The 269,431-nt window shown below is 44.3% G+C and overlaps 1 protein-coding gene across 8 annotated transcripts; it reads right to left on the bottom strand.

Annotated features, from left to right (window-relative positions):
* Positions 1–35,854: 35,854 nt before the first annotated feature.
* Positions 35,855–204,626, bottom strand: LOC137378036 (engulfment and cell motility protein 2). Of its 8 annotated transcripts, XR_010976543.1 has the most exons (24): positions 204,540–204,626; positions 202,916–203,099; positions 157,781–157,935; positions 152,359–152,399; positions 134,581–134,653; positions 134,176–134,226; positions 131,681–131,850; positions 130,252–130,272; positions 128,585–128,684; positions 120,964–121,115; positions 116,832–116,910; positions 102,070–102,120; positions 101,253–101,375; positions 100,281–100,409; positions 94,326–94,430; positions 93,014–93,122; positions 87,275–87,411; positions 72,645–72,808; positions 68,204–68,316; positions 66,985–67,092; positions 64,903–64,985; positions 55,387–55,464; positions 39,769–39,898; positions 39,156–39,245 (listed from the first exon to the last, which is right to left on the bottom strand). XR_010976543.1 is itself a non-coding variant. In XM_068048077.1 (23 exons), exons 3-23 carry the CDS (start codon positions 157,856–157,858, stop codon positions 39,045–39,047), a joined length of 2,166 nt encoding a protein of 721 aa, XP_067904178.1. In that variant the 5' UTR covers positions 157,859–157,935; positions 202,916–203,099; positions 204,540–204,626; the 3' UTR covers positions 35,855–39,044. The 8 variants fall into 8 exon arrangements, 7 of the variants coding, with proteins under 7 accessions (XP_067904178.1, XP_067904179.1, XP_067904180.1 ...); XM_068048077.1 differs by lacking the exon at positions 39,769–39,898 and having other exon boundaries at positions 35,855–39,245; XM_068048078.1 differs by lacking the exons at positions 39,769–39,898; positions 204,540–204,626 and adding an exon at positions 203,700–203,735 and having other exon boundaries at positions 35,855–39,245.
* Between the last annotated feature and the right edge of the window lie 64,805 nt (positions 204,627–269,431).

Here is a 269,431-nt window from a genome sequence, read left to right as displayed (position 1 = left end):
CAGCCATTGACATCCATTGACTTTGAAGGAGTAAACCACCACCAAGTGTAACTCGACAGCCTGAGAGAGAACCTTGAATCTCAGAGAACATCCAGAAGGCCTCATTAAAAACAGAATTTTGGGAATGTCATGTGACTGCTGTGCAACTCTGGGGAGGTTGTGAGTTTTTATGAGTCAGAAAGCAGAAGCTCAAGGGAGCAGCACTCTCTCTCTCTCTCTCTCTCCCCACCCCCCCCTCTCTCCAGTACAGATCCAGAGAAGGCCCAGCTGCAGCTGGTGAAGCCAATTCGACAGAGCACCACAACCAACAACTAGGATACGAGGGTCAAAAGCCCTTCTTCTGCCTTCTGGAGCCTGAGAAGCAAGCCTGACCCATGCACGTGACCCAGCGAGGACTTCAGGGCTACAATTTCAACTAAGAATTCTGGGACTGATGAACTATATTTAAATTTTATTTATTCCAGACTCTACTTCAACCAACCAACTCTGTTTTTCCCTTTGTAATCTATTTGTGTGTGTGTGTGTGTATATCTCTCGTGTAAATGAGTGCATGAATGCATAGAGTATTTTTCATAATTTTAACTTGTTTAGAGCATTAAGGATAATAAACTTACATCTTTCTTGTTTAAACTCAAGAAAAGCTTTAAGATTGGTTCTTTGGCAATTATATTTTAGAGGAACAGGAGCAAATGCTCACTGAGGGTGGTAAATTCAATCACAGAAAAAAGGATATACCCTGTTGCAGTCAAACCAGAGAAGGGGCGAAAGGACAGCCTGAGACCCCTTCCTCACCTGGTCGTAACGCTACCCTGTATTTTTGGCTCCTAGTTTTGGAATCTCCTACAAATGGAAACATTGGACAGAATTTTCCCAGCCCCATGGCGGCGGCTTTGGAGGCAATGGGGTCTGGGAAATTTAGAGGAAAACGCATCGAGACGGCTCTCCGATGTGTTTCTGCCTCCTTGCAATTTTTCCAGAGGCAGCTTTAGGGAGATGGCAGCTACTCTCCTAGCAGCAGCAGGAAGCCAATGAAAGTAATAATTGAACCAATTAGCAGCCATTTTTAGAAGGAATTTGAATTTTGCCGGTGGCACACAGAAACCCGGCCTAGTCTGCAGCTCACCTGCTCACAGGAGGCTACAGTACAGTGTCATGCACACAAGAAATGTGATGATCCAACAATCATGAACAAAGTCTTGAGTTATAAAATCTGAATTTGTCTCTTAAAAAAATGAACCTTTCTTTTAAAAAGTGAACACTACCCCAAAATGGCCACCAAAGAAAAAAGATTGGCCTTTGTGAATTCACAGGGGAGAGGGTGACGTAATGGTAATGCCACTGAACTAGTCATCCAGAGGCACAGGCTAATGCCCTAACAAAACACACTTGCTGCGGTCAGGTTGTGTTGAACAGTGGGAATCACCCACCCGCATCTCACCATGTGGCCGTAACAGCGTGTGGTCACAGCCCCAGGAGATGCATACGCAGTGTTCACTTTGAAGGACCAAATCAGCAATCCTCAGGTCATCCTTTTTTTATTCTTTCATGAGTTGTGGGTGTTGCTGGCAAGGCCAGCATTTGTTGCCCATCCCTAATTGCCCTCAAGAAGGTGGTGGTGAGCCACCTTCTTGAACTGCTGCAGTCCTTCTGGTGTAGGAATACCCACAGTGCTGTTAGGAAGGGAATTACAGGTTTTTGAACTAACGACAGTGAAGGAATGACAATATAGGATGGTGTATGGTTTGGAGGGGATCTTGTAGGTGGTAATGTTCCCATGTGTCTACTGCCCTTGTCCTTCTTGATGGTAGAGGTTGTGGGTCACTCCTACCATGGACAAATGCATCTGCAACACGTAGATTGGTGAGAGCAAGGTCAAGCAAGTTTTTCCCTCATGTTGTTTCCCTCCCCATGTGCTGCATGCTCAGTCTGACAGCTACATACTTCAGGACTCAGCCAGCTCGTTCAGTAGTGGTACTACCGAGCCACTCTTGTTGATGGACAGAGGTCCCACACCTAAAGTACATTCTGTGCCCTTGCTACCTTCAGTGCTTCTTCCAAGTGGTGTTCAACAGGGAGGAGTATGGATTCATCAGCTGACGGATAGCGATAGGTGGTAATAAGCAGGAAGAGTCTGGGACGTTGGCTATAGCTTGACTAGCGAGTGGGGCAGCTAACCCAATTTTGGCACTAGAGGTTAATAAGGAGGACTTTGCAGGGTCAACTGGCAGGGTGTGCTATTGTCGTTTCCAGTGCCTAGGTCGATGCCAAGTGGTCCGTTCAGTTTGATTTTTAAATTTCTTTAGTGGTTTGGTGCAACTGAGTGGCTTGTTAGGCCTTTTCAGAGGCAGTTAAGAGTCAACCACATTACTGTTTGTCTGGAGTTACATGTAGGCCAGACAGGTTAAGGACGGCAGATTTCCGTTCATTTTTCATTTATCTAAGTTAAGACTAAGTTAAGCTTAAGATTAAAAATGGCAGGAGATCTCAGACCCGTGTTATGCTCCTCTTGCTCAATGTGGGAGCTCAGGGACACGGCTGATGTCCCTAACTCCTTCACGTGCAGGAAGTGTGTCCAGCTGCAGCTCTTGTTAGACCGCATGACAGCTCTGGAGCTGCGGATGGACTCACTTTGGAGCATCCGCGATGCTGAGGAGGTCGTGGATAGCACGTTTAGCGAATTGGTCACACTGCAGATTAGGATTGCTGAGGGAGAAAGGGAATGGGTGACCAAAAGGCAGAGAAAGAGCAAGAAGGCAGCGCAGGTGTCCCCTGCGGTCATCTCCCTCCAAAACAGGTATACCGTTTTGGATACTGTTGAGGGAGATGGCTCACCAGGGGAAGGCAGCAGTAGCCATGTTCATGGCACCGTGGCTGGCTCTGCTGTTCGGAAGGGCGGGAAAAAGAGTGGAAGGGCTATAGTCATAGGTGATTCAATTGTAATGGGAGTAGATAGGCAGTTCTGTGGTCGAAAACGAGACTCCCGAATGGTATGTTGCCTCCCAGGTGCACGGGTCAGGGATGTCTCAGATCGGCTTGCAGAACATTCTGAAGGGGGAGGGTGAACAGCCAGTTGTCGTTGTGCACATAGGCACCAATGATATAGGTAAAAAACGGGATGAGGTCCTACAAGCAGAATTTAGGGAGTTAGGAGCCAAGTTAAAAAGTAGGACCTCAGAGGTAGTAATCTCAGGATTGCTACCAGTGCCATGTGATAGAGTAGAAATGAAAGAATAGTCAGGATGAATGCGTGGCTTGAGAGATGGTGCAGGAGGGAGGGGTTCAGATTTTTGGGAGATTGGGACCGCTTCTGGGGGAGGTGGGACTATTACAAATTGGACGGTCTACACCTGAGCCGGACTGGAACCAATGTCCTTGGGGGTGCTTTTGCTAACGCTGTTGGGGAGGGTTTAAACTAATGTGGCAGGGGGATGGGAACCAAATGAGGAGGTCAGTGGACAGTAAGGAGGTAGTAACTAAAGCCTGTAAGGAACTAGATAATGAAGTCAGCGTGACTAAGGGGAAGAGTAGGCAGGGAGCAGATGATGTACGCAAAGGGACTGGTGGTCTGAGGTGCATTTGTTTTAATGCAAGAAGTGTAGTAGGTAAGGCAGATGAACTTAGGGCTTGGATTAGTACCTGGGAGTATGATGTTATTGCTATTACTGAGACTTGGGTGAGGGAAGGGCATGATTGGCAACTAAATATCCCAGGATATCGATGCTTCAGGCGGGATAGAGAGGGAGGTAAAAGGGGTGGAGGAGTTGCATTACTGGTCAAAGAGGATATCACAGCTGTGCTGAAGGAGGGCACAATGGAGGACTCGAGAAGTGAGGCAATATGGGCAGAACTCAGAAATAGGAAGGGTGCGGTAACAATGTTGGGGCTGTACTCCAGGCCTCCCAACAGCGAGCGTGAGATAGAGGTACAAATATGTAAACAGATTATGGAAAGATGTAGGAGCAACAGGGTGGTGGTGATAGGAGATTTTAATTTTCCTAATATTGACTGGGGTTCACTTAGTGTTAGAGGTCTAGATGGAGCAGAATTTGTAAGGAGCATCCAGGAGGGTTTTCTAGAGCAGTATGTAAATAGTCCAACTCGGGAAGGGGCCATACTGGACCTGGTGTTGGGGAATGAGCCCGGCCAGGTGGTTGAAGTTTCAGTAGGGGACTACTTTGGGAATAGTGATCACAATTCCGTAAGTTTTAGAATACTCATGGACAAAGACGAGAGTGGTCCTAAAGGAAGAGTGCTAAATTGGGGGAAGGCCAACTATACCAAAATTCGGCAGGAGCTGGGGAATGTAGATTGGGAGCAGCTGTTTGAAGGTAAATCCACATTTGATATGTGGGAGGCTTTTAAAGAGAGGTTGATTAGCGTGCAGGAGAGACATGTTACTGTGAAAATGAGAGATAGAAATGGCAAGATTAGGGAACCATGGATGACAGGTGAAATTGTGAGACTAGCTAAGAGGAAAAAGGAAGCATACATAAGGTCTAGGCGGCTGAAGAAAGACGAAGCTTTGAAAGAATATCGGGAATGTAGGACCAATCTGAAACGAGGAATTAAGAGGGCTAAAAGGGGTCATGAAATATCTTAAGTAAACAGGGTTAAGGAAAATCCCAAAGCCTTTTATTCATATATAAGGAGCAAGAGGGTAACTAGAAAAAGGATTGGCCCATTCAAGGACAAAGGAGGAAAGTTATGCATGGACTCAGAGAAAATGGGTGAGATTCTAAACGAGTACTTTGCATCGGTATTCACCGAGGAGAGGGACATGACGGATGTTGAGGTTAGGGACAGATGTTTGATTACTCTAGGTCAAGTTGGCATAAGGAGGGAGGAAGTGTTGGGTATTCTAAAAGGCATTAAGGTGGACAAGTCCCCAGGTCCGGATGGGATCTATCCCAGGTTACTGAGGGAAGCGAGAGAGGAAATAGCTGGGGCCTTAACAGATATCTTTGCAGCATCCTTAAACACGGGTGAGGTCCCGGAGGACTGGAGAATTGCTAATGTTGTCCCCTTGTTTAAGAAGGGTAGCAGGGAAAATCCAGGTAATTATAGACCGGTGGGTCTGACGTCAGTGGTAGGGAAGCTGCTGGAGAAGATACTGAGGGATAGGATCTATTCCCATTTGGAAGAAAATGGGCTTATCAGTGATAGGCAACATGGTTTTGTGCAGGGAAGGTCATGTCTTACCAACTTAATAGAATTCTTTGAGGAAGTGACAAAGTTGATTGATGAGGGAAGGGCTGTAGATGTCATATACATGGACTTCAGTAAGGCGTTTGATAAGGTTCCCCATGGTAGGCTGATGGAGAAAGTGAAGTCGCATGGTGTCCAGGGTGTACTAGCTAGATGGATAAAGAACTGGCTGGGCAACAGGAGACAGAGAGTAGTAGTGGAAGGGAGTTTCTCAAAATGGAGACGTGTGACCAGTGGTGTTCCACAGGGATCCGTGCTGGGACCACTGTTGTTTGTGATATACATAAATGATTTGGAGGAAAGTATAGGTGGTCTGATTAGCAAGTTTGCAGACGACACTAAGATTGGTGGAGTAGCAGATAGTGAAGGGGACTGTCAGAGAATACAGCAGAATATAGGTAGATTGGAGAGTTGGGCAGAGAAATGGCAGATGGAGTTCAATCAGGGCAAATGCGAGGTGATGCATTTTGGAAGATCCAATTCAAGAGTGAACTCTACAGTAAATGGAGAAGTCCTGGGAAAATTGATGTCCAGAGAGATTTGGGTGCTCAGGTCCATTGTTCCCTGAAGGTGGCAACGCAGGTCAATAGAGTGGTCAAGAAGGCATACGGCATGCTTTCCTTCATCGGACGGGGTATTGAGTACAAGAGTTGGCAGGTCATGTTACAGTTGTATAGGACTTTGGTTCGGCCACATTTGGAATACTGCGTGCAGTTCTGGTCGCCACATTACCAAAAGGATGTAGATGCTTTGGAGAGGGTGCAGAGGAGGTTCACCAGGATGTTGCCTGGTATGGAGGGCGCTAGCTATGAAGAGAGGTTGAGTAGATTAGGATTATTTTCATTAGAAAGACGGAGGTTGAGGGGGGACCTGATTGAGGTGTACAAAATCATGAGAGGTATAGACAGGCTGGATAGCAAGAAGCTTTTTCCCAGAGTGGGGGATTCAATTACTAGGGGTCATGAGTTCAAAGTGAGAGGGGAAAAGTTTAGGGGGGATATGCGTGGAAAGTTCTTTACGCAGAGGGTGGTGGGTGCCTGGAATGCGTTGCCAGCGGAGGTGGTAGACGTGGGCATGATAGCGTCTTTTAAGATGTATCTAGACAGATACATGGATGGGCAGGACGCAAAGAGATACAGACCCTCAGAAAATAGGCGACATGTTTAGATAGAGGATCTGGATTGGCGCAGGCTTGGAGGGCCGAAGGGCCTGTTCCTGTGCTGTAATTTTCTTTGTTCTTCCCTAAAGGACATTAGTGAACTAGAGGGTTTTATACCACCATCCCAGGGTTGTCCAACACACGGCCCACAGGCCAGGATCTGGCCCACCAAAAGTTTCCATCCGGCCTGCGGGTGTAAACTGTACCTAGGGCCGTTCCTCATCCAGCCCAGAGGTCTGTGACTGGAGATAGGAAATTTCCTCTCGTCTTCTTTGTGCAGAGTGGCCTTTTTTAAATCATCGCGCTACCAGTGACACATCTCAGCTGCTGAAGCAGAAATGCATTTTCCACCTTTGATAGATTCGGGGTTCCCTGACTTTTTTTCAAGAGCCTGCTGGCGAGAGAGAGAGAGAGGAGGCAACAGAGAAAGAGAAAGAAGGGACAGAGCGCGAGAGAGAGAGAGGGGGGGACAGAGCGCGAGAGAGAGAGAGGGGGGACAGAGCGCGAGAGAGAGAGAGGGGGGACAGAGCGCGAGAGAGAGAGAGGGGGGACAGAGCGCGAGAGAGAGAGAGGGGGGGACAGAGCGCGAGAGAGAGAGGGGGGACAGAGCGCGAGAGAGAGAGGGGGGACAGAGCGCGAGAGAGAGAGGGGGGACAGAGCGCGAGAGAGAGAGGGGGGACAGAGCGCGAGAGAGAGAGGGGGGACAGAGCGCGAGAGAGAGAGGGGGGACAGAGCGCTGAGAGAGAGAGGGGGGACAGAGCGCGAGAGAGAGAGGGGGGACAGAGCGCGAGAGAGAGAGGGGGGACAGAGCGCGAGAGAGAGAGGGGGGACAGAGCGATGAGAGAGAGAGGGGGGACAGAGCGCGAGAGAGAGAGGGGGGACAGAGCGAGAGAGAGAGAGGGGGGACAGAGTGAGGGGACAGAGAGAGAGAAAAAAGGGACAGAGAGAGGGGACAGAGAGAGAGGGCGGACAGAGGGAGAGGGGGCGACAGAGCGAGAGAGAGAGAGGGGGGGGACAGAGCGCGAGAGAGAGAGGGGGGGGACAGAGCGCTGAGAGAGAGAGGGGGGGACAGAGCGCGAGAGAGAGAGGAGGGGACAGAGCGCGAGAGAGAGAGGGGGGACAGAGCGCGAGAGAGAGAGAGGCAGCGACAGAGCGCGAGAGAGAGAGAGGCGGCGACAGAGCGCGAGAGAGAGAGGGGGGACAGAGCGCGAGAGAGAGAGGGGGGACAGAGAGAGGGGGGACAGAGAGAGAGGGGACAGAGAGAGAGAAAAAAGGGACAGAGAGAGAGAGGGCGGACAGAGAGAGAGAGGGCGGACAGAGAGAGAGAGAGGGCGGACAGAGAGAGAGAGAGGGCGGACAGAGAGAGAGAGAGGGCGGACAGAGAGAGAGAGAGGGCGGACAGAGAGAGAGAGAGGGCGGACAGAGAGAGAGAGAGGGCGGACAGAGGGAGAGGGGCGGACAGAGGGAGAGGGCGGACAGAGGGAGAGGGCGGACAGAGGGAGAGGGCGGACAGAGGGAGAGGGGGCGACAGAGCGAGAGAGAGAGAAAGGGGGACAGAGAGAGAGAGAGAGAAAGGGGGACAGAGAGAGAGAGAGGCGGCGACAGTGCGAGAGAGAGAGAGGGCGGACAGAGCGAGAGAGAGAGAGGGGGGACAGAGCGAGAGAGAGAGAGGGGGGGACAGAGCGAGAGAGAGAGAGGGGGGACAGAGTGCGAGGGAGAGAGAGGTGGGACAGAGTGCGAGAGAGAGAGAGGCGGCGACAGAGCGAGAGAAAGGGGGGACAGAGAGAGAGAAAGGGGGGACAGAGAGAGAGAGGGGACAGAGAGAGAGAAAAAAGGGACAGAGAGAGAGAGGGGACAGAGAGAGAGAGGGGACAGAGAGAGAGAGGGGACAGAGAGAGAGGGCGGACAGAGGGAGAGGGGGAGAGGGGGCGACAGAGCGAGAGGGGGAGAGGGGGGACAGAGCGAGAGAGAGAAAGGGGGGACAGAGCGAGAGAGAGAAAGGGGGGACAGAGCGAGAGAGAGAAAGGGGGGACAGAGCGAGAGAGAGAAAGGGGGGACAGAGCGAGAGAGAGAAAGGGGGGACAGAGCGAGAGAGAGAAAGGGGGGACAGAGCGAGAAAAAAGGGACAGAGAAAAAAGGGACAGAGAGAGAAAAAAGGGACAGAGGGAGAAAAAAGGGAGAGAGGGAGAAAAAAGGGAGAGAGAGAGAAAAAAGGGACAGAGGGAGAGAGGGGGACAGAGGGAGGAGGGCGGACAGAGGGAGAGGGCGGACAGAGGGAGAGGGGGCGACAGAGGGAGAGGGGGCGACAGAGGGAGAGGGGGCGACAGAGGGAGAGGGGGGCGACAGAGGGAGAGGGGGCGACAGAGGGAGAGGGGGCGACAGAGGGAGAGGGGGCGACAGAGGGAGAGGGGGCGACAGAGGGAGAGGGGGCGACAGAGGGAGAGGGGGCGACAGAGCGAGACAGAGGGAGAGGGGGCGACAGAGCGAGAGAGAGAGAGAGGGGGAACAGAGCGCGAGAGAGAGAGAGAGAGGGGGCGACAGAGCGAGAGAGAGAGAGAGAGGGGGAACAGAGCGCGAGAGAGAGAGAGGGGGGACAGCGCGCGAGAGAGAGAGAGGGGGACAGAGCGAGAGAGAGAGAGAGAGGGGGGACAGAGCGAAAGAGAGAGAGAGAGGGGGGACAGAGCGAGAGAGAGAGAGAGAGGGGGGACAGAGCGAGAGAGAGAGAGAGAGGGGGGACAGAGCGAGAGAGAGAGAGAGAGAGAGAGAGGGGGGACAGAGCGAGAGAGAGAGAGAGGGGGGACAGAGCGCGAGAGAGAGAGGGGGGGACAGAGCGCGAGAGAGAGAGAGGGGGGGGACAGAGCGCTGAGAGAGAGAGAGGGGGGGGGACAGAGCGCGAGAGAGAGAGAGGGGGGGGACAGAGCGCGAGAGAGAGGGGGGGGGGACAGAGCGAGAGAGAGAGAGAGAGAGAGTGGGGGGACAGAGCGCGAGAGAGAGAGAGAGAGAGGGGGGACAGAGCGCGAGAGAGAGAGGGGGGACAGAGCGAGAGAGAGAGAGAGGGGGGACAGAGCGCGAGAGAGAGAGGGGGGACAGAGCGCGAGAGAGAGAGAGGGGGGGGACAGAGCGCGAGAGAGAGAGAGGGGGGGGACAGAGCGCGAGAGAGAGGGGGGGGGGACAGAGCGAGAGAGAGAGAGAGAGAGAGTGGGGGGACAGAGCGCGAGAGAGAGAGAGAGAGAGGGGGGACAGAGCGCGAGAGAGAGAGGGGGGGACAGAGCGCGAGAGAGAGAGAGGGGGGACAGAGCGCGAGAGAGAGAGAGAGAGGGGGGACAGAGCGCTGAGAGAGAGAGAGAGGGGGGACAGAGCGCGAGAGAGAGAGAGAGGGGACAGAGCGAGAGAGAGAGAGAGAGAGGGGGACAGAGCGAGAGAGAGAGAGAGAGAGGGGGGACAGAGCGAGAGAGAGAGAGAGAGGGGGGACAGAGCGCGAGAGAGAGAGAGAGGGGGGGACAGAGCGCGAGAGAGAGAGAGAGGGGGGACAGAGCGCGAGAGAGAGAGAGAGGGGGGACAGAGCGCGAGAGAGAGAGAGAGGGGGGACAGAGCGAGAGAGAGAGAGAGAGGGGGGACAGAGCGAGAGAGAGAGAGGGGGGACAGAGCGAGAGAGAGAGAGGGGGGACAGAGCGAGAGAGAGAGAGAGAGGGGGGACAGAGCGAGAGAGAGAGAGAGAGGGGGGACAGAGCGAGAGAGAGAAAGGGGGGACAGAGCGAGAGCGAGAAAGGGGGGACAGAGTGCGAGAGAGAGAGAGGGGGGACAGAGTGCGAGAGAGAGAGAGGCGGCGACAGAGCGAGAGAGAGAGAGGCGGCGACAGAGCGAGAGAGAGAAAGGGGGGACAGAGCGAGAGAGGGGACAGAGAGAGAGAAAAAAGGGACAGAGAGAGAGAGGGGACAGAGAGAGAGGGCGGACAGAGGGAGAGGGGGAGAGGGGGGCGACGGAGCGAAAGAGAGAAAGGGGGGACAGAGAGAGAAAAAAGGGACAGAGAGAGAGAGGGGACAGAGGGAGAGGGCGGACAGAGGGAGAGGGGGAACAGAGCGCGAGAGAGAGAGGGGGGACAGAGCGAGAGAGAGAGAGAGAGGGGGGACAGAGCGAAGAGAGAGAGAGAGAGAGGGGGGACAGAGCGAGAGAGAGAGAGGGGGGACAGAGCGCGAGAGAGAGAGAGAGAGAGGGGGGACAGAGCGCGAGAGAGAGAGAGAGAGAGAGAGGGGGGACAGAGCGCTGAGAGAGAGAGAGAGAGAGGGGGGACAGAGCGCGAGGGAGAGAGAGAGAGAGAGGGGGGGGACAGAGCGAGAGAGAGAGAGAGAGAGAGGGGGGACAGAGCGCGAGAGAGAGAGAGAGGGGGGACAGAGCGAGAGAGAGAGAGAGAGAGAGAGAGGGGGGACAGAGCGCGAGAGAGAGAGAGAGAGGGGGGACAGAGCGCGAGAGAGACAGAGAGAGGGGGGACAGAGCGCGAGAGAGAGAGAGAGAGGGGGGGACAGAGCGCGAGAGAGAGAGAGAGAGGGGGGACAGAGCGCGAGAGAGAGAGAGGGGGGACAGAGCGAGAGAGAGAGAGAGAGAGAGGGGGGACAGAGCGAGAGAGAGAGGGGGGACAGAGCGAGAGAGAGAGAGAGAGGGGGGGACAGAGCGAGAGAGAGAGAGAGAGAGGGGGGACAGAGCGAGAGAGAGAGAGAGAGAGGGGGGACAGAGCGAGAGAGAGAGAGAGAGAGAGGGGGGACAGAGCGAGAGAGAGAGAGAGAGAGGGGGGACAGAGCGAGAGAGAGAGAGAGAGAGGGGGGACAGAGCGAGAGAGAGAGAGGGGGGACAGAGCGAGAGAGAGAGAGAGAGAGGGGGGACAGAGCAGAGAGAGAGAGGGGGACAGAGCGAGAGAGGGGGGACAGAGCGAGAGAGAGAGAGGGGGGACAGAGCGAGAGAGAGAGAGAGAGAGAGGGGGGACAGAGCGAGAGAGAGAGAGAGAGAGAGGGGGACAGAGCGCGAGAGGAGAGAGAGAGAGAGGGGGGACAGAGCGCGAGAGAGAGAGAGAGAGAGAGAGGGGGGACAGAGCGCGAGAGAGAGAGAGAGAGAGAGAGGGGGGACAGAGCGCGAGAGAGAGAGAGAGAGAGAGAGGGGGGACAGAGCGCGAGAGAGAGAGAGAGAGAGGGGGGACAGAGCGCGAGAGGAGAGAGAGAGAGAGAGGGGGGACAGAGCGCGAGAGAGAGAGAGAGAGAGAGGGGGGACAGAGCGAGAGAGAGAGAGAGAGAGAGAGGGGGGACAGAGCGCGAGAGAGAGAGAGAGGGGGGACAGAGCGAGAGAGAGAGAGAGAGGGGGGACAGAGCGAGAGAGAGAGAGAGAGAGGGGGGACAGAGCGAGAGAGAGACAGAGAGAGGGGGGACAGAGCGCGAGAGAGAGAGAGAGAGGGGAGCGAGAGAGAGAGAGAGAGAGGGGGGACAGAGCGAGAGAGAGAGAGAGAGAGGGGGGGACAGAGCGAGAGAGAGAGAGGGGGGGACAGAGCGAGAGAGAGAGAGAGAGAGGGGGGACAGAGAGAGAGAGAGAGAGGGGGGGACAGAGAGAGAGAGAGAGAGGGGGGACAGAGCGAGAGAGAGAGAGGGGGGACAGAGCGAGAGAGAGAGAGGGGGGACAGAGCGAGAGAGAGAGAGAGAGAGGGGGGACAGAGCGAGAGAGAGAGAGAGAGGGGGGACAGAGCGAGAGAGAGAGAGAGAGGGGGGACAGAGCGAGAGAGGGGGGGACAGAGCGAGAGAGGGGGGGACAGAGCGAGAGAGAGAGAGAGAGAGGGGGGACAGAGCGAGAGAGAGAGAGAGAGGGGGGACAGAGCGAGAGAGAGAGAGGGGGGGACAGAGCGAGAGAGAGAGAGGGGGGACAGAGCGAGAGAGAGAGAGGGGGGACAGAGCGAGAGAGAGAGAGGGGGGACAGAGCGAGAGAGAGAGAGAGAGAGGGGGGACAGAGAGAGAGAGAGAGAGGGGGGACAGAGAGAGAGAGAGAGAGGGGGACAGAGAGAGAGAGAGAGAGGGGGGACAGAGAGAGAGAGAGAGAGGGGGGACAGAGAGAGAGAGAGAGAGAGGGGGGACAGAGAGAGAGAGAGAGAGGGGGGACAGAGCGAGAGAGAGAGAGAGAGAGGGGGGACAGAGCGAGAGAGAGAGAGAGAGAGGGGGGACAGAGCGAGAGAGAGAGAGAGAGAGGGGGGACAGAGCGAGAGAGAGAGAGAGAGAGGGGGGACAGAGCGAGAGAGGGGGGGACAGAGCGAGAGAGGGGGGGACAGAGCGAGAGAGAGGGGGGACAGAGCGAGAGAGAGAGAGAGAGGGGGGACAGAGCGAGAGAGAGAGAGGGGGGACAGAGCGAGAGAGAGAGAGGGGGGACAGAGCGAGAGAGAGAGAGGGGGGACAGAGCGAGAGAGAGAGAGAGAGAGGGGGGACAGAGCGAGAGAGAGAGAGAGAGAGAGAGAGGGGGGACAGAGCGAGAGAGAGAGAGAGAGAGAGGGGGGGACAGAGCGAGAGAGAGAGAGAGAGAGGGGGGACAGAGCGAGAGAGAGAGAGAGAGAGGGGGGACAGAGCGAGAGAGAGAGAGAGAGAGGGGGGACAGAGCGAGAGAGAGAGAGAGGGGGGACAGAGTGAGAGAGAGAGAGGGGGGGACAGAGCGAGAGAGGGGGGGACAGAGCGAGAGAGAGAGAGGGGGGACAGAGCGAGAGAGAGAGAGAGAGAGGGGGGACAGAGAGAGAGAGAGAGAGGGGGGACAGAGAGAGAGAGAGAGAGGGGGGACAGAGAGAGAGAGAGAGAGGGGGGACAGAGAGAGAGAGAGAGAGGGGGGACAGAGAGAGAGAGAGAGAGAGGGGGGACAGAGAGAGAGAGAGAGAGGGGGGACAGAGCGAGAGAGAGAGAGAGAGAGGGGGGACAGAGCGAGAGAGAGAGAGAGAGGGGGGACAGAGCGAGAGAGAGAGAGAGAGAGGGGGGACAGAGCGAGAGAGAGAGAGAGAGAGGGGGGACAGAGCGAGAGAGAGAGAGAGAGAGGGGGGACAGAGCGAGAGAGGGGGGGACAGAGCGAGAGAGGGGGGGACAGAGCGAGAGAGGGGGGGACAGAGCGAGAGAGAGAGGGGGGACAGAGCGAGAGAGAGAGAGAGAGGGGGGACAGAGCGAGAGAGAGAGAGGGGGGACAGAGCGAGAGAGAGAGAGGGGGGACAGAGCGAGAGAGAGAGAGGGGGACAGAGCGAGAGAGAGAGAGAGAGAGGGGGGACAGAGCGAGAGAGAGAGAGAGAGAGAGAGGGGGGACAGAGCGAGAGAGAGAGAGAGAGAGAGGGGGGACAGAGCGAGAGAGAGAGAGAGAGAGGGGGGACAGAGCGAGAGAGAGAGAGAGAGAGGGGGGACAGAGCGAGAGAGAGAGAGAGAGAGGGGGGACAGAGCGAGAGAGAGAGAGAGGGGGGGACAGAGTGAGAGAGAGAGAGAGGGGGGACAGAGCGAGAGAGGGGGGGACAGAGCGAGAGAGAGAGAGGGGGGACAGAGCGAGAGAGAGAGAGAGAGGGGGGGACCGAGAGAGAGAGAGAGGGGGGACAGAGAGTGAGAGAGAGGGGGGACAGAGCGAGAGAGGGGGGGGACAGAGCGAGAGAGAGAGAGGGGGGACAGAGCGAGAGAGAGAGAGGGGGGACAGAGCGAGAGAGAGAGAGGGGGGACAGAGCGAGAGAGAGAGAGGGGGGACAGAGCGAGAGAGAGAGAGGGGGGACAGAGCGAGAGAGAGAGAGGGGGGACAGAGCGAGAGAGAGAGAGAGAGAGGGGACAGAGGGAGAGGGCGGACAGAGGGAGAGGGGGCGACAGAGCGAGAGAGAGAGAGAGGGGGAACAGAGCGCGAGAGAGAGAGGGGGGACAGAGCGCGAAAGAGAGAGAGGGGGGACAGAGCGAGAGAGAGAGAGAGAGGGGGGACAGAGCGAGAGAGAGAGAGAGAGGGGGGACAGAGAGAGAGAGAGAGAGAGAGAGAGGGGGGACAGAGCGTGAGAGAGAGAGTGGGGACAGAGCGCGAGAGAGAGAGAGAGAGAGAGAGAGGGGGGACAGAGCGCGCGAGAGAGAGAGAGAGAGAGAGGGGGGACAGAGCGCGAGAGAGAGAGAGAGAGAGGGGGGACAGAGCGCGAGGGAGAGAGAGAGAGAGAGGGGGGACAGAGCGAGAGAGAGAGAGAGGGGGGACAGAGCGCGAGAGAGAGAGAGGGGGGACAGAGCGAGAGAGAGAGAGAGAGAGGGGGGACAGAGCGAGAGAGAGACAGAGAGAGGGGGGGACAGAGCGCGAGAGAGAGAGAGAGAGGGGGGACAGAGCGCGAGAGAGACAGAGGGGGGGACAGAGCGAGAGAGAGAGAGAGAGGGGGGACAGAGCGAGAGAGAGAGAGAGAGGGGGGACAGAGCGAGAGAGAGAGAGAGAGAGGGGGGACAGAGCGAGAGAGGGGGGGACAGAGCGAGAGAGAGAGAGGGGGGACAGAGCGAGAGAGAGAGAGAGAGGGGGGACAGAGCGAGAGAGAGAGAGAGAGAGAGGGGGACAGAGCGAGAGAGAGAGAGAGGGGGGACAGAGTGAGAGAGAGAGAGGGGGGACAGAGCGAGAGAGGGGGGGACAGAGCGAGAGAGAGAGAGGGGGGACAGAGCGAGAGAGAGAGAGAGAGAGGGGGGACAGAGCGAGAGAGAGAGAGAGGGGGGACAGAGCGAGAGAGAGAGGGGGGACAGAGCGCGCGAGAGAGAGAGAGAGAGAGGGGGGACAGAGCGCGAGAGAGAGAGAGAGAGAGAGGGGGGACAGAGCGCGAGGGAGAGAGAGAGAGAGAGAGAGGGGGGACAGAGCGAGAGAGAGAGAGAGAGAGAGAGGGAGGACAGAGCGCGAGAGAGAGAGAGAGGGGGGACAGAGCGAGAGAGAGAGAGAGAGAGGGGGGACAGAGCGAGAGAGAGACAGAGAGAGGGGGGACAGAGCGCGAGAGAGAGAGAGAGAGGGGGGACAGAGCGCGAGAGAGAGAGAGGGGGGACAGAGCGAGAGAGAGAGAGAGGGGGGACAGAGCGAGAGAGAGAGAGAGAGGGGGGACAGAGCGAGAGAGGGGGGGACAGAGCGAGAGAGAGAGAGGGGGGACAGAGCGAGAGAGAGAGAGAGAGGGGGGACAGAGCGAGAGAGAGAGGAGAGAGAGAGAGAGGGGGGACAGAGCGAGAGAGAGAGAGAGAGAGGGGGGACAGAGTGAGAGAGAGGGGGACAGAGCGAGAGAGAGAGAGGGGGGACAGAGCGAGAGAGAGAGAGAGAGGGGGGACAGAGCGAGAGAGAGAGAGAGAGGGGGGACAGAGCGAGAGAGAGAGAGGGGGGACAGAGCGAGAGAGAGAGAGAGGGGACAGAGCGAGAGAGAGAGAGAGAGAGGGGGGACAGAGCGAGAGAGAGAGAGAGAGAGGGGGGACAGAGCGAGAGAGAGAGGGGGGACAGAGCGAGAGAGAGAGGGGGGACAGAGCGAGAGAGAGAGAGAGAGAGAGGGGGGACAGAGCGAGAGAGAGAGAGAGAGAGAGGGGGGACAGAGCGAGAGAGAGAGAGAGAGAGAGGGGGGACAGAGCGAGAGAGAGAGAGAGAGAGAGGGGGGACAGAGCGAGAGAGAGAGAGAGGGGGGACAGAGCGAGAGAGAGAGAGGGGGGACAGAGCGAGAGAGAGAGAGGGGGACAGAGCGAGAGAGAGAGAGAGAGAGGGGGGACAGAGCGAGAGAGAGAGAGAGAGAGAGAGGGGGACAGAGCGAGAGAGAGAGAGAGAGAGAGGGGGGACAGAGCGAGAGAGAGAGAGAGAGAGAGAGGGGGGACAGAGCGAGAGAGAGAGGGGGGGGACAGAGCGAGAGAGAGAGAGAGAGGGGGGACAGAGCGAGAGAGAGAGGGGGGACAGAGCAAGAGAGAGAGGGGGGACAGAGCAAGAGAGAGAGGGGGGACAAAGAGGGAGTGAGGGGGGACAAAGAGGGAGTGAGGGGGGGACAGAGCGAGAGAGAGAGGGGGGACAGAGCGAGAGAGAGAGGGGGGTCAAAGAGGGAGAGAGGGGGGACAAAGAGGGAGAGAGGGGGGAGAGAGGGGACAGAGAGAGAGGGGATAGAGAGAGAGAGGGGGGGAGAGAGAGAGAGAGAGGAGGGACAGAGAGAGAGAGTGAGGGGGACAGAGAGAGAGAGTGAGGGGACAGAGAGAGAGAGTGAGGGGACAAAGAGAGAGAAAGAAGGGACAGAGAGAGAGGGAGGGGGGGAGAGAGCGAGAGAGAGAGAGGGGGGACAGAGCGAGAGAGAGAGGGGGGACAGAGCGAGAGAGAGAGGGGGGACAGAGCGAGAGAGAGAGGGGGGACAGAGCGAGAGAGAGAGGGGGGACAGAGCGAGAGAGAGAGGGGGGACAGAGCGAGAGAGAGAGGGGGACAGAGCGAGAGAGAGAGAGAGAGAGAGAGAGGGGGGACAGAGCGAGAGAGAGAGAGAGAGAGAGGGGGGGACAGAGCGAGAGAGAGAGAGAGAGAGAGGGGGGACAGAGCGAGAGAGAGAGAGAGAGGGGGGGGACAGAGCGAGAGAGAGAGAGAGGGGGGACAGAGCGAGAGAGAGAGAGAGGGGGGACAGAGCGAGAGAGAGAGGGGGGACAAAGAGGGAGTGAGGGGGGACAAAGAGGGAGTGAGGGGGGACAAAGAGGGAGTGAGGGGGGGACCAAAGAGGGAGTGAGGGGGGGACAGAGCGAGAGAGAGAGGGGGGTCAAAGAGGGAGAGAGAGGGGGGACAAAGAGGGAGAGAGGGGGAGAGAGGGGACAGAGAGAGAGGGGATAGAGAGAGAGAGGGGGGGAGAGAGAGAGAGAGAGGAGGGACAGAGAGAGAGAGTGAGGGGACAGAGAGAGAGAGTGAGGGGACAGAGAGAGAGAGAGTGAGGGGACAGAGAGAGAGAGAGTGAGGGGACAGAGAGAGAGAGAGTGAGGGGACAAAGAGAGAGAAAGAAGGGACAGAGAGAGAGGGAGGGGGGGAGAGAGCGAGAGAGAGAGAGGGGGGACAGAGCGAGAGAGAGAGGGGGGACAGAGCGAGAGAGAGAGAGAGGGGGGACAGAGCGAGAGAGAGATGGGGGACAGAGCGAGAGAGAGATGGGGGACAGAGCGAGAGAGAGAGGGGGACAGAGCGAGAGAGAGAGGGGGACAGAGCGAGAGAGAGAGGGGGACAGAGCGAGAGAGAGAGGGGGGACAGAGCGAGAGAGAGAGGGGGGACAGAGCGAGAGAGAGAGGGGGGACAGAGCGAGAGAGAGAGGGGGGACAGAGCGAGAGAGAGAGGGGGGACAAAGAGGGAGAGAGGGGGGACAAAGAGGGAGAGAGGGGGGACAAAGAGGGAGAGAGGGGGGACAAAGAGGGAGAGAGGGGGGAGAGAGGGGACAGAGAGAGGGGATAGAGAGAGAGAGGGGGGAGAGAGAGAGAGAGGAGGGACAGAGAAAGTGAGAGAGGGGACAGAGAGAGAGAGTGAGGGGACAAAGAGAGAGAAAGAAGGGACAGAGAGAGAGGGAGGGGGGGACAGAGCGAGAGAGAGGGGGGGGACAGAGCGAGAGAGAGAGGGGGGACAGAGCGAGAGAGAGAGAGAGAGGGGGGGGGACAGAGCGAGAGAGTGAGGGGGGACAGAGAGTGAGGGGGGACAGAGAGCGAGGGGGGTATACAGAAAGAGAGGGGAGACAGAGAAAGAGGGGGTGGTACAGAGGGGGGCAGGTCAGGGAGAGGGAGAGAGAGGGGGGGGGCGACAGAGAGACAGAGAGGCGGACAGAGAGAGAGGGGAGAGAGAGGGGTGATGGAGGGGATAACACAGAGAGTGAGGACGACACGGGGTGGGGGGTGGGACACAGGGAGAGAGGGAGAGACAGAGAGATCAAGATCACTCCTGACAGATGGAAATCTATCCACAATACTTTACATCAAGTGTGCAGGCAGAGGCTGATTACTTATGCAAGCAAAAACAATGTCAGGTATGTCACTAAATCAGTTTTCAATATAGTGACGAGAATGTAAGTCAAGGCATGAGTCTTATTTGAAGCTTCGTCACAAAAATGCACATTTGTTGTTGCTTTTATTAGTAAGATAAATTTTTAATGCCTTGATCTTTTGAAATTTGCTCACCAGCCCCCCTGGGCCGAGCAAAAATCGTAATGCGGCCCTCTGCCCGAAAAGGTTGGACAACCCTGATATTTTCAGGGTTTTTTAGACTAAATTTTAATTCAAGATTTATTAATTCATTGTATTTAAATTCCACCAAATGTCATGGTGGGATTTGAACTCATGTCCCCAGAACATTAGTCAGAGCATCTGAAATACTAGTTCAGGAACATTACCACTAGGTCACTGTCCACCCTACAAAGGCTTGTCTATACAGCATTTCACCTGCAAAAGGATCCATCGGGTAGTGTTGGAGGTGAGGGAATGGGTGCCGGTCCCATCATCGATATCGTGTCTCCAACTTGTGCTTCCCTCTCCTGCTCCACACAGCTCAACATTACACAACCGCCCTTTACTTTGGGCACTCTGATTGGCCTGCCGGCATCCCTGGGCCTCCCACTGTTGTGATAATAATGATGGAAGTGGCCTGTGAATTGCCCAACTCCACTAAAATTAAGCCAGGGGGCACATTGTGGCAGTGAGTGGGGTCAGGACTCGGAAATGGTCCCACCTCCTAAATATTTTCAAAGTTGGGAAAGTTCAGCCCATTCTCTCCACATTTACCTTGTTCAAGCCATTCATAATTTTCAAGACCTCGAATAGGACTCCTGTATATCTTCTCTTTTCTCAAGAAAAAAAGCTCCCAAAAAATGGTTCAATCTATCCCAACAATTGTCATGTTTCAGTTCTGGTACCATCCATGTAAATTAATGGAAATTGAGACAATGCGAGGTCCATGTCAGGGCTTGCTCTTATTTTTCTAAGGACTTGTCTTTGGGCCGGTGGTGTATAAGTTTTACTTATTTTCTTGCTTGTCTGGACCTTTAAAATAAAACATTGAACAAATGTAGTTAGTACAGAGATCCTTAAAGTCATGTGGCTGCCTTCTGATCACAGGCAAGCATACTGGTAATGGAATTGTACTTTCCTGAAGGAAAATCAGAGCAGCTGATTCCATAGGAACACACAAGGTCTAAGCATAACATGTTGAATTTGCTATGCATGTTGCACACAGCCACTTTGGGCATCACTATTCTCTGATATACATTCAGGCCTGCAGCTGCACACCTCTGCCACTAGATGAGAGCTTCCGAAGCTGCATATCCCCATACCTCTATTATTTGGTGGAAATTTAATCTCCATTTTTCACCCCTTTGCTCTCAAAGGCATTGACTTTTGGTGGGGTACTATTCCAATCTGGCAGCAGTCCTGTACCCTTCCTCAACTTCACCGGTGAACTTACACAGTGCCAGACTATTTGACAGTGAGAACCATCACAAGTAAGCTCAATACTGTATGCATTCAATATTCATACACAGGATATTGAAACTTGTTATAGTGTCTTGACATTTAACTTTTATCATAATTTGATTGCCTGAGGTAAGCTTTGAGATCTTATAGATGGCAATTATTATAGTATGTTAATGTCTTAAATGTAGTGGAGATTCTCCAAGTCTGTTACTTCCTATAAGACTTTCCCAGTCACATTTTACTCAACAAACTCTTCCAGCTGATCGTAACCAATGTCCTAGGGAATCAGCTAGTAGTTTACCTATCTCTTCTCTTTGGGCCTCCTTATCTCGAGAGACAATGGATATGTGCCTGGAGGTGGTCAGTGATTTGTGAAGCAGCGCCTGGAGTGGCTATAAAGGCCAATTCTGGAGTGACAGGCTCTTCCACAGGTGCTGCAGATAAAATTGGTTGTCGGGGTTGTTACACAGTTGGCTGTCCCCTTGCGCCTCTGTCTTTTTTTCCTGCCAACTGCTAAGTGTCTTCGACTCAACACTCTTTAGCCCTGCCTTTATGGCTGTCCGCCAGCTCTGGCGATCACTGGCAACTGACTCCTGCGACTTGTGATCAATGTCACAGGACTTCATGTGGCATTTGCAGACGTCTTTAAAGTGGAGACATGGACGGCCGGTGGATCTGATACCAGTGGCGAGCTCGCTGTACAATGTGTCCTTGGGGATCCTGCCATCTTCCATGCGGCTCACATGGCCAAGGCATTTCAAGCACCGCTGGCTCAGTAGGGTGTATAAGCTGGGGATGTTGGCCACCTCGAGGACTTCTGTGTTGGAGATACCGTCCTGCCACCTGATGCCAAGGATTCTCTGGAGGCAGCGAAGATGGAATGAATTGAGACGTCGCTCTTGGCTGACATACATTGTCCAGGCCTCGCTGCCATAGAGCAAGGTACTGAGGACACAGGGTTGATACACTCGGACTTTTGTGTTCCTTGTCAGTGCGCCATTTTCCCACACTCTCTTGGCCAGTCTGGACATAGCAGTGGAAGCCTTTCCCATGCGCTTGTTGATTTCTGCATCGAGAAAGAGGTTACTGGTGATAGTTGAGCCTAGGTAGGTGAACTCTTGAACCATTTCCAGAGCGTGGTCGCCGATATTGATGGATGGAGCATTTCTGACGTCCTGTCCCATGATGTTCGTTTTCTTGACGCTGATGGTTAGGCCAAATTCGTTGCAGGCAGCCGCAATCCTGTCGATGAGTCTCTGCAGACACTCTTCAGTGTGAGATGTTAATGCAACATAGTCAGCAAAGAGGAGTTCCCTGATGAGGACTTTCTGTACTTTGGTCTTCGCTCTTAGACGGGCAAGGTTGAACAACCTGCCACCTGATCTTGTGTGGAGGAAAATTCCTTCTTCTGAACACTTGAATGCATGTGAGAGCAGCAGGGAGAAGAAGATCCCAAACAGTGTAGGTGCGAGAACACAGCCCTGTTTCACGCCACTCAGGATAGGAAAGGGGTCTGACGAGGTGCTGCTATGCTGAATTGTGCCTTTCATAGTGTCATGGAATGAGGTGATGATACTTAGTAGCTTTGGTGGACACCCAATCTTTTCTAGTAGTCTGAAGAGACCACGTCTGCTGATGAGGTCAAAGTTCCTAGTACTTTACAAATAGTATCACAAATGTAACATCCCTCTTTCTTTAAAAACACAATGCCTCTATATCAATATAATTGTCCCAAGTCTTTTTCTAAAGATTATCAACCGACTTTTGGAACTATCTGAACCCCTTTTAGAGTCTTTTATACCGTGTATTCTTTTCTAAAAATATTATTCACTGTATCGCTCAGGTGGTAAGATGTTGTGCTTCCACCTTGTAGATTTGGCATTCGTTGCTCTCAATGATGAGTTGGTACATTGCACAGGTGACGTTGTGTCACTTGTTGGTGGCACTGTTGATGTTGTCTCACTGGCTGGTGATGTTTCCAGAGTTGGTGATGGTCTTTTCTGTTTTTCCAGCTCAGGCGTAGGTCAAATATGGATTCTGTTCCTTCTTCTTTGGTTACTGCTTTCGGTCTCAATGATGTATGACCTCAGAGTCTCAGTTTCACCAACAACTTTTTCTGGGATACAGGTTTTCATCATTGGATCCTGCACATGTACAGTTTGTCCTTTCAACAGCTCAGGTTGGGATTTAGCGTGCTTATTGAAGTGTTGCTCTCTTCTTACCTCTGCTTCAGTGAGCTGTTGTCTCACTTCCTCCTGGTCACTTGAAGGATGTATTTTGCTCGGCAGAGTAATCTTATATTTTCTTCCATTCAACAGCTCTGCAGGTGATTTCATGTCAGTCATGAGGTGTGGATCAGAGTGACAATAAGGCCAGGTTTGGGTCTTGCTTCATCTCTTGGCATTTCACAAGGGTTCTTTTGACCGTCTGGATATGTCTTTCTATAAATCCGTTTCCCCGTGGGTAGTGTGGTGATGAGGTGATGGTGTTGAACCAATATTGATCAGCAAATTCCTTAAATTCTCTGGATGTAAATTAGATGCCATTGTTACATATTAACCTTTCAGGAATCCCTTGCTCAGCGAACAGAACTCGTACTGCTGAGATGATTGTTGTGGCTCTCGTCTTTCATCTTCCAGATAAAAGGGAACTTTGAGTAGTAATCTGCGACTATGAGATATCATTCTTGATTGTGTGTGAATTAATCGGCTCCCACAGTCATGGTCTGGGTGGTACTTCAGTAGCTATCGTCTCCTCTTTTTGCTGTGTTTCTGTACTTCTGGCAGACATTGTATTTAGACACCATATTTTCAATGTACATGCCTATCCAGTGCACAGCAGATCCGCTCTGAGCTTACATTTCTCCATTCCCATGTGACCTTCATGTATCTTCTGGAGAAGTTCTTCCTACGTTATTTTGGAGATGATTATTCTGGATCCGACAAGCAGAAGTCCATTTTCTAGTGAGATATCATCACAAATAGACCAGTACTGCCATATTACTGGCTGTGTTTGTTGTATCTTGTCAGGCCATCCCTGGATCACTTGCTGAGAGAGCATCTGTAATTCCCTGACATTGCTGATCTCACTCAGTCTCGGTGTTGTCACATTCACTAGGCGATGAATCTTTATATTTAGATCTTCTATCTCATGTCTCTCCTGTGGTGACAGCAGAGATAGGGAATCTGCCAGCACCATTTCTCTTCCTGGCTTGTATTTCAGAGTGAAATTGTAACACTGAAGCCTCAAGGGTAACCTCTGCAGTCTTGCTGGTGCTTTACATAGATTTTTCTTGTAGATCTGCTCCAGTGGACGATGATCCCTCTCCATGATGAACTTTCTCCCTTAGAGATATGATTTGAACTTCTCACATCCATACATGACTGCCAAAAGCTCTCTTTCTATGTTGGTATATCTTGTCTCAGCTAAGGTTAGAGCTTTGGATGCAAATGCTATTGGCTTTCCTTCCTGTACCAGGGCTGCTCCCAGTCCTTTTGTGGAAACATCTACTTGCAGAGTGACAGGTTTCTTTCTGTTGTAATATGGCAGACTTGTCTCCTTGCATACTACCGTTTTGAATTTGTTGAAACTCCTGTCGTGTGATTCTGACCACTGGTACTCTACATCTTTCATCAGCTCCCGCAGGTTTGCTGTGCATTATGACATGTGCGGCATGAAGGAGCACGTGTATTGGATCAAAGCAAGGAAACTTCTCAACTCTCTCATCTCTTGGGGCTTCCAGCCCAGAGATGGCTGAGATTCTTTCAGGACTCAATTTGACTCTGTCAGGTGTGTACACCATTCTGAAGAACTGGCATTCTGTCACTTTCACAATGCATTTGTCTGCGTTTAGCTTAATCCCAGCTTTCCTGGTTCTCTCCATGGCTTCATTTAGATGGTTGTCATGATCTTTTCCATCTACACCATTTATCTGAATATCATCAGCTGTGCCGACTGCTCCTTTGCATCCCCTGTATGTCTCGTCTACATCCTGCTGGAATACATCTTGGCTCACTTTAAGGCCAAAAAGTAGATGCAGGTATTTGTACCGTCCAAAGGGTGTGTTGAATGTTGTCAGCAGTGAAGATTCTGCATTCCAGTAACTATTTCTGGCATCAAGCTTGCTGAAAACTTTGGCCCCTGCCAGTGTTGGCGTGATCTGCTCTCGTGTTGGAATAGGGTAGTGATCCCTCTTTATTGCTTGGTTAAGATCTATGGGATCCAGGCAAATTCTTAGCTTCTCTCACACCACGATAGAATTTACCCAACCTGCAGGCTGTGACTCTGGCGATCACTCTCTTTTCTTCCATTCTCTTTCAAGCTTTCCTTTTAGTTCTGTTGGTACTTTACATGGGGGATGAATCACTGGTTTTATCGCTGGGTCAATAGTGATGCGATACTCAAAATCTTCAAAAAGCATCCAACTGTCTCATTAAAACACTCCGGGTACATTTGTACCAATTCTTCTTTGCTTGTGATCGGAGGGTGCTTTTTTAATGGGTGTACTGTCTTCAACCCTCAGTGTCGCCTCCTTCACCCATGGTTTACTGAGATAATCTGCAGCTCTTCGCAACTGCTCAACCCCAGGATAGCAGGACTAAATGTTTCAGTGATGTAGAACATACAGTTCACATCTTTTTCCTTCTGTGTGTCCCTGATTTGGATTGTTCCGAGCTGTCGAACCTCAGTTCCCCCGTATGCTGTTAGCATGACATTGTTCAGTTTCAGAACACCTTCCCTTGGATAACCATTTTCTTCCAAATTTTCAGGAAAGATCTTCTGGTATAGTCTGAGCGGGATGATGTTTCTCTGTGCTTCAGCATCAATTGTCACCTTCAGATTTATCATTGTAGGCTTATTTCTTACTCTCTTCCTGATCTGAATGGTTGTTTGAATTTCTTTTCTCTGGGAACTGTCGCATCCAAACATTTCGTGCAATTTGTATGGTCCCTATGTCTATCGTGTTCTTAACCCCATCGTCATCTTTCAGGGTATGGATTTTTTGGTTTCTTTCACTATTCATTTGCCCTGTTACTCTGACTCTGGTGACTCATCTACCATCTTCTTCCCTTTTCTGCACATCTTTTCCCAGTGATTGGTCTTTCCGCAAGCTCCGCAGATTGATCTATATGCGGAACATTTCCTTCCATCTGTGAATTCATGTGGCTTGTCCACAGCTGCTGCACGTCTTCCTCACTGTTTGGTGTACATGTTTTTGTTTCACTGCATCAACCCTGCTGCCTTTTTCTTGGCTTAGCTGAAGGCTAGCTGTTTGGGTAGTGGTTAAACCAGGTGAGGACGGGGGCTAGGGCTCCCCTCTCCGCCTATTCCTGGTTTTGCCGTAACAGGGTTTAATTTTTTTTTAAAAACACTGCGTTTTTAGCTTCCCCTCAGTGAATCCTTGCTCACTGCTCAATAATTGTAATGGCAAAAAAAGTCAACCAGGCAGGTTTTCTTAGATTTAAACAAAAAAGGTGTAAGTTTATTAACCTTAAAACTCTAATTCAGTTAAAACTACTAAAAATATGTGATGTGACCACGCTAGCATGCATATGCGATAAACACACAGGCAAATAGAGACAGAGAAGGAGAAAGAATTAAAGAGGAGAGGTTTGAAGTAATATGGAGTTCAGTTACTCATTTTGGGATTTGATGTAAAGCTAAGTCTTGCACTTCACGTTGGGGCCCAGTGCACACTTTCACTTATTTAACTGGTGCCAGAAGGCTGCAGGAGTCTTCTCTTTTGAGGCTGGAGTTACTTCTGTGGGCCCCTGGAACTTTGCATGAGCAAGAGGGGGATAGAGAGAGAGAGAGAGATAGGTGCTCTCTTCCTCAAGTTCAGTTGCAGTCTGTTCTCAAACCGTGTGGTACAATGAAAAAAACTCCATGTCAGACAGCAGGTTAGTCATGTGACTAGCTCCTTATTTGGAACAACCTAACTGGCGAGGTTTGTGGATTTTTTCCTAAGCTTGGCAGACACTCTCAACCAACGGGTGGTTGGGGTCAGGGGGTGGGTGGAATGCTTTTAAACTTTCAATGTCTCTTGATCAAAATCCATCTGGTTAATTGAAGGGAGCAGTTTCATTGTCTCTCTTATTCAACTGTCTTTTAGAATACAAATGTGCAGCCATGTTTTCAGCCACTGCTGTGGTCTCTTTAAACAAGTTATTTCAAATCCAGTAACAGTTAAAAATGTTTCATATGACAAAATTAATATGTCCCATTTTTTGTAGGTGTAGTTTTCTTCACAGTAGTGTCTTCATCTGTCTGCTCGTGGCTTCATGTGCTCTGCCAGTGTCTACAGCCTAAAAAATTGTGATCTTGGCCTTTCCAACTAGAGCTTTCTGTACGTCAGGATGTGCAGAACCGCAAATTAGCGATTTATCAGCCTTTCATCTGTGTCCTTAAATTTACGTCTTCTGGCTGCATTTGTCAATCTTGTTACAAAATTGTCAATCGGCTCACCTAGTCCCTGTCTGAGGCCATGAAATTCATATTGGTATGTCTGATGATTTGATTTTGGCTGGAGATGGGTGCTGAATCTTTCAAAAATTGTGTTTGGGTTCCTGTTGTCCTCTTCACTTAGGTCACAGCTGTTAAATAAATATAATCCTTTATCTCATGCCCACAGAACGAGAAAGCTAACCCTCTCCTCTTCGCTAGTGCCTTTTAGGAAACTATTGAATATCAATCTACACTTTTGTTTAAGCTTTGCAAATGCCTCTACGACATCATCAGTTTCCCAATGCATTATGGGCTGCAGCCGTGCATTTATTACTATACCAACCGTCATTTTGTTTTTCGTTTTCACACTATTCATGCAGTTTTTCTTTCTCTCTCTTTGGCACTAATTTGGGTCAATTTTCCCAATAATTCTGCATTAAATTTGTTTAAAATGTTTTAGGTTTACTCACAAACACTCGTTGCCGCCATTTTCTTTATTCATTCATGGGATTTGGGCTTTGCTGGCTAGGCCAGCATTTATTGCCCATCCCTAATTGCTCGAGGTGGTGATGGTGAGCTGCCTTCTTGAACCACTGCAGTCCATGTGGGGTAGGTACACCCACAGTGCCGTTAGGGAGTTCCAGGATTTTGACTCAGGGACAGTGAAGGAATGGCAGTATAGTTCCAAGTCAGGATGGTATGTGGCTTGGAGGGGAATTTGCAGGTGGTGGTGTTCCCATGCATCTGCTGCTTTGTCTTTCTAGGTGGTAGTGGTCGCGGGTTTGGAAAGTTCTGTCTAAGGAGCCTTGGTGCATTGCTACAGTGCATCTTGTAGATGGTACACACTGCTGCCACTGTGCGTCGGTGGTGGAGGGAGTGAATGTTTGTGGATGGGGTGCCAATCAAACTGGCTGCTTTACCCTGGATGGTGTCGAGCTTCTTGAGTGTTGTTGGAACTGCACCCATCCAGGCAAGTGGAGAGTATTCCATCAAACTCCTGACTTGTGCGTTGTAGATGGTGGACAGGATTTGGGGAGTCAGGAGGTGAGTTACTCATCGCAGGATTCCTAGCCACTGACCTGCTTTTAGAGCCATAGTATTTATATGGCTACTCCAGTTCAGTTTCTGGTCAATGGTAACCCGCAGGATATTGATCGTAATGCCATTGAATATCAAGGGGAGATGGTTAGATTCTCTCTTGTTGGAGATTGTCATTGCCTGGCACATGTGTGGCACGAATGTTGCTTGCCACTTATCAGCCCATGTCTGGATATTGTCCAAGTCTTGCTGCATTTCTACATGGACTGCTTCAGTATCTGAGGAGTCACGAATGGTGCTGAACATTGTGCAAACATCAGTGAACATCCCACTTCTGACCCTATGGTTGAAGGAAGGTCATTGATGAAGCAGCTGAAGATGGTTGGGCCTAGGACACAACCCTGAGGAACTCCTGTAGTGAAGTCTTGGAGCTGAGATGATTGACCTCCAACAACCTCAACCATCTTCCTTTGCGCTAGGTATAACTCCAACCAGCGAAGAGTTTTCCCCCGATTCCCATTGACTCCAGTTTTGCTAGGGCTCCTTGATGCCATATGCGGTCAAATGCTGCCTTGATGTCAAAGGCAGTCACTCTCATCTCACCTTTTGAATTCAGCTCTTTTGTCCATGTTTGAACCAAGGCTGTAATGAGGTCAGATGCTGAGTGGCCCTGGCAGAACCTAAACGAAGCATCACTGAGCAGGTTAAAGCTAAGTAAGTGCCGCTTGATAGCACTGTCAACAACATCTTCCATCTGGTTGTGTTCTTGTTCCCATAAGTTATAAATAATCACACTCTAGATTTGGAAAGGCTGGAACACTTTGATTTAATCATTCATCTTCCATACTGCTTGGTATAGGACTGGTATACACATCACATGACTCTCTAGTGCAGCTGTGAATGTGGCCACCTACACATAACAATTAGTTCCTGCTTAATTATTTCCTAGCACTTTACAGCACTTTTGTCCGCAACCTGTCATACTTTGTTTTTACCCTTTACCAGTGCTTTCTCTGCAGCACTTCATCTGCAGGACCCAGTTGCCCAGCATCTGTGGAACTGGTGGCTTTGAAAAGCTGAATATGTTATTAGACCTGATGACTTTTTGTTTTGTTTACTATCAGCCTTCAACTTGTCTTTGCCTTCCTCTCCTCCACACTCCCATCCTTTAATCCTGTTCTACCTTCTTCCCACAAAATCTGTACCTGGGCAGATGAATTGGAATTGTACAGAATATAGTATTGCAAATAATGGAATAAAATATATACAACTTATGAATGGTGTAGGGATAGGTAAAGATAAAGCTTAAATAAAACTGAGGACGTTGATGAATTCAGTCCTTGCCATGTCAAGTCTTGGTGGAGCAGCAATTAACAAAGCCAACAGAGTCCTGAATTATGTTGCCAGATCAGTGGAATATACATCAGGAGAAGCTATTGGCACGCTCATGGAAGTGCACCGATGGAAATACAAAGATAAACTGGAGAGTTATAAAAAATAACACTATTTAAAACACTGGTACACTTGCCTTCAACAAGGAGGACAAAGTCATTTGACATCCACTCTCTCCTGCACTGAAATACACATTCACGTCTGCTAGAATTAAAACTCGTTAACCCGTCTGCATTGAAATTGTAAACAGCTCATCATACACGGATGTAAGCTATCCTCAAAATGAGCGAACACAAAGGCACTACCAAAAACCCTGTCTCCAGCTACAATTATAGAATCATAGAACATTTAAGGCACAGAAAGAGGCCACTTGGCCCATTGTGCCTGCACCAGCTGAAAAACGAGCTACCCAGCCTAATCCCACCTTCCAGCATCTGGCCCAGAGCCCTGCAAGTTACACACTACAAGTGCATATCCAGACACCTTTTAAATGAGTTGAGGGTTTCTGTCTCTACTACACGTTCAGGCAGTGAGTTCCAGAACCCTACCACCCTCTGGGTAAAAAAATCTTTCCTCATCTCCCCTCTAATCTTTCTACTTTAAATCTATGCCCCCTAGTCACTGACCTCTCTGCGAAGGTAAATAGGCCTTTCACCTCCAGTCTATCCAGGCCAATTTTGTACATTTCAATCAAATCGCCCCTCAGCCTCCTCTGTTTCAAGAACAACCCCAGCCTATCTAATCTTTCCTCATAGTTGCATTTTTCCAGTCCTGGTAACATTCTCATAAATCTCCTCTGTACCCTCTCTAGTGCAATTATATCCTTTCTGTAATGAGGTGACCAGAACTGCACACAGTGCTCAAATGGTAGCCTAACTAATGATTTATTCAGTTCCAGCATAATCTCCCTGCTCTTATATTCTGTACCTCAGCTAATAAAAGGAAAGGATTCCATATGCCTTCTTAACCATCTTATCTGTCCTGCTATCCTCATGTATCTGCAGACATTCACTCCAAGGTCCCTCACTTCCTCTACACCTCTCAGTGTTCTCCCATTAGTATCAGTACAATCACGACAATAAAGTGTGAAAATACTTCATCTTATCAAAATGGGCTGCAATCAGAAGCTATTGTATAGCCCCTCAGGAACTGAAACCTAAGCCACATGGGCGAAACTAACACTTCATGAGTTTACCTTTAAAGGCAACCTTTTTGGAAAACAAACAGGATGTCAGAACATCAAGACATCAGCCATAGAGAGATCAAAAGCTTTCTTTAATTCCAGCATAAGTCAGAGAGAGAGATCAATTCCAGCTAAGACTGTTGAACCCTGCTGAGATGAGTTTGCAACCAAATGCATGAGGGAAACATGAGAGTGACTTTTAAACTCCTGTGCCTGTGAAAATTGAACTAAGAAATACCAGCACCATCTTCAAACTGAAGTGTTGACTGCTGGAAGACTTCACCATCCCATCAAGTGCAAGATAACCAGCAAATAGGCCTGCAGCTTTAAAAAAAATTACCTTCCAAGAGGTTCCCACAGTTTTTACTGAAAGCATCAGACTTTTACACCTTGAATTTTTAATGCCTCTTACCCTTTTACCATCGATCTATTTTTTCTTGAGTGTGCATATGAGAGTGAATGTGTCCGTGGGTGGTGTTGCGATCATTTCAGGTGATTATTGTTCAATAAATATTGAATCTTCTGTTTCAAACTGACGAGAAAACCTGACACTGTCTGTTTATTTGGCAAACAAAGCACAGGGACTGAAACACTAGTTGAACAAAAACTCTATCTGTGGTCAGTTGGAGGTGAGCCACATCATTTTCCACCTGCCCTTAACACTATGCTGAAATTGTATGGTTCTCTGCCTGAACCCTACCTTGAGATTGAGATACAAGGGATGGGTAAATAAACTGGAGCTTTTCAACTTGAAAAGAAGGGGGATCATACTGAAGCATACAATAGTAAATAAGCTAAAATAAATCTGCAGCCATGATAAAAGGGACACAAGATCAAAGTGGTAAAGAATAAATCTGGGACTGATGAAGAGGTTCTTCCCAAGAGTGATGGTGTTACAGACAGAATTGAGAGAGAGATGAAACCCCAGTTTTTACCCTTTCTGTCCGTAATCAGTGGGTTTTGAAAAGGAAGATGTGTGTGTTCCTTAACCCGAGTCTATGGCCAATTTGAATAACCATCAGCATGCTTTTCGTGGGCTTAAATAAAGAGGTTTATTTTTATTCGCACATTCACCCCAAAAATCTAATGCTACGTAACTCACTCACCACTCACACTTAAGAAAGAAAGCCATTAAAGAAGATAGTGCATTTTAACAAATTATAAGCAAAGCAATAGTACATAAGTCACATGATTTGGCTTGTTTTGGGGAAAAGGCATGCATTGCAGGCCCATTGAAGGAGGTGTTTTCACTCCTCAAATATAGTTAGGTGGATTCGATAGCCAGATTTGTATATTGACGTCGTTGCAGGATTCTCTCAAAGAGGTGGATTTTCAGCAGGTCACAAAGTTAGTTCCTTGTAGATTTATCACTAGGAGAGGTTGGTTTTCTGTACTGGTGGACTTGAAAAGGAGCAGGCTTTTGCAGATGTTATAGCCTCCAGTTCTTTTAAGGCACGATGGTATGACCTTGTCTCCCTGCTGCTTTTTCTGCAGTCAGTATTTTAAAGATTTTTTAAAAAAAGACCAACATGCCTACCCCACCATGTGACTTTTCACCGTTCCTTTTCCAAATATGGTAGGGGTCAAGGTTAATTAGCCTCAGCCTGTTTAGCATTCTGAGACATTCATCCTGAGGAGGGTTAAGACAATCACCTTCATTGTTTCAGGAGAAAACCATTCAATTCAGGACTGTCTCCCTATGGTTTCAGGATGGGCGTTGATGACACCTCAGAGTCTGGAAGGTATTTTGTCCTTTCAAACAGTGAGTCAGTTTTTGAATACACAAGTTAAGGTCAGCAGACCTTCAGCAGCCATCTTTGCAGCCCATGCCCACTTTTAATGTCCATTGTAGTTCATTTAAAAAGGAAAACTCAGTTCCAGAAGATGCTAAGCTGAATATAGTCTCTGTTCAAAGTTATGAATAGGACATACTTGTATGGGGCATGACAGATGGACACAAATCCCACTATAGCAGTTGGTGGAATTTTAATTCAATTAATTTATAAAATTCAATTAATTAATAGAAATTTAGAATTGAAAGCTCAGTAACGGTGCCATGAAATTATCAATTGTCATAAAAACTAATCTGGTTCACTAATGTCCTTTAGGGAAGGAAATTTTCTGTCCTACATGTGACTCCAGACCCACAGCAATGTGGTTAACTCTTAACTGCCCTCTGAAATGGCCTAGCAAGCCACTCAGTCCAAGGGCAGTTAGCGACTGGCAACAAATGCTGGCCTTGCCAGTGACACCCACATCCCACGAAATAATTTTTAAAAATCAAGTGATTGTGAAAGAGAACCCTTCATTGTGTAAACCATGTACGAGAACATATATTTTACCACGCGTCTTCCCTTTTTGAAAAGTGGACTGAGTATACACTCTTAGCAAAGTAATATTCTGGGTCTGAACCAACAAATGGTTTCATTAAAATAGAACAAATGATTGAACTATGCAGCATAAAACTAAATTTATATACTTCACTATAATCCTCAATACATAAAATAAGAAATATACCACTCATTTTCACCTTAAAAACTTTGGTTGGGGTGGGGGCAGTGGGACAAACAATTTTAACTGCAACCCACCTGGTGAAACTGGGAAGGTGGGTAGTTAAAATTCCCTGGGTTACTTACCCGCTGGAAAGCCATTCATATCCTGCCAAATGGGTCCTTCTTTAAATATGCAGATCAGTGTCCAATGATGTCATGGGGGTCTGACGGTCATTTTAACTCTGCATGACTGAGGAAATTGTTGCAGCTTTTACACTAGGCTGAAGAGATTGTGGAAATTTGAGGAAGAGGAAGAAGCCCAAACACCAGTAAAGTTTTTACTTTCTATTGTGGGGGAAAGAGGAGCAGGAGCACTACTCCAGGTCCCACAAAGAAAGTTGTGACCTCCTCTGCCCCAGGCACCCTTTCTCCCTCCTGAGAGATCACTTCTGAACCCACTTCCCCACACCTACCTTCATATTGACACCTGGAACAGGCAGGATGTGGAACAGCAATATGTTAATGAGGGCTGGGATTTACACTAGCCGGGTCTCACATTTTCTCAAACAAGTGCATTTTGCCCCCTGAAACCAGAGTTGAAATAGACTCCACAGTCATTAAACAGACAATTACTCTGGAACTTCAATCTGACCTAGCTTCCTTGCTGGAGTAGCAGAAAACCTTGAAATACACAGCTCTTTGGCTGCTGATTGAAAAATCTATGCTCACTGTCAACTTCGTTGCTCCAGCAAGCTTACCCGCAGAAATATAATCTAAATCCCTTTGATGTCATATAGGAGGGAGACAGAAAGTAGGAAACTACAGACCAGTTAGCTTAACATCTGTCTTAGGGAAAATGTTAGAAGCTAATATTAAATACTTTTTTTCTAAGTGCCTTGCAAAATATCAAGGTAATCAGGCAGAGTCAACATAGATTTGTGAAAGGGAAATCATGTTTAACCAATTTATTGGAGTTCTTTGAGGGTTACATGTGCTGTGGATGAAGGGGAACCAGTGGATGTACTGTACTTAGATTTCCAGAAGGCATTTGATAAGGTGCCACATCAAAGGTTATTGAAAAAAATAAAAGCTTATTATATAGGGGGTAACATATTGGCATGTACAGATTGGCTAGCTAACAGGAAACAGAGTAGGCATAAATGGGTCATATCCTGGTTGGCAAGATGTAACAAGTGGTGTGCCACAGGGATCTGTGCTGGGACCTCAAATTTTTACAATTTATATAAATGATTTAGATGAAGGGACTGAAGGTATGGTTGCTAAATTTGCTGATGACACAAAGATAAGTAGGAAAGTAAGTTGTGAAGAGGACATAAGGAGTACAAAAAGATATAGATAGGTTAAGGTGAGTGGGCAAAGGCCTGGCAAATGAAGTATAATGTAGGAAAATGTGAAATTGTCTATTTTGGCAGAAAGAATAAAAAAGCACATTATCTAAATGGAGAGAGATTGCAGAGCTCTGCAATGCAGAGAGATCTGGGTGTCCTAGTGCATGAATCGCAAAAGGTTAGTATGCAGATACAGCAAGTAATTAGGAAAGCTAATAGAATGTTATCATTTATCGCAAGGTGAATTGAATACAAAAGTAGGGAGGTTATGCTTCAGCTATACAGGGCACTGGTGAGACCACATCTGGAGTACTGTGTACAGTATTGGTCTCCTTATTGAAGGAAGGATGCAAATACATTGGAAGCAGTTCCGAGAAGGTTTACTAGACAAATTCCTGGAATGGGCGGGCTGTCTTATGAGGAACCATTAGACAGGCTTGTATCCACTGGAATTTAGAAGAGTAAGAGACGACTTGATTGAAACATATAAGATCCTGAGGGATCTTGACAGGGTGGATGTGGAAAAGATGTTTCCCCTTGTGGGAGAATCTAGAATTAGGGATCACGGTTTAAAAATAAGGGGTCGCCCATTTAAGACAGAGATGAGAAGAAATTTTTTCTCCTAGAGGATCGTGTGTCTTTGGACCTCTCTTCCTCAAAAGGCGGTGAAAGCAGAGTCTTTGAATATTTTTAAGGCAGAGGTAGATAGATTCTCGATAAGCAAGGGGGTGGAAGGTTATTGGGGGGTAGGTGGAAATGTGGAGTAATCAGTTCAGCCATGAACTTACTGAATGGCGGAGCAGGCCTGAGGGGCCGAGTGGCCTATTCCTGCTCCTAATTCGTAAGTTCGTCTGTAAATAGAAAGCATTAAATGTCTGCATCTCTCATAATTACATTAGATCTGTGCATCCATCAAGATTAATTGGATAACCAGTCTTTGATGAATGAATGCTATCACTCCAACCACGTAAACAATTAAAGTCCTTGCAGCCAGCCTGTCTGGAATCTGAGCTGATAACTTTTTTTTGTTGACAAGCATGCTGTTTTAATACAAAACAAGTTATAAATATAACACAGGTGAAACAATCCACCTCCATTAGTCATGACATTGAAACCTTAAGAGTTATTCAAGAGGCAGTTGGATGCAATGAGCACACTGTAGGCTTTCTAAGTGGATGGGCTGAGATGACCTTCCTCCTCTTTATTTATCTTGTATGTCAAACCTACACACAGCAGACAATGAATGCACCTGCATAAATTGACAGACAACTTTACGCCCCTTATATTTGTACTTACACAAAGTATACCCCATCCAAACTGCACAGGACGGCCTGTATACCTTGTTCCAAACTTAGAGCACCGAAAATATAAACACACCTAACCAATAACAACCTACATTTATACAGCAATCCTCATGTCTGAGTGCTTCACAAGGAATTTGGAGGAGGGGCTTGGGGTAGGAGAGACCAAATGCACATTGAAGAAATGGGTTTTTAGTTGGCAAATTGGAAAGAGAAATATAGTTCTGGGAGAGAATTCTAAAATGCATCAGTATGATGACTGAATGAGCTGCCTAGAATAGCAGTGCAGGAAAGGATTGATCCAGAGTCAGAATTGGAAGGTGAGGTCAGAGATGTGGAAAAAAAAACATTTTATTAGAGCTGGACTAAGGCTATAGAGAGTTGAAGAATGGGAATCATGAAGCTAATTTATTGGGGTATTGCCAGATAGTGGAGCTGCGTGAGATAGACTTTGAACACAGTGTTCTGAATTGGCTTATGTTAATGAAGGGTTGAAGGGAGGTAAGCCAATAAATAAAATGTTTAACATAAAGATGTCCTGAAATAATGGCAAAGAAGATGGAGGGGGATGGGGCAGATAGGGGCTTAAGTGAACTATGATCCTGAAATGGATTAATATGGTTCTACAGAATGTGTCCAGAGCAGATTCTATACCCATACTTAAGATATGGCACACTGTTCACCCTTTCCAAGGTGACATTGGGCATCAAGCCAATCCTTTTAGCTGTAAAGGATGACCAAGCAAAGTACTCAGTCAGGACTGATGGAACTTTCACATTTGCTACTAAGCTCTTGCACTAGTATCCCAACGTCACTAGCTGATCTGTGCAGACTGCAGGGTTCCTGAGTTTTCCTAGTTTTCTTTACAAAAATGAAGACTTATTGCAGCAGCATTGTTCCATTTATTGTGTAAATGTTACCATTTCATTTTTTTTTTTTAATCGGCCATTATAATACCGACCAATTAACAGTACAACAAATATTCTCCCAAATGACATTAAAAATAGCTTCACACATAAATCACAGTAGAGATCACTCATCTGGGACTGTTACAATGGAAGGATCACAATTAATTGTTAAATGTTTTTTGATATCAATAAATTTAGAGCTTATAAACTCTAGGAGCCCTTTGATTTCAATCTCCTGGGGAGAGTTAAGTTTAATTTACAAAATGATGTTCACCGACACTCAGAGATCACTTCCATTTTCAGCGGGATCGTTACAGGTCTCTTCAGGCTTCCCACCTTATCAATAGGGATCTTCAGTGGTCTCCACAAGTATTCCTACTAGCTCAAAAGTGCACTCAGCCAGTCCACAATGGATTAACAGCTGTGATGCTGCACCTTCCAGAAAGCAGAACTTATGGGAGAGGAAAGTCGCAAAGTTGTAAGAGTGAACCTATTTTTTAAAATGGTGGACTGCTTCTGTAAAAACAAATACTAGGAACAACTTGTACTTAAGCTCACAATAATGGCTGAATAGTTGGGTAACAATAATTCACTCTTGTACTTACCTCACAGTCCTGCCGCGGTAAAGCATACATTTGTCGGTTGTGGTGAGGTGTAGAGAACATGGTTTTGGTTCATCCAATGCATATTTGATAGAGACAAGAACATTGCAGTGTTTTCAAACTGTGTGACCCTGGCACTGGATTTCCAGCATTTTTCTTATTTTCAGTATTTGCAGTTTCTCCTTTCATCGCTTCTCCCTTAACAATATTGATCATGTTTATTAGAAGATTACATCTTGCAGATTGTCATTCATCCATAGGAAGTTACAGCCCATATTTACTGTACTGGAATAGATTGTTTTAAAATCTAACATAGTTATGTTGGGAGCGAGAATGATCCAATCAGCATGCGTTAGGTACGTCCAATGCTCGTCTGTGTCAAGACTTCTTTCAATAGGAACAATGTAACAATGGTATCTCATTAACATTCAATCCATTTTATAGTTCAGTTACTTAAAAGGCACAATTTCCTGTATTTGTTTACTTGGAAGCCTCTTCCTAGTGTGTAATTGAAATGTTCTTGGATAGGGTTGCAGATCCTGACTTAGTTTGATGGCCTATATTACCTCCTATCCTGCTGACCTATAATCTGTTCCTCAACCGGGTAACATTAATTCATTAGTGCAGCATCTATAAGTGTTGAATAAGTATAAATGTTATATTCTGATGCTTCTGACTCAGTCCCAAACTATCCAATCATTCTAAATATAAAACATATTTCTCAATAAAATGCCTTGTGTCAAGTATAAACTGCCATTAAAACTTCTTATTTTAGAAGAGAGAAAGTGCAGTCTTAACCTCAACAAAGGCTGTAAATCTGAAGCACCATATTCTCATAGTTAGGAAATAATGGATGAGAAGTTGTAGTACGAGATGAAGTTGTATGCACTGCTGGCAGCTCATCGTGGTTTCCCTTTAAAGAGTCAATTGTCACCACACCAAGTAAAAAAAAAGCCAGCATGAGGCAACAGTACAAAGTTTTGAAGTGGATGTAAATTGTGCCATTTGCTCCAGCCAATTCAACTCCTGGCATCCCATAATTAAAGAGAGTTTGAATACAGTCATCCATTTAAATATGAGCATTAGGCCAGTGTTTCAGTTAAGACACCTTTTTTGGGTCACTCAATAAAACACAGGTTTGCTACTGAGAGGATGATAACCACCCTCCCCATCCACACCGATATGATTTTAAGATTCATAATACTTGTGGATACAAAGGAAGCTGTATAATTCCAACTATATATTATTAAATGGATAGCTTCGATACAGCAATATTGGACCCTTCTCATTCCATGGCTCAAAGAAAAGTGACTCATTGATTTCAGTATTTTATAATCCAGTCAATTTGAGGAAGTGTTTAAATCGGTGTCCTCGCCTATGCTTTCAAGTACCCTTTGAATTCAGTGCCTGTAATCTAGTCCATTCATGTACCTGTTCAGTGTCCTTACCAAGATCAATTAAGTACCTTTCAATTCAATGTCTATAAGCCAACTCATTCAAGTACCTGTTCAGTTCAATGCCCATGACAAGGTTCCAAATGAAAATCAAAGATTGGTGCAAAGGCAGGAAACAGCGAGGTTACTGAGCATCTTTGCCAAAGCACCACTAGTGCTATGGAACAATCATCATCAACACCACCCTGATATTTGCACCTGGGCTATCCAAATTATACAGTCATGGGATAATTAGCTAAACGTTGTAATCTAGCAATATCACAAATCACAGAAGGTGGAAAGTGAAGCTCGAGCAGTTTATGAATGGTATTGGATTGCAGCCGTGATATTTATAAAACAGGTTAATGGCCACTTATGGCTACCTCCTCCTCATCTGCAGAGCTGCATCTCTAGGTGTCTATGGGCCTCACTTCACAAATTGCAAGCTCTGGGATGGTGTTGGAGCAGAGATTTGGGGAAGAGAATAAACTGTGATTAAAGAAAAGAGAATAAAGTTAGTAGGTTTCTCTCAAGGTGTGTCACTGCTCAAAATGAGAGCTTTCAAAAGAAAAAAAAAGTGGAAAGTATTCCTGGGCGACAGCCATGAAGGCACTCGCAAGTTTCACAAACTGCAGGAGACTCTCCTGGTATATATGTTCGGTGACATTTACACATACTATATAAAACATAGATTATACAAACACAATCCATTGTCCCATAATGGAACGATTGGGTTGAACAATATTTGTAGAGGATTGTCTGCATACAGTGAAAAATCTACATAAAGCAGGTGGCCTACTAAAACACTAATTATTATTGACCATCATACAAACTTCACTGTACCAAATCACATTACCCACCAAATTCTTAAACCCGCCTAAAATATTAAATACAGAATTCTTTCTAAAGGGCCCAAAATTCTGTCTGAAACACCCAGAAAAGAGTAGAAGTACAGCATGTTTGGCCCATTGCTCCTTGTAATGCTGCCTTCCCACCGCTTACAGTGCTTTACTCAATGGAGGCAAGTCTCTCCAACACCTGGTTGAAGAGGGTGTTATCTTTACTCATTGGGTGATGCTTTGTTTTTATATTTAAATTGTTTTTTGTGCTTGCAAGGTGCTGGTCATCCTGCTGCTCAGCCATAATGATACACAAAGTCATAACTACTAGGTTCTTTAGGAATGGGAGGTGGTGTCTCGGGAATCTGTATGTTCTCCAGGTCCAAAAGGCGGAGTTTCATTTCCATACTCAGCAGAGTATCCAGGTCATTCTTGGTCAGGTCACTGGTCATCTCTTTCCCCAGCAAGGCATTTAGTCCATCAGTCCAGATACAGTACTGCAGAAAACACAAATGGAACGTTAAGGAATTTGGAAAGCTTGGGACGAGGGAAAAACTGATTTGAGACAGTGATCCCCTTCCTGTCAATGGATTGCATACAGCTTGTGCTATCACAGTCTCTTCCCAAAGATTCATGTGTGGGCAAAGACTCTGAAAAAGAAACTCTGAAATTTTTCTCCCAAATCTTTCTTCACCATCCTCCATCCCACCACCCCCCGACAAAAAATTAGACAGAACTTTCAGGGACTTACTACAAAACCCAGAATGCCACTCCAGTGTTGTACTGAAGGAGCGCGACATTGTCAGAGGTGCTGTCACTTAGATAAGATGCTAAACCGAGGCCCTGTTAGGTAGACATAAAGCTCCCAAGGTACTCTTTCAAACCAGAGTTAGGGGAGTACGAGCCAGTTTTTACTCCCTCAGCCAGAACAGATTATCCATCATTTCCTCAATATGTTGCGGGCATATTGGCTACCAAGTTTCCTATATTGAACAGAGACTTCACTTCAAAAGTACTTACTTGGTTATATAGTGCTTTAGGGAGTCCAGAGATTATGAAAAGCAACATATAAATGTAAGACTTTCTTTTATCTTTCGTTATGATGTACATTATTCAACTCCATAGGTTACATCCTCAGAAGACTTTAAAACTGAAGATTACAAGAAAAAAAATAGACAGAAAATCAAGCTTGCTCCAATTTGTCTCATTGCTCAGGTTAATTTGATCTTCCTTCAGCCTTGATGTAAAGTCTATATAGGCTTATTGAATCAGGATTCTAACCTTTTATTTTTCTAAATGAGTCTGAATTCACAGTACTGTCTGCAATCCCCCTCAGTATTTAGATTTTGAAAACTTCCATTTAGATTTGTGGTCACTTGGTTTATAAGGGTTGATTTTACGAATGAGCACTACTAGTGGAAGCCTCATCCACCAGGCATGTGGAAATAATGGGTGTCCTGCCCAAGATTTGTGGTTCATTAATTTTCGGGGATGGAAGGTCATGGGCAGCAAGTTCACAGTTCCCCAGTATGTGTGGCCAGTGGGCAAGGCTTGCTGTAGGGTGCTGTCATAGAACAAGCCCTAAAATGTTCTCTTCTGGTCAACAACAGAGCACCTCTCTACATCATCCTTATCTCCTCTTCAAAAACTTGAGCGTTCCTCCCCACTCCAAAGTCTTACAACATCAGAGAATTTATTTAGCTTCAATAGCCTCTCCACACAAGATTCAGTGCTCTTTCTAATGCATCCATCTCTTTTCATTGCTAAAATGAGCAATTCTGGTGATGATACTTCAAGGCGGTCCCCGACAATTTATACTCCAACTCACATATGTACTCTAATATTTTATTTGCCATTGCAATTGGTTTCAAACAAGACCACCCATATGTATCATGTACAAGCATATGTACTACTTTGTCACTCTTTACTAAAATGACTTTGCTATTCATCGGTGCATCTGGTAAGCGTCTCTACTCCCCATCCGAATTCCTTGAACACAAAATCTAGGCCGACACTCCAGTGTCGTACTGAGGGAGTGCTGCACTGTCAGAGGTGTCTTCTGGGTGAGGTGTTAAACCAATGTCTTTTCTTCCCTCTCAGGTGGGTACAAAAGATCCAATGGCACCAATTAGCAGAGAAACACAGGAGTTCCCCCAAGTGTCTGCCCAATATTTATCCCTCAACTAACATCACTATAACAGATTACCTGATCATTCACATTGCTGTTTGTGGGACCTTGCTGTGCACAATACAGGCTTCCACATTTCCTACATTACAGCAGTGACTACAGTTCAAAAGTACTTCAACCCCTCAAACCTGTTCCACCATTCAATTAGATCATGGTTGGTCTGTGCCGCAACTCCATTTATCCGCCTTGGTTCCGTATTTCTTAATACCTTATCCGAACAAAAACCCATCAATCTCAGTTTTGAAATTTTCAAACAACCTAACCCCTTTTTGGGGGGAAGAGTTCCACATTCCCACTCCTCTCTGTGTGAAGAAGTGCTTCCCGACATCACCCCTGAAAAGCACAGCTCTAATTTTAAGGTTATGCCCCACTATTCTGGACTCTTCTACTAATTTCTAAATAATTTCTCTCTAACTACACTACCAACTCCATTGATCATCTTAAACACTTAAATTATAGCTCCTATTAATTTTCTATACTCAAGGGAATAAAAGTCTGGTCTATGCAACCTGTCCTTGTAAGATAACACTCTTAGCCACGGTATCATTCTGGTGAATCTCTGTTGCATCCCATCCAAGACCAAAATAGGGTGCGGTAATCAGAAATGAACAGAGTACTCTAAATGGGGTCTAACCAGAGCTTTTTATGACTAACATAACATGTGCCCCTTCATATTTCAGTCCTTGAAATAAAAGCCAACACTCCATTGCTTTTTAAAGTTATTTTTGTACTTCTCCACAACCGTTTAGTGATTTCTGTACTTGGAGCCCCTAAATCTTTCTGTTCATCCACAGTTCCTAGCTTCTTGCCATTTAGAAAATACTCTGATCTATCTTTCTTAGGTCCAAAGTGGCCACTTCTCCATATTGAACTCAATAAATAAAATAAATATAAATAAATAAATCTGCCACAATTTTGCCCATTATTACGACCAAGTGAGAAAGGGGTCTAGGAGTTCCCTCTCAACCTTTTCCTGGCTTGGCAGGAACAGGCTTTAATTTTTAAAAACACCATATTTTTAGCTTCCCCTCAGTGAATCCTTGTTCACTGTTCCCCAATTATAATGGCAAAGAAATCAACCAGACACGTTTTCTTAGATTTAAGCAAGAAAGGTGCAAGTTTATTAACCTTAAAACACAAATTCTGTTAAAACTACTAGAAATACGCAACACGACCATGCTAGCATGCATAAGCAATAAACACACACGCAGATAGAGACCGAAAAGGACAAAGAATCAAAGGGAAAGGTTTGAAGCAATAGCTGAAGTTCATTTTCTGTCTTTTGAGTTTGATGTAAAGCCTTTGGTTGCAGTTAAATCTTGCCGTCTCGTTGGTGCCAAGTACACGCTTTCAAACTTGTTTCGATGGTTTTCAGTCTCGAGGCTTCATTTCTTCTGTGGGTCCCTGTCTTTGCAGGAGAGGGTGAGAGAAAGACACTGAGAGATGCTCTCTCTTCAAGTTCAGTTGCAGTCTGCTTTTTTCCTGTGTCACAATTCAAACCAAACGCGGGCCAGCAGGCCAGTCATGTGATTAGCTCCCTTTTTGGACCAACCTGCCTGGCGAGGTTTTGTGGACTCTTTCAATCTTGGTAGATATCCTCAGTAGGGGGCTGGAATGCTGACTTTCACACATCCAATGTCTTTTGATCCAAATCCATTTGGTTAATTAAATCAGGGAGCAGTTCCATTGTCTTCACCAGATAACTGTCTTTTAGAATGCAAATGTTTCCAGCCACTATCCTTTTAGAATGTAGGTGCAGCTATGTTTTCAGTCCAGTAAGAGTTTACAATTAGTGTTCCATATGACAAAATTAATATGCTTCATTCTTGGCAGGTGTGGTTTTCCTCACACCATTCACTTAATCTATCAATATTTCACTGCAAATTTTGCTCTGATTTACACTATTTGTGTCACTTAACCCAATATTATCATCAAACTTGTATATGGTTCTTTATTCTTTCCTCAAAGTCATTTAAAAATATAGTGAAAAGATCAGGCAATTGGACAGACCTCTGGGGGACGCTACTAGTCACACCCTGCCAATTGGGGTACATAACCCTTATCCATACTCTGTCTCTTACCTTCTAACCAATTGCCTGCCTATTGCCTCCAATTCCATGTGCTCTCATTTTTGTAAACTGTTTCTTCTTATCGAATGTCTTCCAGATGTCTATAAAAATAACATCTACAGACACTCTCTTATCTACCGTGTTAGCTACCGCCTTCAAACATTTAACTATGATGGTGTTACGGGAGAGCTTCTGTTTATCTTTGTAAAATATGTTTAAAGAAATTATAGTTGAATTTTGGACATTGTAACATCTGGAGATTGCTGAACTTTGTGGGTGTTTTTTTTAAAAAACAAAGGTCAACCAAAGGTTGACCAGTAAACAAGTTTTTACTAGAAGGCACATGTTTGCAAAGAACCCAACAGGGGGCTGTGTTCTGAGCTGAAGGGACAGATGTTTACAAGGAAATGACAGACCACAATTTATGGCTGTCACAGGATTGCTGAACAGTTAGTTTCATTTTGAATTGTTAAAAGAAAAAGCCAGCTGATTTGGCTAAATATAGGCAGTTGGAGTTGGCTTATTGACCCGTAAAGAGAACAGAAGAAAACCCAGATAACTGTTACCTCTCTTTGAAGAATCCCTGCTCTTGAAAAGCAAATCCTGTATGAAGCTGTACTGTTGCCTCCTGTATTTTGAAGAAATCCTGAACGTTTGCAGAAACCTTGCATCTTTAAAAGAACTTTGCATCGAATATGAGAGAACTGAAACCTTTGTTGCTGCATGCCTGATGTAAGACCTACGTGAAGCCTTCTGTGGCTGCATTTCTTGAAAGCCTACCCAGACTGTTCATCAACATCGCCTGGAAAGATTCCTACTGGCAGCCGCCTATTCGACCTGAAAACAAAGGACCTCCATATCTTCTATTCAGTATAAGTTGTGTTTCATTCCTTCTATTTCCTTGTAACAGCTGGAAACAAAAATCCCCTTTTTCCCGTTAATGGTTGTGTGTGTGTGTGTGTGTGTGTGTGTGTGAGAGAGAGGGGGCTAGGATAAAATAAGGGGCTTTAATATTTCAATTCGCGTATATGTTTACTTCATTATTGGTTAAGAACTGGTTTATAATAAAAAGATAATTTAGTTGTTTATTAAAGAAACCTGATTCGTGTGCCTTATTCTGGGATAAAAATAGAGTGTCGGATTGACGGTTTCGGTAAGTGGGAAAATTTAAATAGATGTTCTTACCTGTTGAGAAGTGGGATTGAATAAACAGTGCACTCCTCCCGCTTTGGTCATAACAATGGTTAGACCTTTTACAAATCTATGCTGGCTCTCTGACCAGTTCATGTTTGTCCAAGTGCTCAGTCACTCTGCTCCCAATAATAGATTCTAATAACTTCCCCACAACAAGCATTAGACTAATAGGCTTATACTTGGTCTCTCTTTTACCCTTAAATAGTGGAATGATATTGGCCATTTTCCAATCCAAGGGGACAATTCTTGAATTGGAAGAGTTTTTTTCTCATTCCCTTTGTGTAGCTCTTACAATTTTCATTGTCTTCCTTTGCTGCTCTTTATATCTCTCCCAATCTGTGGGACTTCTACTGTTCTTTGGTCTTAGTATAAAACTAAAAGAAAGGGCTTATACAATCTCACACTTCCCTTGCTCAGACCTTTTGTTGACCAATTTGTTTAATTATGCAAGTAGAGCTCTTGCCCTTTAGGGGATTTAGGTCATGTATTCTACCAAATACTTCTTTAAACACCTCCCGCTGCACATCTGTACTTGTATTCATTAATGCTTCCACCCAGTCAACCATTGTCAATTTTTGCTTCATCCCTCTAAAGTCTGTCTTACCTAAATTTCAAACCTTAGTTCATGACTCACCCTTCTCCTGCTCAAATCCAAAATCAAATTCAATCAAGTTATGGCCACTGTTAGCTAGCGGTTTCCTCACTGTTAATTCAGACTCATTAGTTACCACTAAATCTAATGAGGCCTGTTCTCTTGTTGGTTCAAGAACACATTATTCCAGAAAACAGTCTCAAATACACTCAAGAAATTCACTACATTTGGAACTTGAAATGTTTGAGTTTCTCCCAGTCTATGTGAAAATTAAAGTCTCCCATTATTACCTCTCTAATCTCCATGTTTATGAATTCCACTACTTTATCATTGCTATCAGGTCTGTAAACAACTTCCACCAAACACTTGCATCCTTTTTCCTTGCATTCATTCAGCCTATCATACTTGTGCCAGCTCTCTGAAAGAGCTACCAATTAGTCCCACTCCTTTCCCATAGACCTGCAATTTTTTTCTTTTTGAAGTAGCAATCCAACTTCCTTTTGAAAGCCGCCCTTTCAGGCAGTGCAATTCCAGATCATACCAACTTGCTGAATAAAAATTTCTCCTAATCTTCCTCCTGGCTTTTTTGCCAGTTATTTAAAATTGGTGTTCTCTGGTTACCAACCGTTCTACCAGTGGAAACTGTTTCTCCCTATTAACTCTATCAAAACCCAAAATAGTTTTGAACACCTCTATTAAATTTCCCCTTAACCTTTCCCACTCTAAGGAGAACAATCCCAGTTTCTCCAGATAACTGAAGTCCTTCATCCCTGGTACCATTCTAGTAGATCTCCCCTGCACCCTCTTCTAGGCCTTGATGTCCTTTCTCAGATGTGGTATCCAGAACTGGACACAATACTCTAGCTGAGGTCTAACCGGTGTTTTATAGAGGATTTAACATAACTTGTCGGTTTTTATATTCTATGCCTCTATTTATAAAGCCAAGGATCTGGTTTTTTTTTTATAACAAAAAACAGCTTTGTCAGCTTTTCCTGCCATCTTCAAGGGTGGTGTATGTGAACCCCAAGTCTCTCTGTTCCTGTATCCCCTTTAAAACTGTACCATTTAATTTATATTACCTCTCATTTCCTGCCAAAATGCATCACTTCACACTTATCTGCATTAAATTTCATCTGCCATGTGTCTATTTAAAAAGGGAGCGAGGGATAGACCGAATAATTACAGGCCAGTCAGTCTAACCTCAGTAATGGACAAATTATTCGAATCTATTCTGAGAGACAGGATAAACAAAGTCACTTAGAAAGGCACAGGTTAATCAAGAATAGTCAGCATGGATTTGTTAAGGGAAGATCTTGTCTGACCAACTTCATTGAATTTTTTGAAGTAACAAGGAAGACAGAGGAGAGAAGTGCAGTTGATGTGGTCTACATGGATTTTAGCAAGGCTTTTGACAAGGTCCCACATGGCAGACTGATTAAGAAAATAAAATCCCATGGGATTCAGGGAAATGTAGCAAGGTGGATACAAAATTGGCTCAGTGGCAGGAAACAAAGGGTAATTGTTGATGGGTGTTTTTGCGACTGGAGGGCTGTTTCCAGTGGTGTTCCGCGGGGCTCAGTACCGGGTCCCCTGCTTTTTTGTTACATATGTAAGGGGCATGATCAAGAAGTTTGCAGATGACACTAAAATTGGCCATGTGGTAGACAGCGAGGAGAATAGCTGTAGGCTGCAGAACGATATTGATGGTCTGGTCAGATGGGCAGAAAAGTGGCAAATGGAATTCAACCCGAATAAGTGTGAGGTGATGCATTTGGGGAGGTCAAACAAGGCAAAGGAATACATGATTAATGGAAAAAACTGAGAAGTGTAGAGGAAGTGAGGGACCTTGGAGTGAATGTCCACAGATCCCTGAAGGTAGCAGGACAGGTTTTTAAGGTGGTTAAGAAGGCATATGGAATCCTTTCCTTTATTAGCTGAGGTACAGAATATAGGAGCAGGGAGGTTACGCTGGAACTGTGTAACTCATTGGTTCGGCCACAACTTGAGTACCGTGTGCAGTTCTGGTCACCTCATTACAGAAAGGATGTAATTGCACGGGAGAGGGTACAGAGGAGATTTATCAGGATGTTGCCAGGACTGGAAAAATGCAGCTATGAGGAAAGATTGGATAGGCTGGGATTGTTCTCCTCGGAACAGAGAAGGCTGAGGGGAGACCTGATTGAAATGTACAAAACTTTAAGGGGCCTGGATAGAGTGGAGCCGAAGGGCCTATTTACCTTAGCAGAGAGGTCAGTGACTGGGGGCATAGATTTAAAGTGATTGGTAGAAAGATTAGAGGGGAGATGAGGAAAAATATTTTCATCCAGAGGGTGGTGGGGGTCTGGAACTCACTGCCTGAAAGGGTTGTTGAGGCAGAGACCCTCAACTCATTCAAAAAGTAGTCTGGATATGCACCTCAAGTGCCGTAACCTGCAGGGCTACGGACCAAATGCTGGAAGGTGGGATTAAAATGAGTGGATCTTTTTTGACCGGCACAGACATGATGGGCCAAGTGGCCTCTTTTTGTGCCGTCAACTTTCTCTGATTTTACGATTCTAACCATTTCACCCGTCAATATCCTCCTGAATTCTGCTGCTATCCTCCACTATTGTCTTCAATTCCAAGATTTTTGACAGCTGCAAACTTTGAAATTATGCCCTCTGTATAAATGCAAGATTTTCTTTTCTTTGTGAAAGTTCTGCCTTCTCAATACAACTTCATCATGTACAAACATAGCTCAATATGAACTGCAGGGATTCTATTTTATTCTTGTTGCACCATCTGTTTAAACAGTAATTGATGACAATTATCCTACTTAGCATTTAACTGTCCCATAATCACCTTGGCAGTTGCCCAACTTTCACTATTTTTGTAATTCTGTCTTTCAAATTCCTAATCACACCCTACCTTTCTTCACCTTTCTCGGTGTCTTGCACAGTCACTGCTTTCTGCCTCTTCAACCCTTCAACATTTCCCTAGGTCATAAACCTAATGATTAAGGTGGGGAGGATGTAGCAGAATAGGCAAAGCTCAAATGTAATACTTACTTGTACAAAGCAGCAGTTAATCGGTTTAATAGCTCGTGAAGAGTTGGAAAGTGTTGAATTTTATGCAAAAGGTGGGGGTGGAGTGTGAGGTCATCCATTTTATATTGAAGGAAGATAAATCAGTATCTTTTAAATAGTAAGAAGCTCATAACTGTGGATAAGTAGAGATATTTTGGGTACATGTACAATAATCACTAAAAACTAATGGCTAGGTATAAAAAAACATTTAAAAAGGCAAATAAGTGTTGGCCTTTTTCTCAAGGGGGTTGGAATACAAAAGGGTGGAAACTCTGGTTAGAACGCATCTCGAGTACTGTACTCAGTTCTGAGCACCACACCCCATAAGGATTCACCAGATTTATACCTGAGCTAAAAGGGTTGAATTATGAGGACAGGTTGCGTAGACTAGGCTTGTATTCCCTGGAGTATAGAAGATTAAACAGAAAATATATGGCACAGAAGGAGGAGGCCATTCGGCCCATCATGTCTGCCAGCTAAAAAAGAGCTATCCAGCCTAATGCCACTTTCCAGCTCTTTGTCCATAGCCCTGTAGATTATGACACTTCAAGTGCATATCCAAGTATTTTAAAATGCGATGAGCAGTTCTGCTCATACCACCCCTTCAGGCAGTGAGTTCCAGATCCCCACCACCCTATAGGTGACAAAAAAATTCTCAATTCCCTTTAAACCTTTGGCTAATTACTTCAAATCTATGCCTCCTGGTTATTAACCTCTCTACTAACAGAAATAGGTCCTTCCTATGCACTCTATCTAGGTCCCTCGATTTTATACACTTCAATTAAATCTCCCCTCAGCCTCCTCTGTTCCAAAGGAAACAACCCCAGCCTATTCAATCTTCCCTCATAGCTGAAATTCTCCATTTCTGGCAACAGTGCCATAAAATCTCTTCTGTAGTCTCTGTAATGTGGTGACCAGAACCGTATGCAGTACTCTAGCTGTAGAATAACTAATGTTTCATACAGTTTTAGCATAACCTCCCTGCTTTTATATTCTATGCCTCGGCTAATAAAGGAAAATGTCCCATATGCTGAACCACCTTCAGGAATCTGTGGACATACACCCCAAAGTACCTCTGATACTTTTCAGTATCCTATGATCTATTGTGTATTCCCTTGCCTTGTTTTCCCTCCCCAAATATATTACCTCACATTTCTCCAGAATGAATTCCATTTGCCACTTTTCTGCTCATCTGACCCTCCTATTAATACCTTTCTTCCTCACTGTTAATCACACAGCCTATTTTTGAATCATTTACAAACTTCTTAATCATGGCCCCTACATTGAAATCTAAATCATGAATATATCCATGGAAAGCAAGGGACCTAGTACTAAGACCTGCAGAACCTGACTGGAATCAGCCTTCCAGTCACAAAACACCCGTCAACCATTACCCTTTGCTTCCTGCCACTGAGCCAATTTTGGATCCAACTGGTCACTTGCCCTGGGATCCCATAGGCTCTTAATTTTCTGACCAGTCTGCCACGTAGGACCATGTCAAAAGCCTTGCTAAAATCCACATAGACTACATCAGACATCCTACCCTCGTTACCACCTCAAAAAATTTAATCTAGTTAGTCAGACACAACCTGCCCTTAACAAATTCATGCTGACTGTTCATGATTAATCCATGCCTTTCTAAATGTCGATTTATACTATCCCTCAGAAATTTTTCCAACAATCTGCACACCACCGAGATTAGGCTGAGCGGCCTGTAATTACTCAGCCTGTCCCTTCCTCCCTTTTAAACAATACAACATTAGCTATTCTCCAGTCCTCTGGGACTACGCCTGTAGCCAGAGAGGATTGGAAAATGATGGTCTGAGCCTCCACTATTTCCTCCCTTGCTCCACTTAACAGCCTGGAATACATTTCATTTGAGCCTTGTGATTTATCCACTTTCAAAGATGCTGAACCCCTTAATATATTTCCTCTCTCACTATATTTATCCCATCCAATAATTCACACACCTCCTCCTTAACTTTGCATCACTCCAGGTCCTGCATGGCAGACTGGTCAGAAAAGTGAAAGCCCATGGGATACAGGGGAATGTGGCTGGTTGGATCCAAAATTGGCTCAGTGACAGGAAGCAAAGGGTAGTAGTCGACGGATGTTTTTGCGAATGGAAAGGGGTTTCCAGTGACGTTCCACAGGGCTCAGTGTTGGGACCCTTGCTGTTTGTGGTATATATTAATGATTTGGACTTAAATGTGGGAGGCATGATTGGGAAATTTGATGACACAAAAATTGGCCATGTAGTTGATAGTGAAGAGGATAGCTGTAGACTCCAAAATAATAGCAATGGTTTGGTTGAGTGGCGGAAAAGTGGCAAATGGAATTCAATCCAGAGTAATGCATTTGGGGAGGGCAAACAAAGCGAAGGAATACACAATAAATGAGAAGATATTGAGAGGGGTAGAAGAAGTGAGAGACCTTGGCGTGCATGTCCACAGGTCCCTGAAGGTGGCAGGCCAGGCAGATAGAGTGGTGAAGAAGGCATATGGAATGCTTTTCTTTATTGGCTGAAGTATTAAATACAAAAGCAGGGATGTAATGTTGTATAAAACACTGGTTAGGCCACACCTGGAATATAGTGTTCAGTTCTGGTCACCACATTACAGGAAGGTCAAAATTGCTCTGGAAAAAGTACAGAGAAGGTTTACAAGAATGTTGCCAGGGCTTGAAAATTGCAGCTATGAGGAAAGATAGGATCGGCTCGAGTTGTTTTCCTTAGAACAGAGGAGGCTGAGGGGTGACTTAATTGAGGTGTACAAAACTATGAGGGGCCTAGATAGACAGGAAGGACCTGCTTTCCCTAGTGGAGAGGTCAATTACCAGGGGGCATAGATTTAAGATGATTGGTAGAAGGATTAGTGGGGACATGAGGGAAAACTTTTTCACCCAGAGGGTGGTGGGTGTCTGGCATTCACTACCAAGAACAGTGGTGGAGGCAGAAACCCTCAACTCATTTAAAAGGTACCTGGACATGCACATGAAGTGCTGTAACATGCAGGGCTACAGACCAGGTACTGGAAGGTGAGATTAGATTGGGCGGCTAGATTTTTTGGCCGGTGCAGACACAATGGGCTGAATGGCCTCCTTCTGTGCTGTAATTTTTCTATGGTTCCATCTTTTCTGAAGACAGATTCAAAGTATTCATCAAGAACCGTGCCCACGTCTTCCGCCTCCACACACAAGTTACCTTTTTGATCTCTAATCGGCCCTATTCCTTCCTTCGTTATCCCCCTGCTCTTTACGTATTTGTAAGACTTTTGTGTTTTCTTTGATTTTAATCGCCAATATTTTTTCATGCCCTCTTTGTTTTCCTAATTTACTTTTTAATTTCATCCCTGCATTTTCTAGATATACAACATAGCTTCCCTTTTTTGCCTTATCCTACGATGTGCGTTCTTTTGACATCAATGGGTCTAGATTTGGGAGTCCCACCCTTTTATTTTCTGGGAACATATTTGTTCTGAATCTCTATCTATCTCCTCCTTGAATACGTCCCACCGCTCCTGACACTGATTTAACATCAAGTAACTGTTTCCAGTCAACTTTTGTTAAATCACATCTCAGCAAAACCGGCTGAACAAGATGCTCCCACGTCGTGGTGAAGGCAAGCAGCAGGAAGTGCAGCTGAGTGAAGTGCAAGACAAGTGAAGTGCCTTCCAAGAATTTGGCAATCAGATCTCCAGTAGTGAAAGCACTCTCTCTGAGAAGGAGTGCTCTGAGCAGCAGCCTCTCACTTGGCCATGGCTGGAACCCTTCAGTTTCACTGATTGAAGCCCTCCCAGCCTGTCAGTTTCACTGAAGAAGTACTCCCCACTGTGGCCATGCCTCAGTGACCATGCTGACAGGTCAGGAAACAGGTGCCCTGGCTGTTGAATCCAAATTTGAGTGTTAATACGGTACTTAATGGTCTATTTGATTATTTTAATTACTTACCCGACAGCTGCACAGGGCTTCCCGCTCGCCTTCAATCCCGTTCCATTGAAAGAGGGCGGGATGTTGTCGAGATCCCAACCCGACGTCACTTTTAGGGGATCTAACTTCCCTCACACACCCAAACCTGCCTGCCTTGCCTGGGAAAATCCACCAATTATTTCTGCACTTCTCAGCAATTTGCCTACATATTTGCTCTTCTATCTCCCTCTAATTGTTTGGGGTTCTATAGTATATTCTCAGCAGTGTGATTGCCCCTTTTTGTTTCTCAGTTCAAACTATATGGCCTTATTTGATGATCCTTCTAGCATATCATCCTCCCTCATAGCTATGATTGTCATGATTGTATCAAGGGGTGATCTAATTGAGGTGTATAAGAGGATTAAAGGATTTGATAAGGAAACATTTTCCTCTGGTGGTGGAGTCCAGAACAAGGTGATTCAATTTTAAAATTAGAGTTAGGTCTTTCACGGGTGATGTCAGGAAGCACTTCTTCACAAAGGATAGTAGAAATATGGAACTGTCTCATCCAAAAGACCGTTGAGGATGGGTCAATTGAAAATTGCTAAGCGGAGTTTGATTGATTTTTATTAGGCAAGGATATAAGGTTTTTAGAACCAAAGCGGGAGGATGGAGTTAAGATATAGATCAGCCATGATCTAACTGAATGGTGGAGCAGGCTTGAAACACTGAATGGCCTTCCTCAGTCAGGCTCTCCTCCTGCATGTACTATTTCATATTTCTCTGCACTGTAATTGCATTTGCCACCTACCTTCCCACTCCTGTCCATGTCTTGTCGTAATTCCTACATTCTTGTGAACAATTCTGCATGCCTCTTAATTTGATATAATCAGCAAATTTCATCTTGTGCCTATGTCTGAATCATTTATGTAAATAACTTAAAACAAAAAAAAGTTTGATAGCATACCATTGTCCACAATCAGTAAAACTTGACATTAATTTTTATCATCTGTTTTCAGTCTCCTAACCTTCCCTCTATCCATCTCTTTAATAGCATGTTCCTTCATTTTCACATCTCTTATGTAGTAACTTATCTAATGCTTTCCGAAACTTAGCTTAAACCCAGCTCTGTGGTATATACAACCTTTCAGAGTGGACAGGAGAGATTGTGTAATAACTTATTTGAAGGGTATTTGTTAGATCAGTTGCATGCTACCCCATTCACAGCATACATAAGGGTGCAAGTTTCAGTTTACAGTTGACTCAGCCTATGGAGCTCAAGCTAAAAATACTCGGTGAAAGCTCAAACAATAGCAGTTAATCTGCCCTTTGTATTGACAGGCCTGTACTGGGGCTCACCTGCCTCTCTTCTTACAGTTTTCAAACGAATGCTCTGTACTCAATATGACCCTATCTTCTCAGATGCAGACGGACCCGCTGTGCATTTCCAGCTTTGCAGTTTTTAATTCTCTGCATTGAGTTTTTCAGGCAATTCCCCTACCAACAGAAGTAGAGTCGTGGTTTTCTGCAACATTTGTTTTGCCAATAACCTTTGACTTGCAGGCCCTTTGTTAATCAAGTTTACCTTAACAGCATTAAATGGGGAAACCTTAATACTAAGGTAATTATTTGTGTGCAAATAACTCTCATTTGTTTCTACAGGAATATACTTTGAGTTATCCTCTGATGAAAAGCTACTTCAATTTGTGCTATTTTGAGCCAGCAGTTTCAATGTGGACAAAACCACATCAAAGATACCAGCACTTTTAAAAAGGTTGGAGTCAGGGAAATCCACTAATAGTGAGTATATCCAGAGAGTGGCTGAGCTATACAGACCACCGAGATCCCAGGTTTGATCCACACTGAGCTGAGTTAGCTCATCTCAGCAGAATTGGCAAGAGGTGTGTTATAGTTGGCCTCAGTGCCCATCGGCGGGTAGCAGGGATTATGGGAGGGATGGAATTCCCACTTCTGGTCACTATCCAGTACCTCTGCTAAAAGTGCACAGGTGTGGGCACTGGGTGAAAACAGGATCAGGCTTCACTGTGATGACCCCACCATGGTGGGCCTGCTGACACCCACCGTCAAGACTCACAACCAGTGACCACCTAGGCAAGGTCCTAGATGGCAACTAGACTGTGAAACTGTATGACAGCATCTTCAGGAGAGGAGAGGTGTGGTGATGCAGGAGTATAAAAAGGACATAATACAGCATATGCAAAGAAGAAAATTCCACAGCAAATCAAGCACTAGACCCTTTAAGATGGAGTGCTGTGCAGCACATCAACAGAACTAGCCTTCCAGATAATACTAGCTATGCGACATGGAAGATAACGGGCAGAATTTTACCGGTCCCCCCAACGTCGGGGGTCATGGCGGGGGACCCGGGAAATGCCTCTGGAAGAGGCCCGCCATGTCGAGGCCTGTTCAGAACCGGAAAAAAGAACCTGACCCGAACGAACCACAGTGGACCCGGACCTGGCCCGAGTCCCTCTGATTTAGCCCTAGGCCCGACCTGACCCTGACCCGACTCGACCATCCCTTTACTTGCCTTCCTGACACCGAACCTGCAGCACATGCATGATGACGTCACAGTGACGTCACTCGCTCACTGCACAGACTCAGTTTTGTCTCAGACTCCCAGCTCAGCTAAGTTTTTTATTTTGAATACTTATCAGCAGAGCACTTACCGTGTGTGTGTCCGGCCTGACCCGACCCAACTTGTACTTAGCCCGGCTGAGCCCGAAAACTGGACCACAAAGCTGGGCCCGACCAGACACGTCGTCGGGTCCGGGTCAGGTAGCAGGCCTCTACCGGCATGGGCCTTGACGTCAGGAAGGCCCCGCCCCATATTACCAGTGGTGGCGAGGCCTTCGGACAGCCCACTCCCCCATCACTTGGTGATGGGACCAAATTTGAAATATGTTAATGGATGCTAACGAACGAATAATTACTTACCTTGTTGCACGGCTGCCCCGTTCCGATATTATGGTCAGCGGCTGGCTGGCACTCCCGTGCCATCCGAACTCCAACCAGTGAAGTGTAGAGCAACACTGGTGGGGAGGGGTGAGGAGGTAAGTTTTCAGAACTGGGGATGGGGAAGCGGGGTCAAATCTTTTTTTGATTGATCTAGAGGGTGTTGGGAAGGAGTAAAGTTCATAGTTCATTAACTTTGGGGTGTGGCGGGGGGAAGGTCAGGATCGCAAGGTAAGTTTTTTTTGTTGGGGGGTTATGGCAAGTAATAAATTTTAAGGTCATTGGGGGGTGGTGGTGGGAGAGGGTTGCGATAATTTTATTCAGTTTTTTATAATCAGGTTTCTTTAAAAATTTAAAACTTACATTGAAAGGCTGAAAGCCCTTTAAAAACGGCGCCGGACGCTGTTGCCGGGGATGGAACGCCCGCCCCCTGCACGTCATGGGGACAGTCCGGCCCAGCCACGTAAATAAGCTGTCGCATATAATATCGTGGCGGCTCTGTGGTGCAAGTCCCGCGCAGGCGCCCTGCCGTTTTGGAAAAATTGTAAAATTCAGCCCAACAGGTTCACTGTGATTATACAGTCAAGAGTGGGTTTTGCTCTTGACCACCTTCTCTATCAAGCCTTGCATCAAATAATGATCATTTACCTCATATTTGTTCGGGGCGATGAAGTTCAGGGCCTCATCGGGGTCATGAAGGATGGAGAAGGCCAGCTCTTGAACTTCCTGTAGAGAAAGAAAATGGTAAACAAAAAACCCCAAAATAAAGTGATTTCTATTTATAAACTCTATATTTCATGTAATATGATGTTCATGCAGGTTAAAGTGAACGGGCAAAGTAGGTTAAGGGATAGTCAATACAGATGCAGTGGCAGACATTTAAGGGGATATTTCTGAATACACAGAATAGATACATTCCAACAAGAAAGAAAATTTCCAAGGGGAGGACCCACTATCCATGGTTAACTAAAAAAGTTAAAGATAGTATCAAGCTTAAAGAAAAATCATATAATTGTGCAAAAATGGGTGGGTCAGAAAATTGGACAGAATATAAAAAGTAGCAAAGAATGACTAAAAGATTAAAAGGAGGGAAAAATTAAAGTATGAGAGAAAGCTAAATAGAAATATAAAAACAGACAGTAAGAGTTTCTATAGATATTTAAAAATTAAAAGAGTTAACAAAGTGAGCATTTATCCTATAGAAAGTGAGTCTGGGGAATTAATAATGGAAAATAAGGAGATGGCAGATGAATTGAACAGGTTTTTTGCATCGGTCTTCACCAGGATATAAACAACATCTCAGAAACAGCTATAAATCAGGAAATGGAAGGGAGAGAGAAACTCAAGAAAATTACAATCACCAGGGAAGTGGCACTGAACAAATTGAAGGAGCTGTGGGCTGGCAAGTCCCTGTGTCCTGATTTACTTCATCATAGGGTCTTTAGAAGAATGGCTTGTGAGATAGTTGACGCGCTGGTTTTAATTTTCCAAAATTCCCTAGATTCGGGGAAGGTTCCATTCGATTGGAAAATAGCCCATTATAACTCCTTTATTCAAAAAGGGACAGAGACAGAGAGCAGGAAACTACAGGCCAGTTAGTTTAACATCTGTCTTGGGGAAAATGTTGGAAGCTATTATTAAAGATGTTATAGCAGGGCACTTAGAAAAATTCAAGGTAATCAGGCAGAGTCAACATGGTTTTGTGAAAGGGAAATCATGTTTAACCAATTTATTGGAGTTCTTTGAAGAAGTAACATATACTGTGGATAAAGGGGAACCAGTGGATGTACTGTACTTAGATTTCCAGAAGTCATTTGATAAGGTGTCACGTCAAAAGTTATTGCAGAAAATAAAAGCTCGTGGTGTAGGGGGTAACATATTTACATGGATAGAAGATTGGCCAGCTAATAGGAAACAAAGAGTAGGCATAAATGGGTCATTTTCTAGTTGGCAAGATGTAACGAGTGGTGTGTCACAGGGATCAGTGCTGGGGCCTCAACCTTTTACAATTTATATAAATGACTTAGATGAAGGAATTAAAGGTATGGTTGCTAAATTTTCTGATGACACAAAGATAGGTAGGAAAGTAAATTGTGAAGATGACATAAGGAGGCTACAAGGAATATAGATAGATAATGTGAGTGGGCAAAGATATGGCAAATGGAGTATAAGGTGAGAAAATGTGAAATTGTCCATTTTGGCAGGAAGAATAAAAAAGCATATTATCTAAATGGGGAGAAATTTCAGAGCTTTGAGATCCAGAGGGATCTGGGTGTTCTCGTGCATGAATTACAAAAGGTTAGTATGCAGGTATAGCAAGTAATTAGGAAAGCCTATAGAATATAATCATTTATTGTGAGGAGAATTGAATACAAAAGTAGGGAGGTTATGCTTCAGCTATACAGGGCATTGGTGAGACCACATCTGGCGTCTTGTGTACAGTATTGTTCTCCTTATTTAAGGAAGGATGCAAATGCGTTGGAAGCAGTTCAGAGAAGATTTACTAGACAAATACCTGGAATGGGCGGGGCGAGTTGTCTTATGAGGAAAGATTGGACAGGCTAGGCTTGTATCAGCTGGAGTTTAGAAGAGTAAGAGGCGACTTGATTGAAACATACAAGATTCTGAGGGGTCTTGACAATCTCAGCCATGTCGTCTGTGTGTAATGCAGCCAGGACCATTCATCATTTAAGTCTGATAATTGGCATCCTTCATTATTCTGTGGAAAATGCATCTCAGAAAAACTGAGACCCACAGTTACATAAGAGCATACAAATTAGGAGCAGGAGTGTGGAAAGGATGTTTCCTCTTGTTGGAGAATCTAGCATTTGGGGGCCTATTTAAGACAGGGATAAGGAGAAAAGTTTTCTCTCAGAGGATCGTGAGTCTTTGGAACTCTACTTCCACCGCCTTTTGAGGAAGAGTCCTTGAATATTTTTAAGACAGAGGTAGATAGATTCTTGATAAGCAAGGGGATGAAAGTTTATTGGGGGTAGGCGGGAATGTGGAGTTGAGGTTACAATCAGATCAGCCATGATCTTGTTGAATGGCAGACCAGGCCTACTCCTGCTCCTAATGCTCGTATGTAACTGTGGGTCTCAGTTTTTCTGAGATACATTTTCCACAGAATAATGAAGGATACCAATTATCAGACTTAAATGATGAATGGTCCTGACTGCATTACACACAGACTACAAGGCTCAGATTGTTTGCCCAGGCAAGTTCATGAGTTATTTAAATATGGTGTCACACTGGGATCCATGCAATTGCCTATTAATATATTATGATAGAAGTAAAGCCCAGTCTTGCTACAAACTGTAAAATCTCTGGTATTTTTTAATGAAATTTTAGACGGGCCAATATATTGTAAGTTTAATATATTTATACAAATATGCATATATACATATACACATTATAGGTACACTATACATATCTTACACATACGAAAATAATGTATATGGAAAATGAAAGTGATCTAGGGGTCCTGATTGACAATAGTTTGAATCTCTGACAACAATGCTCAGTGGCAAATGTGTGAAGCAAGTCAGATGTTGGGATCAATTAAAAGGTCAATATTAAGCTAAAATAGTGTGGTACTCCTGCCACTCTATAAATCATTGGTGCAACTGCACTTGGAATACTGTGTACAGTTCTGGTCACCATTTTACAGAAAGGATATTGCAGTTATTGAAAGGATACAGAAGAGAGTAACCAGAATGATTGGGGGGTAATGAAGGCCCAGGTGGTTATATGAAACCAGACTTCTGGACTTTGCATATTGGAAAAGGACAATGAGCTATTGATGTTTGATTCTAGATAAATTTAACAGGTTTTTTTGAAGGCAGACAGGCCGTACAGAAGACCAGCGGTGGCAGCCTCAGAGCAGGCTGCAAGAAAGGAAAATAAGCAGCAATGGCAGCCTCGAGAGAGGGAACACCTGCTCTCAGAAGCCTGATACAGCGAAAGGCTGCGAAGACCTGAACCTGTTTTGAAAGTTAAGGCTTGCAGAGAAGGAAAAGACCAACAGGATCATCAGGAATTGTCTCACTCATGGATGTCCAGGTTGGAAATGCTTGGAGAAGTGAGAAAAGAGGACACTAATTTTGAAAAGGTCTGAGAGGTCCAACCTATTGCGACTGGGAGGAGTTTGGGACTTTTAACTGCAAAGATTTTGTCATCAAAGAGGACTGTGTAACACATAAGTAAGGTGTGAAGTTTTAAAGTATTTTAATAAGTAAGGAAAATATCTTTCTTTGCAATCTGGGATATCAGCTACTTACAAAGTATGACTTGTGAATTTCTTTTAATATAGTTGATATAACACAAGTCTTAAAATGTGAAATTTTGTCATGCAATTCTTTAAATTGGGCTGGGGGTTCATATCTCGTATTTTTAACGTCAACAGTCTCACTGAGGCTGTAACAAATGTGCTATTGACTGAAGAATATTGACCAGGACACCAGGGATAACTCCCTTGCTCTTCTTCAAAACAGTGTCATGGGATCTTTTAGTCCAATTTAGAAAGCAGATAGGGCCTCGGTTTAATGTCTTTTCTGAAAGACAACTCCTCCAACAATGTAGCAGTCCAGTAATACTTCACTTGAATGTTAGCATAGATTCTAAACTTGAGTCTCTGGAGTGGGACTCAAATGCACAACCTTGTGACACAGAAACGAGAGCGTTACCCATTGAGCCACGGCGACACTGAGATGTTCAGAAAATAACATTTCGGGATACATATGACTAGTTTGAAACATGGTGTATGGTAAGAAGTAACTTTCCTAAAGTTCTCCACCACTGGACTTTTCCTTGCCTCTTGCCTGGGTCTGTTGTGGAATAATTGATTGATTGCTATTAGTGATATGGAAGTGCTTCAGTTTTTTGTTAAGATTTGTTTTGAGGAATTTATAGTCAAACTGAAGAAATGTTGGACCAGTTTTTTTTCCAAGAGAGTCATCAAGAGGACACTGAAAGAACTGGTTTGGCAACAACGTTTACTGGTTGTCACATGACTCAAGTTATAAATAGAACAGAAACCCTGATAACTTGGGAAGATGTGGGCAGAGAAGTGACAGTCACGTGCTCTTAGACAGGGCAAGCCCAGGAGCAGCAGCATGCACCTGAGAGAGCAGCAAACCCGCAAGCTTTTGGCTGTAGTGTCAGTGTTTATCTGCTGGAATGACATAAAGGTAGCGCCTGCTGCTGACGAAGTGTCACGGAGGAAGCAACCAGATTCTTGCTGAATGTTTGAAGAGTCAAGCCTGCAGAATGAGAAGAGAATTCCTAAGGAATGAGAGAAGACCACATTCCAGCTCAGTTTTCCAGCACATCTCTAAAAGACCCTGAGAATTCCACTGTGTCAACTCATCTCATCTCCTGTCTTTGAAGAAAAGCCTACTAAACGAATTATCAACGTCATCTGAAAAGAACTGTTCTAAAAGATCCCATTAACCCGTCTACGTGTACTGGGAGGCTAGACTGTATGCCAGTTTTGGAACACAACCTATCTCATCAGCTGTTTTCTTCAGGAATGAACAAGTATTCAGCCCATGTGTTTTTTTTTTCTGTAACAGAGGGAACAAAATTCCCTTTTATTTTTGCAGTTAACCGGTGTGTGTGTGTGTGGCTAAGATAAAAGGGAACTTTAAAATTTCAATCCGTGTGTTTATGCTTTACGTCTTACTGGTTAAGACTGGTTTTATAATAAACTGATAATTTTGTTGTTCATTTAAGAAACATGGTAAATGTGTTTTATTCTGGGAAAAATAGAGTATATGATTGACCATATCAGTAAGTGGGAAATTTAAATATATGTTGTGACCTGTGGAGAAGTGGAACTAGAATAAACGAGAAAAAAAAAGGTTTCTTGTGCAATAGAATAAAGTTTACTCTACTGGAATGTCTTTTACAGTTGCTGCGACTTTTCTGGGGAAGGAGGATGTATCAGAGTGATTTGAGACACAGAACCAAGGTTAAATTAAAGGATTTGGCAAAACTGTTGGTGTTAGAGTTAAAATCAGGAGCTAAGAAAGCAGACATAATTGAAGTAATAGCACAGCATTTGAAACTGGAAGGAGGAAGCAAACCACAGGGTAGTGCAGATGAAACAGCTAAAATTCAGTTACAAATGAAAAAACCTGAACTGGAAAAAGAATTGACAATGAAAAAACTTGAACTTGAGGAAAAGGAAAGGGAAAGAGAGAGAAAGAGAAAAGGATTTCGAATTTTAAAAGATGGAACAAAGACAAAAGAGTGGTCTTGACTTCTGGGAAAATTCTAAGATCTGGCTCTAGCCAAGGACCCAGTGGAGAACTATTTAAATTTGTACAAGCCCTCCTGAAATTTGAAGAAGGGACGTCGAGGCATTTTTCATTTCTTTTGAAAAGATAGCCAAACAGTTGAAGTGGCCAAAGGAAAGCTGGACACTGCTTATGCAAAGCAGTTGTTGGGCAGAGCTCATGAAGTTTATGCCATGCTTTCTGAGGAGGCTTCTGCAGACTATAAGATGGCAAAAAAGGATATTCTCACTGCGTATGAGTTAGTCCCTGAAGTGTACAGGCAGAAGTTTCAGCATCTCCAGAGACCGTCTTGGCAGACTTGCACAGAATTTGAGAGGGTAAAGCAAATTAATTTTGATCATTAGATACAGGCACAAAAGATGGATGCCACATGAGAATCTTGGGAACTAATTCTCCTGGAAGAATTTAAAAATTCATTCCCTCCGTTAGTAAGAACCCATGCAGAGAACCAGAAGGTTTCAATGGCCAGAAAGGCAATGGAAATTGCTGATGATTATGAGCTTGTTAATAAGCCCAAACCTTGACTGTCACCCCCACAAACCCAAGAAAGATCGAAGGTGGGAGGGTGAAAGGAAGGCAAGTAGCGGAGACAAGAAGGGACAGCTGGGAACACCCAGGATCTCCTCTTCAGGCCAGAAAGGAAGGTGCTGAGGGTGGAAGTGAGGTCCGCAAGCCTAAGTGTTACCATCGTCACAAGGTGGGACATCTTCGTGCAGAATGTTGGAAGTTGCGGAGTAAACCCATGGGACTTATTGGGGTACACAAAGCCAATGCAGAGAAAGGGGCCCTGACCAAGAGTACGACAGATCAGGCTGTAGCTTTGACTGCAGTTGCAAGGCTAAAGACAAAAACCACTGAGTGCAGGGGTTGTGAATAAGATACCTGAGAGTTATAGGGAATTCCTGTTGAAAGGAAAAGTAACTCCTTATCCCTCAAGTGAGGTAGGCAAACCAATAATAATACTTAGGGATGCAGGAAGCACCCAAACTCTTTAGCTGGGGAAAGGCATAATATTTACACCAGAGAGCGCACTGAATGCCAATGTTTTAGTGAATGGTATTGGCGGGGAGTATATACCCGTACCTTTGTATCCGATGCACCGAAAGGGTGACCTAATGTCCGTTTAGGTAGAAGTTGTCCATAGTTTGCCTGTAGATGGAGTTGACCTACTCCTGGGGAATGATTTGGCTGGAACAAAAGCAGTAGCTTCTCCAGTAATCATGGAAAAACCAAGCTAAGTTACAGAGACAGACAGTTGTAGCAAAAGGTTCCAGGAAATTTTTCATGTGTAGTAACCCGAGCAATTGTTAACTGTGTATCAATGGTTTGATTATATGCAAGTGAAGAGAGTAGTAATCTCATATCCACTGCCTCCACAAGACCCTGATTTTCTACAGCTAACACGCTTTTAACAACCAGTTTTATTTTCTTAGCCTTCCAAGCTAAAGGACATTTCCCATTGTCACCCAACAGAAATATTATGAAGCCAGCTGCACTCGAATACCCATCAGCAAGATTAGCATGTGAAGCATCACTAAAAATTGTTAGCTTCATGTTCTTTGGGTCACCTAAGGATGGGAACTGCAGTACAGCAATGACTAAAAAAGTTCCGTTGTTGGAGATAAAATTAGCACCACTGTCAGATAGCCGAATGTCTGAAACTTTCTTTAGGGATTTGGATAATCCGGAGGAAATGTTCAGTAAGTCTTCTCTGATCTAGGCTCAGCAAGCTGATCCAGAGTTAAATAAAGTGGCATAATCAGCTCTAACTGAAGCTGAGGCAAAAGGGAGTTCCAGAAGGCTACTATATTAAAAATGAGATTCTGATGAGGAAGTGGAGACCTCCTCACAAACCTACGGATGAAGAATGGATGGAAATTCATCAGATAGTGGTACCACCAAAGTATCACTGGGAACTATTAAGGATAGCCCATGAAACTCCTATAGTGGGACATGTGCGGATCCGGAAGACCAAATCACATATAAGTCGACATTTTTTACTGGCCAGGTCTTTCCAAGGACGTGGGGCAGTTTTGTAAAACATGCCATATGTGCCAGATAGTGGGAAAACTGCAACCTGCCATAAAACCGGCACCTCTAATGCCCATTGCAGATATTGGGGAACCAATTAGTACGGTGTTGGTAGACTGTGTCGGACCTTTACCAAAAACAAACGCGGGACACCAATATATACTCACGTTCATGGATATGGCTACTTGGTTCCCAGAGGCCATTCCGTTAAGAACAATTTCTGCTAAGGTAGTGGTACTGAAGTTAACTCAGTTCTTCACTAGATATGGATTACCGATTGAGATTCAGTCGGATCAAGGTTCCAACTTTATGTCTAAAATTTTTCAGGAGGTTATGAGTAACTTGGGTATGCCACAGTTAAAGTCTTCAGCATACCACCCACAGACACAAGGAGCTTTAGAAAGGTACCGTCAGACTCTCAAAACAATGATTAGGGCATACGGTCATGAATATCTCCATGATTGTGATAAAAGGGTTAGAGTTTCTTTTGTTTGCCACTAGAGATTCACCTAATGAATCTACAGGTTTTATTCCTTTTGAATTAGTTTATTGACATGAGATCAGAGGTCCTCTAAAACTAATTAAAGAAAGGTTTTTAGAACAGAGGGATGAATTTTCTGTGCTAGAATATGTATCTGTGTTTCAGGAATGGCTCACAAGGGCCTGCAACATGGTTCAGGAATACCTTAAAGCTTCCCAAACAACTATGAAGAAATGAGCAGTTTAGCATGCTAAGACCCAAACATTTCAGCCAGGGGATGAAATGTTAGTATTACTGTCTTTACAGGGGGAACCTTTGAAAGCACGGTAAAGTGGTCAAGAGAATTGGTGAAGTAAATTATTTGATTGACACCCCAGATCACCAAAAAAGAATCAGCAGTGCCATATCAAGATGTAAAACAATATTATTGCAGGGAGGAGGATAAGCAAGCACAGGTATGTCAGGTAGTAGGGACAATGAAGGATGAAAGGGATAGTGAGGATGAGGCAGAAGGAGGCCTAGACAATTCTCAAATTGAACCTCCTACTATGCTGGAATGAGATAAAGTTAGTGCCTGCTGCTGAAGAAATGTCATGGAGGAAGAGACCAGATTCTTGCTGAATGTTTAAAGAGTCAAGCCTGCAGAAGAAAGGAAGAGCACATTCCAGCTCAATTTTCCAGCACTTCTCTAAAAGACCCTGAGAAGTCCACTGTGCCAACTCATCTCGTCTCCTGTCTTTGAAGAAAAGCCTGCTAAATTAATTTTCAATGCCGCCAGAAAAGAACGGTTCTAAAAGATCCCAGTAACCTGTCCATGTGTACTTGGAGGCTAGACTGTATGCCAGTTTTGGAACACAACATATCTCATCAGCTGTTTTCTTCAAGAATGAGCAAGTATTCAGCCCAAGTGTTTTTTTTTGTCTGTAACAGAGCTCTGAACAAAAATCCCTTTTATTTTTCTGGTTAACCGGTGTATCTGTGTGTGAGAGCGTGTGAGGGGCTAAGGTGAAAAGGGAACTTTAAAATTTAAATCTGTGTTCATGCTTTGCTTCATTACTGGTTAAGACTTGTTTTATAATAAACAGATCATTTTGTTATTCATTAAAGAAACCTGGTTAGTGTGTTTTATTCTTGGAAAAATAGAATATATGATTGACCGTTACGGTAAATAGGAAAATTTAAATATATGTTGTGACCTGTGGAGAAGTGGAACTAGAACAAACAGCGCACTCCTCCTGCCTTGGTCATAACTGGGTTGGTAAATGAACCTTGGTCTTTTTTCATCTAATAATTGCTAGGCCCTCTATATATAATACACAGATAGGCACACATGTACAAAGAGTTAAACTGTACCTTGTTTTGTTTTAGAGCGCTCTTTTCTCTCATGTGAGGGCAGTCTTTCCCAGTTACCACAGCTTTGATATCTGCAACAGGAACTATTGAAAGAGAAGCACACTAATGAATATGACTGCAACAAAGTCTGTAGACTAAAATGTATTGTGGTGTATTAGTAACCAATCTGTTTGGTAGTGAATTAGGGATCAGAATGTACAACAGCAGAATTTAATGTAATTGTCACGAATTTCAGGTTTGCGCAAAATATTTGAGTTCAAAATCACTGGTCTTTAGTTTAGTTTAGAGATACAGCACTGAAACAGGCCCTTCAGCCCACCGAGTCTGTGCCGACCATCAACCACCCATTTATACTAATCCTACACTAATTCCATATTCCTACCACATCCCCACCTGTTCCTATATTTCCCTACCACCTACCTATACTAGGGGCAATTGCTAATGGCCAATTTACCTATCAACCTGCAAGTCTTTGGCATGTGGGAGGAAACCGGAGCACCCGGAGGAAACCCACGCAGACACAGGGAGAACTTGCAAACTCCACACAGGCAGGACCCAGAATTGAACCCGGGTCGCTGGAGCTGTGAGGCTGCAGTGCTAACCACTGCGCCACTGTGCCGCCCCTCTTGTAGTCAGATCCCATATACCTCATCAGGAGTTTACATTTACTGACCATAGTCATATGATCGCATGATCTGGGATCTTAACAATGAAACTCCCTTGCTGAGAGGAACTGGATACTATGACCTTGCACTACTCCGACCTTCTGAAAGGTGGAGTGATTCACATTTTAAATGACAAAGTTGAATAAATGACAAAGTTGAATAAAAATCAACTTTATTTTACTATGGTTAAGTAAGTGGCTTGAGAAACATCTGTAGTAAATCTTACCACATTTCAACCTTATTCTGTATCACCCCTTTTCACAAACAAAACAACAGCACAGTCCCTGTTAATAGGCTAAGTTCACATTTCTGACAAAGGCTTGATCTGGACCTGCATGTCAGTATTATTAAGGAAGGAGTTGTCTCCTGTCTAGATCTCTCAGCAGACCTTCAAGAATTGACTCTTGAACATATCCTTTTGTTCCCCAGTTGGACAGCAAGTCAGCTACTTGACTTCTGACCCTCTCCTGTCCAGGGCTAAGCCAGTTAAGGCTGGCAATTCAAGTAACAGTGCCTCCACGTCCAGAAATAATCTCTTGCTGTTTCTTCAATGAACAGGACATTCCAATACAATGACTGTGTCATGAACATGCTTCCATTGTTAACATTTTTGAGGACTTATGTTCAAAAGACTGTGGAAATACTTGAGGAAATGCTGGACTTTTTTTTTTTTAAAAGGGTCACTGGAAGGACACTGGGGACTTGGTTTAAAAACACTTACTGGAAGTCACATGTCTTAAGCTAAGTGAGCAGCAGGAGCCTTGCTAGTTATTGGAGTTGTTTACAGAAAGGTCACATGTCTAGGTTTATGGTCAGAAGTTGGTTTTGTTTTTGAACTATCCCGAAGAATAAATTGATCTTGTAGGGAGTGCAGCACAGATTCATCAGAATGATTCACAGGGGTTAAATTATGAGGATAGGTTGCATAAAACCTGGCTTGTATCCCCTTGAGTTTAAAAGTTTGAAGAGGCTTAATTGAGGTCTTTAAAATGATAAAAGGATTCAATAGGGTGGGTAGAGAAAACTATTTCCTCTGGTAGAGGAATCCAGAACAAGGGGGCATAAGCTTAAAATGATTTAGACCATTTTGGAGTGAAATCAGGAAGCATTTCACAGAAAGGGTAGTGGAAATCTGGAACACACTTTCCCTGAAAGAGTGTGGTTGTTGAGTGAATTGAAATTTTCAAGACCGAGATCAACAGATGGTATTCAGGTCAGTGTGCAGAGATAGTGAGCACAGATATTGGAGAACTGAGGTACAGTCACAGAATCGTTACAGTACAGGAGAAGGCCTTTCGGCTCATCGTGTCTGTGCCAGCTCTCCGAAAGAGCAATTTACTTAGAGCCACTCCCCGTAGCCCTGTACATTCTTCCTTTTCAGATTACAGAGTTTTCCACCCTGCATATGTCAGCTTACTTTTTTCCTGCAGTGACTCAAAAGCCACTTCACCCTGTGGGTTCTCATCCAGATCTCCATAGTGCAACACCTTGTGATTGAGAGACAGTCGGCAGTACCAGAACTTATCTGTGGAAAGAACATAAAAAAAAAAATAGGTGACAGCACAATACTGCACTAACCAATAACTACACACAACCATCTCTAATTAGTTATCATACACATAAATCAAATATTAACCAGTAGCCAAATGCTACTCTGCACAGTAGCTATGCCACACAGAATTAACCAATATCACACACTGAATACTGTACCTGATAAATTCATAACCACATACTGAATACTACCAGTTAGTAACCATATACATAACGCAGTTACTAACTACACCACACAGAATGAACCACTATTTGTATGGTCAATACTATGATGACCAACAGCTGAGAACTGAGCATTATCCGAAAACTAAAACTCTGATGGCTCAACTGATAAATTCACTGCCCAGTAATTTGATTACTGGTCTGTGCTGAGTTTTCTGATCTCATCTTGGTCTGTTAAGAGGTTTTGCAGTTGATCTCAGAGCCCCTGGACTACAAATGGGTAGGGGGTAGTGTGACAGGAACCAGCCAAAGTTCGCACTCCTAATCACTATCCAGTGATCCCTGTTGGACAGTGTATGCATGCGAAGGTTGCATGAGGACAGAATTGAGCTCAGCTATGATGCATCCCTTGGTCAAATAGGGCCACTGCTACTCATCACCTCAGCTCACATGTGGAGAACCGTCGAGTGCTTAAAGTACCAAAGGGCAGTTGTGACCTGCTAAACAAAGGCAATGAAAACAGACACCAATAAGTAGTAGAATCAAGGTAGGTGATTGAAGACACACTGGAAGAGGCAGATTTTGAGGAGGAGAATTTTGAAGGAGACAGACTGGACAGTAAATGAAGGAGTTTAGAGAGAAAGAGGAAGAGACAGAGGGAGAAAATGACAGAGAGGGGTCAGACAGAGAGGAGGCTGAGACAGTCAGGAGGAGGCAGATACAGAGTGATAGAATGTTCCTCAGAGTGCAAGGCTAGGCGAACTGAATGTTCTGTCATTGAAGGTGGGGACGGAGAAATGCACGGATCAGAGTACTACCCTGCACAGTCAATCAGGTGCTAGTTGTTCATAAACAATAATCACACACAAGATTTTAACCACACAGCACAGTGCACTACCCATAGCAAACAAACAAACCAGTACCTTGCCGCCTGCGGTTGCTGATTTTACGGAAGCTCGTACCCTCGCACAGCCGGTTCAGACGCTGCTGTTTGATGAGCTCCATCACTTCAGGCTGAATCTTCTCCCGCAGCTCACTGGGAACAGAGAATTTCAAGTCAGCACATATGCAGCAACCAGCAGCACCTGGTCAGTACCACACAGAGGAAGGAAAGTCTCGCTCCATTACATATTGAGAAAAGCATGTACCAAGTAACAAAATACTGTGGGATTTTACAAATCATCACTTCTGAGGGATACCTGACCAATTGGAGGATGTTGACAGTGAAGGAACCCAATGACGTCAATGTTCAGGAGCACCCTCCATGAATTCCATTGAAAAAAAAGGATCATGACTCTCAATTAGTCTGAGAGCAAATCCCGAGCAAAGTGACCAATGTTCCCTCTAATTTCCCTTTGATGTGCACGACCTGTTTGTTGCACAGCACGGTCTCTGTAAGATTGCCGAACACATCTTAAAGGGACCGCTTCTTGTGTGGGGCCTGTTTGCCCCCTGTGCAGCAAGTTCTGGACTGCTGTGCAGCGGTGCATCTTAGAGGGAATGTTGAAAGTGAACCTGGAAAAATACATTGCTGGCTAGATGTTGGCACTGCTGACTGCTCCTCATGAGGTGATATCCAAAAACTTCTTGTTACATAGGATAAAAGCAAAATATAACGGATGCCGGAAATCTGAAATAAAAACAGGAAGTTCTGGAAATACTCAGCAGGCCTGGCAGCATCTAGGGAGAGAGAAAGAGTTAACGTTTCAGGTCATAGAGTTTTACAGCACAGAAACAGGCCCTTCGGCCCAATGCGCCTGCGCCGACCATCAAGCACCCATCCAATCCAATCCCATTTCCAGCACTTGGCCCGTAGCCTTATAGGCTATGGAGTTTCAAGTGTTCATCTAAATAATTCTTAAATGTTGTGAAGGTTCCTGCCTCTACCACCTCTTCAGGCATTGTGTTCCAGATTCCAACCATCCTCTGAGTGGAAAAATGTTTCCTCAACTCCCCTCTAAACCTCCTGCCCCTTACATTAAATCTATGCCCCCTGGTTATTGAGCCCTCCCCTAAGGGAAAAAGTTCCTTCCTATCTATCCTATCAATGCCCCTCATAATTTTGTATACCTCAATCAGGTGCCCCCACAGCCTTCTCCAAGGAAAACACCACCAGCCTATCTAGTCTCTCTCCATAAGTGAAATGCTCCAGCCCAGACAACATCCTGGTGAATCTCCCCTGCACCCTCTCCAGTGCAATTACATCTTTCCTATAGTGTGGTGACCAGAACTGTACACAGTACTCCAGCTGTGGCCTAACTAGCGTTTTATTCAGCTGTAACATAATCTCCCTGCTCTTATATTCTATGCCTCAGCTAATAAAGGCAAGTATCCCATATTATCTACTTGTGCTGCTTCAGTGATCTATGGACAAGCACCCCAAGGTCCCTCTGAACCTCCCTAGGGTCCTACCATCCATTGTATATTCCCTTACCTTGTTAGTTCTCCCAAAATGCATCACCTCACACTTCTCAGGATTAAACTCCATCTGCACTGCTCCGCCCATCTTACCAGCCCATCTATATCGTCCTGTAATCTAAAGCTTTCCTCCTCACTATTTACAACACCAACCATTTTCGTGCCGTCTGCGAACTTACTGATCATACCTCCTATATTCACATCTAAATCATTAATGTACACTACAAACAGTAAGGGTCCCAGCACCGATCCTTGCAGTACTCCACTGGTCACAGGCCTCCATTCGCAAAAACATCCCTTGACCATCACCCTCTGCCTCCTTTCACTAAGCCAATTTTGGATGCAATTTGCCAAATTACCCTGGATCCCATGGGCTCTTACCTTCTTAACCAATCTCCCATGCGGGACCTTATCAAAAGCCTTACTGAAGTCCATGTAGACTACATCAACTGCCTTACCCTCATATACAAATCTAGTCACCTCCTCGAAAAATTCAATCAAATTTGTTAGACACATAATCCCCCTGACAAAGCCATGCTGACTATCCCTGATTAATCCCTGCCTCTCCAAGTGGAGATTAATCCTGTCTCAGAATTTTTCCAATAATTTCCCTACCACTGATGTTAGACTCACAGGCCTGTAATTACCTGGTTTATCCCTGCTACCCTTCTTGAATAATGGTACCACATTCGCTGTCCTCCAATCCTCTGGTACCTCTCCTGTGGCCAGAGAGGATTTGAAAATTTGTGTCAGAGCCCCTGCTATCTCCTCCCTTGCCTCACATAGCAGCCTGGGATACATCTCATCTGGGTCTGGGGATTTATCCACCTTTAAGCCCGCTAATACAGCTAATACTTCCTCCTTTTCAATGCTAATTTGATCAAGTATATCACAATCCCCTTCCCTGATCACTACACCTACATCGTCCCTCTCCATAGTGAACACAGATGAAAAGTAATCATTTAAAACCTCACCTATGTCCTCCAGCTCTACACACAGATTGCCTCTTTGATCCCTAATGGGCCCCACTTTTTCCCTGGTTCTCCTCTTGCCCCTAACATACTTGTAAAACGCCTTGGGACTTTCCTTTATCTTGTCTGCCAGTGATTTTTCATGCCCCCTCTTCACTCTCCTAATTACTTTTTTTTTTTAAGTACTCCCCTACACTTTCTATATTCCTCTAGGGCCTCCGCTGGTTTCAGCGCTCTGAATCTGCCATAAGCCTCCTTTTTTTCCCCCTTATCCAATCCTCTAGATCCCTCGACATCCAGGGTTCCCTTGACTGGTTGGTCCTACTCTTCACCTTTACAGGAACATGCTGGACCTGAACCCTCACTATTTCCTTTTTGAATGACTCCCACTGGTCTGATGTAGACTTTCCGATAAGAAGCTGCTCCCAGTCCACTTTGGTCAGATCCTATTTTATCATATTGAAAGGTCTGTGACCTTTCATCAGAACTGGCAAAGGTTAGAAATGCGATAGGCATTGAGCAAGTGAAAAGGGAGAGTGAAAAGAAGAACAAAAGGGAAGGTGTGTGATAGGATGGAGGGCAGGAGAAATTAAGTGACAAAGATGTTACGGAACAAAGGCAAAGGGAGTGCTAATAGTTGTATTAAATACAAAGCATTTGTCCAGAGACAGTGTTTATTGCAGAATAACGAACTGCTCTGTCCAAAAACAAAAACCTGAAAAACAAGTTTAAGACAGGCCCGTTAAAAAAACAAACAAAATAAGACAGTCATGCTCTGAAATTGTTGAACTCAATGTTGAGTCCAGAGGTTGTAGAGTCGGAAGATGAGGTGCTGTTCTTCGAGCTTGCATTGAGGTTCATTGGAACACTGCAGCAGGCCAGGGTCAGAAATGTTGGCGTGGGAGAGCAGGGTGGTGAATTAAAATGGCAAGCAACCGGAAGCTTGGATCACGCTTGCAGACTGAGTGGAAGTTTTCCACAAAGCGGTCACCCAATGTGCGTTTGATCTCCCCAATGTAGAGGAGACCGCATTGTGAGTGGTGAATACAGTATACTAAATTGAAAGAAGTACAAGTAAATCGCTGCTTCACCTGGAAGGAGTGTTTGGGGCCTTGGATGGTGAGGAGAGAGGAGATAAAAGGGCAGGTATTACACCTCCTGCGATTGCATGGGAAGGTGGGGAATGTGTCGGGGGTGATGGAGGAGTGGACAAGGGTGTCATGGAGAGAACGATTCTTTTGAAATGCTGACAGGGGATGGGAAGGGAAGATGTTTTGTGGTGGCACCGCGCTGGAGGTGGCAGAAATGGCGGAGGATGATCCTTTGGATGTGGAGGTTGGTGGGGTGGAAAGGGAGGACAAGGGGAACCTCGTCATGGTTCTAGAAGGGAGGGGAAGGGGTGAGGGCCGAAGTGCAGGAAATGGGTCGGACACGGGTCATGTTGTTCCACAGGACCTTTCTCAAAAATATCTGAAAGCTCTTTACAATGCAGTGACTGTTAAGCAGGCAAACATAGCAGCCATTTTGCACACAGAAGTATACCACAAACATCAATGAGAAGAATGTCCAATTAATCTGTTTTTTGGTAGTACTGGGTGAAGGAGGAATGTTACAGGAATCCCTATTCTTCTTCAAATACTACTGTGGGATCCTTAACATCTACGTGAATGACAAATGCAGGCTGATGGTTCCACACTTCAGCTGAAGGACCACAGCTTTTGGTATTGCAGCACTCCCTCAAAGTGACACTGGAGTATCAGCCTAGTTTGTATGGTGAAGTTTGAGAGTGGGCTTGGATGCATGAATTTTCAACTCAAATGGCAAGCCCACTATCAAATGAACCAAGTTGACATCAGAACAGCTTAGTGCCCAAGAAGGAAACAAGGAATGCACTGAATAAAATGCAATCCCTCACTATCAATTACATAACCTGCACCAAGTGTGGGTGAAGGGGAAGAATAAAAGAATAACATACACAATTGGCGGTGACTGGAAGTCATCCTGGCTCATTCTCTCAGATTGCCGCAACCTCAGGATCTCTGAGTAACTCAGGCAACGGACTTTACTCTTGAACTGATCCAGAGAGTTTGGCTTTGTGCTCAGGGACCTTGTTATTTGTTCACGCACCACCTGCATGACCTGCAACGAGAGGGAGAGATGAAATCTGGTTACCTGCAGCCAAGGAAAACGTACAGCATGGTGACATTTATATCTAGCATCATGATACGGCTAAGTGACATGTGCTACCTGGAAAACCTACAAAAGCAAGCAGAACAGGGAATCCTTCTCCAGTTACTTGCTATTGTATCCAGCCAGCAATTATAAAGAATTTACAGTACAGAAACAGGCCATTCGGCCCAACTAGACTATGCTGATATAAAAGCAAGAAATGCTGGAAATACTCAACAGGTCTGGCAGCATCTGTGGAGCGAGAAGCAGTGTTAACGTTTCAGGTCAATGACCCTTCTTCAGGACTGGACCTGCTGAGTATTTCTAGCATTTCTTGTTTTTATTTCAGATTTCCAGCATCTGCAGTATTTTGCTTCTATTTTAGTCTATGCTGATGTTTATTACTCCACACTGGCCTCCTCCCAGCCTACTTAATCTAACCCTATCAACATATACTTCTTTTTCTTTACCTCTTATGTGTGTATCAGCTTCCCCTTAAATGCATCTATGGAATTTGCCTCAACTACTCCATGTGGTAAAAAGTTCTACATTCGGAACACTCTCTGGGTAAATAAGATTCTCCTGAATTCCCTATGGGATTTATTAGTGACTATTTATGTCCCCTAGTTTTGATCTCCCACAAGCGGAAATCTTCTCTACATCAATCCTATCAAACCCCCTTCCCTAAAGTTAAAGACCCCTATCAGGTCACCCCTCAGACTTCTCTTTTCTAGAGAAAAAAAGCCCAGTCTCTTCACTCTTCCCTGATAGGCATAACTTCTCAGTTCTGGTATCATCCTTGCAAATCTTTTTAGAGTCTTTACATCCGATTTGTAATATGGAGACCAGGAATCTGCACAGTACTCTCATGGTTTGGAATTTCTTTGTACATGTGCTGATTAAGCATTTCCCTCTGGAGACGAGTTCAAAGTGCACCCCACTACAAACTGTAGCTCCCCAGGGATACATGGAGCTCCTTCCCATCAGTGACATCAACATAATAGTCTGAAGACACAGAGAACCAAATACCCTCCAATTCACACATCATTCCATCCAAATAGATCATTGTCACCGAGTCAAGATCCTGGAACACCTTCCCTCAAAGTACTGTGGCATATGAACACCAGTGGTTCAAGAAAGCTGCCCATCAACACCTTCTCAAGAGCAACTAGGGGAATAAATGCCAACCTTGCCAGCAACACCCAAAACCAGAGAATGAACTTAAAAAAAAAAATGGCAGGTCTCAACGATATAAGAAATTTGATGTTAAAAAGGATCAGATGGTATTTACAATTTCCTCCCAGAGAATAGACATGCAATTTGTACAGAAGGGGCACCCTAAGATTTTCTTCACCTTTAACCAATTTTTAAAAAAACACTGAAATTAGGCAAGTTCCCTCAGAATTTTCCCATGGCTCCCTTCAATGTGCACATCCAATTTACGTTACTTCTCTCTGCTCTCCAAGTACCAAACATCTTATATAAAGTCCCATTATAATTTCTCTCAATCACCCAATTCCCATTCTCAATTGCATTTCCAGTATTCTGCCCCTTCACACTCACCAGTACCCTCATTCTGCCCCTTCACACTCACCAGCACCCTCATTCTGCTCCTTCACACTCACCAGCACCCTCATTCTGCCCCTTCACACTCACCAGTACCCTCATTCTGCCCCTTCACACTCACCAGCACCCTCATTCTGCCCAATCACACTCACCAGTACCCTCATTCTGCCCCTTCACACTCACCAGCACCCGCATTCTGCCCAATCACACTCACCAGTACCCTCATTCTGCCCCTTCACACTCACCAGCACCCGCATTCTGCCCAATCACACTCACCAGTACCCTCATTCTGCTCCTTCACACTCCAGTACCCTCATTCTGCTCCTTCACACTCACCAGCACCCGCATTCTGCCCAATCACACTCACCAGTACCCTCATTCTGCTCCTTCACACTCACCAGTACCCTCATTCTGCCCCTTCACACTCACCAGTACCCTCATTCTGCCCCTTCACACTCACCAGTACCCTCATTCTGCCCCTTCACACTCACCAGTACCCTCATTCTGCCCCTTCACACTCACCAGTACCCTCATTCTGCCCCTTCACACTCACCAGCACCCTCATTCTGCCCCTTCACACTCACCAGCACCCTCATTCTGCCCCTTCACACTCACCAGCACCCGCATTCTGCCCCTTCACACTCACCAGTGCCTCCTCTTCCCCATTAACCCTACAAATGCCATGTCTACCCAACTGACCAATTCGCTACCACAAATCGCTCTCCTTCCTGGTCTGCTCATTCTCACATTCCACCTGCCCCCCCTTCAATCTGCATTGTTTCTTTTCTGGCCCAATCTAGCAATCCCCATCACTTCAAGCTGATCATTGACAAGGTTAAAATGAGCAACAGTGTGGTACAAAACTAGAAAAATCGTCTCTTGCACACATACTCTTATCCTCATTCCCACCCCACACCCACAACATGCATCAAATTGAAGTCATTAAATGTCCAACCTCTTACTAGATGATATTCAGCATTAGAAACCTAACCATGTGGACAATTACAGCACTCTTCCCCAATTTAGTAGCACTCACCAGAACGAGTATCCAGCATTGTTTACAAGCCACATAGTCAGGTTCACTTGCTATCACACAGTGTCCATACAATGTATACTGTATGAACTCAATGTATGACTGTGTGTTACAACTACATAGCAACTGCAGCAAAAGAGAGTGCGCCTGAGATCCGGTCTCATAGTGACAGTCTGGAATCCTGCTAAGGGAAACTCAGTCTTTGAAGAGCTGTTGGCAGGGTTTGCTCTGCATGTGGGTGTGTCTCAGCTGTTTTACTCCGTTGATGAGAGTGTTTTCATGCCACAATCAGTAGAGGAGGCAGTCTGTGTCACAGCAGGGTTCCCACTGCTGAATCTCGGAAAACACTCAAACCAGGTTCAGGTGCGAGTGTTGCTGGTTGGATTTGGTGGGGGAGGTGGGGGAGGGGTGTGGGGTGTGGTTGGTTGGTGCTGCACAGTCATTGCTATACAGCATTAAAACCGGACATGACAAAAAAAATCAGAATGGCACAATTCAATAATTCCAGCAGGCTTGCAAGACATGACCCATTACATCGAAGACTTTGCTGACTGCTCCCTATGATACCCGAGCTATTTAAGTGCACATTGATAGAATCCTATCGAAGGCCTTTAAAACACTTGCCCCCTTTTATGGGCGTTAGGCAAACCACTTATGCTTTACTCCTTCTTTGATCACTAATTCCTCTTAGTTCCTGAAAGATTCCAGAATGTATCCCAACTAGCCCAGGAGTGGGTACTGAATCCTTCCAATTTTTTGCATAATGCATTCTTTGACACATACCATAAACAGAAAGTAGCATTCAGACACATTGGGACTGGAACCTTTTTTATATAGAGTCTCCCTTTGTGAAAACTGATGTGAGGAATCCATCCAATTTATTGGTCACATACTGATCCTCTGTTATAATCCACAGTATGAGTGCCTCAAGTACCCAGATCTAGGATGAGAAATCTGGGTGCAGGGCCTGAGACGATGATTGCAGTCCATTTGGTCAGTCCTAAAGGTAAAAATTATACCCCACCTCTTATTTCCCTCACTCATTCTTTTGCCGACACCAATCTAGTGGGCATTCGGTGCTGACAATTCTATATCTGGGCACAGTGCATTCAGCGAGGGTCCTGGTCTCACAGACCTGGTTAGAGGGTTTAGATCAGGAGTGCTGTGCTATTTTAAATTCATGCAAGGAGCAATGGGGAGGTTGATTAGAGTGGTATCGCCCCATTTACACCAACACAGCTGCATCTTTGTTTCCATGGTAACTGCAAAGACTGGGAGAATGTGGTCCCTGACAAGCCTGGCACCAAGTTACAGCAAACACTTCTGATAGTAATTACACCCAAGTAACATCCATGCTGCAATATTGCTGGCACCTGGTGGAATCAATGCAGAGAGATCCAAGCAGCAGGAGCACATTGATTAAAGGGATTGCAACAAAATGTGTTCTCAAACCCTGACTCACTTTATCAGCAGTAACTAGTCCTAAAACCCTCAATGTCAAAGGCCTGCCAGCAAGACCGTTAACAAAATTAATCAGGATTACAGGAATACTGTATGAACACAATGTACCATGGGAAAATATTACAGCACATCTGCAAGTAACAGAGAGAGAGACAGAGAGAGGACAGACAGAGAGAGAGACAGAGAGAATGTGTGTGTCTCAGAGACAGAGGAAAAGAGCATGACTAGAGAGGAAAAGAATAGTCCTCAAAATGCATATTTAAATAGCTAATTATACAGACAGACTCGATTACTTACTTAATCTATTCCCTTACGAGCCAATATAGTAAGTTGCTTTTCATAAAAAAGAGGGAGGGGTACAGAAAAAGAAAAAAATGTCAATAGTGGGAAATTGAAGCGAGAGAGTGAAAGCCAAAGAACATGAGAGAATGAATGTGGTTTAAAAGAATAGAAAAATGAAGACCACCTCAAAGAGCAAAGAAATCCAAGCCCTAAAACACCACAGGAAAGTCAAAATACTCACCCAGTAGGTCTGGTGTCCATCTCTGTAAGCAGAGAGCTGTCTGAGGAGTGAACAATCAGCCACTCAAACACTGTTGTTGAACTCAAGCAGAACAGGAATGATATACTCCGACAGTGGGGTGTGGCAAAGAGCTCAATGAGCTGTGAAATCTCACTCCATCTCTGCCCCCATCATCTCATTAACACTTCCTGCACCAAATCTACTGCTCAGCGATCTTCAGTACAAGGTTCTGTGACGTGTCAGCTCTTTGAAGACTGCAGCACATGGAGCTTTCACAAGTTACATAATCCAAGAGTGTGTGTGAATAAACTAATTTCCGAAATAAATGAACGGACCAACATCACTTACAGGGGCATTTTAATGAATCTTTATTGGGGACAGGTAGGGCAATAAATCTCCCAGGGCAATTTTTCTTTATACTTCCACTCACTTGCCCCAAATTTCGGTTCCCTCTCTTGACTGATTCCGTGGTGTGATTCCACAGCTGTCATGGAATGCTGGCCTTGATATATCAAGACGATAAGAGTATAACTGGGTAGTAGCTACAACTATAGAAAGCCCTGGGTGGATCACACCTGGAGTACTGTGAGCAGCCCTGGACACCACACCTTAGGAAGGATATAGTGGTCTTGGACAGAGTGCAGTGTAGATTTACTAGAATGATACTTGGTCTCCAAGAGTTAAGCTACGAGGAGAGATTAAACAAACTAGGGTTGTATGCCCTAGAATTTAGAAGGTTAAGGGGTGATTTGATTGAAGTTTTCAAAATATTAAGGGGAATGGATAGGCGAGATAGAAAGAAACTATTCCTGCTGGTGGGGGAGTCTGGGACTATGAGGCATAGTCAAAAAATTTGAGCCAGACCTTTCAGGAGTGAGAAAAGGATGGTATGCGTCTGAAAGTGTCTGAAAATGGCAATTGTACAAGATCAATTGTTAATTAAACCTGAGATTGATAGATTTTTGTTATCCAAGGGTATTAAGGGATATGGGGCAAAGGCAGGGATATGGAGTTAGGTTGCAGATCAGCCATGATCTCATTGAATGATGGAACAGACTCGAGGGGTTAAATGGCCTACACGTGTTGCGATGTTTCTTTACATTACTCAAGTGGTATGAGCCTAGACAAAGAGTGTTGGGTGGCTATTTCACTATAGGGGACAACTGTAGCCCTTTATAGCCACCCAGGAGATCAACAGGCCGGTAATCAAACCCAAGATGTTATGACTTTGTAACAACTAGTATAATTACTGAACAACTGGGGGACCTCAGTGCACACCACAGGCACAGTAGTTACGACACTGGATTAGCAAATAAAATTCCATGGTTATATTCTAAAATGGAATTAAATAAATCTGGTAATTGGTTGGCTGGCACCACAACAGTGACCATGAAAGCTGCTGAATTGTCCTAAAAACTCAACCAGGAAGGGAAGGGAACCTGCTCTCAGACTTGGCCACACGTGACCTCTATCCACATTATGCGGATGAATCTTAAATGCCATCTGAAGTCCCCAGTAAAGCAATTCAGCTCTACAACCAGTTCCTTGAAAGTGGCCTGTCAGTATCTTCTCAGGGAAATTAGCGAGGGGCAATAAATGCAGCCTTGATATTACTGCCCACATCCGAAGAACAAGAACAAAACTCAAACAGATCCATTCATCCAGACCTTGACATACTGGGTCGTGTAAAGCTACATAAGAACACAAGAATATGAGAAATAGGAGCAGAAGTAGGCCATTCGGCCCATCGAGCCTGCTCTGCCATTCAAGAAGATCGTGGCTGATTTGATTATGGCCTTAACTCCATTTCCATGCCTGTTCCCCATAACCCTTTACACCCCTGTAGATCAAATATCTGTCCAGCTCAGCCTTGAGTATATTCAATGACCTAGCCCCCACTGCTCTCTGGGGCAGAGAATTCCAAAGATTGATGACCCTCAGAAGAAATTCCTCCATCTCCATCTTAAATGGGAGGCCCTTGATTTTGAAACTGTGTCCCCAAGTTCTACATTTCCCTCCACCACCCCAGCCCGAGGGGAAATATCTTCACAGCATCTACCTTGTCAAGCCCCCTCAGGATCTTATATGTTTCAATAAGATCACCTCTCATTCTTCAAAACTTCACTGAGTATAGGCCCAACCTGCTCAACCTTTCTTCAAAAGACAACCCCTTCATCCCAGGAATCAACCGAGTGAACCTTCTCTCAACAGCCTCCAATGCAAGTATATCCCTCCTTAAATAAGGAGATCAAAACTTCTCTCACCAATGTCCTATACAGCTGTAGTAAGACTTTCCCATTTTTATACTCCATCCCCCTTGCAATAAAAGACAACATTCCATTTGCCTTCCTAATTACTGGCTGTACCTGCATGCTAACCTTTTGATTCAAGTATGAGAACACCCAGCTCCCTCTGCACCACAGCATTCTGCAGTCTCTCTCGATTTAGATAATATTCTTTTTTATTATTCCCAACAAAGTGGACAACTTCACATTTTCCCACATTATAATCCATCTGCCAAATTTTTGCCCACTCACATAACCTATCTATATCACTTTGCAGACACTTTGTCTCCTTCTCAACTTGCCTTCATATCTTTGTATCAGCAGCAAATTTGGCAACAATACACTTGGTCCTTTCATCCAAGTCATTAATCTAGATTGTAAATAGTTGAGGCCTCAGCACTGATCCTTGTGGCACAGCACTAGTTACAGTTTGCCAACCTGAAAATGACCCATGTATCCTTGCTTTGTTTCCTGTTAGTTAGCCAGTCCTCTGTCCATGCTAATATATTACCCCCAACACCATGAGCTCTTATCTTGTGTAGTAACCTTTTATGTGACACCTTATCAAATGCCAAATACACTACATCTACTGGTTTCCCTTTACCCACTCTGCTTATTACATCCTCAAAGAACTCTAATAAATTTGTTAAACACAATTTTCCTTTAACAAAACCATTTTGGCTCTGCTTGATTGTATTATGATTTTCTAAATGTCCTGCTACTACTCCTTGATGATGGATTCCAGCATTTTCCCAATCACAGGTGTTAGACTAAGTGGTCTATAGTTTCCTGGTTTCTGTCTCCTTCCTTTCTTGAATCTGCTGGGACCTTTCTAGAATCCAGAGAATTCTGGAAGATTACAACCAATGCATCCACTATCGCTGCAGTCACTTCTTTTAAGACCCTAGGATGCAGGCCATCAGGTCCAGGGGACTTGTCAGCCTTTAGTCCTGTTGGTTTGCCTAGTACTTTTTCTCTAGTGATAGCGATTGTTTAAAGTCTCTCCCTCCCTTTTGTCCTTTGATTTCCTATTCTTCTTGGGATTTTTTTTCTGTCTTCTTCCATGAAGATAGATACAAAATAGTTGTTCAAAGTCTCTGCCATTTCCTTGTTTCCTATAATGAATCCCCCAGTCTCATCCTCTAAGGGACCAATACTTACTTTGGCTACTCTCTTCCTTTTTATATACTAGTAGAAGCCCTTACTGTCAGTTTTTCTATTTCTCGATAGTTTACTTTCATTCTAATTTCTCCCTTTTTAAAAAAAAAAGTCATCCTCTGCTGGTTCTAAAATTTTCCCACTCTTCTGGCCTACCAATAATCTGCACAGCATTGTACACCTTTTCTTTCAATTTAATACCATCCTTAACTTACTTAGTTAGCCATGGGATGGTGGATCCTTCTTAGAGTCTTTCTTTGTCAATGGTATATATCTTTTTTGAGAGTTATGAAATATCTCCTTAAATATCTGCCACTGTTTCTCTACTGTCTTACCTTTTAACCTATTTCCCCAGTCCACTGTAGCCAACTGTCTTCATACCTTTGTAATTGCTGTTTAAGTTTAGGACACTAGTTTCAGACTTGGGGTTCTCACCCTCAAACTGAATGTGAAATTCCATCATGTTATGATTACTCTTGCCTAGAGGATCCTTTACTATTAAATCATTAACTAATTCGGTCTCATTACACACTACCAGCCAGTTCCCTGGTTGTTTCCATAGAACCATAGAAAAGTTACAGAATAGAAAGAGGCCATTCAACCCATCGTGTCTGCACCGGCTGAAAAAACGAGCTGCCCAATCTAATTCCACCTTCCAGCACCTGGTCTGTAGCCTTGCAGGTCACAGCTCTTCAGGTGCAGGTCCAGGTTCCTTTTAAATGAGTTAAGGGTTTCTGCCTCCACCACCAAGCCGGGCAGCAAATTCCAGACACCCACCACCTTTGGTGAAAAAGTTTTTCCTCATGTCCCTTCTGATCCTTCCATCAATCACCTTAAATCTGTGTTCCATGGTAATTAACCTCTCCGCTAGGGGAAACAGGTCCTTCCTGTTTACTCTATCTAGGTCCCTCATAATTTTGTACATCTCAATTAAGTCACGCCTCAGCCTCCTCTGTCCTAAGGAAAACAACCCTAGAATATCCAATCTTTCCTCATAGCTGCAATTTTCAAGCCCTGGCATTATTCTTGTAAATCTCCTCTGTACTCTCTCCAGAGCAATTATGTCCTTCCTGTAATGTGGTGACCAGAACTGTATGCAATACTCCAGCTGTGGCCTAACCAGTGTTTTATACAGTTCCAGCATTATATCCCTGCTTTTGTATTCTATACTTCAGCCAATAAAGGACAGCATTCCATACCGTATTGTTCTAAGAAACTGTCCCGAATATATTCTATGAACTCATTTCCCAAGGCTACCTTTGTCAATTTAATTTGTCCAATCGATATGAAGGTTACAAGTGCCCACTATTATTGCAGTACATTTCTTACAAGCTGCCCCTAATTACTGGATTCATACTGTCCTACAGTGTAGGTACTGTTAAAACTACTCCGACCAGTGACTTTTTATCCGTTGCTTTTTCTCATCTCCACCCAAACTGATTCTACATCTTGATCTTCCGCAGCAATATAATTTCTCACCACTGTACTGATCTCATCCTTTATTAGCAGAGCTACCCCACCTCCTTTTCTTTTCTTCTTATCCTTTCAAAATGTCAAATACCCCTGAATATTCAGTTCCCAGCCTTGGTCACCTTGCAACCAACTCTCTCTAATGGCCATCATATTCCCATTTATTTCTACTTGTGCTATCAATTTTTCTATCTTGTTACGAGTGCTTCATGCATTCGGATATAGAGACTTTAATTCTGTCTTTTTACCATTTTTCTCTAGTCTGACCCTATTTGCTTGCGCACTCATGTTTCTATCCCTTCCTGTCACCTAATTACCCCTATCGCTACCCTGCACTATTGCCTTGTCCTTTCTCGTTAACTTTCTAAATCTCCCCTCACGTGAACCCTTTCCCCCAACTATTTAATTTAAAACCTTCACTACAGCCCTAGTTATACAATTCGCCAGGAAACTGGTCCCAGTGCAGTTCAAGTGAAGCCCGTCCCAACGGTAGAGCTCCCTCTTTACCCAGTACTGGGGCTAGTGCCCCATGAATTGAAACCCATCTCTAATCAGGGTGCAGCACCGATTTGAAGCCACTGCTGCCATTTTACAATTCCACATCTGAGCCTACGCCCTGCCTTAACCTCACATAGCTAAACACAATATTAAACGACATGAAGGACACCAATCAGCGCTATTTATAGGAATCATGAACTACTTACAGGTTAGTTGCTAGATTATGCCTTCTGAGTGCTAGTGCAATTGTACACTTTTTTGGAGAAAAAGACTTGCTTTTATATAGAGCTTTTCACGACCATCAGACGTCTCAAAGCATTTTACAGTGAATGAAGTACTTTTGAAGTGTGGTCACTGTTGTAATGTAGGAAACTCAGAGGTTTCCTATATTGGCTCTCTCGAATAGACAGTCATTCTTCAATATATCACAGCACAGATTCAGTTCACAAAGGACTCCCATGATTTCTTGCAGCCACAATTAACCTACCCTTTAAAAAGGTGCAGGACGGCTTTAAGCAGCTAGCTACTCGTGATATCGGGCTCCCTAATGATGAGTGCAGCCAATGGACAACGCGGGCAGTGCTGGCTTCACACAGCAATAATGTAAAGCAGGAGATAGCATGAATTTACTGTGCTGTCTGCAACAGAGTGAATGGCCGTGGGTGAATTGCAAACCGCAAACCACACACTCGTTTCAGGTTATCCAATTTAACCCCTGACCTCTCTCACAAAGCTGTTCCTCAAAGGACCCATTAGGTGGAATGACTTTGTTAACAAATAGGGTAACAGGCTCTAACCTGGTTAGGTGAATGGCTTACTGATTCCCAAGTAGAAGGGGCAGAGTTAGGCTCCTGGGGGTAATTCCGACTGTGCAATAATGTAAAATGAATGACAGCAAGTCATTGAGATGAGTCAAGAGATGGGTTTTACATCTCTCCTGAATTTTATTTCTATTGGGATTATGAAGAAAACAACGAAATACTGCTTTCCATGACATCTGTGTCACACATCCGACAAATTTAATCAAACATATTGAATGGCATTTCAGTACACTAGTTCACTCGCTTGTAAAATTCCTGTCTACACTCTGATTTATTGAACTAAAATAAAAAACAAAACTGTTAATGACATGGTTCGAATACTGCTCATTAATCAGTGTGCTGAAAATAGCTCCCAGCAGAGTCTCAGGCCCTCATAATGTGACTGGTACAGCAGAGCAGCAATGCTCCTCGCTCAGATCAATATGCTCCAATTTCATTCAGTAGGAGTACTGTTGAAAGTTGACAGCTAAGCCCTGTTTTTAATTCAGGAAGGAGACAGAAGCGGGGGGTGATCCAACTGGGTCTGCCTCCTCCTTCTCCACTCCAACCAGGATGGAGAACAGGAGGTGTTGCATACCCCGACATGGACACTCACCTGCAGCTGGCAGAATGGACATCAACACCTGCAAAGGGGAAGGGAAATTTATGATGTTGTGGAGGGGTGGGGGGGGGGGGTGGGGAAGGGTCAGGTTGCTGTCGGCGACCTGTGGCAACAGTCCATGACAAGGTAAGTGAGGAAGGGGGAGAGTTGGTAAAGTTTGCGATTATTGTGGGGGAAGAAAACCCGGGGAGGGGGAAGCCTTGAGCAGCAGGAGGAGCCTGTAAAAAGTAAAAGGAGCTTATTAGGATCTGAGACAATGCAGTTCTTTAATTGCTTCAAGGTTCAAATGCACGATGTACTCGGGACACAATTTCGTCATTTAAATTGGGCCCCACTCCTTTGGGATGGGTAACCTTCCCATGCCAGAGTTAAGATGCTGGAAGAAGGTGGCGTGATGGGGGAAAGAGCACGTAGCACAAAACCCCCTTGAATGAGCCTTTCCCGCTGGACTTAAAAATCCCCTTTAGTTTCTCTCTCTGTTAGCTGCACCTTGTGAAGTAAAGCAGAGGTTTGGGAGGACAGAAAGTCCCACAAAAACACGAGGCTGAAAAAGTTTTATTGAATGTAGCGAGCCTGCGTCTGTAATCAAGGGAGTCGGTGCCTACGTTTGGACACTGAGTCTCTGTGTGATAATGGTGGAGCCCAGCAACTCCATACAGACCAGCTGTCAACTTATTATAAATAGGTGTCAGCTGAAATATTGTGTCCAATTCTGGGCACCACACTTTAGGAAGCCTTGGATAAGGTGCAGAGGAGATTTACCAAAATGATACCAGGAATGAGGGACTTCAGTTATGTGGTGATACTGGAGAAGCTGGGATTGTTCTCTATAGAGTAGAGAATATTAAAGGTGAGATTTAATAGAGATATTCAAAATATTGAGGGGTTTTGATAGAGTAAATACGGAGAAACTGTTTCCACTGGCAGAAGGGTGAATAACCAGTCGACACAGAGTTAAGATAATTGTCAAAGGAACCAGAGGGGGGGGGAATGAGGGGCTATTTTTATTACACAGCGAGTTGTTACGCGTGATGCTCGTTTGACGCAGTACTGTGGGCTTGGGGTGAGGAGAAAGCAGATATCAAGATTCCCTCTCCTGATCACCATCAATTGGCATTTACTGGAAAGAGACTCAGGCTCAGTTGTAATATACACTCTATGGTTGACCAACTATCAAGTCACTATCTAAATTTACGACAGAATAGACTCTTGGGAAAGTTACTAGAGTGGAACTGTACCCCAGTTAACCAGAGGAAAAAATTACTGGGATGGAGAAAGGGATTAGAAAGAAAGGCCTTACTGTTGGTACTGGAAGGGTTCAACCTCTGAGCAATTTTGCTGGTGGTGTAACTATAAACGGTGGAGAGGAACCTCACTGTCGCAGCTGGGGCTGGCAGCTATTTTGACAACAGAAGAGCTCCAGAGAATTGCTACCTCCGGTCCCCTGCAATTATGTTACCCTGTAATTTGGGTTGCCAAGGGAACCCAACAAAGATAAGAGGCCAGACAACATCAATTATCCTCCTGCTAAAACTATCAGCACCTCAAGTGCCACAGTCATTTCCACTAAATTCTAATACACAGCCCAGCTGTATTTGCAACGTAACCCATTCAAGAGACGATCATAATGCAAATCTAGACAGTAACTGCAATGAAGAGAGACTTGTATTTATACAGTGCTTTTCACAGCCTCAGGACGTCCCAAGGCACTTTACAGCCAATTAATTACTTCAATCACTGTTGTAATGTAGGAAACATGGCAGCCAATTTGACACAGAAAGCTCCCACAAACAGCAATATGATAATGACCAGATAATCTGTTTTAGTGGTGTTGGCTGATGGATAAATAATGCCCAGGACACCGGCAATAACTCTCCTGTTCTTCTTCAGATAGTGGCATGAGATCATTTACGTCCACCTGAGAGGGCAGATGGGGACTCGGTTTAATGTTACTTCTGAAGTTGGCACCTCCAACAGCGCAGCGCTCCCTCAGCACTGCACTGGAGTGTTAGCCTCGATTATGGGCTCAGGTCCCTGGAGTAGGACTTGAACCCACAATCTTCTGACTCAGAGGCGACAGTGCTACCCAGAGAGCCACAGCTGACACTGGTCAACTATTCAACCAAAGAGGGCATATCACAGTTGAGCCCATTATCACCCATTGTCCACAAAGACACCTTCTACAAGAGCTGAATGTTGGCGATCAGGAGTGGGAACCTTGGCTGATCTTTATACTCTGCCTCTACCCAACTCCTCAGTTGGCGATCCATGTGAACTGCACGGTAATGGGCATTTCTGTTTATACGATTTTCACCTGGAGGCTTGCACTTCCGCTGAAGTTCAACATCTCACCCAAGTGCCCAATCTTAGTCTACGATGCTAAATAAGCATCAGCACGGTATTTAAATCAAAGTGGGCATTACGGCCAAACCCAGTCCTGCCCTGTCTGATGTCATTTCCCAACCCACCCCCCCCACCCCCATAACTAGCCACACACTATCATTCTTTACATAAACACACACACATGGTGGTTACCAATACAGTTAATGTAAAATATTATCAAGACATGATTGTGACATTACAGCCCAAGAAATCTGCATTTCTCAAACCCTGGCCTGTTATGCGTCCCCACTCTCTTCGCTCCACTGCTGGCGACCATGTCTTCAGCTGCTCGGTCCTAAACTCTGAAATTGGTGGCGGATTTACATCCTGTGAAGTACCTTGAGACATTTTACTACATTAAAGGCACTATATAAATCCAAGTTGTTTTTGCTTACTGTGTGTTAATTTCACAATATGTCGTTGTCATTATATATGTACAAACACCCCAGACTCAAGGAACCAGTGTTACAAGCAGCTGTACTGTGGAGGGATATAACACATTCTTGTTTCAGAGCAGAATGGATTATGTTTTGGCATAAATGGATTACAGTTACTGCACAGATTACAATTCAAGTATTCTCGTTTCGCGAGGACTTAACTCACTCTCTACCAGGCTTAGCCAGGTAGCACCATATCACCTTGTTAAAGTCTTCTGATGTTGCTCTCATCTCCTTCCATGTCTTGTTGAGCAGCTGGATGCAGATACAGAAGAACTCCTCAAAAGCTCGATCATGGGTGAAGAACATGGGATGGTACTCATTGCAGCCCTCATTAGCTGCAGCATAAAATATCAACGATTAGATGCCAGAATAACATTTCAACATTTTTATGCAGACTATTCTTACTCAATTAGCCACTCCCAAATAACAAGAAATTTAGAGCGACACCACACCTACCTCATATTGGACACAACAAAATGGGTGATATGGAATTCACTCACCTATAACTTCCAACACCCCTCTCTTCCTCTCAACCTTCCTGCTTTTGTTGTTTCTGCTAGTCAGTGCTCCTGTGAACGCTCCCTTCTCGTTTCAACTGAATTCCAGATTATCTCCATAAATGCTCCTCCTCTTCTTGCACTTTCATGGTGTTGAAATCTAGACTCTTCACACGGTGTCCAATACCAATTCATTTCTCAACCCCACCCCACGAGACCTCAAACCTATTCTGACCTCCCCCAGTCGTCCTTTCCTTTTACAATCTACAGACTTTTAAAATTCAAACTTGGCATCACTTTAGCACTCCAATCCATCTGAATTACTACGTTCAGTTCTGGGCACCGCACCTCAGAAGGAAATATATTAGCTTGATGGTGGCTGCAGTGCAGATTCACCAGAATGATGCACTGGGACTTAAGAGGGTTAAATTCTGCATATACCTGGCTTGTATTCATTTTAGTTTAAGAGGTTGAGGACGATCTGATCGAGGTGTTTAAAATGATTCAGGGATTTGATAGAGTAAAATGATTTCCTCTAGTGAGGGAATTAAGAATGAGGAGACATAAACTTAAAATTAGAGCTAGGCCATTCAGGAGGGAAAGAGTAGTAGAAATCTGGAACTCTATCTCACCCCCCATAAGGATGTGGATGCTGGGGGTCAATTGGAACTTTCAAGAGATTTTTATTGGGTAAGGGATATAGAGCTTAATGCAGGTGAATGGAGTCAAGGGACAGATCAGTTGTAATCTAACTGAATGGCACAGCAGGCTCAAGGGGCTGTACAGCCTACTCCTATTCCTAAGCTCCTATTACCATAGAACTCTGTATTGCATCTTCTGTCCTAATCGTTTTCAGCAAGGCACTTTCCTGCACTATGGACCATGACCCTAAAAAAATGTCAGATGGAGATCCTAAATGGTCGAGGCCTGTACTGAAGCTCTCTTGATGGGCAAAATCACTAATGCTATGTAGAAGGGGCAGGTATTTTGACTACCAAGTAATTGGTGATGTGCAGGTGCCTTTAGAGAGAGTTACACTCCCATTCCTTGTTTTGTCCTTCCAAAATGTATTACTTCAAACTGATCCACATTACATTGTGCCTGGCCATTCCACTAAACTATATCTTCCCAAAGTTTTTGACAGTTGTCACACTTTGCCAAACCTCCCACATTTGCGTCGGCAAATTTCAAGATTGAAATCCAAATCAGTGAGAACAAAAGCCAGATCTCCCTGGATGACGAAAGAGATAGAGAATAAGATGAAGCAGAAAAAAGGTATGCCTGACAGATGTCAGGTTGATAATACATGTGAGAACCAGGCTGAATATAGAAAGTTCAGAGGGAAAGTGAAAAAAAGTAAGAGGAGAAGCAAAGAGAGAGTATAAGAGACCAGCAGCTAATATATAAGGGAATCCAAAACTCTTCTATAGGATTATAATAGTAAAGGGGTGGTAAAAGGATGAGTAGGCCAATTAGGGACCAAAAGGGAATTTACGTGTGGAGGCAGAGGGCATGGCCGAGGTACTAAATGAGTACTTTGCATCTATTTTAACAAGGAAGATGCCAAAGTTGTAGCGAAAGAGGAGGTAATTGAGACACTGGATGGGCTAAAAATTGATAAAGAGGAGGCATTAGAAAGGCTGGCTATACTTAAAGTTGATAAGTCACCAGGACTGGATCAGATGCATCCGAGGGAAGTAAGCGTGGAAAGTGCGGAGGTACTGGTTGTAATCGTTCAATCCTCCTTAGACTCAAGGGTGGTGCCAGAAGTCTGGAGAATTGCAAATGCTACACCCTTGTTCAAAAACGGGTGCAAGCATAAATCCAGCAAACACAGGCCAGTCAGTTAAACCTCGGTGGTGGGAAAGCTTTTAGACGTGATTGATAATTTGGGCCTGGACTGTCACTTGGACAAATACACATTAATTAAGCAAAGCCAGCACAGATTTGTTAAAGTGCTGAACAACTTGATTGATTTTTTAATGAGATACAGCGAATTGAGGAGGGTAAGGCAGTTGATGTGGTGTACATGGATTTACATGGATTTCCAAAAGGCATTTGATAAAGTGCCACATAACAGGCTTGTCAGCAAAGTTAAAGCCCATGGAATAAAAAAGAGACAATGACAGCATGGATACGAAGTTGGCCAAGTGACAGGAAACAATAGCGGTGAACGGTTGTTTTTCTGACTGGAAGAGGTATACAGTAGGGGTCCCCAGGGGTCAGTACTCGGACCACTACTTTTCTTAATATATATGAATGACCTAGATTTGGGTGTACAGGGCACAATTTCAAAATTTGTGTATGACACAAAATTTGGAAGGACTGTGAACTGTGAGTAAGATAGTTTTTTTTTATTCATTCATGGGATGTGGGCAACGCTGGCCAGGCCAGCATTTATTGCCCATCCCTAATTGCCCTCGAGAAGGTGGTGGTGAGCTACCTCTTGAACCGCTGCAGTCCATTTGGGGTAGGTATACCCACAATACTGTTAGGAAGGGAGTTCCAGGACTTTGACCCAGCGACAGTGAAGGAACGGCGATACAGCTCCAAGTCAGGATGGTGTGTGACTTGGATGGGAACTTGCAGGTGGTGGTGTTCCCATGTATTTGCTGCCCTTGTCCTTCTAGTTGGTAGAGGTCGCGGGTTTGGAAGGTGCTGTCTAAGGAGCCTTGGTGCATTGCTGCAGTGCATCTTGTAGATGGTAACACACTGCTGCCGCTGTGCGTCGGTGGTGGAGGGAGTGAATGTTTGTAGATGGGGTGCCAATCAAGCGGGCTGCTTTGTCCTGGATGGTGTCGAGCTTCTTGAGTGTTGTTGGAGCTGCACTCATCCAGGCAAGTGGAGAGTATTCCATCACACTCCTGACTTGTGCCTTGTAGATGGTGGACAGGTTTTGGGGAGTCAGGAGGGGAGTTACTCGCCTCAGGATTCCTAGCCTCTGTCCTGCTCTTGTAGCCACGGTATTTATACGGCTACTCCAGTTCAGTTTCTGGTCAATGGTAGCCCCTAGGATGTTGATAGTGGGGGATTCAGCGATGGTAATGCCGTTGAATCTCAAGGGGAGATAGTTAGATTCTCTCTTGTTGGAGATGGTCATTGCCTGGCACTTGTGTGGCGCGAATGTTACTTGCCACTTATCAGCCCAAGCCTGGATATTGTCCAAGTCTTGCTGCATTTCTACACGACTGCTTCAGTATCTGAGGAGTCGCGAATGGTGCTGAACATTGTGCAATCATCAGCGAACATCCCCACTTCTGACCTTATGATTGAAGGAAGGTCATTGATGAAGCAGCTGAAGATGGTTGGGCCTAGGACACTACCCTGAGGAACTCCTGCAGTGATGTCCTGGAGCTCAGATGATTGACCTCCAACAACCACAACCAGCTTCCTTTGCGCTAGGTATGACTCCAGCCAGTGGAGGGTTCTTCCCCTGATTCCCATTGACCTCAGTTTTGCTAGGACTCCTTGATGCCATACTCGGTCAAATACTGCCTTGATGTCAAGGGCAGTCACTCTCACCTCACCTCTTGAGTTCAGCTCTTTTGTCCATATTTGAACCAAGGCTGTAATGAGGTCAGGTGCTGAGTGACCCTGTCGGAATCCAAACTGGATATCACTGAGCAGGTTATTGCTAAGCAAGTGCTGCTTGATGGCACTGTTGATGACACCTTCCATCATAGTGATAGACTTCAAGAGGACATAGACAGGCTGTTGGTTTGAGTGTACATGTGGCAGATGAAATTTAATGCAGAGAAGTGTGAAGTGATACATTTTGGTAGGAAGAATGAGCAGAGGCAATATATAAAATAAAGGATACAATTCTAAAGGGAGTGCAGGAGGAGAGGAAACTGGGGGTATAGGTGCAGAAATTGTTGAATTTGGCAGGCCAGGTTGAGAAAGTGGTTAATAAGGCATACGAGATCCTGGGCTTTATAAATAAATAGAGGGAGATAGTGAACCTTTATAAAACACTGATCCAGCCTCAACTGGAGTATTGTGTCCAATTCTGGGCATTAGAGAGGGTGCAGAAAAGACTGACGAGAATGAAGTCCCTCAACCCTGGAACCAGTTATGTGGATAGATTGGATTTGATCTCCTTAGAGAAAATTAAGAGGAGATTTGATAAAGGCGCTCAAAATCATGGAGGGGTGTGGACAGAGCAGATAGGGAGAAACTGTTCCCATTGGTGGAAGGGTCAAGAACTAGAGGACACCGATTTAAGGCGAATGGCAAAAGAACCAAAGGTGATACTAGGAAAAACTTTTTTAATGTGGTGTGCAGTTAAGATCTGGAATGCACTACCTGAGTGTGTAGGGGAGGCAATTTCAACTGTAGATTTCAAATGGGAATTAGATAATTATCTGAAGAGAAAAAAAATTGCAGGGCTAAGGGGAAAAGGCGGGGGAGTGGGACCCGCTGAGTTGCTCTTGCAGAGAACTGGTACAGACACGACGGGCCGAATGGCCTCCTCCTGTGCTATTACCATTCTATGACTCCTAGGGCACACCATCACCAACTCTTCTCCAGTCAGAGATTCATCTTCACCAACCTACTTTCCATCCATGCTACTGGATTTCCTTACATTCTACATTTTTATTAAACAAGCCTCTTGAGTTATTTTATGAAAATCCATCTACACTACATCTATTGCAATGTGGTTGTTGTAGAAAGTGATAAAATATCATATTGGCACAGCAGGGGTGATCAGAGATTGCAATTACAGAGGATGTTACGATGATAAAGTAGTATCACTGATAGATATTAACTTGCAGATCTACCCCGGGTCTAGGTTTTCAATTTTTTGTGATAACGTTTCTTTATAAGTTCCAACTTGTCTAAAAGTTTGCAGCTTATAAATCGAGTCTCACTTTAAATTCCGCTCAGCCATCGCCCTCTTCTGGCTAATCTACACCAGTCCCTCATCTCCCAATATCTCAAATCTAAAATGGTCCTCCCATGGCCTCATGCCATTTCATCTCTACAGTCTCCCTGAAATACTCATTTCCTACTATGCATTCCCACCATTAGCAGCTGCAGCTAACTCCAATTCCTTCCATCACTCCCTCTGTCTCTCCTCCTTTAAATCTTCCTCAAAGCTTTCAGACAAAAAACCCCACTTTCCTGGCTCATTGGCCATTTTCCACATGCTTATTAAAAAAAAAAAATCAATCGCAGGCTGTGGGTGTCGCTGGCTAGGCCAGCATTTACTGCCCATCCCTAATTGCCCTTGTGAAGGTGGTGGTGGGCCTTCTTCTTGAGCCGCTGCAGTGTGAATGGTGAATGGTTAGGTAGGGAGTTTCAGATTGTGACCCAGCAAAGTGCCTTGGGATTTTCTTTTAATATTAAAGGCATTACATAAATGCAGGTCATTTGTTGAGACTGACTGCAGTATAGACCAGGACTTGAAAGTTTGTCGATCCCAAGTATCGAGACTTACGTAGCTCTCCGACTTGCAGGATCTCGCACAACATCTTGGTGAGCTCGATGCTGCTGCGTCCAAATGGACATTCATGTTTATCCTCTCGACTGCTGTTCTCCAGGACAATCTGCAAGCAGATATAACGCACCAATAGCAGAACTGCTAACAGTACAAGGATACTGCACAATCCAAGCCTTCTAGAACCAATGCTGCACTGTTAAGTTAAGCAGGTGACTTTGGAACTACCTCTCCAAAAGCTCTCCACCACTGACAGTTTTCTTCACCTCATCTCTGGATGTGTTGTAGACTAATTGATAGAGATTGATTGCTATGATCAGTCAACAACTCCATTATCATTGTTTCAGACTACCAGGATGGTAGAGGGCGAAGTAGATGGACCTTGTTCCTAAGCTTTACCCATGGCAGGCTATTAGTGCTAGGTAATATCCTTTAGACTAGTTTTCTTTAGCATGCCATTTAAAATAATTTAATTTTAACAGAACTTTTCAGAGCTTTTATTTTTTTTAAATAAAAGCAAATTTTGTACAGAAGAAACAGCATTTGTACAGCACCCTTCACAAACAAAACACAAGTCCAGTCACTGTTTTATAGGCAAACAAACCACCAACTTTTGCACAGCATGATCCCACAAACAGCAATAACAAAATGATCAGATGATCTGTTTGTGAGGTCATTGGTTGCCTGATGGGTAAATGTTGGCCAGGACATTGGGAGAACTCCCCGTTCTTCTTCCAATAGTGCCATGAAATCTTTTATGTCCACCTGAAAGGGCAGACAGGGCCTTGGTTTAATATCTCACCTCCAAAAGTGCAGAAATCCCTTAGCAATGCACTGAGGTTTCAGCCTTAATTCTGTGCTCAAGTACCTGGAGTGGGGCCATGACCCCCTGACTCAGATGCGATAGCACTACCAACTGAGCGAAGGATGACATCAGATGAAAGTGAAATGGATGAAATAACCCGACAAGAATGAGAGGTTGCCCCACAGAGCAGAAAGGTTCCCCCCCACCCACGTCTATGCTGATTTCAGCTGGGCTAGCAGATGGCCTTCTATAGTTCTCCTCTGAGCATCTGGGCTGAGGAATGCAAGAAAAAGAACACCAGCTAAGGCTCCTGCTATTCAGTGACGCTGCTGGAAAGCGCACGTGTGGATGTTGGACTTGGCCTCCCACAGTCAATTGGCACACGTGAGGACCAGATACTGGGCGAGGTTCCATTGGGCCACTAGTGGTGGAACCGCACCCAGCAAGTATCAGCAAACACCCAAGACGAGGCATGAAACCTGGAAAGTAGAGTATGCATTTTCTCACCCTGATGTAGGTGTCCTGGTGAACCTTGGCCAGGTACAGCATGTTGTCCAGTGCTAGCATTCCTGGAGGAGTCTGGGTAAAATCCATAGCAGGGTTGACGTGATTCTGTGGGGAGAAGGCATAAGGAATGAAGGAGTGTTATTTACCTTTTTTTATTCTTTCATGGGATGCGGGCGTCGCTGGCTAGGCCAGCATTTATTGCCCATCCCTAATTGCCCTTGACAACTGAGTGGCTTGCTATGCCATTTCAGAGGGCATTTAAGAGTCAACCACATTGCTGTGGGTCTGGAGTCACATGTCGGTCAGACCAGGTAAGGACGGCAGATTTCCTTCCCTAAAGGACATTAGTGAACCAGATGGGTATTTACAACAATCGACAATGGTTTCACGGTCACCATTAGACGAGCTTTTAATTCCAGATTTATTAATTGAATTCAAATTTCACCATTTGCCATGGTGGGCTGACCCGATGAAATGTGCAATCTCCAATTGCCGCAGAAAATTCAAAAACGGCACATCGAGATGGGAGGGCCAGGGGGCACAATTTCAAGTTATATAATAACAGAACTAAGTTAGATGTAAAGAGCAACATTCTCACTAATTTTGTTCAAGTGTGTGGGCGATTTTTAAGTGTACGGTCCTTTCCAGTCTTTCTTCGTGGCCATGGCCGCGTGGTAATTTAAAGTGCCCAACTTGTTTGTGACCTGCATGGGGACTTTCGGGTTGCTGTGCGGCTGCAGAGCTAAGAGGGAACACTGGTCAGGAGGTGGCTCTTTTCCAGGAGAATAGTGGACCCTTGGAACAGGCTGCCGATTCACTGAATTCCTTCAAGTGAGAGAGTTGGAGTGTTTGACTGGGGTGGAGATCATCTTGTACAAGAGGTGGGTATTGCATAACATAAATCAGGGACAGAGCGATCTCCTGGACTAGTCACCATTGTCTAAACGGCATCACAGGGGATTTTTCCTGATATTTTTTCCCTGATTGGCCTGGGTTTTTAAAATCAGTTATCCACCTCTCCCAGGACATCAGATGGATTTTGGATGGGATGGGGCATGTATATATTGTGATGCATACAGCATTGCAGCTCCATGGGACAAGTTGGATGGATAAGTGAGTCTGTCACAGTCTGTATGTACAGTTAAACACATATTGGTGTTAAAATTAAGTTAGAATATGTGCTCAAAAGTTATAGTACTAGGCTGCAAGCTCTAGAATTTCCTCCCTACACCTCTCCGCTTCTCCAACTCGCTTTTTTCCTTCAAAGCGCTCCTTAAAACCTACCTCTTTGACGAAGCTTTTGGTCACCTGATCCAATATCTCCTTTTGTGGCTTGGTGTCATATTTTGTTTTATAATGCTCCTGTGAAGTGCCTTAGGGCGCTTTATAATGTTAAAAGCGCTAAGTTGTTGTTACTTTTGGTATAAACAGGGAGCGACTAAAAGCAAGCAGTCTATCTGCTACGTGTAAACTGCAGCTCGTAAGAGTAGGTGTACCTAATCCAGGATTCTTATAGGTGTGAAGCGTTGGATTATACAATGATTTCCTCAATCCCTAGGAAGTTGTTACGACCAGGTGAGAAAGGTGTCCAGGGGTCTTTCTCAGCCTTCATCTGGTCTTATTATAATAGAGTTTAAACACACCATGTTTTGAGCTCCCCCTTTGGTGAATCCTTGTTCACTACTTTCCAATTATAAGGCAAAAAGAGATGAGCATAAACAGGCTTTCTTAGGTTTAACGAAGAAAAGTGAAATTTATTAAATTTAAACTTAAACTCTAATTCGGTTAACGCTTATGAATACACGCCGCGCCCCACACTAGCATGCATACACAATTCTTTTGGGCCTCCTCATCTCGAGAGACAATGGATACGCGCCTGGAGGTGGTCAGTGGTTTGTGGAGCAGCGCCTGGAGTGGTTATAAAGGCCAATTCTAGAGTGACAGGCTCTTTCACAGGTGCTGCAGAGAAATGTGTTTGTCGGGGCTGTTGCACAGTTGGCTCTCCCCTTGCGCCTCTGTCTTTTTTCCTGCCAACTACTAAGTCTCTTCGACTCGCCACATTTTAGCCCTGTCTTTATGGCTGCCCGCCAGCTCTGGCGAACGCTGGCAACTGACTCCCACGACTTGTGATCAATGTCACAGGATTTCATGTCGCGTTTGCAGACGTCTTTACATACATACGTCTTTGCATACACAATACGCACAAATAGAGACAGAAAAGAGAAGAAAAATAGTGGAGAGGTTTGAGGCGATCTCTGAAGAGGGCTTTTTTTTTTTTTAAAACTGTGCATCGAGCTCGCTGTAGAGTCCTTGATTGTAGGTAGTCTTGCTTTTCGTTGGGGCCCAGTATTCTTCTTAAACCTTGTTCACTGTAGATGACTTTTCTCTCTTGGGGTTCATATGTCTTCAATGGTTTCCGAAGCTGGTGAGAGCAGGATGAGAGCAGACAGGAGAGAGGTCTTTTCCAGTCCACGAGCAAACAGCGTTCGGAGTTTTAAAACACTCTGTGGCAAGCTTAAATTCAATAAAACTCTTAACAGCCAGTTAGTTATGTGACTAAACTGGTCTGACCACATCGGTTTGTGTATTCGGCCAATTTAGCAGTTAACCTGGAATGCTAGCCTCTCCACCTTCAACGTCTGGTAATTAAAAGTCCATTGTGGATTAAATTGGAGCAGGGAGTGGCCCTTTGTCCTTTCCAAGTACTGTCTGTTACTATGCAAATGTCCTTCCAGTCAAGGATCTGGGTTTTTATTAAAAAACAAGTTCTTTCTTTACTCCAGTAATAGTTAAAAATCAATCTTCATGTGGCGACATTAATGTGTCTCATTCTTGACAGGTGGGGGCCTACATGACAAAGTGAACCTGCAAGTCCTGGTGTAGCTTCGAGCCAGACAAGCCAGAAAGGATCCCAGGTACCAGCAGTGTTGCAGTGGGTCAGCTGGGATGTTACAATCATATCGCGGTCTCCAAGGATTATGGGTGGGGGAGATGGTTTCTGCTCCTGATTATCATCTAGTAACCATCACTCCTGTAACCCTTCCCCGAATGCTGGAAAGCACTTGTATATGGGCACGTTTAGCAAGGACTGGGTCAGCCTCGATTATGCTGCTCCCATGATAGAACTACCTGTCAGTACTCACTGTTTAGGGTTCCACAAGGGCAAAGAGCTGTCCAAACCAGTAAATCCTAGACCAACCATGGGACTGTGACTTCAGGAGAGAAGAACATTGGAGGACGATGAAAAAGGAAATGTACGAATCAGTTCCTGCCAGTACAGCCTGGTACCAGAAATGGTTTTATCCCTGTGTAAGTGACCTACACATTTCTCCCACAGAAACGGCTGCTTAAAATGTAAATTTTAGCAGAGGGAATGATAGAGAGCCAGCAAAACAGGAAGACTATTACATATGATACTAGGATAAGATACAGCAGGAAGGAGGACATTCAGCGGAGTCGCACGTTGGCATGTTTCTGATTTAGTGGAACATGAAGCCTACCACAAAGGGATGCGGATTACCCTGGCACCATGGATTTGCAATGCACAATCTGTCAATATTATTCCCACTAAGAGCTTCTGCAACCTTGATCCTTCCCATTTGTAACTGAGGGCTGCAAGGGCTCATTGCCGTGATGACTCAAGGACTGTGTGCACGTGATTGTATGTGTACGTGGTGTCTGTGTGGGTCTCTGTCCGTGTGCACGTGCAGGAGTGTAATGGAGGCCAATTCTTTATTTGTTGAAGTTGCTTGTGGAGGAATTTCCTTTTATTCATGGGTTATCTTTAAGGAGGAGATGTTTCAGGTACAGGCTGGATACATTCCAACAAGAGTGAAAAGTAAGGGAACCAAAGCCAGAGTTCCTTGGATGACAAGGGAGATAGAGAATATGATGAAACAAGGAGAGAGGACGTATGGTGAATTCTTTAAGCGAGAACCAGGCAAAATAAATAAGTTAGGAGGGGAAGAGAAGAGGAAAATACAACTGGCAAAGAGATAATATGAGAATAGAATGGAGTTCACATAAAAGGGAAACCCAAAATCTTCTACCAGTATGTAAATAGTAAGCGGTAGGGTGGGGCCTATTAGGAACAAAGAGGGTAATATATGCTTAGAGACACAGGGCAAGGCTAGAATACTTAATGAGTACTTTGTATTGATGTTTACTAAGGAAGAGGATGCCGACAAAGTATCAGAAGTGGAGATGGTAGAGATAATGGATGAGGTGAAAATTGATAAGCAGAAAAGGGCGGCTATGCTTGGAGTGGATATGTCGCCTGGTCCGGATGGTTTGCATCCCAGGTTACTAAAGGAAGTGGGGATGGAGATAGTGGAAGAGCTTGACATAATCTTCCAATCTTCCCTAGATACGGGGAAGATGCCAGAGGATTGGAGAGTGGCAAATGTAACACACTTATTCAAGAAAGAGTGTAAGGATATTCCTAGCGACTATAGGCTGATCAGTTTAACATCAGTGGGTAAGGTTTTAGAAACAATAATCAGGGGGGAGAAAAATCAACAGGCATTTGGAGAGGTTTGAGCTAATTAGGGAGAACCAGAACGGATTTGTCAAAAGCAAATCGTGCTTGACTAATCTAATTTTCTTTTGTGAAGTAACAGAGAATGTTGATGAAGGGAAAGCAATGGATATTGTCTATATGGATTTTAAGAAAGCCTTTTACAAAGTACTACATAAAAGACTGGTTAACAAAACGGAGGCTCATGGAATAGGAGGGTTAGTGTCAGCTTGGATAAAAAAATTGGCTTAAGGACGGAAAAGTGAGTCACAGTAAACGGCTGTTTTTCAGACTGGAGGATGGTAGACAGTGGTGTTCCCCAAGGGTTAGTTCTAGGACCACAGCTGATAAATACATACATTAAATGTCTTGGATATTGGAATAGAGAGGAAAATTTCAAAATTTGCCAATGATACCAAACTTAGAGGTCTGACAGACAGTGAGGATGATATTAATCGACTGCAACAGGACATAGGCTAGCAGAATGGGCAGAAAAGTGGCAGATGGAATCTGATAGAGATATGAAGTGATGCATTTTGGCAAAAGGGATAGTGAGAGGCGATATAGACTAAATGGTACAATTCTAAAGAGTATACAGGACAAAGAGACTTAGGGGTTCATGTACATAGATTCTTGAATGCAGCAGGACATAGTGAGAGAGTGGCTAGCAAAGCATATTGGATCTTGGGCTTCATAAATAGAGGTATTGAGTACAAAAGCAGAGAAATTATGCTGAACCTTTATAAAGTTCTGGTTAGGGCATTTTGCAACCAGTTCTGATCACCACATTTTAGGAAGGATGCGAGGATCCTTGGGTGCAGAGGAGATTTAAAAGAATGGTTCCAGGGATGAGGGATTTTAGCTACAAGATTAGGTTGGAGAAGCTGGAGTTGTTCTCTTTTGAGCAAAGGAGATTGAGGAGAGAGTTGACAGATGTGTATAAGATTCTGACAGGTTTGGACAGGGTAGACAAAGAAAAGCTGCTCCCATTGGCTGATGGTACAAGGAATTGGGGGCTCAGATGGAAGGTTTTGGGCAGGAGTTATGGGGGGAATGTGAGGTAAAACCTATTTTTACACAGTGAGTGGTAATGACCTGGAACTTGCCGCCTATGAGGGCGTTGGAAGCAGAGACGATGAATGATTTCTAAAGGAAATTGGATGGGCACTTGACGGAAATAAACTTACAGGACTATGGGGATATAGCCAGGGAATGGGACTGATTGTTTTGTTCTGGAGAGAGTTGGCATGGACTCGGTGGGCCGAATGGCCTCCTTCTGTACCATTATGACTCACTCATTCTCATGTTTCAGTGACAAGTGAATATAGGAGCTCATGAGATGACCTCCGTTCCTAGTTGCAAATCTGAAGTTCTCCGTATGGACTGTCCTTGTGAGGAACACACTGCTGTAGATCAGAAAGTAGAGATACTGGACCTACCATGAACCCCAGCATTTTATAATCTCTCGTGTACATGGCTTTTCGCTTCTCCAGACTGCTGCTACTGTTTGGGTCAGATTCAGCATCAAAGGCAACTCTTCGCAGTTCAAATATGATATCCCTTTGTGCCTGGGACAAACAGAAAGAAAGAATTAAGTGTGATACATATGATTCCCCAACCTGGGTAAGCCATTCACACACCTGCAGCACAGACATAATGAATAACTGCCTCTCTGGAAAGTGCCAAGGATGGTGCACTGCAGAATCATTTATCCCTCCTCCTCACCAAGGTCAACAGATCTTGAAGCAAGTCATAAGTATGTGCACATGAATGATTGCCTCCACTGGTTTCCAGGGTAACACAATGTCACACTCTATGTCCAATATATGTGCTATTAAGAAACCAAGGTGAAGATGAGGCTTTTTACAGCCAGGTACCAGTGAGGCTGGAAAGGGTAAACAAGAAGCTAAGATGGATTAGGAACTGGTGACTAAATTCGACTTTTAAAAGCCTGAAGACTGTAGGACGAAAAGACTGATTGAGTTATGAGTGCCACAGTTTTTAAAGTCCTTCCAAGGAGTGAGCTGAGGGTAGGAGACAGTGCAATGACATTGCATTCCGACACAACCTTCCCCCTCAACCAGATTGTGGGATGCCTTAGTGTAGCCATACCTTTCTGTTAGTCACATGACACAATCAGATAAACAAAGTGTGCAATAAGAAAAGACCATTTAGCTCATCTAACCCACTTGGTCAGCCTGGCTCATTAGTGTCACTTGTTTCTGAATCAGAAAGTTATGGGTTCAAGCCTCACTCCAGGATTTGAGCACATAATCTAGGCTTATACTCTAGTGCAGTAATGAGAGAGGGCTACACTGTCAAAGGTGCTGCCCATCAGAGACATTAAATTGAAAAAGGAAATGAGAGGGAGCGAGGCTAATAATAAAACAATACTGAAATCAATCACTGACCTGATCGTGAGGGTCCATTTTGGTCATCATTCGCTCCTCCAGAAGATTAAAGGTCAGAACCTGAAGGACGTATAGCTGATGGGCCATTTCTGTTTTGATTGGACGGTTTCCTCGAATAATGTGCTGCAGAAAGGAGACAATGAGGATCTTTAATGTACAAATCCATTCGGAATAGAATGTGTAAGTGCTCAGAAGCCTGGCACTGCGATAGTACTAGGCAGAGCTGCTGTACTCTGGTGAAGACAGTTCTACTCCCATAAGGAACCAGAGCAGAGCTGGTCATTTACTCCAGCAGCCAAGTTTTCTAACCCGTATTCATTCTTGGGATGGCGCTGGCAAGGTGGACATTTATTGCCTTTCCCTAGTTGCCCAAGGTTTGATACAACTGAGTGGCGTGCTGGGCCACTCAGAGGGCAGTTAAGAGTCAACCACATTGGTGTGGGACTGCAGTCACATATATGCCAACTGAGTAAAGACAGCAGATTTCCTTCTCTAAAGGACATTTGTGAATCACTTTAGTCAACCAGCTTCATGGCTACTTTTACGGAGACCAGCTTTTTATTTAAAAATTTGAATGGTGAGATTTGAACCCCCATTCTCTGGATTAGGAGTCAGTTATATAATCGCAGCACTACTGTACCCCTCCAAAAGGAGCAGCTGCACATTACATCATATGAATGAAAGTTGCTTGTTTTCCCTCAGACATGGTCATGCTTGAGGCGCCATTTTTCTCTTGCAAGTGAAACTGTTCTTTACTCAAAGCAAAGGTTGCTGAATATAAAATGTCTCGGAATTTCCGGCCTTTTTCTGTACTTACGTTTAATATTATGGACCGTAGCTGCTTCTGTGCCAGGACATTGGACATCTCCTGTGGGGACACAGCAGGATTCAGACACAGACTTGGCCAAGGTACCAAACCTCAACATTAACATCACTTACCTTCTCATTCCTCAGAATGGACCAGCACACCACCTACAGGAAACTGCTTGTATTGCATGCAAGAGTCTCCAATCCCACATTCCTTTGCTGTCTTGAAGGCAACTTTAATCTGGAACTAAGAATAAAAGAACAGAAGGAGGCCATTCAGTTGCTCGGGCCTGCTCTGCCATTCAATCAGATCATGGTTGATCTGTATCTTAACTTAATTTACCCGCCTTGGTTCTGTAAATGCTTTATACCCTTGTCGAACTAAAATCTATCAATCTTAGTCTTAAAATTTTCAATTGACTCAGAGACTCAACAGCTTTTCTGGGGGAAGAGAGTTCTAGATTTCCTGACATCATCCCTGAACAGCCCAGTTCTAATTTTAAGGTTATGCCGTACTTGTCCTGGACTCACCACCAGAGGAAATATTTCTCTTTATCTATACAAAGGTAGGTAGGAAAAGAAGTGCTGAGGAGAACACAAAGGGGCATATTTTATGCTCTCCCGAGTCAGGTTTGGAGGCTGGAAGAGCACATAATTGGGTAGCATGGTGATTGGGGGGGTGGGGGGGGGGGGGGGGGTTTCGGATGAACCCCGTCACCTTCCCCCCTCCACCTAAATTACGTCCAGGGCAATTAATGCCCGTAATTAGCCCTGTGGTGGGTGGGCCTGTCACTGCATGGGAAGCATGCCAAGCAAACACATGCAGGTTGCTTGCCAGCTCTGGCTGGTAGGGGAGGAGCGGGTGGGGGTGGTGGGGGGGGGGGGGGGGGGGGGGTGTCCCTCATTAAAAGGCACTTAGTGCCTGAACAAGGTACCCGGCATCGGGAAGTGGGGGGGGGGGGGCCCGCTGAAAGCCAACACCCTACACCCACCTCCCCTGCAACCCCCACCCTTGGAACCCCTCCAGCTGAGACTTACTGCCGACCTGGTTCCAGAGCCTTGGGCGAGTGCTCCACTGGCAGCAAATCCGCAGTGGCACTGCTCAGTGAAAGAGCGGCCGACCTCTGATTGGCCAGCAGCTGTCAGCAGGTGGGACTTCCACCCCCGGGATAAAATCCCGGCCAAAGTACCTGCAAAGGGATATAGATAGGTTAAGTGAGTGGGCAAATATTTGGCAGGAGGTGTATAATGTTGGAAAATGTGAGGTTGTCTACTTTGGTGGGAAGAATACAAAAGCAGAATATTGTTTAAATAGAGACTGCAGAATGCTGTTCTACAGAGGTATCTGGGTGTCCTCGTGCATGAATCACAAAAAGATAGCATGCAGATGCAGCAAATAAGCAGGAAGACAAATGGAATGTTGGCTGTTATTACAAGGGGTTAGGTGTAAAAGTAGGGAAATCTTGCTACAACTGTACAGGACCTAGAGTACTGAGTACAGTTTTGGTTACCTTATTTACGGAGGGATATACTTGCATTGGAGGCAGTTCAGAGAAGGTTCACTCAGATGATTCCTGGTGTGAAAGGGGTTGTCTTACGAGGAAAGGTTGAACAGGTTGGGCCTATACTTAAGATTCTGAGGGGGCTTGTTGGGGTCTATGCTGCGAGGACGTTTCCCCTCGTGGGGGAACCCAGGACTAGGGGGCACAGTTTTGAAATAAAGGGTCTTCCATTTAAGACAGAGATGAGGAAGAATTTCTTCTCTCAGAGGTTCATTAATCTTTGGAATTCTCTTCCCCAGAGAGCAGTAGAGGCTGGGTCATTGAATATATTCAAGGCTGAGCTGGACAGATTTTTGATCTACCAAGGAGTTGAGGTTATGGGGGGGCAGAAAGGGAAGTGGAGTTAAGGCCACAATCAGATTAGCTATGTTCTTATTGAATGGTAGAGCAGGCTCGAGGGGACGAATGGCCTTCTTCTGCTCCTATTTCTTATGTTTTATCTACTGCATCAAAATCCTTCAATAATCTTAAATAGTCGTTTGGTAGTACAAAACTTGAGTATTGCTGAAAATAGAGACATGTTGTCAAAGCTTTTCGTCTTGCACTCATCAAGACAATACGCAAGAATAACCAATGTAAGGGAAAACAACAACATATACCCGTATGAGAAGAGAGTGCCGATTGGTTGGCAAATGAACTCTGATTGGTAGAGGCATTACCAAGGAGAATGCAAGGAGTTTACAGTGACTGACAGTTAACTGCCAAGCTTTGTTTGAAATTTAAACCAGGCAGCATGACTCTGATTAGTCAAGGCATTGCCCTGAGGAATGAACCAACGAATGGCTGTCATTTATTTTGTTTAGCTGAAACAGGCGCAATGTTTGTCCATGTTCTTTCTGCCAGCAAAGAACAGGGCTCTGTGTATTAATATATGTAGCTTCCAGTACGTGCAAATGTGCCACACTGTGACAGCCATTCGTTGGTTCATTCCTCAGGGCAATGCCTTGACCAATCAGTCATGCTGCCTGGTTTAAATATCAAACAAAGCTTGGCAGTTAACAGTCAGTCACCGTAAACTGGTGCATTCTTCATGGCAATGCCTCTCAACCAATCAGCACTCTCTTCTCATACAGTATAAAGTTGTTGTTTCCCCGAACATTGGTATTCTTGCGGATAATCTTAAATAGTTCAATTAAGTCACTCCATAATCTTGTTTATTCAAGGGAATACAAACCTGGTTTTATGCAACCTGTCCTCATAATTTACTCCTGTTAACCCCGTTATCATTCTGGTGAATCTGCATTGCACGCCTTCAAAGGCAATATATCCTTCCTGAAGTGCAGTGCCCAGAATTAATAGGGTCTAACCAGAGCATTATGTAACTTCTTTCTTTTCTTCTTTCTTTTGGGCCTCCTTATCTCGAGAGACAATGGATACGCGCCTGGAGGTGGTCAGTGGTTTGTGAAGCAGCGCCTGGAGTGGCTATAAAGGCCAATTCTGGAGTGACAGGCTCTTCCACAGGTGCTGCAGAGAAATTTGTTTGTCGGGGCTGTTACACAGTTGGCTCTCCCCTTGCGCCTCTGTCTTTTTTCCTGCCAACTACCAAGTCTCTTCGACTCGCCACAATTTAGCCCTGTCTTTATGGCTGCCCGCCAGCTCTGGCGAATGCTGGCAACTGACTCCCACGACTCGTGATCAATGTCACACGATTTCATGTCGCGTTTGCAGACGTCTTTATAGCGGAGACATGGACGGCCGGTGGGTCTGATACCAGTGGCGAGCTCGCTGTACAATGTGTCTTTGGGGATCCTGCCATCTTCCATGCGGCTCACGCATGGAAGATGGCAGGATCCCCAAAGACACATTATGTAACAGTAACATAAATTCTACCCCTTTGTATTCCAGGCCGCGAGATAAACGCCATCAATTTTTAAACTTATTTTTGTACCTGTCCACCAGCTTTTAGTGATTTCTACACTTGGACCCCCTAAATCTCTCTGCTCCTCCACAGTTCCTAGCTTCTCTCCATCTAGAAAATACTCTGATTTATCTTTCTTAGGTCACATTTCCCCACATTGAATTCCATCTGCCACAGTTTTGCCCATTAACTTTATCAATGTCTCTTTGCAACTTCCTGCTCCCATTTACAGTGCAATCTAACCTGATGTCATCAGAAAGCTTGGATATTTGTCTCTATATTCCCTTATCCAAGACATTTAAAAATATAGTGAAAATATGAGAACCCAGTTCAGATCTCTGGGGGCCACTAGTCACAACCTGCCAACTGGAGTATCTATACATGACCCCAACTTACCTCCTAACCACTTCCATATGCTCCCATTTTTATTAACAGTCTGTTGTGTGGAACATTGTCAAATGCCTTCTGGAAGTTTATAGAAAGACCATCCATCAAAACCCCCTTAGTTACTTCCTCAGAAAATTCAACTAGGTTTGTTCGACATGACTTTACAAATCCATGCTGACTCTCTCTGATCAGCTCATATTTATCCAAATGTTCAGTCACTGTCTCATAAGATCATAAAAAAAATAAGAGTAGGCCAAACGGCCCTTCGAGCCTGCTCCGCCATTCAATACCATCATGGCTGATCTTCAACTTTAACTCCACTTTCCAGCCCGATCCCCATATCCCTCGGGAGTCCAAAAATGTATCTCAGCCTTGAATATACTCAACAACTGAGCATTCACAGCCCTCTCGGATAGGGAATTCCAAAGATTCACAACGGAGTGAAGAAATTATCCCTCATATCAATACTAAAAGGTCAACCCCTTATCCTGAGACTATGACCCCTCGTTCCTAGACTCTCCAGCCAGGGGAAATAGCCTCTCAGTATCTACCTGTCAAGGTCCTCTCAGAATCTTGTATGTTTCAATGAGATCACCTCTTATCCTGCTAAACTCCAGACAGCATCAGCCCATTCTACTCGATCTCTCCTCAGAGGACAACCCTCTCATCCCAGGAATCAATCTAGCGAGCTTTCGTTGCACTGCCTCTAAGGCAAGTATATCCTTCCACAGGTACAGAGACTAAAACTGTACATAGTATTCCAGGTGTGGTCTCACCTGTACAATTGGAGCAAGGTGTCCTTACTCTTGTACTCCAAACCCCTTGCAATAAAGGCCAACATACCATTTGTCTTCCTAATTGCTGTGCCTGCATGTTAACTTTCTATGTTTCTTTTACAAGGACACCAAGATCCCTCTTGAACACCAACCTTTAACAGCTTCACACAATTCAAAAAAAATTCTTCCTACCAAAAGTGAATAACCTCATGTTTCCCCACATTATACTCCCACCTGCCATCTTCTCACCACTCACTTATCATCTATATCCCTTTGCAGAGTCTGTGCTCCTCACAGCTTACTTTACCACCCAGCTTTGTAGTCAGCAAACTTGGATTTTTTACGCTTGGACCGTTTAAGTCATTAACATCGATTGTAAATTGCTGAGGCCCCAGCACTGATCTTTGCAGTATTCCACTTGTAATAGCCTGCCAACCTGAAAATGACCCGTTTATTCCTACTCTCTAGTTTCTATCCTTCAACCTCTATTCACGCTAATATATTAGTCCCAACCCCATTAATCCTTATCTTGTACAACAATCTTTTGTGTGGCACCTTAGCGAATACCTTTCGAAAATCCAAATATGCTACATCCACTGGTTCCCTTTCATCTATCCTGCTTGCTATATCTTTAAAAAAAAAAATTCTAATGGATTTGTCAAACATGATTTTCCTTTCATAAAACCCTGTTGACTCTACCTAATCATATGATGATTTTCTAAGTGCCCTTTTACCACTTCCTCAATAATGGATTCCAGCATTTCCCCAATATCTGACGTCAGGCTAACTGGCCTGTAGTTCCCCGTTTTCTCTCTCTCCTTTCAAAAATAGTGGTGTAACACTTGGTACCTTACAATCCACTGGGACCATTCCAGCAACTAGGGAATTTTTGAAGAACACAACCAGTGCATCCACCTGCAGCCACCTCTTTTAGAACCCTAGGATACAGGCCATCAGGTCCAGGGGATTTGTTGGCTTTTAGTTCCATTAATTTCTCCAGCAATTTTTTTTTAAACTATGACTTTAAATTCTTTGTTCTCATTAGACCATTGGTTCCCCACAATTTCTGCTTTTTAAAAAATGTCTGCCATTGTAAAGAGACACACAAATATGTGTTTTACGTCCCTGCCATTTCATTATTCCCCATTATAATTTCCTCTGTCGCAGCTTCTCTTTTTACTTACTTGTACAAGCACTTGCAAGCATTTTTCATATTTCTTGCCAGTTTAATCTCATTCTATTTTCTCCCTCTATCAATTTTTTTGCTCATTCTTTGCTGCTTTCTAAAACTTTCCCAATCCTCAGGCTTACTACTCTTCTTGGCAATATTATAAGCCTCTTCTTTTAATCTAATACTATCCTTAACCTCTTTCGTTAGCCATGGTTGGATCACTTACCCATGGAGTTTTTATTTGTCAATATAATGTACATTTGAGAGTTATGAAATATTTATTTAAATGTTTGCCATTGCTTATCTACCGCCACGTATTTTAATCTGGATTTCCCAATCTATCTTAGCCAACTTGTCCCTTATACATATGTATTTGGCTTTATTTACGTTCAACACTCTTGTTTCGGACTTGTATACATCACTCTCAAATTCAATGTGAAATTCTATCATATTATAATCACTAATCCCCAGATAATTCCTTACTATGAGATTGCTAATTAACTTTGTCTCATTACACAATGGAAGACCTAAAATAGCCTCTTCCCTGGTTGGTTCCACAACGTATTGTTCTAGGAAACTGTTTTGTATGCATTCCATGATTTCATCCTCCAAATTACTTTTGCTGATTTTATTTGTCCAGTCTCTAGAAGATTGAGGTCTCCCATCATTATTGTATTGCCTTTGTTACAAGCGCCTCTGATTTCTTGATTAATATTCTGTAAAACAGTATAGCTGTTAGGGGCCGATAAATTACACCCACCATTGTTTTCTGCCCCTTATTATTTCTTATCTGCACGCAGACTAATTCTATTGCTGCTCTTCCAAGCCAAGATCCTTCCTCAGTACTGCCCTTATGACCTCCTTTATCAGTTGTGGAGGAGGGGCATCAACCTGAAACATTAATTCTGTTTCTCTCTCCACAGATGCTGCCATCCTGCTGAGTATTTCCAGCATTTTCTGTTTTTATCTCAACTTTCATTCTATCTCTGATCACTCTAATAACAAAATTCTAGCATCTTCTCCACAACAGCTATTTAATGAATAGGCCTATAATTTCCTAGTTTATCCTCTTACCTTTCCTTAATAAAGTGACATCGGCAGTTTTCCAGTTCAAGGGGAAAATTCCTGAAAAGAGTGTGCTTTGGAAGATCATGACCAACGCATCAACAATTTTCACACCTACTTTTAATATCCTGGGGTGCAAACCACTGGGTCCTGGAGATTTTTCTGTCTTTAGTCTCATTTTCCCCATTACTTAAAAAAAAATTAAATCTAGTAAGTTGTCCCCCCTCGATTTATTTTTTACTTTTCCTTGTATACCTGGTATGTTATCCTCTTTGCCTCTTGTGAAGTCTGTTGCAAAGTAGCTATTTAGCAAGGCCGCCATTTCCTGCTTTTCAATTACAACATTGGTGTCTTTAAGGGGTCCATATTACTCTTCGCCACTCTCTTTCTCTTAAAATACCTGGAAATACCTTTAGTGTTGTCCTTGACATCCCTTGCAAGTTTTTTTTCTCAATCCCTTTTTGTAGCTGTTACTATTTACATTGTCTCCCTTTGCTGCTCTTTATCTTTCCCAGTCTGCAGGATCTCTACTGTTCTTTATCTCTGTAGAAGTCCTTTTTAAAAAAAAAGTTTGATATCATCTCCTACTTCCCTTGTTGACCAATTTGGTTAAATACACAAGTAGCACTCTTCTCCTTCAAGGATAGATAAGATTCTTGTCAGGCAAGGGAATCAAAGGTTATCGGGGTAGATGGAGTGTGGAATTCGATACACAAACAGATCAGCCATGATCTTATTTAATGGCGGAGCAGGCTTGAAGGGCTAAATGGCCTACTTCTACTCCTAATTCGTATGTTCATACATTCATATGATATGTACAGGACTTGTATTCGACCAAATACTACTTTAAATATCTCCCACTACACATCTATACTTGTATGTGTTAATAGTTCTGCCCAATCTAGTGGTCAATTTCTGGATGTGAATGTTGTGCTTATTAAACTAATATTAGTCACTGTTGGGAAGGGAATATTTTTCTAACTTTGCTGCCCAGTGCTAGCATCAGGTCAGCTAAAGCACAGTTAAGATGCAGAGTAACTCTCCTCTTATTTTGCTCCAACAGGACGGCGTAGCCCCACTATCAGAAAAGCACTATTGATCATAGTAGGAATTTTCAGAGGCCGGTGGAGACGGGCAGGCAAATTGCAGAAAGTGATGTCAGGATCCCGCCCCCTTCCAGCTTTCCCGGGACGGGTTGGGAGTGCAGTGGGGAACCCCTGTGGCTGAGGTGGAAGGCAATTAGGAGCGATTTTGCTTTATGGATTCCCTCTTTTCCAACAGTGCAGGAGTTCTACACTGTATCTGCAACCTGGCAAGTTACAGAAGGCAAATGCACAATGGGAAGAACTTTTTCAGTGAAACTGAAAAACTAGGATGGCTTTGATCAGTCAGTGAAGAGCTCGAGCCTTGGCCAAGTGAGAGGCTGCTGTTCAAAGCACTCCTTCTCAGAGTGCTATCACTACTTGACAGGTGATTGCCAACTGCATGGAAGGCACTTCAGTTGCCTAACACTTACCTTCAGCTCCACTTTCCGGCTGCCAGCCTTCAAAGCAGCATGAAAGAAGCTTATGCAGCTCCACTGTTCTCCTTCACTTCTCTATTGCAAACCATCTTAAAACCCTTTCCATGGTCTCCTCTATTCTCACATCCAACAGTAAGTGCGAGGAGCTCATGGATTTCTTGGTCACTAAGGTCGAAACCTTCTGATCAGCTGCCTCTGCTGCTTCGCCCCTTTCCCCTAGTCCACCAGACCAAACTCCCTCTGAGGTTCCCCCCTGATCTAGTGCTGAATTTGCATCTTTCTCTAGTTTCTCTCCTATCACACCTAATGATCTCTCCGAGGTCATCTTGTCCATGAAACCCAGCTCCTGCTCCCTTGACCCTATTCCCACAAAGCTGATGACCATCCAACTTCCACTCCTGGTCTCCATGTTAGCAGATATTGTTAACAATTCTCTCTCTCCAGCTGTTGTCCCTCTCACCTTTAAATCTGCCATTATCACCCCCTCCTCAAAACAACAACCCTTGACCCCACAGTCCTTGCAAACTACCGTCCCTCCAACCTCCCTTTCCTCTTCAAAGTTCTCAAACATGTTGTCACCTCTCAAATACGTGCCCATGTTTCTGGGAGCTCCATGTTTCAAACCCTCCATTCAGGTTTCCGATTCTGCCACAGTACCGTAACAGTCTGAGCAAAGTCACAAATGATATCTTATGTGACTGCGACAAAGGAGAACTTTCCTTCTTTGTCCTTCTTGACCTGTCTGCAGTTTTTGACACGGCTGACCACACCATCCCCGTCCAACGCCTCTCTACCGTCGTCAAGCTGGGGGTGACTGCTCTCACCTGGTTCCATTCCTATCTATTCAATTGTAACCAGAGTATCACTTGCAATGGCTTCTCTTCCCACTCCTGCACAGTTACTTCTGGTGTCCCCCAAGGATCTATCCTTGGCCCCTTCCTATTTCTCATCTAAATGCTGCCCCTCGGTGACATCATCTGAAAGTTTTCACATGTATGCTGACAACACAGTTTTACCTTACCACCACTTCGTTCGACTCCTCCACTGCTGCTAAATTATCAGGCAGTTTGTGTGACATCCAGTATTGGATGAGCAGAAATTTCCTTCTATTAAATAATGGGAAGACTGAAGCCATTGTTTTTGGTCCTCGCTCCAAACTCCATTCCCTAGCTACCAACTCCATCCTTCTCCCTGGTAGCTGCCTGAGGCTGAACTAGACTGCTCACAATCTTGATGTTACCCTGACCCTGAAAAGAGCTCCTGACTATCACTAAGACCACCTATTTCCACCTTCATAACATCGCCCTACTTTGCCCCTGTCTCAGCTCATCAACTGCTGAAACCCTTTGTTATTTCTAAATTTAACTATTCCAATACACACCCAGCTGGTCTCCTACATTCTACCCTCTGTAAACTTGGAGTCATCCAAAACTCTGCTGCCCGTATCTTAACTTGTACCAAGTACTATTCACCTGCCACTCCTGTGCTCGCTGACTTACATTGGCTCCGAGTTGCGGTCAAGCAACGTCTTGATTTTAAAATTTTCATCCTTGTTTTCAAATCCATCCATGGACTCACCCCTTCCTATCTCTGTAATCTCCTTCAGCACCACAGCCCTCCAAGATATCTGCGCTCATTTAATTCAGGCCTCTTGAGCATCCCTGATCTTAATTGTTCCACCGTTGGTGGCTGTGCCTTCAGTTGCCTAGGCCCAAAGCTCTGGAAGTCCCTCTTTAAACCTCTCCACTTCGCTTTCCTCCTTTAAGAGGCTCGTTAAAGCCGACCTTTTTGACCATGCTTTTGGCCATCTGACCTAATGTGTCCTTATGTGGCTCGGTTTCATACTTTGTTTTATAATGCTCCTGTGAAGCACCTTCAGACATTTTATTACAATAAAGGTGCTATATTAGTGTGTTTTTGCTGTTGCAATCTGTGGATGCAGGTAAGTGACTTCCAGCCAGAGGGGGCTTTCTCCTGCTTTTTCCATTTTATAATTGTGCCTTGTGACTTGGGATCTATAGCTTAGCTATTCCTCACTGGGGCGAAGGTCAAGAACTTGAGGCAAATGTGGGAGGTATTGCATCATGGTTCGGTGACTAGCTTTTATGCATGGATCATGCAGTAACAAATGGGCTGTTAAATACTGCGAAATTTGTAAGTTTTTTGGCCAGTGTTGGTGTTGATGTACAGTCCCAAGTGTTGAATCTGTTTTTAGGCAGGCAGTGGGGGCAGGTCCTGCAGCCAAGCCAAACGACCAACAGCAAAGCCCAGTGAGATGCTGCAATTCAAATTTAGGTGCCTAAGTCATAGAATCATAGGGCTGAATTTTTCAGGCCCATTGGGATCAAGCTGGGAGGTGGGAAGGCTGGCAATATGACACGGGACTGCGTTGTGGCGGGGGTGGGGGTGGAGCCTGGCGTCTCCCACTACCATGGCGTATTGCCAGCAGCAGGAACCTCAGCGGCTTGATCACCCACTGGGCGGCCAATTGAGTCATTTAAGGGCCAATTAGGGTTCACTTCCTGCTTCGGGAGGCATTTTGGCTGTGTCGGGAGGGCCCATCGCTGAGTGGGGAGACAGCCAGATAAACCCTGGTGGACTCCCAGAAGGTTCCCAGGGAGGGACCCTCCTTGATGGGCGCCCCGAGCGGTAACGGCAGCCCCCTAGGCAGCTGCACTGCCGGTGTACCATGACCCCAACCCCAATCGCTGGGGCCTGCCTGCCTAGCCCCTCCATTGAGGCGCCCTCTCCTTGGAGTTGCAGCTTCAGCAAATGGCTACCACTAGCGGTAGCTCTGCCAAGGCTGCTGGCCCTCTGTTTGGGACAGCAGCTCTAGGGGACAGACCATCATCCTCAATTGGACTGCAACCTTGGTGGCAGACTGCTTATTGGCTGCCAGCAAAATGCCGCCCCGGGGTCCTGCTGCCTACTGGAGCAGGGTCGCCTCCCACTTTCGGTCCCAGCAGCATGACATAACCCTGAACCCAAAAATTCAGCCCATAAACTGATACAGAAAGAGGCCATTCGGCCCACTGTGCCTGTGGTAGCTCTTTGAAAGAGCGATCCAATTAGTCCCACTCTCCTAGCCTTTCCCCATAGCCCTGCAAATTTTTCCCTTTCAAGTATTTATCCAATTTTCTTTTGAAAGTTACTATTGAATCTGCTTCCACCACCCTTTCAGGCAGTGCATTCTTGATCAAAACTCAGTGTTAAAAAAAATTCTCCTCTTCCTCATGACTCTTTTGCCAATTATTCTAAATGTGTCCCCTGGTTACTGACCACCCCCCCCCCCCCTCCACCCCGTCAGTGTAAACAGTTTCTCCACAGCTACTCTATCAAAACACCTCACAATTTATGAAATCTCCCTTTAGTCTTGTTCAAAGGAGAATAATTCCAACTTCTCATTTGTGCCCTTTTATGGCTCCTACATGGCACTTTGAGAGCATGTAATTCATCAATGGGTGTTGCCATGTGACTCGAACAGGACACAGCTTATAGGTTAGTCTGCAACCAGGTTGAAAGCATTCATTAAGTTTTACTCATCCAAATTCTGCTGCCCAAATCCTAACTCATACCAAGTCACATTCACTCATCACCCTTGTGCTTGCTGACCAGCAATACAATGAATTTAAACCTCTCATCTTCCTGTTTAAATTCCTCCATGGCCTTGTCCCTCCCCAACTCCTTTACCTCTTCCAGTTCTCCAATTCTGGCATTTTGTGCAACCTCAATTTTCATTGCTCCACAATTGGTGGCCATGCCTGCAGCTACCAAGGTCCGGAATTCCATCCCTAAACCTCCCCACCTCTCTCTCGTCCTTTAAAAACGCCTCATTAAAACCTATCTCTGACTGAGCTTTTGATCACTTGTTCTGATATCTCATTACGTGGCTCAGTGTCAAATTTTCTTTGATAATGCACCTGTGAAGTACCTTGGGACGTTTTACAACATTAAAAGGCTTTATATAAATGCAAGTTGTTGTTGTTTGCCTTTTTATCTATTACTACATAAAAACAGCACGGTTTTGTTAACATTGTATGGGAGGTGTGTTGGGCAGTAGCAATCTTGGCTGATACCCTGGGTTCGAGGGATGAAAGCCCTGAAATGGAAAGGAAATGCAGACTGGCAGCTTTGGAAATAAAACTAAATGAGCAAAATGTGGTGGTGGTGGGGGGAGGGGGTTAAAAGGTTAAAAAGCTATCCAATAGACTCCACACCCCAGAGAATCTGAACATCTGTCCCAATCCCAAAACAGAAGTGGATGACATGAGGAGCAGAGAGCACAGTTTTTAGCTGGATGAGAACAAACTGGCTCTAAGGCAGAAGAATGTGGGAGAAGACCCCATACAGCACCAACTATCCAATACATCACAAAGACATTTTCAATGTGCAGATGATGTTTGAGGAAGAAAGTTAGTGTCCTGTTACTGCCAGCTATGGCACTAAAGGTTTGAAATGACACGCGTCATTTATTACTTACTGTCAAAGGCAGATCGAGACCAGACTCCTCCCCTTCTGAGGAGGGAAGGATAGACTGGTGGTGACAGCAGAGACCCCAAAGCAACAGCGTCACACCATTGGGCCATATCCACACAGCAAGAGTTACAGCAACAACAAGAAGAGATAAGCGATTAGTATGACAGACAGGAAAGAGCACTACTGAGGTGGGGGGAGGGACCACAAGCATCTACCATAGCTTGAGCGGATGGGAATCTAATAAAAAGATATCTGGGGGGTCAAGTCATAAACTCTAACAGAGCCTTTTGGGACACAGCTCGTTAACAAACAAAGGGGAGTTGTCACTAATAAACAGTCGGGATAGTAAGGGGAAAGTACAAATCTACTTTATCTTTTCTCCCTTATCCTCATATTTTCCATAACTAACATTTAGGAAGAATGTCAAATCTGTGGAGTAGGTACAGAAGAGATTCACTAAGATGATACCAGGGATGTGAGGATTTAGCTACAAGACTAATTGGGGGTCTTTTCACTGGAGCAGAGGTAGTTAAGAGGAGATCTGATAGAGGTGTTCAAAATCATGAAGGGTTTTGATAAGGTAAATGGAGGAAAAACTAACTAACTATAGGGAACAAATTGAAGATAATCAAAAGAATGTAGAAGAGGAGAGGGTGAGACTATTTTCTTTATACACAGAGGGCTGTTAGATCCTATCAGAAACAGTAGTGAAAGCAGAGTCCAATGCAGATGTTAAAACAGAAGTGGATAACTACTTTAAAAATGTAAAATTTGAAGAGCAATAGGAAAAGGGGTTAACCTCTCTCAGAAGGTACTCCCTCAAAGCTATTAGGTAGGGAGTTCCAGGATTCTGACCCAGCAATGAAGGAATGGTGATACTTGTCCAAGTCAGGATGCTATATGACTTGGAGATGCACCTGCTGGCTTTGTCCTTTAGGTGGTGGAATAAAGAATGGTGTTATTGATTAGATAGAGAATCTATTATAATACGAAACTGGCCAAAAAGGTATTTACTGAGTCATAAAGACCAGGAAGTTTCCCAGTCTGTGCCGAGTCAGCTGATCTCAGCCAGGGCAGTGATAAGTGGGCTAACAATTGGCCTCAGCACCTCCAATCTAATGAGGGAGGGGAAAAGCAGCCAAACTTCTGCACACTATCCAGTGAACCTCGCTGGAGAGTGCATGGATGTGAATGTCAGGTGAAGGACATGATGGAGCTCAGCTGCAATTTCAACCCCCTCCCTGGGTGGAACAGTCCATTGATGTTCACCATTCAGGCTCACAAGCTAAGAGCAGCTGCCTGGATGAAGATTGGGAGGGCTGCATGCTGAGTTAGTGTTCCCACTGGCAAGAGCTGGCACCTTTCAGCCTGTAACCTCCTGCAGACCTACAAGCCTCTGAGATCTCTGCATTCCTCCATTTCTGCCTCTTGGGAATGCCTCACTTCATCTGCTCCACCTTTGGCAGAGTAAACTGCCTTCAGCTGCCTTGGTGCTAAACTCTGAAATTTGGACCCTAAACCTCCTGACTCTCTCTGTCCCCTCTCCTTTGCAAACACTCCTTAAAACCTACATTTTTGACCAAGCATTTGGTCACCTGTCCTGATGTCTCTTTGTGTGGCTCAAGGCTCTGAGCACCTTGGAACATTTTACTATGTTAAAAGGGCCAGATAAAGGCGAGTTTCTGCTGTTGTTGAGAGTAAAGTTGGCAAAAGGAAGCAGAGAGCAGCCATGAATGGAGAGTGGTTGTAGTCAGCAGTGAACAGCACTGGGGACTCTGTTAGTAAGAATACCTTAAACAAAATGACCTTAAACAAAGCAGCTATAATGCAAGATGTTTTAGGCTGATGACAGTACAGGAAAAGCAAGCTGCAAGAGGGATCTGAAGAGATTATTGTGCAGAAAATAAGACAGACAGACAGACGCAGAGACACATAGTGAGAGACAAGAGACTAACCTGCCTGCGGTCCTCTGGTGCTTTCAGGAATAAAGCATTGATGAGCGCAATGGCGTACGTCTGGATCTCCTGGTTTGATCTGTGGAAACAATGGCATGTCCAAAATTATTGGCCCTGTTATTCCGTACTGCTGTGGTTTCACGTTGTGTTGTTCGCTTTCTCTCCACCTCTATAGGAAACACCAAACACTCCCGAGGCATCTTTACCCCTTCTACAGGTCTGATCATGGCAGACAGACATCTTATCCAGGTAGCACAATCACAAACTTGTGAAAGTGTGGAGTTCAGCACCTTTCATGATCTCAGGAAGTCTCAAAGCCCTTCATAGCCAATGAAGTATTTTTTGAAGCGTAGTCACTGTTATAATGTAGGAAACACAGCAGCAGCAAGGGGATAAGCACAAGATCGTCTGTTGTAGGTGTTGCTTGAGGGGTAGATATGGGCCAGATACTGGGGAGAAAACCCCTGCTCTTCTTCAAAATATTGCCATGCGATGTTTGACATTTAACTGAAAGGGCAGGTGGGACCTCGATTTAACATCTCACCCGAAGGGCGGCACTTCTGACAGTGCAGCACTCCCCAGCACTGAAGTGTCAGCTTAGTCTGAGTGGAGGTTGAACACACGGCTTCCTGAGTCAGAGGCAGGTGTGAGCCTAAACTCCCTGACCAGGAATCAAACATGGGTCTCAGCAAGGAGGGGGCCGACTTCTAACCTCTGGACCACCAGGGACCTCCAGCAGGGCTGAGAATAAAATAACATGGATAGATGACAAAAACAGTGATACCATGGGACTGAATACATGGTTGTTCAGGTCATGCTTTCAAATTGTTGTTTTCAAGTACCCCATACCCTTGCTCCTCCCTATCTGTAACCTCCTCCAGACATACAACCCTCCGAGATCTCTCCGCTCCTCCAATTTGGGACTGCTGACCATCCCCAATTTCCTTTGCCCCACATTGGCAGTTGTGCTTTCAGCTGCCTTGGCTCCAAGCACCAACATTCATTCCCTTAACCTCTCCACTTCTCTCTCCTTTTTTCTGAAAACCTACTTGAACTCTGCCCTGGTATCTCCTTATGTGACTTGGTGTCAACTTTTGTGTGATTATGCTCCTGTGAAGCACCTTATAACATTTTATTAAAAGGTGCTATATAAATGCAAAATGAGAAGATTGATTTAGAACAGTTATTTGAACCCCCAAAGGGACAGATTTCAGCCTTGAATTCGTATACTGTGAATTGCTTGGAAATTCCTCTCTGCTGCACCGAGAACCACCAACAGTTACCATCAATGCCCTCTGAATCACTGACCTAGGATGTCCAGACTGAATGATGAACAACCAGGAGCTAATCATTGCAGATTGATCAAGTGAAAAGGTGCAGTCATTGTGAAATAATGCACTGTCTGATAAACAGGGAACAAAGCATACCTGGATGGACACAGATCTAATACATAGATCTAGCTTCTAAAGTTGGTGAAAGATTGCCAAGTTGGGTGGGGGTGCTGGTGGGGTGGGAGGGTGTAATGAGTGAGTAACGTAGTAGTTTTATCTTCTCTGTCTGTCAAATTCGTAAACTTTCAAATTCTTGCGGTATGTACAAAACACATTTATTGCATTGGGCCAGACCAAAGCTAAAGAGACTTGAAGCTATATCACTAAATATAATTGATTAACAGAGCCCAGGATTCACCAAGTATCTTGAATAATCAAAATAATCAGACAGCTTGTGTGTGCTTTGCATTCTAGAAGCTTTTGGCTGAGGAGAAAGAACTATTTGAAGGCAACCGAGATACTATTGGAATCCAATTAAATCAGAATCCTCAAAAATCTAGCAGTCTATTACAGATCACTCCCTGCAACCATTCAATTTAACGCACACCTTAAGCCCGATTAGTATAATGCTGATGCTCCTCCATAATGATATAGTGCCAATTCACAGCTCACTGTTAGAGAATCAAAGGGAATGGGTGTGTGAGGGAAGGGACATCCTTGTGTCACTGTGCCAGCCATTCAGAATCTACCACCAAAAACAACTTAAGGTGCCCAGGACGCAGGGTTAGACCTACCATGTGTGAGTAAATTGCTTTTCCAGAGGTGTGGCACAGATCAAGATTGGTAACTAGTAACTTCCTCTCCTCCCCTCTCCGGTGTGCATTCTGTAAGACCTAAAAATCCTTGTTCACTACATTTATAGCTTTGTATGACTAAAGAACTATATAGCACCATTCACGGCCTCATAACACTTTATAGCCAATTAAGTACTTTTTTGACGTGTAGTCACTTCTGTGACATCACTTGATTCGACACCCGCCTCAATCATCTGCAGCTGAAACCCTCATTCAAGGCTGTGTTACCTCAGATTTGACTATTCCAACACTCTCCTGGCTGGTCTCCTACATTCTACCCTCCCTAAACTTTAGGTCATTCAAAACTTTTCTGCCTGCCTGAGGAAGGATGGTGAGCGTGGGGAGGGAGGGAGGATGAGCGTGTTGGGGGGGGCGGGGGGGGGGGTGCGTAGGATGATGAGCGTGGTGGGGGGGGGGGGGGATGATGATGAGCATGGGTAAGGGGGGGGGGGGGGGGAGAGGGAGGGAGGATGATGAGCACAGGGAGGGGGGGGGAGCAGCAAGTGGGGGGGGGGGGTGGGGAGAGAGCGGAGTGGGGGAATGGGAAGCAAGCAGGGGGGGTGGGTGGGGAAGCGAGGTGGCCGAAGACCTTGTGGTGGTGGTGGTGGTGGCTGCGCTCTCCTCATCCACCCCCTCCCCCCCCCCCACCCCCTCCGGTCACTGACTGCAGGCCACTCGCTCCCTGCAACAACCCACCCACCACCACTCTCTCTGGTCGCTCTCTCCCCACTCCCAACCACCCCACACCCCCCCCTGCTCCCCACAATGCGGAGAAGTGTGAAGGGTTTCATTTTGGTCAGAAGAACAAGGAGAGGCAATATAAATTAAAAGATACAAATCTAAAAGGGGTGCAGGAATACTAGAATCTGGCAGTCTATGTGCACAAACTGTTGAATTTGGCAGGGCAGGTTGAGAAAGTGATTAATAAAGCATAGGATCCATCGAGGCAGAGAGTACAAAAGCAAGAAAGTTATGGTGAACCTTTATAAAAACACTGATTCGACCTCAGTTGGAGTATGGTGTCCAATTCTGGACACTGCGCTTTAGGAAGGACGTGAAGGTATTGGAGGGTGCAGAAAAGATTTACAAGAATGGTTGCAGGGATGAAGGACTGCAGTTACATGGAAAGATCGGTGAATCTGGAGCTGTTCTCCTACGAGATGGTTGAGAGGAAATTTGATTGAAGTTTTCAAAATGATGAGGAGCCTAGACAGAATAGATAGGGAGAAACTGTTCCTATTGGCAGAGGGGTCGAGAACCAGAGGACACTAATTTAAGTTGAATGGCAAAAGAACCAAAGGTGACATGAGGAAAAATGTTTTTTATGCAGTGAGTGGTTAGGATCTGGAATGCACTGTCTGAGTGTGATAGAGGCAGATTCAATTGTGGCTCTCAAAAGAGAATTGGATAATTATCTGAAGATAAGGGCTTTGGGGAAAGGGCAGGGGAGTGGGACGAGGTGAGTTGTTCTTGTGGACAGTTGGCATGGACACAAAGGGCTAAATAGCCTCCTTCTGTGCTGTAACTGTTCTAGGATTCTAATTTTTGTTTGATTTACCTTTTTATGCGATGGCAGGGAAATAGTTAATCCACAACAGTGTTGCTGAGCTGATAACACCACACTGCCACTAGATGTCAGTGTCCTCACGGTGGGCAGAGAGGATTCTCGTCATCTCCACAGCCAGCCTCATTGGTTCAAGAGTAATTCTGCACCCACTTCCCAGGCAAAGCTCACCCAGACAGTGAGAGAGTGGGTCAGTGCCAGCTTATGATGCGGGCAGTGGGTCAATGCCACTCTAATATAGTTTTCAAAATAAGGTAATCATTCGCAGTACCAAGAACAAGATAGAGACACACAGAGCAGCCAAGTTTCAGATTTCCTCAGTGATTGAAGATGCTCAGTTTCAACATTTTGCTCAGGATTCAAGGTCTAATGAAGCACGTGTCATCCACTGAGCTATCTAATACTCACGTCTGAGCTAGTGCAATGAGCTGGGTAATACTTACACCTGTAGATGGGCAATGAGCTGTCCTACAGTGATCTCCTCTGCCACTTTTTTGTAGAGGCTCTGGCTGTTCAACACCATGCTCTCTAGAATAGCCAGGGACCGCTGTAAGATGGAGGCATCCACTGTCGTTTGGTTGACGTAACTTGCAATCTGGGAAATGGGAAATGCATCATTAGGGATGAGAGCCAAGGACGGTTTAAAAACAGGGTATAGGTGTCTAAAAGGGACAAACCTGATCTACATTCTGCAGTTACTTGACTCCAAGAGTGAGGTAACAGAGGCGGATGCAAGGACATGGAAAGAGAATGTGGTTTCGGATTTTTTTTTTTTAATTCTTTCATGGGATGTGGGCGTCACTGGCTAGGCCAACATTTATTGCCCATCCCTAATTGACCTTGAGAAGGTGGTGGTGAGCTGCCTTCTTGAACTGCTGCAGTCCATGTGGTGTCAGTACACCCACAGTGCTGTTAGGGAGTTCCAGGATTTTGATCCAGTGACAGTGAAGGAAAAGGATATATTTCCACGTCAGGATGGCGTGTGACTTGGAGGGGAACTTGCAGTTGCTGGTGTTCCCATACGTCAGCTGTCCTTATCCTTTTAGGTGGTAGAGGTCACAGGTTTGGAAGCCTCTGTTGAAGGAGGTATGGTGAGTTGGATTACTCTTGCGAAGAGCCAGCACAGAGACAGAGGGTTGAATGGCCTCCTTCTGTGCTGTAAAAGATCTATGGCTCTAACTGTCCCTCTGATTTTCAACAGTTTAACATAACAGCAAATTGTTAAACAGACAACTCTTTCCAAATCTTAACACATTAAAATTGCTGGATGGAAAACGGAGGGCAGAATATTCCAGGAGGCGAGGCCAGCCAGTTAGTTAGTGAGCAGGCGTAAAACTGATAGTTAACGATCAGATAATGAATCCGGGGGAAATATACTGGGACATACCGTAGCTACTGCCTCGGACAAACACAACCCGTTTTCAAATGCTGCTGTTTTGTATCATCTACACGATAAACGAAGACAACATATGGCAATGTTGGACAACTGTAGAACACTAAAAAATAAATCTGTTCCAGAAAGATGGACTGACCCACCAGGGTCTCTTGAAAATATTTTTGTTTTACACTAGCAACTGAGCACAAAGAGATATCTGAATTATAGGGATCAGCACAGCAGTTAGAGATCATCCAACACAGAGACTAGAAAGAAGGTTTTTCATTTATATAACACCTTTCACAGCCTCACGAAGTCCCAAAGCGCTTTTCAGTTAATGAGCATCTTTAAAGTGTAGTCATTGTTGTAATGTAGGAACAGGGCAGCCAATTAGTGCACAGCAAAATCCCACAGGAGAACTTCCTTACTCTTTTTCAAACAACGTTTTAGGATTTTTTACATCCACCGAAGAGGGCAGACAGGACCTTGGCTTAGCGTCTCATCCAAAAGCCGACACCTTCAACAGTGTGACACTCCCTCAATACTAAACTGGGATTATTTGCCTGGATAAGTGCTCTCATCTCTGGAATGGGATTTGAACCCACGACCTTCTGACTCAGAGGCACTAATCAACACAAATATAGAACACTAAAAATGAATCTGTTATGGAAGGAAAGACAGGCTGACCGGGGCCTCTTGAAAATAATTTAGTGTTTCACAAGATAAACAGTCACACCACAGCAGGAGTTATTTGTATAATAGAGTTCTGCACCACAGACTGGGATCATCCTGTACCAATCAGACTAAGTGCTGGAGGGAGCCTCGACTCTGCGGTTTTCTGGACTCAGAGGTGACTCATAGTACTCGTGCTGGTGGTTGGTTCAAGTCTCAGCGCCGGAGCCAAATACCCAATCTGGGCCAACACTGTAGTACAGCAGAGAGAGTGCTACTCTATTGGAGGGAACATCTTTTAGCTGAGGCACCTGACTCCAGATTCCAGGGCACTGCTTGAACAGGAGGAGCACGCAGCTCTCTCAACGCCCGGGCCGGCTCTGGCCCCTCCTCCCAGGCCGGCTCTGGCCCCTCCTCCCAGGCCGGCTCTGGCCCCGACGCCCAGGCCAGCTCTGGCCCTTTTCCCAATGCCATCAGAAACAGATAAGCCATCATTCAGCTCATTACTGTTTATAGGATCAATCTGTGCACAAAATGGCTGCAGCATTTTCTTTTTTACAAATCACTACAGTTCAAAGTGACTTATTCTATGTGAAGAGCTTTGAGAAGTTTCTCAATGAGAAGATGCTGTATAAATATACATTGTTTTTCTGGAACAGACTGCTGGGAACCTGTAATCCTCTCATTTGACTCAGTTGCACCAAAAGATATTAATTTTTTTTTGTTAATATACCAGAAGCATCCTCAGGGTGTGTTTTATTCAGGGCTCCCCCACCGCCCAAAAACAATGAAGCGCCAAAATCTAGAAGTTGGTGGCAGCACCAGTCCTGTCAGACAGCAACAGTCACAGTTTGTAGGCGTTAATTAGAACAGGCAGGGTTGATGTTAATTAAAGCACGCAGCACGTTCCCAGAATGTGACATCAAACCTGCAAACCTCAGCACTCTGCTTCAGTGTGACCTGATTCTGATAACAAGAAGTCTCACACCTTCCAACTATCTCCATGGTCTTGTGTATGAGTGTGTCTCTGTATGACAGAGAGAGCACATGCACAATTGAGACAGAAAGCAAGAACGAGAGGAGAGCACAGAAGGAGACTGAAAGAGAAAGCATCAGAGACTAAAAGCAGGGAGAAAGTAAGAGTGAGGAGTGGGAAGGAGATAGAAAGAGAGCATGAGAGAAAGAAAGAATAGGTGTGAGGGGGTGAATAAAGGGAGAGAAAAAGAAAGAGTTAGAGAAAGAATGTGAGAGAGTAAGAGCGAGGAAAGGTCAACAGGGAAGAGAGTGAGGAGAGAAAGAGACAGAAGAGAGCGAACAAGATAGAGACAGAGAGAAAAAGGAACACACGCACACACTCGCTCTCTCGCACACAGCACACTGATCAACTCAACTAGATGAGAGCCCATTCGTTTTTTCCCCTTCAGGTTTGCCCACTCCTGCTTTCTTAAAAGTCCCAGCTCTTCGCTGGTAGGTTGAAAAGATAACAGCTTGAGAAAGAGTAATATTGAAGCATACAGGGAGCAAGCAGCAGAATGGGATTAACAGGAGTGGCTCATACAGAGAATAAACACCAGCAGACTAGATGGGCTGAACGGTCTGAGGCATTCTACAATTCTAGGGCCACAGGCACTGACAGCAAGATGCGAGTAAGATGTGTAAAGGTGTGGGAGGAGATCACAGCCAAGGTCAAATTTTTACCCCACACATACACACACCCCTCCCCCTACCCAAAGGTCAATGTACACTCATCAGGTGTGGGACTCCAGACTGATATTCATTTTTCGAATCCGGGGTGTGTGTGTACGTATGCATGAGTATAAAAGAGTGTGAGTGAGTGGGATTTAAATTTTAAAAACTTGTTCTCTATCTCCACTCACTCCAGGTAAACAATTCACAGTTAATTCTGCTAAAATGAACATGCTATTTGCCTCAGATCATACATTTTACTCAGTTTTAGCTTTGAAACCAGTTCTTATAAAGGGTCTACACCTGAAGCATTAACCTGCATTTTCAAATGAGTGGTGCTGCAATTCCAGCAGTTTCTGATTTTATTTCTCTGTTTTCCAACATTTCCTTTTTTCTCCCCCCCCCCCCCCCCAATAGCAGGATTGACCCAACAGGCCAGTGAAAGCGTCTACTCCCTTAATATTCCTGCTGGGCAATGATGTGTGACACAGTGAAAAAGGAGTTAACCTCCCTGGCTTTGTGCCACTCAAGAGTCCTTGCAAGAGGCCTCTGGGCTGTGGGAAAGGATTTCTTGGCTGAAGCCAGCGCTGGAGTTTCCCACGGGATAGAGAGTCTGGAATTACTTCCAGGCTCAATGATCTTTGTGTCACTGCAGACGAAGACTGAATTAGTCCAGAAGAAATATACAAACTTTGAGGTTAAGCACTTGGCAGAGGGGAGGCAATTGTTTCATTGGTACCACTTGCTCAGACACCAAACCATTCCTGGTTTTTAAAAAAGAAAAAGGTCTTGCATTTACATACAGCACCTTTCACAACCTCAGGACATCTCGAAGTGCTTTACAGCCAATGAAGTACTTTTGAAGTGTAGTCACTGTAGTGATGTAGGAAATGCAGCAGCCAATTTGCACACAGCAAGCTCCCTCAAACAGCAATGTGCTAATGATCAGATAATCTGTTTTTGTGATGTTGATAGAGGAGTAAATATTGGCCAGGACACCGGAAAAAAATCCCTGGCTTTTCTGCGCAATAGTGCCATGGAGGTTTTTACATCCAACTGATAAATCAAGGCCTTTCCTGCACCAATGTCTCATCTGAAAGATGGCACCTCCAACAGTGCAGTACTCCCTCAGTTTATCAGTTGGATGTAAAAGATCTCAAGGCACTATTTCGAAGAGCAAGGGAGTTCTCCCCAGTGCCCTGGCCAATATTTACTCCTCTATCAACATCAGAAACACAGATTATCTGTTCATCAGCACATTGTCATTTGGGAGCTTGCTGTGCATAAATTGGCTGCTGCATTTCCTACATTACAACACTGAGTACTTCATTGGCTGCACTGGAGTATCAGCCTAAACTGGAGCAGGACTTGAGCCCACAACCTTCTGACTCAGAGGCAAAAGAGTCATCAACTGAGTCTCAGCTGACAGACATCTTAATTAAGGGCACAATGAGTTTTATACTCTTGACGGCTTCATTTATACCCATAGCTCTCTCAACTGGCTATCGCTTTTTCATTCTGCTCAACTAATGTCTTCCCCTGATGATGTTTCTCAACCTCCAGTTATCATCTCCCTCAACCTAAAACCCTGTCCAGAACTCGGAGACATTACTGGCCTCAGAATGTAAAGCCTCCACTTTGACAACATGGGAACACAGTGACTGCCGTGGCTCAGCTGGTGGCAGTCTTGCCTCTGAGTCAGACGGTGTGGGTTCAAATCCCACTCCAGGACTTAAGCGCAACACCTAGACTGACACCCCAAAGAGGGAGTGCTGCACTGTTGGAGGTGCTGCTTTTCAGATAAGATATTAAACTGATGCTCTGTCTGCCCTCTCTGGTGGGCATAAAAGATCCCACTGCAGTATTCGAAGAAAGGGAGTTATCCCGCTTGTCCTGCTGCCACATTTACAGTGACTACACTTCAAAAAGTACTTTATTGGATGTAAAGCACTTTCAGACGTCCTGTGGTCATGAATGACACTATATAAATGCAAGCCTTGTTTTCTTTTCTCAGCGCTCATTCTGAGGTTCCACTGGAGGTCACTCACTGGCAGTCCTCACTTATCTTACAGAAAAAAGTAAAACTAATGGTGCTCATCATGGCGTGGGAAACTGGGGAATGAAATATCTTCCATTTGGGAGACCCAGGGTCAGCATTAAGAACTCCAAAGGGTATGCATGACATGGATAGGTGCACAGTAAATGTCCATCGATCTCAACATTGCACCTCAGCTCCAATTACAGAACAGCAACCCACTCCTACACCAGTGCGAAGATTTATCCATTTACTGCTCCACCAGGCCTCTAGACACTGAAGAATGCCCTTAATTTACCACAAATGGGCCTTACAATAGCAGTAATTTCTGGCACACCAGGAACCCCCTTGTTTTGTGTAAAATGGGACTTGGAACCAGATTCAAAGGTGAAGGGGTAGTGTGGAGCCCATTGCTGAATCCAGCCTAGAATTTACATTTCTATCTGTGGGGAGGAAAGGAGAATTGGAACAAGATTAGAAAATGCTGGTAGTTTTCCAATACTACTTGGAGAATGGATATAGGAGCAATGGCTGTGGAAAAGCCGTTAGAACCTCTGTTACTTCAACTCCAATGTTGAGACACCCCTCCCCTCCTGTCTTCATCAGCACTCACATTCCAGGCAGAAGATTCCATGGGTAAGAAGTTGGACAAGGAAGAATAGAACTGGCAAGATAAATAACTTAATTCAAAACACTGTCCTTCATCAGCTTAATTCAGCTATAGTTGTCTTAATTGGAAAACTGATCAGTTTTGTGCCTTTTCACAAAATGGTACAATTTTTATAGGCTTGTATATTGTCAGCTGGCATTTTGGTACCAGTTTTCAGTACCGTTGATGAGCTGTGGTTACAAGAGGTGACAGTCCTTTTAAACAAGAAACCTAAATGAAGGGCCACAGTCCTGAGTGCACAATAGCATCAAAGTTGAAATAAAAGTAGGAAAGGAGTGAGATAAAGCCGGGAGCAGACATGGGTTTCAAAATGCTGAAGGTTGTAGGATGAAGGGAAGGTGGAAGCAGTGGGCAAAGCAAAGAGCCTCACAGTTCCTGGTAAAGAATTGAGGGAGAGCGAGAAGCGCGCTGCAGGGAGTAACAACCAGGAACCCTGGAGATTTATGCCCTGCAGTCGTTTTTTTTAAAAACTTGTGCGACGGAAGCAAAATCAGGTTATTTAAATTATTACAGAAATTAGATGTCAACCTCATCTCAGTGGGTAGCACTCTCACTTGAGTCAGAAGGTCATGCCTTCAAGCTCCACTCAAGAGACTTGAGCACATATTCTACAGACACAGAACTGAGTACAAAACTTTAGTTATGCCACACTTAGAATACTGTGTGCAATTCTGGTCGCCACACTACCAGAAGGACGTGGAGGCTTTGGAGAGGGTACAGAAGAGGTTTACCAGGATGTTGCCTGGTCTGGAGGGCATTAGCTATGAGGAGAGGTTAGAAAAACTCGGATTGTTTTCACTGGAACGACGGAGGTGGAGGGGCGACATGATAGAGGTTTACAAAGTTATAAGCGGCATGGACAGAGTGGATAGTCAGAAGCTTTTTCCCAGGGTGGAAGAGTCAGTTACTAAGGGACGTAGGTTTAAGGTGAGAGGGGCAAAGTTTAGAGGGGATGTGCGAGGCAAGTTCTTTACACAGAGGGTGGTGAGTGCCTGGAACTTGTTGCCGGGAGAGGTGGTGGAAGCAGGTACGATAGCGACATTTAAGAGGCATCTTGACAAATACATGAATAGGATGGGAATAGAGGGATACGGTCCCCGGAAGTGTAGAAGGTTTTAGTTTAGGCAGGCATCAAGATCGGCGCAGGCTTGGAGGGCCGAATGGCCTGTTCCTGTGCTGTACTGTTCTTTGACACTCCCTGTGCAGCATTGGAGGAGTGCTAATTTGAATAAGAGCTGGAGAGTTCTCCCCAGTGTCCTGGCCACTGTTTATGCCTCACAAACATTACAAACACAGGTTATCTGGTCACCTGTTTTTGGGGCCTTGTTATACACAAATTGGCTACAGTGTTTCCTATATTACAACACTGGCTATACTTCAAAAGTACTTAATTGGTTGTAAAGTGCTTTGGGACATTCTGAGGTTGTGAAAGGCAGTATAGAAATGCAAGTCTTTCCTTCTAACAATAGGACAGAGTTAATAATAATGATCCACTCCATTTGGAAACAGATCCCAAGGTCAGCAGATGACCAGATAGCCAGTGAAGAATCTTGTGTCCGTTTAATTCAGAAGGAAGCAGAGGACAAAAAGACTCTTGAAGTGGTTAGTGTTGCTCTCTTTCCTGACCTGTTTGATGAAGGCAGTGGAGATCATATCCCAGGAGACAATCCCATGGTCCATCAGCTCCAGGAATGCTGTCAGTGTGAAGGCCAGCATCTCCCCGAAACTGCAGAGAAACATGCGAGTCAAAGGTCAGCACACAAAAAGCCAGCTGGCTGCAGTGTGTGCCCGAGTTTGCAATCAGTGAAAAACAGAAAATTTTATAATTGCACCCATCCTGTGTGTAATTTGGACAGCCTTTCCAAATCTAAAGGGCACCCCCAAATACCTGTGCCGTAAATGCATTACCCGGCAGGGTTACTGAGCCAGACAAACAAGGAAGGTCCTAGGATCAATCCCTGGCCTGGCCTGGCCTGTGCTGAGTTAGCTGACCTTAGTCAGGTTGGGGATATGGGCAGTAACACTTTACTCAGCATCAAGGGTTAACGTGGAGGCAGGGGAAAAAAATCAGAGAGGTTTCCCAGTCATGATTGCTATCCGGTGACCTCCTTCCACCACTGCTGCAGCTGGGGGCCAAGATCAGACTCCACTGCAATGCCCTCCATGGTTAAATAGCTTGCTCACACTTGCATGTCTATGGTCAATTGGAGCATCAGGAACAGGAGTAGGCCATTCAGATCCTCAAGCCTGCTCCGCCATTCAATTAGATCATGGCTGACCTCTACCTCTACTCCATTTACCTGCCGTTGCTCCAAGTCCCTGGATATCCATATCCAACAAAAATCTATTGGTCTCAGTCTTGAAAGTTCCAATTGGCCCCAGGATCCACAACATTCTGAGAGGGATATTTCCAGTTTTCTATTAACTTTTCAGTGGAAAAACTTGCATCCTGATTGCCCTCTTGAAATAGCCTAGCTCCAATTTTAAGATTATATCCCCTTGTTCCCCTACCAGTGGAAATATTTTCTTTATATCAACACTATCGAATCCTTTTAACATTTTAAACCCCTCGATCAAATCAACAATCCAAAGTAATAATTAAAGATCTCCACTCAGATTAAGTACCAAAGGACTGCCAGTACCTGTGGAACCATACAAAGTAAGGGGTTTAAATGTACCTGATCAATGAGAATTAAAAAGTATGCTCACAGGAATCTACATGTCTACAATCTGCTTCTGCAGTGGACATCTGCATTACAGCATACAACAGAGCAGCCATTCAGGCTGTACCCGGGACAGGGCTGCCCAATCACCAGCTAATTAGCAGAGTAAGGACGAAACCACTAAAAACAATGCTCAGCTTGTTTAACTGCCTGTTCAGGCAGATAATTTGAATGCTTGTGAAGGAGGCAAGGAGATCTTGAAAAGCCCACTTTACTGACAATGCCCCCCAGATGATTGCGGATGGAGTGAGAGGGGAGCAGCGAGATGCACTGTATAGATCAGACGAGCAAATTGACCAATAAACAAACAGTCCAGTTGGTACAGGAAGTCCCACAGGGCAATGAGCAGCTGTCCATTATCCATCACATTGCAAAGCAATGTGTGAAAGGGATCTGATTTGCTAAAACAAGCAAGGAAGATGACAGTTAATGATCTTGCACTGCTCTAAGACTATCAATTACCTACAAAGCAATGTGACACTATTTAATGTTGGTACAAATGGTTATCCAATGAGGATGAAGCTGTCAGCCATGCTTGTCTCAATAATCTCACACAAGAATATTGTTTACCTGAATTTATCCAGTAAGTTGCTGGAAGTGAAACACAAAAGGGAGGTAAATGAGGATATTTGTTAAGTATTGGAACAGGCCAGAAATGAGAACCATGCAATATTGTTGGTTTAACTATCCCCATTCACACTTAAAACTAGAAAAAAAAACTTGCTCTGCTTTCCAATAACTTCAGCTAGTCAAGTGCCTCACATTTTACTTTAATATGTCTAACAGTGCCCCTTCCCTACACTGTGCAAAATTTTCCACAAAACAATACATAACTTTTTTTGTAGAGGACAATGATCTTAAACAGACGGTATGGTGCAAGCACTGATGGTAGCATTCAGCTCTTCAGCCAATATAATGGGGCCATCAGAGAGATCATAGGTTGGGTAATTGCACAGGAGGCCATTTATGTCAATCACCAAGGACTCATTCTGTGCCACTGCCTTCTTTTCTTTTTAACAGAAGACGGAGGAGGAACAATCTAGCAGCTTGGAACATGTAAGGCTCACCTACATTAACCACTTCATCAGAAGCAAGAATCAGCTTAGATACACACTTTGGAGGGTCTTCAAGAGTCTGATCATGAACACAGGGTGAGTCGTAGGTGGCAGCTGAAGGAGGGTGCCTGCTTTTGGAGTTCAGCTGTTTGGCTTTATGATTACAACTTGACAAGACTGCCGTGAAATGGAGGCTATTTCCCCAACATGAAGCAATGAGCAAGTCACTGTGTAATTGCAAAAGGTGACAAAAACTGGTTTTGTTGGAGTTAAAGATTCCATCACCGGGTTGTCCACTAGGCAAACCGTGATTGGGCAACATTTGCGGAGGCAACTTTCACTTTCTAGACAATGAGCACAGACGATGTACTTCTGAAAAATGCTCCCAAGGACGATGTTGAGGCACGACCCCCATGATGCATGAAGCGGTAAAGGTGGTTTCCAAAGTGCTTGGAATGTTACTGTATCCATTTACATGGAATCATACAGCACAGGAGGTGGTCATTTGGCCCAATGTGCCTGTGCTGGCTGTTTGAAACAGCTATCCAGTTAGTCATACTCCCCTACTCTTTCCCCATAGCTCTGAACATTCTTTCTTTTCAAATATTTATCTATTTCCCTTTTGAAAAATTACTATTGAATCTATTTCGCATCCCAGATCACAACAATTTGCTACATAAAAAATTTTTCATCTCCCCAATGGTACTTTTGTCAATTATCATAAATCTGTGTCCTCTGGTTGTTGATCGTCCTCTCAGCGGAAACAGTTTCTCCTTATTTACTTTATCAAAACCTCTCTATTAAATCTCCCCTTAACCTTGTCTGCTCTAAGAAAACAATGTCACCTTCTCTAGTTTCTCCACATAACTGAAGTCCAAATACTGAAGTTCCTACTTAGCAATCGTTTTAAAGAAAAAAAATGCTTTTGAAATTGGGACACTAACTTGGTTCCACTTTCCACCAGTAGAGTCAGAATGAAAATCCCTTCCATGTTAATAAACTCGGTGGCGAACGTGGCATCAGCTGAGAGTTTGGCCAGTTCCTTCAGCGCATCGAGCCGCGAGTCCAGGCCTGAAGACTGGATCCTCTCCAACAGCTGCCGGGCTGCTCGAGTCTGCGGTTAAGGATACAGATCCCATGAGAAATGGCACTTCTATAACGTGATGAATTATCAATTTAAAAATCAATAAAATGTCTAACGCGTAATACCCCAGGGATGCATCCAATTGTTCTGCTCTCTCCTCTTCCCCTTTAAGCCTGATCGGCACTTTCTGTTCCAGGTCTCTGCCAATTTTGTCCCTGAGGAAGACTACACTGGTTCCTCTTCTCCTGCTGACTCCTGCAGAATTACAGCCCCATGGGCACTGGCCCTCTGGTACCTCTTTACACTCAAGTCCAGCCAGAGAGTGTTGACAGGCTGTCAAATTATGTGGAGCGATAATCACAGCTGCATCCAAGCCTATCACAATTTTGTGATAACATCCTATGTGACTGCGATGAAGGTAAACTATCCCTCCTCATCCTCTTGACCTGTCTGCAGTCTTTGGCATGGTTTATCACACCATCTTCCTCCAACACCTCTCCTCCATCAGCCAGCAGAGTGGAACTGCACTCACCTCGTTCCGTTCTTATTTATTTATCTAATTGTAGCCAGAATATTGCCTGCAATGGCTTCTCTTCCCACTCCCGCACGTATATCTCTGGTGCCCCCCTAAGTAATATCCTGGCCCCCTCCTGTTTCTCATCTACATGCTGCCTCTCGGCAACATCATCCAAAAGCACAGCATTAGTTTTCACATGTACGCTGATAACACCCAGCTCTACCACACCACCACCTCTCTCAACCCCTCTACTGTCTCTAAGTTGTCAGACTGCTTATCTGACATTGAGCACTAGATGAGCAGAAATTTCCTCCAACTGAGTATTGGGAAGATAAAAAAGGCTTGCATTTCTATAGTACTCTTCTTGACCACCAGACCTCCCTAAGTGCTTTACAGCCAATGAATTCCTTTTGAAGTGTAGTCACTTCCCTACACAGTGACATGATAACGACCAGATAATCTGTTTTTGTGATTTTAATTGAGGAATAAATATTGACCAGGACACCAGGGATAACTCCCCCGCTCTTCTTCAAAACAGTGTGATAGGATCTGGTAACTGTGCTGAACTGAACCATGGTGTCATACCTGACCCCAAGATGAGCTTCCAGCCACACATGTGCCGGGACTAAGACTGCCTACTTCCACCTCCACCACATCGCCCAACTCCACACCCCTGCCTCAATTCATCTGCTGAAACCCTCATTCATGACTTTGTTACCTCTAGACGTAACTATTCCAATGTGCTCCTGGCTGCTGTCCCACATACTACCCTTGGTAAATTTGAGGTCACCCAAAACTCTGCTGCCCATACCCTAACTTGCACCAAGTCCCGTCCTCCCTTCAACCCGGTGCTCGCTCACTTACATTGATTCCCACTTAAGCAATGCCTCAATTATAAAATTCTCATCCTTGTTTTCAAAATCCTCCATGGCTCGCCCCTCCCAATCTCTGTAACCTCCTCCAGCTCTACAACCCTCCAAGATATCTGCATTACTCTAATTCTGCCCCATTGCGCATCCCCAATTTTAATTGTTCCGCCATTGGCAGGCATACCTTCAGCTGGCTGGACCCCAAGCTCTCGAAGTGCCTCCCTAAACCTCTCCGCCTATCTTTCTTCCTTTAAGCCACACCTTAAAACCTACCTCTTTGGCCCAGCTTTTGACCATCTGCCCTAATATTGCCATACATAGCTCAGTGTCATATTCTGTTTAATAATGCTCATGTGAAGCCCTTTGGGATGTTTTATGTTAAAGGTGCTGTATAAATGCAATTTGTTGTCCTCGCAGACACTCTTTCTGGCAGTGTCGCTCAATAAATTTTCGATTCTTGCAGCCTTCCAGCTGCCCCAACTGCGACCCATCCTCTTAGCACAGGCACAATCTATGACACTGAACTTGCTTGTTGATCTTGGAGTGGCTTTTGTAGGTTGACTCCATCTTCTCTAAAAGCCCATCCAGTCACACACTTCATTTCCTATTTGTCAGGATAACTTTCACCTGCGCTTCATTTCCAAAACAAGCACAGTGTGCAGTTTACCTCCTCACAATACCACCTACAGTCATTAATAAATCAATAAGTCTGGGATCATATTTACTTTAAAAACACCGATCGGAGGATTGTGAATGGTGACACAATGGCCCGAAATTTAAATGTCCCTCGCAGACGAGCTACCTGGGACATACACCGGGCATCTGCAGCTTACAGCTCTCAGTTAAATGAGGCCTCCGGCCCAGTATCCAGTGTGCCTTGGGCCAGCCCTTTCCAGCAAGCCGGCACGATCCAAATTCATCCCTTTTCTGTTTGTGCTTCAAAAGATTCCCAAAATAACTAATACTCACGGGGGAGATGGCCAGCCGCAGTATGGTCCCATTTTTAATCTCGTTGCGAGTCTAGAGAGGATGAGAGGAAAACAAAACAGGAAAATCATGAATTCAAAAAGGAGAACAGCAATCAATTTACATTTGTCTGTTTGATGGCAGTTGAATGCAAGGTGTACAGACAGTGAGGTTTCGTGAGTTTGGGGGTTTAACAGAGATCGAGTACAAGGTGTAAAGAAGTGGAAGCAAAGCCCTGGAATAATTTCAGATGCCAGGACAGAGTAACAGTAGGATATTTCTGGATGGATAAAGTAAGATTGGCCTTCCTCATCTATTACACATGTAATGAGTGTTACGAAGTTACTGAAGGAGATTAAATGCATGGTGTTGTGGAGATTTTAAGGATTCAGGAGCCAGGGAGCTGACCTTCTCTGTGATGTATAGCTGAGTCCCGTCAGCGTAGCGCAGAGTGTAGTGTTCGGGATTCGGTAAGGACCACCTGTAAAGCAAAACAAAAAAACCACATCACGTAAAAGGGTGATTCCCTTCTCTGTGCAGCGTAGTTTCAGGAATGATAGCGAGTCACAATCACTGCTGATCAACTGCTGACCATAAACAAATAATTAGTTATCTTTAACAGCAACCAAAAGTAATATTAACTAGTCAGTAGTATGTCATCAATAAGTGACAGTAATGAATCAATAATCATAAATTGTAAATTTCTGGTCTATTGTCAACAACAATTAGGAACACAGGAACAGCAGTAGACCATTCAATCCCTCGAGCCTGTTAGATCATGGCTGAATGTACCTCAACTGCATTTACCTGCCTTAGCTCCATATCGCGCGATTCCCTCATGTAACTAAAATAGACGAGTGGAGTCCCTACCCCAGATTGGACTTATAAATATCAATTACTGTCATAACGTCCCATCCCAAACTCCACTCAAAGAACAACGGAAACTAATTTATTCAGGAAACTGGGGCACTTAAGAAATGTCCTGCAGTTCAAAAGGTCACCTACATCTCCTCCACAGTATTGGGTGGCACAGATCATCTCACTCATATTCCTGTGACTACTCAGTCACTTCCTCTCCCTAACACCATTCCAACCCTGTTCCCCCATCAACCTGCAGTATTCCCTCAGTAACACACTGCTTGATAGCTACAGAGCCCAGCGTCACACTGTTCAGTAACAAACTGCCCTAGTATAGCACAGTTTAAGCTCTACAATGTTTGATATCAGTGTACAGGACTCAACTCCTTTGATCCAATGTACTAATCAATCTGTACTCCAAGTGCTGCAAATACTGGAACGTATTTAGAAAGAACAGATAGCAACATTGAAGTCAGAATGTATTGAAATAAATCTAAGTGTAACTAATCTAAAATTTTATTTGCTCATACTAATGACTATTGGGCAGAGGAGATCAGTCTGTGTTTTTTTGTAAACTGCTTTGTTCACAAGCACAAATCTATTTATAGCTCTGTGTAGTCATTCTTTCTGTATGTGGATGTGATAAAATGTCCTGTATGTGGGCAGTCTCTACATGTATAATGCTGAACTAACACAAACCAACCAAAATACAACTAAAGATCCAGCATATAGTAATTTTAAATATTTCTCCCTCCTCCCTGAAGGCACTGACTCAGTTCAGGAAATCAGTTGAGATATAGATCCACAGTTGCCTATGCCCCTTGGATACAATCGATTTTCATGTGTAATCCTGAACACGGAGTATTGGCAAGCTATTTGACTACAGCATGGATCATAATGGAGCCTGACCCAATGCACAGCTAGCCACCCGAGTAGGTGGAGTTATTGAACAGTGATCAGGACTGGGAATAATGGCTGATTACTTTTCCTTCCTCTTTAGGAGTGGGGCCAAACTACCCAGTTAAGCAAAGGGAGCTTCATTCTGCTTGGCCCATCAGCTAATTGGAGTAGAGTGACACTTCCCTGCCCTACCCCCCAGCATATATATTAATCCCAGACTTCCCAATGTACCAGTGGGTCATTTTTATTATCCACACTAGCTGCCATTCCAATCTTGTGCTTACTTTTGGGCAGTTTATTTCTATGGGTCCCAAATGCACTGCCAATCTCTTCAACTCCATCCCCCTTCTTTCACAAAGGGAACAATCAATACTCAGTGAGCATAAAAAATGTAAGAGATAGGAAGAGTACACCATACAGCCCCTTGAACCTGCTCCACCATTTAATATGACCATGGCTGATCCTCGGCCTCAACTCTTACTTTCCCACTTGCTCCCCGTATTCTGCAATTCCCTGAGAGAACAAAAATCTGTTTATCTCAACCTTAAATATATTCAACGATGGAGCATCCACAACCCTCCGGGGTAGAGAATTCCAAAGATTCACAACCTTTGAATTAAGAAATTTCTGATCTCAATCCTGATACTGTGCTCCTGTGTTCTGGACTCCCCAGCCAGGGGAAACAACCTCTCAGTGTCTACCCTATCCAGCCCCTTCAGAATCTTGTATGTTTCAATGAGATCACCTCTCATTCTTCGAAACTCCAGAGAATATCGACCCAATTTACTCAGCCTCTCATCATTGGACAACCCTCTCATCTCAGGGACCAATCTAGTGAACTTTCTTGTATAGCCTCTAATGCGAGTAGTCTTCATTAAATATATAGAGACCAAACTACACACAGTACTCCAGGTGTGGTCTCATCAAAGCCCTGTACAATTGTAACAATTCTTGTACTCCAATTCCCTTGCAATTAAGGCCAAAATGCCATTTGCCTTCCTAATTGCTTGTTGTACCTGCATGCTAACTTTGTGTTCTTCGCACAAGTACAGCCAAGTCCTTCTGAACATCAACATTTACAAGTTTCATGCCTTTTAAACAATATTCTACTTTTCTATTCTTACTATCAAAGTGAATAACCTCACAATTTCCCACATAATACTCCATCTGCCACCTTGTTGCTCACCCACTTGCCTGCCTATATCTCTTTGCAGCATCAGAGAGAGAGAAACTGTTCCCACTCGTGAAAGGATTGAGAATGAGGGCACAGATTTAAAGTATTTGGTAAGAGAAGCAAAAGTCACATGAGTAAAAACTTTTTCATGCAGCGAGTGGTTAAGGTCTGGAATGCGCTGCCTGAGAACGTGGTGGAGGCAGGTTCAATTGAAGCATTCAAAAGGAAATTAGACAGTTATATGAAAAGGATGAATGCGCAGGGTTATGGGGAGAAGGCATGGGAATGGAACTGAGGGAGTTGCTCTTTCGGAGAGCCAGTGCAGACACGATGGGCCAAATGGCCTCCTTCTGCAGTATAACAATTCTGTGATCTTTACATCCTCCTCACATTCCTATCTACTTTTGTATCGTCAGAAAACTTATATATATCATTCACGAACTTTTCATTCAAGTCATTGATATAGAATGCAAGTAGCTCAGGCCCTAGCACTGATCCTTGCAGCAATCCACCAGTCACAGCCTTCCCCGTTTATCCCTACTCTCTGCTTCCTGTCTGTTAACCAATCCTCCATCCATGCTAATATATTACCCCCAACTCCATGAGCCCTTAGCTTGTGTATAGGCCTTTTGTGTGGCGCCTTATCAAATGTCTTTGGAAATCCAAGTATACTACATCTACTGGTTCCCCTTTATCTAACCTACTAATTATATCCTCAAAAAAAAAAACTCTAATAAGTTTGTCAAACACAATTTCTTTTTCATAAAACCACGTTGACTTCATCAGATCATGCTATGATTTTTTTAAGTGCATTGTTAAGACTTAATTATTAGTAGATTCCAGCATTTTCCTGATGTCAGGCTAACTGGCCTGTAGTTCCCAGTTTTCTCTCTTTCTTGAGAAACATTTACTAACGTCCAATCTGCTGGAACCATTCTAGAATCTAGAAAATTTTGGAAAATCATAAACAGCGCATCCACTATCTCTGCAGCTATTTCTTTTAGAACCTTAGGATGTAGGTCATCAGGTCCAGAGGATGTGTCAGACTTTAGTCCCTCAAGTTTCTCTAATACTCTGCTGATATTAATTACCTATGTACCTCAATTTTTTAGCAACATTCCCACCTCATCCAACTAACAGTATGGCCCCTTGCAGCTAATCACAGAACATGTTGGAGCTTCCCCTGTGGCTTCAACCGCCTATACAATTGGGGATGTCAGATATTAAGCCTCGTGAGGGGGCGGGAATGTACTGTACTGTATATAGGCTGGAAATTATTGTTGCAGATATTGGGTGGACAAACGCCTGAAGTACAAGAATCGTATTCCTTTTAATGCAGACTCTAACCAATTGTTTTGCATTGGATTTGTAAACAGATCCAAGCCAAAAATCTTTGCTATTGCTTTCAGTCCCCACAAACTTGCCATCCTTGCCTCCAATTCCATTTCCCCTCCCTGGTCACCCTCTGAAGTTCAACCAGACTGTTCACAACTTTTAAATACTTTTTGACCACAAACTGAGTTTCCGACCCTGTACCTTCTCCATCACAAACGCCAACTGCTGTACACACATTGGCTCCAAGTTCTTAACTCCATCAATTTAAAATTCTCAAATTCTGTTAGATCCTTTCACACCCTTGACCCTCACTATCTTTAATCTCAGTCAGCCCAATAAGCCCCCAGAACTCTAATACGCTGAACTGGACTCCTGTGCCTCCCAGTCCAGTTATCCTACCAATGGCAGCATGCTTTCTGCTCCAGGCCCTAAACTCAAATTCACTCCTCAAATCGCTCAGCCTTTGTAGCTTTCTCTCCTCTTCTAAAACCCACATCTTTGACGAAGCCTAATATTGACCTGTCCTAATATTTACTTCTTTGGCTTAGCATCCACTTTTGTCCAATTATGCTACATTAAGAGGAGCTATATAAATGCAAATTGTTGTTGATGTAAACACAAGGCAAATTTAACTGGTTGTCCAGTTACAGAGCAACTAGAGAGTTCAGGAGAATAGTAGGTGGATGGGTAAGAAAATCTGATCTAAGCTCTGCAGTCCTGCCACATCCAGCCATGAATGGTGGCGGACAATTAAATAACTAACTGGAAGAGGAGGGTCCACAAATATCCCCATCCTCAATCATCAATGCAAAAAGATAAGGCAGAAGCATTTACAACAATCTTCAGCCAGAAGTGCCGAGTTGATGATTCAACTCGGCCTCCTCCTGAGGTCCCCAGCATCACAGATGTAGACTTCAGGCAATCCAATTCTCTCCACGTGATATCAAGAAACGACTGAAGGCACTGGATACTGCAAAGGCTACGAGCCCTGACAACATTCCAGCAATAGTACTGAAGACCTGTGCTCCAGAACTTGCCGCACCCCTAGCCAAGCTGTTTTAGTACAGCTACAACACTGGCATCTACCCTGCAATGTGGAAAATTGCCCCGGTCTGTCCTGTACACAAAAAGCAGGACAAATTCAACCCGGCCAATTACCGCCCCACCAGTCTTCTCTCGATCATCAGTAAAGTGATGGAAGGTGTCGTCGACAGTGCCATCAAGCGGCACTTGCTGAGCAATAACCTGCTCAGTAATGCTCAATTTGGGTTCTGCCACAGCCAGTCAGCTCCTGATCTCATTACAGCCTTGGTTCAAATGTGAACAAAAGAGCTGAACTCCAGAGGTGAGGTGAGAATGACTGTGCTTGATATCAAGGCGGCATTTGACCCAGTATGGCATCAAGGAGCCCTAGCAAAACTGGAGTCAATGGGAATCAGGGTAAAACTCTCTGCTGGTTGGAGTTATACTTAGCACGAAGGAAGATGGTTGTGGTTGTTGGAGGTCAATCATCTGAGCTCAAGGACATCACTGCAGGAGTTCCTCAGGGTAGTGTCCTAGGCCCAACCATCTTCAGCTGCTTCATCAATGACCTTCCTTTAATCATAAAGTCAGAAGTGGGAATGTTCTCTGATGATTGCACAATGTTCAGCATCATTTGCGACTCCTCAGATACTGAAGCAGTCCGTGTAGAAATGCAGCAAGACCTGGACAATATCCAGGCTTGGGCTGATAAGTGGCAAGTAACATTCGCGCCACACAAGTGCCGGGCAATGACCATCTCCAACAAGAGAGAATCTACCCATCTCCCCTTGACATTCAATGGCATTATCATCGCTGAATCCCCCACTAACGTCATCCTGGGGGTTACCATTGACCAGAAACTGAACTGGAGTAGCCATATAAATACCGCGGCTAAAAGAGCAGGCCAGAAGCCAGGAATCCTGCAGCGAGTAACTCAGCTCCTGACTCCCCAAAGCCTGTCCACCATCTACAAGGCACAAGTCAGGAGTGTGATAGAATACCACTTGCCTGGATGGGTGCATCTCCAACAACACTCAAGAAGCTCGACATCATCCAGGACGAAACAGCCCGCTTGATTAGCACCCCATCCACAAACATTCACTCCCTGCACCACCGACGCACAGTGTCAGTAGTGTGTACCATCTACAAGATGCACTGCAGCACGCACCAAGGCTCCTTCAACAGCGCCTTCCAAACCCACAACCTCTACCTTCCAAACCCACATCCTGGAAGATGCATGGGAACACCACCACCTGCAAGTTCCCCTCCAAGCCATACACCATCCTGACTTGGAGCTACATCGCTGTTCCTTCACTGTCGCTGGGTCAAAATTCTGGAACTCCCTTCTAAACAGCACTGTTGTTGTACCTACACCCCAACGATTGCAGCAGATCAAGAAGGCGGTTCACCACCACTTTTTCAAGGGCAATTAAGGATGGGTAATAAATGCTGGCCTAGCCAACGACACCCACATCCCATGAACCAATAAAAAAAGAGGCAGGCAGTGCAGGAATCCCCTGCGGGAGTGCAACTTGAATTGGTTTTCAGCGCTGAGTAACAGTGAAGGTGATGACACCTAGGGGGTGTGCAGTCACAAGCACACCAGAGGCACTGTGGGGCAAATGACTGCGTGAGGGATGGGGGAAGGTGGGGGGAGGCACAGCAAAGTGAAGAAATGCAGTAGTCTTAGGGGATTTGATAATCGGGGGATAGACAGGTGTTTGTGCAACCGTCAGCACAAGACTTGCATTGTGCATTGCCTTCCTGGTGCCAGGATAAAGGATATCACTGAGAGGGTGCAGAACGCTTTGAGGATGAGGGGTTGTGGGAAAGGAAAGTCGTAGTCCATGTGGGAACCAATGACACAGGAAGGAAAAGGGTTGAGGACCTGCAGAATCAGAGTTTTAGGAACTAGGGTGGAAGTTAAACACAACACCTTAAAAGGCAGTAATTTCTGGATTACTACCAGTGTCACACGCTAATGAGTCCAGGAATGGTAGGTTAAAACAGATCAATGCATGGCTGGAGAATTGGTGCAGGAGGTACAGCTGCTGATTCCTGGGGCCATGGGACCTATTCTGAGGCAGGAGGGATCTGTTCAAGGTTGGTGGATTGCACCTCGCCAGAACTGGGACCAACGTCCTCGTGGAAAGGTTAGCCAGTGCTGTGGGCGACTATTTAAACTAATTTGGAGTAGCGGGGGGGCAGCACCAGGATGAAAGGATGAAATATTGAAGAGGAGAAAGCAGGTGGGTGGAGGATTAAGAAAGGTAAAGAACACTAGAGTAAAGAATAGTTCAGAAATAGAAAGAATCAGAGAGGGGGAAAATGCTAGGCAGTCCAAGGTAGGTTTGGAATGCATGTCCATAAATGCACAGAGCATAGTAAATAAGGTTGGTGAGCTGCAGATACGTTGCCACATGGCACTATGCTTACAGCGGCAAATACACAGACCTGGCTCAAAGAAAGGTAGGATTGGGAACTTAATATTCCTGGCTACAAGGTATTCAGGAAAGGAAAGTAAAATTCGAGTGTCATTATAGATCAAAGAAACTACTAAAGCACTGGAGAGGGATGTTGTTATTGAGCAAAGACAGAGTATATTTGGTTGAAATTTAGGAATAATAGAAGAGGTATTATGCTCCTGGATATAAGCATCAAAAAGTGGGATGGAGATAGAGGAGCAAATTTGCAGGCAAATTACAGAAAGATGCAAGAACTACAAAGAGTAATGATAATGACAGACTTCAATTATCCTAATACAGACTGGGAAAATAACAGTAGATAGGGCATAGATCAGGAGAAATTCCTGAAGTGTGTACACGGGAATTTTTTAAAAATCAGAGTGTTGTCAGTTCAATGTGGAAGGAGAGTGCTAGATCTAGCTCTGAGGAATAAGTAGGGCAAATGATATTTATGATCACTTCTGAAAATGTTTCATCAGGTTTAGAATAGTTATGGAAAAAGACAAGGTACAATCAAGCATAAAATACTTAGCGGGAGGCTGGCTAACTTCACAGAGTTGAAAAAGAGATCTGGACAAGGTGGACTGGAATCAAAAATTGGTAGGCAAAACAACAATTGAATAGGAGACCTTCAAGGAGACACAACGAGAGGGTATATAGAGTAGACACATTCCTATGAGGGAAAAGGGCATCCAAAGTTAGAGCTTGCTGGATGACTAAAGATATAGAGATTAAAATGAGACAGAAAAAGGAGGCTTCTGACAACTGTAAGGTGAATAATACTATATTCAGCTTCCTTCTCTACTGTAAGTACAGAGGGGATCAAAGAAAGGGAATAAAGGGGCAAAGAAAGCATGAGAATAGAATAGCAGCTAACATAAAAGGAAACCTAAAAATCTTATATAAACAAATAAATAGTAAAAGGGTAGTCAAAAGAAGGGTGGGGCTGATTAGAGACCAAAAAGATCATCTTGTGGAGATAAGAGGGCATGGCTTGGGTACTAAATGAATACCTTGCAATTATTTTCACTAGAGAAGAGGATACTCCTATTATAGTAGATAAGGAAGAAGCAGCAGCAATATTGAATAGGATAAAAATAGATATGGGAAGTACTTAAAAGGTTGGCAGTCCTCAAAGTAGAGGTAGGTTTGGATGAGTTGCATCCTAGGTTCCTGAGGGAAGCAAGAGTGGAACTTGCGGAAGCTCTGGCCACAATCTTCCAATCCTCCTTGGTTATGGGGGTGGAGGATTGTAAATATTACACTTCTGTTCAAAAAAGGCAAGAAGGATCAGCCCAGCAACTTTAGGCCAGTCAGCTTAACATTAGTGTTGGGGACACTTCTAGAGACAAAATTAATTGGCATTTGAAAGAGTGTGGGCCATTAAACAAAAGTCAGAATGGATTTGTTAAAGGTAACAAAACCAAGGAAGTTATGCAAAACCTTACAAAACACTAGTTAGGCCTCAGCTGGAGTACTGTGTTGAATTCTGGGCACCACACTTTAGGAAGGACGTCAAGGCTTTGGATAGGGTGCAGAGGAGATTTACTAAACTGAACTCCCTCAGCACTGGTATCAGTCATGTCAAGAGATTTGAGAAGTTGTGGTTGTTCTTAGAGCAGAAAAGGTTAAGAGGAGATGCGATAGAGATGTTCAAAATCATGAATGGTTGTGTTAGAGTAAATTAGGAGAAACTATTTCCAGAGTCAGTAATCAGAGTTAAAGTGACTGGCAAAAGAATCAGAGATGACATGAGGAAACTTTTTTTAAAAAAAATACAGCGAGTTGTTGTGATCTGGAATGCACTACCTGAACGGGTGGTGGAACAGATTCAATAGTAACTTAAAAAAGTGAATTGATGGGGAAACATTTACGGGACTATGGGGAAAGTACAGGGGAGTGGCAATATTTGGATAGTTCTACCAAAAAGCTGGCACAGGCACGATAGGCCGAATGGCCTCGTTGTATCATTCTATGATAAATTCCTAATAAGAGAATCTAAATATAGAAGGTATCTCATCCTCTCATTCCCCCTTTTGCTCCCTCAATCCATCACTTGCTCAACTCCAAATTTTCATTATTCCAATCTCATCTTTCACATGGAGTCTCACCTTCCCTCATTCCCTTCCTCCATATTTCCCTCGAGTTCCTCATTCCATCAGACCCCCTTTTCTGTCCCACTGTTCACCCCACTCTCAGCTTTCATCTCCCATGGGTTTCATCATCCCGTCCCTTGGCTCCTGAGCCATTTCCTTCCACAGTCCCCAAAGCACCTCTCACTTGTCTTCCAGAATCCTGCATAGGTTTTGTGCCCACTCTGGACAGCTTCCAGACCTGACCCACCTTTTGTTCCATACCTTGAGGGCCAATGAGCTTTACTGATCCTTAACTCAATGTTAAAAAGTACAACAAAGAACAGCACAGTCTACAGCGCGCAGAGAGGGATTTCCCCAGAGATGCAGAAACTAATGTTCACCAGCATGGATAAACAAACTTCCAACGCACACTGACTAGAGGTTAGGGTTATACTGAACAAGCATTAATCCCAGAGTTAATGACCATGGGATTATTGGAGTAACCAGCAGATAGCAATTCCCATCCATCACTCACTCATTCAAAAATTGCAGGCTGGAAAAAATTAGCTTTGTTTTTGCTCTAGATGGTTTGGTTTTGAGAGTAGTGGACCCAGAGGGAGCTTGGCTCCTTCCCGTTCGTGGTCTCTGGCTCAGCAGTTCCTGAACTGTACGCAAAGTGTGGTAGATTCATGGGAGTGAGAACAGCTCATATGCATAGTACTTTTAATAGTTCCAGCAATAACAACTTGCATTTATATAGCACCGTTAGGGTAGTAAAACATCCCAAAGCACTTCATAGGAGCATCAGACATAATTGAACACCGAGCTACAGAAGGAGATATTAGGACAGGTGACTAAAAATCTTGGTGAAGGAGGCAGGTTTTAGTGAGCAACTTAAAGCAGGAGGGAGAGACAGAGAGATTTCGGGAGGGAATACAAGAAAGGCAGATGCTGGGTGAATAAATGAGCCAGGTGTCACTGGAGTAACCAGGCGGTGGTTTAAACTGGTTACTGAAGTTGGAAAGATTACATGTGTTGGGGGAGGGGTGGTGTGGGTAGACAGGAAGGATCTGCTTCCAGGGGGCACAGATTTAAGGTGATTGGTAGAAGGATCAGAAGAGACATGAGGAAAAACTTTTTCACCTCGAGGGTGGTGGGTGTCTGGAATTCGCTGCCTGGATCAGTGGTGGAGTCAGAAACCCTCAACTTTTTTTTTATATTGTAAAGATTTTTAAGCTATCTGCCAAGGTACCATATCATTTTATTCACAACATAGAGGTCGTACTAATTGCTGTTAACTGCTAACAAAGTTGCAGAAAACAAAATGGGCCACAGTTTCCATGGATCATTTTTCAATACAACTGTACAGAAACAATTGAGCAAATCATCATGTTCTTCCTCTATGACAATGAGTTCCATTCGGACTCTCCCCACCATTAACAGGGTGAGGTGAGAGTGACTGCCCTTGACATTAAGGCAGCATTTGACCAAGTATGGCATCAAGGAGCCCTCGCAAAACTGAGGTCAATGGGAATCAGGGGGAAAACCCTCCGCTGGCTGGAGTCATACCTAGCACAAAAGAAGATGGTTGTGGTTGTCGGAGGTCAATCATCTGAGCTCCAGGACATCACTGCAGGAGTTCCTCAGGGTAGTGACCTAGGCCCAACCATCTTCAGCTGCTTCATCAATGACCTTCCTTCAATCATAAGGTCAGAAGTGGGGATGTTCGCTGATGATTCAGCACCATTTGTGACTCCTCAGATACTGAAGCAGTCCGTGTAGAAATGCAGCAAGACCTGGACAATATCCAGGCTTGGGCTGATAAGTGACAAGTAACATTCGCGCCACACAAGTGCCAGGCAATGACCATCTTCAACAAGAGAGAATCTAACCATCTTCCCTTGACATTCAAAGGCATTACCATCGCTGAATCCCCCACTATCAACATCCTAGGGGCTACCATTGACCAGAAACTGAACTGGAGTAGCCATATAAATACCGTGGCTACAAGAGCAGGTCAGAGGCTAGGAATCCTGAGGCGAGTAACTCACCTCCTGACTCCCCAAAACCTGTCCACCATCTACAAGGCACAAGTCAGGAGTGTGATGGAATACTCTCCACTTGCCTGGATGGGTGCAGCTCCAACAACACTCAAGAAGCTCGACACCATCCAGGACAAAGCAGCCCGCTTGATTGGCACCCCATCTACAAACATTCACTCCCTCCACCACCAACGCACAGTGGCAGCAGTGTGTACCATCTACAAGATGCACTGCAGCAATGCACCAAGGCTCCTTAGACAGCACCTTCCAAACCCACAATCTCTACCAACTAGAAGGACAAGGGCAGCAAATACATGGGAACACCACCACCTGCAAGTTCCCCTCCAAGTCACACACCATCCTGACTTGGAACGAGATCGCCGTTCCTTCACTGTCTGAGTCAAAATCCTGGAACTCCCTTCCTAACAGCACTGTGGGTGTACCTACCCCACATGGACTGCAGCGGTTCAAGAAGGCAGCTCACCACCACTTTCTCAAGGGCAATTAGGGATGGGCAATAAATGCTGGCCTGGCCAGCGACACCCACATCCCACGAATGAATAAAAAAAACTCATAGTACGGGGGCTGGGTGGGCAGCAGAAAAATGAAACCAAAGTCTCTGCTACACACAGTACAAGAGGAAGAAAACAATGGCATGGGAAGAGGTGGAAGAGAAAGATAAAGAGGAAGGCAAGGTGGAGGAAGAAGGGGAAGAGGAAAACAAGAGGGGAAGGAGGAGAAAGGAAGACAGAGAAAGAGAAGAAAAAGAAAAAAAAAGGAAAAGTTTATATCGCCCTTTATTTAGTCTGTGGAATAATTCCGAAATAAATGGACTGTCGTGAAGAGAAAAAAAAAAGACTTGCATTCATATAGTGTTTTTCACACCCACCAGATATCTCAAAGTGAAGTACTTTTGAAGTGTAGTCACTGTTGTAATGCAGGAAATGCAGCAGCCAAGTTAATAGATGTGGATTGACTGTTGTTTTTAGACAAATGAAGCAGCCAAGTTCTGCACAGCAAGCTCCCATAAATGAGATGAATGGCCACTTGACAAATGGAGATAGGGTCATATCCGAATATCCATCCTTGAAATACTGATTTTAGCCAGCATATCTGCAATGTCTCTACTTATTAGATGTCTCCAGTATACATTAAAATGTTACACATCATCGTAAAGTACAAAATATCATCTTACCAAACATTACTCACAACCTCGACAGAAGGTTAAGGAGGTTAAAAAGCAGGACCTCTAGGGTTGTAATCTCAGGATTACTCCCTGTGCCACGTGCTAGTAAAGGTAGGAATAGGAGGAGAAGGCAAACGAATGCGTGGCTGAAGAGTTGGTGTAGGCGGGAGGGCTTCAGCTACTTGGATCATTGGTATCTCTTCTGGTGCAGAGGTGACCTGGACATGAAGGACTGGTTGCGTCTAAACCAGAAGGGGACCAATATCCTTGCGGGGAGGTTTGCTAGCACTACTCGGGAGGGTTTAAACTAGTCTTGCAGGGGGGGTGGGACCCAAAGTAGTAGTCTCTCCGATGAGATAGTTGAGACAAATGTAAAGGATAAGCAAGCAAGTCCAGTAGACAGGCCGGGCAGGGGCAGGACAAGGGAGCGTGGAAGGTCTGATAGGCTAAACTGCATTTACTTTAATGCAAGAAGCCTTACAGGTAAAGCAGATGAACTCAGAGCATGGATCGGTACATGGAATTGTGATATTACAGCTATTATGGAAATGTGGTTGAGGGATGGGCAGGACTGGCAGCTCAATGTTCTGGGGTACCGATCCTTCCGGCGTGACAGAGGTGGATGTAAGAGAGGAGGGGGAGTTGCACTATTGATTAGGGAGGACATCATGGCAGTACTTAGAGAGGATATCCCAGGGAGAATGTCCAGCGAGGCCATATGGGTAGAACTTAGAAATAAGAAAGAGGTGATCACTTTGATGGGATTATATTATAGGCCCCCCAATTGTCAGAGGGAAGTGGAGGAGCATATATGTAGAGAAATCACAAATAGGTGTAGGAATTATAGAGTTGTAATAGTCGGTGATTTTAACTTCCTTAATATTGACTGGGACTGCCTTAGTGCTAAGGGATCAGATGGGGAAGAATTTGTTAAGTGTGTCCAGGATAGTTTTCTGAAGCAGTATGTGGATGGCCCTACTAGAGAAGGGGCTACACTCGACCTCCTCTTAGGAAATGAAGATGGGCAGGTGGTTGATGTGTCAGTGGGGGAGCACTTTGGGACCAGTGACCATAACTCTACTAGCTTCAAGATAGTTATGGAAAAGGATAGGACTGGTCCTCAGGTTGAAGTCCTAAATTGGGGGAAGGCTAATTTTGATGGCATCAGACAGGAACTCTCAAAAGTTGAATGGGAGAGGCTGTTTACAAGTAAAGGGACGTCTGGCAAGTGGGAGGCTTTTAAAAGTGAGATAGGAAGAGTTCAGGGCCAGCATGCTCCTGTTAGGTGGAAGAGCAAGGCTGGCAAGTTTAGGGAACCTTGGTTGACGAGGGATATTGAGGGTCTGGTCAGGACAAAGAAGGAGGCATATGTCAGGTATAGGCAGCTGGGATCAAACGAGTCCCTCGAGGAGTATAGGAGATGTAGGACTACACTTAAGGAGGAAGTTAGGAGGGCGAAAAGGGGTCATGAGATTTCCCTGCCAGATAAGATAAAGGAGAATCCTAAAAGATTCTATAAGTATATTAAGAGTAAAAGGCTGGCTAGGGAGAGAGTAGGTCCCCTTAAGGATCAGCGTAGCAATCTATGTGTGGTGCCACGGGAAATGGACGAGGTCTTAAATGAATATTTCTCGTCAGTATTTACCGTGGAGAAGGTCATGGAAGCTAGTGAGTTCAAGGGAGGGAACACCGATATCCTGGAGCATATCAACATTACAAAGGAGGAGGTGTTGGAGGTTTTGAAGCACATTAAGGCGGATAAATCCCCAGGGCCTGACCAGGTGTATCCTAGGATGCTATGGGAAGCAAGGGAGGAGATTGCTGGGGCCCTGGCAGAGATTTTTGTATCATTGTTAGCCACGGGTGAGGTACCAGAAGACTGGAGGATAGCTAATGTTGTGCCTTTATTTAAGGGCAGCAGGGATAAACCAGGGAACTACAGGCCGGTGAGCCTTACATCAGTGGTGGGAAAGTTATTGGAATGGATTCTGAGAGACAGGATTTATATGCATTTGGAAAGGCATGGTCTGATTAGGGATAGTCAGCATGGCTTTGTGCGTGGGAAATCATGTCTCGCGAATTTTATTGAGTTTTTCGAGGAGGTGACCAAGAGGATTGACGAGGGCAGGGCGATGGACGTTGTCTACATGGACTTCAGCAAGGCCTTTGAGAAGGTCCCGCATGGTGGGCTGGTCCAGAAGGTTCGAACACATGGGATCCAGAGTGAGCTAGCAAACTGGATACAAAATTGGCTTTGTGATAGGAGGCAGAAGATGGTAGTGGAGGGTTGTTTTTCAGATTGGAGGACGGTGACCAGTGGAGTGCCGCAGGGACTGGTGCTGGGCCCTCTGTTGTTTGTCATATATATTAAACGACTTGGATGTGAATGTAAGGGGCATGATTAGTAGGTTCGCAGATGACACCAAAATTGGTGGTATAGTGGACAGTGAAGAAGGCTGTCGAAGGTTGCAACAGGATATAGATCAACTGGGAAAGCGGGCAAAGGATTGGCAAATGGAATTTAATGCAGACAAGTGTGAAGTGATGCATTTTGGGAAGTTAAACCGGGGCATGACATATACAGTGAATGGCAGGGCCCTGGGGAGTGTTGTTGAGCAGAGAGACCTTGGGGTGCAAGTACATAGTTCCCTGTAAGTGGCAACACAGGTAGACAGGGTGGTGAAGAAGGCATATGGCATGCTTGCCTTCATTGGCCGAGACATTGAGTACAAGAGTTGGGACGTCATGTTACAGTTGTATATAACGTTGGTTAGGCTGCATTTGGAATACTGTGTGCAGTTCTGGTCGCCGCACTGCAGGAAAGATGTGATTAAGCTAGAGAGGGTGCAGAAAAGATTCACAAGGATGTTGCTTGGTTTGGAGGGCTTGAGTTATAAAGAGGGATTGGATAGGCTGGGTCTGTTTTCCCTGGAGCGAAGGAGGCTGAGAGGGGACATGATAGAGGTATATAAATTTATGAGAGACATAGATAGGGTAGATAGCCAGTGTCTGTTTCCCATGGTAGGGGTGACTAAAACTAGAGGGCATAGATTTAAGGTGAGAGGGAGGAGGTTTAAAGGGGATCAAAGGGGTAAATTTTTCACACAAAGAATAGTGGGTATCTGGAATGAGCTGCCTGAGGAAGTGGTGAAGGCAGGAACAGTAGCAACATTTCAGAGATATCTGGACAGGTACTTGAATGAGCAAGACATAGAGGGATATGGAATTAATGCAGGCAGGTGGGATGAGTATAGATAGACGTTATGGTCGGCATGGATGCGGTGGGCCGAAGGGCCTATTTCTATGCTGTACGACTCTATGACTCTCTACTTACCCACCATGTATCACATCACTCTGATTGTACTAAATGTCAAAAATCACCAAATGAGATGTATCCCAGGCTGTTAAGTGAGGCAAGGGAGAGGATAGCAGGGGCTCCAACACAAATTTTCAAATCCTCTCTGGCCACAGGAGAGATACCAGAGGACTGGAGGGTAGTGAATGTGGTACCATTATTCAAGAAGGGTAACAGGGATAAACCAGGTAATTACAGGCCAGTGAGTCTAACATCAGTGGTAGGGAAACTATTGGAAAAAATTCTGAGGGGCAGGATTAATCTCCACTTGGAGAGGCAGGGATTAATCAGGGATAGTCAGCATGGCTTTATCAGGGGAGATCGTGTCTAATAAACTTGATGAATTTTTCGAGGAGGTGACTAGATGTGTAGATGAGGGTAAAGCAGTTGATGTAGTCTACATGGACTTCAGTAAGGCTTTTGATAAGGACCCGCATGGGAGATTGGTTAAGAAGGTAAGAGCCCGTGAGATCCAGGGCAATTTGGCAAATTGCATCCAAAATTGGCTTAGTGGCAGGAGGCAGAGGGTGATAGTCGAGGGTTGTTTTTGCGAGTCGAAACCTGTGACTAGTGGTGTACCACAGGCATCGGTGCTGGGACCTTTGCTTTTTGTAGTGTACATTAATGATTTAGACGTGAATATAGGAGGTATGATCTGCAAGTTTGCAGATGACATGAAAATTGGTAGTGTCGTAAATAGTGAGGAGGAAAGCCTTAGATTACAGGACGATATAGATGGGCTGGTAAGATGGGTGGAGCAGTGGCAAATGGAATTTAATTCTGAGAAGTGTGAGGTGATGCATTTTGGGAGGACTAACAAGGCAAGGGAATATACAATGGATGGTAGGACCCTAGGAAGTACAGAGAGTCAGAGGGACCTTGGTGTACTTGTCCATAGATCACTGAAGGCAGCAGCACAGGTAGATAAGGTTGTTAGGAAGGCATACGGGATATTTGCCTTTATTAGCTGAGGCACAGAATATAACAGCAGGGAGGTTATGATGGAGCTGTATAAAATACTAGTTAGGCCACAGCTGGAGTACTGTGTACAGTTCTGGTCACCGCACTATAGGAAGGATGTGATAGCACTGGAGAGTGTGCAGGGGAGATTCACCAGGATGTTGCCTGGACTGGAGCATTCCAGCTATGAAGAGAGACTGGATAGGCTAGGGTTGTTTTCCTTAGAGCAGAGAAGGCTGAGAGGGGACATGATTGATGTATACAAAATTATGAGGGGCACTGATAGGATAGATAGGAAAAAAATGTTTCCCTTAGCGGAGGGGTCAATAACTAGAGGGTATACATTTAAGGTAGGGGGCAGGAGGTTTAGAGGGGATTTGAGGAAACATTTTTCACCCAGAGGGTGTTTGGAATCTGGAACACACTGCCTGAAGGGATGGTAGAGGCACAAACCTTCACAACATTTAAGTAGTATGTAGATGAGCACTTGAAACGCCATAGCATACAAAGCTACAGGCCAAGTGCTGGAAAATGGGATTAGAATAGATAGGTACTTGATGGCCAGCACAGACACAATGGGATGAAAACCTGTTTCTGCACTGTATAACTTTATGACTCTATGACCACTCATCACACTGACTGTACCATATCCCTCCCTTCAGCACCATTCATCAGACTGACTGTATCTTACTCATCCTCTATTCACAATGGATCATTGACTAAGCTATAGCCCTCCCTTTTATCCAGAACCTATCACTTACTCCACCAAACCCCTCTGTTACCCATGTATAGTTGTGGCATTACAGTACTTACCCATCACAGACCTCTCGGATAATTGCAATCAGTGGCTTTTTCTGAAAATGACAAAGAGTTGAGTTAACAATTAAATCAACCAGCTAGTTTTTCAGACCACATCAAGCCTTAAAGCATTTATACTGAAAGAGCATTTCACCATCAGATCTAAACTACAAGAGTATTAGGTTTATTTATAATAGATTCCTATGGCCAAATGCTAGGTCATGGTTCCTACCACCTCAAAGACACATGTCCCCACCCTCTTCTCAATTTTCAGCTGTCTCTCCACCACCTATTTGATTCTCTGGTTTCCATATTTATCCCTCTCCCACATACCTGTATTCGCTATGGCTGAGTTGGTAGCACTCTCGCCAGAGTCAAAAAGGTTGTGGGTCCAATTCCCACTCCAGTACCTGAAAACAAAAATTAAGGCTGACACTCCAGCGCACCTGAGGGAGTGCTGCAGGGTTGGAGGTGCCGTCTTTCGGATGAGACGTTAAATTGAGGCCCAGTCTGCCCTCTCAGTTGGATGTAAGAGATCCCATGGTGCTATATCAAGGAAGAGCATGGGAGTTGTCCCATGTCCTGGCCAATATTTATCCCTCAATCAACATCTCAAAAACAGATTATCTGATCATTATCACATTGCTATTTGTGGGAGCTTGCTGCACACAAATTGGCTGCCACGTTTCCGACATTACAACAGTGACTACACTTCAAAAGTACTCCATTGGCTGTAAAGCACTTTGAGATGTGTGGTGGTAGTGAAAGATGCTATATAAATGCAAGTCTCTTTCCCTTTCCCATTTCTCCATCCCCAGCACCCATTTAATGATTCACAGGCTTCTATCTGCTTCCCATCCTCCATCCACTTGTCTCTCCTTTTCCACTTCCTCTCTTGGCATCCTGGTCTTCACTAAAAGTCCCAGGGAGCTGCTGCTCTGTCTAGCCTCAGTGCACTGATCTTCATGACATGTGGTGAGTGTAGCATGTTTTAGAGGAGAAAGGTGACTTCGGGTTTCCAGAACTCTCCACCACTGGGATTTTCCTTAAGTCATGTCTGGGTGTGTTGTAGACTAATTGTTAACAGATTGATTGCTATAATTAGTCAACAACTCCTTTATCATTGTACCCCAGGATGATAGAAGACAAACTTGATGGACCTTGGTCCTTTTTAGTCTAGCAATATCTATGTTCCCAGTTTATCTGAATAGGTGCTTCTGCTGACTGAATAAAAATGGTAACTGGAGAGGGATGGAAGCTTTTGAGCCCACAAAATGTAGGTCTCCAATACTTCAGGTCATTTGTCATCTACCTCAGCCAACAGAGTCCCAGTCTTTCTCCACTCCATTGCCATTTCTTGCAAAATACTGTACTTGTGCAGTGCAAGCCTTGAGCAAGGTTAGGCATCAGAAAATTTCCACACCCAACTCCCACAGCATAACTGACATGTGGAAGAAACTCCCAGAAAGGAAGTCAATTCAGAATTAATTGGTGCCTTCTGAGGATCCAAGGAGGATTTAGAGATACAGACAATAATAATTACACTGGATTTGAATATCAGGGAAAAGAATTTATTATTCTTTAGAGGGAATGAACAAGTTGGATGCAAGAAGCCCACAACAGAATAATTACTGATGATCACTGATTGGTGTGGGCTGTGTGAGGCAAATGGCCTATTCTTACTCCAGGCTGCCCTTTTCGTTTCCTTAGGGAGAGGCAGCAACATCAGGATTCAGGATGGCTGGAAGGCAGGAACGGCTTCAGGCAGGTGGGGAAAGTCAGCAGCACTCGAGTGAGCGAGCTTGGAGGCTGGGTATTGACACTGGGATTGATTCTGCCGAGCGACGAGCGTGGTGTGATCAAAAAGGGCACCATCCAAACACTATCTACTGTTCCGTCTGTAACTTTTATTTTGATAAAAAGAACCATGAGGATCTGAGATTGATAAAATTATAGTCTTACACTCTGTTATGAGACAGTGAGCTGAGTCGCTGAAACACAGATCTGTGCCTGAAATTTCAGAATGAGCTCCTGATTTCTTACATGCCACTTTTATGTGGGATAACCCTCATCCTAACTATACTTGCTTGCCTCATGATGTTGGAAAGCAAAAAAAAAAACCATGTGCTGGAATTCAATCTTGGTTCACAGTGTAGCAGGGGCCTTGAATTCAGAGCTGCTCAGAAACAGGACAGTATAGCTGCCAAATGCCACATGTTGGTATGCAGAAGGGGGTAGGCTGCAAATTGTCCTCATTACAAGAACCACTTTATGGAAAGACTGGAGGGCAAACAACTTCATTGAGAGCCATGGTGCAGTTATCTCACTGCAGGGGGGTATATACACAAATCCTAGAGTAGAACATTGCTCTGTAGGTGTACATTATCTAAATATTTAATGCGGCAATTTTAAATGATCATTTTCACATTGGAGAGTAAAAGAGCAATTGAATGTCTTCAGTTTTGGAGTGCCATGTTGATACTCCAGAAGTTAGGAGCCTGCTGTTTTGTATTTCAATGTTCTCCCCTCCTCTCAGCTGCAGTACAGTCCCAGGGTCCAAGCTATTAGTCCAAGCAGTCGTCATCGACGAATGGGTACAGACACTGAATGTCAGTAGGCTATTCAACCACGTTGAGTACACTCAAAACAGAGATCGAGAGATTTATGGCCTCTAAGGGAATCGAGAGGGGGCAGGAAAGTAGAGTTGAGGAAAATGATTAGCCATGATCTTATTAAATGGAGGAGCAGGTTCGAGGGGCCGTATCGTTAACGTCAGATCCTATTCCTTTTGTACTTATGAAATGAAGGGGAAATAATTGTTGGCCTTGATCCCTTTTTACTCGCCATCCATAGTTGCACTGGAGGGTGACCAGAAGCACAAACTCTGGCTGATTTCATCCATCCCCGGCCCCAGGGCGCAGAGGCCACCTAAGTCAGCACGGACTGTGAACCAAAGCTTGGGCCTTCCTGTTGTGTATGACAAGCGATTTGGCCTCAAACAAACAGATACCGATTGAAATCTTAGATCTGGATTTCCCCAGTGATTCATGTACAACCTTGCAGCAAGTAACTTAAGCAGTTCTGTAAACAGGTTCAGACATTAGTTCCACAAGACAGAGCGAGTGGTCAATAGCTATGGGGTGACCGAGAGTTGAAATTATATTTTTGAAGTTACTTAACTTTTTTTTAAAAAATGTGGAATTCATGTGGACCATTTTCCTTATATCACCTTGCAGCTCACCTCCATCTTCTCGAGGTCAATTAGAGATGGGCAATAAATGCTGGCCCAGCCAGCGACTCTTACATCCCATGAATGAATAAAAAAAAAAATCCCTGCAGACATCTCAGTTTTTTTTCTTGTTATGTATAATTATATGTATGGCGATGCTGTCTCTACCTGATTTCAACAGTGCATTTTATCCCCACCCCCAATCCCCATTATTGCTTCCAAATGGGGCTCTACTTTTCCCACATTACCCTCTTTGAGGGACATCAAGACTTCAGTCGCAATTTATGGGCATAAACTCACTGGGAGCTGTGTTGAGGCTGCTCAAACACTTCACCCAGTGCCCTTAAAGTTGGCAGAGACTTCTACCATCAGTCTGGTGTGGGTTTAAACCAGGGTCCCAGCAGTGAAATGTTCTAACTCACCAGTGACCCCCAGTCTCCTCACACTCCTTGGTGATAGGCAAGGAGGAAAACAAGGAAGAGCTGAAGATTGTAGAATAAAATCAAATATACAGAACAGCAATATTGAGCAAGTCACCAGCTGCAACAGTTAATCAGTCTATTTTAAAGGTCCCAAATTGTCCTCTAAGTGGCCGTACTTAAAGAACGTGCCTAGACAGCAAGAGTCAGCACCAGCAACTAACATTTATTTATATAGCGTTTTTAAATGTAGTAAAACATCACAAGGAACGTCACAGGAGTGTAATCTGACAAAAACTGACACCAAGACAAAGAAGGAAACATTAGGGCAGGTGACCAAAAACTTGCTCAGAGATATGATTTAAGAAGCATCTTAAAAGGAGGAGAGGGGTAGAAAAGTGCAGTTTTAAGGGAGGGAATTTCAGTGCTTGGAGCCTTGGCAGCTGAAGGAATGGCCGCCAATCGCAGAGCAAAGAATGTGGTAATGCACAGGGGGCTAGAGTTGGAGGAATACAGGCTTTTCCACTGTAGGGGCATCACAGTCAAGCCTGATCCAGTCCTCATTTAAAATCCACATACAAGCACTTTTCAGTAGGGGTAAGCAGATAGCAATCAGGAACGGGATCCCTGATATATCGCTTTTATTTAATAGTTTTCTGCTGCAGGGATGATATTCTGATTAAGTTAAGTACAACCTAGAAGCTTTAGCTCAACATGTATGAAAAATAAATCTCATTAGCAGGTAGCAGCTGGCAAATTTGCTGCCTGCAGTGGCGCGAGGCTTCATAGAACCAGCTGCCGCTCCACACAGAGGTTTCGAACCAACGTCAAATTTACAGTCCCTGAGCTGAATTAGTAGCAAGTCAGCACTGACAATATTGAAAATGCTGGTCCCTTTAATTAAACACGACTCATTTCAATGTTGATAGAGAGCAGGTGATGCTCATTATGGTTTTGCATTTAAGAGCTGGATTTTTGCCCAGTGGAGTGGTTACCTCTGGATACAGAGTTAGTCCGGAAGTGAAGATTGGGAACTGATGTTTGGACTGAACTATGAATTGACAATAAAACAGTTTTGGATCAGAGACTGTCATCAGGTTCCTCATTTTGGTGAATGGATATCTGCCTGTTTAACAAGCACTGCATTTGTAGTGTGTCACATAGCACCTTACAGCCCACTGCAGTATGATACAGTCACAGCAAAGAGCCACATGGTCAGTCTCTGTTTCAGACTCTCTGGTTTGATGCACATTTTGTCTACCTCATGTCACAAATTACTCACTCCCGACCATCCTCAGTCCCCAGTCGAACATTCACTCCCAAACTCTCACCCTGTCTAACACTCACTGTCCCCCCGCCACCAACCACTGCCATCTAACTCAGACCCCAATAACCAACCCTCCCACATCTAACACTTACTTCCTACCGTCCTCCCTCCCTGTCTAGCACTCACTCTCCAACCCCCTCCTTGTCTAACACACTCCTCAGCCCCTCCCTGTTTACAACTCTGTCCTCTCTCACCCCCACCCCATTGAACATTCAGTCCTCATCCCCTCCCCATTCGACATTCAGTCCCCACCCCCCTCCCCACATCACACTCTACTCACTCCCACCCCTCCCTCTCAGTGGATCACCTTTTAATAACCAACCTGGTTAATTCCACCTATCCCACGGCACAAACGATCAGACTAAGGATCTCTGATAAACTCCTTTGTACAAACATCAACATTACAGATTTTCAGCACAACTCAGCCTCTGTTCACTGGATCACAGTATCACAGACACTCACCTGGTCTATTTCAATCAGCTGGGCATTAGCTCCTGGCCATTCAATCGCCACCTTCACTATGTCTGATGGGGGCGGCATTGGGACAAACAGTCCGGCTCCTGCTCTATTTCAGCTCAAAGGGAAGGATCAGCACCTTGATACATCAGAGGTCAAACCTGTATGACAGAGCAATTTAAAATTCAAAATCTATTTAAAATGTATATTTTCCAACCAGTAATGTAATGGTTCACTCTTTAATGTGTAATTTAGCCACACAGATCAGGAGATGCAGTTCAATCTCCACATCTAGAGGATTAGCTGATCTCTTGTAGGAGTTTTACAATTGATCGCAGGTCCCCTGGCTATGAAAGGGAAGGATTAGCTAGCAGACCTCCTTCTGGTCACTATTCCACGCTAGAAAGCACATGTCCATGGTCATCAAGTGTAGACAGGATCCAACTGTGAAACGGCCACGATCAAAATAACCTGCCATCACACAGTCTAGGCTCAGACATAGAATCTCTCAGCACAGGAAGAGGCCATTCAGCCCATCATGCCTGTGCCAGCTCTTTGAAAGAGCAATGCAATTAGTCCCATTCCCCTGTGCTTTCCCCACAGCTCTGCAAATCTTTCCTTTCAAGCATATGTCGAATTCCTTATTAAAAGTCAGATTAGGCATCTACTTGTGCAAGGTACCATCAAGCTATATAACAGCTGTGCTACTGCACCCCAACGGGAATCATTATCTTCAGGTTAAGAGGGAAATAAAGCCAGAAACCCTCTAAAAAGAAAAGCTTTTCACACACCAAAGAGAGAAGAAACAGCACTAAATGCACATACTATAGATTGAGGCTTTTCACGAAACTGAAAGTGACATCAGTGGTTAAAGTGGGATGTGTTGCAAGGGCACAACAGTCAGTCATTACACCCCTGAAAAAAATTGTGGCCTTTGAACGTTGACTTTCCTGCTGCCTCTCCAAAAGGATCAGGGCCTTCTCCAAAAAAAATTTAAAAATGTAACTCCTATTCTCTAGTACTGTGTACAGTATTGGTCTCCCTATTTAAGGCAGGATGTAAATGTGTTGGAAGCAGTTCAGAGGAGGTTTACTAGACCTTTCGAAGAAGGGTCACTGACCCGAAACGTTAATTCTGCTTCTCTTTCCACAGATGCTGCCAGACCTGCTGAGTGGTTGCAGCATTTCTTGTTTTTATTACTAGAATACCACCTGGAATAGGTGGGTTGACTTATGAGGAAAGGTTAGACAGGCTAGGCTTGTATCCGCTGGAGTTTAGAAGAGTAAGAGGCGGCTTGACAGGGTGGATGTGGAAAGGATGTTTCCTCTTGAGGGAGAATCTAGAACTAGGGGTCACTGTTTAAAAATGAGGGGTTTCCCATTTAAGACAGAGATGAGGAGAAATTTTTTTTCTCAGAGGGTCGTGAGTCTTTGGAACTCTCTTCCTCAAAAGGCAGTGGAAGCTTTGAATATTTTTAAGGCAAAGGTAGATAGATTCTTGATAAGCAAAGGGGTGAAACATTATTGGGCGTAGGTGGGAATGTGGAGTTGAGGTTACAATCAGATCAGCCATGATCTTGTCGAATAGCGGAGCAGGTTCAAGGGGCTGAGTGGCCTACTCCTGCTGCTAATTTGTATGTTCATATGTTCTTATATTGCTGGAAAAGGGAGCTCGTTAAATCAGTGACCAATATTCTAGTCCTCTATCAACTATAGAAATAAAAACTTTTTAAAAACATTTTTTCAGATGAGGTATTACTGGGGCAAAATGTGTAAAAAAAATTACATTTAAGAAAAAACTTGCATCTTACATTTTTGATTAGCGAGGTTTCAAAGCACTTCAGAATGCAAAGTGAACAATGGAGAAGAATCATGCAGCCATTTTGCTGTACGAGGTTCCGCAAGCTGCACGGAGTTAGATCACGAGTTAATTTTTTTTTTTGGTGCTGTTTTTCAAGGGAGTAAATGCTGAACGCCAACAGCATTCCCTGCTCATCTTCAAAGTGTAACCCTTAATCCAAACAGTTTAATCTTTAAACAGATCAGGCAGACAGGGATTCGCACCATCAAATGAACAGCCCAGACCACAATGGGGTCCTCTGTCCGACAATGAATGATCTACCTAGATCACATGCTGAAGTCTTGATTACAGCCTGAATCCATGATTTTCTAGCACGGAGCACTACAAACTGAAGTCAAGCTGGCACGTAATTAACATAAAATTATGATGTGACAATGCATAAATTCAACCATAAGCTGGATAGAGATAGCAAGAGCAGCCACTCAAATGCAGTGGTGGACATTTACACCCAGGATCTTAATGACTTGCTTTGTTCTCCTACTTACCAAGTCTCTCAATCTGGAATGCAGCAGCTGACTTCCAATGCATGACTCTACCATACAGTGCCTAGTTCATTCTTCAAAATCCTCCAAACACTGTTGGAGTTAACCCAGGCCTGCATTCATCCTGGGCAAACCACATGTTAGACGTACTCACTTGACATTTCTTGTCCTGATATATATTAAATGACCTAGACCTTGGTGTACAGGGCACAATTTCAAAGTTTGCAGATGATATGTAACTTGCATGCATTGTGAACTGTGAGGATAGTGTAGAACTCCAAAAGGACATAGACAAATCAGTGGAATGGGCAGACAGGTGGCATATACAGTTCAATACAGAGAAATGTGAAGTGATTTATTTTGGTAGGAAGAACATGGAGAGACAGTATAGAATAAAGGGCACAATTCTAAAGGGGGTGCTCCTAAGTTATTGAAGGTGGCAGGACAGGTTGAGAGAGTGGTTATTAAGCATACAGTGCCCTGGGCTTTATTCATAGGGGCATAGAGTACAAGAGCAAGAAAGTTATGTTGAACTTGCATAAGACACTAGTTCAGCCTCAGCTGGAGTATTGCGTCCGGTTCTCGGCGCCGCACTTTAGGAAAGACGTGAGGGCATTGGAGAGAGAACAGAAAAGATTCACGAGAATGGTTCCAGGGATGAGGAATTTCAGTTATGAGGAAAGTTTGAGAAGGCTGAGAGGTGACTTGATAGAGGTAGTCAAAATCATGAGGGGTCTGGACAGAGTAGATAGAGAGAAACTGATCTCACTCGTGAAAGGATCAAGAACGAGAGGACACAGATTTAAAGTATTTGGTAAGAGAAGAGATGTGTCCACTCAAATGCTTAATTGGCACTTGATCCAGTGGGCCTTCCCTAGAGGAAGTGACGTGGGGCTCTCGCCGGCACTTTTACCAGTGGTCGAGACCCCCGTCACACAGATAAAATCCCAGCCCACATCAGAAAGTCAGGTATAAGTAGTTTTAATTATGATTAATGCAAAAGATTTTAGACGACCCAAAGCATTAAACGGAAACATTGTCTGAAGTGACTTGACTCCCACAGGAAGGAGATATTTGTAAAATTCTAGCAAGCTGCAGTCATAAGACGGGAGTTGTTGGGTCTGGGCAGAGGCTGACCCAGCAAGCATTAAACTCGTTGCAGGTTTGCAGTGACTGAGCAGATGGTTTGCTACACCCAAACACCCTTCTACCAACACTCCCACCCACCCCCCTCCCCCCAAACCAAACTATGGAGGGAAGGGGGTCTCTCTTGGGGCATGGAATCATCAGGCCACACAGATCTTTCTAACTTTACCATGTTGTATGCTTCATTGAACTCCATTCCCCTTCATTATACATTTCATTTTCAAATCCCCACCACATGGATGGGATAGAGGCCTCACTGGATTGCGGAGCCAGATCTCAATGTCAACATTGAAATGAAAAAGTGACTGACTCGCTCAACACTTACTGCAGCTACATTTCTGGCCTCACACAGACATGAAGAGGACAGACACATTTTATGCCTAATATTTTAATGCACCACTGTACAGGGTGCAAAGAGGAAGAAAATAAAGACCCAGAGTAACAGCTAGTTTAGGTCATTCTTTCCCAAAGCTTTGGAAATCCTAACCTTCATCAGGCTCGTCCTCCTACAACCCAAGCTCAGTGTCATCTAACCATTACCACTGGAATTACTTTCAATCTAATTCTCTTCCAGCTCAGCAGTGTCCCACATGAGGAGATTCAAACCTAAAGAAACACTGCAACAAGGAAGCGGAAATCCTACAACATTGAGTGCATCAAGCAAGGCCTAGCTGGAGTAAGAGTATTACAAGCCAACCAGGTAGGTTGGGACTGGAGCGACCTGGAGGCCAGACTAGAAAGGAGTTGGAGGGTCTCTTGGGCACTTAAAACAATCTGGCAGCTTCCATGGTCTCTTTGAATTACCAGATTCAATAAATTATTCCATTTCCAATTTGCAATGGCAGGATGCGAACTTATAACCTCTGGGTTGCTAGCTCATCTGTGTTGGGTACAAGTCACATAGGACTAGGTGCAAAGTACTTATGTAAAAGGGGGGGGGGGCTGGGGTATGCAAAATGGGGCAAGAAAGACAGAAACACACACTGCAAGGGCGCAAAGGCTGAGAATTCTGATAGTGCAGTAAGAATAAGCATGCAGTAGACCAATGGTGGACAACCAATGTGCAAGACACAAGGCTCTGGGTGGTTGCAAAGGCAGGATGGAATGAAGGCCTGGGAGATTTTGAAGAATCGATGCATTGGAGGACTGGAGGATGGCAAGTGCAAGGGCATTGAATGATTGGGACAGGATACACGCTAGTAAGGAAGAGTCAGGAAAATTCAGCTTTGAGGTGACAAAGATATGGATGAGAGGTTTGGTGATGGAGGGGGCACAGGAAAGTGATATTTGAGGAGAAAGTAGGCAGTGACTGGACGTGAGGTTTGAAGTGGAGTACAGGGTCAAACCTGTGAATGTGCAAATTCACAGGATATACATGGATAAGCAAAACTATTCAGCACCTTGTCTCATTCACCCTGAAAGACCTTATAGCCCGCACATCTTGGAAACCAATTATTTCTTAAATGATTCCAGGGTTTTTGCCTGGTGTAGTCTATCCAGAAGTCCATTCCACACGTTATCAATGTGAAGAAGTTCTTAACTTTAGTCCACAATCTACCTTTTACTATCTTAAGCCTATGCCCCTTGTCCTATTCTTGCTTAGTTTTAAGTAATTTTGTGGATCTCTTTTCCATCTCATTTGCAATCTTAAAAAGAAAAAAAAAAAAAAAATCGCTCAGATGCCTCTTTTCAAAACAAAAGACCCAAGCTTCCCCTGTCAATCCTCCAATGAGAACAGCCTCGTGTCTCTTTAAACGTCAATGCCTTTTTTTATGGTGCTTCACTCACTCAGCACTCCACCCTCCCTCTTGCCAACCCTGGGCACCCCCTCAGCACTTCTACCACAGCCTCCACCCTTACACGTTCCACTCAGGACTCCTACCACCAGCACCATCCCAAGGTGACTCCCTTAGCATTTCTACCCTCCCCACAACCTTGGGTGCCTCACACAGCCCTCCTACCACCCCCTTTCAACCATAGGTGTACCTCACTCAGCACTCATACCTCTCACTCCCCAAGCCCGAGTGCCAAACAGCACTCCTATCCACTCCCAACCGCAAAAAGAGAAAATAGTTCAGGAGCCTGATGCACTTCAAAATAAGAATGGAAGTAGCTTTGAGATGGGCTCATTGAAGAGCTCTGTATGGCCACCTTCACAGGTAAGAAAAAAAAAAGTTTATCCATTTCAAATATTTGCCATTGCTTATATCATTTATATTACAAGAATTAACTGATTTCAATCCCATCATCTTAACTGATGCAAAGGTATTTTACATCAAATCTATAGCACAGAAACAGGCCATTTGGCCCAACTGGTCCATGTCAGTATTTATACTGCACACAAGATTGTGCCCACTCTAATTATATCTTCTCACCCAGTTTCCGTTTCTCTCTATTCCATTCTCTCTCATGCATACATCAGGCCTCCTTTTAAACAGCATACCAGCAGGAAACACATTTCAACAGACACGTGTGCTGACTTTGGCGAATAAATCACCAGGGGACCTGCACAGCAGCCTTGAGTTCCAAGAACTTATGTTTAAAATTCATACTTTCTTATGGATATTTTGATGTTTCTTCTTGAATTGAAATGTACAGAGCTCAGTTTGTGATCCACAGAGACATGCAGTGACGAAATCACAAATTAGGCATGTTGTTTAAGTCTACAGTGTTGTAGAAAGGAGGTTCATGATGGGGAAGGGTTAAGTCTCTTTACTCAAAAGGAGCTGCAGGACTGCATTAAGGCAAACCCTCTGTAATTCTTAAGCTCCCCATAAAACCCAAAGCCATCCTACACTTGCGTATTGCACCCATATCAAGAGGGCCTCTGGCACATGTTACAATCCTGAAGGACACAAGAGAACCTGGTTGGCTGATTAATGGTCCTTCGCTCACCTCTAGGTGCTCCCCTCTCATACTCATTTTCCATATTCTATGGATGAATATCCAACAACCCTTCTCTTGTTCTATTGCAAATAGTTTATCCTATAAATTCTTCCTCATCCCACCTCCATCTTCACTCTGTTGAAATCAAGACTTGTAACTCCATCTCCTAGTCTAGCTCACGCTTTCGCAGGACTATGAACATTGGAACTGCTTAGTTCTTTTCCTGCTACAAGCTACAGGTTTTTAATGTCCAGCATAACTACTATTCTTGAGTGAACTTTTATTTTCTCTGTTAATCTTCACAAGCTCAGTGGAGCTGACTCTTCAGTTTCTCAGTGAAAAACAATTATACAGTTTGGTGCAGTAATAGCACTCTCCCATCCAAGTCAGAATGTTCTTGATTCAAGGCCCACTCCAGAGACTTGAGCACATAATTTCAGCTGGCATTTCAGTTCAGCACACAGAGTATTGCATTGCTGTTTTACAGCTGAAAAAGATCCCAAGGCTTTTTTTTTCTTGAACAGCAGGGAATTCTCCCAGTGTCCTGACCAACATTCATCCCTCAACCAGCATCACTAAAACAGGTGAACTGATTGTTCATCTACTTGCCGTTTATGGAACCTTGATGTATGCAAGCTGACTGCCGTATTTGTCCAGATTAACAGTGACAGTAATTCATAAGCCTGTGTCGCTTGAGGATATCAAAGGCATGAAATGTACTACAGAAATGCAAGTTATTGCTTTGCAGCTCCTAAAGAGCTCCTTCCAGGAACTGGGCAGTATGGGGCAGGGGACGCAGAGAGTGGATGTGGTGCAAACGTCATATTTACAGTAAACATGCCTCACATAATGCATCAGGAAAAGGACATTATAGTATCATCGCTAACAAGGTTACTAAAATAGGCTTTAATTATCTTGAATTCAGTTAGTCATATAAGGATTATGTGCAGCCAAAGAACCTTCTGTTCGAATCTTACTTGTAATTGATACTGAAGATAATAACCACAGATAAAACAGAATATCGTTAATAAACCCTGGACTTGACTTTTACAAAAATGGAATAAGCTCCCAGCTGGCTTAGTGGGTTAACGCATTCTGTTAGGTGGTACTGAGCTATACAGACACCATAAGGTGTCAGGTTCAATGTCTGATCTGTATAGAGAGCTAGTTGATCTCAGTTGTTGTTCAACCTTTACATTGGGCTAAGAACGAAGAAGATTAGACCACAATGCTTGCTCCTGACCTTATGGGAACTTTGATTATGAGGGGCATCAGTTCTTGCCCAAACAGCCGGATGAACAAAATGCTATAGGGTTGCAGACTGTAAAAACATCAGGTAAGCTGTTGGCCATTTTCCATCAATCACTGAAGGGTCTGACTGTTTCTTTTCTGTGGTTATATTCAGTGTTTCTTGGGAGGAGTGTCTTTTATTCATTTTATCTCAGCATGCCTAGACAGACTGGACAATTTCCTTTCTTGTTCAATTCTAATATTCTGCAGTCTCAGGCACTGATGGTTCAATGCATTAGTGTTACACAGAGCAGCTCATGGTCTGTGCAGGAAGCACACACTTCCCCACGGCAATGTCACATTTCCTTTTCTTACTGTCACTCTTGCTGTCCTATAGCTGTCAGCAGACTGCCCTGTGTGGCACTTAACAACAGAAAACAAATCATAACTGTCAGCATCATTTCCCACAGGATACAATAAAGCATCTAAACATGTATTTGATTATTACTGGAGTATTGAGCACACTAAACACTACCACTTATACAACTGTAGAAGGTTAGAGTGTATGTGGATGAATAAATTTTGTTTGATATATTTCTAGATTTAAAAGATTGGGCTAGAAGGACAGGTGTTCCATACGGAGTTGAATGCTGCATATCGATCATCATCAATTGCCCCCTACAGACTTGGGTTGATTGTCCTAAAGAGTTCTTCCCCAATGGAAGATGATATCTTCACTAACCAATTGAAAGGGAGCAAGTTCTAAAACACTGGATGGACTGCAGGAGCAAGGAGGAGAACGAACTGGTTAGAAGTCCCAACTCAGGGGAAAAACAAGCTCTGGTAATGGTCAAAGTCAGTGGTTCAATCTCCTGTTTAGGCCTCAATGTTCAACCCACATGCATCCTTTCTACACTGGGATGGTTAACCGCAAGAATGGTTCCTTTTTCCAATCAGATCAGAAGTTGGACAATTCCATTTCAGGAAATTAAAAGAAACCAGACCAGTGTTTATTCTCAAGAAAGGAAGACAAAATGCCAGAATTCGCTAAGGAGATCCAAAGATTAAAGTTATTTCCTGAATTTTTCCTTTGAAAATTTGACACGGTAACCACACAGAAAAAGTATTGCTCAGTAACCAAGCAAAACAAACAACCCTTAGTCGTGGATCAATATATTATAGACTGTAACCTCTTAAATAAACAGCTCAAAACAGATTCAGTCCTCAATGCCCAAACAAATTAGTTTTTTTCTTCCCATTTCCTCCCACAAGCTCCAACTTATGCTTACATTCAACTCCCTCTGTTACCTCATCTAAGTGACCACTTTTCATTCATCTTTCTGTGAGTGCTGAGAGTCCAATCTAATACAGAGGACACACATAAGCCTGGTCCTATCCTTGCCCCAACATCCAGCAACATGCACTTTCCAGTAGTTGTCATGAATCATATATCAGGAGTGACAATTTTTGCTAACTTTTCCTGTCCCCACCGCCCCCTGCCCAGGACCACAGCAGGCAATTGTATATATTAGGCTTAGAGACCAGAAGGTTTGATTCCTAGAATGTGCCATGGTATCAAAAGGAATGACAGCACAAGAAAAAGGATCAAACAGACTTCTCTGAAGTTTACTAATGCTGGACTGATATTGATTTGTCCTTGTACTGTAGTAAAGTTAGCCTTTGTTTGGTTAAAAATTGAATCACTGATGCTTTGAAGCGAGGCAGACACTATGGTAATGGACATTTTCACCAGATAATCAGCTAGTTATTGAGGGAACTCAATTAAAGATGTGCCACTGTATATTGGTTCCTAAATTTCAGGAAGCTGTAACCACAGCAGTGGACAAGGGGATGTCTATGGATGTCATTTACCATATATACTCCTGTAAAAGTCAAAGTTTTGAGCCCAATTTTTGAGGCTAAAATTTGTTTTTGGGGGGGGGGGGGGTCAACTTTTACACAGATCATATTTTCAAACTTTTATTAACAAAATAATAGCCACCATAGAGACAGAGCGTAGGGTCGGATGGATGAGCAAGAAACAATGTATTCGTTCTGGCAACGTTCATTGACCCATTCATCAACTTTACCATCTAAGTGCAGCCACTCGCTAGGCTTTCCCCTATTAACACTTTCATTCTTTGGCATCTTCATGAACTGCGTGGAAAGTTTTCTTCTCTGATACTTCGAATTCTCTTGCCGCACAATTATTTGCCTTCTCTGCACACGCAACGACTTTTAGTTTAAACTGCACCATGGATTTCTTGTTCTTCCTTGGTGCCATATTGAAAAAATGTGGGGCTCCTAGCTGACCGTTTGGGTACTTATACTAGTATGTGATTAGAATGTTCTGTTTGCGCTCTGAAAGTTAAGGTCAACTTTTACATGAGGTACAGGAAAGATTCAAGATTCTTTGGCCTAAAGTCACGAGTTGACTTTTACACGTTTATGTATGGAATATGGACCTTCAGAAGGGACCTTATAAAGCCCCTCATAAGAGACTGTTAGCTAAAGCTGAAGCCCATGGAATTGAAGGCAAACTGTTAATTTGGTTAGGAAATTAGCTGAGCAGCAGGAGACAGAGAGTCGGGATAATGGGCCAGGACTCTAATTGGAAGGATGTGACCAGTCATGCTCCATAAAGGATCTGTATTAAGGCCTCAACTCTTCACTTTATTTGTAACGACTTAGATGATGGAATAGAAAGATGCATATCCAAATTTGCCAATGGCATAAAGACAGGCAGGAATATAAACAATATAGATGGAAGGGCAACATTGCAGAGAGATATTGATAGATGAAGTAAATGGGCAAAACTGTGGCAAATGGATTTCAATATAAGCAAGTGTGAGATCCTCTACTTTGGACCTAAAAAGAATAGAACAGGGTACTTTATAAATGTTGAAAAGGTAGAAACAGTGTAGGTCCAGATACAAAGAACATAATCAATGTCATGTACAGGTACAGAAAATAATCAAAAAGGCTAATGGGATGCTGGCCTTTATGTCTAGAGGACCAGAATACATAGGAATAGGAGTCATACTTCAGCTATACAAAGCCCTAGTTGGACCATACCTATAGTACTGTAAGCAGTTCTGGGCACCCATATGTTAGAAAGAATATATTGGCCTTGGACGGGATGCAGTTTAGGCTTACCAGAATGATACCTTGACTGCAAGGGTTAAGATGCGAGAAGAGATAACACAAATTAGGATTGCATTCCTTGGAATTTAGAGGGTTAAGGGGTGATTTGTTCAAAGTTTCAGATATTAAAGGGAACAGAGAGTAGATAGAGAGAAATTATTTCCACTGGTGGGGGAGGCTCGGACAATTAATGACAGACCTTTCAGGAATGAAATTAGGAAACACTTTTACACACAAAGGTTGATAGAAGTTTGGAATTCTCTTCCACAAATGGCAATTCATACTAGATCAATTGCTAATTTTAAAGCTGAGATTGATAATACCTTTGGATAACAAAAAAACTAAGGGATATTGGGGTAAAGGCAGGTATATGGCATTAAGAAACACATCAACCATGATCTCACCTAATGATACAACAGGCTCAAGGGGCTAAATGGCCTTCTCCAGTTCCTAGGGTAATGGCTTTGGTGCAAAATGAAAGCACCTGACTAAGCATTATCAGTTTGTGGGAGTTTGTTTTGCACAGATTGGCTGCCATGACATTACAACAGTGACTACACTTCAAAAGTACGTCATTGGCTGTAAAGCACTTTCAGATGTCCTGAGATTGTGAAAGGCCCTACATAAATGCAAGACTTCCTTTTTTTAAAAAAAAACTTGGGGTTTCTGTAGAATAAGGAAATTTAGCTGGTGCCAAATGATATAGAAACAAAAACAAGTTTGTAATTGAAGGTATTATTTGGAATAGTCATTATATGTAACAAGAGCAAAATTATTGACAAAATAACAAAGTAAAGGAATTATACTGCTCTTGTTAGCTCAAGGGAAAAAAGAACTAGTTAGGAAAACAGTTCATTAACCCAAGTTATTGATAAGGGGCAAGTTCAATTAAAATTTTTCTTATATGGAGCTGTGTTTCAGTTTTTGTGTAACCATTTACAGCAGAAATGTGTGAATTATCAGAGAGGGGTGAGAAAAATATACAAGAAATGATAGTTTGTGTAGGTATCTTGGATTCGCAAAATGTCTGCTCAACCTGTATGCTGAGCTCAGAACTGTAACGTGTTTGAGTCACCAACCTATCCATGCTCTGCTGCGGTTAATTATATCTGCTAAGCGTGTATTAAGTATTATTGCATGCATTGTTATGCTTAATAGACATCGAGGCCAGTGTCCATAGATTAAGAACTTTATTTACTTGGAATAGCTGTGGAACCATACATGTGCCATATACACTTTTGGACAGCACAGTTGGTTGGATAGTTCTGTTTAACGGCAGGTAAAAATGAGCTGTCACTCAGCACTTCAAACTTCAGCTTCTCCAATTCTATCTTTGTTTTGGACTAATATTTCTTTCTAAATGGTTAACTTTTTCTTTACATCTTTATGGCAAATGCAATTTTATTTATTTATAATAGGTTGAGTGGGAACTACTAGGGCAGTTATATCACACAAAAGAGAAGAAAATCTTCAAATGGATGGGAAGGACAGACCCAAAAATTCAGAAACATATGAAACAATGCATGGTTCTCTTCAGAGTGTTTGACCTACTTCTGGTATAAGTCTGATCATTTTTCTCCCTTTAGCCAACTCAATATGCCCATTTCCATTTCTTGGTTTCCATCTGCCCTCCCCACCAACAACCCCCCCCCCCCACCCCCCACCCCCCCCCAAACTATTGAAATTTTGTCTGCTGCTCAGCATTTCAACACCATATGAAGAGAATTCAATTAAAAACTTCTTCAATTCCCAACAGTAGCCCAATTGCTCCCTCAAGTGCAAATTAATTGCAGAGACCAGGGATCAAAAGGAACCTTTCACTCCATTGTGGTGAAGTAGAAGAGCCAATCTGATGGCTTTAAAATCCATTAAAAATTCAAGGGTGACTGTTGTCCTGGTAATGACCCTGCAGGAATTTCCCCATCACTGTTCTGAAACGTTGAGTTTCTATGTTAAACTAAGTACAAGGGAAAAGATCACTGTTGTGATGCATCATACACAGTCATATGACCTCCAAAATATTACTGATTGATTGACAGCTGATTTATACATCATTTAAAGTATCTATGGTGAAAATTAAGCATTTTCCTTCAAAAGAATTATCCAAGGGCCCTTTCATCACCTGTGAATTGCAGACACTTCTTCCTGATCATGTTAAGTTGCAAACAGGAGAAAAAGGGCTGTTGAATTTCTATCCACTGGAACAGAATTCTTTTCAGCTTAAAGAAAGCCCCGAATAGATCACTGTGATCTATCAGAATCATCATCTAGGGCTCTTTCCCTGAATACAATGGCAATTTCTAATGGATAAATGGCACCTTCTTCTACAAGCGGCATTGGGCACATGAAGATTTGGAATCTAGTTCAATGAGAGACCACCTCAGCAATAGCTTGCGAATATGAATGGGGCCAAGAGGATACACAGAGGGTTTCGATATGTGGCTTATCAAACTCGTATTCAGCCTCCATTGACATTTAATGTTCCAGGTCTAAATGTTCCTGCATTAAGAGTCTGTGCAGCACACCTGCTCCTACTTAACACTGACCCTGCCCTGCAAATCAGAGGATATGAGGAAGGACTTACCTTGGTGTGTGCGTGCACTGGAGACTTCCTCCTGAATTTCAAGCAGACTCACAGCTTGGAGGAAAGTGCAAATATGCTGCAGATATTTGAAGACTCTTAGCTGACAGCATATTAGACACACATCATATGATGCACTATGGTTCCCAATTGGTTAGTTCTTACGATTTAAAATAAGATCGATGATTTATGATAGAGGGAAATCTGCATTAGTGAACAGGTAGACAAACAACTTAGGTTTTCTTCATAGAATAAAAAAAAACTTGCATTTTTTTTAGCATCTTTAATGTCCTCAGGACAGCCCAAACCATGAAGTGTAGTCACTGTTGTAATGTAGGGAAACCCAATAATCAATATGCACATATCAAGCTCACACAAACAGCAATGTAATGATGACACTTCATTCATTTTTGTGATGTTGATTGAGGGCTAAATATTGGCCAGGACACCAGGGAGAACTCTCCAGCTCTAAGAAGTGCCATCGCCTTTGCAACCTTTACGTTCCCCTAAAAGTACAAATGGGGTCTCAGTTCAACATCTCATCCAAAAGATGGGACCTCCAACCATGCAGTACTCCCTCAGTAATACAGTGAAGTGTCAGCCTGGATTATGTGCTAACATTCCTAGAGTGAGGCTTAAATGCAGGATCTCTGACAGAGAGGTGGAAGTGCTACCACTGAGTTATGACTGACAAGGATAGAGTACGTTGTAAAGTACCTACATAACCTGCAGTCTTTCTGCACTGCCATGAGGCACAATTCTGAACACACACAGTCCTACTTTTCCTTCTCAGTATCCCTTCCACCATCCACACCGCCCACCCCTCTCCGCCCCCACCAACTCCCTGGAAACCAATTCTGTTTGAAAGCAATCAGAGCTCTGTCGAGTCTATGCCGCTCCCACCAGTTCAGCTTCTGCAGCCAACAATCTTTTTTTTTTAAAAAGAGGGGCCAAGTGAATCAGTATAAATACAACCAAAGAATGTTGCTTACGTGCTTTGTTTGACAGGAAATGAATAATTAATGCTGCAGTACAGAGTGCACTGGGAAGCTGGGATTGAAGACAGGAAGTGAAGTGCTTCCTGAATAGCACTTGAACAAACAAGCGGAGCCTCCAGCTAAAGAAGAGTCAAAGGCACTGGTTCCCCCGGAGACCAGTCATTCAGCTCTGAGAAAGAGCTCCACAGGTCATGTGCCCAATTTTCCAGGATTCCCAGCGGTACCAGCTGCAGCTCTGTAGCCCACGAGCTCCAAACAATTCATTAAAAAAAAGACAGAAAAAGCAAAGCAGCATATTGGAATCTGCCAGGATGGAGGAGAGCTTCCAGGGACAGTGTTGCAGCTCAATTCATTTAAATATGCATCAATATGGCACAGCACTAAGGAAAATCTGAAACCAAAAACTACACAGGAATTAAATTTAATGTAATCTGCATATTACCTCTTTGTTTAATGCTTAAACTCAAGTTCTAACAGTTCTATATTAATGTTCAGGACCCACTGGCTATGTGGAGTTAAGAGTGGAGGTGACGGCTATACAATTCATCTCTCACAAAAGTGGTGGAGGTGAGGGGTCCGGGGGGGCGGTTGGAAATAAATCAACGAACCAGGGTTGTCCCTCTAGAAATTCTAGAAATTGTTTGCCAGGTGAGAAAAGCATCTGGCTCAGCTGCAAAGGCCCCAAAGCTCAAACATCCACCAGTATTCGGTGTCAAAGGTCACTTGAACAAAATGTTGGGAGTGTGACCAGCATGAACTTGATGGGTCAAATGGTCTCTTTGTGCTACAATGAATATCTGGAAAAGGTAGCAATCTTTGTGCAACAAGTAGGCAGACACCAAAGGATCTTTGTGCGCTGCTTGAATCCCTGGAGCTATAACCAGTAACATAAAAAAGAGAGTTAAGAGGCCAAAGCTGGTTTTAACAAACCGAGTCACAGTATTGTGGATCATGTGCTGTACAAAGCACAATGCAAAACTAAAAACAACCAGCAGATAAGAAAGAAGTTACTCAAGTTATTTGGTGTCAAACTTGCTACATAAAAAAATGCTGCCCGAGAAAGAAAAGACAAACCTACTTGCATTTATATATCACCTTTCACAACCTCAAGATGTCCCAAGTGCTTTCGAGTCAAAGACATACGTCTGAAGCGTAGTCATTGCTGTGCACAATATGACGGCCGCGTTTCCTACATTATGGCAAAGTTCCATAAAAAGAGATGCAACAACGTCCAGATAATCTGTTTTCAGTATCGGTTGTGGGGTAAATATTGGCTAGAAAATCAGGGAGAACTCCCTTGGTCTTCAAAATAATGTCATGAGATCTTTTACACCCACCCGAGAGAGAAGGCGAAAGCCTTGGTCTCATATGAAAGACAGCATCTCCAACAGTGAAACACTCCCTCAGTATTGCACTGGTGTCGACCTAGATTTTGTGCTCAAGTCTCTGGAGTAGGATTTGAACCCACAGCCTTCTGACGGAGACGCGAGTGATACCCCATGAGCCACAGGAGAAGAAGATGCCCAGTTTGCAGAAGTCCACTCTGAAAGTGAAATACAAGCAAGAAAAGGATAGTTACATTGTTGATACTTTGAATAGAGCCCACTTACCTACACAGATGGAGCAAAAACAAAAAGCCTACACAAGGGAATGGCAGCATAGTGGTAATGGTACTGGACTAGTAATCCAAAGGCCTGGAATAATGCTCTGGAGACAAGTTCAAATCCCACCACAGCAGCTGGGGGATATTTAAATTCAATTAATTAATAAATCTGGAATAAAAAGCTAGTCTCAGTAAGGATGGTCATGGAGCGATTGTTATGTTGTAAAAAAACAACTGGTTCACTAATGCCCTTCAAAGAAGGAAATCTGCCATCCTTGCCCAGTCTGGCCTATGTGACTCCAGATCCACAACAATGTTGTTGACTCTTAACTGCCCTCTAAAATTGCCTAGCAAGCCACTGCACTGTATCAAGGTGCTACAGAAAAGTTGAAGAATAAAACTAGGCGGACCACCCAGCATCAACCGAAGACCGGAAACAAAACAGACGCATCCTGCCCAGTCAACCCTGCCAAAAATCCTCCTCACTATCACCTAGAAGAACATGGGCAGCAGACACATAGAAAGACCATACCTCCAGGTTTTCTTCCAAATCACACACCATGAGCGACGCAGTGGTTAGCACTGCAGCCTCACAGCTCCAGCGACCTGGGTTCGGTTCTGGGTACTGCCTGTGCGGAGTTTGCAAGTTCTCCCTGTGACCGTGTGGGTTTTCGCCGGGTGCTACGGTTTCCTCCCACAGCCAAAGACTTGCAGGTTGATAGGCAAGTGTAGGTAGGTGGTAGGAGAATGGTGGGGATGCGGTAGGGAATATGGGATTAATGTTAGTATAAATGGGTGGTTGTTGGTCGGCCCAGACTCGGTGGGCCGAAGGGCCTGTTTCAGTGCTGTATCTCTCTATGACCATCCTGACTTGGAATTTATATTTCCGTTCCTTCACTGTTGCTGTGTCAAAATCCTGGAACTGCCTCCTGGGCAACACTGTGGGTGTACCTACACCACATGGACCACAGCAGTTCAAGACAGCAGCTCACCAACCCTTTCTCAAGGGCAACTAGGGGTGGGCAATAAATGCAGGCCTAGCCAGAGACTCTCAACCAATAAATGAATGAAAAAAAAACGATGATGAAGTATTCCTGATCAAAACAGACGAGGAACTTACAGATTAGTTCGGTATCTATCTTTGTCAGGATGACGATGACGACATGTATTCACATAGCACCTTTTAACATAATAAAGCATCCAAGGCGCTTCTCATAAAAACAAAGTACAACACCGAACCACAAAAGGAGATTGTGTCAGATGAACAAATGCTTGGTCAAAGATATAGGTTTTAAGAAGTGTCTTAAAAGGAGGAAAGCGAGGGAGAAAGGTGGAAAGGTGTAGGGAGGGACTTTCAGAGCTTAGAGCCTAGGCAACTGAAGGCACGGCCACCAATGGTGGAGCGATTAAAACTGAGGATGCACAAGAGGCCAGAATTAGAGGAGCACAGGTATCTAGGAGGGTTGTGGGGTTGGAGGAGATTACAGAGTAAGGGAGGGGCAAGGCCATGGAGGGATTTGAAAACAAGGATGAGAATTTTAAAATCAAGACATTTTGCTTGACTGGAAGCCAATGTAGATCAGCGAGCACAGGGGTGATAGGGGAAACAGGGCTTGCTGCGATTTACGGCACATGCAGCAGCGTTTTGGATTACCTCAAGTTTAGACAGAGCGTAGAATGTGGAAGACCAGCCAGGAGTGCGTTGGAATAGTCAAGTCTAAAAGGGTAATGAAAAGGCATGAAGGTTTCTGCAGCAACTGAGCTGAGACAGTGGCGATGTTACGGACATGGAAGTAGGCGGACTTAGTGATGGACAGCTGGAAAAGCCATATTTGAAAAAAAAATAAAAACACAGCATTCTGACTGAATGGCCAAAATGAAAAAAATGACACCTTCTCTCCTCCTGCCCAGATGCAAAGAGTCAATTAATTCAGGGATGGAACACCCCCTCAGGATACAATCTTTGTTCAAGAGAAACAGGAGAGAGAAAGTAAGGTAAAGATAAATTAGAAAACATCAATTGAAGTTTCATCAGATTGCCTCTTGATTTCGTTCCTGTCATGTGAAATGTTGACTCCAAGCGCAGTGATTGAAAGATAGCTGAGAAAAGTTAGAGAGTCTATGTGCCAGCCCAGTATGAAGACTGAAAAGGTACTTGACGTCTAAACTACAAATCACAGATCCAAGAGACCAGTGAGTCACAAATACAGGGCCATCAACATTTCACATGGCAGGAACGAAATCAAGAGGCAATCTGATGAAACTTCAATTGATGTTGAAAGGCTATGTTTTGTAAAGGATGCTTGACAGAAAATTATTAGCAGGGGACTCCAAAAAGGACTGTTTGACAGAACATTTGGAAGTTTTAAGAAAACAGTTTAAGCAGAATGTTGACTCTGCCCCCTCCCCCATTTTATATAAAAGGGAATGAAGATTTAATGAGAAAAGTATAGTTAGCAGTCATTCAGACATTGGGCTGTACTGCTGGAGTTACAGCAGAATATCCTTTTTGAGAGGAAGGAAGGATGGTAAAGGACCAGCTTCACAGGAATAAAAAAGTTCTGATAATATCAGAGCAACAGAAGACAGACTTGCATTTAATATAGCACCTTTAATGACCCCAGGATATCCCAAGGCACTTTACAGCCAGTGAAGTACTTTTCAAATGCAGTCACTGCTGTGATGTAGGAAACACAATATACCCAATTTGCACAGAGCAAGTAACTTTCTGCTTAAAACAAATGACTTGTATTTATAATGGCAATTTTCACGACCTCAGGACATCCCAAAAGTGCTTTAAAACCGAAGATGTGTAGTCACAGTTTTAACGTAGGAAAACGCAGCGTCCAATTTGCGGACAGCACGATCCCATAATCAGCACTGTGACAATGACCGGATAATCTGTTTTTTTTTTAAATTGATGTCGGTATTGGCCAGACACCGGGGAGAACTCCCCTGCTTTCTTTGAGATAGTGCCATGGGATCTTTTCCCAAGCGAAGATAGTGCCTCGGTTTCATGTCTCATCCAAAAGACAGCACCTCAGATAGTGCAGCACTCCCTCACTATTGCACGAACGTGTCAGGCAAGATTATGTACTCAAGTCTCTGGAGTGGGACTTCAACCAACATCCTGCTGACTCAGAGGCAAGACTGCTACCCACTGAGCCAAACTGGCTGAAATTTGGCACACAGCTGGGGCATTCATTTGAATTTATATCAATTTTTACTTGACCCTCGTGCCCCTGATCTTTATTTTTCAATGCTGACCTATTTGAGGAGAAGCCCACAGAGCAAGACAGCATCAAGTTTGAAAAAAAGAGAGCAGGCAAGGTAAATCAAATAAATGGTTATGTAGCATCAAGCTTGGCTTTTTAGGCAAGATTCACTTTTTTGGGGGACTTTGTTGCTTATTTTGGCATCTGTTAGTTTGACTGGACCTTGTTTCGTTCTTAGATTATTGTCTCCATAAAGGGGCATTTGTATTGCTTGTTTGGTGACATTGGGGAACTTAGTATCACCCTTATCGGTCCAATCAAATTAAACCCAGATTGAAGCCTTAGCAATTTCTGAACATATTTCCTCACGTAGAGGGATAACTGTCCTGGAGGTTTACACCATTTGTTAATTAAACTTAGAAGCTCGATGTTAACACTAAGTGCCAAAAGTGTAAAAGTCAGCACTGATGCCCCTCATCTCAATGGGAGAAAAACCCACCACAAATCTGCCCATCTTCTCTTCTCAATTGTACATGCAAGTATGATAAACCCATAGTCAGCTACAAACAAGCATGTTCTACTGCGAAGAGAATGGCTTTTATACAGCCAGGAGGGAAAAAAAATCTAAATCATTTTCATTATCGGCAGGATCCGGGTGATTGATTTCTCTGATTATGTCACAGTACAATATGGATGTGGTGAAACTGTTTATGGCCCAGATTTAATCATTTGCTGTCAGTCTAATGGCCTCTTTCAGACTATCAGCAGCATAAATCTCATCTGGAGAAAGAACACTGTGAAAACAGGCTGCTGACAGACCAGAACACCAGACTGGCAGTAAGCAGCGATGTGTACCCATCCGGCTCAGCTCAAAGCCTTGCAATCAACAATGACATCTGAGTCTTAAATTAGTACAGTTCAATATTATTATTAATCTTATTACTGCTTTTCTCCACAAGGTGCAAACATCATATTACAAGACTTGGCGGGTGACACAGGAACTCAATTTTAACTATTTCTCCCTCTTCTGCCCACACCCTCAGCAGAAACCAGGTAGGAGAGCACGAGGGTATTAGCTCCTCCCATCCCACTGCCCTTCAACCATGTGCCAATGATAACCTACCCCTCTGAAGTAAGGAGCAGACCATTCACAGGAAGGAAGTGGGATCCTACTTTACAACGCACATTTCCCCCTTCCCCCCCCCCCCCGCTGACATCAGAACTCCACCTACTATTTCAGTCAGAGGTCTGAGCAGGGGAGCAGTGATGGCCTTCCTATCAGGCCAGACTCACCAAGCAGTACATTGTGGGCCAGAAGGGGTCCAGGCTGGCAAGTTTCATAATTGAACTTCAGGTTTCCTTGTAGGTAGCAGTGCTCCTTCAGGCCTCACAAGGAAGCCTTTGCCCTCTCTTGCCCCATGCTTTGTTCCCTCTCTCCCCATTCAACAGAGATCCCCTTATGCTGCCCTCAACTGACTGCCAGGGCTGGTCCCACTTGTCTCCAGCTGCAGCCTGCCACCTAGATCCCACTCTCATCCGCTGGCTAGGTAGTGGGTCTAGCCAGGTTCAGGTGGAATGGCAGGACAATTCATGTAAATAACACCAAGCAGTTCAGATGGGTTGAGCACTCACGTCACTTATGGTTGTCAACTTTCTTTGGAGGCATTCCTGGAGGTTTGCTCATGTGATGTTCTGCAAATGTTACTGCATTTCCCTTATAAAGGTTGGTCCTCTCTTGTTGAGTATTTTTGTTTGTGGTTTTGCACAGCAGTTGTTGTGTGACAAGTTCCAAGAATCAGGAGACCACTCATGACCAGACAGAGGGAGAAAACAGAGGTTGGGGGGGGGGGGGGGGGGGGTGGTGGCAGTGGCAGAAGTGACTTTTGAAGGGGAGAAACCAGAGCTGGGAGGAACTCTGCCCACCCAACCTCATTGTATGGATTGTGGGAACCCAGAAAACCTTTTATATGTACAGAACAAATCACTGGTATAAATATGCAATCTCTACCCTCCAACACACCCCTCCCCACCCCAACAAACACTCATGCGAGGTGCCATGGTAAATCTCACGAAATTGAATGCATTAGACAAGCACAAATGGTTTTATTTTAAGTCAATCACAGGATGTGGGTACTGCTAGCATAGCCCATCCCTAATTGTCCTTAACCCAGTGGCTTGCAAGGCCATTTACAGAAGAAAAGACTTGTATTTATAGAGCATCTTTTTTGACCTCAGGACATCCCAAAGTAATTTACAGCCAATAAGCACTTTTGAAGTGTAGAGACTGTTGTAATAAAGGAAATACAGCAGCCAATTTATGCACAGCAAGCTCCCACAACCTGAAATGCGATAATGATCAGATAATCTGTGATGTCGACTGAGGGATAAATATTGAACAGAACTACCCTGCTCTTCTTCAAATAGTGGCATGGAATCTTTTACATCAACCTTAGAAAGCAGATAGGGCCTCATTTAACATCTCACCCGAAAAACAGCACCTCCAACAGTGCAGCACTTCCCTCAGTACTGCAGTGGAACATCAGCCTAGACTTTGTGTTCAAGTCTCTGTCACAGGACTTGAACCCACAACCTTGTGACTAAAGCAAGAGTGTTATCAACCAAGCCACAACTGACACTACATTGAGTAGTAGTAGTCAACCACATCACTATAGTTCTGGAGTCAAATATAGATCAGACTGAGAAAGGACAACAGAGATCCTTCCTTAAGAGGACATCAGTGAACCAGATCGGTTTTAACAGCCAGCTAGTTACATGGTCACCAATTACTGACTATACTGTTCTTTCACTTCTTTCAACAAACTTGAAAAGTAAGTCTCTGGTGGATATTATACAAGCACTGTTTAATGGAGCTCCATAATCCTGCTCCTGCTTTCAAAAATTCTCTCAAAATTCATCTCTTCAGCAAACCCTTTCCTCACTCTTTCCAATCTCTCCCATTTTGCCTATTATCCATTTTCCTTATGCCTACCCACGAAGCAGCCTCAAATAATCTTTACAGTCAAGCACCAAACAAATGCAAGTTGTTAGCATAAACACATCTCTGTACGTGAATCTACAATGAGCATGAAAAGATTACAGCATTAAGAATATTTCCTATCTCAAAGTTCAAGCAATATCTTTGAAACAATCAGGAAACAAAATGTCGACAATAACAAGAAAAGAAATAAAATGAGAAAGAATGGTTTCCAACAGTTGTAGTTTCTTTCTGGAGATTCTCCCCATCACACTATCGGAAGTGAGAGGTTAGTCCGCGGAATGTCACGGCTGTTGGCATCAACAGCTCCGATTTCAACTTCCAAATTCATGAACAAACTATGCTGTCTGTCTTCCACAGGTAATCTACCTTTTCTATACTAGGCAAAGGAGATGCCTCCATTACTATTACTTTGAAAATATACCAACTTCAAGGGCAATAAGGGATGGGCAAAAAAAGAATAATTTAAAAAAAGGCAGAATTTCCCATTTTTGTTATATTGCCTCTCCCCATTAATGCAGAAGTTCCTGCCGAGTGCCACTAATGTCACTTCTGAGAACAGTGTTTATGTTTCATGAAACAGCTATACTGGTAGATGACCATAATCACATGCTTCCCTGGTCAGATTTTGCTTTCATATTGTATAAAAAAAGCAAAAGAAAATTCTATTTTTGCTATAATTGGGTGCCCTGAAAATAATTCAAGCCAGGTAATTGTTGGGACACTTGCCCATTCACCAGCAAAGGTGGTCAATGCTTAGAGAAAGGGAGGGGCTTTGACCGTTATGGAGAGGGAGGAGCTTTGATCATTATACAGTGAGCATGAAAAGCATGTCCATGTGGATATAATGGGGAGAACAGTTCCACTGTGAAGCCCTACAAAGTTAAATAGCCCAATGACCCTCATCGGTTTTGGTTCACAAACATGGCCGTTGGACACCTGTGACTGACACACACACGCGCGCACACCAACAATAAACAACAACCTGCCTATAGATAGCACCTCTAACATAGTAAAACATCCCAAGTCACTTCATAGGAGTGTAATCAGACAAAAATTGACACCAAGCCAAAAGAGGAGATATTAGGACCGGGAGAAAAAAAGCTTAGTTAAAAGCAGGATTTTTAGGAGGGTCGTAAAAGGAGTGAGAGGTAAAGAGGTTTAATCAAGGAAATTCCAGAGCTTAGGTTCTAGACCCCGTCACCGACACACCCAGTTTACATTTATAGACATGTACAGCCTATATACAATGTTATCTTCAAACAAGTATGCATAATTTGTACACTAAGTGGACTGTTGCTGGTTATATTTCCAGAGGTATAAACATGCTTCATTCACTACCATGAATATCACTTGCCAGTTTTCACAGAGGAAGAATTCAATAATCTGAGTGGGAGTGTGTTAAACACCTCACTGAGCTAATCAAAGTCCTACGTCATCTTCTGAAATAATGCTTCCAACAGCTTTCGAGATGGTACCGGTCTGATAGCCCAAATAGCCTGCTTGAGAGCTGCAACATCTACAGCTGTTCTGTTCTACAAAATGTACAATGGTGCTCATAACATGCTTCAGTGCAACACACACTAAGTGAGCCTCGTAAGAGAACTCCTCTCATCAAGGCTTGCTTCCATTACCTTGGCAACCTCTCAAACTCATTTTCATGGTGATTGCAGCCAGCTGAAAGAAGAGAGCTTTCAGCAACAAATCCCTGGCATTCCAGCAGTTGTTGGAGTACACAGGAGGCGAGTGATTAAAAGGAACAAATTTAATTTAGGACCCTGCATATGGATCTGAATGCTACACTTTATACATCAGTTTGAAGTCAAATTAAAAGCTATATGACACAGATTTTTGAGGAGGACCGGACTAATGGCCCTTGTGTATCTCCCCTCCACCCCCCCACCCCCCCAATTCTTCTCAGGTTTGGTCTCTTGAATTAGCAAACCAGGGTAACGCAACACGAGGAGGCCAGCATGCATTGGGATCACCCAGTGCTCACCTGCCAGGTTTTGGATAGCGGAATGGGCTGCAGCCATAGTCTATGTAATGGAAGTGATTCATTTTACCTGTTATTTTCTTTCTAAAGCTCTCACACAAGCGTGATAAATATTTTAACAATTTTAACTCATCTTGGCAGTGGTACTTCCATTCACTAATCCCACTAGCCCACGTGATCTTTATTTATGATTGACTGTACCAGCATTTAGCTTTTAGTCAGTCAAGCACTGCTGCAGTATGAGTGAATAAAGTAAACTGTAAAAGGAAACCCAAACCTCACAATGGGTCAGCCAATACCACCCCAGGATGGAAAGATGGTTTCCTAGCCTTGCTGTCTATCATATAGAATTAAGACTGGACAGTCTCATGTTGCCCTTGGAGTTGCCTCTTCTAGTCTAAAAACAAAATGGCTGCCTTCTCCTCAGACCCAATAGAAACATCTCAGAATGATGTGCTTCCCTTTGACTGTACATGCAAATTATGGCCAGAATGACAGGTATGAAAAACAGTGACTTATAGGTAAATACTAATGAGTTGTGAGTTATGGAACTATGACAAGGCCATGTTGAAACAGTAAGGCCACCCAGTTGCTACGCTATTCAGATTCTAAGTGTGTGCTAAAGAAAAGTTTTTTTTTAAAAATTGTTTTTCTTCAACTTAAAAAAGGACCAAAGGTCCTCAGTGCTAGTGACTGTACCTAAGCTGATAAACAGCCTAGGAGATAAAGGTGGTAACTCAGGATGGAAGTGACGCCAAACCTTGGTTTTAAAAAGCCTCAAGGTAGTGGGAGGAAGGACACTCTGAAGGATTTAAGAGTATTGATTCAACCTTGAACGGAAGTTGATGTAGATCACTCATATGAGCAGTGTTTCATTAAGAACAAAAAGTCAAACTCACCTTCACTAGCTGCCATGAATTCTACGTCAAGAACAAAAGCCAAGATCCAAAAAAGGTTCACCTCTCTTTCGACAGAAATCAACACAAAACAGGTATTACTCGTAAATGCCAACGAGTGCACAAAAATCTTTGCAGCAGCACAGTTATTCCACCATCATTACTCACACTGCAGCAATGAACCACAGGTACTTTTACACACAGAAATATGATCCTTCTATAATATACAAGCTGCATGCAAGAGAACAGAGATCAGACTGCTGAATATCAGCCAGACTCTGCTTAAGGTAGAGAGCACACAGTGACACCAGCCAACTGCTCACCTGCCAGGAATTGGGCCATTTTACAACTTGAAGGGCACCACCTTCATGAAAGTGTTTGCACCCATTCTTCGAATTTGTTTGTTAACAGCACCTGATATACAGTGTCAAAGTACCTTAAAACATCACCACTCTATGAAATTGATGAGCTATTCACAGTTCCCTTGCCTGCCCATCTGACACATGCCAATCAGAAATATCAGTAAAATGTAGACGGGACCACATTCTTTTTGAAAACATGGTTTCTTTCATCTGGCTGAGAGTCCAGGCCTTTGAGCATGGAAACAGAAACAAGGAAACCAGCTGGCCTGTCAGCAACAAATATAATGAATTCTGGAAAGCTGGGAGCTCCATTACCAGAGCTGCAACAGTTAATGGCTTTACCAAATCTGGGCGGGACCTCTGAGGCACATCCTGCTGAAAATATAACCACAGCAGGTGGTGTCCACTACAAGCCCTCTCTAAAACTGTGGACACATGCTGCATTATGACCTCAGTAATTTTACTGAGATAATAGTTTATATGGACACCTTGTTGCTGAATCCGTGTGGGACTTTTCCAAAGGAGTAAACAAAAAGGTGGGCAGAAAGTGACTAGTTGATTTGCATTGGGGTCCAATGCCACTTAAAAATCGGTCCATATAGAAAAACATCTTGATGATTAACTATTCCACACCTGCTTCCAAATTGGTACAAAAGGCTGGCTACGCTCAGGGTTCTAATATATGTTGAGAGAGGTTATTAGTTACTGCAAATTAATGATATGCTTGGGTTTTTAAATCTGTGATGCAGACAGTACAACATCGTGATACCTTGCTGGAGGGAACCAGCTCTCTCTCTTTCAAGGGTGATAACTAACCTTCTGAGATTTTTCTGGTTGGAGTGGGAAGTCTAGAATAACCAGTGACCCATCTGCACAGGACTCGGGTTATTAAATCTGGATTCTACTCCAAGTAAAACTGCCCCCCACCCACTTCTACCAACTCAGACTTTTAATATTTTGTTCTTCCCCTACCAAGTACTCAAGGTCCTGGAAATGCATCAATTTCAGTGTGTAAAAGCTCTGGTGGACACAGACCCAGCACAGTGGCGCAGTGGTTAGCACCGCAGCCTCACAGCTCCAGCGACCCGGGTTCAATTCTGGGAACTGCCTGTATGGAGTTTGCAAGTTCTCCCTGTGTCTGCGTGGGTTTCCTCCGGGTGCTCCGGTTTCCTCCCACATGCCAAAGGAAGGTTGATAGGTAAATTGGCCATTATAAATTGCCCCTAGTATAGGTAGGTGGTAGGGAAATATAGGGGACAGGTGAGAATGTGGTAGGAATATGGAATTAGTGTAGGATTAGTATAAAATGGGTGGTTAATGGTCGACACAGACTCGGTGGGCCGAAGGGCCTGTTTCAGTACTGTATCTCTAAACTAAACTAAAGTAGTAGTTTAATCTTCCATTAGAGCTTGAGCAGGGCTGCTGCCGCCACCACAACAACAACTTGCAATTACATAACGCCTTGAACACAAGAAAATGTCCCAAGGCATAAGACGATATTAGGATCTAAAGCTTGGTTAAAGACTGTTGTGGTTCAATTGGTAGCACTCTCCCTACAGAGTCATAAGGTTGTGAGTTCATAGTCCCACTCCAGAGACTTGAGCACAAAATTCAAGGCTGACACCCTAATGCAGCACTGAGGAGTGCTGTACTGCCAGAGGTGCTGTCTTTCAGATGAGCTGTTAAACCGAGGCCCAGTTTACCCTCTCAGGTGGGTGTAAAAGATCCCATGACACTGTTTCAAACAGTTACTGAGGAGTTATCCCGTGTTCTGGCCAATATTTACCCCTCAATCAACATCACAAAAACAGATTATCTGGTCATTATCACACTGCTGTTCATGGGAGCTTGCTGTGCGCAAATTGCTTCCAACATTAGAACAGTGACTACACTTCAGGTGTACTTCATTGGCAGAAAAGCATTTTGAGACATCTGGGAGTCTTGAAAGGCGCTATATAAATGCGAAATCTTCTTTTCTTTCAGGTTTTAATGAACATCTTAAAAGGAGAAGAAAGTGGTAGAGAGGTTTAAGGAAGGAATTTGAGAATTTAGGGTCTAGATAGCTGAAGGCATGGCTGCCAATAGATATCGGGGATGCGGAAGAAAATCGAAGCTAGAGGGACACAGTTCTCTGAGGATTGTAGGGCTGAACGAGGTTACAGAAATAGGGAGGGCAAGGCCATGGTGGGATTTGAAAAGGACGAGAATAATAAAGCTTACACATATATAGGACGCTAAAATTGAGACTACGGGGGTATAGGCCTTTCAACCACTCAAGCTACTGAACTAAGGACATTTCTCTGAGAGAGAGATTTGGGTCAAGGCATTGCTAGATAACCTGAAAATTCTTTCACACAATGAAAGCACTGGACTAGGATGGACCTGCAATTGAGGCAGCGTCTCCCCGATAATCTGTGCCACTTCTTAACATTGCAATGGGGTGCATCAATTGTGGTGGTCACAGTAATTTGGAAAATTATAGTAACAGAATGTTGCAGGGGTTCAGGTAACCATCAGTTGACTCATGGTGATTACTGTCTCCAACTCAAAACTCATGGCTGTCTGCCTCATTCACTCACTCAAAATTGTATTCAAGAAGAGGTTATGAAAACTGCAGTTTATTCTGAGAAAATTACTTCACGCCTAAGCCACAGTGAAAATGTTGCCTTTTTGGACACATCCTGTGATTGAACACCATACTTCTTTTTGCACAATTATATTCAGGGCTAACCATAGTAGCGACTGCACTATTTTTATAAGAGTGCAAGAGGAAACGTCAGGGATGAGAAAAGATCATTTGGCCATCAAGATTCTTGGAAAGTATAAACTGCGTAGTTTCACTGCCAACAACTTGCATTTATATAGCACTTTTAACATAGTAAAATATCCCAAGGTGCTTCACAGGAGAAAACAAAACTAAATTTAATACAGAGCCATATAAGGGGATGTTACCGAAGATGACCAATAGCTTGGTCAAAGAGATGGGTTCGAAGCAGCATTTTTTTAAAAAGAGGAAGAGATGTAGAGGCAGAGAGGTTTAGGGAAGTGTAAGATATGCAATACTTTTCTTTCTCAGGAAAGAGAGGTCACCATCAAGTGCCTAAAAGTCAAAGTATTGCAAGGTTAGATTTATAGTGAAACTTCTTTTACTCTGTCACGCCAAGGTGTCAGTTCTAATCTCACAGAGCAACCACAAATGCATTTTCTCCATTTCCTGCACCAGGCCTCTCCAAGTCAGATCTGACAGCTTTTGCTGAATTCAGTATTGGTTTTGTGCAGATGGCCTGAGGCCACTAAGAACTGATTGAACTTCCTGTGTTGAGTTTATACTCCCAGTGTACAGAGTAGGCCTTTCATCCCACTAATCTAGGCTACAGTTGAAACCCACTTCCAATGGTGAAAAACCAATGTCAGAGCCATGACCTCCATCCAGCCCAGTATAAACTGTCTTTTCTAAAAAAAAATGAGTTATAATTTCAGAGGAACTGCACCTTAAATAAAAGCTGAATGCGGGACTAGATTTTGATATCATAAGGCCTCTCAGAATTACTCATGTTCACCAAGACCAGAAGTATCCTGGGGAAAACAGAGTATTGCAGAGAGAAAGTAAGGGCAGCTCCTACACTTACAGCAAACAGCATGCGATAAACCTTTTTAAATTGACTCTCATCTGGACTGCTGTCAGTTAACATAGAATTACAACCTCCACAGGGACAAATCTAGAATATCGCTTTCATTTAAAAGAAATACAGTGAGGGTGGTGGAGGGATAATGAGGGGGACGCAATATACTTTTTACATCAATTTATGCTCTAATTAGGATCTGGTATCATGAGTTGAAAAAGAAAATGTTTTCTAAGAAAGTGGGCATTAAGTACACATTCTTATGGTCATATTGATCTTGGTTACATTCTTTGGAAGAATATTTACTCTCTGGAGCCCCTGACGGCTTAGTAGATTAAGACACTGCCTAGTTTATAACTAACCCAGTGACGGCACAACATCCCAGGCTCTGTATTGAATTAACTGGTTTCAGCCAGTTGGAGCACTGCCCTTGGCCTGTTAGGGAGACAGAGGGAGGTGGTAAAAAGAGAAAAAAAAAGGTTATATTTCTTTGCTGCTATCCAGTGACCCTAATGACAAGACGACCGAGCTCAGCTAAGAGTCCTTCACATTTGACTAGCCTGTTGACATTCAACATTGAAGAATAGTCATTGGAGAAAGGCCAGTGCCCTGGCAAACACCCTCAGATTCTATGTTTCTACGGTGACAGCATGAGCATGCAGCCAGTTTCCAGACTGCTGCTGTCATCCTCTTTGGCTGGTCAGTGGCATCATCCTATTCAATTTCAGACCCCCTCAATCCCTCCCCAAAGGAGGGAGACACCACAACTGCCACGCAGTGGCCCAGATTGGAATCAGAGCCAAGTTGTGAAATCTTAACCCTTGCCCTCCTGCTTTGTGGCACTACATGTCAACAGAACACACAATGCCAGTGAGCCATTCCCAGAAATAACTCACATCCTGTACACCTCTATTAAATCCCCCCCTTGATCTGATGTCACAGTTTTTACCAGGACCAAAACCTGAACCATATATAGTGGAATCATGGCTCGAGTGCTTGTATTTTCTCTCACGAGTATGATTGTTTAATTTTTTAAAATTCATTCATTCATGGGATGTGGGCGTCACTGGCCAGGCCAGCATTTATTGTCCATCCCTAATTGCCCTTGAGAAGGTGGTGGTGAGCTGCCTTCTTGAACCGCTGCAGTCCATGTGGGGTTGGTACACCCACAGTGCTGTTAGGAAGAGAGTTCCAGGATTTTGACCCAGCGACAGTGAAGGAACGGCGATATAGTTCCAAGTCAGGATGGTGTGTGACTTGGAGGGGAACTTGCAGGTGGTGATGTTCTCATGCATCTGCTGCTCTTGTCCTTCGAGGTGGTAGAGGTCACAGGTTTGGAAGGTGCTGTCTAAGGAGCCTTGGTACATTGCTGCAGTGCATCTTGTAGATGATACACAGTGCTGCCACTGTGCATCGATGGTGGAGGGAGAGAATGTTGGTGAATGGGGTGCCAATCAAGCGGGCTGCTTTGTTCTGGATGGTGTCGAACTTTAAGAGAGTTGTTGGAGCTGCACCCATCCAGGCAAGTGCACAGTATTCCATCACACTCCTGACTTGTGCCTTGTAGATGGTGGACAGGCTTTGGGGAGTCAGGAGGTGAATTACTCGCCTCAGGATTCCTAGCCTCTGACCTGCTCTTGTAGCCACAGTATTTATATAAAGAACAAAGAACAAAGATAATTACAGCACAGGAACAGGCCCTTCGGCCCTCCAAGCCTGCGCCGATCCAGATCCTCTCTCTAAACATGTCGCCTATTTTCTAAGCTTCTGTATCTCTTTTCTTCCTGCCCATTCATGTATCTGTCTAGATACATCTTAAAAGACTCCATCGTGCCCGCATCTACCACCTCCGCTGGCAATGCGTTCCAGGTGCCCACCACCCTCTGCGTAAAGAACTTTCCACGCATATCCCCCCTAAACTTTTCCCCTTTCACTTTGAACTCGTGTCCTCTAGTAATTGAAACTCCCACTCTGGGAAAAAGCTTCTTGCTATCCACCCTGTCTATACCTCTCATGATTTTGTACACCTCAATCAGGTCCCCCCTCAACCTCCGTCTTTCTAATGAAAATAATCCTAATCTACTCAACCTCTCTTCATAGCTAGCGCCCTCCATACCAGGCAACATCCTGGTGAACCTCCTCTGCACCCTTTCCAAAGCATCCACATCCTTTTGATAATGTGGCGACCAGAACTGTACGCAGTATTCCAAATGTGGCCGAACCAAAGTCCTATACAACTGTAACATGACCTGCCAACTCTTGTACTCAATGCCCCGTCCGATGAAGGAAAGCATGCCGTATGCCTTCTTGACCACTCTATTTACCTGCGTTGCCACCTTCAGGGAACAGTGGACCTGAACACCCAAATCTCTCTGGACATCAATTTTCCCCAGGACTTTTCCATTTACTGTATAGTTCACTCTTGAATTGGATCTTCCAAAATGCATCACCTCGCATTTGCCCTGATTGAACTCCATCTGCCATTTCTCTGCCCAACTCTCCAATCTATCTATATTCTGCTGTATTCTCTGACAGTCCCCTTCACTATCTGCTACTCCACCAATCTTAGTGTCGTCTGCAAATATGGCTACTCCAGTTCAGTTTCTGGTCAATGATAGCCCCTAGGATGTTGATGTGGGGGATTCAGCCATTGAATGTCAAGGGGAGATGGTTAGATTCTCTCTTGTTGGAGATGGTCATTGCCTGGCACTTGTGTGGCACAAATGTTACTTGCCAATTATCAGCCCAAGGCTGGATATTGTCCAGATCTTGCTGCATTTCTAATTGGCCTGTTTCAGTATTTGAGGAGTCGCGAATGGTGCTGAACATTGTGTAATCAGCGAATATCCCCACTTCTGACCTTATGATTGAAGGAAGGTCATTGATGAAGCAGCTGAAGATGGTTGGGCCTAGGACACTACCCTGAGGAACTCCTGCAGTGATGGCCTGGAGCTCAGATGATTGACCTCCAACAACACAGTCATCTTCCTTTGTGCTAGGTATGACTCCAACCAGCAGAGAGTTTTTCCCCCAGATTCCCATTGACTCCAGTTTTGCTAGGGCTCCTTGATGCCATACTTGGTCAAATGCTGCCTTGATGTCAAGGGCAGTCACTCTCACCTCGAGTTCAGCTCTTTTGTCCATGTTTGAACCAAGACTGTAATGAAGTCAGGAGCTGAGTGGCTCTGGCGGAACCCACAACAGTTAATTGGGGAGATTTTCCTGGATTTGGCCCTGGGCACAGCAAATATTGGGAAACCTTATGTGAGATTTGGCTCAGTTGGTAGCACTTTGCCTCCAAGTCAGGAGGCCATAGGTTCAAACCCATTCCAGAGGCTTGAGCAGATAATCTAGGCTGACTCTCCACTGCAGTACAGAGAATGCTGCACTGTCACAAACACCGTCTTACAGCCGAGATGTTAAGACAAAACCCCGTACACTCTCCCAGGTGGACATAAAAGATTCTACCACACTGTTCAAAGAAGAGCTTGGAGTTCTCCTGGTGTCCTGACCAATATTCATCCCTCAAACACCTGAAAACAAGATTATCTGGTAATTTAAATTGCTGTTGGTAGGACCTTGCTGTGTTCAAATTGATTACAACAAAGAATACAACGTAGGAAATGTGGCAAAATGCTTTGGGATGTCCAGAAGTCATGGAAGGTGCTATATAAATGCAAGTCTTTCTTGCACATGGCTATAAAGGAACCCACCAATTAAATGGAAGGAGGTCAGGTGGTTTCCTTTCTAGGCAAATAGTTCAGCCATTCTCCACCCCCCCCTCCCCCTACTCCATTTGCAGTGCGGCTGGGCTAAGACCCAGAAAAATCTTCCTGCTCGTCTCCAACACTATGCGACGCTGAGGTGGGGTGTGGGGAACATTCCTATTAGCTTACATGTTGGAAATTTCTAGTCAACCCGCTAAAAAAAAAAAACTGGCAACGCCAAGTGACCCTTGCTGCTATAGATGGAAATATTCCACATATCCCGATCAGCCTGTAAATTAAAGAATGCAATGAAATTATGAATGGCCATTGGCTACTTCTCCCACATGCTTACCATGTCCCAACTCCTGGGTTTGATATTGATATATGCCCAAGCTCCAATAGCCAACTGACACTTCAAATGGAGGTTCTAGAGGGATCTGATGTGGACATCGGAGCACAGTAGGCCAGTTAGCCCCTCAAGCCTGTTCGGTCATTCAATTAGATCAAGGCTGATCTGTACCTCAACTCCATTTCCCAGTCTCGAGATCTCACACTTGAAAGCTTCAATTGACCCATCATACAGAATCTTTTGTGGGAAGATAGCTCCAGATTTCTACTACCTTGAGAATGAAGAAGTGCTTCTTAAATTCACTCCTGTATGGCCTAGCTCTAATTTTAAAATTGTGCCCTCTAGTTCTAGATTTCCCAACCAGAGGAAATAAATACAATCCTCTTGAACCATTTTCTCATTTCGAACACCTCGATCAGGTCACCCCTCAATCTTCTACATTCAAGGAAATACAAGCCATGGTTATTCAATTTGTCTTTATACTTATCCTTTCAACCCCAGTGTCATTCTGCACTGCACAATGACATGTAATGCAATTAGTGTAATTAATTAATAGACAGTGTCGATGTAATGAACTAGCACAATGTGTAAACATATCACATTTGCAAAGCATGTCGGTGGAGGTCTAGGGAACAGTTCACCAGTTTCTGCTTTCCTTAGACTTCTTCCATCCAATGCTGAAATCCTAAAATAAAACATGCAATTCTGAACTGACTCCCAGATTTGGAATCCTTTATCTCAGAGCACAGCTTTTTTTTTCCTTCCCATTCCTCAGAGCAGCAAGTTACCAAAGCCCAAGCAAAACCCTTTAGGCTAACCAGCACTGTTCTGGTACTGAGACTTCTAAATACACCAGTTTATTGCAGTAGATTTAAATTTGCTGAATTGCAGTATTTCCACAACATCAGCACAATTCTGAGAAAATTTCAGACTCCAATTCTCCCTGAATCAGCACATGGCTATTTGCATAATTTCCCTAGCCTGCTTTCATCTGCTTTGTTGGAACCAAGATCATCACAGGAGGAATTTTTTTTTAATTCATTCATGGGATGTGGGCGTCGCTGGCCAGGCCAGCATTTATTGCCCATCCCCAATTGCCCTCGAGAAGGTGGTGGTGAGCTGCCTTCTTGAACCACTGCAGTCCATGTGGGGTAGGTATACCCACAGTGCTGTTAGGAAGGGAGTTCCTTTTTATTCCCTTTTCAACCTGGCCCTCAGATGTTACACAATAACTCAATATAGCTCACACAGTACAAGACTTGGTGAAGCCACCATGTAGACCTTACCACAGGAGAAGCCATTCAAGAAACAAACAAATCAATAACTACCACTGGGCACAGAGGAGCAATATGATCAAATTGTTGAGGCCAGGGGAACAGGTGCTATAGTCATCAACACAAACAACTCCTTGCATTTATGAACACCTTTAATATAATAAAACCTCCCAAGGGGCTTCACAGAAGCGTAATCAGACTAGCACTGACAGAACCAAAGAAGGATCTATTAGTCATTGCTTTACTTGTTAAGGCTCTGAATGTGAATCCAACCCAGGATGATGGTAAGAAAGAGGCTTCCTGCTGGCTATATGCCTGACACTTGAAACAAATGTGATCTCGCTGGGTGGAGTTTGCCCAGAACAGCAAAGTGCTCAGAAATTGACAATATAAATCAGGAGCATTTCTTCACCAGTCCTGATGAAGGAAGCACACCCCAAGAGTCAAAGCATGCTGCAGACTGTCTCCTCTATATTTCCAGCATTTTGCATTATTTCAGATTTCCTGACATTTGTTTAAATTAGCAATCTCACTCAGGCCAAGTGACAATGCAAGGTTTGAGCACAGAAGGAACCCAATTGGGCATCATTTATGTCACCCCTTTGATCAAGCGATTCAAAACTAGTTCCACTGGCATGTTATCTTCCTATTGTCCTGTATCCTCCTGTGTGTTGACTATTTATTTACCTAAAGGCAGACAGACTTGCTTTTATAAAGTGCCTTTCACAACCTAAGGATGTTGCAAAGCAGTGTACAGCCACTGAAGTACTTGTGAAGTCTTGTCACTGTTGTAATGTAGGAAATGCAGCAGCCAATTTGCACACAGCAAGATCCCACAAACACCAATGTGATAATGTCCAGATAACCTGTTTTTAGTGATGTTGGTTGTGGGATAAATATTGGTAAAGGCAACAGGATAATTCCCCTGCGCTTCGAAGTAATGCCATGGTATCTATTACGTTTACCTGAGAGAGCAAACTGGACTTTGGTTTAACATTGCATCCAAAAGATGGCACCTCTGACAGTGCAGCACTCCCTCAGTACTGCACTGGAGTGTCAGCCTAGATATTGTGCTCAAATCTCTGGAGTGGGACTTGAATCCACAGCCTTCTCACTCAGGTGGTGACCACCGAGCCCAGGCTACTCAAAGGTGCAATGGTCTGTGCTCAACCACTCCCTGCACCAATGCATTCCATACCCCAACAGCCATCTGTGTATAAAGGTTTGAAGAAACTTCTTTTCTCCCTGCACTGAATGACAATTTTAAATCGATGATCCTCTCATCACTAACAACTACACCCCCTCCCCCGATCCCTATGGGACTATTTTGAAGAGGAGCAGGGGAATTATGCCCTGTGCTCTGGCCAACATTTATCCTTCAATGAACATCACAAACAGATAATCTGGTTCTCACCACATTGCTGTTTGTGGAAGCATGTGGGTTCTCATGAAAGTTCACAGACCTGAAACAATGGGTTGAATCTTCTGCGCCCACCGCTGATGTTGGCGGCGGGCGAAAGAAACGGCAGCCCACCTGTGCCAGCTGCATGTCACGGAGCAGCCGCAATCTTCCGTGCGGCTGCTCATTTGAATAGCCAGGGCAGGCCGCACCCCCAATCACATGGAGGGGGTAGGCTGTCTGTCCCCAGCAATGGCGTCAGCTGCCTGTGCACAGGCGCTGACGCCATTTTTAAAAGGGTGTCAGCTCTACTGGCAGATTTAAATAATATTTAAAAGTTAAAGTGAATAAAAAAAAAATGTAACTACATTTATTTTCCCCTCTCCTACCCAAAAATCATAAAATTATAACTTTCCCTTTCTCCCCCAAAACACTTACTTTTACAATCTGACCTTTCCCCCCCAAACTGCATAAAATTTAACCTCCAACCCTTCCCACAATCCCCTACACCAATGATGTTACTTTGGCCCCGTTCCCCCACCACCCCAACACTGATAATCTTACCTCCTACCCCCCTCCCCACCAGTGTGGTGCCGCGTTTCCCCAGACGGTGACCCGAAGGCGTGGGAGTGCCGGCCACTGGGTCCAAGATCAGAGCAGGAACTCAGGCGGCGATGTCTGATCGATTCATTAATTTTTAATTTATTTGAATATGCAAATGGGGTTCCCGTCGTCGAGCAGCTTGGGGGCTGCCACGAGGCCTCGCCACCGTTGGCAATATTGGGCCGGGCCCTCCCAGTGTCGGGGTGCGTGGTGGCGCTCTCTCGGAGGCATCTTCAGACCCCGCCACCACGGACCCGGATACCTGGGGGAGAATAAAATCCAGCCCATTAACTCGGTTTCTCTCTCCACAGATGTTGCCTGACCTGCTGAGTATTTCCAGCATTTTCTGTTTTCATTTCAGATTTCCAGCATCTGCAGTATTTTGCTTTTGTTTTGACGTGCACAAGTAGGCTATAATTTTTCCTACATGACAATAATGACTACTCTTCAGAAAGTACTTCATTGGCTGTAAAGAGCTTTGGACCATCCTGGGATTGTAAAAGGAGCTATATAAATAGAAATCTTTATATATTTACTTCCTCCAGGCCCATCTTTTGTTTCTCTACTTGTCTCATTGTCACATGTTTTTGCCTTGCACCATCATTACTTTCGCTATTTAATTTATCCTGCCCTATCACAGACCTCTGCCTCCTGCCTCTCCTTTTCCCTGGCTCTGTACTTGCATAAAAAAAAAGTTAAATCTCCCAAATCTTCTAGTTCTAATGAAAGAGCATCAACCTAAAACGTTAACTGCGTTTCTAGCTCCACAGATGCTGCCTGACCTGCTGAGTGTTTCCAGCATTTTCTGCTTTTAATTTCAGATTTTTAGCTTCCATAGTAATTAGCTTTTAAGAAATTGAAGTAAAATGGTTTGTGACTTTAACAAAAAAATAATGGCCAGGAAATATTAGACAAAAATAAAATAAGAGAATGTAGAGAGAGGATAAGTAAGCAGAAATGGCACTTAAAATAGAATTCAGGTAATATATTTTAAGAGCATAAGAAATGGGAGCAGGCGTTCGGCCATATGGCCCCTCAAACTTGCTCCGCTCATGCAGTAAGATCATGACTGATCTGAACTTGGCCTCAACTCCACTTTCCTGTCTGTTCCCCATAATGCTCGACTCCCCTATAGTTCAAGAATCTGACAACCTCAGCCTTGAATATATTCAATGATCCAGCCTCCACTGCTCTCTGGTGTAGAGAATTCCAAAGATTCATGACCCTTAGAGAAGAAATTCCTCAGTCTTAAATGGGCAACCCCTTATTCTGAAACAATGCCCCCTAGTTCCAGTGCATTTTAATTGTCATGAACTAATGAAGCCAATGTTTCAGTAGCTGTGTTACTGCAATAAATAGTCTGTTTCAACCCATTTGCGGGAGCTGAAAAATGTTTTTTAAAAAATGGTCATTCAGGGAGCCTGGAATTTCACTGCAATTGCCAGTAGTTGTAAGAGCTGGAAAGTAAATGGGAAAATGGCCAATTATATAAAATTCCCTGCATGTGTATTTAATACACAAAACAAGCGACCATGTTAAAGAGGATGCAACAAAGCCTGCAGAATAAAGTGCATATGAAACAGTGTGCAAAAAAATACCATCTTGTATAGAGCGCCAGGCTGCACTATGGTGGGTGTAGGATACAGGCCCTTGAGCTCAGGATCTCTGATATACTGAGGTGGAGGGGGTGGGAGGAGAGAGAAAATAGCAAGAATCATCTTTGGGCATCTGTTTCTTGCCTCCTAGTTACCCATTCAAGTGAGATTGGCAGGGATCCAGAAGCAGATCGGATGCCTGACACTAATCTGCAGGTTGCACACATGGTTCCAGGGAAACTGGGAAGAAAATAGAGGCATTCAAACCCTCACAATGTTTATAACAACAAAGATATAAAAGTTCTGGCTACAGACTCAAATGACATCGGTCAAAAAACTACCAAACCAAATGGCATGCAACTGCCTTGAAATCCTATTCACATTTTTGCAATGAATTCCAGATAAATGTCTTCATCCAAATAAGGAATTCCAAAAGACCATTCTCTCCCATTATAAAGAATTCCAAATTTCAACAGAACACAGAAGCAGGGACTTAACTGTGCTGCATTTGCCAGAAGGATCAGTTGACAAAACAGTTCCTGTGAGTGGACGTACTGTGTCTAACTTTCACAAGTAGAAATGGTCCCAACAGGCCATCTCTCTACCCTCAAGAGACATTCTGAAAGAAATATTTGCACTCTTTAGCACCTTTCATAACCACAGGACATTGAAAGTGCTTTGCAGCCAATTAAATATTTTTGGGCTTAAAGGTGGATAAATCCCCAGGTCCAGATGGGATGTATCCCAAGGCTGTTATGTGAAGCAAGGGAGGAGATAGCAGGGGCTCTGACACAAATTTTCAAATCCTCTCAGGCCACAGGAGAGGTACCAGAGGACTGGAGGACAGTGAATGTGGTACCATTATTCAAGAAGGGTAGCAGGGATAAACCAGGTAATTACAGGCCAGTGAGTCTAACATCAGTGGGAGGGAAACTATTGGAAAAAATTCTGAGGGACAGGATTAATCTCCACTTGGAGAGGCAGGGATTAATCAGAGATAGTCAGCATGGCTTTGTCAGGGGAGATCGTGTCTAACAAACTTGATTGAATTTTTTGAGGCGGCGACTAGATGTGTACATGAGGGTAAAGCAGTTGATGTAGTCTACATGGACTTAGGTAAGGCTTTTGATAAGGTCCCACATGGGAGATTGGTTAAGAAGGTAAGAGCCCATGGGATCCAGGGTAATTTGGCAAATTGGATCCAAAATTGGCTTAGTGGCAGGAGGCAGAGGGTGATGGTTGAGGGTTGTTTTTCCGAGTGGAAGCCTGTGACCAGTGGTGTACGGCAGGGGTCAGTGCTGGGACCCTTGCTGTTTGTAGTGTACATTAATGATTTAGATGTGAACATAGGAGGTATGATCAGTAAGTTCGCAGATGATACGAAAATTGGTGGTGTCGTAAAAAGTGAGGAGGAAAGCCTTAGATTACAGGACGATATAGTTGGGCTGGTAAGATGGGCGGAGCAGTGGCAAATGGAATTTAACCCCGAAAAGTGTGAGATGATGCATTTTGGGAGGACTAACAAGGCAAGGGAATATACAATTGATGGTAGGACCCTAGGAAATAGAGGGTCAGAGAGACCTTGGTGTACTTGTCCATAGATCACTGAAGGCAGCAACACAGGTAGAAAGGTGGTTAGGAAGGCATATGGGATATTTGCCTTTATTAGCCGAGGCATAGAATATAAGAGCAGGGAGGTTATGATGGAGCTGTATAAAACACTAGTTAGGCCACAGTTGGAGTACTGTGTACAGTTCTGGTCACCGTATTATAGGAAGGATGTGATTGCACTGGAGAGAGTGCAGAGGAGATTCACCATGGTGTTGCCTGGGCTGGAGCATTTCAGCTATGAAGAGAGACTGGATAGGCTGGGGCTGTTCCCCTTAGAGCAGAGAAGGCTGAGGGGGGACCTGATTGAGGTATACAAAATTATGAGGGGCATTGATAGGATAAATAGGAAGAAAATGTTTCCCTTCGTGGAGGGATCAATAACCAGGGGGCATAGATTTAAGGTAAGGGGCAGGAGGTTTAGAGGGGATTTGAGAAAAAAATTTTCACCCAGAGAGTGGTTGGAATCTGGAACACACTACCTGAAGGGGTGGTAGAGGCAGGAACCCTCAACATTTAAGAAGTATTTAGATGAACACTTGAAACGCAATGGCATACAAGACTACAGGCCAAGTGCTGGAAAATGGGATTAGAATAGATAGGTGCTTGATGGCCGGCACAGACACGATGGGCCGAAAGGCCTGTTTCTGTGCTGTATAACTCTTATGATTCTATGAAATATAGTTTACTGTTGTAATGTCGGAAATGCAGCAACCAAGTTGCACACAGCAAGCTCCTACAAACAGCGTTGCGATAATGACCAGATAATCTGTTTTAGTGACACAAATACAAGGGCAAAATACTGCAAATGTGAGATAATTTCAGCTTCATCCCCTTACGCCCCCACCTCAATGAACTGAGCTTGGCACAAAGCTGAGCTCTTCTTTCACGCCTTCGCACCCACTTCTTTGCCAGGAGACTTCCTCCTGCACAGCAGCCACATTTACCAGTCTCCAGTATTCTCCCTCCACTGGGCCCCTCTCTCTGGCTTCTTACCCACTTGATCCTTTCATTGAGATCTGCCAGCGTGACTTCAGTTGTCTCAATTTCTCTGTTCCCCTCACTCACTTTAACCCGTGTCCCTCTGAAATTGTTGCACTCTGCTCTCTCAGGTCCAACCCCAACATTGTCATTAAACCTGCTGACAAGGGTGATGCTGTTGTTGTCTGACAGACTGACCTCCATCTTGCAGAGGATGAACGCCAACTCTCTAAAACTTTCTCCTACCGTCCCCTGGAATGTGACCCCACCATCAAACACTTTCCAAGACTGTGATTGACTTCATTCTCTCTGGAGATCTCCCCTCCACAGCTTCCAACCTCAAACAGCCTGCTTCTACCTCCTTCCCAAGATCCACAAACAGAACTGGGGCAGGAATAGGACTGCCCTGGGAATCCCATTGTTTCAGTCTGTTCCTGCCCCAAACTGATTTCTTCCCATCTTGACTTTTTCCCCCCCTTGTCCAAAGTCTTCCAACCACATCCGTGAACCTTCTGATGCCCTCGGTCACTGACACTTTCCAGGCCCTAACCATCTCCTCTTTACCATGCACGTCCAATCTCTCTACACTTCCATCCCCCACCAGGACCTTCTGAGGGCTCTCCACTACTTCCTTGAACAGAGGCCCAACCAGTCTTCATCCACCACTTCCTCCACTTGGCTGAAGTTGTTCTCACATTAAAACAACTTCTCCTTTAACTTCACTCATTTCACCCAAATAAAAGGTGTTGCTATGGTTCTCCGTGAGTCCTAGCTATGCCTGCTTTTTTGTGGGATATGTGGAACATTCCTTGTTCCAGTCCTACTTGGGGACCCCCCTCCTCCACCTCTTTTTCCAGTACATTGATGACTGCATCACTGCAGTTTCTTGCTCTCGCCTGGAACCAGTAAACTTCATCAACTTTCCTTCCAAATGTCACCGTTCTCACCTTCACATGTTCCATATTCCTCTCTTCCTTTCCCTTCCTCAACTTCTCCGATTCCATTTCTGGGGACAGGCTATCAGCCAATATTCACTATAAGCCAACTGACTCCCTCAGCTATACTTCCTCATATCCTGCTTCCCGTAAGGACTCCATTCCATTCTCCCAGTTTCTCAGTATCTGTCCCAGCTGTTTTGATGAGGCAACCTTTCATACCAGCACTTCCGATATGTCTTCCCTTTTCCCTCAACCGAGGACTTTTTTTCCTCCCTCCACCCCCTCCCCCAACACTGGTTGACAGGGCCTATGACAGTCTCTATTTCATTTCCCACAATTCTGCTCTCACCCCTTCTCCTCCCTCCCAGAACCACGACAGGGTTCCCCCTGACCTCACCTTCCACCCCACCAGCTTCTGTATTCAACGGATCATCCTCTGCCATTTCCGCCATCTCCAGCATGATGTCACCAAACATTTTCCCCTCCCCTTTCAGATTCCAAAGGGACCGTTCCCTCCACATCACCCTGGTCCACTCCTCAATCAACCCCCAACACCCACTCCCCTTCCTATGGCACCTTTCCATGTAAGCACAGGAGATGCAACACCTTCCCTTTTACCTCCTTTCTCCTCACTGTCCAAGGCCCCAAACACTCCTTCCAAGTGATTTATATTTACTTCTTTCAATTTAATCTGCTGTATTCACTGTTTAGAATGCAGTCTTGCTCTACATAGAGGACACTAAACGCAGACTGCGTGATTGCTTTGCCGAACATCTCCATTGAGTCTGCATGCGTGACCTCGAGCTTCCGGTGGCCTGTCAATTTAATTCGCCACCTTGCTCTCACATTAACCTGTGTACTCGGCCTACTGCAGTGTTCCAATGAAGCTCAACGCAAGCTTGAGGAAAAGCACCTCAGCTTTCAATCAGACACTTTACAGCCTTCCAGACTTAATATTGAGTTCAACGATTTCAGACATTCTCAGCTTACATTTTGTTTCCTTTTCTTTGCATGTTTCAGGCTTACCCTTGTTTTTGCTTTCAGATGGCAGCTGTTCATCATTCTGCCATTCATACCTGCTATAGACACATGGTTTGTTTCTTTTCTTGTCCCATTACCACTCCTTTTAGCCCTGCACGACTAACTCTTTTGTCATTTAATGTCTCCCGTCTTCCACCCTATCACAGGCTTTCCCTTTAGTTCTTTATCCCACCATCTCCCATTCCAACTGCTTAAAACCTATTACATTTCTAACTTTTCCCTGTTCTGATGAAACATCACAGACCTGAAACGTTAACTTTGTTTCGCTCTCCACAGATGCTGCCAGACCTTCTGAATATTTTCAGCATTTTCTGCCTTTATTTAAGCTGTTTTAGTGATGTTGGTTGAGGGATTAATTAAGGCTCCAGGGAGAACTCCCCTACTTTTCTTCAAAAATAGTATCAAGGGATCTTTCATGACCACCTGTGGAGGGCAGGTAGGGCCTCAGTTTAATGTCTGCAAAACAGCACTTCTGACAGTACAGCACTCCTTCAGCACTGCGTGGAATGTCTGCCTAGGTCATGTGTTCAAGTCTCTGGAGTAGGAATTGAACCCACAACCTTCTGATTCAGAAGGCGAGTGTGTTACACACAAAGCACAGCTGATGTCCTCACAATTGCCCTTCCGGCATGGATATCAGGCAAGGACAGCCAAGATGCCCCCTGTAGTCTCTTAGCCCAGGGACATTATTGATAAAGGTACACAAATAAATAATGGCTGCTTAAGCAAGATACCAGAGTACAACAAGGAAGTTGTCAAATCTCCTGAAGAGGAGGGGAGAACAGTTGGTAAAAAATGAACAGAAGAAACTACTCTTCTGCGTGAGTAGCTAAGCTAGCTGACTAATCCAAGCAAGACAGCAGCTGGAGACTTGAAACTTACTTCCTGTGCACCTCTGGGCTGAGGGAGGACTAGAATTAACAAGAAGTCATACTCATTGATTGCAGGAAAATGACCATTTAAGTTCCTGTACATATATACCAATTAGAGATATGTCTCAGCATTTGGCTTGGCTCTAACTCCCGACACAGGCGAACAGCATGCCAACATGCACTGTCTTGCCTCATACACAAAGAGTGGACACTTGGGTAAAGGGCTGGAAAGCTGCCATTGCCTGCTTCCTAGCCATTGAGGAAGGTCATCAAATGTAGGAATCACATCCTAATTACCAACATAGGAACAGGAGTAGGCCATTTAGCCACTCGTGCCTGTTCTGCCATTCAATTAGATCATGGCTGATCTGTATCTAAACGCCATCTACCTGCCTTGGTTTTGTAACTCTTAATACCTTTGCCTATAAAAATCTATCAACATCAATTTTGAAATGTTCTATTAACCCCCAGCTTCAGCAGAATTTGGGGCAGGGTGGGGGTGTGTGGTTTGCTGTTGTTGGAGGTGTGCAGAGGGAAGAGTTCCGATTTAAAACTCACCAATCCTCTTTTTGACAGCACCTAGCCAAACCCGCAACCTCTACCACCTAGAAGGACAAGGGCAGATGCATGGGAACACCACCACCTGCAAGTTTCCCTCCAAGCCACACACCATCCTGACCTGGAACTTTATCGCAGTTCCTTCACTGTCGATGGGTCAAAATCCTGGAACTCCCTCCCTAACAGCACTGTGGGTGTACCTATCGCACATGGACTGCAGCGGTTCAAGAAGGCAGTTCGCCACCACCTTCTCAAGGGCAATTAGGGATGGGCAACAAATGCTGGCCTAACCTGCGATGCTCATATTCCATGAAAGAATAAAAAAAATTCCACTACCCTCTGTGTGAAGAAGTGCTTCCTGACCGCCCCCGCCCCCCCCACCCCCACTTCTCGCCAAACAGCCTAGCTCTAATTCTAAGGTTATGGTCCTTGTTCTAGACTTCCCCCATCACAGGGGCACAAAGGAGGAGAACAAAGTCTCCCGAGCATTTTTAAGTTTTTAAAAATCACATATCTTCCAACATGGCACAGAATTATACAAGTTCAACTCCAACCTCCAGGTCTAAATCTGCCTTTGAGGTGTTCAGTTTCAAGAACATCTTTTCCACTCAACAATTCCTTTCTGTCTCTCTCTCTCAAATCCATCCAGGATCTGAATATTGCTCCAAAAACTAAGGTGGTTCTTTCAGCATCTCTTTTATTCTTGGACAGAAGGTAAGAAAACAAAAATGCACTCTTATAGGTGTTCCTCTTAACTCATATGCCAACATTTGTTTTTGCTCTTGGTTATAACATTTCTTGTCTCTTCCTGTTTCAAAGCAATACTACTAGTCTATGCTGCTCTGAATGAATGACCTTGTTCCTCCTAAGTTGCCAGGTACACCTGCCTACACACATTTATCATCCCTGTAACACCATCATGTTGAAATCAAGACATCACCACATACTCTGACTTCATGCTTTCCTAGCACCTCAAAAATGTTGGGACTCTTCAGCTCCTGCAATCTTCCCTTCTTACTCAGACTTAAATCCCAAACTTAATAACATCTAATCACTACTTCCTAATTTAGCTCAACTTCTCTTTCACTCTTTTTATCAATGCAACTGGTTCAGTCAGGCAACATTCCATCTCTGCAGCAGGGCTGCAAATTGTTTTCAATGAATTTAATTCAAACAAAAAAATGCTTATCTTTAATTACCTGAGGTTTTCAGTACCAGATGATTTGTGCCCTGATACCTGCCTCTTGCAGGTATGAATCAGTCATTTTCCTGTCTTCATTGTGACTACCAACCCGCACACACACTGTTTTCATCTAATTAAATGATAATTCCTCTGGATGGTTATTCATCTCTTTGTGCTAACCTGCACCATGGTCCCATCACCTAAATTTCATAGAAAAATGAAAAATCTAAATATATTTAAAAATCTTAAATTTGCATAGACTTGCTTTTTTTCTGTTATGAATTCCTCTATCTACATTTATAATGGAAAATACTTATGTCAACTTACTATGCTGTAATTACACCCTCCCACCATAGGAAGCACTGCACTACCACTACAGGAAAGCACAAGTTTACTTTTATAAATTCAGACATTGGAATTTATAAACAGCAAAACAGAAATAAAGAGTTCACCTGGCTTTAAAATGGGGACTGAATTACATCCGTACAAATTATCCTCTGCTCTCTATCCCAACTTCACTTGAAGATTACAAATGGTCTTCATTCCCCATGTGTAACACCATGGAAGATCAACTAGTATCATTTAGAAATGTTTGATGGGTAACGGGGGGGGGGGGGGTTCTGGCCATGTGGAAATCAGAAGATTCCCTGACTACTCCAGTGAACAGTTCCACAGTACTGGTTTATCAGATGCCCCCTTTCTCCCCTCTCCCACTGAACATCCCAAGGAATCCTGCACTCTTTCAGGGAAGTTAAGCTGCTCCTGAAGGGGGAAGTACACATCCCACATTTCTAACTCACACCCTCTAGGCACAAAGTTTCAAAATGGTGGCTTGGCACATCTGTAAAGAAAAGGTAAAAAGAGGATCAAAGTACTTTCCACATTTCCAGTTCATCATTTGACTATTTAATCTATAGAAAACACTCCATTTTCACCCCCGCCCCCTTTCACACATGATAGATTCAGTCTTCAACTGGGCACTGTCCATAATTTTTTCTACATATCCATCAACAATCAGAATAAAACTGTTGCGCTCAAAAATTAATTCTTTCAAATAGCCTGCACAGTATGCACACTTGAAAAAATGCAAAAATACATTTTTAATATGCTGCATCCAAGAGCTCCTGTTGTGATTTTCCAGCACCAGCCTCCATATATGGCTGCAAGACAGTTTCTGCCAGCCTCTTGCAGGTATGAATCATTCTCCTGTCCTCACTCTGACTGCCCCTTAAAAACACACACACACAGTTTTCGTCTCATTAAATGATAATTCCGCTGGATGGTTATTCATTCCCTTTGTGCTAATATCTCCATCCCAAGGCCACCCTGTTCTGCCTCCCTTAGGTCAAGCTTATTTCTTTAAAAAAAAAACTTTATCTAATAAAGACACAAACAATATCAGGGCACAATTCGTTTGCTGGTACTGAATGCCTCTGAGGTAAATAAAGGTAAACATTTTTGTTTGCTGGTTTTGAAGAACAGTTGCTATTAAATTAAATTCATTGAAAACAATTTGCAACCCTGCTGCCTGACTGAACCAGTTGCATTGCTGCAGATAGAGTGAATATGAGAAGGGCGGTCTGGGGGAGAAATACACTATTTATATCCAGGAACACCCTTCAGCCTCTGCCGCCTGTTACCTGAGCTCCAGCTGTAGTCTCTCTCTCTGTACAATGACCGTCTCCTCTGCTGCACTCTGCTCTCTCCGCGCTTACAGCTCGTATCCCTGCCGGCAAGGCGGGACCCCCCTTGGCCAACTCCGCCTTCCCATTGGCCCAGCCTGGTTGCGGGGGGCGGACTCACTCACACCAATCTGACTTCCGATTGGTCCAATCGCCTGTCAATCATCTCTCGCAAGCGGTGCTTGGCGACCTTTTACTGTAAACACAAATTAAAGCGAACCCGAGCGCTGCCAAACTTATGGTACAATTATTAGATCGTCGCTGCATACTCTGAACTGTTTATTCATTTGAAAATAGATGATGGCGAATTAATAATTCTTTGACAAACACAACAATTGATTGCAAAGTGGAACTCCGGATTTAATAGTGTACACCTCTAAATGTTGTTAAAGAAAGACTTGCATTCCTTTTACGACCTCAGCACTTCCCCAAATGCTTCCCAGTCAATGAATTACTTTTGAAGTGCAAACATCATTTCCACACAATAGTCCCAAAATGAACAGTGAGGTTAATGACCAGACAATGGGGGCTGGATTTTCCGGACGTAGAATATTTTCAGCCGTTAGGACCATTCCCAGTCTATAACACGGCCATCAGAGCAGCACACTGCTGTATGTTTGGTTTGTCCGCTGCCACCTTAATATACTTAGTTAGTCTAGCTTAGAGAGATTCCTGAGTCTTCTGTATTTTCAACATAAACTCTTTAATACATTCTAACTATGTACAGCTTCACACCAGTCTGTGTAACTCCTCTGAAGTCACGCTGCATCTCCCTGCAGTCTCTTTCAGGTGTGATCTCTTGCATCAACATGGTGGGAGATATTCCTTACACTGTTTCAACATTAACCCTTTCAGACCCTTCTACACAAGCCTTTCGGGTCAATTTTCTAGAAGGTGACCAATTAGTAGGCTGCCTCTGTGTTCGTCGTCCAATTAGGGATGAGGACAGAGGGCCAATCAGTATGCCAGCAGCCTTCACGGCAGCTGCTATGTCAGTGTGTTGTTAAATAGGGCAGAACAAAATGGCTGCGAGAAAAGGCTAAGGGAACCAGTAGCCATCTCTGCACCCTGAGTACTGTCTGTGACAGTAGTCTCAAGGAGATGTTCTTGCAATAGCAAGCCTCTGCCTGCAGATGCCCTCAGGCTTGCCATTTGCAACATTAATCGGTCAAACTGCATCTTATTTTCATGCCACTCTGACCTCCTGGTATGCAACCGTCTCCTCTGAGTAGCCGAGGTTCTGACACAGCTTTGGGACCCATGCAATGCTATCAAAGTTGCATTGCCTTTGGAAAATTGCTGCTAATTGCCCATTTATCATACTTAATTGGCTTCTCACCACTGCCGGGCAGATTGCCATCACCACACAGAAGCTGCCTCCGGGAAAAGCAGGAGGAGGTGGCAACATATCAGGGAATCGGCACTCCATATTTTTCACAGATTTTGCCTGCCCCTAGCTCCAAGAGCCTGTTAAAATTCCTCCCTTGTGTTGGTTGAAGGTTGAATTTTGACCAAGACACTTACTGGTCTTCTTCAAATAGTACCATTGGATCGTTGCAATCTGGCTGAACAAGGCAATGGAACCTCAATTTAAACATCTCAGCTCAAATATGGCACTTTCATACAAAATTCTTACTAGATATTAAAGATATCAAGGGATATGGGGATAGTGCAGGAAAATGGCATTGAGGTAGAAGATCAGCCATGGTCTAGTTGAATGGCGGAGCAGGCTCAAAGGGCTGAATGGCCTACTTCTCCTATTTCCTATGTTCCAAGTCCTGGGGTAGGATATGAACAGACAACTTTCTGACTCTGAATTGACACTGCTACTACTGAGACTTAAAACATTAACATCAGGTAGACAGGACTCCTAGAGGGAAAATCATAGTGTATTCAGTGAGGACACACCAAATCTGTTGTACACAGAGACAGTTATTCTCTCTTTCCTGCACCCCTTAACATTTTAGTTCAGTTCTCCATTGGACAATGCAAGGAATTCAACTTGAGATCAATGGTGGCCCGTAGTTTGGAAGGGCAGTTTATCCTCATATTAATAAATTGAATAATAATACTTCTGAATCAGACTTAATTCATTACTTAGCTATACCGGCACCATAGTTTCAATGTTTCACTGTGCTACCATTTAAGTCAGAAGATTACAGGTTCAAGACCCCCTCTTTCTCTTCCAGTTAATATCTTGGTTTACGGTCCAATGCAATACTGAGTAAGTGCTGCATTGTCAGAGGTACTGTGCTTCAGATGTGACTGAAACCTCATTTGTCTGCTCCAGTAATTCAGGTGGATATTGATGATCCCGGGAAATTATTTGAAGAAGAGCAAAGAGATTTCCCACTGTCTGAGTTAACATTCCTTCACCATCAGAGTTAGATTACCTGTTTATTCATTTCATTATGGATCCAACTGTATACAAATGGTTTGCAACAAACATAATAACAGTCATTGCAATTCATTATATATGAGGAGCTTTGAGATGTTTCAGAGGAAAACATACAGAGAAACAAATATTCAGAGAGACACAAACATAGCGTGCTCCTCTGGGTGGATTATTTCCTATGCAGACTCCCCTAGTTGCACTATGCCCCATGCAGTCTCCTCTGGGTGCATTATTCCCCATGCAAACTCCTGTGGTTGCATTATGCTCCATGGAGATTTGTCTCGGTGCATTAGTCCCTATGCAGACTTCTCTGGGTGTATTAGTCTCCATGCAAATCCTTTGTGGTGCACTGTGCTTTCACTATGGGTTTAGTGTCTATTCCCTATAAAGACTCCCAGGGACAGTGAATCCAGGGAAGTTGGCATTCATATATCTTAAGCCCTACTGATCCATCATTCAGTCTCCGGATCTCCTACAGTGATAGATGTGCAAATGATCTCACCAGGTTTCTACCTGTAAAAACTTTGGTATGGCAAAATATCCAAGTGACCTGTAGTTGGGCTAGAGCCAGAATTTATACTAAGTTACCGGTGTCTGAAAATCGGAGGCCTGGCAGAAAGGTAGCTCCAGCACCAGCACTTTTAATGGCAAAGTTTTTCTAAATTAGCAGCTAAATAGCAGCATCAACATGCCTTCTATAAATAATCTCTGCTCTGAAACATTACAGGTGTCATTCGACATGACTAGGAGCTGCAAATATCTTAAAGCCAATGCATATTCAGTTTTTAGAATTAAATTTATAACAAAATTAAGAAATTAAACTTCACTTTGACAGAAGGCATAGTTTGACATATCTGTCTTCAATGAAGCATCCCCACCTAGTGGATTATCTGGGAAGGACTTCATTTCATAGTTCACACACAATTAAGCTGAACCTAACCACCTGCAAATCTTAAAATTGTTACTCACACTGTAAAAAAAGAAAGATTTATATAGTGACTTTTACAACATCTATCAGTCTAACAGGTTTCTGAGGAATACCATATATCCTCAAGGCACGCCATATCCCTTCTCATTCTACACTGTCAATCTCAAGGTGCTTTACAGCCAATGAAGTACTTTTGAAGTGTGGCTACTGTTGTAATGTAGGAAGTATGGCAGCCAATTTGTGCACAGCAAGCTCCCACAAACAGCAAAGTAATAATGACCAGATATCCATTTTAGTGATGTCAGTTGAGGGATAAATATTGACCAGGACACCAGAAAGTGGGGAAACTCCCCTGCTCTTTTTCGAAATCTGCAATCTTTTACATGAACCAGAGCAATCTGGGAGGTTATGTACACAAATCATTTGAAGGTGGCAAGAAAAGTTGTAGAGGCTTTTAAAAAAGCATATGGGACCCTTAGCTTTATAAATAGAAGCATCAAGTATAAAAGCAAGGAAGTTATGCTAAGCCTTTATAAATCACAGTTGAGGCCTCAGCTAGAGTATTGGGTCCAATTCTGAGCCCCACACTTCAGAAGGGATGTCAAAGCCTTAGAGAGGTTGCAGAGGCGACCAGGGGCTGAGTGACTTCAGTTATTTGGAGAGACTGGAAACCCTGGGGTTGTTCTTCTTTGAGTAGCGAATGTTAAGGGGAGATTTAATAGAGGTATTCAAAATTATGAAGGGTTTTGATAGAATAAATAAGAAGAAACTGTTTCCCTTGGCTGGTGGGTCGATAACCACTACTGGATTAAACAAATCAAATGACAGATTACATTCCTATCTTGCTTCAACTGCTGATCAAAACCATTCTGTCAGTTTCCCATCCACTCTAACAGCATTCAGGGATTTGTTATATTTGTCTTCTATCTATATAACATGTTTCCAAGGAATACTATATATCTTGTCCTATCCCTTCTCACCCTAAACGGTTAAAGTTTAATGAAACTAAATTAAACACGAGTCCAACCATCTGCAGCAATCGCTAAAGGACATAAAATGTAACTCATTCACTTCAGAGGTTTGCATTCTGCATTTCATGGAACATAATTTACCGTTAATAGTTTTTTTTTGTAGTTGAAGCTAAGAAGCTAGAATTAAGTATAAGTTGCCCACTGAAATAAATCAAATGATTGCTAGGAACCGTGGGCCATTATGTCCTTGTGCTGTGATTCAAGATGCGGTGATTCAAGATACTGTAATGCAAGAACATAAGATAAAGGCCATGTGGCCCATTAAAAGCTATCACCATAGCTTTCCCATTATAGCTAGGGTTTCCAACCTTCCAAGATTGCCCTGGTGTGTCCAGTAATTAATGATTAATCAGCTCTGTTGAAAGGTCATCAACCTGAAATATTAACTCTGTTTCTCCCACTACAAGTACTGCCCACCTTACTGAATGTTTTTCATTATTTTCTGTTTTTATTTCAGATTTCCAGTGTTGTGCAGAAAATCTAACCACTCTAGAGTCTACCGGATTAAAGCAAATAAGGACTTTATTTTGTTAAGCATATGCAAGGGAGGGGTCCTTGATTCTCCCAAAGAACTTGTCAGTGAAACAGAATTTGAAACACACATTTATAGGATACAATAACTATTACTCCTTTGTTCACACTACCCTGACACATTCCAGGTCTGCAGCTTGATCAATAAATTGGATTGTATTGCCCCACTAACATTTTCCTGCTATCTCCTCCCAAACCTTGAAGCTGCCAGCTCCCATAGTTTATGGCATTCTGTCCCATCTCCAGCCTCACCTTTATCTCTTTGATTAGTGAAGCAAGGACAGCATGTTTATACAGATGTGGAGGCAATTAGGTACTGAGTTGTACAACTTCCCAGAACAGTGCCAAGTGTCCTATCATGCCCTGGTTCCCCACAACTACATTGTTTCTGTACTCCCTCTAAGAATGTTAACGTATCTTAATGCTAAATAAGAACAAAGAACAAAGAACAAAGAACAAAGAACAGTACAGCACAGGAACAGGTCATTCGGCCCTCCAAGCCTGCGCCGATCTTGATGCCTGCCGAAACTAACACCTTCTGCACTTCCGGGGCCCATATCCCTCTATTCCCTTCCTATTCATATATTTGTCAAGATGTCTCTTAAACGTCGCTATCGTATCTGCTTCCACCACCTCCCCAGGCAGCAAGTTCCAGGCACTCACCACCCTCTGTGCAAACAAACTTGCCTCGCACATCCCCTCTAAACTTCGCCCCTCGCACCTTAAACCTATGTCCCCTAGTAACTGACTCTTTCACCCTGGGAAAAAGCTTCTGACTATCCACTCTATCCGTGCCGCTCATAACTTTGTAAACCTCTATCATGTCGCCCCTCCACCTCCATTGTTCCAGTGAAAACAATCGAAGTTTTTCCAACCTCTCCTCATAGCTAATGCCCTCCAGACCAGGCAACATCCTGGTAAACCTCCTCTGTACCCTCTCCAAAGCGTCCACGTCCTTCTGGTAGTGCGGTGACCAGAATTGCATGCAATATTCTAAGTGTGGCCTAAATAAGGTTCTGTACAGCTGCAACAAGACTTGCCAATTTTTATACTCTATGCCCCGACCGATGAAGGCAAGCATGCCGTATACCTTCTTGACTACCTTATTCACCTGCGTTGCCACTTTCAGTGACCTGTGGATCTGTACGCCCAGATCTCTCTGCCTGTCAATACTCCTAAGGGTTCTGCCATTTACTGTATACCTCCCACCTGCATTAGACCTTCCAAAATGCATTACCTCACATTTGTCCGGATTAAACTCCATCTGCTATTTCTCCGCCCAAGTCTCCAACCGATCTATATCCTGCTGTATCCTCTGACAATCCTCATCATTATCCACAACTCCACCAACCTTTGTGTCGTCCGCAAACTTACTAATCAGACCAGCTACATTTTCCTCCAAATCATTTATATATACTACAAACAGCAAAGGTCCCAGCACTGATCCCTGCGGAACACCACTAATCACATCCCTACATTCAGAAAAACACCCATCCACTGTTACCCTCTGTCTTCTGTGACTGAGCCAGTTCTGTTGTCTCTACTAATGTTGCCCTACTGGTCCCACTTCACCAGCATCCGCAGTATTTTGTTATTTTTATTTAAAATTACAATAAAAAATGGTTTGTTCTTTAATTTTCTTTGAACACTTTTGTTCATTAGTTCTAAAAATATTAAAAATGGATAAATGGCTCTTTGACTGGGAGGAGCAGTTGAAAGCGGGAAGTCATATGATGAAAACTCTGAGAAAACAGCCAACCAGAGTCGGTGTTAAATTCCAGAAAGTTTGTTGTGGAAAGATGATGCTGGAGCCTATCTTTACTCAGTTTCACATTTATTGCACAGAGTAAAAGGATTATAAACATGTAGCTCCTCAATCAAAAACCGCCACCAGACTCAATAAGTGTCTGCTTATAAGTGCTCAAGTAAGACCCAAATTAACACCCTTCATCTGCATATAATTAAACAATTGCTACACAATTAACAGATTAACAGTCGGCAATGCTAAATAGCATCCAGCAACACTTTGACTGCCCCTAATGTTTCTGCCTCTACAACAACAATTTGCAATTATAAAGCACCTGTCACATAGAAAAGAGTCTCAAGGTGTTTTACAGGAGAATCTGGCACTGGGCAGGAATTGGGAAAAATGTTATGCAGAATGTCTGAGGAGTGATTGAAGAGGTAGGTATTAAGTAGGTTTTTTGGAGGTGAGCAGAGACAGGTAAGGAAGAGGGGCTCAGCTAGATAATTTGGGCTTGCAGCCAGTAATTCTTGCCTTGTTCTCGCTGAAAAAGGCAACTTCCATAGGCAAGGTAGGCCAGAGTCAGACCAGCAGAAACTGTGAGCTGGACATAGGGTTGGAAGAGGTACAGTCGAGGAATGGCCATGGAGAAATTAGTAAATGAAAAGAAAGACTTGCATTTATATAGCACCTTTCATGACCTCAGGATGTCTCAAAGTGCTTTAGAACCAATGAAGTACTTTGGAAGTGTAGTCATTGTTATAATGCAGGGAAATGGAGCAGCCAACTTAGGCACAGCAAGCTCCCACAAACAACAATGAGATAAAGTATTTTGGTGGTGCTGGGTGAGGGATAAATATTGGCTCAGGATACGAGGGAGAACTCGCCTGTTCTTCAAAATAAATTCAAAATAATGCCATAGGATCTTTTATGTCCACCTGAGAGGACAGACGGGGCTTTGGTTCAGCGCCTCATCCTCAGTGCTGCAGTAGACAGTCAGCATAGATTTTGGGCTCAAGTCTCTGTTATGGGACTTAACCCACAACCTGAAGACTCAGAGGTGAGACCACTGAGCTAAGGCTGACATCAAGGACTAGGATTTTGAAATCAATGCATTGTAGGACAGAGAGCTACTGGAGATCAGCAAAACAGGGGTGGTCGGTGGGTGGGAGTTAATACATGGAAGGATTGGGCAGTGGAGCTCTGGGTTCCTGTAGGGTAGAGCTTGAGAGACTGATGAGGAGAGCGTTGGAAATATCAAGACTGGAGGTGCCAAACCTATGGATGAGGTAGTGATGGATGCAGTCGTGGAAATGAAAGTCTCCATAATATAAAATTTGAAGCTGAGTTCAGCATTGAGCATAGCACCAAGGCATATATTGTTGGGTTTAGACTGAGCAAGCAGCTGGCAAGAAGGTGGAATTGTGGATTAAACCATACAGCTTCCAGCAGAATTCCAACAGGATGTCTTCGGCACTCCCAGCATTTAGCTGAGTTTAGTGAGAATATAGGTGAAAGTTGAATGATATTTAGAAGCAGCATGTAGATGAGTAAAAGGAGAGGGCCAAGAACAGGCATCTGGACATGTGAGAGATGGCCACGTGAAAATGGGAGAAGAGGCCATTGCAGGAGATGCATTTCGCCACATTTTTTAAAAATTCATTCATGGGATGTGGGCGTCACTGGCTAGGCCAGCATTTATTGCCCATCCCTAATTGCCCTTGAGAAGGTGGTGGTGAGCTGCCTTCTTAAACCACTGTAGTCCATGTGGGGTAGGTACATCCACAGTGCTGTTAGGAAGGGAGTTCCAGGATTTTGACCCAGCGACAGTGAAGGAACGGTGATATAGTTCCAAGTCAGGATGGTGTGAGACTTGGAGGGGAGCTTGCAGGTGGTGGTGTTCCCATGCATTTGCTGCTCTTGTCCTTCTAGTTGGTAGAGGTCGCGGGTTTGGAAGGTGCTGTCTAAGGAGCCGTGGTGCGTTGCTGTAGTGCATCTTGTAGATGGTACACACTGCTGCCACTGTGCGTCGGTGGAGGAGGGAGTGAATGTTTGTAGATGGGGTGCCAATCAAGCGGGCTGCTTTGTCCAGGATGCTGTCGAGCTTCTTGAGTGAGGTTGGAGCTGCACCCATCCAGGCAAGTGGAGAGTATTCCATCACACTCCTGACTTGTGCCTTGTAGATGGTGGACAGGCTTTGGGGAGTCAGGAGGTGAGTTACTCGCTGCAGGATTCCTAGCCTCTGACCTGCTCTTGTAGCCACGGTATTTATATGGCTCCTCCAGTTCAGTTTCTGGTCAATGGTAGCCGCTAGGATGTTGGTAGTGGGGGATTCGGTGATGGTAATGCCATTGAACGTCAAGGGGAGATGGTTAGATTCTCTCTTGTTGGAGATGGTCATTGCCTGGCACTTACGTGGCGTGGATGTTACTTGCCACTTATCAGCCCAAGCCTGGATATTGTCCAGGTCTTGCTGCATTTCTACACGGACTGCTTCAGTATCTGAGGAGTCACGAATGGTGCTGAACATTGTGCAATCATCAGCGAACATCCCCACTTCTGACCTTATGATTGAAGGAAGGTCATTGATGAAGCAGCTGAAGATGGTTGGGCCTAGGACACTACCCTGAACCAGTAGGAGTGGAACCACAAAAGGGTGCTGTTACATAGGTTCACCAGAGGAAAGGTAGCGGAGAAAGATATAGTGTCAATCATATCAAATGCTGAAGAGGACTAGGTTTTGGTCCGGCCAAGATGCTGACATACTCATCTGGATGACATCATGATGGGGAGGCTCTTATTCGCCTTGGCGCAGGGTGATATGGAGCGGCCAAACAGAAAGGGAACTCACAGGAGTGAAGGAGATGGGAGGAAATTGAAGAAACTTACCTTTAGGAGTGCAGTTGATGGGATGTGTATCAGGAGGAGAGGCAGAGGCAAGTGATGCGCCAATGTAGAGAATTGTGCTTGGCAAGGTACAGGATGTCTCTGTCGGAACCATGGATTCTGTCCAGGAGGTACATGACCCTGAGAGACGAGCAGTGAAGGAGATGAGTGGGAGGGTCATGATTGATGGTGGGATGAAGAGTTTTGAAGGGACATGATACAATAAGATACAGCTTCAGAATGATGCTCAGAGTACAGGACCAGCCTGACTGTTGGATTCCACGCCTGCCAGCCAGTCAAAGTCTGGACCCTGTCTGGCACTCGGAGTCTAGTCTGATGGATGGAATCTGGAGCTTGTCTAAAGATTCAATCTCACCCAGCAGATTGTTCCATACATTTATCAATAGAACAAAAAAAGAAAGGAAGATTTGCATTTATATAGCAGCTTTCACAATCTCAGGACTTCCAAAAAACTTTGCAGTCAGTTAAGTATTTTTCTGAAATGCAGTCACTGTTGCAGTCTAGGAAATATGGCAGCCAAATTGTGCACAGCAGGATCCCGCAAATAGAAATGTGATAATGACCAGATAATCTGCTTTTAGCAATGTTGGTTGAGGGACAAATATTGGCCAGGATACTGGGGGAATTCCTCTTGTCTTCTTCAAAATAGTGCCATGGGATTTTTGTGTCGACCTGAGAAGGCAGATGGGGCCTTGGTTTAATCTCTTTTCTGAGAGACGGCACCTCCAACAGTGCAGCACTCCCTTAGTACTGCACTAAAGTGTCAGCCTGGATTATGTGTTCAATTCCATGGCGTGGGGCTTGAACCCATGACCTTTTGACTCAGAGGGAAGAGTGCTACCATTGAACCACAGCTGACATAAACAAAGTCATAGTCATAGAGAGAGATACAGCACTCCTTTGTAATATCTGTTTTATATATTCACTAATTCAAATTTATATTGTCTGGGTCCACTTTCCTGGATTAATTTGAATGACTATCTTATCTTGTGTTTGAAACATCATTTAGGAGGTTCCCTTTGATTCTAGACTGTACATTTTGATCTTTCTACACATTCCATCCCTTTTTGCACTGGGCTTTAATCCTGTTCTTCTCTGCCTGGGTGTGCACACCTGTGGCTATGCCCCTGGGCTTTACAATGGTCAGCCCACACTTGGAATACTGTTTCAATTTCAGTCAACACTACACAGAAAAAGCACTCGCTTTTGAGAAGTACAAGTTGGGAGAGAAAGTAAAAGATTAGAGTGCATTAAGGGTTATGGAACCAAGAGGGGTTGGTGTTGGGAGTTGGGCACAAATCAGCCATGATCTAATTGAATGGCGGAACAGGCTCAAGGGAATGAATTAAAACAAGAAATGCTGGAATCACTCAGCAGGTCTGGCAGCATCTGTGGAAAGAGAAGCAGAGTTAACGTTTCGGACCCGAAACGTTAACTCTGCTTCTCTTTCCACAGATGCTGCCAGACCTGCTGAGTGGTTCCAGCATTTCTTGTTTTTATTTCAGATTTCCAGCATCCGCAGTATTTTGTTTTTATTCAAGGGAATGAATGGCCTATTCATGTTCCTATATTCCTAGGACAGATATTCTCTCCTCCCTCTCTCTAAACATTTAAATTTAGGAACATAGAACATTAGAAACAGGAGTAAGCCAATCATTCTCTTGAGCCTGCTCCACCATTCAATTAGATCATAGCTGATCCATACCTCAACTTTACTTAGCATCATAGGGCCATTTATGGCACAGAAGAAGGCCATCCGGCCCATGTCGGCTCTCCACAGAGCTATGCAGTTATCTGCCTTTGCTCCAAATTTCTTGATACCCTTACCAAATAAAATGAAAGCTCCAATTGTCCCCCAGCAACCAAAGCTTTTTGGGAAGAAAAGTCCTGATTTCCACCACCCTTTGTGTGAAAAACTACTTCCTGATTTCTCTCCTAAATGGCCTAGCTTTAAAATTATATTCCCTTGTTCTTAATTACTCCAGCAGAGGAAATAGTTTCTCAATATCTACCCTATCAAATCTTTTTAACATTTCAAACACCTCAATCAGATCACCCTTTAATATCCTTTACTCACGGGTACAAGCCCAGCCTATTCAACCTGTCCTCATAATAGAATCCACTCAGCCCCGGTGCCTTTCTGGTGAATTTGCAGATCTCAGTTTTTAACGTTTGGGAATGAGCTTTCTGTGTGTGTGTATCCAGGAATCCACAGAGCCCTCTCCAAAACAGGCAGCATTCTGCCTGGCTGGACCCTGAGCTGCAGCTACCAATCTTGGACCACACTCAGTCCGGCATCTGTGTGTACATGTACCCTGGGGCAGAGCAGAACGTGCAGGAGGAGGAATTGGCTGAAAGCCTTCCATTAGCAAATGTTAACCTGCAGCTCTCAGTGACTGCTTTTCTTTTTTTTGTAATCCCCTACCAGCTCACTGTTTCTGCAGCCAGCACATGGCCTGCTCACAGGCTGTCAGCATAAGTACCTGTGCCACCTATAGGAGGTGACAGGAACTGCTCAGGCATGAATGATCTTCTGTGTTGTATCATTCAATGATTCTATAGGATTTTGCCTAGTTGTGAGACATATTTGCATCTATCCCTGATCTATGACACTGAACAGGAAATTATAATCCCCCCTCCCGATGAAAAATGGGCAATGTGGGGCTGATGGTGACAAAGTAACTCCTTACCCCCAAGAGACCCCGCTGCCTTCCCATAGGATTATATTTTATCTGATTTCAGTCAGCTGGAATACAGTGAGCTCCTGCTTTAAACATGGAGATTGGTCCCCAGGCAATTTTAGCCTGAGGCCTGAACGTAAGTGCATAATGGTGCCTTCGCTGCCAGCACAAAACAGCCGGCAGCTGCACCAAGGGTCAAAAGAAGCCCAATACACTAAATTGTTTTGAACTTTCTTTTAGCTTTCCTTGCAGGCCAGGAGGTGTGGAAGGCCGAAATCGTGCTCTTACTTGTTGACTAGGGAGTGGATCCTGCTGGGAGCCTGAGAGGCTCCATTTAAAATCTCTCGGGCCTCACACCACAGAGGGTCGAAGGGCATTTTGCCTGCCCTGGTTCCTGCACACACTGATCACGCCCTGAGATAAAAGCCCCCCCTGAATGTTAGGAAATTAGCGGTCACTCACACCACCAGTGGCTGTGTTCTTCTAGATGAATGCCAGTGTTGATTGACAGGTGATTCAAACTGTAATTCAAATACCAAATCCTCAACACAATCCACAAAAAAGGAGTAATAAAAGACTTGCATTTATAAAGCGCCTTTCACAATCACAGCACATCCCAGAGGCCCTTGACAATTAGTGAAGTATTTTTGAAGTGTAGTCACGGTTGTAATGCAGGTACTTTTGCAACTGATTTGTTCACAGCAAGCTCCCACAAACAGCAATCTGTTAATGACCAGGTTTTTTTTTAGCAAAGCTGCTTAAGGATAAATGTTGAGAACACCAGGGAGAATTCTGCTGCTCTTCTTTGAATAGAACCAGCGAATTTTTGACATCCACTTGAGAAGTCAAACAGGGCATTTGGTTTCACATTTCATCAGAAAGACAGCACCTCTGAGAGTGCAGCACTCCCCTGAAGTGTCAGCCTAGATTTTACACTTATGCTTCTGAAGTAGAACTGGGGAGGTGGTGGTGCAGTGGTAATGTCACTTGATTAATAACCCAGAGACCAGGCTAATGCTCTGGGGGACTTGGGTTCAAATCCCACCATGGCAGCTAGTAAAATTTGAACTCAATTAATAAATCTGGAGCTTAAAAAGCTAGTCTAATGGTGACCATGAAACCATTGTTGACTGTTATAAAAATCCATCTGGTTTGCTAATGTCCTTTAAGGAAGGAAATCTGCTGTCTTACATGTGACTCCAGACCCATGTCCGAATAAGCCACTCAGTTCAAGGGCAATTTGGGATGGGTAATAAATGCTGGCCTTGCCAGTGACTCCAACAAATAAATAAAAATAACTAGAATGCCCAACCTTCACACTCAGAGTTGCACTATTATGTCTGGTATAAGCAGTACCTCCAGGGTAATCACACAACACAAAATTGGGATTTTAATTTTTTTTAAAAAATCGGATATTTTGCCCTGATTTCCATCGGAGATTAACAGAACCACCAGTGAAGTAGCAACAATGGCCATTTTTATCTGTTTACACCATTTCACTTGGGGCTTTCATCAATTTCCTGCTAGAGAACACCCACAGAAATTCCAAGACTTTACATTTATTAGCCAGCTCTCTATACCGGAAAGGGTTGAAAATATGTTGCTTCCTGCTTCATCCAGCAACAGAACTACTGGAGAAGTAGCAGCAATGGTCGTTTTATCCTGCAGAAGCAGATTTGACATGGTTTGGCATTAGGTGTCGGCCGGGTAGGAAGGCTGTGGATTTCAATCACACTTCAGAGGCTTCAGCACACGTTCTAGGCTGACATTCCAGTGCAGTACTGAAGGAATGCTGCACTGTTGCAGGTGCTGTCTTTTGGATAAATTGTTAAACTCTTGGTCCTTTCAGGTGGGCATAAATGATCCTACAACACTATTTCAAAGAAGAGCAGGGGACTTCTCCACCGTGTCCTAGCCAATATTTATCCCTCAACCAACATCACTAAAAAGACATTATCTGGTCATTATCACATTGCTGTTTGTGAGAGTTTGCTGGGTACAGATTGACTGCCACACTTCCTACATCACAATGGTTTGAAAGTACTTCATTGGCTTTGTTAGGAAGGTTATCCTGGAACTATATAAGGCCACAACTTGAGTAGTGTGTGCAGTTCTGGCCACCTTTTTACAAAAAGGATGTAATTGCACTAGAGAGGGTACAGAGGAGATTTACAAAGACGTTGCCAGGACTGGAAAAATGCAGCAAATGCAGGAAAGATTGGATAGACTGGGATTGTTCTCTTTGGAACAGAGGAGGCTGAGGGAAGATTCAATTGAGATGTACAAAATTGTGAGGGGTCTGGATAGAGAAAGGGCCTATTGACCCGAGCACAGAGGTCAGTGACTAGGGGGCATGGATTTAACATGATTGGTAGAAGGATGAGAGGGGAGATGAAATATTTTTCACCCAGAGGGTGCTGGGGGTCTGGAACACACTGCCTGAAAGGGTGGTGGAGGCAGAAAACCTCATCTCATTTTCAAGGTGTCTGGATGTGCATCTGAAGTGCCGTAACCTGTCGGGAACATTGGAGGAAGTTTGGCCGAGTGGGCACATGGAAGGGAGGGAAGCAGGAGAGGCAATTAATCAGATGGTCTCAGTCTTAGTGATATAGAAATCCATGAGCTCATCACACTTTTTATTGGAGGTGAGGGTGGAGGAGACAGGGGAGAGGGGTTTAAGAAGACAGTTTGCAGTAAAGAAGCCAGGGGTTATCTTTGCATTCCAGAGTTGATCCTGGAATAGTGAGCAGTTTTAGCGGATGACAGAAAGATCCAATAATGTTTTGCGGCCCAGCCAGATCATGTGGTGGATGGCTAAACCATTTGGCTGCCATATCTGTTCAAGCCTGCATCCCTTGGACTTAAGGAAGTGAAGATGAGGGCCATACCGGGGGAACAGCTAGGCTGAGAGAGAGCAATGGTTTTATTGGGAAATAGGGCATCAAAGGTGCAGGTGAGGGTGCGGTTGAGCAAATCAGTAGCTGTAAATAGAGCATGGCGACAGAGGTCCAAAGGCTAGACAGTTGGGATTTTGAAAGTGCAGTTGTAAGTGAATTGGGGATAGTTTTTTTTTCAGGTGCGGCTACAGAAGGGTTGGGGTGTGGAAGCAAGTTGTGGGTGGCGAGTGACACAAGGAAGTGATCAGAAATGGCCTTGTCCGTGTTTGATACAATGCAAGTAGCGAAGCAACATGAGGTGGCAAGGCCAAGGGGGTGTCGTAAATATAGGTTGGGGAGCTTACATGGAGCCAGAGATTTAGGGAGGGTAAGAGGGCAGTGAACTCAGAGTAGAGAGAACATGATAAATTGAGATGGAGGGTAAAATCACTGAGAATGAGAAGTCATTTGGTGCAGATGCTGAGGGAGGAAAGCAGTGAAGATATCTCAGTGAGAAACCTTTTGTGATACTTTGGTAGGTAGCAAAGAACAAGGATTTTAAATCAGAAGTGAGAGGGGTGGAACAAGGTGAGATGCTCAAAGGAGGCAAAAGTGCAAGAGGAGTAGGGGGTCAGGCCAAGGTGTGATTTGGTGGTAAGAACCACACTGCCATCTTGATGGTCTTGATGGGGCAAGAGGTGGAAGATATAGTCAGGCGGGGAGGCTTCATTTAAGGGGGAGTTGTCATCACCCCTCAGCCAGGTTTCCGTCGAGGCTGTGATGTTGATACAACCATCCTCTGTAAATTTATGGATGGCAAAAGCATTGTTCAGAAGTGATTGGACATTCTGGAGGGAGATGCAAAGAGCGAAGGTGAGAGCTGATCCATTGGCAGATCCCACAGGGTCAGCAGTCGGTGGGGTGAGATAGATGGGAAGGAGATTGGCAGGATTTGCTTCCAGCGGGTGCACTGGGTGGGAAGTTCGGTAGGAGAATAGGATGGGGCAATTGGGGTTGCTGCTTGTAATGAGCCTGTGCCGAGTGCGTCAATGAACCTTTTGGAGGATGCTGAGAGGAGTGCTGCAGATTTATCCCCAAGGGATTCAAGCCTAGGATGGTAGCAGGAGAGTAGGAAGGTCAAGGAGTACTGAGGAGTTAGGGTTAGGATTTGGCAGGGCAGAGCACCCAAGAGGGGAGAAGTGAAGGGAGGCATGATGATAGAAGATAGGGTTCTAGAAGGGGTAAAGAGAAAATGAGTAATAAAAAAGGAGAAAAAAGCAGAAATAGAAGTGATGGATTTGGGTCTGGAGAGGCAGCTAAAATGCGCATGTGACAGAGGTCGACAACGTGTCCGTACATGGACAACAGTGTCCAAGGTAAAAGATTTTGAGGTCCATGACTGGTAATTTCAGGGATGAGAAACTTCCAATTGGCTTCTTCTTTATGACCAGAAGATCTGTAAAAAAACCTTGCATCCGCAGTTTCACAGCTGACAGGTGTCTAGCACAGAGACAGTGCTTCCGAACCGCGGACACATTTGTGGTTTACCAGCGGGTTCTGATTTTTTAAAATAAAAGCCCGCCAAAAATCACGAACATGTCCAAGATTCAGAAGCGCTGTCTCTGCTCTAAGCACCTGTCAGCTGTGAAAATGACGGCTGCGATTTAAAAAAAAAAGGCCAATTATAAAGCTGCTCTGTGGAGAGTTCCCATTGTCTGCAAATGTCAGAGAGAGAGAGAGAAGGGAACAGAGAGATGGGTGGGGGGGGGGGGGGACAGAGAGGGGGGGAACAGAGAGAGGGGGGGCAGAGAGATAGAGAAGGCAGAGAGAGCGAGGGGGCATAAAGAGAGGGAGAGAGGGAGAAAGAGAGAGAGGGGACAGGAAGAAAGGGAGAGAGGGAGGGGAGGGAGTGGGGAGAAAGAAAGGGGGAGAGAGAGAAGGGGACAGAGAGAGAGGGCAGAGAGAGGCAGGACAGAAAGAGAGTGTGGACAGAGAGAGGGAGAGAGTGAGGGTAGAGAGAGAAAAAGAGAGAGGGACAGAGAGAGAGAGAGAGGACAGAGAGGGGGGCAGAGAGAGAGAGAGGGGGCAGAGAAAGAGAGGGGACAGAGAGAGGGGCCAGAGAGAGAGGGGGCAGAGAAAGAGAGAGAGTAGGAGTGGCAGAGAGAGAGGGGCAGAGAGAAGGGGAACAGAGAGCAAGAGAGAGAGAGAGAAGGGGACCCAGAGAGAGAGGAGAGAGAATGAGGGGAGAGAGAAAGGGGGAGAGAGGGGAAGACAGCGAGGGGAAGCAAGAGAGAGGGGGGACAGAGAGAGAGGGGGTTGGTGGGGGGACAGAGGGACAGAAAGAGAGGGAGAGAGAGAGGGGGAGTGAGGGGGGCATTGCGAGAGAGGTGTGGCAGAGAGGAGAGGGTACAGAGAAGGGGGGGACAGAAAGAGAGGGAGCGAGAGAGGATGGGGAGAGAGAGGGGAGAGACAGAGGGAGGGAACAGAGAGAAGGGAGAGAGACAGATGAGGGGCAGAAAGAGAGATGGGGCAAAGAGAGAGAGTGGGCAGACAGAGAGAAGGGGGCAGAGAGAGAGGGTGCAGAGACAAAGAGGGGGGCAGAGAGAGTGAGTGAGAGATGCAGAGAGAGTGGGAGAGGGTAGAGAGAGAGTGGGGAGCAGAGAGAGAATGGAGGCAGAGAGAAAGAGGGGTCAGACAGAAAGAGTGAGAAGCAGAGAGAAGGGGGAAGAAAGAGAGAAAGGGGCAGAGAGAGAGTGAGGAGGCAGACAGAGAGAGAGAAAGGGGCAGAGAGCGAGGGGGAAGAGAGAGAGAGGGATGACACAGAGAGGGAGGATCTCTGATAGGGGGACTCAGAAAGGGAGAGGGAGAGAAAGACTCAAGAGAAAGACAGACAGACACAGAGAGAGAAGTGGGAGACAGAGCGTCTATCCAGAATACTCCGCATCGCTACAGCAAGTGTGCAGGCAAACATTTACTACTTGTGCAAGCACAAAAATGCCACGTGTCTCACTAAATCAGTGTCCAACATAATGACCAGAAAGTAAGTCAATAAATTAGACTCATTTAAAGCTTCTTCATAAAAATGCACATTTGTTGTTGTTTTGATTAATAGTAAGATAAATGTTTAATGCCTTTACCTTTCTGAAATTGTCTCACCAGCTCCCTATGTTAAGACACGAATTGTAATGTGCCCCCCCCCCTCCCACCCATGTGAAAATGTTGGACACCCCTGCTTCAAGCCTTTAACCTTGGATTTTAAAGTAACCTTGCAGCTAGGTTATTTTAAAACACAAGTTTAAAGGCTTGTGTTACGTAAACTCATATTAAAATGGCAAAAGTCACTGAGGGAATGTCTCGATTTCTATGCTCTGGCACGCGTTACTTTCACTTGGGACACAAACACAGTGACATATCAAAAGTTACTGGGCTTTTACTTTTATATAAATGTCGCAATTCTGCTGCTATCCATTTGGAATCACATTGCTCCAGAATTTATATTGAGGGGAAAACAGGCAAGAAAATTGAAGGAATCTCTAGAAGTCAGCGGTGTGGGTCCCTCTTGAATACAAAAGTGTAATGGGGCTAAGTGATAGTGACAAAAACAAGATGCCGCTGACCCATATACAATAGATACTAAATACAATGTAATGGATACCTTTAATAAACCTTAATCTATGATGAACTGTCTACGATTCCTTAACAAAATCTATCCTCTATTTGCAATTTTTAAAAATGTTGGGGAAGACATAGTAAAATGTTATTATGTTTCAATTACCATGTTAGAAACAGTCATTAACTGATTTTTTTCTGCGAATTGGATAAAAGGGCAAGTGTTACAAGTATGTCAAAGATCAATAACTACAATGTGCATTATTAACTATCCAATTTGAGGAAAGATAACCTGCGCGGTCAATGTCATTTGAAAGTTGCCTGTATCATATAATTACATTATGTTAAAGTGCATATCTGCTAACAGGTAATAGATTTGGCTTGGGCATAAATTAATTAGTCTGGAGTGCAATCTTACAGATAGTGACTAAATATTTTGCAACTGAAAAATACATGCAGTAAAAACTGTTCAACCTTTTGCAGAAAAACTTTTTATCAATAATTATCTTGCCAGAGCTGAATTGGAATTGATAGTGATAGACTGAGATGTAGACATGTGAATTTAAGAGAATTTCTTTATTAGAGGAAGTGAAGGGCGCTCTTTATTAGTAATTGTGTTTATCTAATTTTGTCACTAGCTTTGGTGAGCAAATAACATTTTGTCCGTGAGAGATTCTGTTGTTTCTGTATTTTAGAATCCCGAAGCTAGTTTAACAGCCTGCCAAGATGGATAAACTAATCTTGGCTCTATTGTTAATCTCTCTGTCCCTTCCTGTCTGATATTCTGTTTTACATGACTCTTCTGAGGTACTATCTGCTTCATCCTATAAAAATTTCCTGATTCGGAGATCACTACTTGTTGGCTGTCCTGCCTTCAGCCACATATTACAAGCAAGTGGAGAAGTTGCACAAACATTGACCATCACGGGTTAAATTGTCTTGTGACAACAGCAGTGTAAGAAATGGTCCATCTTCCTATTGCTGATTTTTCCACTGTCTCACCTCAATGCCACAATAACAATCCTCTCCTTGAGTTTCATGATTTATTGGATGAATTTGCACTCCTGGCACAGTGTGATCCCACAGAGGTCATCTAATAAGGTCCCTCTACCATCCCGTAACAGTGTTGCTAGCTTTATTCTGTCAACAAAAGTAATTTGCATTGGCATTGCATACTTTATTGCTTTCTAGCTAGCTAATACAGTTGTGCTGCCCTCCGTTCATGTTTGTAGGTTTAGCTACTTTATTTATAGGAAGAAATGTGTTTTAAATTGGAGTGTGTTTTGATGGCATTAGATTGCCTTATACGTTATATACAGATTAATTGCCCCCATATCCAGGGCTGAGTCAATAATTTTGTCAAATATCTGTGGTGCAACATGTTGTGCCTAACCCTGGCATGCAAACTGACAGAGGAAAAAATCAAGTTACATGTACAATTGCATGACAGTCAATAGGATACATTAAACACAGGTCATGCTTGACACATCTTTTGGAATTCTATGATGACATTACGAGCAAGGTGCACAATGGGGACCCAGTGGATGTGGTGTACCTAGATTTCCAAAAAGCCTTCGACAAGGTGCCGCACAAGAGGCTGCTGCATAAGATAAGGATGCATGGCGTTAGGGGTAAAGTATTAGCATGGATAGAGGATTGGTTGACGAACAGGAAGCAGAGAGTGGGGATAAATGAGTGCTATTCTGGTTGGCAATCAGTCACTAGTGGTGTGCCTCAGGGATCGGTGTTGGGTCCGCAATTATTTACAATTTATATAGATGATTTGGAGTTGGGGACCACTTGTAGGGTGTCAAAGTTTGCAGATGACACTAAGATGAGTGGCAGAGCAAAGTGTGCAGATGACTGTGAAACATTGCAGAGGAACATAGATACATTGAGTGAGTGGGCAAAGGACTGGCAGATGGAATACAATGTTAATAAATGTGAAGTCATTCATTTCGGTAGGAGTAACAGTAATGGTAAAAAGTTGCAGCATGCTGCTATGCAGAGGGACCTAGGTGTCCTTGTGCATGAATCGCAGAAGGTTGGTCTGCAGGTACAGCAAGTAATTAGGAAGGCAAATGGAATTTTGTCCTTCATTGCTAAAGGGATTGAGTTTAAAAGCAGAAAGGTTATGTTGCAGCTGTATAAGGTACTGGTGAGGCTGCACCTGGAGTACTGTGTGCAGTTTTGGTCTCCTTACTTGAGAAAGGATGTACTGGCACTGGAGAGGGTGCAGAGGAGGTTCACTAGGTTGATTCCGGAGTTGAGGGGGTTGGCTTATGAGGAGAGACTGAGTAGATTGGGATTATATTCATTGGAATTCAGAAGAATGAGGGGGGATCTTATAGAAACATATAAAATCATGAAGGGAATAGATAAGATACAAGTGGAGAGTATGTTTCCACTGGCAGGTGAAGCTAGGACAAGAGGGCATAGCCTCAACATTAGAGGGAGCAGATTTAGGACTGAATTGAGAAGGAACTTCTTCACCCAGAGGGTTGTTAATCTATGGAATTCCTTGCCCAGTGAAGTAGTTGACGCTGCTTCAGTAAACGTTTTTAAAGCTAAGGTAGATATCTTTTTGAATAATAAAGGAATTAAGGTATACGGTGAGAACGCGGGTAAGTGGATCTGAGTCCACGAAAAGATCAGCCATGATCTTATTGAATGGCGGAGCAGGCTCGAGGGGCTGGACTGCCTACTCCTGCTCCTACATCTTATGATCTTATGATCTTATGAACACCTGATTGTAAATGGGAAATGGATAGGAAATAATAGGAGGGAGTCTACAGTTAAAGTCAGAGGTCCCACAGTGGGCTAACGATGAGCTAGGTAGGATGGAGTTACCATGGAGCATCGGTGAACTGTTGGCTGAGTTTGGAAACAGGTGTAGTGAGTGAAATCCAGAAGTAGAGTATCGGAGGATGCACTAATGGAAGTGATATCTGTGACGATGTTGACAAGTGTAGAAGCATGATCTTACTTTTTTTTATTCGTGCATGGGATGAGGGCATCGCTGGCTAGGCCAGCATTTATTGCCCATCCCTAATTGCCCTTCAGAAGGTGATGGTGAGCTGCCTTCTTAAACCGCTGCAGTCCATTGAGGGTAGGTACATCTACAGTGCTGTTGGGAAGGGAGTTCCAGGATTTTGACCCAGCGAGAGTGAATGAACAACAAAAGGGGAGGCGGTGGCCGAGTGGTATTATCACTGGACTAATAACCCAGAGGCCTGGGTATTGATCTGGGGACATGGATTCGAATCCCACCACAGCAGAAGGTGGAATTTGAATTTAATTAATAAATCTGGAATTAAAAGCGAGTCTAATGATGGCCACTGTCGATTGTTGTAAAAACCCATCTGGTTCACTAATGCCCTTTAGGGAAGGAAATCTGCTGTCCTTACCTGGTCTGGCCTACATGTGACTCCAGACCCACAGCAATGTGGCTAACTCTTACACACCCTCTGAAATGGCCTAGTAAGCAACTCAGTTGTACCTAACCGCTAGGAAGTCAATAAAAAGGAATGAAACCGGACAGTCCACCCGGCATCAACCTGGGCACTGGAAACGACAACGGCAAATCCAGCCCTATCGACCCTGCAAAGTCCTCCTTACTAACATCTGGGGGCTTGTGCCAAAGTTGGGAGAGCTGTCCCACAGACTCGTCAAGCAACAGCCTGACATAGTCATACTCATGGAATCATACCTAACAGACAACGTCCCAGACACTGCAATCACTATCCCTGGGTATGTCCTGTCCCACTGGCAGGACAGACCCAGCAGAGGTGGCGGGACAGTGGTCTACAGTAGGGAAGGAGTTGCCCTGGGAGTCCTCAACATCGACTCCAGACCCCATGAAGTCTCATGGCATCAGGTCAAACATGGGCAAGCTAACCTCCTACTGATTACCTCCTACCACTCTCCTTCAGCTCATGAGTCAGTACTCCTCCATGTTGAACAGCACTTGGAGGAAACACTGAGACTGGCAAGGACACAAAATGTACTCTGGGTGGGGGACTTCAATGTCCATCAGCAAGAGTGGCTCGGCAGCATCACTGCTGACTGAGCTGGCCGAGTACTGAAGGACATAGTTGCTAGACTGGGTAGGCGGCAGGTGGTGGGGGAACCAACATGAGGGAAAAACATACTTGACCTGGTCCTCACCAATCTGCCTGCCGCAGATGTATCTGTCCATGACTGTATTGGTAGGAGTGACCACCACACAGTCCTTGTGGAGACGAAGTCCCGCCTTCACATTGAGGATACAGTCCATCATGTTGTGTGGCACTATCACCGTGCTAACTGGGATAGATTTCGAACAGATCTAGCAATGCAAAACTGGGCATCCATGAGGCGCTGTGGGCCATCAGCAGCAGCAGAATTGTACTCAACCACAATCGGTGACCTCATGGTCCGGCATATCCCCCACCCGACCATTACCATCAATCCAGGAGACCAACCCTGGTCCAATGAAGAGTGCAGGAGGGCATGCCAAGAGCAGCACCAGGCATACCACAAAATGAGGTGTTAACCTGGTGAAGCTACAACACAGGACTACTTGCATTCCAAACTGCATAAGCAGCATGCAATAGACAGAGCTAAGCGATCCCATAACCAACGGATCAGATCTAAGCTCTGCAGTCCTGCCACATCCAGCTGTGAATGGTGGTGGACAATTAAACAACTAACTGGAGGAGGTGGCTCCACAAATATCCCCATCCTCAATGATGGGGGAGCCCAGCAAATCAGTGCAAAAGATAAGGCAGAAGCATTTGAAACAATCTTCAGCCAGAAGTGCTAAGTTGATGATCCATCTCGGCCTCCTCCTGAAGTCCCCAGCATCACAGATGCCAGACTTCAGCCAATTCAATTCACTCCGCGTGATATCAAGAAACGACTGAAGGCACTGGATACTGCAAAGGCTATGGGTCCTGACAATATTCCAGCAATAGTACTGAAGACCTGTGCTCCAGAACTTGCCACGCCCCTAGCCAAGCTGTTCCAGTATAGCTACAACACTGGCATCTACCAGGCAATGTGGAAAATTGCCCCGGTCTGTCCTGTACACAAAAAGCAGGACAAGTCCAACCCGGTCAATTACCGCCCCATCAGCCTATGCTCAATCATCAGCAAAGTGATGGAAGGTGTCATCAACAGTGCCATCAAGCAGCACTTGCTTAGCAATGACCTGCTCAGTGATACCCAGTTTGGATTCCGACAGGGCCACTCAGCACCTGACCTCATTACAGCCTTGGTTCAAACATGGACAAAAGAGCTGAACTCAAGAGGTTAGGTGAGACTGACTGCCCTTGACATCAAGGCAGCATTTGACCGGGTATGGCATCAAGGAGCCCTAGCAAATCCGGAGTCAATGGGAACCAGGGGGAAAACTCTCTGCTGGTTAGAGTCATACCTAGCGCAAAGGAAGCTGGTTGTGGTTGTTGGAGGTCAATCATCTGAGCTCCAGGACATCACTGCAGGAGTTCCTCAGGGTAGTGTTCTAGGCCCAACCATCTTCAGCTGCTTCATTAATGACCTTCCTTCAATCATAAGGTCGGAAGTGGGGATGTTCTCTGATGATTGCACAATGTTCAGCACCATTCGCGACTCCTCAAATACTGAAGTAGTCCGTGTAGAAATGCAGCAAGACTTGAACAATATCCAGGCTTGGGCTGATAAGTGGCAAGTAACATTTGCGCCACACAAGTGCCAGGCAATGACCATCTCCAACAAGAGAGAATCTAATTACCTCTCCTTGACATTCAATGGCATTACTATTGCTGAATCCCCCACTATCACCATCCTAGGGGCTACCATTGACCAGAAACTGAACTGGAGTAGCCATATAAATACCGTGGCTACAAGAGCAGGTCAGAGGCTAGGAATCCTGTGGCGAATAACTCACCTCCTGACTCCCCAAAGCCTGTCCACCGTCTACAAAGCACAAGTCAGGAATGTGATGGACTATTCTGCACTTTCCTGGATGGGTGCAGCTCCAACAACACTCAAGAAGCTTGACACCATCCAGGACAAAGCAACCCGCTTGATTGGCACCCCATCCACAAACATTTACTCCCTCCACCACCGACGCACAGTGGCAGCAGTGTGTACCATCTACAAGATGCACTGCAGCAATGCACCACGGCTCCTTAGACAGCACCTTCCAAACCCACGACCTCTACCACCTCGAAGGACAAGAGCAGCAGATGCATGGGAACATCACCACCTGCAAGTTCCCATCCAAGTCACATACCATCCTGAGTTGGAACTATATCACCGTTCCTTCACTGTCGCTGGGTCAAAATCCTGGAACTTCCTTCCTAACAGCACTGTGGGTGGACTGACCTCACATGGACTGCAGCGGTTCAAGAGCAATTAGGGATGGGCAATAAATGCTGGCATAGCCAGTGAGGCCCACATCCCATGAATGAATAAAAAATAAATAAATGTAGTTCCAAGGCAGGATGGTGTGTGGCTTGGAGGGGAACTTGCAGGTGGTGGTGTTCCCATGCATCTGTTGCCCTTGTGCTTTTCGGTGGTAGAGGACGTGGGTTTGGAAGGTGCTCTCTAAGGAGCCTTGTCCAGAGAAGTCAAGGAATTTGAAGCCACGTTTGAGCAAAGATCCAGATCTTTGCTAGATTTTTTCCAGTGCATATAAAGCAAAAACACAGCAGAACATCAGAGACAGAATTTTCATCTTACGGTTTATTCCAAAGCAGTCCAGAGCAGAAACATGGTCTCAATGTCCAGAGAAATCCAGGAATTTGAAGACAAGTTTGAGAGAAGATCCAGATCTATTCCAGGGCTCACAAACAAAGAGCAGTCAAGACCAGGATTGGGGTTTTAAACAAAGACAGAGGCTGTTTAAACTGGTAGTTAACTTGAAGTTTGGGCTAAAATCACTCATAATTAGGGTCAAGCGAGCTTAAACAGTTGAAGAGAGGAGAAATGGCAAAGGATGGCAGCAGGTAGCCAAGGATAGACATGCACCATGAGGAGATCCTTAGGGAGATGATTGCCCAGGAGCCACCTTGAATCCACTAATAAAACACATATCATGATTCGTGAACATTACCAGGACATAGATAGGCTAGCAGAATTGGCAGACAAATGGTAGATGGAATTTAATACAGACAAGTGTGAGGTGATGCATTTTGGCAGAAGGGATAGGGTAAGGCAATGTAGACTTAATGGCACAGTTCTAAAGAGTGTGCAAAAACAGAGAATTCTGCAGGGGCATGTGCATCAATCTTTGAAGGTGGCAGGGCATATTGGCAGAGTAGTTAGCAAAGCATATGGGATCTTGGGCTTCATAGATAGAGGCATTGAGTACAAAAGTAGGGAAGTTATGCTGAACTTTAATAAAGCTCTGGTTAGGCCACAACTTGAGTATTGCGTTCAGTTCTGGTCACCGCACTTTAGGAAGGGTGAGAGCATCCTTGAGAGGATGCAGAGGAGATTTACCAGAATGGCTCCAGGGATGGGGGATTTTAGTTACAAGGTTACGTTGGAAAAGCTGGGATTGTTCTTCTTGGAGCAAATGAGATTGAGGGAAGATTTGATAGAGAAGTACAGGCTTAGATAAGTTAGACAAGGAAAAACTGTTCCCATTAACTGATAATACAAGGACTCAGGGACACAGATTGAAGATTTTGGGCATGAGATGCAGGGGGAATGTGAGGAAGCACTCTTTTTACACAGAAAGTGGTAATGACCTGGAACTCACTGCCGACGAGGGTGGTGGAAGTGGAAATAATCAATGATTTCAAAAGGAGATTGGATGCTCACTATGGAGAGGGACGATGTAGGTGTAGAGATCAGGGAGGGGGAGTGTGATATACTTGAACAAATTAACACTGAAAGGGAGGAGGTATTAGCTGTTTTAGCAGGCTTAAAGGTGGATAAATCCCCAGGCTCTGTTGAGATGTATCCCAGGCTGTTATGTGAGGCAAGGGAGGAGATAGCTCTGACACAAATTTTCAAATCCTCTCTGGCCACAGGAAAGGTACCAGAGGATTGGAGGACAGCGAATGTGGTACCATTATTCAAGAAGGGTATCAGGTAATTATACATAGAAACATACATAGAAAATAGAAGCAGGAGTAGGCCATTCGGCCCTGCAAGCCTGCTCCGCCATTCATGATGATCATGGCTAATCATCCAATTCAGTAACCTGTTCCTGCTTTCCCCCCATATCCAGTGATCACTTTAAACCCAAGAGCTATATCTAACTCCTTCTTGAAAACATACGATGTTTTGGCCTCAACTGCTTTCTGTGGCAGTGAATTCCAGAGGTTCACCACTCTCTGTGTGAAGAAATTTCTCCTCCTCTCAGTCCTGAATGGTGTACCCCGTACCCTTAGACTATGACCCCTGGTTGTGGACTTCCCCACCATCAGGAACATCTTTCCTGCATCTACCCTGTCAAGTCCTGTTAGAATTATAGGCCAGTGAGTCTAACATCAGTCGTAGTGAAACTATTGGAAAAAATTCTGAGAGCAGGATTAATCTCCACTTGGCGAGGCAGGGATTAATCAGGGATAGTCAGTATGGCTTTGTCAGGGGAGATCGTGTCTAACAAACTTGATTGAATTTTTCGAGGAGGTGACTAGATGTGCAGATGAGGGTAAAGTAGTTGATGTAGTCTACATGGGCTTCAGTAAGGCTTTTGATAACGTCCCGCATGGGAGATTGGTTAAGAAGGTAAGAGCCCTTGGGATCCAGGGCAATTTGGCAAATTGGATCCAAAATTGGCTTAGTGGAAGGAGGCAGAGGGTGATGGTCGAGGGTTGTTTTTGTGAATGGAGGCCTGTGACCAGTGGTGTACCGCAGGGATCGGTGCTGGGACCCTTACTGTTTGTACATTAATGATTTAGATGTGAATATAGGAGGTATGATCAGTAAATTTGCAGATGATATGAAAATTGGTGGTGTTGTAAAAAGTGAGGAGGAAAGCCTTATATTACAGGACGATATAGTTGGGCTGGTAAGATGGGCGAAGCAGTGGCAGATGGAATTTAATCCTCAAAAGTGTGAGATGATGCACTTTGGGATGACTAACAAGGCAAGGGAATATGCAATGGATGGTAGGACCCTAGGAAAGTACAAAGGGTCAGAGGGTCCTTGGGGTGCTTGTCCATAGATCACTGAAGGCAGCAGCACAGGTAGATAAGGTCGTTAGGAAGGCATATGGGATACTTGCCTTTTTTAACCGAGGCATAGTGTATAGGAGCAGGGAGGTTATGATGGAGCTGTATAAAATGTTGGTTAGGCCACAGCTAGAGTACTGTGTACAGTTCTGGTTACCACACTATAGGAAGGATGTGATTGCACTGGAGAGGGTGCAGAGGAGATTCACCATGATGTTGCCTGGGCTGGAGCATTTCAGCTATGAAGAGAGACTGGATAAACTGGGGTTGTTTTCCTTGAAGCAGAGAAGGCTGGTGGGGGGGGGGGGGGGGGGACCTGATTGAGGTATACAAAATTATGAGGGGCATTGATAGGATAGATAGGAAGAAACTTTTTCCATTAGTGGAGGGATCAATAACCAGGGAGCATAGATTTAAAGCAGGATGTTTAGAGGGGAGTCGGGGGAAAAAAAATTCACCTGGAGGGTGGTTGGAACCTGGAACACACTGCCTGAAGGGGTGGTAGAGGCGGGAACCCTCTCAACATTTAAGAAGTATTTAGATGAGCACTTAAAATGCCATAGCATACAAGGCTACAGGCCAAGTGCGGGAAAATGGGATTCGATTGGATGGGTGCTTGATGGTTATCTGAAAGACAGCACCTCAGACAATGCAGCAGTCCCTCAGTAATGCACTGGAGTGTCAGCCTTGATTTTCGTGTTCAAGGCTTCAATTGGCTTCAAGGCCCATGGACTTGGAAGGGAGGAGGGAGGGGAGGGAGGGGGAGATAGGGGAAGGGGAGATGGGAGGGGAAGGGACGGGGAGGGAGAGGGGAGAAGGAGGGGCAGAGGGAGGGGGGAGAGGGAGGGGGGAGAGGAAGGGGAGGAGGAGAGAGATAGGGAAGGAGAGGGAGGGATGGGGAGGGAGTGAGAGGAAAGGAAGGAGGGGGAGGGGAGAGGAGAGGGGAGGGGGATGGGGAGGAGGTGAGGGAAGGGGGAGGGAGAGAGTGGAGAGGGAAGGGGGATGGGGGAGGAGGTGAGGGGAGGGTGGGTAAGGGAAGGGAGAAGGGGAGGGGGAAGCAGTGAGGTCTGTGGAAAGCGGCCAGTAGGGAGAAAGCGAGTTGCCGAGGGGGCAGAGCGACCAGTGGGGTGGGAGCTAGTAGCTGCGTTTGGGTGAAATCAGTCCTGGTCAGTCAAATAAACGAATCACAATAACGAATTGGCAGCACATTTTATACTCTGCCCAATTTTTGATCGTGTGCCAATTCACCATCTTCCAATGGGCATTCAATCATAAAATTCCTTTTGTATTTAATAGGATTACTGAAATATTAAATGGATCTGAGGATTACAGATAGTATCCTATAACTACATAGTAGCATATTACTGGGCTTCCATCCAACTTAATATAAAGTTAGTTTGCTAGAAGGATTTAGCCATAAGCATTTCCTGTGATAAATTAAGCAGCACCATCTTTAATCCTGGCAGCTGCCTGAACGTCGCAGACTGACGTTCCAGTTGAAGAGCCTGCACTTGCGCATGTGCAAGCACTGCACCACCTAGTGGTTGCGTTGTCAGCAAACGCAGCTTGTATGCATTGCTGACACAATACGTGATGACTCCCATCTTGCTCTATACCTTGGTTTTTAATGAAGGTAAAACTTAGAAATTGAGAATAGAAACAGAAAATGCTGGAAATACTAGGTAGGTCAGGCAGCATCTGTGGAGAGAGAAGGCGTTTGTTTCAGGTCTGTGACCATTCGTTGCATCTGGAAAAAGTGAGAGATGTAACAAATTCAAGCAAGTACAGGGGCAGGGAAAGAGGGAGGAGGCAGGAGCCAGAAGGAAGGTCTGCAATAGTCTGGAAAGCAGGGGTGGTTTAAATACTAAAGTAATAATGGTTTAAGGCAAAAGTGGTGATAATGGGACAAATAAAGAAACAAAATATGTGTCCAGAGGGGGTGTTAATGGGAAAATGCAGAATCATCACTAACAGCTGTCATCCAAAAACAACCTCTGCCCCCATTTGTTTTTGTTTTTGTTAGTTTATGATCTTAAATTGTTGAACTCAGTGCTGTCCAGAAGGTTGTAAAGAACCTAATTGAAATATGAGGTGCTGTTTTTGAAGCTTACTTTGAGCTTCATTGGAACAGTGTTGGAGGCAAAGGTCAGGGTGGGAGTGGAGCTGAGAATTAAAATGACAGGCAACTAGAAGTTCAGGGTGTTCAGCAAAGTGTTCATCCAAGGTGCGTTTATTCTCCCTGATGTAGAGGAGACTATATCGTGAGCAGTGAATATAGTATACTAAATTGAAAGAAGCGCAAGTAAATTGCTATTTCACCTGGAAGGAGTTTTTGGGGCTTTGGATAGTGAGAAGGGAGTAGATTCTGGACCTGGGATGAGTGAAACAGAGCTGCAGGTACTGTTGAAGGCATACTGTGACTAGGGTGAATGCAACTGCACAGAGTGAAAATGGGCATAATGTAGCCAGGGCTGTTGTCTTTTTTAAAAAAAAAGTAGTGAAATGAAATGTAACATTTTTATATTATGTAAAGAATTTCAGGTCAACACTGTAGGAAATGTTCCAGGTGAAATATTTAGGCCTTCAGGGTGATATTCTTGTCCTTTGTGTTACATTTTGTATATTATTAAATTGAAAATAAATGTCACTTCGGAAATTGTAAACCGCTCCCACTCTTTGTCCCACGTGATGGGCAGTAACTTTGAACAGGCTGCCATGAAGTCAGTGGAGCAGCTCTGGGTGTGCTGTTATACTGCAGAGTGTGACAGTATAACTTTGCCATTAACTGGCTGAAGCAGCAGCTGGAGATTGCTCTGCTGAATAACCTTGGAGATTGCTGTGCCAAGAGGCAGGGGATCCTAACCTTACTATTTCATAAGTGACCTTTTACCATCGTAAAAAAGGTTATATGAAATAAGCCAAGTGGGTGGTTTCTTGGGTAATTTTTTCATATGATGTCACTCACCCTCCAGGCATATTTGGCCCATGTCACCTGATATTGTTTTCCTTCCTTAATTTCATGAATATTTGATTCAGTAAGCAAATTTGAGGAACCTGAAATTAAAACAAAGTGCTGGAAAGATGTAGTGTTTTTTTCCTTATAACTTTGAACAAGGAAAAGGGAACCTTTATGGAGCTAAATTTATATTATTATTCCGGATACCCTTTATACAAAACAGTCCTTGTGGCGCTTACTGATTGCGAAAGGCTTCAAGCATGCAGACTCCAATCGCTCCCTCTCCAGCACCACCCGAGCACAAACAAACTGATCAGCTGTTGTCTGGAAGTGGTGTTTAGGATGGGAATCTTTCACCAGAAATTTTTGATTTTATTGTCTGTTTAATGAGTGAAGATGTACTTGATCATTTCCAGTTATTTATTGAATAATCTGTTTTTATTTCCAGAGACCATGGTTGATCATGGTAGTCTTGTTAATAGCTGGAGGCCTCTTCATGTTTACGTACAAATCAACCCAGTTTAACATGAAGGGATTCATTCTGGTGTTGGTTGCATCCTTCCTAGGAGGGATACGGTGGACGCTGACACAGATTCTTACACAGAAAGCAGATCTAGGTAATCGCAATACCTCAGTATGACAGCTTGTTCGAGTGGGACAGTGGGGTATCTTTGTGATGGGAGTTTGTGTGGACGTTGCAGTACGTATAATATTGTGCACTTGATTTTTTTCGCTTTTCCATTTGAATGCAAAGTCTCTCTCCTCATATTCAACATGGGCACTAACTTGCATGAAATACTGAGAGAGGGAGGACTAAGACAGTGAGTATGCCCACTGAGGGAGTTAACAGTAGATTGAAAATTTCTGTGCTCTGGGGAGCCATAGTGACTGACGGGGTGACCCAGTGCTGTACAAAAATTGTAAAATCACTGATAAAGAAACATAGGGGCAGGAGTAGGCCATTCAAGCCATCAAGGCTGTTCAGTAATTCAATTAGATCACAGCTGATTGGTATCTTAACTCCATCTACTTATCTACCTACCTCGGTTCAAACCCTTACTACTCTTGCCGAACAAAATCTATCAATCTCTGTTGAAATTTTCAATTGACCCCCAACCCCAACAGCTTTTTGGGGGAAAAAATTCCAGATTTCTGCTGACCTTGGTGTGAAGAAATGCTTCCTGAGCTTTCCTTTGAATAGCCTAGCTGTAACCTTAAGGTTCTGCTCTCTTCTTCTGGATTTCCCTACCAGATTGCAGGGGAAATCTCTATTCACTGTATCAACTTGTTTTAAACATCATAAATACCTGCAATTTGGTCATCCATTAATCTTCTACATTTAATGGAATGCAAGCCTTGTCTATGCAACCTCTTCTCATAATTTAATCCTTTAGCCCTTGTATCATTCTGCTGAATTGGCACTGCACCCCCACCCCACACCCCTCCACTCCACCCCCCACCACCCTCCTCCAAGGCTTGTATATCCTGCCTGAGGTGCAGTACCCAGAACTGAGCACTGTACTTTAAAAGGGGTCGAACCAAATTTTTATGTAACTATAACGTAATTTTCATCCCATTGTATTCCAGTCCGCTTGTGATAAATGGCAAAATTCCATGAGCCCGTTGCATTATTTTTTGCACCTCTTCACTTCATATAACTCCAGTGCAAATGCAGAGAACTGAGGCTCAGCTGAGGTTATGTGAATTAATTACCCTGTCCTTGAGTGAGGTAAAACAATCTGAGGAAACAAAAGGGGATCACTTACTTGCTGTACTCCCTGTAAGTGGTTGCCTATTTAATCCACCCAATTATTACATTTTTATTTACATGAAATACAAAAACTGTTGCACCTGAATCATTCAGTAATTTATCCCTTTAATCCAGCAGCTTCCAGCTCAGAGGAATGATAGATACGCGAGTGTGCCTGTCTCATCAGTTGCTGCCAGTAAAACTGGGTCAGGCTTCAGGTGAATGGAGGCTCAAAGCTAGATTCTGCTTGGTCCTGACAAACTAGTAGAACTTGGTTATCTGCTGGCAACAATGAAAACAATTATGCATTCTTATTTGACATATTGGTAGAATGAATTACAGTGCCTTACTTCTAAAATGTGACTGATTAACTGACTCCAGGTTTGTCAATAAACTGAAATGGGGCCCAGATGTACTTGGAAAAAAATTGAACCATTACGATTGAAACAGTGTATCATCAAAATATGCCAAGTGTTTATTTATGTGAATGAATTGGCTGAAATTTGCTTCGTCCCCCACTCCTTGCTGGATTCTGCTTGCTCACAAAGGGTGCAAATTAGAAGTGTGACAGTTTAACTACAAGTCAACTTAAGACATACAGAAACAAAAACAAGAAATGCTGGATTCACTCAGCAGGTCTGGCAGCATCTGTGGAAGAGAAGCAGAGTTAACGTTTCGGGTCAGTGACCCTTCTTCGGAACCGTGACAATTGAAACCACAAATTGGTGATTATCGCTCAGTTATGCAATCCTGGGGTTTAGAATTCGATATGACCCTGTGCTGATGATTTACAACTCCAGATGTTTGATATCAAGTCTGGGTCTAAACATGTGTTCTGTTTCAAGAAGCTGCGAAATATACCCTGACTTGTTCAACATTGCCTGGGTGCACTTCATGTATCCTTGATGCAGTAGGATACATGAATCTTGTTTGATATTTGTGTCTTTTCTTTTAAAATCAGATTTTATATCCCATTTTGGTGCTGCTTGTACTGAATGTTTTGTAATTGCAGTTGTTGCCAGTGTTATATAACCATTTATTTTCCTTTTTATTTTGGCTGTTGCAAAGCCATTCTGTAATAAAAAGTTTGTTTGAAAATTGAAGTACATTTTCACTACTTCAGTTTTCCAAAGGCTATCAGGATGTGAAGAGATGGCTAAACTTTAATCCTTTTTTCAGGTTTACAGAATCCCATTGACACCATGTACCATCTCCAGCTGCTGATGTTTATTGGCCTTTTCCCACTGTTTGTATTCAATGAAGGTACGCTTGGTTTTGTTGGGATGGAGGCCAATACTCTGCAGACCTCAGTGAAGAACAGCAAGGAACAAAACCTTACTATAATCAGTGTACATATGGTGTCCTGTATCTTGTGTAATGGGTCTGCAATGAGTGTCGCGTAGTCTCAGTGCAAACTTTGTATTAATCTGCTTTTGGGATTCTACGTGAAGTGTCACAAATTGTCATTTTTTTTTAAACTTGCAGGAAAAGCTCTACATGGTAAGGTATTGTTTTGATCTTGATTGATTGACAGCCCTATCTTATAAACAATAAGCTTTATTAAACAAGAGGATTTTGGGTCTCTGGTGTTTGTCCAGAGGGTAGGACTCTGGGAGGATAATTTTTGTTTTGATTTAAATTGGTGGCCCTGGGCTGTGGGAGTACTGGAAACAGGGTAGTAAGGTCAGAAAAAAATGGAACGGTGTTGGGAAGAGAGTAGTGGGGATAACGTCATAGAAAGGTCGGGCCCAAGAGTGTTTGGAGCAGAGACATGGTGTGTGAGAGTTGTTGGAGGACCAAAAGATGTGAGAGGACTGGGAGAAGAGTTGAGATTTGGGAGGAATGTTTTTGGGGACATTGGGCAATCAGTACCAGGGTTTTATAGAGGTGGGACATGCTCGGTAAACATCTCAAAATAACACTGGCTTCTTCCCTTCCCTTCTGATGGTAGTTATGTATGGGTTCCATTTTCATGTGTACCTAGACCGTGAGTGTTGGAAAACTGTTGAGTGAATCACAGTCCTGCCTTCACCATGAATCCATGAATGTTTCCTTGTCAGCAAGGGTCATCATTAATTATTCAGGTCCTTAATGTTTTATTAATGACTTTCCCCTCGGTTCTTTTTGCTGTGCCTGTAATTTTTGTTGGGTAGCAGGTTTAATGCGTTTAGGTACACTGAGATGCAAGTTTTGTTGACAGTTTGCCATTCTGTAATTAGTGTCTTGTTCTCTTCTTCTTTGCTGTATGTTGAGCTGTTTTCTCTTCCCTCACCTTTGCTCTTCTGCTTCCCCCAAGTCACTTCCTCTCCCTTTCTCTCAGTATTGCTGGAAAGTCGTCTGGACATCCCAAAACACTTTGTAGCCTGTGATTTGCTTGAACTGTGGATGTTTGCTATGTAGGCAAATATGGCAAACTGATTTGCACATCCCAAACTTACACCATCAGAAAGTGAGATAAACCACTGATTAATCTGTTTGGGTGTTTTTGGTTGATGGAGGAATGTTGGTCAGGCAGACGAGGTTTCCGTTTAGTATCTGTTCTTAGAGACCACACCTCCAGCAATGTAATGTGCTGAAGTGTCGGTCTTGTCTATGGTTTAAACCCCTGATTTTTGTCTTGGAGACCACTGAGACAAGCTGACACTGGAATGCAAAATCCTTTTGCATTTTGGAAAAGCTATGTTAAACTTGCAGATAACCTTGATTACATCACAATTACTGTGCACAGTTCTGGTCTCCATGTTATAAAAGGATAAAGGTGCAAAGAGATCGACAAGGATGACCCGAGAACTGAGAGGTTAAACCTCTCAGGAAACATTGATCAGGCTGGGACTCTTCAGAGGTTTTTAAAATTATGGAAGAGTTTGACAGGGTGGACAGAGAGATATTTCCATTTATGGGTGAGACCAAAACGAGGGGCCATACATATAAGGTAGTCACTAATAAATCCAATAGGGAATTCAGGAGAAACTACTTTAGTCAGAGCGGTTAGAATATGAAACTGGCTATCACAAATAGTATTTTAGGTGAATAGCATCGATGTATTTGAGAAGCTAGAAAAGTACATGAAGGAGCAAGGAACAGAAGGATATACAGATAGGGTTAGATGATTGGAGTGGGAGGAGACTTGTGTGGTGCATAAGCACCAGCATGAACCAGTTGGGCTGAATGGCCTGTTTCTGTGCTGAACATTTTCTTGTGTTGTAAAACTATAATTCTAAATTTTAATTGAATCGCTATTGCTTAGCTTAGGGCCTCAGTGTTCTGCTAATATTGAGTATTTCTTTTCTCAAGGATGAAGTCTGTCTGCCTCGGAGAAACTGTTCTGTTACTACGAGACCTTGACTTTGCTGCATATACTGCTTGTATTGGCTGCAGGGGGATTTCTGGCATTCGGATTGTGTTTCTCTGAATTTCTATTGGTCTCTAAAACCTCCAGCTTGACTCTATCCATAGCAGGCATTTTTAAGGTGAGTCATTTTGGTCTCCAACCTTTCTATGTGACACTGTGTTGCAGTCATGATCACAAAGCAGTTGTCCAAACGACGAAGACAAAAAGAGCTGCAGATGTTGGAAATCTGAAATAAAAACACACCATTCTAAGAATACCTACTGGGTTACTCAGCATTTGAAAGAGAAAGTTAGGCTGGTGATTTGGGTGGGATCATCAGGTCTCTGCATTGGCCCATTGTTATATGAATGACTTGAGAACAATGAGGATAAACATAATGCACATAGATTGCAAATTCATTCTTTGCAAAAGGAATCCGTGCTGTAATTATGCTTTTGATATGCAAAAAGCTGCTTTTTTAAAAAAAACCTTTTTATAAACGGCTATGCAGTCGTCTTCCCTTCTTAGGCAGTCCCTCAGGAATGAGGATGACTTTCTTCCACTCCAGGGTTGTGGGTCCTTAGGTAATCGAATAGTCCAGGTCCCGAAATTCATTTTGAGGGGGTGGAAGATGCCTGTGTGTGTGTTCTTTTAACGTGGAGTGGCCGTTGCACACCGACTACCACACGGTCAGAGCAAAGCAGGGTCTTTGTCCTTTGGCAGCGATGGCTGATACGATTAGAGACCAGGCTCTGGTACACGGACGAGAACTCCTGTTCGAAAGTGTGTGAGTTGTAAAATTGTTGTACAATTGAAGCTGGGAAGAATATCTATTTTAGCCAGTGTTAAGTGATGACAAAAAGCTCAAGTATGTTTTTGGATTGTGCTTTATTTGCACAGGAAGGATAGCAAACTTGTGGAAATGAATCCCAAAGGAGCTTTTACATTTCTTTTGCAGGAAGTATGCACACTGGTCCTTGCTAGCCATGTGATGGGTGACCAGCTAAGTACATTAAACTGGCTGGGATTTGCAATGTGTCTCTCTGGCATCTCATTGCATGTTGCACTTAAAGTCATTTATTCAGAAGGTAAAGCTATTTTCTTTTTGAACTTAAGATAGATCTTTCTGTAGTAGGATGAACATAAATAGTTTCCTTTTCCAAATGGTAAGGTTTCATATTTATTGGTTTATGAACTGGAATCAGCATTGTAACCTAGTGGTTTATGGTGCAAGATTAGTAATCCAGCTGTTGTGAGCTTAAGTTGATAACTGAAGTCAATAAACTTGCTAATTTGTGGGTGAGTACCAGAAATATTGACCATTGAAGCTGTCGGATTGTTGTAAAAACCCAGCTGGTTCACAAATGTCCTTTTAGTGAAGGGACCTGACATGCCAAGCTGGTCTGGCTACTTGTGACTGTGCTCACACTTTTTTAATTTAAAGGAAAAAGTGGTTGGCTGAATGCCCTCAGCGCAGCTAGGAATAAACCATAAATACTGTCTTACCAGTTTTGACAACATCCCAAGAACAAATAAAGTAAATTGTAAAAGTTTTTAATGGAGTGACAAGTAGCCTGAAAACACACAGCACGTGAGGAAACTTCAGTATAAAATAATATTTGTGTTCTGCTTCTTTCCATTTAGAAGGGACTGAGAGTGTTAAATTGAGGACAGGTTATATAACTTGGTTTGTATTTCCGAGTGTAGTAGATTGAGGGTATTTAAAATATTAAAATGATTCAGTAGAGCAGATGCAGGGAAAATATTTCCTCTCATGAAGGAATCCAGAGCAGGGGGTGATAACCTTAGAGCCAGGCCGTTCAGGAGTGAAATCAGGAAACGCCTTTCCACACATTTTTGGAACTCTTCCCTACATTAGGCTGTTAGGACTGTTGGAACTGTCAAGACTGAGATCAGTAGATTATTGTTAGGTAAGGGTGCCAAGGGGTATGGAGCGAAGGCGGGTAAATGGAATTGAGCTGCAGATCGGTCATGATCGAATTGAATGGTGGAGCTGGCTCAAGGGGCTGAATGGCCTACTCGTATTCTTGTTTTCGTCAAACATTTCTTCAAAACTTGTCTTCACTGAGCTCCAGTTGCAAGAATTTCCTTAGTTAGAGGTTGTGGGTAAAAGGAGTATTTTAACTGGTTCTGCTTGGGTGCAGCCTAAACAAGATTTATTTGTTTCTAAGTAAGATGAGATTTCACAGGTATGGAGCTTACTTTTGGAAGTGCAGTTTTATGTTAGTGCCACAGGGTGATGTGCCTTTAAATTTTCTCTTTGGGAAAACTTGAGAACAAGTAGGTTCAGAACATCCTGATAGGAAACATGGATAATTTCATCACCTCATTCAGTCTCAAAGAATTTAATGTAAACCATTTTTTTAAATGAAGTTTGTTTCCACAGACATATCGATTTTTACTTGGCGGCACAGTGGTGCAGTGGTTAGCACCGCAGCCTCACAGCTCCAGCGACCCGGGTTCAATTCTGGGTACTGCCTGTGTGGAGTTTGCAAGTTCTCCCTGTGTTTGCGTGGGTTTTCTCCGGGTGCTCCGGTTTCCTCCCACATGCCAAAGACTTGCAGGTTGATAGGTTAATTGGCCATTATAAATTGCCCCTAGTATAGGTAGGTGGTAGGGAAATATAGGGACAGGTGAGGATGTGGTAGGAATATGGGATTAGTGTCAGATTAGTATAAATGGGTGGTTGATGGTCGGTACAGACTCGGTGGGCCGAAGGGCCTGTTTCAGTGCTGTATCTCTAAACTAAACATATCTCATATCAAAGTATATAATTACAGTTATACTGTCTGAACGATGTGACAATTTCATAAGTTATGAATACTTACAAAGTAATATCATGGTCAAACCAGTGGAATGTACGTTACAACTTCAAAGCAGAGGCTTGCTCCCAATTTCATTGTTCATTTAGAGTCTCACTGACTTTACTTTTCTATTGTTGTCTTTCTCCTTTCTCAGCCTCCTCCAAAGCTAAAAGGATGGATAAACTCCACGATATGACATTGACTGATATCAATATGGAGCTACTGCTAAGAAATGGACAGGCAAATGAGGATAGTGAAGAGGAGGATGTCATATATCAGTAATGGCTCCTTGTGTCTATAGTAAATAGGATCCCAAGGTTCTGCTTCACATGGTTTACTTTTGCTGTACAAAGACATGCCAGTATTATGCTTTAAACTTTGTGTCTATGTATTCCAGTCCATGATTGGAACTATTTTGGCACCTATTGCATTGAGAATGGACTTGTCTTTCTGACCAAGTGTAAGAATTGGGATACCAGTGGAACATCAAATATATTTCAGTGTTGTCACTAGGAGGTGTGAAATTTTTATGACCATTTGAACTGTGGAAAAACACATCTAACTGCTCACTGATGAATTTGGACCTTCCAAATTTGGGTTGTCCTTGGAGAGAATATTTCGAGTTGTACAATGCTGGAGTAAATACTGTGGGTTAGTGTCTATTGCTAGTAGCATTTTGAGGTGGGGAATTAAGGGTTTTGTGCGAGATTTATTGGACAAAATTGAAAAGTATTGTCCCAAGTGATTTCCCTTTATCTGTAGTCTGTTAATATCAATGTACTAAATAAGTCGGGTAGCAACACTGGCTTTAATTGAAATGTTTATACCTGACTAATAGTTAAGAAAATAGCAAAAAGCCACTGTGACTGATATGTGTAGAGAAGAAATTATAACAGCTATAAATAACCTATTCTTTATCATATGGGTGTAAGCCAGAATCAATGGAACATAGCTTGATTTGATTTGAGCTTATGTTACCCTAATTTCTCACACATAATGTTCAACTGTTACCTGGAGAAAATGAACCAGAAATCCAGTTTATGTTCTATTCAATAATGCTTACCAAAAAAAAGCAGATCCAAGACTATATCTAACATACTGTTTATATTGGGACAAAGGCATAAAACCCAGTGTATCTAATATAATTATAAACCAGCAAAGTGCTGGTTATACATAGAAAATTGCTGTTGGTATTTTAAGATGTGATTGGCAGGTTTTTCGTGACATTTGAAGTTCTATATTTCCCTATTTTATAATTAAGCACTACAAGAAAGCCCTATCAATGGCACATAGAAAAATACATGACTAAAATTGACACTGCAGTTTGTCACTTGATTGTCTATTTCCTCAAATATCGGACCAATTCTCCCTCAAATTTTTCCATACTATTTGCTTTATTGAACACTCTGTTCCACATATTCATTATCCTGTGCATGAAGTGAAGTTAAATCTATACGAAGTGTGAACCTTCCTTCTTCCAAGTTTGAGACTTTGTCCTCTGGTTCTCTAACTTATGGTAGTGTTTAACATATCAGAGATTTGACTCGTGTATTTCCTCAAGAACCTTGAATAATCTCCCTACATATTGAGATATTTGTCTGTTTCTCCCTAACTTGTTCAGTGTGTACATGGTACTGGGACTACCCTTGAAGTTATGCATTTTAGATCTTACCACTGCAAACTCTTTCTGGAAAATTTCTATCTTACTCTTTTCTGTGTCATTGGTTTCTTCCCATACCATGACTTCTGGCTGATTTCCCCCTCATACAATCGTAGAATGGTTACAGCACCAGAGGCCATTCGGCCTGTCGTGTTCATGCCAGCTCTCAGCTCTCTGCAAGAGTAACTCAGCTAGTCCCACTTCCCTGCCCTTTCCGTGTAGCCCTGAAATTTTTTGCACTTTGGTGCTTATCCAATTCCCCTTTGAAAGCCCCGATTGTATCTGCCTCCACCTTCCTCTCAGGTAGTACATTCCAGGTCCTAACCACTCGCTGCGTTTTAAAAAAAAATTGTTTTTCCTCTCCATTTCAAAGGTTTTACCACCTATTTAATTATGTTCCTTACCTTGGCACCTGGCAGTCAACCCTCCAATCATGACTCCTAGTCAGGGCTGAAAAATACGCCTAATTATAGAATCCTCCACTATTCTCATTCTCCTGGTTTAATTACCAGAGTCTCTGATTTGCCCCACGTGTAGCTCCCTTCTTCCATGGCGTTGTTCTTGAATACCTTCCCATCTACCACCATCTTTGTTTGCATCATGAGTGATGGAAACTGTATCCACAGAGTTTTCATATACTGGGTCCTCTTTGCCATCCCTTGCAGGCAGTTACTCAATCGCCTTCCTCTGCTTTGCTATTCCTCCCAATCAGTGGAGTAACCACCTTCTGTAATGTGTCTTCAAGAAATATGTTGCAGAATGCATTCATTTAGTGGTTGTGCTCATACTATTCCGTTAGAGCAACCCCAACTTTAAGACTCCCTGCATTAGGTATTTCTATTCATGGATACTTTGCAGATCCAGGACATGCCGTATTATGCATGCTATATCATAGCCTTTCTCCCGATCTGGCATTGCTTCACTTCTGCTATGATATTCTGAACAAAATTAATTGGAGCTAACACTCACTTACACAATGGATGTTGGAAATTCAGACCCACTTTATCTCCACCCAATTCCTGTTCAGACCAAACTCACTCTTTACCTTCTCTCAGCAAAGATCCATTCTGCCAACAGTTCACTCAGTTTTCCTTTCAGTTCAAGAAGTCTCTCTCAGCACGAATGTGCTTTGTACCTGCAAGCTTTACTTAATTATTCAAACTCTTAGCCATCCCCTCAATAAGAATTACACCAGCTATTTAGATTAATTGTACTTTTAATAAAGAAAAAACACAGCTGCTATAGAAATCAGATATTAACTTTAGGGAATGCCGCCTTTTTTTTTACTCCTGGTGAAGCAGGAATTGGATCTAATTAAAATGGGGCAAATATTTAATATTTTCTTAATCGACATCTACACAGATTGTTATGACCCAATTCCAAAAGCAGGGATCAGCTGATCAGGAAGTATTTAGATAATCACTGGGAGATTATTTAGATATAGAGGGAGAGTTGACTCAATTTTCAGATGCACAAGCAACAAGAAATCAAGAATTATTCCATTTTTCCCCCCCTGTTTACTGTGTTTCAAGTAGAAGTTGTTGATTATGGGATTGTGCTACATTTCAGATTACATGATAGTTGCAAGGAGAGCTACATTTGTGGCAAAGTGAACAAGTAATGCAGGGCTGGCATCTGGAGATGTGCCAGGGCAGTGAGCTTCCTGTTGTGTCACCTTTACCTGAGCTCTCTTCGGCTGAGAATATTTGATGAAAGGTTCCACCTAAATTGTTCGTCTTTCAGTCTCTCCCTCTCTTCCCACTCCTCCCCTTCCATCCCTACCCCTCTCTCACTCTCTCTCTTGCACTCTTCTTTTGTGTTTTTCTCCCTTCATTTCTACCTCCCTTTGCTTGTGTCCCTCTTGCCCTTTTTCTCCATCGTCGTCTCCTGCCTCTCTCCCTCTGTCTTTCTGTCTGTGTATGTGTTTCTCTCTCTTCCTATCAGACTCTGATCACTGATAATCTGTATATTTATTTTAGTTTCAGGAAATTTACTTTAATCCTTTTAACAGCTGTGAAACATTTTACTTATTAAATCACTAGTTTAAGTCTGAAACACATCATGTTTGACTTCAGGAATGGGGGTGTATTTGTTATAGTACCCTAGGGGGAGGGCATAGCTGTGTTCTATGCAGGAAAGAGCAGGACTGTAAATGCAGTCTTTCTTTTTATTTCTCCCCTGTGGGGAAGCATTTAGCCATGATCTACTGCTACCTCCCAGCCTGATCCAGGATCTTGTGTGATGAATTGCAGGAACAGACATGCATCCCAAGGCTGCTGTTTGTCTTTTGGGTTGGTCTTTCCTTGTCAATATTGTAGTAACGTAGCTCTTAGACATAGAAACTAGGAACAGGAGTAGGACATTTGGCCCTTCGAGCCTGCTCTTCATTCATTATATTCATGGCTGATCATCCAACTCAGTAACCTGTTCCCTCTTTCCCCCCATATCCTTTGATCCTTTTCGCCCCAAGAGCTATATCTAACTCCTTCTTGAAAACATACAATGTTTTGGCCTCAACTGCTTTCTGTGGTAGTGACTTCCACAGGCTCACCACTCTCTGGGTGAAGAAATTTCTCCTCCTCTCAGTCCTGAAAGGTTTACCCCGTATCCTTAGACTATGACCCCTGGTTCTGGAACATCTATCCTGTCAAGTCCTGTTAGAATTTTATAGGTTTCTATGAGATCCCCCCTCACTCTTCTGAAGTCCAGCGAATATATCCTAACCGACTCAATCTCTCCTTATACGTCAGTCCCACCATCCCAGGAATCAGTCTGGTAAACCTTTGCTGCACTCCATCTATAGCAAGAACATCCTTCCTCCGATAAAGAGACCAAAACTGCACACAATATTCCAGGTGTGGCCTCACCAAGGCCCTGTATAATTGCAGCAAGGCATCCCTGCTCCTGTACTCGAATCCTCTCACAATGAACATACCATTTGCCCTTTTTACCGACTGTTGCACCTGCATGCTTACCTTCAGCGACTGGTGTACGAGAACACCCAGGTCTCGTTGCATATTCCCCTCTCTCAGTTTATAGCCATTCAGATAATAATCTGCCTTCCTGTTTTTGCTACCAAATTGCATAACCTCACATTTATCCACATTATACTGCATTTGCCATGCATTTGCCCACTCAGTCAACTTGTCCAAATCACCCTGAAGCCTCTCTGCATCCTCCTCACAACTCACCCTCCCACCCAGTTTTGTGTCATCTGTAAATTTGGAAATATTACATTTAGTTCCCTCATCTAAATCATTAATATATATTGTGAATAGCTGGGGTCCTAGCAACAATCCCTGCGGTACCCCACTAGTCACTGCCTGCCTTTCGGAAAGAGACCCCTTTATTCCTACTCTTTGTTTCCTGCCTGCTAACCAATTTCTAACCATCACAATACACTACCCCCAATCCCATGCGCTTTAATTTTGCACGCTAATCTCTTATGTGGGACTTTGTCGAAAACCTTCTGAAAGTCCAAATAAACCACATCCACTGGCTCCCCCTCATCAACTCTACTCGTTACATCCTCGAAAAATTCTAGTAGATTTGTTGAGCATGATTTCCCTTTCGTAAATCCATGCTGACTCTGTCCGATTCTACCACTGTTCTCCAAGTGCTCTGCTATAAAATCTTTGATAATGGACTCTAGAATTTTCCCCATTACCGATGTCAGGCTGACTGGTCTATAATTCCCTATTTTCTCTCTACCTCCCTTTATAAATAGTGGGGTTACATTAGCTACCCTCCAATCTGTAGGAACTGTTCCAGAGTCTATAGAATCTTGAAAGATGACCACCAATGTATCCACTATTTCTAGGGCCACTTCCTTAAATACTCTGGGATGTAGATTATCAGGCCCTGGGGATTTATCGGCCTTCAATCCCATCAATTTCCCCAACACCATTTCTCTACTAATACTGATTTCCTTCAGTTCCTCCCTCTCACTAAACCCTGCGTTGCCCAACATTTCTGGTATGGTATTTGTGTCCTCCTTTGTGAAGACAGAACCAAAGTATGCATTTAGTTGGTTAGCCATTTCTTCGCTCCCCATAATAAATTCCCCTGTTTCTGATTGTAAGGGACCTACATTTGTCTTCACCAATCTTTTTCTCTTCACATACCTATAGAAACTTTTACAGTCAGTTTTTATGTTCCCTGCAGTCTTACTCTCATACTCTATTTTCCCCTTCTTAATCAATCCCTTGGTCCTCCTTTGCTGAATTCTAAACTTCTCCCAATCCTCAGGTCTGTTGTTTTTTCTGGCGAATTTGTATGCCTTTTCCTTGCATCTAATGCTATCTCTAATTTCCCTTGTAAGCCATGGTTTGGCTACCTTTCCCGTTTTACTTTTGCGCCAGACAGGAATAAACAATTGTTGCAGTTCAGTCATGCGCTCTTTAAATGTTTGCTATTGCCGATCCACGTCATCCCTTTAAGTAACGTTTCCCAATCCATCATAGCCAACTTGCGCCTCATACCTTTGCAGTTTCCTTTATTAAGATTCAGGACCCTAGTCTCAGAATCAACTCCGTCACTCTCCATCTTCACAGAATCACAGAATAATACAGTGCAGAAGAGGCCCTTTGGCCCATCGAGTCTGCACCGATACATTAAAACACCTGACCTGTCTACCTAATCCCATTTGCCAGCACTTGGCCCATAGCCTTGAATGTTATTTATTTTATATTTAGAGATGCAGCACTGAAACAGGCCCTTCGGCCCACCGTGTCTGTGCCGACCATCAACCGCCCATTTATACTAACCCTGCACTAATCCCATATTCCTACCACATCCCCACCTGTCCCTATATTCCCCTACCACTTACCTATACTCGGGGCAATTTATAATGGCCAATTTACCTATCAACCTGCAAGTCTTTTGGTGGTGGGAGGAAACCGGAGCACCCAGCAAAAACCCATGCAGACACAGGGAGAACTTGCAAACTCCACACAGGCAGTGCCCAGAATTGAACCCGGGTCGCTGGAGCTGTGAGGCTGCGGTGCTAACCACTGCGCCACTGTGCCGCCGTATGACGTGCCAAGTGTTCATCCAGGTACTTTTTAAAGGATGTGAGGCAACCTGCCTCTACCACTCTCCCAGGCAGGGCATTCCAGACCATCACCAACCTCTGGGTAAAAAAGTTCTTCCTCAAATCCCCCTTAAACCTCCTGCCCCTCACCTTCAACTTGTGACCCCTCATAACTGACCCTTCAACTAAGGGGAACAGCTGCTTCCTATCCACTCTATCCATGCCCCTCATAATCTTGTACACCTCGATCAGGTCACCCCTCAGTCTTCTCTGCTCCAGTGAAAACAACCCAAGCCTATCCAACCTCTCTTCATAGCTTAAATGTTCCATCCCAGGCAACATCCTGGTGAATCGCCTGTGCACCCCCTCCAATGCAATCACATCCTTCCTATAATGTGGCGACCAGAATTGCACACAGTACTCCAGCTGTGGCCTTACCAAAGTTCAGTATAACTCCAACATGACCTCTCTGTTTTTGTAATCTATGCCTCGATTGATAAAGGCAAGTGTCCCAAATGCCTTTTTCACCACCCTATTAACCTGCCCTTCTGCCTTCAGAGATCTATGGACAAACACGCCAAGGTCCCTTTGTTCCTCGGAACTTCCCAGTGTCAGGCCATTCATTGAATACTTCCGTGTCACATTACTCCTTCCAAAGTGTATCAGCGTTAAATTCCATCTGCCACTTTTCTGCCCATTTGACCATCCCGTCTATATCTTCCTGTAACCTAAGACACTCCGCCTCACTGTTAACCACTCAGCCAATCTTTGTGTCATCCGTGAACTTACTGATCTTACCCCCCACATAGTCATCTATGTTGTTTATATAAATGACAAACAATAAGGGACCCAGCACAGATCCCAGTTTTATGCCACTGGACACTGGCTTCCAGTCACTAAAACAGCCGTCTGTCATCACACTCTGTCTCCTACAGCTAAGCCAATTTTGAATCCACCTTATCAAGTTACCTTGTATCCCATGTGCATTTGCTTTCTTGATAGGTCTCCCATGTGGGACCTTGTCAAAGGCTTTGCTGAAATCCATGTAAACTACATCAACTGCACTACCCTCATCGACACACCTGGTCAAATGCTCAAAACATTCAATCAAATTTGTTAGGCATGACCTCCCTCTGACAAAGGCATGCTGACTATTCCTAATCAAATTTTCCCCTTCCAAGTGGTGATAGATTCCTTCAGAATTTTCTCCAATAGTTTCCCTACCACTGGCATGAGACTCACTGGTCTGAGGTTCCCTGGCTCATCTCTATAACCTTTCTTAAATAGTGGGACCACATTAGCTGTTCTCCAGTCCGCTGGCACCTCCCCTGTGGCCAGAGAGGAATTAAAAATTAGGGTCAGAGCCCCTGCAATCTCCACCCTCGCCTCCCACAGCATCCTGGGACACAAATTGTCTGGACCTGGAGATTTGTCCACTTTTAAGCCTTCCAAGACTCCAATACCTTGTCACTCCCTATGACAATTTTCTCAAGAACCTCACAATCTCTCTCCCTGAATTTCATATCTACATCCTCATTCTCTTGGGTGAAGACAGATGGGAAGTATTCATTCAACACCCTACCAATGTCCTCTGGCTCCACCCACAAATTTCCCCCTTGGTCCCTAATGGGTCCTACTCTTTCCCTGTTTATCCTCTTCCCATTGATATACTTATAGAATATCTTGGGATTTTCCCTACTTTTACCAGCCAGACCTTTCTCATATCCCCTCTTTGCTCTCCTAATTGCTTTCTTAAGCTCCATCCTACACTTTCTGTACTCCACTAATGCTTCCATTGATTTGCTCTCCTTGTATTTTCTAAAAGCCTCTCTTTTCATTCTCATCATACCCTGAATGTTTCTGGTCATCCATGGTTCTCTGGGCTTGTTGCTCCTACCTATTACCTATTTCCTTTTTGAATGCCCCCCATTGCTCTTCTGTAGATTTCCCGACAAGTAACCCTTTCCAGTCTACCTTGGCCAGATCCTGCCTTATTTTACTAAAATTTGCTCTCCCCCAATCCCAAAGCCTTTTTTTGCAACTTGTCTATTTCTTTCTCCATAACCAGCTTAATTTGTACTATGTTATGGTCACTATCACCAAAATGCTCCCCCACCAACACATCAGCCACCTGTCTGGCTTCATTCCCCAGAATTAGGTCCAGCACTGCACCCTCCCTTGTTGGATCCTCTACATATTGAGCTAAAAAGTTCTCCTGTATACATTTTAAGAACTCGACTCCATCAAAGCCCTTAACACGATGACTATCCCAATTAATGTTGGGAAAGTTGAAATCACCTAATATAATTACCCTATTATTTTTACACATCTCTGCAAATTGCGCGCATATTTGCTCCTCAATTTCCCGCTGACTATTTGGGGGTCTATAATAAACACCTAGCAATGTGGCTGTCTATTTTTTATTCCTAAACTCTACCCATAAAGCTTCATTTGATGCCCCCTCCAAGATATCATCTCTCCTTCCTGCAGTAACTGACTCCTTAACTAATATTGCAATGCCCCCTCCTCTTTTACCCCCTCCTCTGTCTCGCCTGAAGATTCTATTTCCCGGGATATTGAGCTGCCAATCCTGCCCCTCCCTCAACCATGTCTCCGTGATGGCTACTATATCACAATTCCACGTGTCAATCGTTGCCCTTAACTCATCCATTTTACCTGCAATACTCCTGGCATTAAAATAGAGGCCTTCCATCCTGATCTTACTTCCTTGAAACTTACTTCCGCTGTATTCCCTTTGACTTGTTTGCTTTCCTGTGCTTAGCTGTGTCCCTATTCTGCTAGGAGTCTGCGTCCCCTCCCCCTGCCAAATTAGTTTAAAATCCTCCCAACAGCACCTTCATGAAGAATTCTATCATATTTTGTTTGCTTATTCCCAAGGGGTCTCGCACAACTAGATTGTCAATTATTCCTCTCTCATTACGCAATACCCAGTATAGGATGGGCTGTTCTCTAGTTAGTTCCTCAACATATTGGTCCAGAAAACCATCCCGTATACACTCCATGAATTCCTCCTGTACGGTATTGTGACTAATTTGGTTTGCCCAATCTATATGCAGATTAAAATCACCCATAATTACAGATGTTCCTTTATTGCATGTTTAATGCCATTCCCAGCATCACCACTATAGTTTGGGGGTCTATATACAACCCCCACTAATGTTTTTTGCTCCTTAGTGTTTCTCAGCTCTACCCATACAGATTCCACATCGTCAGAGCTAATATCCTTCCTCACTACTGCGTTACTTTCCTCTTTAACCGGCAATGCAACTCCACCACCTTTTGCTTTTTGTCTGTCCTTCCTAAATACTGAATACCCCTGGATGTTCATTTCCCATCCCTGGTCACCCTGCAGCCATGTCTCTGTAATCCTGACTATATCGTATCCGTTTACATCTATCTGCGTGATTAATTCATCCACTTTATTGCGAATGCTCCGCGCATTAAGGCACAAAGTCTTAAGGCTTGTCTTTTTAACATTACCTGTCCCTTTCCCACTATTTTTCACTGTGGTCCTGTTTGATTCTGGCCCTTGATTTTTCTGCCTGTCACTTTTCTTATTCCCCTTACTGTCTTTTGTTCTTGTCTTTGATCGCCCCTCCTCTGACTCTTTGCAAAGGTTCCCATCCCCCTGCTATTTTAGTTTAAACCCTCCCCAACCACTCTCGCAAATACTCCCCCTAGGACATCTGTCCCGGTCCTGCCCATGTGTAACCCATCCAGTTTGTACTGGTCCCACCTCCCCCAGAACCGGTCCCAATGTCCCAGAAATCAAAAACCCTCCCCCTCACACCATCTCTTCAGCCACGTATTCATTCACTATATCCTCATCTCTAATAACAAAACTATTTTTGTCTCACGGTTTTGATTGGTCAGTTTTAGGGGCACGTCTGGTGGGTTGATTTGGTAGGCGGTGCCTGGCACATGCAGATACACGTGGAATGTGGAGGATTGGAGCGTGTGATGCAGGTGCGGCTGCCAACGTTTGGTGGAAAACAAAAACAGCGGAAGGTAAAGGGAGCCCAACAACAGAGTTACCCTGTCTGGAGAGATTATTTCCGTGAGGAATGGGATTGATGGGAGGAATGGGGATGGGATGGGAGGGGTGGATGAGATGATAGAATTGGTTACGTGTGGCAAAATGGTGGAGACAATTTAATACAGCTTATAATTCAAAATGTATTCTTGATGCTAAAAATGATAATTCACTAGATTTGAATGCAAAAGTTTTAGAAAAGCTGCCAGGTGAATTACAAGAATACATCAGTATCAGGTCTATAGACGAAGAAGATAATAGTCTATACTCTTGAGTGTCTGCACAGTCTAACTCCAATGTAACTCCATCGCACAAACATAGACTCCAGGAAGAAGCAGTTATAATATTATGAAACTTGAATCCTAAACAAGGACTTCATCATGGAATAAGATTGTTAGTTAGAAAGCTGTTTTTTTCGATTACCGATGCTGAAATTATAACAGGCAGGTTTCAAGGAAATAGAGTGTTTCTTCTTTGAATAATATTGAGCCTATCCGATGTAAATCTGCCTTTTCAACTCGGGAGAAAACCGTTCCCAATTAGACTTTCATATTCTATGACTATAAACAAACCACGAGGCCAAACTCTTGACAATGTTTGTATTTGTATTCCACAGCTTGTTTTTACAGATTGACAGTTTTATATAGCTTTATCCAGTGAGAAATTCTGATTCTGCTGGTGAAATAATAAGTAGAAATTCCTGTATTCAAAGAAGTTGCAATAAACATTCTAATTTGACTGCAAATGTTTTGTGAGTCTCTCCTAGTTTAAAATAATAGCTCTTTTAATGATACTGAATCTTTGAACTGGAATTGCTTGCTGTGCCCCTTCAGACCAATTTAATGTAATTTTAGTGGATTTCAAGAATAGTTGATCTGCAGATATCAATGGTGAAAGTAAATATCACTCCATACCCCAAAGGAGGGGAAATCTATCCTGAAATTTCATTTAGAGAGCAACATAAGTTATTTTGTAGACCTGTTAAATCCATCCTCCAGAGGGGCTGAGGAAACCTACAAAGTTACTATTGTTGCCGTACAAGGTTGTAACTGGTCGAAACAACAATCTTTGGTGTTGGGATTGACTAATTACAGTTAATAAAGGGATCACTAATCTTGGGTCATGAAATCAAGCTCTGTAGAGCTGCTAGAGCAGGTATGCTGTGCATGCACCAGTAGCATGAGGAGAGATCTGACACATGTAAACTTTGTCTGCACAAGTCCACACAAGGCCTGTGCTAATTACTCAGCTGAAAATGTATCCAACTGCATGAGGAATTTCCCCCCATCCCCATTAGCATTAAAGGGCAAGGCATCCGACTTGCAGTTGAAATGCTTTTGATTTACTTCTGCTGTACAAAAGTTAGTGGAGGTGCTGTAGCTTGTTTTTGGAGGTTTTGTAATGAGTGGCTGCATACATTCAGGGAGACCAAAGGATCTGGTGACCCAACTCTGTACAAGGTATGGGGACTGTGGTTGCATGCCTCTGGGTCTGTAATATGACCAACAAATGGAGCAGAGGCTGCAGAGAGGGGAACCTTCATGAAAAGGAAGTAGGAAGGTTCTGCACAGAAGGCCCTATCCACACGGGTTTCTCAAGCACTTTTTTTTTAACCCCCGCCCAACCCAGGAGCAGTGCAGATTCAACAAGGAGGTGGTCCCAGAACTCTGTCACCTCTTTAAACATGATCTGGAGCTTCACACCAGGGCAAGGTCAGCGCTGCCAGTAGACATTAAGGTCACAGTGACATTGAACATCTATACATCCAGAATTTTCCAGGCAGAAGTGGGCGACATATCCAGCTTCTCCCACTCTGCCGTCCATCGATATATTTGGCAGGTAATGGAGGCCATCTATGTCAAGAGTGGTGAATACATTGTTTTTTTCCCTCAGTAGGGAGAAATATGAGGAGCAGGCATGTGGCTTTGCAGGATCATGGAATTTTGTGTGGTATAGGACATCATCGACTGCACGCCTGTGGCTTTGCGGGCCCCATGTCTATGAGGGGAGGTATAGGAACTGCAAGGGCTACCATTCTATCAATGTGCAATTGGTGTGCAACCATGCACAGTACATCATGTCAGTGAATGCCAGCTATCCTGGCAGCAATCACAATGCCTTCATTCTGAGGCTGTCTCCCATTCCTGCCATCTTTGCAATCCATGGAGAACCAGAGGCCGGCTTCAAAGGCATGAAGGATACCCCTTGTGCAAATGGCTCATGATCCCCCTCCACCACAAGAGGACGGCACATGTATAACAAGCGTCATGGAGCCCAGAAACATCATGGAGCAGACCATTGGCATGTTCAAACAATGCTTCTGATGCCTGGACCACTTGGGAGTAGGCCTCCAGTACACGCTGGAGGTGGTGTCCAAATTTGTGGTGGTCTGCTGCATCCTCAATCTTTAGGGCACAGCCATTGCCAACTGGTATCCGAAGCCCCCTCAGGAGTAAAAGAGGGCGTGGCAGGAAGGATCCCTCCTGAACCCCTTCGCTCCAGACGAGTCGTCCAACAGTACTTGCTCAGACCCCAGTTCCCATAGGACAATTTCCTTTTTATGCCACGGATCTACTATTTCCCACTGTGACATCCATCCGAGATGCCTCATCAGTGTTGCCGAGGCCAATATCCTACAATAAAAACCACCAACAAAAGCCTTTCCATTACATCTTTATCTAGCAACATATCCAATTATGCAAACAAAATGGAATTATTCACCCTGCACATTCACTTAGTGCCTGTCTTGCAGGTGCCTTTCCCTGTCCTAGTGCTCTGACTCAATACTACCCTAGTGGCTGCAGTACGGTTTGTGGAAGGCTGCTGACTTTCACCGGGGGTGGGGAGGGGAGGGGAGATGGCAGATGGCTTTGCAGGGCACCCTTGAGGGCCTGGCTTTGGATTGCACCACCTTGGCATGGGTGACAGCAGTCTGGGCTGGCTTGCTGACAGGTCCTATTGTCCTGTTTTCAGGCTTGCAGTTTGTTTTGACCCGTGTATTACAAGAGGGAATAATTAATGAATCCCCCAAAAGCTCTTGAGTTAAATAAGATTCATAAGATCATAATAGGAGCAGGAGTAGGCCATCTGTCCCCTCAAGTCTGCTCTGCTGTTCAATAAGATCATGGCTGATCTGATTGTGACCTTAACTCCACTTTCCTGCCTGTCCCCCATAACCCTTCACTTCCTTGTAGATCAAAAATCGGTCCAACTCAGCCTTGAATATATTCAATGACCTAGCTTCCACTGCTCTCTCGGGAAGAGAATTCCAAAGATTCACAACCCTCTGAAAGAAGAAATTCCTCCTCATCTCTGTGAGCTCCTGATGACGGCTAAAGCACAACAATATACTCAAATTCTCGAACAAAATCATATTTTAAATTGAGTAGAAACTGGACCTATTTTTGGGTTACTGTAAATAATATCACTAAATATAAAGTCCATTGTATTCAGCTAAGTGAATTCTGTATAACTCAGTGGAGTGGTGACTAACTTCAGAGCTGGATGGGGGGGGGGGGTGGTGTACAAGAGAAAAGAAAATCCATAGATAAGGAATGAACAGCGGATAGTGTTTTTTGAAGTCTTTGCTTCCTGAATCTATTAGCTATTGCTTGTGGAGTTAATCATATGACCAGTCTTTAAAATATAATATATAAATAAAATATAAATAAAAATATAAAATGAAAGAACCCAGGAAACCAGAAGCGTTTATCAGTTCCATATAATCTACAGAACCGAAGAGGGAAAAATATCAAGCACTTACACAAATGATGAGACATTTTTCTTCTTTGGGCTATTTATAGAGCTTGTTTCTTGCTGATATCACATTTGATTCTGGTGTGGTTTGGATGTAGTTTCACACCACAAGGAAAGATTGATGCTTTTGGAGACGATATAAAACAATTTTGAGTTTTCCCCATTGCTGTCCAGTTACAATTATTTCCTAATTGTATAATCTAGTTTGTTTAGCTTTATTAATTTTTTCCTGTGAGGTAAAAAGTTGCTTTGCTATCCTTTTGAATGGGAAATGGTACAGTGATCTGAGGGACAGGGCTTGGGAGGAGGAATAACTTCAGCTGGGAAGGTACTAATATTTTACAAGTATGTTACTATTACCTGACAGCAGCCTGGTCAGCACAGAGCATAATAATTTCAGCAAGCCACTACTAACATGACACGTTACAGTGAAAATGTACGATGGAAAGTAGGAGGAACCTACAGCCTGAGTGGCATCAGTAGCTTTCAGCGATCACGCTAATTGCTAATCCTATATTACAAACAGCAGCTTAGGTGAACTCCCGCGTCAAGTTCTCCAGCTTTCATTATGTTTGAAATGATCAGAACATACTAATGAAACTTTTAGTATGATGCTTAAAAATGTAATTCTTGGCAATCAAAAATCTAAACAGAATAGTCAAAGAAAAAAACAATATGTAAAGGTAACACAAGCTGCTTTCAGGTATCAGAGTTGCAGGCTAACCAGGCATTGTTTATGTTCAGACTAGCAACTGAAATCCGACTCTGAAAACATAAGAGGCATCACAGCCTGCTGATGAAACTACCTTATTATCATTGCATGTTAGGTTTGGCAGCAAGAGTGAAGAAAGAAAAGCTCAGCAGGACATTGGCATGTCTGCAATTAAAAATAAAGCTTTCTCTTTTTGAACTTTTTAAATAAAGATTTTGATTCTGTGGAAATTGTTATTGCTCACATGGAGTGGCATTTATTTGTGTTACTGCTGAAAACTGGACAATGAAGTTTGCCATAATTTATAATAGTTGTAACTTCCTATTTAAAGTGTTTGGAATAAGAAAACCCAATGAATCAATGATTTTTCCATTTATTTTGTAATAGACATCCATCAGCCCTACGACTAATCTCTGCGCTCCTACATTTCTGGCTTCTTGCGCATCCCAAGTTTAATCACTCCACCATTAATGGCCGTGCCTTCAGTTACAAAGTCCCTAAGCTCCTGAATTCCCTCCCTCAACTTCTGTCTCTTTCTTCTCCTTTAAGACTTTCCTTAAAACCTTCCTCCTTAACCAAACTTTTGGCCACCTGTATAAGTATCTTATATGGCTTGATGTCAACTTAGTTTGATGATTTTTTTTATTCATTCATGGGATGTGGGCGTCGCAGGCTAGGCCAGCATTTGTTGCCCATCCCTAATTGCCGTTGAGAAGGTGGTGGTGAGTTGCCTTCTTGAACCGCTGCAGTCCATGTGTGGTAGGTACACCCATAGTGCTTTTAGGAAGGGAGTTCCAGGATTTTGACTCAGCAACAGTGAAGGAAGGGTGATATCGGTCCAAATCTGGATGGTGTGTGGTTTGGAGGGGAACATGTGCTCCCAAACATGTGCTGCCCTTGACCTTCTAGGTAATAGAGGTCGCGGGTTTGGAAGGTGCTGTCTAAGGAGCCATGGTGCGTTGCTGCAGTGCATCTTGTAGATGGTACACACTGCTGCCACTGTGCGTCGATGGTCGAAGGAGTGAATGTTTGTAGATTGGGCGCCAATCAAGCAGGTTGCTTTGTCCTGGATGATGTCAAGCTTCTTGAGTGTTGAAGCTGCACCCATCCAGACAAGTGGAGAGTATTCCATCACATTCCTGACTTGTGCCTTGTAAATGGTGGACAGGCTTTGGTGAATGAGGAGGTGAGTTACTCGCCGCAGTATTCCTAGCCTGCTTTTATATACATGGTATTTATATGGCTACTCCAGTCCAGTTTCTGGTCAATGGTCGCCCCCAGAATGTTGATAGTGGGGGTTTCAGCGATGGTAATGTAACAGCCCTTCAAAACACTCCCACAGGGGATGCTGAGACCAAGTGGGCCCACACCAGAGACGCCATCTATGAGTCAGCTTTGACCACTTACAGCAAAAGTGCGAAGAGAAATGCAGACTGGTTTCAATCTCATAATGAAGAGCTGGAACCTGTCATAGCTGCTAAGTGCATTGCACTGTTGAACTCCAAGAAAGCCCCCAGCGAGTTAACATCGGTAGCACTTAAAGCAGCCAGAAGCACTGCACAAAGAACAGCCAGGCACTGCGCAAATGACTACTGGCAACACCTATGCAGTCATATTCAGCTGGCCTCAGACACCGGAAACATCAGAGGAATGTATGATGGCATTAAGAGAGCTCTTGGGCCAACCATCAAGCAGAGCGCCCCCCTCAAATCTAAATCAGGGGACATAATCACTGAGCAACGCAAACAAATGGACCGCTGGGTTGAGCACTACCTAGAACTGTACTCCAGGGAGAATGTTGTCACTAAGACTGCCCTCAATGCAGCCCAGCCTCTACCAATCATGGATGAGCTGGACAAACAGCCAACAAAATCGGAACTCAGTGATGCCATTGATTCTCTAGCCAGCGGAAAAGCCCCTGGGAAGGACAGCACTACCCCCTGAAATAATCAAGAGTGCCAAGCCTGCTATACTCTCAGCACTACATGAACTGCTTTGCCTGTGCTGGGACGAGGGAGCAGTACCTCAGGACATGTGCGATGCCAATATCATCACCCTCTATAAAAACAAAGGTGACCGCGGTGACTGCAACAACTACCGTGGAATCTCCCTGCTCAGCATAGTGGGGAAAGTCTTTGCTCGAGTCGCTCTAAACAGGCTCCAGAAGCTGGCCGAGCGTGTCTACCCTGAGGCACAGTGTGGCTTTCGTGCAGAGAGATCGACCGTTGACATGCTGTTCTCCCTTCGCCAGATACAGGAGAAATGTCGCGAACAACAGATGCCCTTCTACATTGCTTTCATTGATCTCACCAAAGCCTTTGACCTCGTCAGCAGACGTGGTCTCTTCAGACTACTAGAAAAGATTGGATGTCCACCAAAGCTACTAAGTATCATCACCTCATTCCATAACAATATGAAAGGCACAATTCAACATGGTGGCTCCTCATCAGACCCCTTTCCTATCCTGAGTGGCGTGAAACAGGGCTGTGTTCTCGCACCCACACTTTTTGGGATTTTCTTCTCCCTGCTGCTTTCACATGCGTTCAAGACCTCTGAAGAAGGAATTTTCCTCCACACAAGATCAGTGGGCAGGTTGTTCAACCTTGCCCGTCTAAGAGCGAAGTCCAAAGTACGGAAAGTCCTCATCAGGGAACTCCTCTTTGCTGACGATGCTGCTTTAACATCTCACACTGAAGAGTGCCTGCAGAGTCTCATCGACAGGTTTGCGGCTGCCTGCAATGAATTTGGCCTAACCATCAGCCTCAAGAAAACGAACATCATGGGGCAGAATGTCAGAAATGCTCCATCCATCAATATTGGCGACCATACTCTGGAAGTGGTTCAAGAGTTCACCTACCTAGGATCAACTATCACCAGTAACCTGTCTCTAGATGCAGAAATCAACAAGCGCATGGGAAAGGCTTCCACTGCTATGTCCAGACTGGCCAACAGAGTGTGGGAAAATGGCGCACTGACTTGGAACACAAAAGTCCGAGTGTATCAAGCCTGTGTCCTCAGTACCTTGCTCTATAGCAGCGAGGCCTGGACAACTTATGTCAGCCAAGAGCGACGTCTCAATTCATTCCATCTTCGCTGCCTCCGGAGAATACTTGGCATCAGGTGGCAGAACCGTATCTCCAACACAGAAGTCCTCGAGGCGGCCAACATCCCCGGCTTATACACACTACTGAGTCAGCGGCGCTTGAGATGGCTTGGCCATGTGAGCCGCATGGAAGATGGCAGGATCCCCAAAGACACATTGTACAGCGAGCTCGCCACTGGTATCAGACCCACCGGCCATCCATGTCTCCGCTTTAAAGACGTCTGCAAACGCGACATGAAGTCCTGTGACATTGATCACAAGTCGTGGGAGTCAGCTGCCAGCGTTCGCCAGAGCTGGCGGGCAGCCATAAAGGCGGGGCTAAAGTGTGGCGAGTCGAAGAGACTTAGTAGTTGGCAGGAAAAAAGACAGAGGCGCAAGGGGAGAGCCAACTGTGTAACAGCCCCGACAAACAAATTTTTCTGCAGCACCTGTGGAAGAGCCTGTCACTCTAAAATTGGCCTTTATAGCCACTCCAGGCGCTGCTCCACACACCACTGACCACCTCCAGGCGCTTACCCATTGTCTCTCGAGATAAGGAGGCCAAAGAAGAATGCCATGGAACATCAACGGGAGATGGTTAGATTCTCTCTTGTTGGAGATGGTCATTCACATGTGTGGCGTGAATGTTACTTGCCACTTACCAGCCCAAGCCTGGATATTGTCCAGGTCTTGCTGCATTTCTACACGGACTGCTTCAGTATCTGAGGAGACGTGAATGGTGCTGAAAATTGTGCAATCATTAGCGAACATCCCCACTTCTGACCTTATGATTGAAGCAAGGTCATTAATGAAGCAGCTGAAGATGGTTGGGCCTAGGACCCTGCCCTAAGGAACTCCTGCAGTGATGTCCTGGAGCAGAGATGATTGACCTCTGACAACCACAAACATCTTCCTTTTCGCTAGGTATGACTCCAACCAGTGGAGAGTTTCCCCACGATTTCCATTAACTCCAGTTTTGCTAGGGCTCCTTGATGCCATACTCGGTCAAATGTTGCCTTGATGTCAAGGGCAGTCACTTCCACCTCACCTGCTCCTGTGAACTACCTTAGGATGTTTTATCATGTTAAAGGCACTATACAAATGCAAGAAATTGTTTTTACATGCACCAAATGATGTTTTTATTACAAGAGAACCCTTGAATTCCATGATTCTCCATTTTTGCTGACTTTGTTTTTAATTGTGACAAAATATTAGTTATTATTTGTGAGAGTCTTTTGGAAATGCAATATTCTCATGGGATACACACTCCAAACTTCTCTGACCGGGCCCCTGATAACCTGTTAGATAAAGGTACTACGCAGTGCAGTATGAAACTATATATATCAGCATCATACTCTGATATGATGACCTCTGTAGGTGAAGAGCCTGTTAGCACTCATTGTGCAGATTTATTCATAAAGACTGGTGTTATGATTGGGTGAGGAAGGGGTCTCAGGCTCCCCTCTGTCCCCTTTCATGGTTTGCCCGTAACAGGGTATAACTTTTAAAACAGTGTTTTTAGCTTCACCTTGGTGAGTCCTTGCTCACTGCTCTCTAATTGTAATTGTAAATGAGCTAATCAGACAGGCTGTCCCAGCTTTAAACAAGAAAGATGTAAGTTTATTTACCTTAACACTCTAACTCAGTTAAAGTTACTAAAAATACACTATGCAGCTGGTTTGGTCATGGCCCGATTCACTACACATTCAGGGAAACTGCAGGGGACCGTCTCCTGCTACTGCCCTGTCTCTCTGACCTCCTTCAGTCTCTCTTTCACTGCTTGGCGAGCTGCCACCTTCGCCTCTGCCAGATCAGTACCTAGGAGCAGATCAACACTGTCCACAGGCAAACTGGGGACAATCCCTATGGTCACCGGTCCCAGAACTAAATTGCATTCCAAGTGCACCCAGTGTAAATACCATTTACTGTCATTCTGGTATTTACTGCACTCTCTGGGTACCAGGTACCCAGAAGAACAGGTACCAAGATTAGAACAGATCAGGTGATCTGATTTTAATCACTTCATCATTGGTGATCGTGCCTTCAGATTCATTGGCCCTTTGTTCTGGACTTCCTTCCCTAAACCTCTCCACCTCTCTACCTTCCTACCTCACTTGCCTTATTTAAGACACTCCTTAAAATCTACCTCTGCCCTAATAACTCCTTACATGGCTCGGTATCATGATTTGCCTTGGAACCTTTCTATTATGGTAAAGGCACTATATAAGTGCAAGTTGCTGTTGTAATTATAGTAGATACTTTATCCAGAGAGGATAACAGTCATCATAAATAAACAATCTTAATCTCATTGGAAAACCTGTTCATATTGTTAAAATTGCTATTCCTAGCATTCCTTCTTTCAAAACCATTGTTTCTAAATTTGCAGGAAGTTTTTCATCACCTGCCTCTGGCTGGAATCTAAAAGATTCTTTGTGGGAGGGGGATTTTATAGAACCAATTACCACTTAAACAGCATAAGAAAAATCCTTTGAAATACAAAGCCATGGATGTATCTGGCCTGTATTCCTTAATAAGCAACATTTTTCACTCTGTGGCTTCTTCCTTGGTTCATAGTTAATTTATCGTTCCCTGGCCTTTGTTAGTGCAAACCATGACTTTGGATCAGTGTCCTTATCTCAACCATCTTCACCTGTTTTATTGATGAGCTTTAACAGCACCATCATCAACCAGCCTTTACCATCAGCCTCCTGGAGGGGGTGGGGTGGGGTGGTCATCACTACCCAGAGTCTTAACTGGACTAGCTTTATCAACCATGTGGCTACAAGACTCACAGTTTCTCTACAATCCTGAAGGTTCACATCAGGAGTGTGACAGATTATTTGCCTTCTGCTTGGATGAGTATAGCTGCAAAAACACTCAAGAAGCTCAACAGCAGCCAGGATAAAGCAGTCCATTTGACCAAGGCCCCATCCACTTAATATCCACCCCCTCTAGCATTATATATAGGATACATTTCAGCAACTAATTTTGACATAACCTCCCAGCTCTGTTGACCTCTCTGACCACAAAAGGAGAAGAGCAACAATGTCATGGGAGCATTATCCCCTCCAAGTTCCCCACCAAGTCACACTCTGTGCTAATTTGTGTGTATATTGCCATTTGTCATTGGTGCTTGTTCAATATCGTGGAAATCCTTACCTAATGCCATTGTAGGAGCACCATCATCACCAGGATTTCACCAATTCAAGAACTTGGCCCACCACCTTGTCATGGCAACTATGGTTGGGAAGTAAATGTGTCCTTACCAGCATCACCCATGTCCTGGAATCCAAAAATTTCCCATTTGTCCCAGTTAAGCAATGCCTCGATTTTAAAATTCTTATCCTTGTTTACAAATCCCTCCATGGCCTTGCCCCTCCCTATCTCTGTAATTTCCTCCAGCCACACAATCCTTTGAGATATCTGCACTCCTCTAATTCTGGCCTCTTGAGCATCCTGGATTTTAATCACTCCATTGGTGCTTTCAGCTGCCTATGCCCTGTGTTCTGTATTCCCTCCCTAAACCTCCCTGCCTCTCTACCTTTCTTTCCCCCATTAAGACAATCTTTAAAACCTACCTCTTTGACCAATCTTTTGTTTATCTGCCTTAATATCTGCTTATATAGTTCCGTGTCAAATTTTGTTTTATAATGTTCCTGTGAAGAGCCTTGGGATATTGTATTATGTTAAAGGAGCTATATAAATACAAGTTGTTGTAATGGGAAAAACTTTTTCAGTTATGTGAAGAGTCAGAGACAATGAAAGACTGTATTGGGCCATTGAAGAATGTTCAAGGACAGGTTATGAAGGACTTACTGGGTCAGGTGGAAATAATAAATTTTGTGCTTTGCATCGTTCTTCACTGTTAATGCTAATGACTGTAATTGAATGATATTAGCAGTAACACGAGTAATGCTAAATTAGATGAATACTTTTTCGATAGAATTAAGAATGTGAAAATAGATAGAGCAGCCGATTCGGATGACATCCACCTGAGGGTCCTCATGGAGATGGAACACATGCTGTGTGAGACACGACCTGTATTTTTAATAACTCACTGGACTCTGGGATAGTTCCCATAGACTGGTTAGAGGCTACTGTAGTCCTTGTCTTTAAAAAAGGTGACAAGACAGACTTGGGTAACTATCGGCCTGTCAATTTATAGGACAGGTGCTTAAGGGAATCATGAAGGCTGCAATATATGATTGCTTTGCCAGAGAGGGGCCAATAACCCAACGTGGCCTCATAAAATGATCATGTCCTGCAATCTAATTGTATTTTTTGATGAATTTATGAAGATGGTGGATTAGGGAAGCTCAGAAGACATTGTCTACTTAGACTTCAAAAAAGCTTTGATAAGGTACTGTACAAGAGTCTTCTTTATAAGATTAAAGTCTCTGGTATTAGTGGTACTTTATTGAGCTGCTTTAAGAACTGGCTGGAAGGACATGGGCAAAAAGTAGTCACAAATGGATCTGTTTGGAGACTGATTCCTACAAGGAATGTTGCTCTTTACTATATTTATACTGCAAAGGCTAGGGGTCCTGACAACATCCTGGCTGTAGTACTGAAGACATGTGCTGCAGAACAAGTCACTCCCCTAGCCAAGCTCTTCCAGTACAGCTTCAATACTGGCATCTACCCGACAATGTGGAAAATTGCCCAGGTTTGTCCTACGTGGGAACATAGGAAATAGGAGCAGCAGTAGGCCATCCTGCCCCTCGGGCCTGCTCCACCCTTCAACCAGATCATGGCTGATCTTCTACCTCAATGCCATTTTCTCGCACTATCCCCATATCCCTTGATGTCTTTAATGCCTAGAAATCTATCGATCTCGGTCTTGAATATACTCAAGCTGCCACAGCCCTCTGGGGTAGAGAATTCCAAAGATTGACCACCCTCTGAATGAAGAAATTTCTCCTCATCTCAGTCTTAAATGGCCTACCTCTTATTCTGGTTCTAGATCCTCTCAGCCAGGGGAAACATTCTTCCTGCATCAACCCTGAGAATTTTGTACGCTTCAATGAGATCACCTCTCATTCTTCTAAACTCTAGGGAACACAGGTTCAGTCTCCTCAATCTCGCCTCATCGGATAATCTCACCATCCCAGAAATCAGTCTGGTGAACCTTTGTTGCACACCCTGTATGGCAAGTATATCCTTCCTTAGGGAAGGAGACCAAAACTGCACATAATCCTCCAGGTACAGTCTCACCAAGGTTCTATACAATTGCAGCAAGACTTCTTTACTCCTGTACTAAAATCCTCTTGCAATAAAGGCCAACATATCATTTGTCTTCCTAATTGCTTGCTGCACCTGCATGTTAGCTTTCAGTGACTTGTGAACAAGGACCCCCAGGTCCCTTTGGACATCAACACTTCTTAATGTCTCACTATTTAAGAAATACTCTGCATTTCTGTTTTTCCTGCCAAAGTGGATAACTTCACATTTTTCCACATTTGATTCCATCTGACATGTTCTCGCCCATTGACTTAACCTGTCTAAGTCCCCTTGAAGCCTCTTTGCATCCTCTTCACAACTCACCTAGTTTTGTGTCATCAGCAAACTTGGAAATATTATATTTGGTCGCCACATCCAAAACATTATCCACAAAAAGCAGGACAAATCCAATCTAGCTAATTACTGCCCTATCAGTTTACTCTCAATTATCAGCAAAGTGATGGAAGGTGTCATCGACAGCGCCACTTAAACTGAAATAACCTGCTCACCGATGCTCAGTTTGGGTTCTGCCAGGGCCATTCGGCTCTTGACCTCATTACAGCCTTGGTTCAATCATGGACAAAAAAGATGAATTCAAGAGGTGAGGTGAGAGTGATTGCCCTGGATATCAAGGCAGCATTTGACCAAATGTGGCATCAAGGAGCCATCGCCAAACTGAAGTCAATGGGAATCAAGGGGAAAACTCTCCACTGGTGGGAGTCATACCTAGCACAAAGAAAGATGGTTGTGATTGTTGGAGGTCAATCATCTCAGCCCCTGGACATTGCTGCAGGAGTTACTCAGGGTAGTGTCCAAGGCCCAACCACCTTGAGCTGCTTCATTAATGACCTTCCCTCCATCATAAGGTCAGAAGTGGGGATGTTCACTGATGATTATCCGATGTTCGCTACCATTCGCAACTCTCCAGATACTGAAGTAGTCTGTGTTGTTACGATCAAGTGAGGAGGTGTCGAAGGGCTCCCCTCTTTTCCCTCTCCTTGTTTGACCGCAACAGGGCTAATTTTTTTTTTATGGTGGATGTACTTGCCAGTTCAGTGAGTGTTCAACTATTTATGTGCTATGATTATAAAAGAACCAATCAGACAGGTTTTCTTGTGTTTTACAAAAAAAGAGGTTAACTTTATTGTACTTAAACCGATCTAAGCAAAATAATAAACTACAGTCCAACTTTCACACACACAAATAGGTTACAGAGTGGGGAATGATAGATCTGTCGGGTTAGAGTCCGGAGTAATAAATAGGGGTATACAGTCTGTGGAGTTTGGTGACTTGATTCTCTTCCGACTGAACTCGGTGGCTCTGAGGCTTCTGGTTTGCAAATCTAGCCAGCTGGTTTGGTGGTTCTCCTGGAGAATAGTGAGGCAGATGATTTCCTTCATGGGGTCTCTCTCTGCAGCAGTGATAGGCCTCAGTTGTTACGGCGAGGTACCGAGGAGGTGGCAGAAAATTATTGAGTGGTGGATAAGGTTTTAGAAATAATAATCAGGGAAAAAAATCAACAGGCATTTGGAGAGCTTTGGTTATTTAAGGAGAGCCAGCACGGATTTGTAAAAGGCAGATTGTGCTTAATTAATTGATTTTTTGATGATGAAGTAACAGAGAAAGTTGATGAAGAGAAAGAAAGGGATGTTGTCTATATGGATTTTAAGAAAGCCTTTGACAAAGTACAACATAAAAGGCTGGTCACCAAAATTGAGGCTGTTGGAATTGGAGGGTCTGTGTCAGCTTGGATACGTAAGGACAGAAAACAGCAAGTCGCGGTAAATGGTTGTTTTTCAAACTGGAGGATGGAAGATAGCAGCATTCCCCAAGGTTCAGTGCCAGGACACATGCTTCTTTAATATATAAATGACTTGAATATTGGAATACAGAGTAAAATTTTAAAATTTACCCATAATACAAAACCTGGAGGTGTGGCAGACATTGAGGATGATACCAATCAACTACAACAGGACATAGATAGGCGAGACAGGACAGACAAGTGGCAGATGGAAATTAATACAGAGAAGTGTGAGGTGACATTTGGACAGAAAGGATAGGGAGAGGCAATATAGACTAAATGGTACAGTTCTAAAGAGTGTACAGGGACAGAGAATCTGAGGTTCATGTGCATAGATCTTTAAAGGTGGCAGGACATATTGAGGGAGTAGTTAGCAAAGCACATGAGATCGTGGGCTTCATAAATAGAGGTATTGAGTACAAAAGCAGGGAGGTTTAGTTTAGAGATACAGCACTGAAACAGGCCCTTCGGCCCACTGAGTCTGTGCCGACCATCAACCACCCATTTATACTAATCCTACACTAATTCCATATTCCTACCACATCCCCACCTGTTTCTATATTTCCCTACCACCTACCTATACTAGGGGCAATTTATAATGGCCAATTTACCTATCAACCTGCAAGTCTTTGGCATGTGGGAGGAAACCGGAACACCCGGAGGAAACCCACACAGACACAGGGAGAACTTGCAAACTCCACACAGGCAGTACCCAGAATTGAACCCGGGTCGCTGGAGCTGTGAGGCTGCGGTGCTAACCACTGCGCCACTGTGGTTATGCTGAACTTTTATAAAACTCATGTTAGAGTATTGCGTC

The sequence above is a fragment of the Heterodontus francisci genome, chromosome 16, assembly GCF_036365525.1.
Source record: "Heterodontus francisci isolate sHetFra1 chromosome 16, sHetFra1.hap1, whole genome shotgun sequence".
Classification (NCBI taxonomy): domain Eukaryota; kingdom Metazoa; phylum Chordata; class Chondrichthyes; order Heterodontiformes; family Heterodontidae; genus Heterodontus; species Heterodontus francisci.
This window is presented reverse-complemented; position numbering and strand designations above follow the sequence as displayed.

Excerpts from the sequence above, each read along its gene's own strand:
- LOC137378036 (XM_068048077.1), bottom strand. The coding sequence starts at position 157,858 with ATGCCGCCCCCATCAGACATAGTGAAGGTGGCGATTGAATGGCCAGGA. Across the intron at positions 94,431-100,280 it reads ATAAAATGCTGGGGTTCATG|AATCACGTCAACCCTGCTAT; the intron begins GTAGGTCCAGTA and ends TTCTCCCCACAG. Across the intron at positions 39,246-55,386 it reads TCGCCCCGAACAAATATGAG|TACTGTATCTGGACTGATGG; the intron begins GTAAATGATCAT and ends TGTTTTCTGCAG.